Source organism: Drosophila miranda (assembly GCF_003369915.1).
Source record: "Drosophila miranda strain MSH22 chromosome Y unlocalized genomic scaffold, D.miranda_PacBio2.1 Contig_Y2_pilon, whole genome shotgun sequence".
Lineage (NCBI taxonomy): Eukaryota > Metazoa > Arthropoda > Insecta > Diptera > Drosophilidae > Drosophila > Drosophila miranda.
Window position 1 is genome coordinate 17,473,776 of NW_022881614.1, and position 263,449 is coordinate 17,737,224.

Sequence of the window (263,449 nt, forward strand, 5' to 3'; positions counted from 1 at the left end):
ATCCGTTTCTTTGGGTCCCAATTAAGAGACGGTAACTACTAGAAGCCCAGAATTTCTCGCATCGGATATCTGATGGATAGTCGTCGATACAGCTGTGCCCTTACCTTTTCGCCATTTCAGATATGCGGGGCCAGAAACGAGATCTTACCTACGCTGCTTATGCTTTGTGCCATTTGCCAAAATGCTATAAGTTCAACCATGACATGGGTGTAATTACTTACGATGTTTCAAAGTGCCTGCACTTAGACCTGGTATTATATTTTCCCTACAAAGCACCCACAAAACCCAAATGTAACCAGTGTAATTTCTAGATTCCTAATACTACACTCTGTCGAAGCGATGAAACAAATTATTGACGACAAACTTTATCAGATCCCAATAAGGGGAATGGCCCGCTTAAAAAAGGTTAAGGACATTATCCTGAAACAGATGAAACTCGTTCTTCCGCCAATATTTCGAATTGATATTTTGTGTGTTCTCGTTCATGACGCTAGTTGGACTGTTCTACTTGATAATCGGTTTGATAAAAAATGATCAAAACATCTTCCGATATCTCGACCCCGTGATCGATATCAATCGCTACATGTCGGGGAGTACGGAAGTAAGGGAATCGTTTCCCACGCTGCCAGTGTCGGAGGCAATCAGGGCCTGCAATGCAAATGAGTCCGTATTTCAGCTGCTGAGAGCGAACAATATTTACGACATAGACAAGTTGTTAAATTTTGAAGTATTCGTCGATGGCTTTGAAGATCCCCTTTGTTCACTGGGGATTTATCCAATGTGAAGCTCATCCTGGAAAAAGAGAAATTACTTCTCACTGACATGCGTGACGGCAATTTGTCCGAATACCACAGCATCTTATTCAGCGAGCATCTTTGCACCAAATTTATCCATACGGATATATCTATACTAAAGAGAAAAACGTTGTTATTTTCTTATGATATAAACACAAGATATCTAAAAGATTGGCCAGGCTGCCTTGCTTACTACTGGCTGCCATAGATCTATATATTTACCAAGATCATATATTGGTCCCATTGACGAATGCCGTAAAAACATTATTGGAAAAAGTAAAGGAAATTGATAATCTCATTCTATACGACAACAATAACTTTGGTGACTCTTTTAAAATACTGATGGACGCGGTTGAAAGGTCCGAGAACTTTATTAGGAATAAAGGCAACGAGTACATCAACCATCTCGCCAATAACCTTTCGATTTCGGTCAACCTTCAGATTCAAGAATATATCGAAAGAGTGATTAGGGAATCGGAAAACAACGTAGGACACTATAAGCCTCTGGCCTACATTTACCATCAAGGCGCTTCCTTAATTTGTGAACGTCTAGTCGATCCGATAGTGAGTACAGATTTCATCTGAATTCTCCACTCTGTTAATACTGTATTTATATTTTATTATTTGAAGAACGCATTTTGGCTGGCCACTCTTTTTTGCTGCATGCTTCTCCTGCCCGTACTGCTGGTAGCCCATTGTCTGATGTGCTTGTACTCTAAAATCTATCCGTCTCCGATTGTCGCTCAATTAGCAGCAGTAGAAGCAGCAAGGTAAGCCTTTCACAGCAAAAATGGTTCATACTCAGCCGGATAACTAACTATCTCCCTCCGATCCCGTCCTTACTTCCTCTAGATGTCCAGTTTGCACAGGTCCGCCGGTCATGCTAGCGCCGGCAAATATTTTGTCACAAGATTACCGCGGCAAGGCTGGGCTCACAGCTCCAGAAGAGTTGGACTACAAGTTGTTCCAGTCAGAGCGGCATCTGTAGCGATCAGCAAACGTAAGAAAGACTAGGTAAACAAAATGAGAGATCGGCTTAAATCAAATTCTGCGGTGTTTGAATATTAAATGTCTTTTATCTGTTTTATAAAGCATATTTGTTAAGCAGTGAGACCGACACGGCCTTACTTACCCGGAGGCAGGTCGGACAAAAACAACTGCAAGGTGAAGTACGTTAATTTATTAACGGGACTCATGGCTTTTTGTGACGAGGTTAGATCCAGGGAATAATTTCCGGAACCACGGTACGGACGGAAGGCCAGTGGTACTGTCCGAGCTGCACGTGAGTCGTACCGTCGCCCGCGTACCCGCGCCAAACGATATAAGCATTCTTATTAGGCAGTGGTACTGCTCCAGTTGTTCCTGTTTCGGCATCACGATCCTGGGCCGATTTCGCAAATTTTCGTTTAAAAACATTTTTCGCGATTCGTCAAGAAATGCTATTACTGTTCAACTGTTCACAGTGTTTCTGAAATTTTGACTTTAGGGTGATTTTATGTACGCATTCATAGAAACTTTCTGTTTTTAATTTTATAGCACAGTTTACTGCTCTGCACTATATGTATATTCAATAGAATTTTTCTAACAAAAGTGCAACTTTTATCTTACCTTTAGTCTTTAATTATTCGTCAGATAAAGAACACGGACTTCGTCTGCAAGAAAACTCAATACGTTGAGTTTATTAATATCAAAATTTAACTTGTATAAGTTTATTATATTTTGCTTATTTTTTATTTTCATTTATATGTATGTACATATATCTAACAGATTTAATTTTAGGCGGGGAACATGGATGTGACTTAATTACTTAAAAGTCGACTCAAAGGTCAGATTAATTTTTGACCCCATTTAATATATAATGGCCTCCTCGTGGTGTTCCCTGGGTACCGATCTTCAATCGGGAGCCAATTTGAGCGGCGACTTTAAGTACATATGTATGTATTTACGTATATATATGTAGTTACATATATGAACATTCTTAAGGCATATCCTCTATTTATAGAAAGAAATATATATATTTATGCAAATTTATTTAAGTATATATATATTTTTTCTTATATTGTATATTTAGATACATCATTGTTATAGTTATAATAAACAAAAAAGTCGAGAACCGACGGCGTTTGCATAATTTTTATAATTTATAATAAACCTGTTTAAAATAAGGAAATAAATGTGTAATTATATTATTGTAATATTTTATATTTTGTGGTATAAATCAAACAAATAACAGCTTTTATTTCATTTCCCGCGCCCTAGTGTACCATACCCCCACCCCCTGCCCATTCTTCATTTATTTTGTGGCGGTAGGTCAGTCCATCAACAGACCCAAAACAAGAACCAAACTCAAATTTCATTTCTAGCCGCCAGCAATACTAAACACACACACGCAAAGTACGTGAGAATGCATGTGCACCCATACACTAAAACATGCTGGTGGCAAAACAGAAACAGACCTGAGAGAGTTCAAAAAATCTGAAAAAGCATACAATCACATATTTTTGTCGAAACATATTGCGTGTGTACTAACACATGCAAAGATGTTCTCTCTGCGCTCTCTCTCTCAAATGATGACGTCACTCTGGGGTCCTGAACGCGCTAGCCAGTGTGTGACGCTTTCGTTGTATGAACTTGCACATCTATATACTGTATGGTTAGTGGTTACATGTTTGAGATGGCGTATACCGTATGTTTACGGTATATCGGTATATAATTGGTATAGAAATCCAATAAATGCAAGTATTTAGAATAGGCCAGTCAAGTTGTAAATTGATTCATCAATCATATAAATTTATGTGGACATGGCTAAATGTTCCATATAGCTGGTAATATTCGATCGAAGATCAAAATTGAACAATAGGAACAACTATCCTCTTTCGTTTTTTTTTGTTCGACCATTTTCGTTAAAACCTCTTTTTACGAAAAATGCAATAAAAGCAAGTGTTTAAAATAAACCAATCAATTAGAAAATAGATTCACTAATCGGATAAAATTATGTGGGCATGGCTAAATGTTCTATATAGCTGATAATATTCCACGGATTATCAAAAACGAGGAATATGTAAAACAGAACTTAAATTCGTCAGTATATTTTTAAAATCTGACAGTATATTTTGGTATATTTCTGAGGGTCCCACGGTATATTCTAACGATAAGTCCGCGGTCACACTGCTGAGTAAAACCTTTAAAAAATATAATATTTATTTCGTCAAACCTGAGCAAAAAAAAAATACATTTGCTCCTTATCACTAGGATAGTACTCATAGTACCCATAGCAATAATATTCAAAACAAAGTAAAGGAAAGAAACATGAAAAAGCAGCTATACGGAACTCCGCGGGAGTCATCGCCAGGATTCCGCCGGCTATGTGCAGACAGCACGCAAAAGTCTTTTTTTGGCGGGAACTCGAACTGCTCTACACCTTCAGGGAGTTTGGAAAAAACTGCCTGCACAAGAGGTAACTAACAGGAGTGTCTCGCCTATTTAAGGATGATTTCAAACACTTTTTCCCAACAGCCGGCATAGTTTGTCCGGGCGATCTACCCAATCGATACCCGGCATCCGGTCGGACTACAATGTTGTGGAGAGCTTTGGTTTTCCCCTGCCCGTCGTAGTGAACGAGGCCTTGACCTTTGTGGGATCTGCTGCAGGAGCCGTTTCTGCGAAGGTTGCCCAAAATGGCTGGGCTTGGGTACGGGCATAAGCACGGATCGAAAAATGATTTGGCTGGGTATTAAATTTCCGCCCTATTTCAGGTTGTGCACGGTCGCCGACTTTTAATTTGGCAGTACAAAGAGACGTCCAAGGTGCCAAGCAACCTAGACGGGGAGGTGGCTTGTCCAATGCCGCGAACTACAACTGCCCTACTCCGATTTAGGGTACAACAGTGAGTTGATTAGTGTATTCCAGACAGACGGCCAGCAAATGGCATCCTGCATAGCAGTTTCTGCAACGGGAGATGTGCGCTATTGGCCATATATTGCCCACGACGGGAATAACGTGAATCTACCGATCCTAACCGGTCAGGACTTCGTTCAGATCATAAATCTACCATTGCAACAGGGCTACCTTGCTGTGACCTCAACTTGCACATTGGTATTTCTCAGCGTAGGCCTCACCAACGGCCGATACTCGTTGCAGCACAAGACCATAAAGCCGCCCACCAGTTTGCTTGGTGGCTTTGGCAAGAAATTTTCGTCCATGCTTATTGGAATGAACACGGGCAGCGACAAGGATCCGGTGAGGCTTGCATTTCCATCTAAAAAGGTTCCTCAAATGATATAAAAAATATTTTCCAGCTCTTGGTTGGCATGTGCTGCGAGAGAAATTCTCCTGAAGGTGAAACCGTGGTGGCTGTGCTGTCGGATCGTTCGATCCAGCGCTGGAGTTGGTCAAGCAAAGGGAATACAGAACATTTACTCCACGAGGATGAAGAGGTGGTGCGCCGGATTCGCGAAGAGTTTAAGCAAAAGTTCTGGAATCTCCGTACTCCCGCGGACAATGTGGAAATCGAGTTGCATCTGCTGGACTTTCATATCGTAGATGACAAGGCTTACATATTGGCTGTAGCTGTTAACGCTGCCCACGCTCCACAGATGTGCTATGCCGTTGGTAAGTATTGAATTTGTCATTCAACATGAACAATACTTAATACTATTTCTAGCTGTGGCCAGTGTCCAAGCGAACAGCATACTTTTGGAGTCATTCACACCCTTAAGTTGAATAAATTCTACAACGCCAAGACTAAAGAGGATTGCGTCAGCCTTCGCTTCATAATAGGGAGCAGCCATATCTACCTCTACACCCAAAGGTGGTCTATCCGTTGCTCTTGGCAAACGCCGTACCCACAACCGAACTTGAGGCGGAGAAGATTGAATTTCATTTGCACGACGATCGAATTCTATGTGCTGCCGTCTGCAGTCGACTGCCGATGTTCTTTAGCCGCACACACGGACTGGTTTCAATCACACCCGGCGACTTTGATGCCAACGAGCTGCATAATATGAGCACCTGCAATACACCAGATCTGTTTGCACCAGCTATGCTCGGTAGTTTCAGTGCACCCGATCAGTCTACACTGACCGCAGTAACTGCAGCAGCAACAATCTGCACATGTTCGAACTGGATCCGGATGAGCTATACAGCGATCTATGTGACGAAGTGGGCCAGTTAAAAGCTGCCTTCGTGTACCACCTGAAGCGTAATAACAACATGGTGAAGACAATTATCGGGGAGCTTCTGCGCACTGTCAATGAGCCGATCAATGTGGTGCGCCTTGGATGCCTACAAGTTGGATAGGTATGAATACTTGAATTTTTACTAAAATACTATAAGCTATCAGATACTTCCATTTCATTAGAATTGTCATCACAATAGCGGAGGACTTGCCGAGGATCTTCCAATCGCCGATCCACGCTGGAAGAGGCTCTGGGCGATCACGATGGCAATCGTCATGCGTTGGGGAGCTCACGCTCTATGCAAATCATCAATCAGCTGCGTGACAAAACCCTTGCCTTCGATCACTTTGCCTCATTTCTTCATGCCAGCGGCGTTTGGGAGAAGGTGATTATTACTGCTCTTCTTATTGCTATTTTTTTAAATTTATCTTGCGTCATTCTTTTCAGCTCAATGCCATACCCTGTGGTAGTAATGTGCTGAAGCCGACAAGCTTTATTTTGTCCGATATTAGCGAGAAAATAGTGGCTGCCATGGCACTGCGCTCCTTACAGGCCAAACAACCAAAAATCATCGAGCATGCCATCGATGCCACTGTCGCCATGTGGGATGAGAAGCCCAATGGCAACCTAACCACCCAGGATATATTCTATGTGAAACTGTGCAAATTCCAGTTTGTATTCGAGGCGCTAGCCGAAATGGCTGACAATCAGATTTCAGCTCAGAGAGATACCACGGTAATGGTGGCCCAATTTCTCAACGATACCAATTCCATCGTCCTGGATACACTGGGCCAGGTGTTTATGCATCGTGAGCAGCAGGCGAACAACTTCACACCGCACAATGACAGACTGGCCGCCTGCGAAAACCTTCCCTGGACGGCCATGTCGGGAAGTGCTGGAGTTCGAGACACTCTCAACCGACTTATAGACCTCAGCCTGCGCTATGGTTCCCAGTGCATTAGTGAGACGGAGCTAAGCCAGAAGTTGTACCAGCAAATATACGAGCTAGTCGATTTGGTTCTTGAGGGGCGCAAGAACTACTTGGATAGTGTTCGAGGATCGGAGAAGGCTAATCTATTGCAGCAGCAGTTTGAGGCACAGCGCAGGGAACTCATCTCACTCCTAAGTAAGTAGGTTTTCAGTATAACTGGGGCGTATTTCATATTCATTACCTTTCCAGTCAAGGATCTTAAGTACGAGAATGCCGCTAAGTTGGCTGAAAAGTATCTGGACTTTAATAGTCTAGTGCTAATATGCGACTTGACCAATGACAAAGAACGTTTGGATGATTACATGCGCAAATACGAGGAGTTTAACTTCTCGCAGTTTGCCATCAGCTGGCATCTGCGGCAGAAGCGGCATGGCGAGGTATTCGAGCGCTTCAAGGACAACCCGATAGCGCTGGCACAGTTCATGCGTGACCATCCATCGCTGGTCTGGATTCAGCTGATATTCAACGGCGACTACGAGCGGGCGGCAAAGGGGCTGTTCGAGCTGGCGCAAAACGAGAAGGAGATTGTGGCGCGCAAGAAGTCAATGTTGTCTCTGGCCAAGCTGGCTGCTTTTGCGGCGCCCGACACCGACCTGACGTCGCAGATGGAGAAGATTAATGCTGATCTAAGGCTCATCGAGTATCAGCTGCAGTTGAGCCATGACGTACTGCAAAACTATGGCCTCGACCCAGTAGACAGAAAGTGCTCAAAGCTGAAGATATTATCGATGTAAGTCGATCTGTCCATAGGTTCTCGTACATTATTTAACAATATTTAATAATCCCCAGTTATACATCGCCGATGAAACGATAGTGCCACCGAAGTGGAGTTTGGCAAGGCCTTGGAGCTGCTGAGCTTTGTGGAACAGCCCTACGATCTGCGCCACATGATCTGGTGTGCGGCATACGCCGCGACAACTGGATCGACTATGACCACAATAATTCCGTGGAATACATGCAGAAGCTACTGTTCTACAAAATCATTGAAATCTCGGAGCTGATGGGCAAGGAAGGCGACAATGTTCTGCCGCCCATGGAGGAGTTCTGGAGAGCACAGAACTGGATGACCTGCCGCAGAACAAGTCGTTCCAGTACCTCTTGAAACTGACCTACGAGTATGTGGCCGATATGTTCAAACAGCCACCAGACATGGAAGTCTAATTATGCTTTGCATATACAATCATTGACATTTATTAAAGTTTAAACCAAAAGCTGGAGATGATGTGTGGGTGTTTGGGCTTTTGTGAACCGCTGCCAGGTGTCCCTAAAAATGCATTGTACTAGCTACGAACGGACTCAACTTCACCGTAATGCTATCGGTCACGGACCACGACAGCGCCGTCACTATTTAGTCACTATCAATTTGAGAAAATTTCTTTATCATTACAGTTTGGAAAACAGTTTCTGTTTTAATTTTAAATTAACAAAATAGGGTATAAAATGCACATACTCCAGATTATAAGCAACAAGTCTTCAAATGACAGCAACATTGCGACTAATTTTATGTTGAACTTTTTTGTTTAAACCTTGTTTTAGTCAAATACAATAAATGAGAGTACTTAAAAGTAGTTAATCTTGTAGAAAATATATTCATCAACGGGATAAAACTTTGTGGGCAGAGCTCATGATGCAATTATACAAAGTGGTCTCGTCGGCAAAAGTTAGTCCCTTAACGTATGCTAGCAATAAGTGCGAGTGAAGGGCACATAGTATAGTGAGTGTGAGTGAGACGGTATATGTTGATGTTGATTAACAGGCCCGTGGGTTTTAAAATTTTAAAATAAAATGATTTTACTGATATAATAATATTTAACTTATTTAACCATTAATAATTTTTCTTCAACGTTTTTAGTTATATTAAAATGTTCTTTTACATAATATATAAAGATTACTTCTAATTCTGTGGTATTTTTTTTATATGCTTTTTATAATTTTGTTGTTGTCGGGACATAAGGGTTAAGAATATATCAAAAAATTCGTCCGTGAACAACCTTCATCATCAACAAGCAAGCATGCACTGGCGATAAGGGACAACACGAACGAACTTCGGCTCCCGACGAGACCACCTTTTATAATTGCATCATGGGCAGAGCTGAGGGTTTTAGTTGGTTTGCATTATTTTTATTATTTTCTGACCTTTTTCGCTAAAACCTTTTTTTAGAGAAAATCCAATTAAAGCAAGTGTTTAAAATGAGCCAGTCAAGAAGAACATTGATTCAGTAATCGGATTAAATTATGTGGGCACAGCTGAGGGTTCTATCTAGCTCGTAATATCCAACCAAATATCAAAAACGAAGAATATGGAACTTGAATACAAATTATTCGTCAGTATATTCCGGTATATTTGTAAAGTTCTGTCGTATATTTCGGTATGTTTCTGAGTGTCAGACAGCATATCTGACCGATAAATCCGCGGTCACACTAATCCCTACGGGCAGCCATTTTTTTCACGCTTTGTGTAAAAATTTGTGGAAAAAGTAGAAAAGTTTAAAAAATAAAGTAAAAAGGGCTGTAAAAGTTTTCTGATACTTGTAAAAGTATGCAATATTGAAATTTGTGAGTGTTCGAAGTGCGTGAAACCAACAATTGAACATGGAAACTGTTGTGGCTTTCAACAATGAGGTAATTCCGAGGCAGGGCAGCCGCCGCTTGCTGATTGCGTGAGAAAAACTCGCTGCAAAGTACGCAAATTGTTTAAAGCGTGGTGGTTATACAACGCCAACCACTGATCCGATGCAATTGTTACAGTGAATATGTGCATACACAAAAAATAGTTATTTCTAGGCAATGCCACAAATTTGTTCGTACAAGCGCAGCACAGCGCCGCCCAGGGTTGCATGTTGCCTTGCCCGTGATACCGTGTACTCGATTGCGATAACCACAACCCCATGCCCACTTGTTCTTCCCATTCTGTCCTTTGCAGCTCTCCGGACTCTATGACAGCCGACCGCCCATATCCAAGGCCAAAATGGCCGCAATTACGAAGTCAGCAATGCGAGCCATCAAGTTCTATAAGCATGTCGTCCAGAGCGTGGAGAAGTTCATATTGAAGTGAAAGCCGGAGTACAAGGTGCCGGGCCTGTATGTTATCGACTCGATTGTGCGTCAATCGCGCCACCAGTACGGGCCCGAGAAGGATGTATTCGCCCCCGCTTCCAGCGAATCCTCACAGAGACCTTTGCCAATCTCTTCCGCTGTGCTCCCGAAGATAAGAGCCGCATCATTCGCGTCCTCAATCTCTGGCAGAAGAACAATGTCTTCAAGTCGGACGTCATCCAACCCATCTTCGATCTGGCCGACCCCAACCACCCCATTTACCATCAAATGCAAATGCAAATGCAAATGGGCGGTGGAGTCGGACCCGGTGGCAATGTGGGGCCTGGTCCCAGCAGCAGTGGCGCCCTTAGTCTGGCCGATATCTCCAGTGGGCCTAATGGCCTCAACACCTCTGGATTGAGCAACATGGACCTGAGCATGAACAGTGGCGCGGGAGACGACAAAATGGGCGGGGTGCCCGATTTATCGGTGAGTTGTTGATTCGGCACCGCGGATGTTGGGCTTGGAGAACACACTCCACACAACATACATACTAACCGAATCCGAATGGGTATCCTGTATCCTTTGTGTATCCCTTAACGCATACTAACTCGCAATCTCTTCCAATCGTTGTTGTTCCGCTGTCTCTTGCTTCATGTCTTGCCAACCAACATCTTTCGTCCTCGTACACGCAAACACACGAAATACCCCAGATGGGTCATGAGAAATCCTACGGTGGCGGTGTCAGCAGCAGCAGCTTAAAGCGTCATCATTCGGATCAGCATTATATGAAGCGTCAATCGGGATCGTCCAGCAAGTCGCATCATCACAAATATAGCAAGACCTCGCACGAAATCGACTACGATGTGCGCTCGATCATGGACGACGAGGAGGACAACATGCAGCGGATGATGGCCGATGATCATCATCATCATCATGGCCATCACTGCATGGGCGACGACTCGCCCCCTACTTCATCCAATCTGCTAGACGTATGGCCGAATCCCTATCGATCTCATTCGCTTTTTTGTTTAGTTTTAATTTCTTGTATTAACACTGCCCGCACTCTTTTGCGATCTGTTTTGCTTAATCCCTGGTTGGTCTTTTGCAGAACAACAATCTCAAACAACTGCTCAACGATCCGAATGTGCTGCGACAGCTGCAGACACTGCAGAATTTCCAGAAGTTCAAGCAACAGGAGGAAAACCAAAAGATGCGCTACCAGGACGATGCCCTCCAACAGCATTTGCAGAACGTGTTGAAGGTATCGTATATCGTTTATCCCTGGGTTACATTCCCTGGTAATCTGTAATCCAATCCAGGGCACTGCTGGCATGCCCCCTGGGATGGGAATGGGCTTGGGCATGGGCATGGGCATGAACCTCAACCACAGTGATGGGCAGGACATGAACAAGGACGTGGAGTTCATATCGGAGCAGCAGTCGATTGAGGTATACCACCGAATCTATTACTTTCTTTCTATCTTAGTTGTTTGTTTCGGCCTCGTGTATCTTTTCGAGGGAGCGCGCGGGTTTCAATTCCCTTTTCGCCTGTACTTCGTCTCTACCGCGACCCCGCTGCCCATCGGTTTCGTCTGTTCGGCAATGCCTTCACCGTCGAAGCGGTGGTCGCGGATCGCCGATGTCATTGGAGCGGCACGACCTTTGGCCGTCTCAGCTTGCTAAATTAGTTAGTTAGTCAATAAATATTTGCACACTGAAAAAATGTTAAACTTTGAGTGCTTATATCTCCTAAACTAAAACTATCTTGAAAATTCGATTGGAAAATTCTCTATTAGATGCGTACATTAAATTTATATAAAGCACTCGTACAATTTTTTGACTATTTCGGCTGAGTCCCCACTGTGCCGCGCCAAAGACATCAGCGACCACGCTGCCCTACGGTTTCGGCACGCAGAAACTGACATGCTTTCAGTGCGCTTGTGTGTGAAGCTAAAAGCCGCGGCATATATATGTACGCGTATATGCTGCGGGCAAAACCGGTTTATGGCCGTGCCGACCTAGGACATACACACATATACACAACTACAAGCATATTTCTGGGTTGGCTCGAGCTCGTGCTGACCGAGGCATTGACGAAGCCGAGTAGCACTTCGGAGGCGAAGGTAGCGTAAAAGAGAATTGAAGTACTAGCCCCGCGCGCCCGTACCATGAAGCGTCAAACGAAAATTGAAAAAGCATTTGTTCCTCATGCGACATCTTGGTATTGTATAGTCTTTGGTTTGAGTTTGTCCGCAAGAAGCGCGCAAAATGTTGTTATAACCGAGCGGAGCCGAGCGTAGCGGTCTAGGATTGTCTCCAATTTAAAATTAAGCTCTAACTATATCTGCGATAAAATTAAACTCTTTAAGCAATAACTTTACCACAATACGGCTCAACAATTGGTTCCACCCTACCCTCGAGGGGCTGAGGGACGTTATTGAGCCATAAGTAGATACGATACTATTTTTGCCACCAAAAGTAAAAAATAATACTACCCTCGCATTGCCTTGCCTTGTCTTAAAGAGCGAAAAATCATTGAAAAACACTGCAAATATTTGAGATCAGAGCCTAAGAAACGAATAGTTGATTTAAAGATTTAAAGATTAAAGATATGTTGTACAATATATGACAAAAAAGAGAAGAGAAGCCAAAGGTAAGGTTTTTAAGAAAAACATTGTCCGGCGGACCCGCACCCGATGCTATAACAACGTTTGGTAAGTGTTCTCCTAAATATGTAAACCATTCAAAACAAAGAATCAAAAACTTGCTCGAAAACGCAAAATGCCAACGAAATGTCAAGAATCGTCGAATCGAACCACACGTCAACACACGCCAGAGAATGCAGTTTTTTGCAAACTCCAAAAATGCTAAAGAAAATTGCATAGAAACCAAAAATTAAATAGTCCGCAAATGCCAGCAACCGTAAAACCTATGTATGGATATAATGATATTGCGTGTGCAGTGTACACCAATACAATACAATAATCTGGACCCTCAAGAGAAAGAGCAACCAAACTCTGAAAACGAAAAAAGCATACGATCACATATTTTTTTGAAATATAGTTTTTAATTTTGTCTGTTCGCTCTGCGTTACGTTACATGTTTGAGCTGGCGTATACCGTATGTTTACGGTATATCGGTATATAATTAGTATAGAAATCCAATAAATGCAAGTATTTGGAATAGGCCAGTCAAGTTGAAAATTGATTCATCAATCATATAAATTTATGTGGGCATGGCTAAATGTTCCATATAGCTGGTAATATTCGATCGAAGATCAAAATTGAACAATAGGAACAACTATCCTCTTTCGTTTTTTTTTGTTCGACCATTTTCGTTAAAACCTCTTTTTACGCAAAACGCAATAAAAGCAAGTGTTTAAAATAAACCAATCAATTAGAAAATAGATTCACTAATCGGATAAAATTATGTGGGCATGGCTAAATGTTCTATATAGCTGATAATATTCCACGGATTATCAAAAACGAGGAATATGTAAAACAGAACTTAAATTCGTCAGTATATTTTTAAAATCTGACGGTATATTTTGGTATATTTCTGAGGGTCCGACGGTATATTTTAACGATAGGTTAGGTTAGGTAGAGACGGCCGCTAAGCTCGCTCGGAGCCCAGCACACTTAGGCCGGTTTCGGCCCGTTGTGATACCGCTTGGGATCATTCCCTCCCTGCAGATGAGACTTCATGTCAACAGTTGTCCCATATATTCTTGATCAGCATCAATAGCCGAGTCGATTGAGCCATGTCTGTCTGTCCGTCTGTCCGTCCGTCCGTCTGTCCGTCCCCTTCAGCGCCTAGTGCTCAAAGACTATAAGAGCGAGAGCAACGATGTTTTGGATCCAGACTTCTGTGATATGTCACTGCTACAAGAATATTTCAAAACTTTGCCCCGCCCACTTCCGCCCCCACAAAGGGCGAAAATCTGTGGCATCCACAATTTCGACGATACGAGAAAACTAAAAACGCAGAATCGTAGAAGATAACTATATCTTCTAGAGTGCAAAATCTGAACCAGATCGTATAATTATTATAGCCAGAATCAAGAAAACAATTTCATTTTTTCTCGCCCTGTCTCTCTCTAACACACACGTAGCATAGGCGGCTTTGCTTAGAGTAAAACCTTAGCGCCTAGATCTCAGAGACTATAAAAGCTAGAGCAACCAAATTTGGTATCCACACTCCTAATATATCGGACCGAGACGAGTTTGTTTCAAAATTTCGCCACACCCCCTTCCGCCCCCGCAAAGAATGAAAATCTGGGGATATTCACAAATCTCAGAGACTATTAAGGCTAGAGTAACCAAATTTGGTATCCGCACTCCTGTTAGATCTCACTATAAAACGTATATATCAAAATTTCGCCCCACCCCTTCCGCCCCCACAAAGGACGAAAATCTGTTGCATCCACAATATTGAGGATACGAGAAAACTAAAAACCCAGAATCATAGATAATGATCATATATATCAGATTGCTGAATCTGGATCAGATCAGATCATTTTTATAGCCAAAAGGAACAAATCAATTTTCACTGGCTACGCAGCACCCGACGTCACGCTCAGACTGATTTTCTGTCTCTCTCGCACGCACTCCTTGTCGTGTCGTTTAATATTAGCGGCGTCTGCCGGAGGAGAGCCATACTGACTTAGTATCGGGTACAACTGTAGAGTTGCGGTCTCCGCAGCAACTCACAACGTTCCCCCTCGTTTTTATTTAGTATAGATGAGTCACCTATGTTCTGGGGTACCCATTGTTCAGAGTCCCTAAGACGTAATGCTGCCATTTCTGCCCGCTCCTTTCCTGCAAAGTCAAGGCTCTGAAGGCATAACATGGCGTTTAGCGCATCATTTGGTGTAGTTCGAAGAGCTCCACTGATGCAGAGGGCGGCTGTTCGCTGAACCTTGCCCAGCTGATTGGTGATTGTCCTTTTTGTTAGGGCAGGCCACCAGACAGTAACTCCGTAGAGTATTATAGGTCTGACTATTGCCAGATATATCCATCGGACTATGCTTGGGTTCATGCCCCACTTTAGGCCGATAGCTTTTTTGCAAGTATAGAGTGCTGTCGTTGCCTTCCTCACTCTATCCTTGACATTCAGGTTCCAGCTAAGCTTTTTATACCCGATACTCAAAATGAGTATTGGGGTATATTAGATTTGTGGTAAAAGTGGATGTGTGTAACGTCCAGAAGGAATCGTTTCCGACCCCATAAAGTATATATATTCTTGATCAGCATCAATAGCCGAGTCGATTGGGCCCTGTCTGTCTGTCCGTCTGTCCGTCCGTCCGTCTGTCCGTCCCCTTCAGCGCCTAGTGCTCAAAGACTATAAGAGCTAGAGCAACGATGTTTTGGATCCAGACTTCTGTGATATGTCACTGCTACAAAAATATTTCAAAACTTCGCCCCGCCCACTTCCGCCCCCACAAAGGACGAAAATCTGTGGCATCCACAATTTTAAAGATATGAGAAAACCAAAAACGTAGAGTTGTAGAGAATGACCATATCTTTAAGACTGCGGAATCTGAATTGGATCGTATTATTATTATAGCCAGCATCAAGAGAACAATTTCATTCTTTCTCGCTCTGTCTCTCTCTAACACACAGGTTTCATGGTCGGTTTTGCCAATTGCAAAATATGAGTTCAAGGATCTCAGAACCCATAAGAGCTAGAGCAACCAAATTTGGTATCCACACTCCTGTGATATCGGACCTTGACCGTTTTGTGTCAAAATTTCGCCACACCCCCTTCCGCCCCCGCAAAGGACGAAAATCTGGGGCATCCACAAATCTCAGAGACTATTAACGCTAGAGTAACCAAATTTAGTATCCGCACTCCTGTTAGATCTCACTATAAAACGTATATCTCAAAATTTCGTCCCACCCCCTGCCGCCCACACAAAGGACGAAAATCTGTTGCATCCACAATATTGCAGATTCGAGAAAACTAAAAACGCAGAATCATAGATAACGACCATATCTATCTGATTGCTGAATCTGGATCAGATCGGATCATTTTTGTAGCCATAAGCAAGAAATCAATTTGCAGTGGCTACGCAGCGCCCGACGTCACGCTCAGACTGATTTTCTGTCTCTCTCGCACGCACTCTTTGTCGTGTCGTTCAATATTAGCGGCGTCTGCCGGAGGAGAGCCATACTGACTAAGTATCGGGTATAACTGTAGAGTTGCGGTGTCCGCACCAACTCACAACGTTCCCCCTCGTTGTCAATTACCAACCCTAAGTAACTGGCACTGTCGCTGAAGGAGAGCCTGTATCCGTTTAGTGTTGGGTGGTTGAGGGGCGGGACCTTGTATTTTTTTGTGAATAATCCGAGTTCCGTTTTCGAGGGATTTAGTCCCAATCCGCGCGATTCTGTCCATTCGGACAATCGAGCAAGCTTTGCGGTCATTAGGTCGCATAGTGTTTGGGGGTATTTCCCCGCAAAGATAATTGCAACGTCATCCGCGTATGCCACTACTTTACAGCCCCCCTCTTCCAGGTCGCATAGAATCTTATTGACTGCAATGTTCCATAGAAGAGGAGACAGAACTCCCCTTGCGGGGTTCCTCTGTTGACTTACCTTGACTGGGTGGACGATCCCATCGATGATGTCACCGTCCTGCGTATGAGCAATTGATCAATGAGCATCACCAAGTGACGGTCCACCCCCAGGTCTGTCAGGGCTTCTGTAATGGCGCCCGGTGTGACGTTGTTGAAGGCTCCCTCGATATCGAGAAAAGCTATTAGTGAGTATTCTTTGAGATGCAGGGATTTTTCTACACTCGAGATCACTTCGTGAAGTGCCGTTTCCGTGGATTTTCCTTTCCGGTAGGCATGCTGCGCACTTGAGTACAGCTGGGGACTTATGGTAGTCCGTAATTGTAACCCGATAAGTCTCTCAAAGGTTTTGAGTAGGAAAGACGATAAACTGATTGGTCTAAAGTCTTTCGGGGTTGAGTGTGAGGCTTTGCCTGCTTTAGGGATGAAAACTATCCTAGCCTTAAGCCACGATTGCGGTATTGTACATACCGCCAGTATCTTCCTGAAGATACTATGTAGCCAGTTGATGGCCGTCTCCCCGGCCTTCTGAAGTTGGGCCGGGATTACCTGGTCCGGGCCTGGCGATTTAAACGGGTTGAAGCTGTTTACTGCCCAACTTATGTTCCGTTTTGTAAGGATATGGTCCATCGATTCTACCGATCCCTCTCCTGGGAGGTGTGACGGCTCGGTGGATGTGCATCCGGGGAAATGCGTGTCGAGCAGAATGTGTAGGGACTCCTCACTAGAGTTGGTCCACGTGCCATCATTCTTTTTGAGGTAACCTACAGAGGGGGTAGTTTTTGAGACAACTTTCCGGAGTCTTGCGGCCTCCGAAGTTTCCTCGATTTCGGAGCAATATTTTTGCCAGGAGGCTCTTTTAGCCTTCATCGTTTCCTTTTTGTATAGTGCTAGACTGGTTTTATAGTCTGCCCAGTGAGTATCCTCCTTAGTTCTTGTGGCTCTATTGAATAGAGTCCTACAAGTTCTACGAAGGGTGTCTAGTTGCTTAGACCACCAGGGGGTTTCTTCTTCCCCTTGGTCTGGTAGAAGGGCATGCTGCCTTGAAGGCTTTGTTGCACGTAAACCTGTTCACAAGACGGTTGGGCAATTAGCGGCGTTAGGAGGGAGTAGCTCCTCCAGGGTTGTGTTATATTTTTCCCAGTTGGCTTTTCTGGGGTTGATATAGTCGGTTGGTTTGGGAATATCGAAGGATAATATCGTCTCGATATACCTGTGGTCCGAGAAGGAGTGGTCTCCTAGGACTCTCCAGCTCTTGATTGTGTCCAGCAGTTTGCTTGACACTAGCGTGAGGTCAATGACCCCATGCCGATTTTTAATTATAAATGTGGGGTCGTTACCCCGATTGCATATGAATAAATTTGAGTTCAGGATGAAGCTGAACAGTGACTCACCCCTTACATTCGTGTCCGTGCTCCCCCATTGGGTGTGGTGGGCGTTGGCATCGCAACCTATAAGTAGATCTTTGTCCGTCCTTTCGCTGTCGCTGGCTATTTTGCGAACAAGGTCGTACGGAGGATCATCCTCCTCGTGGTCCATATAGGACGCCACCAGCCTGAGATGATTCCCTTTTAGTTCTAGGCTTACCGCCGTGTTATCGCCATCGCTATAATTATGGAGCAGAAAGATATTTAGGTGCTTTCTAGCAAGTATGCAGGTACGGATTTTACCTTCTGGACGGTTTTCTAAGGGTTAAACTACAAAGAGAGCGAGAGCGCTCTAACTGCGATTGCCCACTCGGAGAACGGCATCGTTTCATGCTAGGGCGGCGTAACCTCGTTTCCGATCACCATGAAGAGTCTTCGTTTGCGTTTCGACGAAATCACAACGACAATTAGCAGTTGCAGCCGGCCGCGCTTAAACCCGTATTACCCATTACATTGTACTCTATACGCGATTAAGATTAAAGTTTAAGTTGATTGAAGTCCAAATTAATAAATCTCTAATTGTCTATATCGTGTAGTAAATTATTAAACGCAAATATTCCCCAGAGCATTTCTGCTCAACATTGAAATCTCGTATCGAGGATTTCACAACACCTTCATTTTGGGATACAATGATCTTGTATTCCCTCGTCCCCAATCCACAGACCTTGCCTCCTACCACCCAAGGCTCCTGGATCAGGACTACGTCGGCTCCGCTTGCGTCTAGGCGGAGTATGAGAGCAGCCGATGCTGCTTTACAGTGGTGGAGATTTCTTTGAAGGATCCTTAGGACCATCTTCAAGATTCTCCACCACCGTGATGTCCGCGTCCGAGTCATCTGAGACTCTCTCTCGGCACATTGACTCAAAGTCGAGCATCAGCTCTGTCTCTGAGGAGAAGCCTTCCTGGTCTGGCTCCAGCTCGTCGTCAGGCGCTTCGATCTCCGCAGCGGCATCCTGCACGTCTGGGTTGACGACAGGAAGCGCCGCGGCCGCCGCGTCCGATTTGTACACCTTGATGGTGACCGAGCTGAAGCCGAAGTTTAGCTCTCCTTTTGCTGCCTCTATCGGGGCCAGCGACTCTTTATTGAGAACGAGCACTGCCTGGTTAGTCGGCCCTTGTGTCGTCTCAACCTTGGCTACCTTCCAATCTGAGGTTGGTAGTCCTGGGTTGCATCTCTGCAGCATCTTGAGGATGCGTTCTGGCTCCTTAAAGCTAGCCGGCACCCAAATTCTGGCCCTCGGTCTGCTGGGCACCTCGCTCCAGTCGACTGCGACGAGTTTCGCCCCAGCATATACCTCGCCGACCTGCGCTACCGCCGCTTTATAAAGCTTTACAGAGCGCTCGTCTTCGCAGGCAATTATCTTAACATTGCCCTGGAACCACCCCATGTCCTTGCAGACTGGCGGAGGTCCAGGGTCTTTGTCGAGGAGTTCGAAGCAGCGGTCGGCCAGTGCCGCTTCCACCCACTTCCACTGACTCCTTGGGATTCTACCCTCTGCGCTGCCTCTGTCGAGGACACCAATTAGCGTCCTCTCCTTGGCAATCTGCGCAAAGGAGACATTTGGCAGCACTCTGGAGCGCTTTGCTACCGGTCCCGGTGTCTCCTGCGAGCGCTGCCTCTTGGCTTGGGGAGCCACCTTTTTCTGTTCCAAGGTGAACTCCGGGAGCATGGCCGAAGCCCATTCCACCTTCTTCAGCCAGTCGGCTGATGGGCTGGCTTCACTGCTGGCGTGTTGCCGACGGAGTATGTGCCCTGCACTCCTCTTTTCGGCATATGTGTAACGTCTGGCTTGGGCGCTTGTCGACGGCAAGTCAACCCCCTCCGCTTTACCAGAAGGTCGGGCAGCCGCAATATTGCTTAGCTTTCCTTCCAAGGTGTCAGCTTCGGGAGTTACCTTGCCACCCACACCGGATTCGGGATGGGACCTCCTCGGGTTCGCACAGGCACCTTCCACCTTGCAGGTATTCCCTACTATAGAGCCGGTTGGGCCAGGCCTTTGGGCCACTGCCTTTCCGAGCTTGGGATTGCTCCCAGTTGGCATTTGGGGAGCGCCGCACTCATTTGTTTTTTTGTTTGTTTTTTGGTTTTTGTTCTTGTTATACATCCTGTTCCCACGAGATGCAGAGAAAGGGAAAGGTCAGCCCGGGCAGAGATCCACGTTGCCCGGGTAAGGCATCATTAGAACAGGGGGCTGCCAAGTCCCTGAGCCCTCCGTTAGCGACTGGGCTAGTTTTTATACCGGGCCCCCAGCCAGGCTGACTCTCGGCACGGGTCGAGTAACACACTTAGTCCGGCCCGGTGTGAGGTGGGTGTGGGGGTTGGGATGTGGGTAGGTATAGTGTATGGATGGGAGTGTGTGAGCTACTTATTGAGGCGGCACCACAAGCGCATCGTCAGTGCTGCTACCTAGCTAACACCCGCTGGCTGTCCGGGACTGCTTATTTCGGTACTCTCCCGTGAGGGATGCCCGCTTATTCGCAGCTGACCTACCGAGGTAGGCCGTTCGCTATCCGCAACCCGCGACCCGTCCGGTGGCCTCAGCTAGGCCCCCTTTGAGCTACCTCACGAGCTCATCAGACCAGAATTTTAACGATAAGTCCGCGGTCACACTGCTGAGTAAAACCTTTAAAAAAATATAATATTTATTTCGTCAAACCTGAGCAAAAAAAAAAATAAATACATTTGCTCCTTATCACTAGGATAGTACTCATAGTACCCATAGCAATAATATTCAAAACAAAGTAAAGGAAAGAAACATGAAAAAGCAGCTATACGGAACTCCGCGGGAGTCATCGCCAGGATTCCGCCGGCTATGTGCAGACAGCACGCAAAAGTCTTTTTTTGGCGGGAACTCGAACTGCTCTACACCTTCAGGGAGTTTGAAAAAAACTGCCCTGCACAAGAGGTAACTAACAGGAGTGTCTCGCCTATTTAAAGATGATTTCAAACACTTTTTCCCAACAGCCGGCATAGTTTGTCCGGGCGATCTACCCAATCGATACCCGGCATCCGGTCGGACTACAATGTTGTGGAGAGCTTTGGTTTTCCCCTGCCCGTCGTAGTGAACGAGGCATTGACCTTTGTGGGATCTGCTGCAGGAGCCGTTTCTGCGAAGGTTGCCCAAAATGGCTGGGCTTGGGTACGGGCATAGCACGGATCGAAAAATGATTTGGCTGGGTATTAAATTTCGGCCCTATTTCAGGTTGTGCACGGTCGCCGACTTTTAATTTGGCAGTACAAAGAGACGTCCAAGGGTGCCAAGCAACCTAGACGGGGAGGTGGCTTGTCCCAATGCCGCGAACTACCACTGCCCTACTCCGATTTAGGGTACAACAGTGAGTTGATTAGTGTACTCCAGACAGACGGCCAGCAAATGGCATCCTGCATAGCAGTTTCTGCAACGGGAGATGTGCGCTATTGGCCATATATTGCCCACGACGGGAATAACGTGAATCTACCGATCCTAACCGGTCAGGACTTCGTTCAGATCATAAATCTACCATTGCAACAGGGCTACCTTGCTGTGACCTCAACTTGCACATTGGTATTTCTCAGCGTAGGCCTCACCAACGGCCGATACTCGTTGCAGCACAAGACCATAAAGCCGCCCACCAGTTTGCTTGGTGGCTTTAGCAAGAAATTTTCGTCCATGCTTATTGGAATGAACACGGGCAGCGACAAGGATCCGGTGAGGCTTGCATTTCCATCTAAAAAGGTTCCTCAAATAATATAAAAAATATTTTCCAGCTCTTGGTTGGCATGGGCTGCGAGAGAAATTCTCCTGAAGGTGAAACCGTGGTGGCTGTGCTGTCGGATCATTCGATCCAGCGCTGGAGTTTGTCAAGCAAAGGGAATACAGAACATTTACTCCACGAGAATGAAGAGGTGGTGCGCCGGATTCGCGAAGAGTTTAAGCAAAAGTTCTGGAATCTCCGTACTCCCGCGGACAATGTGGAAATCGAGTTGCTTCTGCTGGACTTTCATATCGTAGATGACAAGGCTTACATATTGGCTGGAGCTGTTAACGCTGCCCACGCTCCACAGATGTGCTATGCCGTTGGTAAGTATTGAATTTGTCATTCAACATGAACAATACTTAATACTATTTCTAGCTGTGGCCAGTGTCCAAGCGAACAGCATACTTTTGGAGTCATTCACACCCCTTAAGTTGAATAAATTTTACAACGCCAAGACTAAAGAGGATTGCGTCAGCCTTCGCTTCATAATAGGGAGCAGCCACATCTACCTCTACACCCCAAAGGTGGTCTATCCGTTGCTCTTGGCAAACGCCGTACCCACAGCCGAACTTGAGGCGGAGAAGATTGAATTTCATTTGCACGACGATCGAATTCTATGTGCTGCCGTCTGCAGTCGACTGCCGATGTTCTTTAGCCGCACACACGGACTGGTTTCAATCACACCCGGCGACTTTGATGCCAACGAGCTGCAGAATATGAGCACCTGCAATACACCAGATCTGTTTGCACCAGCTATGCTCGGTAGTTTCAGTGCACCCGATCAGTCTACACTGACCGCAGTAACTGGCAGCAGCAACAATCTGCACATGTTCGAACTGGATCCGGATGAGCTATACAGCGATCTAAGTGACGAAGTGGGCCAGTTAAAAGCTGCCTTCGTGTACCACCTGAAGCGTAATAACAACATGGTGAAGACAATTATCGGGGAGCTTGTGCGCACTGTCAATGAGCCCGATCAATGTGGTGCGCCCTTGGATGCCTACAAGTTGGATAGGTATGAATACTTGAATTTTTACTAAAATACTATAAGCTATCAGATACTTCCATTTCCATTAGAATTGTCATCACAATAGCGGAGGACTTGGCCGAGGATTTTCCAATCGCCGATCCACGCTGGGAAGAGGCTCTGGGCGATCACGATGGCAATCGTCATGCGTTGGGGAGCTCACGCTCTATGCAAATCATCAATCAGCTGCGTGACAAAACCCTTGCCTTCGATCACTTTGCCTTATTTCTTCATGCCAGCGGCGTTTGGAAGAAGGTGATTATTACTTCTCTTCTTATTGCTATTTTTTTAAATTTATCTTGCGTCATTCTTTTCAGCTCAATGCCATACCCTGTGGTAGTAATGTGCTGAAGCCGACAAGCTTTATTTTGTCCGATATTAGCGAGAAAATAGTGGCTGCCATGGCACTGCGCTCCTTACAGGCCAAACAACCAAAAATCATCGAGCATGCCATCGATGCCACTGTCGCCATGTGGGATGAGAAGCCCAATGGCAACCTAACCACCCAGGATATATTCTATGTGAAACTGTGCAAATTCCAGTTTGTATTCGAGGCGCTAGCCGAAATGGCTGACAATCAGATTTCAGCTCAGAGAGATACCACGGTAATGGTGGCCCAATTTCTCAACGATACCAATTCCATCGTCCTGGATACACTGGGCCAGGTGTTTATGCATCGTGAGCAGCAGGCGAACAACTTCACACCGCACAATGACAGACTGGCCGCCTGCGAAAACCTTCCCTGGACGGCCATGTCGGGAAGTGCTGGAGTTCGAGACACTCTCAACCGACTTATAGACCTCAGCCTGCGCTATGGTTCTGTAGCGGGCCTGAAGCGACGTAGAAGAAGTCGATAGGTTTGGCGGGAAGGATTAATCGGCTAAGATTTGAAAGAAAAATTTAAAGTCAAGACCATGATATCGATCTCGGGGCCAGGGATGCATGCTGCCACCCTTTGACAGGCACAGGGTTACTTTGACCTGTTAACAGGCGCAGGGTTACTTTGACCTGTTAACGCGCAGAGATGCTTTGGACATCTGACAGGCCATGTCAAATTCCTTTTCCGGTTAAAGATCTCGTTAAGAACGGGTGTGGGCGCAAACGAATCTTTTGTAAGAAGTGCCATCATAGGAAAATTCCATTGTGAAACAACTCGACACGGTACGGAAAAGACATACCTTTCGGTTGATCGCGATATTTTGGGTGAGTGCGATTGGAAAAATCCACAGAACAGGTTTTCATCTGATTTTCTGCAGCTCACGCAACCGCTGATTCCCTTGCTCGTACAAGTGGAGTGACGGGGCGACAGATCCTGCTCGGAGGAAAGACGCCACAGCTTCAAAGACCGGACGGTCTTTCGCTTATTGCGTGGGGCAGCGACCCACGCCATTTAAACGCACCCCATCGTCCAGTCGCCGGCTAAGTAAGCCGCAGAGCGCAGTCAGCCGGGGGCTGGAATAAGCAAACGCCTTCCCGCTTGGGACCCTTCGCCTGCGAGGAGCACCCTAGACAGGGTTAAACAGCAGCGTGCGCCAAGGCGCGTGAAGAAGAAGCAGGAGCAAATCAGGGATGCTGCAATGCTAAAGCCACCTGCGGCCTTCGTTTTCTCGGTTGCCCGAGCGCAGACCAAGCTGCAGTGATGAAGCCAACTGCGGCCATCGTCTTCCTGGTTGCCCAATCGTCGGCCAAACAGAGGCAGAATTCTCCGCCTTCGGCTGTCCTCTTCGCCCCGACTCTGTCCAGGATTCCACTTCCAGCAGCTTCAGGGAGCACAGTTCACCAAATCATAGGGTTCAGCGGAGGCTAGCCTCGTCTATTACCATCCTAATGTTTAAAGTATAAAAATCTCACAAAATTTGTATATCCATGAAGAATAATTATCAGCCAACCTCATTAACGTTCAAGTTCCCCCTGGGAGTTCGGGAAATGTGTTCAGAATTTGCAGTTATAAGTATTGTTAAGACATCGCTAGTTAATTCATTTTCGTTACCCATTCGTTAAACTCATATCATGCTTAAGCAATCTTTACAAATATTCACAAGCTATTGTTGTCAGTTAAGTTCGGATTGAATTGTCAGGGAGAAAATTCCCCCAAAAGTTCTGTGGCTCCACATACAAGGAGTAGGTCGAAGTTGGGAATTCTGAGTTGTAGCAAGAGATAGAGTCTTCGTACTGTAAACCACCTTTCCGAATTAACGCTTGTTTTCAGCCTACGCCGGAAGATCGATCTTTCGTCGTTGGAAATTGAACAGTGAGTGAGTAAGCATACCTTCCAAAAGTTGAAATGTACGTAGTTTTGAAAACCAACTGATCCTTGCCCAACCTCGCGAATTTGAAACCTCTGGCCCCTGCCTATTGAGGCTTTGCCTTGAGCGATCTGATCGTTGGCTAATTAGAGATGCCATCTGCATCCAGTCATCGACTGAACTCCGCATAAGAGATCACGTTTTGTCAGCCAGACCGCCTCTTTGATTTTCGACTCATTCCGAAGTTAAAAGATTTAATGATTTTTCCACATTTGTGCGAAAAGCGAAAGTAACGAACTTAAAGTATTCAATGATTTTCCCATGTTATGCGAAAAGCGAAATTTATGAATATAATTAGAATTTAACTCGAATTACAGTCTTATTATATATATACTCAATACATTATCAAATATCTTTATATACCCAACCATTACGAATCACCTATTTTTAGTAGTTATTAAGATCATTTACTATGTTGCCATATCGGATTTAATTTTTGTGTTGAGGAAATAATGTTGAAGTTTAGATAAAAGAACAAAATGGACTCAATGCTAGCTCGCGCGTTTTCGTAAAAGGTCAAAAGGGGTCATCGAAGAACGGCTATTCCGTGAGGATGACCAAAGGCAGGGTGGGTTCAGACTCCGCATAACATCTGCGGACATATACACCGATGTCTCTCCGTTTTCCTTGGTTCTCACTTCCCTTTCCTCTTTATCCTTCTTTCCTTTCGCTTCCCTCTCTCTTCCTGTTCTCTATCCTCTTTAGCTTCGAATCTTCTTCTCGTCAAATCTACCGTTCTAGCACAAGTCGCAGCACGCTAAATTCTGGCAATATTATTGGTAATGGAAGCCTCGAGTCTGGGTTGATCTGAGGGAGCAACAACTCCACCCCCAAAGCCGACGAGCTAGAGCCGGATGATTATTAGCGTGCCCAGCTCTCTCAAATCGTAACGCCCGTTTTCGAACAGGACTCGTTGCACGTTACAGTTATAATTATTAATAATATTAAAAGTGGCGCCCAACGTGGGGCCCCAGTGGGTACTTCAAAATATTCCACGGGGACTCCTGGATGATTATATAGATTCTTTCATTTTTTCCCTTTTCTAAATTTTCCGCTTTTATTTTCCGGAGGAGTTATTGCCGTGTTAGAGTCCGCTTGGAAGACAGATAGAGAGAATACCCGTATTCCCTTCTGACCGCGGATTACTGGTTCGGTGACGATTTTTCTAAATATGCAAGCGACGTTAGGCCACTTTAAGCGGAGGAATTGCAGGACGAGATCGACTCCGTTTGACCACCTGACCCTGTAGAGAGTGCCGCGTCATTGGCTTATTGGTGTTCGATGTTAGATTGGTTCTTTTACGCTGCCGCGTCGGAAAATAAATAGACAGCTTTCGAGAGTCTCTTTATCCACGGCCGCTGGAGAAAATCTTCGGTTGATTTTTCTGAAGAAGCATTAGAGGTAGCCATCGAAAGCTGGAAAACCGACAAACCGTTGTTGAACAGTTGTCTGTCCGCTGCGGTGTGATCTGCTGACGGGAACATCGTTCGTTTTGAGGAATAAGTCTGGAGATTCCTGACTGCCCACGACCAAGCGATTTACTTGAGAGTAGTAACTCTAATCTTTTTCCGTGGTGAGGGAGATATCGGTTGTATGATTAGGACCTTACAATTCGCTGCGTAGCTGCATTGAGTTCAAGCTAGTCCAAGTTAGTTAAAGTTAGTTCAAGTGAGTTCAAGTTAGTCAATTGAGTTCATCATTGGTATTAAAGTTATTATCGGAATTGTAGGTTAGCCTCGTCTATTACCATCCTAATGTTTAAAGTATAAAAATCTCACAAAATTTGTATATCCATGAAGAATAATTATCAGCCAACCTCATTAACGTTCAAGTTCCCCCTGGGAGTTCGGGAAATGTGTTCAGAATTTGCAGTTATAAGTATTGTTAAGACATCGCTAGTTAATTCATTTTCGTTACACATTCGTTAAACTCATATCATGCTTAAGCAATCTTTACAAATATTCACAAGCTATTGTTGTCAGTTAAGTTCGGATTGAATTGTCAGGGAGAAAATTCCCCCAAAAGTTCTGTGGCTCCACATACAAGGAGTAGGTCGAAGTTGGGAATTCTGAGTTGTAGCAAGAGATAGAGTCTTCGTACTGTAAACCACCTTTCCGAATTAACGCTTGTTTTCAGCCTACGCCGGAAGATCGATCTTTCGTCGTTGGAAATTGAACAGTGAGTGAGTAAGCATACCTTCCAAAAGTTGAAATGTACCTAGTTTTGAAAACCAACTGATCCTTGCCCAACCTCGCGAATTTGAAACCTCTGGCCCCTGCCTATTGAGGCTTTGCCTTGAGCGATCTGATCGTTGGCTAATTAGAGATGCCATCTGCATCCAGTCATCGACTGAACTCCGCATAAGAGATCACGTTTTGTCAGCCAGACCGCCTCTTTGATTTTCGACTCATTCCGAAGTTAAAAGATTTAATGATTTTTCCACATTTGTGCGAAAAGCGAAAGTAACGAACTTAAAGAATTTAATGATTTTCCCATGTTATGCGAAAAGCGAAATTTATGAATATAATTAGAATTTAACTCGAATTACAGTCTTATTATATATATACTCAATACATTATCAAATATCTTTATATACCCAACCATTACGAATCACCTATTTTTAGTAGTTATTAAGATCATTTACTATGTTGCCATATCGGATTTAATTTTTGTGTTGAGGAAATAATGTTTAAGTTTAGATAAAAGAACAAAATGGACTCAATGCTAGCTCGCGCGTTTTCGTAAAAGGTCAAAAGGGGTCATCGAAGAACGGCTATTCCGTGAGGATGACCAAAGGCAGGGTGGGTTCAGACTCCGCATAACATCTGCGGACATATACACCGATGTCTCTCCGTTTTCCTTGGTTCTCACTTCCCTTTCCTCTTTATCCTTCTTTCCTTTCGCTTCCCTCTCTCTTCCTGTTCTCTATCCTCTTTAGCTTCGAATCTTCTTCTCGTCAAATCTACCGTTCTAGCACAAGTCGCAGCACGCTAAATTCTGGCAATATTATTGGTAATTGAAGCCTCGAGTCTGGGTTGATCTGAGGGAGCAACAACTCCACCCCCAAAGCCGACGAGCTAGAGCCGGATGATTATTAGCGTGCCCAGCTCTCTCAAATCGTAACGCCCGTTTTCGAACAGGACTCGTTGCACGTTACAGTTCCCAGTGCAGCAGTGAGACGGAGCTAAGCCAGAAGTTTTACCAGCAAATATACGAGCTAGTCGATTTGGTTCTTGAGGGGCGCAAGAACTACTTGGATAGTGTTCGAGGATCGGAGAAGGCTAATCTATTGCAGCAGCAGTTTGAGGCACAGCGCAGGGAACTCATCTCACTCCTAAGTAAGTAGGTTTTCAGTATAACTGGGGCGTATTTCATATTCATTACCTTTCCAGTCAAGGATCTTAAGTACGAGTATGCCGCTAAGTTGGCTGAAAAGTATCTGGACTTTCATAGTCTAGTGCTAATATGCGACTTGACCAATGACAAAGAACGTTTGGATGATTACATGCAAACGAGGAGTTTAACTTCTCGCAGTTTGCCATCAGCTGGCATCTGCGGCAGAAGCGGCATGGCGAGGTATTCGAGCGCTTCAAGGACAACCCGATAGCGCTGGCACAGTTCATGCGTGACCATTCATCTCGCTGGTCTGGATTCAGCTGATATTCAACGGCGACTACGAGCGGGCGGCAAAGGGGCTGTACGAGCTGGCGCAAAACGAGAAGGAGATTGTGGCGCGCAAGAAGTCAATGTTGTCTCTGGCCAAGCTGGCTGCTTTTGCGGCGCCCGACACCGACCTGACGATTTCTTGTATTAACACTGCCCGCCCTCTTTTGCGATCTGTTTTGCTTAATCCCTGGTTGGTCTTTTGCAGAACAACAATCTCAAACAACTGCTCAATGATCCGAATGTGCTGCGACAGCTGCAGACACTGCAGAATTTCCAGAAGTTCAAACAACAGGAGGAAAACAAAAAGATGCGCTACCAGGACGATGCCCTCCAACAGCATTTGCAGAACGTGTTGAAGGTATCGTATATCGTTTATCCCTGGGTTACATTCCCTGGTAATCTGTAATCCAATCCAGGGCACTGCTGGCATGCCCCCTGGGATGGGAATGGGCATGGGCATGGGCATGAACCTCAACCACAGTGACGGGCAGGACATGAACAAGGACGTGGAGTTCATATCGGAGCAGCAGTCGATTGAGGTATACCACCGAATCTATTACTTTCTTTCTATCTTAGTTGTTTGTTTCGGCCTCGTGTATCTTTTCGATCCCCCCACCCCCACGGGAGGACTGCATTGTTGTTGGTTGCGTGAGTCGAAAGCATACACGAGTCGCCCATTCAACCTGCTCTTGTTGTTGTTCCTATCGCGAATATACATACACACAAACAAACACTCCCGGAGTGGAGCGGAACGGACTGTGCTGACGTGCAGGTGAAGGTGCAGTTGAGTTTGAGTTTGTCCGCAAGAAGCGCCCAAAATGTTGTTATAACCGAGCGGAGCCGAGCGTAGCGGTCTAGGATTGTCTCCAATTTAAAATTAAGCTCTAACTATATCTGCGATAAAATTAAACTCTTTAAGCAATAACTTTACCACAATATGGCTCAACAATTGGTTCCACCCTACCCTCGAGGGGCTGAGGGACGTTATTGAGCCATAAGTAGATACAATACTATTTTTGCCACCAAAAGTAAAAAATAATACTACCCTCGCCTTGCCTTGCCTTGTCTTAAAGAGTGAAAAATCATTGAAAAACACTGCAAATATTTGAGATCAGAGCCTAAGAAACGAATAGTTGATTTAAAGATTAAAGATATGTTGTACAATATATGACAAAAAAGAGAAGAGAAGCCAAAGGTAAGGTTTTTAAGAAAAACATTGTCCGGCGGACCCGCACCCGATGCTATAACAACGTTTGGTAAGTGTTCTCCTAAATATGTAAACCATTCAAAACAAAGAATCAAAAACTTGCTCGAAAACGCAAAATGACAACGAAATGTCAAGAATCGTCGAATCGAACCACACGTCAACACACGCCAGAGAATGCAGTTTTTTGCAAACTCCAAAACTGCTAAAGAAAATTGCATATTTTTTTTTTTTCATGTGGAAAATTTGTATTTTATTGTAAACAAGTTTACTGCTACCTTTCGTGGCAACTTAATCTAGTTTTACATTTAAGGGGAAAAACAATTGATCACAGGAGATACATACTTAAACTTAATGTTACATATATGGAGTAGGTACATACATTATTTAGAATATTTACAAAAAGTTAATGAGATGTTATAGGAGGGATCTAGTAGGGAGATCCAGTGGATGACTCCTTTTGAGTCTTCTTTTCCTTGGCGGGTTAATTAGACGTCTGGCTAGCGCATTAGGGTGACCACCAAGTCGTTGCAAGTACCTTGCTGCATGTAATTGTATAACATCGCCCACTTTGGGAACCTTTAGGTCCCTCTCGATGTCGCTGTTTCGTATGTACCATGGAGCATTGCATATTCGTCGTAGAATTTTTGACTGAGCAACTCTAATTTTATTTAAGTTGGTTTTTGACGCGATGCCGTAAACTTGAAGTGCGTATTTCCATATGGGGCTGAGGATGGACTTGTATATCGTGACTTTGCTGTCCAGCGATAGCTTATTTCTTGGTGCAAGTAGCCACGCCATCTTTCCCGCTTTCGCCATCACAGACTGTCGATCCATGGTAGTATGGGTTTTGACATTTAGTCACCTGTCGAGTACAACACCCAGGTATTTGTACGAGCTCTTGTGCGTAAGTGTGGAGCCCAGCATATTAATGCCTCCGCAAGAAAGTGTTCTCGTAGCAAAAGTAACATTAGCACATTTGCTGCTGTTGATGCCTATGTTCCATTTCTGAGCCCAGACCTCAAAGCTGCTCACATATTGTTGCAGAGCTTCCGTAGCTAGATTTATGCTTGGACTTCTGGTCAGCACTGCAGTGTCATCCGCGTAGGTTGCTATCAACACATCGTCCTCGTCCAACCCAGTTATTACCCTTGAGGAAGGCATATCGGCTGTATATAGGGTATATAACGTTGGTCCAAGAACGCTGCCTTGTGGGACGCCTGCACAGATTGGGCGCTTCGATGATTTTGCTCCATTTACAACAACTCTAAAACTTCTGTCCATTAGAAAGCTACTCACCAGCTGGAATAGCTGCGGCGGCAATATGTTTCTCAGCTTAAAGAGGAGGCCATCATGCCACACCCTGTCAAACGCTTGTTGAATGTCCATAAACACAGCTACCGAATACATTTTTTGCTCCATTGCATCAAGCGCGAAGTTGACCACTCGATGAAGTTGTTCTGGCGTGCCGTGACCTTGTCTAAATCCAAACTGCCACTTTGGAATTCTTTTCTTTACAGGTTCAAGCTGCATGATGCGGTTCAGTATCATTCTTTCCGCCATCTTCCCTAGCGCTGAGAGCAGGCTAATTGGTCTGTAGCCATCGACTTCTGTGTGTTGTTTTTCTGGCTTAGGTACCATGGAGATTAGCGCCATCTTCCAGCAGGTAGGAAAGTGTCCTATCCTAAGAATGCTGTTGAGGAGCAGCACTATAAATAGCAGCGCTTTTTTAGGCAGAAGTTTTAAAGTCCTGTTGTCCAGCAGGTCCTCACCAGGGGATTTTTTGGCCTTCAGCTTCTTAATTTGCTGCACCACCTCTTGAAATGTGACTGGGCTTGCTGGCAAGGACATTTGAAATGGCATTTCCAATTGTAGCTCGACGGCCCTTCGTGTAACAGCAGACGTAAGATTAAATGGCTTAAATCTTTGCTCTAAACCGTCTGCGAAGATATCAGCCTTTTGCTGACTGGAGTAGCACCAACCGCCTGCTGGATTTTTAATTGGCGATTTAGGCATGACTACTCTTTTAAATCGGCTTGTAAGCTTCCAGAGAGTATAGTTGAAAGATGCATCGGGGCCAGCTTTTTCTAAAATGTTATCAATGCTCGTCTGCTTGACTTTTGCAAGTACCTTTTGCAAACGGTTTGATAGTCTCAAGTAGATTTGATGAACTCGAGTATCACCCGTTCTCGCATACTCTCTTCTTACTCTTCTTTTCAGGCGCAGGAGAGCTACGGCACTTGGGGGAAGAGTATCTTGTCGTCGTTGGCTTGGTGAACATTGGTTTACAGGCGCAGCAGAAGATGCAGCCAATATTACGTTTCTCATAAATATCGAGATTGCATCTTCTATATCATCGGGACTTTTTATTTCCGTGTTGAGGTTGATTCTACTATCTAGTTCGGCTTGAAATACTTCAACGCAAGAGCCTCGAGGGAGAATTTGTTGCTTCATAGTTTTGATTTGAGGAGAATGATGCACTGATGCTACAATTGGCAGGTGATCCGAGGAGAGTTCATATTTAGTTTCGACTGACAGCTTGTTTTGCGCAATCCCGTTGACAATGAAAAAGTCGAGAGCAGAAGGTGTAAGGCGAGTGTTGTATGAGAAGAAAGTTGCCTCGCCAGTGGCAAGGATTTCGCATGTGCTACTGACGATGGCCTCTTGCAATCGCTTCCCTCGACAGCATGATCTGACGTTACCCCACCATGGGTGCTTTGCGTTAAAGTCACCGCCTGCGATGAATCTGTTCCCCAGGCTAAGAAAAAGTTGCTCAAAATCAGTTGTACTCCAAGGTTGGTTGGGTGGCAGGTATATTGAGGAGATCTTGATGCATCCAACATTAGTCGGCACACTCACGCTGGCAACTTGTATGTTTATCCTGGACATAGGTTCGTTCTGAGTATGGGCAATGGACGATCGTATGAACAGAGCAGAGCCACTTTTCGATGTTCCGCTGGGATGATCAGCGTAATATTGATCGTATCCTGGTACGAATGCTCTCCGACCAGGGCGCATATGTGAAAATTGCATAGAAACCAAAAATTAAATAGTCCGCAAATGCCAGCAACCGTAAAACCTATGCATGGATATAATGATTGTGGAGATAATGTTTTTTATCCCCAATCGGCCGACTAATTATTTCGAATTAAATAAAACTCGGCGCAGAAATAAAATTACGATATGTTCTTTAATGCGTGACATCCAAATTGCAAGTGTGGCTTGCCTGCCCTTTACATTGCCGCTCCGATCGATAAGCGCAGCTTCGCTCGGCCGACGTCGGTAGGCAGACGCAAAGCGGAGATAGCGAAGAGCGAGCTGGCAGAGAGCGTTTAGCAGGGCAAGCAAGCGCAAAGCTTTAACAAACAAATGAGTGACATAGACATAAGTAACAAACAAAATAAGCGGCTGAGGGCCAAGAATTAGGTGCTATTTGGCAAGCAGCTAATCAGCTGGGTTCTGCTCCGAACATTCACCCCCCGTTGGAAGGCAAAGGCTTTCAACAGATCCATCCTGAAGGGGCAGAACCGCTATTTTTCCAACGGGCCTCTTGAAGATGCTTGCTTGGGCGCAGCTGGCGGCTACGCTGGGATGATCGTCGAACGCAGCAATCGGCGCTTCTTTACGAAGGCGGCTTGTCGTGATTACGTCTTGATCATCGGGAACCTCTGTAATTGCATAGAATGGCAGGAAATTTGGCAATGTAGAAATTGTTGAAAGTTGAATTTCATTTAGCGTGGATATGTAGGTTTTTAATATATGGAAAAGTTCGCGCTGCAGTTCCTCGATTCTCCGATCGCAGTTTTTCCACTTGCACCTGGCACTCGAGCAGCGTCTTCCTGCATTGCTGCTCTAAGTTTTGGTACTCCAGCGTTGTGGGTCGAAAATCGTCAATAGAGATGCACGAGGAATTTTCAAAAGCGGCTAAAGCTGCACGCTTATTCTCCGAGCTATCAATGCTTCCTGATACCTGATATCCAACCAAGTTTTGTCTCCTGCAATGTTGGCAATTGGGCTGATAGTCGAATCTGTCCGACGCACATTAAATCGAAGAACAAACCAGAACCTATTAACAGATCGATACGTTGGGGCTTGGAAAAATTAGGATCAGCTAGTTTTAGATTATTCGGCATTGGCCAATCCTTTGCGTCTACGCCGAAGTTAGGCTGCATTTCCGTAATTGAGTTGGTGACAATTGCAGCGAAGGAAGCTCGATAGCTTGCGTCCTGGGATTGTACAACTATATGTACAGACTTGCTCGAAGGTAGAATGGAATCTCCGATTCCAGAGATGTGAACATAAGACGAGCGATGATCCAACTGCAACTGATCAGCAAGTCTAGATGTTACAAAGTTTGCCTGTGATGCAGAATCCAAAATGGCACGACATGGGATAAGTGCTCCATAACGATCTGTTACATGGGGGGCAGTAGGTAGCAACACGTTCTGGCTAGGCTGAGATTTCTGGATCGAGGGGGGAGGGCTAGAACACCCGCTTGCTAGAAGCACAGTCGCGGTCTCTTGCTGGATCGATTCCTCAGCCGGTGAAGACGAAGATGAAGCACCAGTTCCCGATGGAATGTGGAGTAGCGTGTGATGTTTGGCCTGGCAATGCCTGCAAAGTCCTGAACTGCACCTCTGCAATTCATGGCCTTTGTTGAGGCAGTTCAAACACAAGCGGCTCTTCTTTGCTTCTTTGTATCGTTCAAACGCAGAGAGATTCAGGAATGCCTGACATCTAGATATGTAAAGCACGGAGGAATTGCAATGGTTACATATGGGGTTGGGATGGTCGTTACTGGAGGTGATAAGGGTGACAGGTTTGTCTTCTCGCACCTGTTGACTAGGACTTGTTGCCATGGCTGATCCCAAATTCTCCAGCATCCGACATCTCGCTTCCAAAAATGAGGCCATGCTTGACCACCGAGGCAATCCTGACGTCGGCAAGTTCTCTTCCCATTTCTCCTTTGTTTTGTGGTGCAGTTTCGTGCCTATGATGAAGATCAGCAACCCATCCGAAATCTCCTGCGGGGTCGCCAAGGTCTGAAGTGCACGCAAGTGCGAATTGATTTTGTCGCTGAGCGCGCGCAAGCCGATAGCTGAGCCCTTCTCCACCCCTTGCAGCCCGAAAATAGCCTTGACGTGTGCCTGAAAATGTAACAGTTTATTATCGAATCGCAACATTAGCAAATTCAACGCCTTGTCGTAATTCTCCTCAGAAAGTTCAAAGGAACGAATCGTATCCAGCGCAGCACCATCTAGACATCCCCGAAGATATTGGAATTTTTCGATGATTGGTATACGATGGTCTTTGTGCACCATTGTCGAGAACATCGAGTGGAATTCTGGCCAATCCATGTAGTTCCCCCCGAATCGCGGAAGCTGCAACTCGGGCATTCGAGAACGGCCTATACTATTATAGGCGAACAACGACGAATTCCCCTCGAGAGTATGCCGAGCCGTTGAATTGGCAACATTTACCGTGCGAGCAGCCATCAACTCCCGCGACAGCCTGGACCTAACCTTCACATAAACATTCGAAAAGTCCAGTCGGGCATCATGGGCTAACTGCAGGAAATCCAGCCTTTCAAGCCTCGTTTGAGCGGCATCGAAATCCGCATTCATTCGCTCGATTTGCTCTAAGCGAGCTTGAAGTTCTGCCTCATCTAACTCGGCAAGCTCTTCCTTGGTGAGAAAGCGATCCATGGCCTTTAGTTGGCGCGCGATGGACTCGGCCTTGTGCTTGTAGAAATCTACATCACTCGGCATTGCTGCGTTCGCGACATTGGTAGGCTCAGGTGCTGCCATGTTGAGGTTTTAAAAGAGCCACTAAGCACGACCGAAAAAGACACCCTGTATACGTATAAACGTGGGAACCGAAAGCAAAGGGATTACAGCTAATGCCTTTAGCTGTGCGGCTGTGCGAGCTGTCCGATTCCGCTTTGTACTTCGCTTGTGTGTATTAGTGATACACCATCATCCCGCAGTTCGTCTAAGGAATAAACCCGTAAGCCGTAGACGAAACTCGCTATCTCATCTGTGAGTGCCTTTTTGACGATTTTTACCATCTCCTTTTCAGGTGGTGGCATCTCCAACCTCGACGCGAGCTTTCTCATGACATGGAAAAAGTCTTCCACACTCTCGTTTGACCGCTGCATTCTTTCTCGCAGTTCTCTCTCGCCCCTTAGTTCCTGCCAAACACCCCCGCCATGATCACGGATGTACTGCCAGTACCATTCCCGCGCGTTTCCTGTAACCAGGTGATGAAATCCGTTTAGAACTGCATCCCACGGACAGCGGCATTGGGCTTGTAGGAATTCAATTCGGAACACAAAATCCTCGACTGTCATTTTGTTGCTGTCTCCGTCGAACGTCACGTCCCATTTTTCGACTCGGCCCCACCGTGGCCAAGGTCTATAACCCGGGGGATTTGGATGCGGTTCTTCTCGAGGAATCCCACCAGCTCTCCTACCCTCGCCACGACCCTGACCCGAGTGTCTGAGTGCTATCGGGTTTCGCCAATTTCGCGCTTAATGCCCACCCCGTTGATGCTGCTCACTGGATGCGGTCGGTCCTACTCCTGAAGACGGTTCCGGACCAATACCACCTCGCCCCGAGCGGTTTTGGTGGCGGAATCGGCGCATCAGTCGTGCTAGACGGCTTCCTTTTCGGGATTGCTCCTCGATACTCCTGCTCGTGGTGAACGTCCTCCCGCTGCGGTTCCTTCTGCTGCTGCAGCTGTCTAACCGGCTGGAGTACCTCGTTGAGTTGGTGCATCATCTCGATAAACCCCTTACGCAACTCCTCCTGCAACACCCGACTAATCGAGTCAGTGTTCGCTGCCCTGTGTGTCGCATGAGCCTGAGCCAACGATACGTTGACTTCTGATGCCAGTTCGGAAGCAAGCGTGGGGGTAGGATCGGACATTGGCCATTCTTCTGACCTGGCCTGGACCGGTGTTCTTGGCAACCCACCCACAGCTCCAAGTTCCTCCCGATCTTGATCAAACATCGCCCCTGACATTTCTCCTATCTGGTCCACTGTTTTGTTTACGCGTGATCGCGTATGATACTGTCGACTACCCCCTTCTTGTGGCATCTGCACCGAGCAACACCAATATTACAAAAAAAAAAAGGGAAACTCCTAAACTAAGATAATATATATAAATTAAGAAATAAATACCCAAAGAAATAACTAGTAAGAATAAATAACACCACGCTTCGGACCAATAAATACTCCGATAAATAAATAAATAAATACCGATATAAATATTGCGCCAACCAGCGCCGTTAACGAGATATATGCAATTAAATATTTGAATAAATAAATAATAACATACATGTATATTCGATCGCCACCTAAGACACTCAAACTTCAAACACATTCAACACAACACAAAACCTAACAACAAAAATTCCTAACAGTTCTTCTTCTTCTTACAAGATTCATTAAGAGGGGGACACGTGACTAGCCGGGACCAGTAACCGCTCCAGTTTCTGCGCTCCACTTGACAGTCGCCCTACGGATATCCTACAATTACGAACACCACCTTTGTGTGGCCTGTCATCTACTCTAGTCATCGCTCTAAGCGATGGCCGATAAACGAGAAGCCTCACGGTGCATGAGCTCACTTTGCTTGTGATTTGTTCCTGTCATCCATCATACCGATCTGCCATGACAACAGATGCATCGCGGGTTGTCTTTACGACTCCCGGGCCACCACCTCTCGGCAGACAGACAACAGGTTCAAAAACACGAAAGCGGCTTTGTTTTAAACAAGAAGGTGCGAAACTACAATGAACATTTACATTACATCACATCACATGACTTACTCTAACTTATTCCAATATCACATTCCATCACAGATTTATTCGATATCACAGTCCACCAGGAAATGTGTCCGTCGCAAACTCCCGATACTCAAAATGAGTATTGGGGTATATTAGATTTGTGGTAAAAGTGGATGTGTGTAACGTCCAGAAGGAATCGTTTCCGACCCCATAAAGTATATATATTCTTGATCAGCATCAATAGCCGAGTCGATTGAGCCATGTCTGTCTGTCCGTCCGTCCGTCTGTCCGTCCGTCTGTCCGTCCCCTTCAGCGCCTAGTGCTCAAAGACTATAAGAGCTAGAGCAACGATGTTTTGGATCCAGACTTCTGTGATATGTCACTGCTACAAAAATATTTCAAAACTTCGCCCCGCCCACTTCCGCCCCCACAAAGGACGAAAATCTGTGGCATCCACATTTTTAAAGATACGCAGAATCGTAGAGGATGACTATATGTTCTAGAGTGTAAAATCTCAACCAGATCGTATAATTATTATAGCCAGAATCAAGAAAACAATTTCATTCTTTCTCGCTCTGTCTCTCTCTAACACACAGGTTTCATGGTCTGTTTTGCCAATTGCAAAATATGAGTTCAAGGATCTCAGAACCTATAAGAGCCATAGCAACCAAATTTGGTATCCACACTCCTGTGATATCGGACCTTGACCGTTTCGTGTCCAAATTGCGCCACACCCCCTTCCGCCCCCGCAAAGGACGAAAATCTGGGGCATCCACAAATCTCAGAGACTATTAAGGCTAGAGTAACCAAATTTGGTATCCGCACTTCTGTTAGATCTCACTATAAAACTTATATCTCAGGATTTCGCCCCACCCCCTTCCGCCCCCACAAAGGACGAAAATCTGTTGCATCCACAATATTGCAGATTCGAGAAAACTAAAAACGCAGAATCATAGATAATGACCATATCTATCAGATTGCTGAATCTGGATCAGATCGGATCATTTTTATAGCCAAAAGGAACAAATCAATTTGCACTGGCTACGCAGCGCCCGACGTCACGCTCAGACTGATTTTCTGTCTCTCGCACGCACTCTTTGTCGTGTCGTTTAATATTAGCGGCGTCTGCCGGAGGAGAGCCATACTGACTTAGTATCGGGTACAACTGTAGAGTTGCGGTCTCCGCAGCAACTCACAACGTTCCCCCTCGTTTTTTGTAATATTGGTGTTGCTCGGTGCAGATGCCACAAGAAGGGGGTAGTCGACAGTATCATACGCGATCACGCGTAAACCAAACAGTGGACCAGATAGGAGAAGTGTCAGGGGCGATGTTTGATCAAGATCGGGAGGAACTTGGAGCTGCGGGTGGGTTGCCAAGAAGCCCGGCCCAGGCCAGGTCAGAAGAATGGCCAATGTCCGATCCTACACCCACGCTTGCTTCCGAACTGGCATCAGCAGTCAACGTATCGTTGGCCCAGGCTCATGCGACACACAGCGCAGCGAACACTGACTCGATTAGTCGGGTGTTGCAAGAGGAGTTGCGTAAGGGGTTTATCGAGATTATGCACCAACTCAACGTGGTACTCCAGCCGGTTAGACAGCTGCAGCAGCAGAAGGAACCGCAGCGGGAGGAGGTTCACCATGAGCAGGAGTATCGAGGAGCAATCCCGAAAAGGAAGCCGTCGAGCACGACTGATGCGCCGATTCCGCCACCAAAAACATTTTTGGCTCGCTCGGGGCGAGGTGGTATTGGTCCGGAACTGTCTTCAGGAGTAGGACCGTCCGCATCCAGTGAGCAGCATCAACGGGGTGGGCATCAAGCGCGAAATTGGCGAAACCCGATAGCACTCAGACACTCGGGTCAGGGTCGCGGCGAGGGTAGGAGAGCTGGTGGGATTCCTCGAGAAGATCCGCATCCAAATCCCCCGGGTTATAGACCTTGGCCACGGTGGGGCCGAGTCGAAAAATGGGACGTGACGTTCGACGGAGACAGCAACAAAATGACAGTCGAGGATTTTGTGTTCCGAATTTAATTCCTACAAGCCTAATGCCGCTGTCCGTGGGATGAAGTTCTAAAGGGATTTCATCACCTGGTTACAGGAAACGCGCGGGAATGGTACTGGCAGTACATCCGTTATCATGGCGGTGGTGTTTGGCAGGAACTAAGGGGCGACTTGATTGCTCGTTTCCGAGGCACGGCGTCCGAGTTTGACCGCATGAGAGAACTGCGAGAAAGAATGCAGCGGTCAAACGAGAGTGTGGAAGACTTTTTTCATGTCATGAGAAAGCTCGCGTCGAGGTTGGAGATGCCACCACCTGAAAAGGAGATGGTAAAAATCGTCAAAAGGCACTCACAGATGAGATAGCGAGTTTCGTCTACGGCTTACGGGTTTATTCCTTAGACGAACTGCGGGATGAGTGCGTGGAAATAGAGGCACATCTGAGGAGGATGGCTCGATCTTCGTGGCGAGGAGCACCCAAAGCCACAAACTATGGTCGCGGGGCGAATGCGAACGTCAGCGAGGTCGCGCAGGTTCGGTCGATTAGCGATGAAGAGGCAGAGGTCATTGAGGAAGCGCAAGTGACACAGCGTGTTCCACAGAAGTTGATTTGCTGGAACTGCGGGCAGACCGATCATGGCATCGGAGAGGCGAATTTTCTGCTACCGGTGTGGAAAGCCCGATGCATATTGTCCAACCTGTCCGAATTGCGCGGGAAACGTGAAGAGGGCTCCAAGCATGCGAATCACGCTCACAGAATGGGCCTGCGCAGAGAAAGTAGAAGAAAATAAAAATGAATTAGATAGACGTAATTTGCATGCTAGGTTAAGGAACTTATCATATGAAGAGCGCTTAAGAAATTATTTAGAAACCAGAAATAGAATATTTTCTGAACTACGAGTGGATGGTATGCGAGCACTGTCGGTGCGGGTGAGAAAGGCGAGATCCCGGTTTAAGCAAAGGCGAGCTATGAGGCGGCAGGTGATTGCTTCAGTAAAGCGTTGTTGCAAGAAAGACCCGTGAGTTTTCGCAGAAATCTCTATAATGGGCGAGTCCGTGCGAGGCCTGTTGGATTCAGGCGCTACACCCAGCATGCTAGGGTGTAATGGTCAGGAATTCCTGGAGAAGCTGGGCGTGGAGGCTCGTCGATATTATTCTATAGTGAAGGTAGCGAATGGGGAAGATCGCGCAATCGTTGGCCGAGTAGAATTACCGGTGAAATACAAGGGAGAGGTAAAAAGATTAACGTTTTTCGTATGCCCTTTCTTGGAACAGGAAATTTACTTGGGGTAGACTTTTGGCGGGTATTCTCATTGGCTCCTGAGGTGATGGTTGAAGGTCCAGTAGGGGCATCTCACAGATTAGTGGAAGAAGTGCTGGCTGATCAAGTCGCTCACTATGTGGAAGGCCCGGAGAAGGAGATAGTGCAGGTAGAAGGGGAGTTGTCAGAAGAGCAAAGGGCAGCCTTGGATCAGGTGAAGGCAGAGTTTCTGACTTTCGAAGCCGTAGGCCTGGGGAGGACGTCGAGAGAGACTCACAAAATTCAGTTGGTGGAGAAGGCCGAGCCTGTGAAGGATCGACATTACCCGCTGTCGCCAGCGATGCAGGAAGTGGTGTGTGGTGAGGTGGACAAAATGTTGTCTTTGGGAGTCATCGAGTACAGTGATAGTCCGTGGAGCAACCGTACCACCGTGGTGCGAAGGCCGGGCAAAAATCGTTTCTGTCTCGATGCCCGAAAGCTCAACAAAGTAACCATCAAGGACGCTTACCCACTTCCTAGCATCGAGGGGATTTTGTCGCGTCTCGATCAGACGATATATATCTCCAGCGTCGAGTTAAAATTCGCTTTTTGGCAAATCAAGCTGGACGAGCAGAGTCGACCATATACGGCGTTCACGGTGCCGGCACGGCCTCTGTACCAGTTCCGTATGATGCCCTTTGGCCTCTGCAACGCCGCACAACGCCTATGTAGACTGGTCGATAAGGTGATTCCGGTTGAGATGCGTTCAGACGTCTATGCGTATCTCGACGACTTGCTGATTATAGCTGAGGACTTCCAAACGCACGTGAAGATTCTGCGACAGGTTGCCGAGCGTCTACGAGAAGCAAATTAACGATAGGGCTGAGCAAATCTAATTTTTGCTATAAAAACATTAAATATCTGGGATTTATAGTGGGAGGAGGAGCGCTGAAGATGGATCCGGATCGTGTGTCGGCCATTTTGCGCATTCCCGAGCCGCGATCTGTTCGAGAATTGCGTAGTTTCCTGGGAACTGCGGGCTGGTACCGGCGCTTTATGAAAAACTATGCTGAAATCGCCGGTCCGCTCACAGACGCCCTGAAAAAGTCGGGAAATGGAATGTTTAAATTGACGGAGGAGGCAAAACGAGCCATGGGGGAGCTAAAAGCTGCACTCACCTCGGCACCAGTCCTGGTACACGCGGATTTCAAGCGGCACTTCTACATACAGTGCGACGCCTCACATTATGAGGTAGGAGCCGTACTCTTCCAACGGGATGACGAGCAGAACGAGAGGCCCATAGCGTTTTTCTCTGCCAAACTGAATTTCCACCAAAAAAACTACTCGGTGACAGAGAAGGAGTGTTTGGCAGCCCTCATGGTTATCCTTAAGTTCCGTCCGTACGTAGAGCTTATGCCGTTTACAGTCATAACTGACCACGCCAGTCTCAAATGGCTCATGACCATGAAGAACCTGGATGGTCGCTTAGCTCGTTGGTCCCTTCAACTGCAGGCCTTCGATTTCGGCATAGAACACCGGAAATGAGCGGACAATGTAGTGGCAGATACATTGTCGCGCAGTATTGAAGAGCTGGAAGAGGATCCGAGTAGTATCCTGGGTTTTGAAACGGTGGAGTTTGAATCTGGAGAATATCAGGAATTAAGGAAGGAAATAACAGAGAACCAAGACCGCTTACCTGATCTCCAGATTGTTGACGGCATGATATTCAAGCGCATGCGCTTTGAACGATTGGATGATCAACTGTAGGGCGCCGTCTGGAAATTGTGGGTTCCGAGTTCGCTGACGGCCGCGTTGATAGACAAAGCACATTCGGAAGTGAAGACAGCGCACGGAGGAATCGCGAAAACCTTGCACTTATTGCGTAGGCAGTTTTACTGGCCGAACATGGCGATAGAGGTGCGGAGCTGCACCGTGTGCAAGGAGTCGAAGGGGCCGAATTATCGGATGCAGGTCGGGATGGGGCAAGAAGTGGTCACTGAGCGCCCGTTCCAAAAACTTTATATTGATTTTTTTGGCAAATATCCGCGGTCAAAGAACGGTCAGGCGTGGATATTTATTGTAGTTGACCAGTTCTCTAAGCTCACATTCCTAAAAACCATGACCAAGGCCACAGCAAAGGAAGTTGTGAGATTCCTCGTTCACGAGGTGTTTTACAAGTTTGGAGTGCCGGAGATGATTCACTCGGACAATGGGGCTCAGTTCGTCTCGAAAACTTTTAAGGAGATAACCGATGCATTCGGAGTCACTCATATGAGGACGCCAGTGTATTCTCCGCAGAGTAACGCAGCCGAACGCGTGAATCGCACAGTACTCAGCGCGATTCGGGCGTATCTGGAAGACGATCACCGGGACTGGGATGTGCATCTGCCGAAGATAGAACTGGCTATTAGGAACTCGGTTCACGAGGAGACAGGCGTAACACCGTTCTTTGCAGTCTTCAGGCAGCAAATGTATTTGCATGGGTCATGCTACAAGCTGGCAAAGCGACTGCGGTCAATCGGCGAGCATGACATATCGCTGCTGGAGGGTCAGGACAAGCGACAACTCATCCAAGAGAGGATTCGCGCTAGTTTACATCAGGCATACGAGCGTAGTAGGGTAAGGTACAACCAGCGAACCAGCCGGGACAAGAGGTATTCCGCCGAAATTTTGTACTTAGTGACTTCGGAAAAGGCTTTAATGCCAGGTTCGCGCAAATTCATCCGATGCCGGGTAGTGAAGCCAGTAGGAGAGAACGCGTATGCTCTGGAGGACCTTAACGGCCGTCCCATAGGAGTGTACCACGCCAAAGACCTGAGAATGTAGTGAGGTGTGGGTGTGGCCTACGTTGGGCGCGGCAGAAGAATGGAGGGCACGGAGTGCCCACGCGTATGTTGTCCCTCCTGGGACTGACGACATACTCGTGGTGGTGTTCCAGTCCCACCTGAACGATAGGTGGCCAGGGCTGAGGGCGACGCGCCATCTAGCGGAAGTCCAGGGAGGCTCGATGGTGTATGTGGACATCGGGGGGAGCAGGAGCCGTACTGGGGTGTCCCTAAAAATTCATTGTACTAGCTACGAACGGACTCAACTTCACCGTCATGCTATCGGTCATGGACCACGACAGCGCCGTCACTATTTAGTCACTATCAATTTGAGAAAATTTCTTTATTCATTACAGTTTGGAAAACAGTTACTGTTTTAATTTTAAATTAGCTAAATAGGGTATAAAAATGCACATACTCCAGATTATAAGCAACAAGTCTTCAAATGACAGCAACATTGCGACTAATTTTATGTTGAACTTTTTTGTTTAAACCTTGTTTTATGTGGGCAGAGCTGAGGGTTTTAGTTAGTTAGCATTATTTTTATTATTTTCTGACCTGAGGGTTTTAGTTAGTTAGCATTATTTTTATTATTTTCTGACCTTTTTCGCTAAAACCTTTTTTTAGAGAAAATCCAATTAAAGCAAGTGTTTAAAATAAGCCAGTCAAGAAGAACATTGATTCAGTAATCGGATTAAATTATGTGGGCACAGCTGAGGGTTCTATCTAGCTCGTAATATCCAACCAAATATCAAAAACGAAGAATATGGAACTTGAATACAAATTATTCGTCAGTATATTCCTGTATATTTGTAAAGTTCTGTCGTATATTTCGGTATGTTTCTGAGTGTCAGACAGCATATCTGACCGATAAATCCGCGGTCACACTAATCCCTACGGGCAGCCATTTTTTTCACGCTTTGTGTAAAAATTTGTGGAAAAAGTAGAAAAGTTTAAAAAATAAAGTAAAAAGGGCTGTAAAAGTTTTCTGATACTTGTAAAAGTATGCAATATTGAAATTTGTGAGTGTTCGAAGTGCGTGAAACCAACAATTGAACATGGAAACTGTTGTGGCTTTCAACAATGAGGTAAGTCCGAGGCAGGGCAGCCGCCGCTTGCTGATTGCGTGAGAAAAACTCGCTGCAAAGTACGCAAATTGTTTAAAGCGTGGTGGTTATACAACGCCAACCACTGATCCGATGCAATTGTTACAGTGAATATGTGCATACACAAAAAATAGTTATTTCTAGGCAATGCCACAAATTTGTTCGTACAAGCGCAGCACAGCGCCGCCCAGGGTTGCATGTTGCCTTGCCCGTGATACCGTGTACTCGATTGCGATAACCACAACCCCATGCCCACTTGTTCTTCCCATTCTGTCCTTTGCAGCTCTCCGGACTCTATGACAGCCGACCGCCCATATCCAAGGCCAAAATGGCCGCAATTACGAAGTCAGCAATGCGAGCCATCAAGTTCTATAAGCATGTCGTCCAGAGCGTGGAGAAGTTCATATTGAAGTGAAAGCCGGAGTACAAGGTGCCGGGCCTGTATGTTATCGACTCGATTGTGCGTCAATCGCGCCACCAGTACGGGCCCGAGAAGGATGTATTCGCCCCCCGCTTCCAGCGAATCCTCACAGAGACCTTTGCCAATCTCTTCCGCTGTGCTCCCGAAGATAAGAGCCGCATCATTCGCGTCCTCAATCTCTGGCAGAAGAACAATGTCTTCAAGTCGGACGTCATCCAACCCATCTTCGATCTGGCCGACCCCAACCACCCCATTTACCATCAAATGCAAATGCAAATGGGCGGTGGAGCCGGACCCGGTGGCAATGTGGGGCCTGGTCCCAGCAGCAGTGGCGCCCTTAGTCTGGCCGATATCTCCAGTGGGCCTAATGGACTCAACACCTCTGGATTGAGCAACATGGACCTGAGCATGAACAGTGGCGCGGGAGACGACAAAATGGGCGGGGTGCCCGATTTATCGGTGAGTTGTTGATTCGGCACCGCGGATGTTGGGCTTGGAGAACACACTCCACACAACATACATACTAACCGAATCCGAATGGGTATCCTGTATCCTTTGTGTATCCCTTAACGCATACTAACTCGCAATCTCTTCCAATCGTTGTTGTTCCGCTGTCTCTTGCTTCATGTCTTGCCAACCAACATCTTTCGGCCTCGTACACGCAAACACACGAAACACCCCAGATGGGTCATGAGAAATCCTACGGTGGCGGGGTCAGCAGTAGCAGCTTAAAGCGTCATCATTCGGATCAGCATTATATGAAGCGTCAATCGGGATCGTCCAGCAAGTCGCATCATCACAAATATAGCAAGACCTCGCACGAAATCGACTACGATGTGCGCTCGATCATGGACGACGAGGAGGACAACATGCAGCGGATGATGGCCGATGATCATCATCATCATCATGGCCATCACTGCATGGGCGACGACTCGCCCCCTACTTCATCCAATCTGCTAGACGTATGGCCGAATCCCAATCGATCTCATTCGCTTTTTTGTTTAGTTTTAATTTCTTGTATTAACACTGCCCGCTCTCTTTTGCGATCTGTTTTGCTTAATCCCTGGTTGGTCTTTTGCAGAACAACAATCTCAAACAACTGCTCAACGATCCGAATGTGCTGCGACAGCTGCAGACACTGCAGAATTTCCAGAAGTTCAAGCAACAGGAGGAAAACCAAAAGATGCGCTACCAGGACTATGCCCTCCAACAGCATTTGCAGATCGTGTTGAAGGTATCGTATATCGTTTATCCCTGGGTTACATTCCCTGGTAATCTGTAATCCAATCCAGGGCACTGCTGGCATGCCCCCTGCGATGGGAATGGGCATGGGCATGGGCATGAACCTCAACCACAGTGACGGGCAGGACATGAACAAGGACGTGGAGTTCATATCGGAGCAGCAGTCGATTGAGGTATACCACCGAATCTATTACTTTCTTTCTATCTTAGTTGTTTGTTTCGGCCTCGTGTATCTTTTCGATCCCCCCACCCCCACGGGAGGACTGCATTGTTGTCGGTTGCGTGAGTCGAAAGCATACACGAGTCGCCCACTCAACCTGCTCATGTTGTTGTTCCTATCGCGAAGATACATACACACAAAGAAACACTCCCGGAGTGGAGCGGAACGGACTGTGCTGACGTGCAGGTGAAGGTGCAGTTGAGTTTGAGTTTGTCCGCAAGAAGCGCCCAAAATGTTGTTATAACCGAGCGGAGCCGAGCGTAGCGGTCTAGGATTGTCTCCAATTTAAAATTAAGCTCTAACTATATCTGCGATAAAATTAAACTCTTTAAGCAATAACTTTACCACAATATGGCTCAACAATTGGTTCCACCCTACCCTCGATGGGCTGAGGGACGTTATTGAGCCATAAGTAGATACGATACTATTTTTGCCACCAAAAGTAAAAAATAATACTACCCTTGCCTTGCCTTGTCTTAAAGAGCGAAAAATCATTGAAAAACACTGCAAATATTTAAGATCAGAGCCTAAGAAACGAATAGTTGATTTAAAGATTTAAAGATTAAAGATATGTTGTACAATATATGACAAAAAAGAGAAGAGAAGCCAAAGGTAAGGTTTTTAAGAAAAACATTGTCCGGCGGACCCGCACCCGATGCTATAACAACGTTCTCCTAAATTTGTAAACCATTCAAAACAAAGAATCAAAAACTTGCTCGAAAACGCAAAATGCTAACGAAATGTCAAGAATCGTCGAATCGAACCACACGTCAACACACGCCAGAGAATGCAGTTTTTTGCAAACTCCAAAAATGCTAAAGAAAATTGCATAGAAACCAAAAATTAAATAGTCCGCAAATGCCGGCAACCGTAAAACCTATGCATGGATATAATGATATTGCGTGTGCAGTGTACACCAATACAATACAATAATCTGGACCCTCAAGAGAAAGAGCAACCAAACTCTGAAAACGAAAAAAGCATACGATCACATATTTTTTTGAAATATAGTTTTTGATTTTGTCTGTTCGCTCTGCGTTACGTTACATGTTTGAGCTGGCGTATACCGTATGTTTACGGTATATCGGTATATAATTAGTATAGAAATCCAATCAATGCAAGTATTTAGAATATGCCAGTCAAGTTGAAAATTGATTCATCAATCATATAAATTTATGTGGGTATGGCTAAATGTTCCATATAGCTGGTAATATTCGATCGAAGATCAAAATTGAACAATAGGAACAACTATCCTCTTTCGTTTTTTTTTGTTCGACCATTTTCGTTAAAACCTCTTTTTACGCAAAACGCAATAAAAGCAAGTGATTAAAATAAACCAATCAATTAGAAAATAGATTCACTAATCGGATAAAATTATGTGGTCATGGCTAAATGTTCTATATAGCTGATAATATTCCACGGATTATCAAAAACGAGGAATATGTAAAACAGAACTTAAATTCGTCAGTATATTTACGGTATATTTTTAAAATCTGACAGTATATTTTGGTATATTTCTGAGGGTCCGACGGTATATTTTAACGATAAGTCCGCGGTCACACTGCTGAGTAAAACCTTTAAAAAAATATAATTTTTATTTCGTCAAACCTGAGCAAAAAAAAACATACATTTGCTCCTTATCAATAGGATAGTACTCATAGTACCCATAGCAATAATATTCAAAACAAAGTAAAGGAAAGAAACATGAAAAAGCAGCTATACGGAACTCCGCGGGAGTCATCGCCAGGATTCCGCCGGCTATGTGCAGACAGCACGCAAAAGTATTTTTTTGGCGGGAACTCGAACTGCTCTACACCTTCAGGGAGTTTTGAAAAAAACTGCCCTGCACAAGAGGTAACTAACAGGAGTGTCTCGCCTATTTAAAGACGATTTCAAACACTTTTTCCCAACAGCCGGCATAGTTTGTCCGGGCGATCTACCCAATCGATACCCGGCATCCGGACGGACTACAATGTTGTGGAGAGCTTTGGTTTTCCCCTGCCCGTCGTAGTGAACGAGGCCTTGACCTTTGTGGGATCTGCTGCAGGAGCCGTTTCTGCAAATGTTGCCCAAAATGGCTGGGCTTGGGTACGGGCATAAGCACGGATCGAAAAATGATTTGGCTGGGTGTTCCAGTCCCACCTGAACGATAGGTGGCCAGGGCTGAGGGCGACGCGCCATCTAGCGGAAGTCCAGGGAGGCACGAAGGTGTATGCGGTCATCGGGGGGAGCTGGAGCCGTACTGGGGATATAAGTAATAGAATAGGATTAGTTATATGTATTAGTAAGGGAAAAAGGGGATAAATAGGAGTGAAAATATTATAAAACGTGGATTGGATTATGGAAATTGTGGAGCGTGGACGGAAGAGTTACGTCGAATTTTGAAATTTTGTGCTTAAAACAGAAAGTTTGAAGTGAGTACAGAAAAAGTGGGCGAGAAAATAGGTTGTAATGCAGAAAATTTTACTCACAGCCGGCAAGGAATATAGCCACCAGAACCGGGCCAGAAGGTTTCCTGGAGAGGAACACTAGAGTTCGAGAAAGTCGACTGCAGAGAAGAAGACTTTCCAACGTGAACCTGAGTGAGTTCGTTCCAGTTGCGCGTGTGTGAGTCAAGTAGCGCGGGACGTGTGAAGGGGGAGGGTGAAAGAGGACGATTTAGCTGCCAGGGCGATTCTAGCCACACCGCACGATCGTTGCATCGCCTTCCAGTGCGTGCCACACGTTTGGTCTCATTCACCACGTAAAAACCCGAAACCCTATTCACACACACACACGCGCACACGTATAAACGGACCTATATAAATTTAGGGCTGACCGGCCACGGCCAGCGATCGCCCGCGTCGTTTGCACTTAAAGGAAAAAAAACATAATCCGCACTCCAAACACCGTTCCACATTAAATGTTATTTTGTTCCGTGTGTTGTCCTTTATTTAGTATTTAATATTAGAGTAAACCGCTTAACGGTTGGCCATTGAACTAAATATGTAACGAGGGGGAACGTTGTGAGTTGCTGCGGAGACCGCAACTCTACAGTTATACCCGATACTAAGTCAGTAGGAGAGAGAGCCACTCCGGCAGACGCCGCTAATATTAAACGACACGACAAGGAGTGCGTGCGAGAGAGACAGAAAATCAGTCTGAGCGTGACGTCGGGCGCTGCGTAGCCAGTGCAAATTGATTTGTTCCTTTTGGCTATAAAAATGATCTGATCTGATCCAGATTCAGCAATCTGATATATATGATCATTGTCTATGATTCTGCGTTTTTAGTTTTCTCGTATCCTCAATATTGTGGATGCAACAGATTTTCGTCCTTTGAGGGGGCGGAAAGGGGTGGGGCGAAATTTTGAGATATACGTTTTATAGTGAGATCTAACAGGAGTGCGGATACCAAATTTGGTTACTCTAGCCTTAATAGTCTCTGAGATTTGTGAATATCCCCAGATTTTCATCCTTTGCGGGGGCGGAAGGGGGTGTGGCGAAATTTTGAAACAAATTCGTCTCGGTCCGATATATTAGGAGTGTGGATACCAAATTTGGTTGCTCTAGCTTTTATAGTCTCTGAGATCTAGGCGCTAATCATTTACTCTAAGCGAGAAAAAATGAAATTGTTTTCTTGATTCTGGCTATAATAATTATACGATCTGGTGCAGATTTTTTGCACTCTAGAAGATATAGTCATCTTCTACGATTCTGCGTTTTTAGTTTTCTCGTATCGTCGAAATTGTGGATGCCACAGATTTTCGTCCTTTGTGGGGGCGGAAGTGGGCGGGGCAAAGTTTTGAAATATTCTTGTAGCAGTGACATATAACAGAAGTCTGGATCCAAAACATCGTTGCTCTCGCTCTTATAGTCTTTGAGCACTAGGCGCTGAAGGGGAAGGACAGACGGACGGACGGACAGACAGACATGGCTCAATCGACTCGGCTATTGATGCTGATCAAGAATATATATACTTTATGGGGTCGAAAACGATTCCTTTTGGACGTTACACACATCCACTTTTACCACAAATCTAATAAACCCCAATACTCATTTTGAGTATCGGGTATAAAAAGAGAAGAGAAGCCAAAGGTAAGGTTTTTAAGAAAAACATTGTCCGGCGGACCCGCACCCGATGCTATAACAACGTTCCCCTAAATTTGTAAACCATTCAAAACAAAGAATCAAAAACTCGCTCGAAAACGCAAAATGATAACGAAATGTCAAGAATCGTCGAATCGAACCACACGTCAACACACGCCAGAGAATGCAGTTTTTTGCAAACTTCAAAAATGCTAAAGAAAATTGCATAGAAACCAAAAATTAAATAGTCCGCAAATGCCGGCAACCGTAAAACCTATGCATGGATATAATGATATTGCGTGTGCAGTGTACACCAATACAATACAATAATCTGGACCCTCAAGAGAAAGAGCAACCAAACTCTGAAAACGAAAAAAGCATACGATCACATATTTTTTTGAAATATAGTTTTTGATTTTGTCTGTTCGCTCTGCGTTACGTTACATGTTTGAGCTGGCGTATACCGTATGTTTACGGTATATCGGTATATAATTAGTATAGAAATCCAATAAATGCAAGTATTTAGAATATGCCAGTCAAGTTGAAAATTGATTCATCAATCATATAAATTTATGTGGGTATGGCTAAATGTTCCATATAGCTGGTAATATTCGATCGAAGATCAAAATTGAACAATAGGAACAACTATCCTCTTTCGTTTTTTTTTGTTCGACCATTTTCGTTAAAACCTCTTTTTACGCAAAACGCAATAAAAGCAAGTGATTAAAATAAACCAATCAATTAGAAAATAGATTCACTAATCGGATAAAATTATGTGGGCATGGCTAAATGTTCTATATAGCTGATAATATTCCACGGATTATCAAAAACGAGGAATATGTAAAACAGAACTTAAATTCGTCAGTATATTTACGGTATATTTTTAAAATCTGACAGTATATTTTGGTATATTTCTGAGGGTCCGACGGTATATTTTAACGATAAGTCCGCGGTCACACTGCTGAGTAAAACCTTTAAAAAAATATAATATTTATTTCGTCAAACCTGAGCAAAAAAAAAATACATTTGCTCATCACTAGGATAGTACTCATAGTACCCATAGCAATAATATTCAAAACAAAGTAAAGGAAAGAAACATGAAAAAGCAGCTATACGGAACTCCGCGGGAGTCATCGCCAGGATTCCGCCGGCTATGTGCAGACAGCACGCAAAAGTATTTTTTTGGCGGGAACTCGAACTGCTCTACACCTTCAGGGAGTTTTGAAAAAAACTGCCCTGCACAAGAGGTAACTAACAGGAGTGTCTCGCCTATTTAAAGACGATTTCAACAACTTTTTCCCAACAGCCGGCATAGTTTGTCCGGGCGATCTACCCAATCGATACCCGGCATCCGGTCGGACTACAATGTTGTGGAGAGCTTTGCTTTTCCCCTGCCCGTCGTAGTGAACGAGGCCTTGACCTTTGTGGGATCTGCTGCAGGAGCCGTTTCTGCGAATGTTGCCCAAAATGGCTGGGCTTGGGTACGGGCATAAGCACGGATCGAAAAATGATTTGGCTGAGTGTTCCAGTCCCACCTGAACGATAGGTGGCCAGGGCTGAGGGCGACGCGCCATCTAGCGGAAGTCCAGGGAGGCTCGATGGTGTATGCGGTCATCGGGGGAGCTGGAGCCGTACTGGGGATATAAGTAATAGAATAGGATTAGTTATATGTATTAGTAAGGGAAAAAGGGGATAAATAGGAGTGAAAATATTATAAAACGTGGATTGGATTTGTGGAGCGTGGACGGAAGAGTTACGTCGAATTTTGAAATTTTGTGCTTAAAACAGAAAGTTTGAAGTGAGTACAGAAAAAGTGGGCGAGAAAATAGGTTGTAATGCAGAAAATTTTACTCACAGCCGGCAAGGAATATAGCCACCAGAACCGGGCCAGAAGGTTTCCTGGAGAGGAACACTAGAGTTCGAGAAAGTCGACTGCAGAGAAGAAGACTTTCCAACGTGAACCTGAGTGAGTTCGTTCCAGTTGCGCGTGTGTGAGTCAAGTAGCGCGGGACGTGTGAAGGGGGAGGGTGAAAGAGGACGATTTAGCTGCCAGGGCGATTCTAGCCACACCGCACGATCGTTGCATCGCCTTCCAGTGCGTGCCACACGTTTGGTCTCATTCACCACGTAAAAACCCGAAACCCTATTCACACACACACGCGCACACGTATAAACGGACCTATATAAATTTAGGGCTGACCGGCCACGGCCAGCGATCGCCCGCGTCGTTTGCACTTAAAGGAAAAAAAACATAATCCGCACTCCAAACACCGTTCCACATTAAATGTTATTTTGTTCCGTGTGTTGTCCTTTATTTAGTATTTAATATTAGAGTAAACCGCTTAACGTAAAATCTTGGCCATTGAACTAAATATGTAACGAGGGGGAACGTTGTGAGTTGCTGCGGAGACCGCAACTCTACAGTTATACCCGATACTAAGTCAGTAGGAGAGAGAGCCACTCCGGCAGACGCCGCTAATATTAAACGACACGACAAGGAGTGCGTGCGAGAGAGACAGAAAATCAGTCTGAGCGTGACGTCGGGCGCTGCGTAGCCAGTGCAAATTGATTTGTTCCTTTTGGCTATAAAAATGATCTGATCTGATCCAGATTCAGCAATCTGATATATATGATCATTGTCTATGATTCTGCGTTTTTAGTTTTCTCGTATCCTCAATATTGTGGATGCAACAGATTTTCGTCCTTTGAGGGGGCGGAAGGGGGTGGGGCGAAATTTTGAGATATACGTTTTATAGTGAAAGCTAACAGGAGTGCGGATACCAAATTTGGTTACTCTAGCCTTAATAGTCTCTGAGATTTGTGAATATCCCCAGATTTTCATCCTTTGCGGGGGCGGAAGGGGGTGTGGCGAAATTTTGAAACAAATTCGTCTCGGTCCGATATATTAGGAGTGTGGATACCAAATTTGGTTGCTCTAGCTTTTATAGTCTCTGAGATCTAGGCGCTAATGTTTTACTCTAAGCGAGAAAAAATGAAATTGTTTTCTTGATTCTGGCTATAATAATTATACGATCTGGTGAAGATTTTTTGCACTCTAGAAGATATAGTCATCTTCTACGATTCTGCGTTTTTAGTTTTCTCGTATCGTCGAAATTGTGGATGCCACAGATTTTCGTCCTTTGTGGGGGCGGAAGTGGGCGGGGCAAAGTTTTGAAATATTCTTGTAGCAGTGACATATAACAGAAGTCTGGATCCAAAACATCGTTGCTCTCGCTCTTATAGTCTTTGAGCACTAGGCGCTGAAGGGGAAGGACAGACGGACGGACGGACAGACAGACATGGCTCAATCGACTCGGCTATTGATGCTGATCAAGAATATATATACTTTATGGGGTCGAAAACGATTCCTTTTGGACGTTACACACATCCACTTTTACCACAAATCTAATATACCCCAATACTCATTTTGAGTATCGGGTATAAAAAGAGAAGAGAAGCCAAAGGTAAGGTTTTTAAGAAAAACATTGTCCGGCGGACCCGCACCCGATGCTATAACAACGTTCTCCTAAATTTGTAAACCATTCAAAACAAAGAATCAAAAACTTGCTCGAAAACGCAAAATGCTAACGAAATGTCAAGAATCGTCGAATCGAACCACACGTCAACACACGCCAGAGAATGCAGTTTTTTGCAAACTCCAAAAATGCTAAAGAAAATTGCATAGAAACCAAAAATTAAATAGTCCGCAAATGCCGGCAACCGTAAAACCTATGCATGGATATAATGATATTGCGTGTGCAGTGTACACCAATACAATACAATAATCTGGACCCTCAAGAGAAAGAGCAAACATACTCTGAAAACGAAAAAATCATACGATCACATATTTTTTTGAAATATAGTTTTTGATTTTGTCTGTTCGCTCTGCGTTACGTTACATGTTTGAGCTGGCGTATACCGTATGTTTACGGTATATCGGTATATAATTAGTATAGAAATCCAATAAATGCAAGTATTTAGAATATGCCAGTCAAGTTGAAAATTGATTCATCAATCATATAAATTTATGTGGGTATGGCTAAATGTTCCATATAGCTGGTAATATTCGATCGAAGATCAAAATTGAACAATAGGAACAACTATCCTCTTTCGTTTTTTTTTGTTCGACCATTTTCGTTAAAACCTCTTTTTACGCAAAACGCAATAAAAGCAAGTGATTAAAAAAAACAAATCAATTAGAAAATAGATTCACTAATCGGATAAAATTATGTGGGCATGGCTAAATGTTCTATATAGCTGATAATATTCCACGGATTATCAAAAACGAGGAATATGTAAAACAGAACTTAAATTCGTCAGTATATTTACGGTATATTTTTAAAATCTGACAGTATATTTTGGTATATTTCTGAGGGTCCGACGGTATATTTTAACGATAAGTCCGCGGTCACACTGCTGAGTAAAACCTTTAAAAAAATATAATATTTATTTCGTCAAAACTGAGCAAAAAAAAAAATACATTTGCTCCTTATCAATAGGATAGTACTCATAGTACCCATAGCAATAATATTCAAAACAAAGTAAAGGAAAGAAACATGAAAAAGCAGCTATACGAAACTCCGCGGGAGTCATCGCCAGGATTCCGCCGGCTATGTGCAGACAGCACGCAAAAGTATTTTTTTGGCGGGAACTCGAACTGCTCTACACCTTCAGGGAGTTTTGAAAAAAACTGCCCTGCACAAGAGGTAACTAACAGGAGTGTCTCGCCTATTTAAAGACGATTTCAAACACTTTTTCCCAACAGCCGGCATAGTTTGTCCGGGCGATCTACCCAATCGATACCCGGCATCCGGTCGGACTACAATGTTGTGGAGAGCTTTGGTTTTCCCCTGCCCGTCGTAGTGAACGAGGCCTTGACCTTTGTGGGATCTGCTGCAGGAGCCGTTTCTGCGAATGTTGCCCAAAATGGCTGGGCTTGGGTACGGGCATAAGCACGGATCGAAAAATGATTTGGCTGGGTGTTCCAGTCCCACCTGAACGATAGGTGGCCAGGGCTGAGGGCGACGCGCCATCTAGCGGAAGTCCAGGGAGGCTCGATGGTGTATGCGGTCATCGGGGGGAGCTGGAGCCGTACTGGGGATATAAGTAATAGAATAGGATTAGTTATATGTATTAGTAAGGGAAAAAGGGGATAAATAGGAGTGAAAATATTATAAAACGTGGATTGGATTATGGAAATTGTGGAGCGTGGACGGAAGAGTTACGTCGAATTTTGAAATTTTGTGCTTAAAACAGAAAGTTTGAAGTGAGTACAGAAAAAGTGGGCGAGAAAATAGGTTGTAATGCAGAAAATTTTACTCACAGCCGGCAAGGAATATAGCCACCAGAACCGGGCCAGAAGGTTTCCTGGAGAGGAACACTAGAGTTCGAGAAAGTCGACTGCAGAGAAGAAGACTTTCCAACGTGAACCTGAGTGAGTTCGTTCCAGTTGCGCGTGTGTGAGTCAAGTAGCGCGGGACGAGTGAAGGGGGAGGGTGAAAGAGGACGATTTAGCTGCCAGGGCGATTCTAGCCACACCGCACGATCGTTGCATCGCCTTCCAGTGCGTGCCACACGTTTGGTCTCATTCACCACGTAAAAACCCGAAACCCTATTCACACACACACACGCGCACACGTATAAACGGACCTATATAAATTTAGGGCTGACCGGCCACGGCCAGCGATCGCCCGCGTCGTTTGCACTTAAAGGAAAAAAAACATAATCCGCACTCCAAACACCGTTCCACATTAAATGTTATTTTGTTCCGTGTGTTGTCCTTTATTTAGTATTTAATATTAGAGTAAACCGCTTAACGTAAAATCTTGGCCATTGAACTAAATATGTAACGAGGGGGAACGTTGTGAGTTGCTGCGGAGACCGCAACTCTACAGTTATACCCGATACTAAGTCAGTAGGAGAGAGAGCCACTCCGGCAGACGCCGCTAATATTAAACGACACGACAAGGAGTGCGTGCGAGAGAGACAGAAAATCAGTCTGAGCGTGACGTCGGGCGCTGCGTAGCCAGTGCAAATTGATTTGTTCCTTTTGGCTATAAAAATGATCTGATCTGATCTAGATTCAGCAATCTGATATATATGATCATTGTCTATGATTCTGCGTTTTTAGTTTTCTCGTATCCTCAATATTGTGGATGCAACAGATTTTCGTCCTTTGAGGGGCGGAAGGGGGTGGGGCGAAATTTTGAGATATACGTTTTATAGTGAGATCTAACAGGAGTGCGGATACCAAATTTGGTTACTCTAGCCTTAATAGTCTCTGAGATTTGTGAATATCCCCAGATTTTCATCCTTTGCGGGGGCGGAAGGGGGTGTGGCGAAATTTTGAAACAAATTCGTCTCGGTCCGATATATTAGGAGTGTGGATACCAAATTTGGTTGCTCTAGCTTTTATAGTCTCTGAGATCTAGGCGCTAATGTTTTACTCTAAGCGAGAAAAAATGAAATTGTTTTCTTGATTCTGGCTATAATAATTATACGATCTGGTGCAGATTTTTTGCACTCTAGAAGATATAGTCATCTTCTACGATTCTGCGTTTTTAGTTTTCTCGTATCGTCGAAATTGTGGATGCCACAGATTTTCGTCCTTTGTGGGGCGGAAGTGGGCGGGGCAAAGTTTTGAAATATTCTTGTAGCGTGACATATAACAGAAGTCTGGATCCAAAACATCGTTGCTCTCGCTCTTATAGTCTTTGAGCACTAGGCGCTGAAGGGGAAGGACAGACGGACGGACGGACAGACGGACAGACGGACAGACAGACATGGCTCAATCGACTCGGCTATTGATGCTGATCAAGAATATATATACTTTATGGGGTCGAAAACGATTCCTTTTGGACGTTACACACATCCACTTTTACCACAAATCTAATATACCCCAATACTCATTTTGAGTATCGGGTATAAAAAGAGAAGAGAAGCCAAAGGTAAGGTTTTTAAGAAAAACATTGTCCGGCGGACCCGCAACCGATGCTATAACAACGTTCTCCTAAATTTGTAAACCATTCAAAACAAAGAATCAAAAACTTGCTCGAAAACGCAAAATGCTAACGAAATGTCAAGAATCGTCGAATCGAACCACACGTCAACACACGCCAGAGAATGCAGTTTTTTGCAAACTCCAAAAATGCTAAAGAAAATTGCATAGAAACCAAAAATTAAATAGTCCGCAAATGCCGGCAACCGTAAAACCTATGCATGGATATAATGATATTGCGTGTGCAGTGTACACCAATACAATACAATAATCTGGACCCTCAAGAGCAAGAGCAACCAAACTCTGAAAACGAAAAAAGCATACGATCACATATTTTTTTGAAATATAGTTTTTGATTTTGTCTGTTCGCTCTGCGTTACGTTACATGTTTGAGCTGGCGTATACCGTATGTTTACGGTATATCGGTATATAATTAGTATAGAAATCCAATAAATGCAAGTATTTAGAATATGCCAGTCAAGTTGAAAATTGATTCATCAATCATATAAATTTATGTGGGTATGGCTAAATGTTCCATATAGCTGGTAATATTCGATCGAAGATCAAAATTGAACAATAGGAACAACTATCCTCTTTCGTTTTTTTTGTTCGACCATTTTCGTTAAAACCTCTTTTTACGCAAAACGCAATAAAAGCAAGTGATTAAAATAAACCAATCAATTAGAAAATAGATTCACTAATCGGATAAAATTATGTGGGCATGGCTAAATGTTCTATATAGCTGATAATATTCCACGGATTATCAAAAACGAGGAATATGTAAAACATAACTTAAATTCGTCAGTATATTTACGGTATATTTTTAAAATCTGACAGTATATTTTGGTATATTTCTGAGGGTCCGACGGTATATTTTAACGATAAGTCCGCGGTCACACTGCTGAGTAAAACCTTTAAAAAAATATAATATTTATTTCGTCAAACCTGAGCAAAAAAAAAATACATTTGCTCATCACTAGGATAGTACTCATAGTACCCATAGCAATAATATTCAAAACAAAGTAAAGGAAAGAAACATGAAAAAGCAGCTATACGGAACTCCGCGGGAGTCATCGCCAGGATTCCGCCGGCTATGTGCAGACAGCACGCAAAAGTATTTTTTTGGCGGGAACTCGAACTGCTCTACACCTTCAGGGAGTTTTGAAAAAAACTGCCCTGCACAAGAGTTAACTAACAGGAGTGTCTCGCCTATTTAAAGACGATTTCAAACACTTTTTCCCAACAGCCGGCATAGTTTGTCCGGGCGATCTACCCAATCGATACCCGTTATCCGGTCGGACTACAATGTTGTGGAGAGCTTTGGTTTTCCCCTGCCCGTCGTAGTGAACGAGGCCTTGACCTTTGTGGGATCTGCTGCAGGAGCCGTTTCTGCGAATGTTGCCCAAAATGGCTGGGCTTGGCTACGGGCATAAGCACGGATCGAAAAATGATTTGGCTGGGTGTTCCAGTCCCCCCTGAACGATAGGTGGCCAGGGCTGAGGGCGACGCGCCATCTAGCGGAAGTCCAGGGAGGCTCGATGGTGTATGCGGTCATCGGGGGGAGCTGGAGCCGTACTGGGGATATAAGTAATAGAATAGGATTAGTTATATGTATTAGTAAGGGGAAAAGGGGATAAATAGGAGTGAAAATATTATAAAACGTGGATTGGATTATGGAAATTGTGGAGCGTGGACGGAAGAGTTACGTCGAATTTTGAAATTTTGTGCTTAAAACAGAAAGTTTGAAGTGAGTACAGAAAAAGTGGGCGAGAAAATAGGTTGTAATGCAGAAAATTTTACTCACAGCCGGCAAGGAATATAGCCACCAGAACCGGGCCAGAAGGTTTCCTGGAGAGGAACACTAGAGTTCGAGAAAGTCGACTGCAGAGAAGAAGACTTTCCAACGTGAACCTGAGTGAGTTCGTTCCAGTTGCGCGTGTGTGAGTCAAGTAGCGCGGGACGTGTGAAGGGGGAGGGTGAAAGAGGACGATTTAGCTGCCAGGGCGATTCTAGCCACACCGCACGATCGTTGCATCGCCTTCCAGTGCGTGCCACACGTTTGGTCTCTTTCACCACGTAAAAACCCGAAACCCTATTCACACACACACACGCGCACACGTATAAACGGACCTATATAAATTTAGGGCTGACCGGCCACGGCCAGCGATCGCCCGCGTCGTTTGCACTTAAAGGAAAAAAAACATAGTCCGCACTCCAAACACCGTTCCACATTAAATGTTATTTTGTTCCGTGTGTTGTCCTTTATTTAGTATTTAATATTAGAGTAAACCGCTTAACGTAAAATCTTGGCCATTGAACTAAATATGTAACGAGGGGGAACGTTGTGAGTTGCTGCGGAGACCGCAACTCTACAGTTATACCCGATACTAAGTCAGTAGGAGAGAGAGCCACTCCGGCAGACGCCGCTAATATTAAACGACACGACAAGGAGTGCGTGCGAGAGAGACAGAAAATCAGTCTGAGCGTGACGTCGGGCGCTGCGTAGCCAGTGCAAATTGATTTGTTCCTTTTGGCTATAAAAATGATCTGATCTGATCCAGATTCAGCAATCTGATATATATGATCATTGTCTATGATTCTGCGTTTTTAGTTTTCTCGTATCCTCAATATTGTGGATGCAACAGATTTTCGTCCTTTGAGGGGGCGGAAGGGGGTGGGGCGAAATTTTGAGATATACGTTTTATAGTGAGATCTAACAGGAGTGCGGATACCAAATTTGGTTACTCTAGCCTTAATAGTCTCTGAGATTTGTGAATATCCCCAGATTTTCATCCTTTGCGGGGCGGAAGGGGGTGTGGCGAAATTTTGAAACAAATTCGTCTCGGTCCGATATATTAGGAGTGTGGATACCAAATTTGGTTGCTCTAGCTTTTATAGTCTCTGAGATCTAGGCGCTAATGTTTTACTCTAAGCGAGAAAAAATGAAATTGTTTTCTTGATTCTGGCTATAATAATTATACGATCTGGTGCAGATTTTTTGCACTCTAGAAGATATAGTCATCTTCTACGATTCTGCGTTTTTAGTTTTCTCGTATCGTCGAAATTGTGGATGCCACAGATTTTCGTCATTTGTGGGGGCGGAAGTGGGCGGGGCAAAGTTTTGAAATATTCTTGTAGCAGTGACATATAACAGAAGTCTGGATCCAAAACATCGTTGCTCTCGCTCTTATAGTCTTTGAGCACTAGGCGCTGAAGGGGAAGGACAGACGGACGGACGGACAGACGGACAGACCAGAGAATGCAGTTTTTTGCAAACTCCAAAAATGCTAAAGAAAATTGCATAGAAACCAAAAATTAAATAGTCCGCAAATGCCGGCAACCGTAAAACCTATGCATGGATATAATGATATTGCGTGTGCAGTGTACACCAATACAATACAATAATCTGAACCCTCAAGAGAAAGAGCAACCAAACTCTGAAAACGAAAAAAGCATACGATCACATATTTTTTTGAAATATAGTTTTTGATTTTGTCTGTTCGCTCTGCGTTACGTTACATGTTTGAGCTGGCGTATACCGTATGTTTACGGTATATCGGTATATAATTAGTATAGAAATCCAATAAATGCAAGTATTTAGAATATGCCAGTCAAGTTGAAAATTGATTCATCAATCATATAAATTTATGTGGGTATGGCTAAATGTTCCATATAGCTGGTAATATTCGATCGAAGATCAAAATTGAACAATAGGAACAACTATCCTCTTTCGTTTTTTTTTTGTTCGACCATTTTCGTTAAAACCTCTTTTTACGCAAAACGCAATAAAAGCAAGTGATTAAAATAAACCAATCAATTAGAAAATAGATTCACTAATCGGATAAAATTATGTGGGCATGGCTAAATGTTCTATATAGCTGATAATATTCCACGGATTATCAAAAACGAGGAATATGTAAAACAGAACTTAAATTCGTCAGTATATTTACGGTATATTTTTAAAATCTGACAGTATATTTTGGTATATTTCTGAGGGTCCGACGGTATATTTTAACGATAAGTCCGCGGTCACACTGCTGAGTAAAACCTTTAAAAAAATATAATATTTATTTCGTCAAACCTGAGCAAAAAAAAAATACATTTGCTCATCACTAGGATAGTACTCATAGTACCCATAGCAATAATATTCAAAACAAAGTAAAGGAAAGAAACATGAAAAAGCAGCTATACGGAACTCCGCGGGAGTCATCGCCAGGATTCCGCCGGCTATGTGCAGACAGCACGCAAAAGTATTTTTTTGGCGGGAACTCGAACTGCTCTACACCTTCAGGGAGTTTTGAAAAAAACTGCCCTGCACAAGAGGTAACTAACAGGAGTGTCTCGCCTATTTAAAGACGATTTCAAACACTTTTTCCCAACAGCCGGCATAGTTTGTCCGGGCGATCTACCCAATCGATACCCGGCATCCGGTCGGACTACAATGTTGTGGAGAGCTTTGGTTTTCCCCTGCCCGTCGTAGTGAACGAGGCCTTGACCTTTGTGGGATCTGCTGCAGGAGCCGTTTCTGCGAATGTTGCCCAAAATGGCTGGGCTTGGGTACGGGCATAAGCACGGATCGAAAAATGATTTGGCTGGGTGTTCCAGTCCCACCTGAACGATAGGTGGCCAGGGCTGAGGGCGACGCGCCATCTAGCGGAAGTCCAGGGAGGCTCGATGGTGTATGCGGTCATCGGGGGAGCTGGAGCCGTACTGGGGATATAAGTAATAGAATAGGATTAGGGCGATTCTAGCCACACCGCACGATCGTTGCATCGCCTTCCAGTGCGTGCCACACGTTTGGTCTCAACCCGAAACCCTATTCACACACACACGCGCACACGTATAAACGGACCTATATAAATTTAGGGCTGACCGGCCCCGGCCAGCGATCGCCCGCGTCGTTTGCACTTAAAGGAAAAAAAACATAATCCGCACTCCAAACACCGTTCCACATTAAATGTTATTTTGTTCCGTGTGTTGTCCTTTATTTAGTATTTAATATTAGAGTAAACCGCTTAACGTAAAATCTTGGCCATTGAACTAAATATGTAACGAGGGGGAACGTTGTGAGTTGCTGCGGAGACCGCAACTCTACAGTTATACCCGATACTAAGTCAGTAGGAGAGAGAGCCACTCCGGCAGACGCCGCTAATATTAAACGACACGACAAGGAGTGCGTGCGAGAGAGACAGAAAATCAGTCTGAGCGTGACGTCGGGCGCTGCGTAGCCAGTGCAAATTGATTTGTTCCTTTTGGCTATAAAAATGATCTGATCTGATCCAGATTCAGCAATCTGATATATATGATCATTGTCTATGATTCTGCGTTTTTAGTTTTCTCGTATCCTCAATATTGTGGATGCAACAGATTTTCGTCCTTTGAGGGGCGGAAGGGGTGGGGCGAAATTTTGAGATATACGTTTTATAGTGAGATCTAACAGGAGTGCGGATACCAAATTTGGTTACTCTAGCCTTAATAGTCTCTGAGATTTGTGAATATCCCCAGATTTTCATCCTTTGCGGGGGCGGAAGGGGGTGTGGCGAAATTTTGAAACAAATTCGTCTCGGTCCGATATATTAGGAGTGTGAATACCAAATTTGGTTGCTCTAGCTTTTATAGTCTCTGAGATCTAGGCGCTAATGTTTTACTCTAAGCGAGAAAAAATGAAATTGTTTTCTTGATTCTGGCTATAATAATTATACGATCTGGTGCAGATTTTTTGCATTCTAGAAGATATAGTCATCTTCTACGATTCTGCGTTTTTAGTTTTCTCGTATCGTCGAAATTGTGGATGCCACAGATTTTCGTCCTTTGTGGGGGCGGAAGTGGGCGGGGCGAAGTTTTGAAATATTTTTGTAGCAGTGACATATCACAGAAGTCTGGATCCAAAACATCGTTGCTCTAGCTCTTACAGTCTTTGAGCACTAGGCGCTGAAGGGGACGGACGGACGGACGGACGCACGGGCGGACGGACAGACGGACAGACAGACAGGGCTCAATCGACTCGGCTATTGATGCTGATCAAGAATATATATACTTTATGGGGTCGAAAACGATTCCTTTTGGACGTTACACACATCCACTTTTACCACAAATCTAATATACCCCAATACTCATTTTGAGTATCGGGTATAAAAACACCAACACCTTTCACGAACCTAAATCTGCGATCAGCTGTTCAGTGCCAGAAGATTAACCCTTAGTGGGTGACGCGGGGGTCCCATCAGTCCACCGTATTTGGTCGAGCGATTTGTGGAAAAATATTGTTTATTGTTTATGTCCCGGGGACCCTTAACAAGAGCTCTTGGTAGGTTAAGTCTCCGTAGGGGCCCGAGTTAAATTAACTCCCGTAAAACTGGATCCACTCATCTACACATATTCCATTACGTATGGGTGAGGGTATCCCTGTTGGTTGAACGAAATTTCAGCAGCTATTTCCTTGTTTGGTGTTTCTTAGTGGTTAGTGATAATTTTGAGTATAGCTATTTATTAATGAGAAAGATGAAATTGTCAATTTATAATTATTAAAGCTTAGATATATACTGAAGCATGATGCCGTAAATTTAAAATAGAGGGAGGACGCGTGGCGTAAGCCATGGATTAGGCCAGCCGTTACCGTTCCAGGAGAGGGTGGCCAAAATGAACGTTGTGTTTGGTCACAGGTAGGGCGGGCGCGCGAAGTGATAACACCCAAGCTTCACCCACTTGATAGCCGTCTGTTTATGATTTTCTTTGTCTGTAGGTTGTTGTTAGTTTTGATGTCCCGAGAAGTAGTATGGCTCCTTTTTGTCTACATTTGGCGGGCAAGGGGAACTACCCAGCCCTGGGGTCGACAGCTAGCCGGCATTGCCCTCTGGGAAACAAGCCAAGTGTAACATGGGTATTAAATTTCCGCCCTATTTCAGGTTGTGCACGGTCGCCGACTTTTAATTTGGTAGTACAAAGAGACGTCCAAGGGTGCCAAGCAACCTAGACGGGGAGGTGGCTTGTCCCAATGCCGCGAACTACAACTGCCCTACTCCGATTTAGGGTACAACAGTGAGTTGATTAGTTTATTCCAGACAGACGGCCAGCAAATGGCATCCTGCATAGCAGTTTCTGCAACGGGAGATGTGCGCTATTGGCCATCTATTGCCCACGACGGGAATAACGTGAATCTACCGATCCTAACCGGTCAGGACTTCGTTCAGATCATAAATCTACCATTGCAACAGGGCTACCTTGCTGTGACCTCAACTTGCAGGAAGGTCACTGTGCGGACTGTGCTGACGTGCAGGTGAAGGTGCAGTTGAGTTTGAGTTTGTCCGCAAGAAGCGCCCAAAATGTTGTTATAACCGAGCGGAGCCGAGCGTAGCGGTCTAGGATTGTCTCCAATTTAAAATTAAGCTGTAACTATATCTGCGATAAAATTAAACTCTTTAAGCAATAACTTTACCACAATATGGCTCAACAATTGGTTCCACCCTACCCTCGAGGTGCTGAGGGACGTTATTGAGCCATAAGTAGATACGATACTATTTTTGCCACCAAAAGTAAAAAATAATACTACCCTCGCCTTGCCTTGCCTTGTCTTAAAGAGCGAAAAATCATTGAAAAACACTGCAAATATTTGAGATCAGAGCCTAAGAAACGAATAGTTGATTTAAAGATTTAAAGATTAAAGATATGTTGTACAATATATGACAAACGAGGTGGAACGTTGTGAGTTGCTGCGGACACCGCAACTCTACAGTTATACCCGATACTAAGTCAGTATGGCTCTCCTGCGGCAGACGCCGCTAATATTGAACCACACGACAAAGAGTGCGTGCGAGAGAGACAGAAAATCAGTCTGAGCGTGACGTCGGGCGCTGCGTAGCCACTGAAAATTGACTTCTTGCTTTTGGCTACAAAAATGATCCGATCTGATCCAGATTCAGCAATCTGATAGATATGGTCATTATCTATGATTCTGCGTTTTTAGTTTTCTCGAATGTGCAATATTGTGGATGCAACAGATTTTCGTCTTTTGTGGGGGCGGAAGGGGGTGGGGCGAAATTCTGAGATATACGTTTTATAGTGAGATCTAACAGAAGTGCGGATACCAAATTTGGTTACTCTAGCCTTAATAGTCTCTGAGATTTGTAGATGCCCCAGATTTTCGTCCTTTGCGGGGGCGGAAGGGGGTGTGGCGAAATTTGGACACGAAACGGTCAAGGTCCGATATCACAGGAGTGTGGATACCAAATTTGGTTGCTCTGGCTCTTATAGGTTCTGAGATCCTTGCAATCATATGTTGCAATTGACAAAACCGACCATGAAACCTGTGTGTTAGAGAGAGACAGAGCGAGAAAGAATGAAATTGTTTTCTTGATTCTGGCTATATTCATTATACGATCTGGTTCAGATTTTGCACTGTAGAAGATATGGTCATCCTCACCGATTCTGCGTTTTTGGTTTTATCGTATCTTTAAAAATGTGGATGCCACAGATTTTCGTCCTTTGTGGGGGCGGAAGTGGGCGGGGCGAAGTTTTGAAATATTTTTGTAGCAGTGACATATCACAGAAGTCTGGATCCAAAACATCGTTGCTCTAGCTCTTACAGTCTTTGAGCACTAGGCGCTGAAGGGGACGGACGGACGGACGGACGCACGGGCGGACGGACAGACGGACAGACAGACAGGGCTCAATCGACTCGGCTATTGATGCTGATCAAGAATATATATACTTTATGGGGTCGAAAACGATTCCTTTTGGACGTTACACACATCCACTTTTACCACAAATCTAATATACCCCAATACTCATTTTGAGTATCGGGTATAAAAACACCAACACCTTTCACGAACCTAAATCTGCGATCAGCTGTTCAGTGCCAGAAGATTAACCCTTAGTGGGTGACGCGGGGGTCCCATCAGTCCACCGTATTTGGTCGAGCGATTTGTGGAAAAATATTGTTTATTGTTTATGTCCCGGGGACCCTTAACAAGAGCTCTTGGTAGGTTAAGTCTCCGTAGGGGCCCGAGTTAAATTAACTCCCGTAAAACTGGATCCACTCATCTACACATATTCCATTCGTTGGTTGAACGAAATTTCAGCAGTTATTTCCTTGTTTGCCTTTGTGTCGAACGTTTTGGTGTTTCTTAGTGGTTAGTGATAATTTTGAGTATAGCTATTTATTAATGAGAAAGATGAAATTGTCAATTTATAATTATTAAAGCTTAGATATATACTGAAGCATGATGCCGTAAATTTAAAATAGAGGGAGGACGCGTGGCGTAAGCCATGGATTAGGCCAGCCGTTACCGTTCCAGGAGAGGGTGGCCAAAATGAACGTTGTGTTTGGTCACAGGTAGGGCGGGCGCGCGAAGTGATAACACCCAAGCTTCACCCACTTGATAGCCGTCTGTTTATGATTTTCTTTGTCTGTAGGTTGTTGTTAGTTTTGATGTCCCGAGAAGTAGTATGTCTCCTTTTTGTCTACATTTGGCGGGCAAGGGGAACTACCCAGCCCTGGGGTCGACAGCTAGCCGGCATTGCCCTCTGGGAAACAAGCCAAGTGTAACATGGGTATTAAATTTCCGCCCTATTTCAGGTTGTGCACGGTCGCCGACTTTTAATTTGGTAGTACAAAGAGACGTCCAAGGGTGCCAAGCAACCTAGACGGGGAGGTGGCTTGTCCCAATGCCGCGAACTACAACTGCCCTACTCCGATTTAGGGTACAACAGTGAGTTGATTAGTTTATTCCAGACAGACGGCCAGCAAATGGCATCCTGCATAGCAGTTTCTGCAACGGGAGATGTGCGCTATTGGCCATCTATTGCCCACGACGGGAATAACGTGAATCTACCGATCCTAACCGGTCAGGACTTCGTTCAGATCATAAATCTACCATTGCAACAGGGCTACCTTGCTGTGACCTCAACTTCCAGGAAGGTCACTGTGCGGACTGTGCTGACGTGCAGGTGAAGGTGCAGTTGAGTTTGAGTTTGTCCGCAAGAAGCGCCCAAAATGTTGTTATAACCGAGCGGAGCCGAGCGTAGCGGTCTAGGATTGTCTCCAATTTAAAATTAAGCTGTAACTATATCTGCGATAAAATTAAACTCTTTAAGCAATAACTTTACCACAATATGGCTCAACAATTGGTTCCACCCTACCCTCGAGGTGCTGAGGGACGTTATTGAGCCATAAGTAGATACGATACTATTTTTGCCACCAAAAGTAAAAAATAATACTACCCTCGCCTTGCCTTGCCTTGTCTTAAAGAGCGAAAAATCATTGAAAAACACTGCAAATATTTGAGGTCAGAGCCTAAGAAACGAATAGTTGATTTAAAGATTTAAAGATTAAAGATATGTTGTACAATATATGACAAACGAGGTGGAACGTTGTGAGTTGCTGCGGACACCGCAACTCTACAGTTATACCCGATACTAAGTCAGTATGGCTCTCCTGCGGCAGACGCCGCTAATATTGAACCACACGACAAAGAGTGCGTGCGAGAGAGACAGAAAATCAGTCTGAGCGTGACGTCGGGCGCTGCGTAGCCACTGAAAATTGACTTCTTGCTTTTGGCTACAAAAATGATCCGATCTGATCCAGATTCAGCAATCTGATAGATATGGTCATTATCTATGATTCTGCGTCTTTAGTTTTCTCGAATGTGCAATATTGTGGATGCAACAGATTTTCGTCTTTTGTGGGGCGGAAGGGGGTGGGGCGAAATTCTGAGATATACGTTTTATAGTGAAATCTAACAGAAGTGCGGATACCAAATTTGGTTACTCTAGCCTTAATAGTCTCTGGAATTTGTAGATGCCCCAGATTTTCGTCCTTTGCGGGGGCGGAAGGGGGTGTGGCGAAATTTGGACACGAAACGGTCAAGGTCTGATATCACAGGAGTGTGGATACCAAATTTGGTTGCTCTGGCTCTTATAGGTTCTGAGATCCTTGAACTCATATTTTGCAATTGACAAAACCGACCATGAAACCTGTGTTAGAGAGAGACAGAGCGAGAAAGAATGAAATTGTTTTCTTGATTCTGGCTATATTCATTATACGATCTGGTTCAGATTTTGCACTGTAGAAGATATGGTCATCCTCACCGATTCTGCGATTTTGGTTTTATCGTATCTTTAAAAATGTGGATGCCACAGATTTTCGTCCTTTGTGGGGGCGGAAGTGGGCGGGGCGAAGTTTTGAAATATTTTTGTAGCAGTGACATATCACAGAAGTCTGGATCCAAAACATCGTTGCTCTAGCTCTTACAGTCTTTGAGCACTAGGCGCTGAAGGGGACGGACGGACGGACGGACGCACGGGCGGACGGACAGACGGACAGACAGACAGGGCTCAATCGACTCGGCTATTGATGCTGATCAAGAATATATATACTTTATGGGGTCGAAAACGATTCCTTTTGGACGTTACACACATCCACTTTTACCACAAATCTAATATACCCCAATACTCATTTTGAGTATCGGGTATAAAAACACCAACACCTTTCACGAACCTAAATCTGCGATCAGCTGTACAGTGCCAGAAGATTAACCCTTAGTGGGTGACGCGGGGGTCCCATCAGTCCACCGTATTTGGTCGAGCGATTTGTGGAAAAATATTGTTTATTGTTTATGTCCCGGGGACCCTTAACAAGAGCTCTTGGTAGGTTAAGTCTCCGTAGGGGCCCGAGTTAAATTAACCCCCGTAAAACTGGATCCACTCATCTACACATATTCCATTCGTTGGTTGAACGAAATTTCAGCAGTTATTTCCTTGTTTGCCTTTGTGTCGAACGTTTTGGTGTTTCTTAGTGGTTAGTGATAATTTTGAGTATAGCTATTTATTAATGAGAAAGATGAAATTGTCAATTTATAATTATTAAAGCTTAGATATATACTGAAGCATGATGCCGTAAATTTAAAATAGAGGGAGGACGCGTGGCGTAAGCCATGGATTAGGCCAGCCGTTACCGTTCCAGGAGAGGGTGGCCAAAATGAACGTTGTGTTTGGTCACAGGTAGGGCGGGCGCGCGAAGTGATAACACCCAAGCTTCACCCACTTGATAGCCGTCTGTTTATGATTTTCTTTGTCTGTAGGTTGTTGTTAGTTTTGATGTCCCGAGAAGTAGTATGGCTCCTTTTTGTCTACATTTGGCGGGCAAGGGGAACTACCCAGCCCTGGGGTCGACAGCTAGCCGGCATTGCCCTCTGGGAAACAAGCCAAGTGTAACATGGGTATTAAATTTCCGCCCTATTTCAGGTTGTGCACGGTCGCCGACTTTTAATTTGGTAGTACAAAGAGACGTCCAAGGGTGCCAAGCAACCTAGACGGGGAGGTGGCTTGTCCCAATGCCGCGAACTACAACTGCCCTACTCCGATTTAGGGTACAACAGTGAGTTGATTAGTTTATTCCAGACAGACGGCCAGCAAATGGCATCCTGCATAGCAGTTTCTGCAACGGGAGATGTGCGCTATTGGCCATCTATTGCCCACGACGGGAATAACGTGAATCTACCGATCCTAACCGGTCAGGACTTCGTTCAGATCATAAATCTACCATTGCAACAGGGCTACCTTGCTGTGACCTCAACTTGCAGGAAGGTCACTGTGCGGAATGAGCTGACGTGCAGGTGAAGGTGCAGTTGAGTTTGAGTTTGTCCGCAAGAAGCGCCCAAAATGTTGTTATAACCGAGCGGAGCCGAGCGTAGCGGTCTAGGATTGTCTCCAATTTAAAATTAAGCTGTAACTATATCTGCGATAAAATTAAACTCTTTAAGCAATAACTTTACCACAATATGGCTCAACAATTGGTTCCACCCTACCCTCGAGGTGCTGAGGGACGTTATTGAGCCATAAGTAGATACGATACTATTTTTGCCACCAAAAGTAAAAAATAATACTACCCTCGCCTTGCCTTGCCTTGTCTTAAAGAGCGAAAAATCATTGAAAAACACTGCAAATATTTGAGATCAGAGCCTAAGAAACGAATAGTTGATTTAAAGATTTAAAGATTAAAGATATGTTGTACAATATATGACAAACGAGGTGGAACGTTGTGAGTTGCTGCGGACACCGCAACTCTACAGTTATACCCGATACTAAGTCAGTATGGCTCTCCTGCGGCAGACGCCGCTAATATTGAACCACACGACAAAGAGTGCGTGCGAGAGAGACAGAAAATCAGTCTGAGCGTGACGTCGGGCGCTGCGTAGCCACTGAAAATTGACTTCTTGCTTTTGGCTACAAAAATGATCCGATCTGATCCAGATTCAGCAATCTGATAGATATGGTCAGTATCTATGATTCTGCGTTTTTAGTTTTCTCGAATGTGCAATATTGTGGATGCAACAGATTTTCGTCTTTTGTGGGGGCGGAAGGGGGTGGGGCGAAATTCTGAGATATACGTTTTATAGTGAGATCTAACAGAAGTGCGGATACCAAATTTGGTTACTCTAGCCTTAATAGTCTCTGAGATTTGTAGATGCCCCAGATTTTCGTCCTTTGCGGGGGCGGAAGGGGGTGTGGTGAAATTTGGACACGAAACGGTCAAGGTCCGATATCACAGGAGTGTGGATACCAAATTTGGTTGCTCTGGCTCTTATAGGTTCTGAGATCCTTGAACTCATATTTTGCAATTGACAAAACCGACCATGAAACCTGTGTGTTAGAGAGACAGAGCGAGAAAGAATGAAATTGTTTTCTTGATTCTGGCTATAATCATTATACGATCTGGTTCAGATTTTGCACTGTAGAAGATATGGTCATCCTCACCGATTCTGCGTTTTTGGTTTTATCGTATCTTTAAAAATGTGGATGCCACAGATTTTCGTCCTTTGTGGGGGCGGAAGTGGGCGGGGCGAAGTTTTGAAATATTTTTGTAGCAGTGACATATCACAGAAGTCTGGATCCAAAACATCGTTGCTCTAGCTCTTACAGTCTTTGAGCACTAGGCGCTGAAGGGGACGGACGGACGGACGGACGGACAGACGGACAGACAGAGAGGGCTCAATCGACTCGGCTATTGATGCTGATCAAGAATATATATACTTTTTGGGGGGTCGAAAACGATTCCTTTTGGACGTTACACACATCCACTTTTACCACAAATCTAATATACCCCAATACTCATTTTGAGTATCGGGTATAAAAACACCAACACCTTTCACGAACCTAAATCTGCGATCAGCTGTTCAGTGCCAGAAGATTAACCCTTAGTGGGTGACGCGGGGGTCCCATCAGTCCACCGTATTTGGTCGAGCGATTTGTGGAAAAATATTGTTTATTGTTTATGTCCCGGGGACCCTTAACAAGAGCTCTTGGTAGGTTAAGTCTCCGTAGGGGCCCGAGTTAAATTAACTTCCGTAAAACTGGATCCACTCATCTACACATATTCCATTACGTATGGGTGAGGGTATCCCTGTTGGTTGAACGAAATTTCAGCAGTTATTTCCTTGTTTGCCTTTGTGTCGAACGTTTTGGTGTTTCTTAGTGGTTAGTGATAATTTTGAGTATAGCTATTTATTAATGAGAAAGATGAAATTGTCAATTTATAATTATTAAAGCTTGGATATATACTGAAGCATGATGCCGTAAATTTAAAATAGAGGGAGGACGCGTGGCGTAAGCCATGGATTAGGCCAGCCGTTACCGTTCCAGGAGAGGGTGGCCAAAATGAAAGTTGTGTTTGGTCACAGGTAGGGCGGGCGCGCGAAGTGATAACACCCAAGCTTCACCCACTTGATAGCCGTCTGTTTATGATTTTCTTTGTCTGTAGGTTGTTGTTAGTTTTGATGTCCCGAGAAGTAGTATGTCTCCTTTTTGTCTACATTTGGCGGGCAAGGGGAACTACCCAGCCCTGGGTCGACAGCTAGCCGGCATTGCCCTCTGGGAAACAAGCCAAGTGTAACATGGGTATTAAATTTCCGCCCTATTTCAGGTTGTGCACGGTCGCCGACTTTTAATTTGGTAGTACAAAGAGACGTCCAAGGGTGCCAAGCAACCTAGACGGGGAGGTGGCTTGTCCCAATGCCGCGAACTACAACTGCCCTACTCCGATTTAGGGTACAACAGTGAGTTGATTAGTTTATTCCAGACAGACGGCCAGCAAATGGCATCCTGCATAGCAGTTTCTGCAACGGGAGATGTGCGCTATTGGCCATCTATTGCCCACGACGGGAATAACGTGAATCTACCGATCCTAACCGGTCAGGACTTCGTTCAGATCATAAATCTACCATTGCAACAGGGCTACCTTGCTGTGACCTCAACTTGCAGGAAGGTCACTGTGCGGACTGTGCTGACGTGCAGGTGAAGGTGCAGTTGAGTTTGAGTTTGTCCGCAAGAAGCGCCCAAAATGTTGTTATAACCGAGCGGAGCCGAGCGTAGCGGTCTAGGATTGTCTCCAATTTAAAATTAAGCTGTAACTATATCTGCGATAAAATTAAACTCTTTAAGCAATAACTTTACCACAATATGGCTCAACAATTGGTACCACCCTACCCTCGAGGTGCTGAGGGACGTTATTGAGCCATAAGTAGATACGATACTATTTTTGCCACCAAAAGTAAAAAATAATACTACCCTCGCCTTGCCTTGCCTTGTCTTAAAGAGCGAAAAATCATTGAAAAACACTGCAAATATTTGAGATCAGAGCCTAAGAAACGAATAGTTGATTTAAAGATTTAAAGATTAAAGATATGTTGTACAATATATGACAAACGAGGTGGAACGTTGTGAGTTGCTGCGGACACCGCAACTCTACAGTTATACCCGATACTAAGTCAGTATGGCTCTCTCCGGCAGACGCCGCTAATATTGAACGACACGACAAAGAGTGCGTGCGAGAGAGACAGAAAATCAGTCTGAGCGTGACGTCGGGCGCTGCGTAGCCACTGAAAATTGACTTCTTGCTTTTGGCTACAAAAATGATCCGATCTGATCCAAATTCAGCAATCTGATAGATATGGTCATTATCTATGATTCTGCGTTTTTAGTTTTCTCGAATGTGCAATATTGTGGATGCAACAGATTTTCGTCCTTTGTGGGGGCGGAAAGGGGTGGGGCGAAATTCTGAGATATACGTTTTATAGTGGGATCTAACAGAAGTGCGGATACCAAATTTGGTTACTCTAGCCTTAATAGTCTCTGAGATTTGTAGATGCCCCAGATTTTCGTCCTTTGCGGGGGCGGAAGGGGGTGTGGCGAAATTTGGACACGAAACGGTCAAGGTCCGATATCACAGGAGTGTGGATACCAAATTTGGTTGCTCTGGCTCTTATAGGTTCTGAGATCCTTGAACTCATATTTTGCAATTGACAAAACCGACCATGAAACCTGTGTGTTAGAGAGAGACAGAGCGAGAAAGAATGAAATTGTTTTCTTGATTCTGGCTATAATCATTATACGATCTGGTTCAGATTTTGCACTGTAGAAGATATGGTCATCCTCACCGATTCTGCGTTTTTGGTTTTATCGTATCTTTAAAAATGTGGATGCCACAGATTTTCGTCCTTTGTGGGGGCGGAAGTGGGCGGGCCGAAGTTTTGAAATATTTTTGTAGCAGTGACATATCACAGAAGTCTGGATCCAAAACATCGTTGCTCTAGCTCTTATAGTCTTTGAGCACTAGGCGCTGAAGGGGACGGACGGACGAACGGACGGACAGACGGACAGACGGACAGACAGACAGGGCTCAATCGACTCGGCTATTGATGCTGATCAAGAATATATATACTTTATGGGGTCGAAAACGATTCCTTTTGGACGTTACACACATCCACTTTTACCACAAATCTAATATACCCCAATACTCATTTTGAGTATCGGGTATAAAAAGAGAAGAGAAGCCAAAGGTAAGGTTTTTAAGAAAAACATTGTCTGGCGGACCCGCACCCGATGCTATAACAACGTTCTCCTAAATTTGTAAACCATTCAAAACAAAGAATCAAAAACTTGCTCGAAAACGCAAAATGCTAACGAAATGTCAAGAATCGTCGAATCGAACCACACGTCAACACACGCCAGAGAATGCAGTTTTTTGCAATCTCCAAAAATGCTAAAGAAAATTACATAGAAACCAAAAATTAAATAGTCCGCAAATGCCGGCAACCGTAAAACCTATGCATGGATATAATGATATTGCGTGTGCAGTGTACACCAATACAATACAGTAATCTGGACCCTCAAGAGAAAGAGCAACCAAACTCTGAAAACGAAAAAAGCATACGATCACATATTTTTTTGAAATATAGTTTTTAATTTTGTCTGTTCGCTCTGCGTTACGTTACATGTTTGAGCTGGCGTATACCGTATGTTTACGGTATATCGGTATATAATTAGTATAGAAATCCAATAAATGCAAGTATTTAGAATAGGCCAGTCAAGTTGAAAATTGATTCATCAATCATATAAATTTATGTGGGCATGGCTAAATGTTCCATATAGCTGGTAATATTCGATCGAAGATCAAAATTGAACAATAGGAACAACTATCCTCTCGTTTTTTTTGTTCGACCATTTTCGTTAAAACCTCTTTTTACGCAAAATGCAATAAAAGCAAGTGTTTAAAATAAACCAATCAATTAAAAAATAGATTCACTAATCGGATAAAATTATGTGGGCATGGCTAAATGTTCTATATAGCTGATAATATTCCACGGATTATCAAAAACGAGGAATATGTAAAACAGAACTTAAATTCGTCAGTATATTTACGGTATATTTTTAAAATCTGACGGTATATTTTGGTATATTTCTGAGGGTCCGACGGTATATTTTAACGATAAGTCCGCGGTCACACTGCTGAGTAAAACCTTTAAAAAAATATAATATTTATTTCGTCAAACCTGAGCAAAAAAAAAAAAAAATTCATTTGCTCCTTATCACTAGGATAGTACTCATAGTACCCATAGCAATAATATTCAAAACAAAGTAAAGGAAAGAAACATGAAAAAGCGGAAAATACGGAACTCCGCGGGAGTCATCGCCAGGATTCCGCCGGCTATGTGCAGACAGCACGCAAAAGTCTTTTTTTGGCGGGAACTTGAACTGCTCTACACCTTCAGGGAGTTTGAAAAAAACTGCCCTGCACAAGAGGTAACTAACAGGAGTGTCTCGCCTATTTAAAGATGATTTCAAACACTTTTTCCCAACATTCTTGAGCTAATCGTCGGAGCTATTAGACTAACATCCTCGCATCAATCGTTCGCCCCAATCATCCCCATATGTACATACGCGATAAGTTGGTTTACATACATATGCAAATAAATTGTGAATTATAAACAGCCTCTCGACTTTCATTAACTTCAAATTGCAACAGTTGTTAAAAACGCTTAATAGCTTAACATTTGGTGACCCCGACGTGATTGTGCACTAAATAATCCATCAGTGCAATCACAAACTAATATAGCATTCAAAGATCTTAACTAATTGCCATCTCAACCAGTGTCATCGACCACATAAGTTATCCATACATATATACAACGGCCTCTCCTGCATATTCGGTAGTGCACGGAGCTGTTGGCTTGCGCTTCCCTTTTCGGTCATCTTCCCGCAAGAAACGTTTCTTACACCGGTCGCCTTTGTATATACAGTTCGTACATAGCTGTTCGCTTGCTGGGCTCGGTTCTTGTCGTCTATTGCTCGTGTTACTCTTTGCGATCATCTTCCCGCTAGAGACGTTGGTCTTTCTGCTAACGCTGCCGCTACCATGGAAATTAATGCTGCTAACGAAATTCCAATGACCAGTGAGCAAAACAGGGTGTCTTTTTTGAAGCTTAAGTCAACGGAATTATGCGAGAAAATGAAAAGGTTAGCTACCGCTTGGCAGAATGAGTCGTCAGACTGTGACTACTACATGCTCGTGGTAAAGCAAGAGCAAGTCGAGAAGGTGATCAGCAAATTTGAGATGTTTCACGGCGAGCTTGAGGAATTGGATCGAAGCGAAATTCACAGTGGTTTGTGTGACATTTTTGAGTCACTTGCAAGCTCGCTGAAGGCGGCGATTATGAGGGAAATGGCTAAGAGTAGCGGCCGCATGCCGTTTCATTCTACCTTGGCTGGAGGAAATACTACGGTTGAGTTTGCCGGCTCGCAATTTCTACCTCACGGTAGACAAGTACCATCCCTGCCTCCTATACAATTGCCGACGTTTAGCGGCGGGTATGCGAACTGGACGGACTTTTATTCAATGTTTGCCACCATCATCGACAGCCATCCGGACTTAACAAACATAGAAAAGCTCCAGCATTTGCGTTCCTGTCTGCGGGATTCGGCATTGGAGACTGTTCGGTCGCTGGAAATCTCAGATGGCAATTATGCTGTGGCATTAGATTTGTTGGAAAACAGATTCAATAATCGGCGATTGGTCTTTCAGGCACACATCAATGAGATCTTGGCGCTCCAGGCTGTGGAACCTGGGTCAGTGGTCATGCTTCGGGAGCTTTCAGACAAGTTCAATTCACATATGCGCGCGCTCCAGGGTTTGGGCTCCACTGAGCAGATCGCAGGATGCATCGTCGTGCAGGAAATTCTCCGAAAACTGGATCCAGCGAGCCAAGAGAAGTGGGAGGAACGATTCTACGACCCCGCATTCGCAAACTTAATTCCGTCGTGGGAATCTATGGCCTCGTTCTTGGAGCAGCGATGCAGATCATTGGAAATGATGGACTTTTCTATGGCAAGCTATGCGTTGAGCAATCAGGTGGGCAGAAGTAGAAAGCATAATAATTCTAGGTCCACATTGGTTACAACGAACCAAACCGTAGCACGCTGCGTGCTGTGCAACGATGGTGCTCACGAGGTCCAGCACTGCCAGAACTTTAAAGCGCTGTCCCCCACAAATCGCCATAAAGAAGCCAAGCGGCTTTCGTTGTGGATAAATTGTCTCAGAACAGGGCATCGATTACTTAGTGCACCTCGAGCAACTGTCGTACCTGCGGGGGTAGACACCATACCCTCCTTCATTTTGGTAGCCCTGAAGATACCGCAGTCCAAGGGAAATCAGCGCCGTATACTCCATCTCAGGATACGCCGTCTGAGCATACCACTGCGCCCTCTACTTCAGCGGCTACCTCTTCTGCCCTTATTGCCCAAGATCTCAGGAATGGTGTTGTTTTACTTGCCACGGCCACGGTCTTAGTCAAAAATCGCACCGGAGTTTTAGTTCCCTGCCGAGCGTTGCTAGATTCCGGCTCCCAGTTGCATCTAATAACTTATCGTTTCGCGAATCAGCTTCAGCTTCGAAAAATGAAATCATCGACTGCAGTCTCGGGAATAGGCGACTCTAGCTTCGTCACGGATGGATTTTCAGTCAACGTTAGCCTGCACTCTCGCTCATCGGATTACTCAACTCTCATCACTGCCATTGTAGCCTCTAGCATAACCGATCGACAGCCAAGCTTCGGAATTGACACTCAAAACTGGAACATTCCATCTAACATACCACTAGCTGATCCGGAGTTTTATAAGCCGCAGCGCGTCGATCTGCTAATTGGCGCAAGTCTGTTTTTCGAGCTCCTGTGTGTTGGTCAGGTCAAGCTACTGCCAGGATTGCCTTCAATTCAGAAAACGCGCTTGGGATGGATCGTGTCTGGATGTTGTTCGCGTTTAAAAGGTTCCTCGTTGATGGTCTCTCGCGATCGGGCCGTAGCTGGTGAGGATAATAGTCCAGAGGATCGGCTTGAGGTGCTTCTTCGGAGGTTTTGGGAGGTAGAAAATTGCATCGAACCAATAATAAAGTCTACCAAAGAAGAGCTAGATTGTGAAGCACACTTTGTGCAGCATTTCCGTCGACTACATAAAGGCGAATATTGTGTTCGGCTGCCAGCAAAATATAATTTGGATTTCCTTGGAGATTTCGATCTCGCTCGGGACTTCAACTTAAAGCAGTGGTCCCTCGGAAAGCAATATTTGTTTCTCGTCTTATTCCTGAGGCTATAACGGAGGATGTTAAACAACACCTTGCCGCTAAACTTAACACTTCGCCTGTTGATATAGTTGTGACTAAATTTACATTTAAACATAAGCGCAACATATCATCCTTTAAAATTCTTCTCCCTGATTCTTTACTATCCTGTTCTCTAGAACCGTCAATATGGCCTGAGCATACAATTGTGCATGAGTTCCTTCTCAAAGATTCGAACTTGAATCCAAGAATTACCGAACATGCTCCAAAAAACTGATGTACTATTTTTCCATGCACTATCAGAACGTTCGCAGTTTGCTGGGAAAATTGCGTCAAATTCATACTAATAGCGCGTCCTTTGATTTCGATGCCATCGCGTTTACCGAAACCTGGCTTAACTCCTCTGTCAATGATCACGAAATTTTCATTGATAGTTACACTATTTATAGAATGGACCGCCCATCTTTTGCAGGTGGGGTTCTGATTGCAGTTAAATCTGTTTTCTCATCTGAGTTATTCCCATTCAATAACATTCATGGAATTGAATTTGTTGCAGTCAAAGTTCGTGTTGGCTCCGCATTTTTCTATTTAACCTGCTCTTACATTCCTCCCAGGTCTGATGCTGAGCTTTACTTACACCACATTTCAGCAATTAATAATGTTGTTTCTACATTAGGGTGCAATGATCGAATTATTGTCATGGGGGACTTTAACCTCCCATTTCTTTCTTGGCTGCCTTGTAATGACGCTAACCTGTTGTTTCCCAATTGCCATAATGACTTTATCAATGGGCTAACGGATATTTCCCTTGTCCAAATTAATGCCGTTAAAAACATTAGGGACAGACTTCTTGACCTCGTTTTTGTTAACGATGGTTCTCTTGCTACTGTAACTAGAGCAAGCCCAATATCTCTCCCTGAAGATCCTTACCATCCAACTTTGTTGATATCACTGGAGTGTACACAATCTGGAGGTGCTGACAGTTCCATGGCTCCTTGTCACATAAAGTGTTTTCGCAAAACAAACTTTATTGATTTAGATCTACATCTCTCGCGTGTTGATTGGTCGTTTCTTTATTCATTACCGAACATAGATGCAACTGTTAACTCGTTTTATAGTTCTATTTACTCCGCCCTTAATACGTTTGTTCCAGATATCACTGTACCTGTATCGTCCAAGCCTCCCTGGTTCTCCAAGTATTTGTCATACTTAAAAAATAATAAATCCCGGCTCTATAAAAAGTACCAGAAGTCGGGCTCCACGTTGGCCTTAGCTCTATACTCCTCCGCTCGCTCTCTGTTCCTTGCCGTCAATAGTCAGTGTTATAATCATTACCTTTCACAATGTAGTAGTAACTTTCGTAGTGATCCTAAAAAATTCTATTCGTTCGTTAATTCTAAGCGCAAGTCAAACGTTTTTCCTCCGTCCCTTCATTACCAGAACAAAACAGAAGCTTCTGCTGTTGGTATTGCAAATTTATTCGCTAACTTTTTCCAAACAACGTACTCATCTCATATTTACAACGCATCCACTCCGTATCCGTACCAGCTACCTCAAGCTAACAGCATTTTTCTGCCCTTTTTCGAGGAAAGCGTTGTTCTGGAAGGTTTGTCATCTATGGACATATCGTTTTCTGCGGGTCCAGATAAGGTACCATGTTGCATCTTAAAGCACTGTGCCCAGTCCCTTTGCAAGCCCTTGACCTTTCTCTTCAACCTCTCCTTGGAACAGTCTTGTCTCCCAGTAATTTGGAATGAGTCCTACATCATTCCGCTTCACAAAAAAGGTTCAAGATCAAACATTGAAAACTACCGAAGCTTCTTGAGTTCCTGGTCACCCGGCAACTGCAACATCTTTGTTGCAGCTTGATATCTCCGTCGCAACACGGTTTTTTCAGACATCGTTCAACATCGACTAACCTTCTTGAGTTTTCTAACCTAATCCACCGGGGTTTTCAAATTGGTTTGCAGACGGATGTAGTTTTTACGGACTTCAGCAAGGCATTCGATTCTGTGAACCATGCTCTGCTTATTCAAAAGCTCTCTTTATTAGGGTTCCCAACGAATCTTCTAGATTGGATTTTGTCCTATCTCTCTAACCGTACTCAACGTGTTTTGTTTTCTAACGTGTTGTCAAATACTGTTAATGTTACTTCAGGTGTGCCACAGGGAAGTCATCTGGGCCCGCTTCTGTTTATTTTATTTGTGAACGACCTTCCTCAAGTTATAACATACTCTACTACACTAATGTATGCTGATGATGTCAAAATCTGTCTTTCTTACTCTGATTGGTATTTGCACACACGCCTTCAACTTGATCTAAGTGAACTACTATTGTGGTGTTCAACTAATCTTCTTTTTCTGAACCTTTCCAAATGCAAACTTATGACATTTTACCGTCGCGCTCATCATTTTGTCTCATATGTTCTAGGAAATCATGTCCTTGAGCGAATTTCGAGTTCAAATGACCTCGGAGTCCATTTTGATCATAAGATGTGTTTCAACACCCATATAGCTGCAACTGTAAATAAAGCTAAGGGTGTTTTAGCGTTCATCAAGCGTTGGTCCAAGGAGTTTGACGACAAGTACGTTACGAAACAACTGTACATCTCGTTAGTACGTCCTATATTGGAGTATTGTTCTTGTGTGTGGAGCCCGCAGTATAAAGAGCAGCAGGCTGTTATTGAATCCGTGCAAAAGCAATTTTTAATTTTTGCCCTTCGGAACTTTAACTGGGACTCGGGTAGAATCTTGCCACCCTACCGGTCTAGGCTAAATCATATCGACCTGCCGTCGTTGCACCATCGCAGAATATGCAATGGCGTAATGTTCGTGCACAAGCTCCTTCTTGGGACTGTTGACTCCCAAACTCTCTTGGGTCAGATTGACTTGGCCGTTCCATCCAGACCTACCCGTACTTTTAGGCCTATCCGTCTACCCATATGTAGGTCTAATTATGCTGATCATGAACCTTTTAGGGTTTTATGCCATAATTACAACTCCCTCTGTCAAACCCTATCCCCTGAACTGTCTCTTAAACTAATTGCATGCAATATTTATAATCATTTAAATTTAGCTAACTTTTAACTTATCTTTTTCCGCCTTTATTAACTAAGTACCATTATTAACAGATAATTTGTTAATTTAATAAATAAATAAATAAATCTTACAATCAAGCGCTTCGTAGATTCCTGACCCTTGAGAGAAAGTTAGATCGTCGCCCTGATGTTAAATCTCAGTATGCAGCATTTATAAAGGAGTACCTTGATTTAGGCCATATGTCTCAGGTTCCTACCCAGTCAATCAGCAACTGCCGATATTTTTTGCCTCACCATTGCGTCATGAAGGAAGATAGTTCTACGACCAAGCTTCGCGTCGTTTTTGATGGATCCGCTTCAACCTCATCTGGATATTCCCTGAACGACGTTTTAATGGCTGGTCCCGTAATCCAACCCAAACTGTTTCATATTCTTGCTCGATTTCGGTCATACGCCGTTGCGATTACGGGAGATATCTGTAAGATGTATCGTTGTGTAAGAGTCTCGACCGAGGATAGCAACTTGCAGTGTATTCTGTGGAGAAACTCCAGGGAAGAAGACTTGCGTGTGTTTCAATTGGACACCGTTACTTATGGGACGAAGCCTGCCTCCTATCTATCTGTGCGAGCGATGCATCAGTTGGCAATAGACGAGCAGATGGCGTTTCCAGTTGGAGCTGAAATCCTTCGCCGTGACTTCTACGTGGATGACTTGATATCTGGAGCCAGCTCGCAGGAGGAGGCTATCCGGATTCGGGAGCAAACTACTGGAATTTTGTCTAGAGGTCAGTTCAGATTGAGGAAATGGTGTTCGAACGTCCCTGCTGTGCTGGATGGAGCTCCGGAAGAGGACAAGAAAACATTTTTGAAGTTCGACGATGGCAGCCATGTGACTAAAACTTTAGGACTTGCGTGGGATCCGGTTTCTGATCTACTATTATTTTCGTTCTCGGCCCTTCAATCTTCTTTGAATTCCTGCCGGCGCTCTGGTTTGTCATCCATAGCGCGATTCTACGATCCTCTCCGACTAGCTGGTCCCGTAATTACTAAATCCAAAATCTTTCTCCAGCGTTTGTGCCAAGAGAAGTTGTCCTGGGATGAAAGCCTTCCAGTCGCACTGAACACCGAGTGGCAGGAAATATGCACCAGTTTTGGTCAGATTCGTCGACTTGAATTTCCTCGGCTTGTGCTCCTTCCAGACTCTACGCTGGAAATTCACGGATTTTGCGATGCCTGCATCGAGGCTTATGGTGCATGCATTTATGTCGTGTCCAAGGGTCAGCATTTCAGCAGTCACTTACTTTGTGCCAAATCTCGTGTGGCTCCTTTGAAGACACTTACAGTACCAAAGTTGGAGCTTTGTGGAGCGGAGTTGCTGGCTAGGCTCATATCTGAGATAGCTGGAATGAATGTATTCAAGGGAAGGTGTTACTGTTGGTGTGATTCTGCCGTTGCGCTCTCTTGGATTCGGGACGAGCCGTCAAGATTTAATATTTTTGTTGCAAATAGAGTGTCAACGATTCAGGAAATGACCGAAAAAATGGAATGGCGCTATGTTCCCACAGCTTTAAACCCAGCCGACATTCTGTCTCGAGGGGCTCATCCGACTGAGCTGAATGAGTCACCTCTTTGGGCTCATGGTCCTCCATTTCTTTGCGGCTCCTCAGATGACTGGCCACCCACTGTGCTACCTGATAAGCCAGCCCTTGAACTTCGTCGGAAGGCTCTTCTGGTCAAATCGCCCTACATGGACATTATTGCTGATTCCAAGTATGCGAATTCATTTGCTTCTTTGCAACGCGTTTTCGGATACATTCACAAGTTTTGCAACCGAATTCGGCGCCCCGGACTCACAGTCTCAGACATTGAACATGGAACCCAGGTATTGCTACGACTAGTCCAGCGTACTCAGCTATGGGAGGACATGAAGTCACTGCGGGCAAGGGGAGCAGTCTCCTCATCGAGCTCAATCGCATTGTTATCGCCATTCATGGATCAGTTTGGACTTCTCAGGGTAGATGGTCGACTGAAAAACTCTTCGTTGGATTTTGATGGCCGTCATCCCATCATCTTGCCCAACAGCCATCCACTGACTCTTGCAATAATCTCCCATTTTCATGAGCGGAATCTGCACGCTGGTCCTCGAGCTTTGCTTGGACTAATTCGATCCCAATATTGGCCTATTGGGGGAGGAAGACGGTAAACAAGGCAGTAAACTTTCGACTTTCGACTGAAGCCCAGGGTATTGGAGCATATTATGGCGGATCTTCCAAAGGAGCGGCTCGATGGTTCTCATGCCTTTGAGATCACAGGCGTGGACTTCTGTGGGCCGTTTTTCTACAAACCGGAGGCACGCAACAAGGCTCCAATCAAGTGCTACGTCTGCGTCTTCATTTGTTTCGCTACCAAGGCTGTTCATCTGAAGCTTATAAAGGACTTATCCACAGTTGCTTTTCTACATGGACTAAAGCGCTTCATATGTACCAGACGGAAGCCGTGGCAAATTTGGTCAGACAACGCATCCAATTTTGTCGGCGCTAAGAATGAGCTGATGGAATTAAAGCGCCTGGTCCTCAGCGATGACCATCAGAAGGCGCAGCTGGATTTTTGCTTGGTCGAGGCTATAGACTGGCATTTCATTCCTCCGCGCTCCCCTCATTTTGGTGGTCTATGGGAGGCTGCAGTGAAGACGGCCAAGTACCACTTCTACCGTGCGATAGGCAACTCGGTTCTTGGATTTGACGAGCTGCGGACGCTGTTGTGCCACATCACGGCAGTGATTAATTCAAGACCTTTAGTTTCAATTTCAGAGAGCCCTGCCGATCTAGATGTTCTAACTCCAGCGCATTTCTTGAATGGTGGCCCTCCTGCTTCGTTCGCTGAGCCTGACGTCACGCAGCTAAACTTCGATCGCCTGGACGGCTGGCAGCGCGTTTCGTACCTGCAGCAGCTCTTTTGGTCCCGGTGGAAGGAGGAGTACATAACGTCACTGCAGCAGTGCTCAAAGTGGCGCACTGCGAAGCCTAGTTTAGCAGTCGCAGATTTGGTTCTTGTCAAGGATGAGAATCTTCCTCCCATGAAGTGGCCACTGGCGAGAGTGGTCGAGCTTTTGCCTGGACGAGATGGCGTTGCCCGAGTTGCTGTGCTGAAGACGTCATCTGGAATCACCAAGCGCGCCGTCAACAAGCTGTGCCTGCTGCCCCTTAAAGATGCTGTTGAAAGTCAGGCTTCCAACGGGGGGAGTATGTCGGGTCAAGCAGCTTAAATATTTTTAATTATTGCCAGTGGTGCGGCCCAAAGGAAATGCATTTTGGTGCTGTCGTTTCCAATGCCCCCACTGCAAAGATCATTTGCTACCGCATATGCGCATGCAGCGGAATTCTTTCGTCTCCTTATGTCGCAATCTCTCGGACTCGGCTTAACAGCGTCCCCGAGCAGCTCTAACGCTCTCGGGCTATCATACGCTCTCGCTCGCGTCTAAGCTTGCTGCATAGGGCCCGGCAATTTGGCCCGTCAGCCCTTGCATGGGCAGTCTTGAGCTAATCGTCGCAGCTATTAGACTAACATCCTCGCATCAATCGGTCGCCCGAATCATCCCCATATGTACATACGCGATAAGTTGGTTTACATATGCAAATAAATTGTGAATTATAAACAGCCTCTCGACTTTCATTAACTTCAAATTGCAACAGTTGTTAAAAACGCTTAACAGCTTAACAGCCGGCATAGTTTGTCCGGGCGATCTACCCAATCGATACCCGGCATCCGGTCGGACTACAATGTTGTGGAGAGCTTTGGTTTTCCCCTGCCCGTCGTAGTGAACGAGGCCTTGACCTTTGTGGGATCTGCTGCAGGAGCCGTTTCTGCGAAGGTTGCCCAAAATGGCTGGGCTTGGGTACGGGCATAAGCACGGATCGAAAAATGATTTGGCTGGGTATTAAATTTCCGCCCTATTTTAGGTTGTGCACGGTCGCCGACTTTTAATTTGGCAGTACAAAGAGACGTCCAAGGGTGCCAAGCAACCTAGACGGGGAGGTGGCTTGTCCCAATGCCGCGAACTACAACTGCCCTACTCCGATTTAGGGTACAACAGTGAGTTGATTAGTGTATTCCAGTGAATTTCCAGCGTAGAGTCTGGAAGGAGCACAAGCCGAGGAGCACAAGACCATAAAGCCGCCCACCAGTTGGCTTGGTGGCTTTGGCAAGAAATTTTCGTCAATGCTTATTGAAATGAACACGGGCAGCGACAAGGATCCGGTGGGGCTTGCATTTCCATCTAAAAAGGTTCCTCAAATAATATAAAATATATTTTCCAGCTCTTGGTTGGCATGTGCTGCGAGAGAAATTCTCCTGAAGGTGAAACCGTGGTGGCTGTGCTCTCGTATCGTTCGATCCAGCGCTGGAGTTTGTCAAACAAAGGGAATACAGAACATTTACTCCACGAGGATGAAGAGGTGGTGCGCCGGATTCGCGAAGAGTTTAAGCAAAAGTTCTGGAATCTCCGTACTCCCGCGGACAATGTGGAAATCGAGTTGCATCTGCTGGACTTTCATATCGTAGATGACAAGGCTTACATATTGGCTGGAGCTGTTAACGCTGCCCACGCTCCACAGATGTGCTATGCCGTTGGTAAGTATTGAATTTGTCATTCAACATGAACAATACTTAATACTATTTCTAGCTGTGTCCAGTGTCCAAGCGAACAGCATACTTTTGGAGTCATTCACACCCCTTAAGTTGAATAAATTCTACAACGCCAAGACTAAAGAGGATTGCGTCAGCCTTCGCTTCATAATAGGGAGCAGCCACATCTACCTCTACACCCCAAAGGTGGTCTATCCGTTGCTCTTGGCAAACGCCGTACCCACAGTCGAACTTGAGGCGGAGAAGATTGAATTTCATTTGCACGACGATCGAATCCTATTTGCTGCCGTCTGCAGTCGACTGCCGCTGTTCTTTAGCCGCACACACTGGTTTCAATCACACCCGGCGACTTTGATGCCAACGAGCTGCATAATATGAGCACCTGCAATACACCAGATCTGTTTGCACCAGCTATGCTCGGTAGTTTCAGTGCACCCTATCAGTCTACACTGACCGCAGTAACTGGCAGCAGCAACAATCTGCACATGTTCGAACTGGATCCGGATGAACTATACAGCGATCTAAGTGACGAAGTGGGCCAGTTAAAAGCTGCCTTCGTGTACCACCTGAAGCGTAATAACAACATGGTGAAGACAATTATCGGGGAGCTTCTGCGCACTGTCAATGAGCCCGATCAATGTGGTGCTCCCTTGGATGCCTACAAGTTGGATAGGTATGAATACTTGAATTTTAACTAAAATACTATAAGCTATCAGATACTTCCATTTCCATTAGAATTGTCATCACAATAGCGGAGGACTTGGCCGAGGATCTTCCAATCGCCGATCCACGCTGGGAAGAGGCTCTGGGCGATCACGATGGCAATCGTCATGCGTTGGGGAGCTCACGCTCTATGCAAATCATCAATCAGCTGCGTGACAAAACCCTTGCCTTCGATCACTTTGTCTCATTTCTTCATGCCAGCGGCGTTTGGGAGAAGGTGATTATTACTGCTCTTCTTATTGCTATTTTTATACCCGATACTCAAAATGAGTATTGGGGTATATTAGATTTGTGGTAAAAGTGGATGTGTGTAACGTCCAGAAGGAATCGTTTCCGACCCCATAAAGTTTATATATTCTTGATCAGCATCAATAGCCGAGTCGATTGAGCCCTGTCTGTCTGTCCGTCTGTCCGTCCGTCCGTCTGTCCGTCCCCTTCAGCGCCTAGTGCTCAAAGACTATAAGAGCTAGAGCAACGATGTTTTGGACCCAGACTTCTGTGATATGTCACTGCTACAAAAATATTTCAAAACTTCGCCCCGCCCACTTCCGCCCCCACAAAGGACGAAAATCTGTGGCATCCACAATTTTAAAGATATGAGAAAACCAAAAACGTAGAATTGTAGAGAATGACCATATCTTTAAGACTGCGGAATCTGTATTGGATCGTATTATTATTATAGCCAGCATCAAGAAAACAATTTCATTTTTTCTGGCCCTGTCTCTCTCTAACACACACGTAGCATAGGCGGCTTTGCTTAGAGTAAAACATTAGCGCCTAGATCTCAGAGACTACAAAAGCTAGAGCAACCAAATTTGGTATCCACACTCCTAATATATCGGACCGAGACGAGTTTGTTTCAAAATTTCGCCACACCCCCTTCCGCCCCCGCAAAGGACGAAAATCTGGGGATATTCAAAAATCTCAGAGACTATTAAGGCTAGAGTAACATTACCAAATTTGGTATCCGCACTCCTGTTAGATCTTACTATAAAACGTGTATCTCAGAATTTCACCCCACCCCCTTCCGCCCACACAAAGGACGAAAATCTGTTGCATCCACAATATTGCACATTCGAGAAAACTAAAAACGCAGAATCATAGATAATGACCATATCTATCAGATTGCTGAATCTGGATCAGATCAGATCATTTTTATAGCCAATAGGAACAAATCAATTTGCAGTGGCTACGCAGCACCCGACGTCACGCTCAGACTGATTTTCTGTCTCTCTCGCACGCACTCCTTGTCGTGTCGTTTAATATTAGCGGCGTCTGCCGGAGGAGAGCCATACTGACTTAGTATCGGGTATAACTGTAGAGTTGCGGTCTCCGCAGCAACTCACAACGTTCCCCCTCGTCTATTTATGGATTTGTTTTAGTTTCATATTCACTCTTCCTCTTGCCCTTCTTTTCCTACTCTATGCTCCCTCACTGCTGTTCTTCATTTCTGCATTTCTTTTTTATGTATATCTATGTAAACTTAAATAGCTGTTCTGCTGCTCGGTACTATTATGCTTACTCTTATGTTAACTTATGTTACTTCTCCCGGCTTATCGCCAGCCCCCTTCGGCTCCGTTGCTGGCGAGCGTTTTTATAGCTCGCTCGCTCTCCTATTGGGCTCTGCCTTTGCTGCTTGAGTGTTCTCTCTCTCCCCCGCTTTCACTCTCTGCCTATGCGCGCATCACCTTTGGCTCCGCTCGCCCTCTTTATTTTTTTGGGGCATTAACCTTGCAGCTCTGAGTATTGAATTCCAACAACACACTAACACCTTCCCTCACTATGTAAACTGCGGATCTTATTTATTTATTTTTTTTTTTTATTAAATTAACAAATTATCTGTTAATAATGGTACTTAGATTAAAGGCGGAAAAAGATAAGTTAAAAGTTAGCTAAATTTAAATGATTATAAATATTGCATGCAATTAGTTTAAGAGACAGTTCAGGGGATAGGGTTTGACAGAGGGAGTTATAATTATGGCATAAAACCCTAAATGGTTCATGATCAGCATAATTAGACCTACATATGGGTAGACGGATAGGCCTAAAAGTACGGGTAGGTCTGGATGGAACGGCCAAGTCAATCTGACCCAAGAGAGTTTGGGAGTCAACAGTCCCAAGAAGGAGCTTGTGCACGAACATTACGCCATTGCATATTCTGCGATGGTGCAACGACGGCAGGTCGATAAGATTTAGCCTAGACCGGTAGGGTGGCAAGATTCTACCCGAGTCCCAGTTAAAGTTCCGAAGGGCAAAAATTAAAAATTGCTTTTGCACGGATTCAATAACAGCCTGCTGCTCTTTATACTGCGGGCTCCACACACAAGAACAATACTCCAATACCAATCAGAGTAAGAAAGACAGATTTTGACATCATCAGCATACATTAGTGTAGTAGAGTATGTTATAACTTGAGGAAGGTCGTTCACAAATAAAATAAACAGAAGCGGGCCCAGATGACTTCCCTGTGGCACACCTGAAGTAACATTAACAGTATTTGACAACACGTTAGAAAACAAAACACGTTGAGTACGGTTAGAGAGATAGGACAAAATCCAATCTAGAAGATTCGTTGGGAACCCTAATAAAGAGAGCTTTTGAATAAGCAGAGCATGGTTCACAGAATCGAATGCCTTGCTGAAGTCCGTAAAAACTACATCCGTCTACAAACCAATTTGAAAACCCCGGTGGATTAGGTTAGAAAACTCAAGAAGGTTAGTCGATGTTGAACGATGTCTGAAAAAACCGTGTTGCGACGGAGATATCAAGCTGCAACAAAGATGTTGCAGTTGCCGGGTGACCAGGAACTCAAGAAGCTTCGGGATGGCGGAAAGCTTTGCGATACCACGATAGTTTTCAATGTTTGATCTTGAACCTTTTTTGTGAAGCGGAATGATGTAGGACTCATTCCAAATTACTGGGAGACAAGACTGTTCCAAGGAGAGGTTGAAGAGAAAGGTCAAGGGTTTGCAAAGGGACTGGGCACAGTGTTTTAAGATGCAACTTGGTACCTTATCTGGAACCGCAGAAAACGATATGTCCATAGATGACAAACCTTCCAGAACAACGCTTTCCTCGAAAAAGGGCAGAAAAATGCTGTTAGGTTGAGGTAGCTGGTACGGATACGGAGTGGATGCGTTGTAAATATGAGACGAGTACGTTGTTTGGAAAAAGTTAGCGAATAAATTTGCAATACCAACAGCAGAAGCTTCTGTTTTGTTCTGGTAATGAAGGGACGGAGGAAAAACGTTTGACTTGCGCTTAGAATTAACGAACGAATAGAATTTTTTAGGATCACTACGAAAGTTACTACTACATTGTGAAAGGTAATGATTATAACACTGACTATTGACGGCAAGGAACAGATAGCGAGCGGAGGAGTATAGAGCTAAGGCCAACGTGGAGCCCGACTTCTGGTACTTTTTATAGAGCCGGGATTTGTTATTTTTTAAGTATGACAAATACTTGGAGAACCAGGGAGGCTTGGACGATACAGGAACAGTGATATCTGGAACAAACGTATTAAGGGCGGAGTAAATAGAACTATAAAACGAGTTAACAGTTGCATCTATGTTCGGTAATGAATAAAGAAACGACCAATCAACACGCGAGAGATGTAGATCTAAATCAATAAAGTTTGTTTTGCGAAAACACTTTATGTGACAAGGAGCCATGGAACTGTCAGCACCTCCAGATTGTGTACACTCCAGTGATATCAACAAAGTTGGATGGTAAGGATCTTCAGGGAGAGATATTGGGCTTGCTCTAGTTACAGTAGCAAGAGAACCATCGTTAACAAAAACGAGGTCAAGAAGTCTGTCCCTAATGTTTTTAACGGCATTAATTTGGACAAGGGAAATATCCGTTAGCCCATTGATAAAGTCATTATGGCAATTGGGAAACAACAGGTTAGCGTCATTACAAGGCAGCCAAGAAAGAAATGGGAGGTTAAAGTCCCCCATGACAATAATTCGATCATTGCACCCTAATGTAGAAACAACATTATTAATTGCTGAAAGGTGGTGTAAGTAAAGCTCAGCATCAGACCTGGGAGGAATGTAAGAGCAGGTTAAATAGAAAAATGCGGAGCCAACACGAACTTTGACTGCAACAAATTCAATTCCATGAATGTTATTGAATGGGAATAACTCAGATGAGAAAACAGATTTAACTGCAATCAGAACCCCACCTGCAAAAGATGGGCGGTCCATTCTATAAATAGTGTAACTATCAATGAAAATTTCGTGATCATTGACAGAGGAGTTAAGCCAGGTTTCGGTAAACGCGATGGCATCGAAATCAAAGGACGCGCTATTAGTATGAATTTGACGCAATTTTCCCAGCAAACTGCGAACGTTCTGATAGTGCATGGAAAAATAGTACATCAGTTTTTTGGAGCATGTTCGGTAATTCTTGGATTCGAGTTCGAATCTTTGAGAAGGAACTCATGCACAATTGTATGCTCAGGCCATATTGACGATTCTAGAGAACAGGATAGTAAAGAATCAGGGAGAAGAATTTTAAAGGATGATATGTTGCGCTTATGTTTAAATGTAAATTTAGTCACAACTATATCAACAGGCGAAGTGCTAAGTTTAGCGGCAAGATGTTGTTTAACATCCTCCGTTATAGCCTCAGGAATAAGACGAGAAACAAATATTGCTTTCCGAGGGACCACTGCTTTAAGTTGAAGTCCCGAGCGAGATCGAGATGGTGGAGCCACTCCTAAAAGAGATCTCGGTACAAGGGCAGAGGAATTGGCAGCAATGGCTGTAGCAGGAATTGGAGTAGGAATTGGAGCAGGAATTGGAGCAGGAATTGGGAAGACGTCGTCAGCAACCAGCACACCCGCACTAGGAGCACTCAACGCGTCAGAAGTGACGGCCACAGAAACTGCAGGGATGGGATTGATGCTGTTGGGGAGTTGGGTGCTCGAAGGAAGCACATTGCTCGGTGTAAAGAACTCCGGAGCCACCGTTGGCGGATTTACAGACAACGGCGTGGCATGACTACACGGAAATGCTTCCGATGGATGAAGGTGGGAGGCAGGCGTACCAATCGGATTAGGTTGCAAGAGATTGGTAACAATATGCGGAATTTTCCGTCTAGGCGATTCGCTCAAGAGTTTGAGCCCAAGAAACTGTGATTCAAGGGCAAGAAATTTCTCGTTGGGAGCCACAAATTGTTTCCAGACATCCAGAAATCCAGTTCGAGTCTGTCTCATAAATGTGCGCATTTCGGCCTCAATCTCCCGACAAGCCAGACATGACCATTCAGATCATTCAGATCATTCAGCCGGCCAAAATTTCCACCACCAGCACATTTTATGTGGGCAAAATTGTCGCACAGCCAGCAGCTAAGAAATGAATCACCAATGATAACACCACCGAATTCACATTTCTTTGCACTGCAAACAATTGCCATTATGGACAGTAGTAGAATCACTGTGCACGAATAAAAGAAGAACGGAGTGAGATAGCAGGTAAAGTAGGAGAGCAGACAGCAGAGCGAGCCAGACAATCAGCTGCAGCGGCAATAATTCAAAGCAGATGATCCAACGAAGTGCAGAAAACGAGCAGTAAACTCACCAAAGCAGAGACACAAAAGAAAAGTCCACAGAGAGGGAGAGTATAGGCAATCCAGAGAGAGTGAGAGCAACAATGCGAGCAGCCCGCTTATGCTCACGGGTGTAGTGGCCAGTTGTGACTCTAAAACTCCAGAGAAGAGCTTGGGAAGTACGGCCCTCGCGTTTAACATTAACTCTGCTCTTTACAAAAACAAGATAAGAGATCAATTACAAGAGAGCAGTAGTTAAAGCTTCCATTGAAGAGCTTAATGTCTAATTTAGAGAAGCAGCGTGGATTTGTGGGAGTTATGTTTTAAAGCTTTACTAGAAATCATACGATTACTCCGTTAGTCGTGGAAGCTATGTGTAATGCAAGTAATAGAACTTCTGGCTAGATCATTGCTATAGTGAAGCTGTGCGAATTCGGATGTGTCTTTTTATACAAATATATATATACAAGTGAATTTGAAAACGTTGTGCAATCAAACACGTGCCAAGTAAATTGAAGTTCTGGTGGACTACATTATTCCTTTTGGATTAAGAAAAATAAAAGGTATTTGGACCTTACAATAGTGACACAGCTTTAACAGTCTCGTATCATAGGGCTGGAAATCTTACTACGTTCGACACCTCCAAGAACGAGGTCATCAAAGTCCATCGATTTCTTAGCAGATCTGGGAAAGACCTCGGATTTCCCAGGAACCAGCATCTACATAAACCAACGATAACTACAACCAAATAAACCAGAAAGAGCCGTCCGAAGATATACTAGAGTGAAACCCGAAGTTATGTGGAGGCATACTTGAGCTGAAGTACATTTTGGAGTAAGACGAGAAGAATGGTTTTGTTGCGAATTCGGAGAAACTAATATGCCGCACTCGTCACCCTTCTCGCTTATGAATTAAGCGCGCGGCTAAGGCTTTCGCATGTAGTTCTTCGCATTTTATTATTCAAATATATATATATGGCCAAACCAACTGAAAGTCGCTATCATTTAGAAAAAATTTTCATCGAATTGATGCAGTAGAAAGATCAAGATTTTAAGTCCCGGACCCGAATTCTGCATCTTGGCCTGGTAGCGTCCCTCAGCAGTGCTGGGCCCCCAGATTTCATCCTTGTAAAAGAACAAGACAATAACGATCAGGAACAGCACCAGGAGACATGTATAAATATGAGAACCGATCAGCCGTGAAACTAGGTTAATAACTTTCTGTACGAAAGTTGTTGCAAGTGGGCGCTCCTCTTGCCCGTCAGCAATGGGGACAAGGGCGTTTGATCCAACCTCAGCTGTATGTTCGAGATTTCTTTCAGAAGCATCGCACGTATCCACTGCCAGGGGCTGGGGCTGATCATCAACTGCGAAACGGACGATAGATTTAACCTCTGAGAGAACTTCCTTCAGTCGCTTATTAAGACGGTACACCATGTGATTCTCCAAATATTGCAATGATATCCGTCGTTTCAAGGCCATTTTCAATGGAAACTCGGTCTTCTCCTTAAAGACCGGTGGCTTTGCATCCAACTTGTAATCTTCGCAATGTGTGGAGTGGCTCTCAAACTGTGAAAATAAAACATTATTCTGCGGCGATCCACACTGCCGTTTAATAGTCGTCGTGTGAAAATGTACCAAAGTATTAGTTTTGAGTCTCGTCATGAGATTTTCCATTTATTAAAGATTAGGCTACGCACTAAATATTTTTGTATTGTATAGATTTAAAAAGAAAAAAAACCAATAATTTATATAATTACCCATAATTAGAAATTAGCGCAAATGAAAACGACATTTTTTTTAAGATCAGCCGTTGAGTGGCAAATCGTCGTCGTACGGGTATGGAAATGTAAAGAAAATCGGTGTTTCATCCGAATTAGAAGTGAAGACCTGTATATTCATAATTTTTCTCCCTTCCTTTCTCCCTTTTCGCCCCTTGAGCTCAACGGACACGCCGGATAATTCGTATAAAGTATGAGTGAGTTACGAAACTTCCTTAAACGGAGTTGTCGAGTATTTTCGAAATATGTATCATCTGTCTTATAAAACTTCTATTCCGGTATATAAAACAACCATATCCGTGCCATAATTTAAAGCGGATCGGCTACTAATTTTTCTTTCACGTTTGCCTTCTAGTTATATAATTATCATATTTTTCTCTTCTTTCCAATTTAATTTCTTTTACGCCATATTCTCTACACATAAGTCCTATATACATATACACATATAACTAGGTATAACTTGCTACTAATTCCTCCTTCTTTATTTAATTACTTTATGCTAAGTTTATACTTATCTGGAAAACCATGAAGTCCGAACCCTTAAATTTTGAATTATTAAATAATAATTAGTAGATAATAATGGAACATTAAACCTTTCGTTTTTGTCCTGAGTAGAGCCTGAGGAAGTCCGATGATCAAATAGAGATGCGCTCGATTAGGGTTATGCTGTCGATTAAACGGCATACAAAGGTAGGGAGGGTAGAGAAGGGGTCAAATTCATCTGAGTTCCCCAAGAGCGACGGAATATAGCCTGACTATTTGTCGGTAGTCGGTTAAACAGTTAGTTAAAATTCACATTCTTTTCTTTTTGATTTCTTTTGTAGAGTTCCTTTTGAACATTAAATCAAGTGTACCTAAAACATCTTTGCGAATGTGTTCGTATAGCAGATAGGAGAGTAGGAAAGATCCCACGAACCAAATAGAATCCGCCAGGTAGCAAGGGATGGAACTTGATATTTTTTTTTTTTTGTTACCAGAATTAATTTGCGAATATACGACAGCTATTCACAAAGGCGGATAGGTCGGCCAAATTATAATAGGATAACCCAAAAAGAGTTTATGAAGGAAGAGTATCGATGGCTTTCGGAAGTCTAATTTTCTAGATATAGATTTGGAAATTAGCCATTGCCAAGGTTATTGACCACATAAACATACCATAGACCAATTTAGATTTCATTGAGGTTATATTCCGGCGACAAGAGAAAGCGTATATCGGACGGAGTCAAGCTCGAAAAGGACAAATATTGGGTATTTAGGAAAATTTTGTAGAATTTATTGAAGCTTTAGTCCTATAATTAGGGATTTCCACATTTAGTGATCAAAACTCGTATTACTGGGTTACCTTAACATGTCACCAGTACAACGAACCCCAGGGGGCAAGGCGTCGGGTGACGTGGACGCCCAGATCTGTGGTATATGTCAAGAAGCTATAAGAAGAAGTCAACTAATATGTACTGCGTCTTGTGGGCACCGGTATCATGATACTTGCATGAAAGAATTCGTGAAAAATAACAGAAATTTCCCCGTATGTAGGGCGGAGTTGAATCCGGAGGAGCTTTCGTTTGATGAGAATACTCTAGCAGCCGAATTACCACCCGGCATGGGTTCGGGTATAGTGCCGTTAGAAGGGGGATCCAACCCGGAGTCAAACGCTTCAGAGAGAGGACATCAAAAGTCAAGAGGGGCTAGGCCTAAACAGGGACGGGGAACTACATCGCGCAGAGGGATGCATACTAGGTTGCAGTCTCAACAATTTCGGGATAGTTCTTTGGGCAGTATCAGCCATAGGTCGGGCGAAGGAGATATGCCGGAAAGAACCATTGAGGTTATACAAGCCCTGATAAAAGGTGAGCAGAAAGATATAATGGTGGAGCTAAGTTCATTCGTTAAGAATTTGATCGAAGAAAACCTACGCGGACTATTAGGTAGGATGACTATAGCTTCAGACAGCACGCCTGTGCAAGCGACAAGGCAAAATCACGAGCCTAATATAACAGGAAACTCGTTGTCTTCAGAAAATGGAAGGGAAAGGGGATTACCACATCCAAATGTCTCTAACAGGGCAATAGCTCCTGGGAAGGCCGCTAATATCTTAGCCAGTTGGCGACTAAAGTTTGACGGATCCAAAGACGCTATGCACGTCGACGAATTCCTGTACAGGGTTCGTTCACTTACATCCTCCACTTTAAATAACGATTACGAATTACTCTGTGACAATATGCATCTGCTTTTCTCGTCTAAAGCCAGCGATTGGTTTTGGAACTTCCATAGAAAGAACCCACAGTTTTCTTGGCAAACTTTTTCTGCCTCATTTAGACAACGATTCGATGATGCTAAAGATGATTTCGACTTGTGGGAGTTGATTAGAAAACGCCGTCAGAGAGAGGGTGAATCGTTTGACGATTACCAGACGGCCGTCGAAGAATTAGTGTCCAGGCTCTCACACGAGGTTAGTGAAAATAAGTTAGTAGACATTTTAAAACGTAACGCAAAAACGGCCCTCAGATATGAACTCTTGCATCTCAAAATCAGCGATCGAACTGGCCTGAGAGAAGAAGTTCGCAAGCATGAAAACTTCTGTAAAGACAACCATAACCCTTTTTCACGAGGTGATAACCGATCATGCCTCATTACAATGGCTTAGGCGTCAGAAGGAGTTGTCTGGTAGATTAGCTCGATGGGCCATAAAACTACAGGGATTCTCTTTTGAGATAACGCACCGGAAGGGCTCACTAAACGTGGTAGCGGATGCCCTATCGCGTAAAGAGGAAATTACTGTTTCTGAAATGGAAGAGCAGGGTCCGATAGTTGATCTATCTGCCGCAGAATTTAAATCACCAGAATATATGACCTTAATTGATAATATTCGCGCTAAGCAAGACAAATTACCAGACTTGAAGATTCTCAATGATTTTGTCTACAAAAGAACCGAACCTGATCAGGGAAATAATGGTGTAGATAATCTATCTTGGAAATTGTGGATTCCTAGGGAACTCACCCAAGGTGTAATCTCGCGGGCCCATGATCCGCCCAATGCCGCTCACAGTGGAGTAGGGAAAACCATCGAAAAGATTAAAAGATATTTGTTTTGGCCAAAAATGAACAAGCAAATACGTGAGTATGTAACTCATTGTGAAGTGTGTTGTCACACCAAAAACCCGAACACCGTGTTGAAACCACCCATGGGAAAACCAATGGTGTCTGATCGTCCGTTTCAAAAGCTTTATATGGATTTGCTGGGTCCATATCCCCGATCCAAGAAAGGGCATATTGGTTTACTTATTATCGTAGATCACTTCACAAAATTTCATTTCCTATGCCCCCTTAGGGTGTTTACTTCCAATCGGGTGTGCGATTACCTCGAAAATTATTTGTTCTGTACATTTGGAGTCCCCGAGGTGATATTAACAGATAACGGATCTCAATTCGTTTCTGGAGCCTTTCAGGCTTTTCTAACCCGCTTTGGGATACAACATATTCGTACGGCGATATATTCACCACAGGCGAATGCCAGTGAGCGCCCTAAATATTTTTGTATTGTATAGATTTAAAAAGAAAAAAAACCAATAATGTATATAATTACCCATAATTAGAAATTAGCGCAAATGAAAACCACATTTTTTTTAAGATCAGCCGTTGAGTGGCAAATCGTCGTCGTACGGGTATGGAAATGTAAAGAAAATCGGTGTTTCATCCGAATTAGAAGTGAAGACCTGTATATTCATAATTTTTCTCCCTTCCTTTCTCCCTTTTCGCCCCTTGAGCTCAACGGACACGCCGGATAATTCGTATAAAGTATGAGTGAGTTACGAAACTTCCTTAAACGGAGTTCTCGAGTATTTTAGAAATATATATCATCTGTCTTATAAAACTTCTATTCCGGTATATAAAACAACCATATCCGTGCCATAATTTAAAGCGGATCGGCTACTAATTTTTCTTTCACGTTTGCCTTCTAGTTATATAATTATCATATTTTTCTCTTCTTTCCAATTTAATTTCTTTTACGCCATATTCTCTACACATAAGTCCTATATACATATACACATATAACTAGGTATAACTTGCTACTATTTCCTCCTTCTTTATTTAATTACTTTATGCTAAGCTTATACTTATCTGGAAAACCATGAAGTCCGAACCCTTAAATTTTGAATTATTAAATAATAATTAGTAGATAATAATGGAACATTAAACCTTTCGTTTTTGTCCTGAGTAGAGCCTGAGGAAGTCCGATGATCAAATAGAGATGCGCTCGATTAGGGTTATGCTGTCGATTAAACGGCATACAAAGGTAGGGAGGGTAGAGAAGGGGTCAAAGTCATCTGAGTTCCCCAAGAGCGACGGAATATAGCCTGACTATTTGTCGGTAGTCGGTTAAACAGTTAGTTAAAATTCACATTCTTTTCTTTTTGATTTCTTTTGTAGAGTTCCTTTTGAACATTAAATCAAGTGTACCTAAAACATCTTTGCGAATGTGTTCGTATAGCAGATAGGAGAGTAGGAAAGATCCCACGAACCAAATAGAATCCGCCAGGTAGCAAGGGATGGAACTTGATATTTTTTTTTTTTTGTTACCAGAATTAATTTGCGAATATACGACAGCTATTCACAAAGGCGGATAGGTCGGCCAAATTATAATAGGATAACCCAAAAAGAGTTTATGAAGGAAGAGTATCGATGGCTTTCGGAAGTCTAATTTTCTAGATATAGATTTGGAAATTAGCCATTGCCAAGGTTATTGACCACATAAACATACCATAGACCAATTTAGATTTCATTGAGGTTATATTCCGGCGACAAGAGAAAGCGTATATCGGACGGAGTCAAGCTCGAAAAGGACAAATATTGGGTATTTAGGAAAATTTTGTAGAATTTATTGAAGCTTTAGTCCTATAATTAGGGATTTCCACATTTAGTGATCAGAACTCGTATTACTGGGTTACCTTAACATGTCACCAGTACAACGAACCCCAGGGGGCAAGGCGTCGGGTGACGTGGACGCCCAGATCTGTGGTATATGTCAAGAAGCTATAAGAAGAAGTCAACTAATATGTACTGCGTCTTGTGGGCACCGGTATCATGATACTTGCATGAAAGAATTCGTGAAAAATAACAGAAATTTCCCCGTATGTAGGGCGGAGTTGAATCCGGAGGAGCTTTCGTTTGATGAGAATACTCTAGCAGCCGAATTACCACCCGGCATGGGTTCGGGTATAGTGCCGTTAGAAGGGGGATCCAACCCGGAGTCAAACGCTTCAGAGAGAGGACATCAAAAGTCAAGAGGGGCTAGGCCTAAACAGGGACGGGGAACTACATCGCGCAGAGGGATGCATACTAGGTTGCAGTCTCAACAATTTCGGGATAGTTCTTTGGGCAGTATCAGCCATAGGTCGGGCGAAGGAGATATGCCGGAAAGAACCATTGAGGTTATACAAGCCCTGATAAAAGGTGAGCAGAAAGATATAATGGTGGAGCTAAGTTCATTCGTTAAGAATTTGATCGAAGAAAACCTACGCGGACTATTAGGTAGGATGACTATAGCTTCAGATAGCACGCCTGTGCAAGCGACAAGGCAAAATCACGAGCCTAATATAACAGGAAACTCGTTGTCTTCAGAAAATGGAAGGGAAAGGGGATTACCACATCCAAATGTCTCTAACAGGGCAATAGCTCCTGGGAAGGCCGCTAATATCTTAGCCAGTTGGCGACTAAAGTTTGACGGATCCAAAGACGCTATGCACGTCGACGAATTCCTGTACAGGGTTCGTTCACTTACATCCTCCACTTTAAATAACGATTACGAATTACTCTGTGACAATATGCATCTGCTTTTCTCGTCTAAAGCCAGCGATTGGTTTTGGAACTTCCATAGAAAGAACCCACAGTTTTCTTGGCAAACTTTTTCTGCCTCATTTAGACAACGATTCGATGATGCTAAAGATGATTTCGACTTGTGGGAGTTGATTAGAAAACGCCGTCAGAGAGAGGGTGAATCGTTTGACGATTACCAGACGGCCGTCGAAGAATTAGTGTCCAGGCTCTCACACGAGGTTAGTGAAAATAAGTTAGTAGACATTTTAAAACGTAACGCAAAAACGGCCCTCAGATATGAACTCTTGCATCTCAAAATCAGCGATCGAACTGGCCTGAGAGAAGAAGTTCGCAAGCATGAAAACTTCTGTAAAGACAACCATAACCCTTTTTCACGAGGTGATAACCGATCATGCCTCATTACAATGGCTTAGGCGTCAGAAGGAGTTGTCTGGTAGATTAGCTCGATGGGCCATAAAACTACAGGGATTCTCTTTTGAGATAACGCACCGGAAGGGCTCACTAAACGTGGTAGCGGATGCCCTATCGCGTAAAGAGGAAATTACTGTTTCTGAAATGGAAGAGCAGGGTCCGATAGTTGATCTATCTGCCGCAGAATTTAAATCACCAGAATATATGACCTTAATTGATAATATTCGCGCTAAGCAAGACAAATTACCAGACTTGAAGATTCTCAATGATTTTGTCTACAAAAGAACCGAACCTGATCAGGGAAATAATGGTGTAGATAATCTATCTTGGAAATTGTGGATTCCTAGGGAACTCACCCAAGGTGTAATCTCGCGGGCCCATGATCCGCCCAATGCCGCTCACAGTGGAGTAGGGAAAACCATCGAAAAGATTAAAAGATATTTGTTTTGGCCAAAAATGAACAAGCAAATACGTGAGTATGTAACTCATTGTGAAGTGTGTTGTCACACCAAAAACCCGAACACCGTGTTGAAACCACCCATGGGAAAACCAATGGTGTCTGATCGTCCGTTTCAAAAGCTTTATATGGATTTGCTGGGTCCATATCCCCGATCCAAGAAAGGGCATATTGGTTTACTTATTATCGTAGATCACTTCACAAAATTTCATTTCCTATGCCCCCTTAGGGTGTTTACTTCCAATCGGGTGTGCGATTACCTCGAAAATTATTTGTTCTGTACATTTGGAGTCCCCGAGGTGATATTAACAGATAACGGATCTCAATTCGTTTCTGGAGCCTTTCAGGCTTTTCTAACCCGCTTTGGGATACAACATATTCGTACGGCGATATATTCACCACAGGCGAATGCCAGTGAGCGCCCTAAATATTTTTGTATTGTATAGATTTAAAAAGAAAAAAAACCAATAATGTATATAATTACCCATAATTAGAAATTAGCGCAAATGAAAACCACATTTTTTTTAAGATCAGCCGTTGAGTGGCAAATCGTCGTCGTACGGGTATGGAAATGTAAAGAAAATCGGTGTTTCATCCGAATTAGAAGTGAAGACCTGTATATTCATAATTTTTCTCCCTTCCTTTCTCCCTTTTCGCCCCTTGAGCTCAACGGACACGCCGGATAATTCGTATAAAGTATGAGTGAGTTACGAAACTTCCTTAAACGGAGTTCTCGAGTATTTTCGAAATATATATCATCTGTCTTATAAAACTTCTATTCCGGTATATAAAACAACCATATCCGTGCCATAATTTAAAGCGGATCGGCTACTAATTTTTCTTTCACGTTTGCCTTCTAGTTATATAATTATCATATTTTTCTCTTCTTTCCAATTTAATTTCTTTTACGCCATATTCTCTACACATAAGTCCTATATACATATACACATATAACTAGGTATAACTTGCTACTATTTCCTCCTTCTTTATTTAATTACTTTATGCTAAGCTTATACTTATCTGGAAAACCATGAAGTCCGAACCCTTAAATTTTGAATTATTAAATAATAATTAGTAGATAATAATGGAACATTAAACCTTTCGTTTTTGTCCTGAGTAGAGCCTGAGGAAGTCCGATGATCAAATAGAGATGCGCTCGATTAGGGTTATGCTGTCGATTAAACGGCATACAAAGGTAGGGAGGGTAGAGAAGGGGTCAAAGTCATCTGAGTTCCCCAAGAGCGACGGAATATAGCCTGACTATTTGTCGGTAGTCGGTTAAACAGTTAGTTAAAATTCACATTCTTTTCTTTTTGATTTCTTTTGTAGAGTTCCTTTTGAACATTAAATCAAGTGTACCTAAAACATCTTTGCGAATGTGTTCGTATAGCAGATAGGAGAGTAGGAAAGATCCCACGACATTCCGGCGAGCTAGTTAGAGCATAGCTAGAGGTACACGTTCTGAGATCCTGCTATACTATTGGTGTCTGACCGTCAAAAAAAGTATGTACAACCTCCATCCGTACATACAATCTCACACCTCTACGAATATGAATTTCTGGCACATTACACGGGAGAGTGTGGGCGATGCAACCGCTGATGCGCGAGAACAGTGCACACCGAAGAAGCGATAACGAAAAGCAGACTGGGCAAAAAAAACAATAACAAATTGCCTGCACGAGTCCGATGTGTTACGTTGCAATATTGAATTTATATTAAACACTTTTTTACAAACAAAACACTGGTGGTTAACACAAGGTAGAATCAAAATAAAGCGATGCGATAATAAATCAAAACAAAGACACAACAATGTTGTATGATATTTAGGCAAAGGGCGGAGAATGCGGGAGCAAGAAAAAAACACAACCGGCTTAAGCAAGAGCTAGGCGCCAAATCTAGTGCAGGGAGACCCGAAAGATCTGTGGTATCCCACTTTTTGTTCCTCTTACCCGTCAATCTTGGCCCCAGTGGCCGACCTAGCTTCAGTTTTCCTAGTCCCGCGACTTTTGCTTTGCTGCTGCTGGATACCACTCGCGCTTTGACAATATTCTTTTCTTGACTTTGGAACTTTTTCCTTAATGATTTTTGCTGAGCCTGTTCGGGGCGATGTTGGTCGCTCGACATCCAAATTCCAAAAGGAAGATGGACACGCTCCCATCCACTATGAGACCGGTCGGATCCGCTGGATGACGTTCGAATGTCATCGCTTTCTCCTCTTTCTCTTCAACTGCCATCAGCGCTAACTCACCGCCAGAGGGAGCCAACCTTTCAGAGCACCGTTTTAGAGCCCCTGACTCCAAAATCCCCTGTAGCAGCGAGACTATGGCTGCCCATACAACGCCGTTGGCGGTCAATTTAGTTTTCGCCCTTAGCTCAGCTACAAGCCTCTTACAAAATCCCCCCTGCCAAAGTCAGACTTGGGGATATTGCCTGCCTTGAGGGATCCACAAGGCTGACTGGCTTGTAGCTACACTTGCCGGATATCCTTCCCGTGGTACCTTCCGATGAGCTTTCCTTGCAGATCTTCCAGCTCATAAATCGAGTTCCCCACTTTCCGTCTAACTCGCGCCTTAAGAAACATTGGCCCTAGCTTAGCGTTGTAGCCGGCTTGAAAATTACTTTGTTTAAAATTTCGCCGTAGCACTTCCTGCCCCACCTGGTACGATACTTCCTGTGCCCTCAGGTCATAATGCCGACGATTTCGCTCCCATTGCTTCCGCATCACTTCACACGCTCTCTTTCTGACGATATCCAATGAATCCTCACGTGTGAAGGTCGCTGCCTTGTCCTCTAACATCCCCAATTTCCTCAGCAAAGAATACGTTGCGCCTGAAGACACCATCTGCTGGCCGAAAACCATATAGTAGGGCGTGGATCCTAACCCTGAGTGAACCGCCGACCTCAACGCACAGCATATTTTGCTAAGACTCTTTCTGGTCACTGCGAATATACGACCGAATGGCAGCGATGACCGAACGGTTGACTCGCTCCGAAGCATTGGCTTGGGGAGCGTGGACAGCTGTTAGCGTGTGCGTTATTCGATGCCTTCTGAGCAGGCCTTGAAACTTCTCGGATCGAAATTGCGATCCGTTGTCAGATACAATTCCCTCTGGAACTCCGAAAGTATGGAATAACTCCTCCTCTAAATACCTCAGCACAACATCAGCATTTAATTTTTTTACAGCCTTGAGGAAAACAAATTTCGAATAATGGTCCAGGACAATAAAAATTCCTATATTTCCACTGCGAGACCTAGGATACGGACCTAAGAAATCAATATAGAGACGCTGGAAGAACCTTTGCGACTCGGCCGCTTTTCCCATCGGTGGACGTAACGGAGCGTTTGGAGCTTTTGACATTTTACATTGCTCGCAGGCTGCCACGTAGGCCAGAAATAATAACGCCGGATCCGCTCGAGTGTCTTGTGGACTCCACCATGGAAAGCCAGCGGCTCATCGTGTGCGTTCTTTATCACTTCTTTTACCATCCCCCTGGGTACCCACAACTTCCAAGCAAACGCGTCGTTAAGGATGTCTCCTTTTACATGCTCGGATCGCCGATAGATCAGAGAATCAACTATTTTAAGGTCGGGCAGTTGAGCCATATTGCTCTTAATTCCCTCCATCAGTTCCAAATATTCTCCCGATTTGAAATGAGCTGACTCAATGTCCACCAGCAAGCCATTGCTGAAATCCACTGCAGCCACTTGGTCATATGGGACCCTGGACAAGGCATCCAGAACAACATTCAGCTTCCCTCTTCTGTGTTGGATACTGAACCGGAAACCTTGCAGTTTTAAAGCCCATCTCGCTAACCTCGAATTCAAATCACTTTGAGACATGAGCCATTTCAGCGAGGCGTGATCCGTAATTACAGTGAACTCCTGACCCTCTACATAGGCTCTAAATCTTTTTATGCTCACCAGAGCAGCGAGACATTCCTGCTCTGTAACCGTATAGTTTCTTTGGGCTTTGTTAAGCTTCTTCGAAACAAAGGCTATCGGCAGTTCTTCCCCTTCGACCGACTTCTGTACCAGTACTCCGCCTACCCCGCTTTTACTGGCGTCGCAATGTATAAAAAATGGTTTGCTGAAGTCCGGACTTTGCAAGACCGGAGCACTGCAAAGCATGCCCTTTAACCGCTCAAAAGCTTCCTTGCCTTCTGTTGTCATCACGAATTTTTTCTTCGGCTTTAATAGGTCGGTCAACGGGGCGGATACAGACGCAAAGTTGTTTATAAATTTTCGATACCACCCTGCCAATCCCAGAAAGCTTCTCAACGCTTTCAACGACGTCGGCAATGGAAAATCCGAAATAGCCGAGACTTTTCCGGGGTCAGTGCGAATACCACCCACTCCTATTATATGCCCTAGGTATCTCACAGAGCGCACACAGAATTTACTTTTCGTGATATTTAAGGTCAAGCCAGGTTCCCGAATCCGCGAGGCCACGGTGTCCAAAACGAGTAAATGTCTCTCAAACGTATCTGACACCTGCAATAAGTCGTCCAAATAAACGAAGACTTCGTTTCTAAGCGACGCAGGAATGACTTTATCCATTAAGCGTGTCATGGTTTGAGAGGCATTACAGAGACCAAACGGCATGACTTTATAATGATACAAGGGCCTCCCTGGAACCGTGAATGCAGTTTTACACCTAGATGCCGGATCCAAGGGGATCTGCCAATATGCATCCTTCAGATCGAGACTACTTATGAACACTGCCTTCGGTAAACGGCTGAGAATGCCATCTATTTGGGGAAGGGGGTACGCATCGTTTTCCGTAACCTCATTCACTTTTCTGCTGTCCAAACAAACTCTGACTTTTCCCGGTTTCCGGACAAGTACTACTGGCGAGGACCAAGGACTCTCAGATTCTTCAATCACTCCTAGTTGAAGCATCCTGTCAATCTCAGTGTACAATAACTTCTCAATTGCCGGGGAAACTGGAAAATGACGCTACTTAACGGGCTTCGCGTGTATATTGAGTGTGACAACACCGAAGTTTTCCCGAGACCCGATGTCGCAAATGATGGAAAACGTTGGACCATTCCCTGCAATTTCAATTCCTGAATGTCTGTCCGAACCTGCTGCTCTGTGGCGGCTGATATTTCTGCCACCTCTAAGGGTGGGGGCAAAAGATCGAACGACATCCAAAAATCAATTCCTAAATAAACATCCTGACTTAACGAAGGGATTATGTATATATCTAATTCTTTACTTATACCTTTATACTCTATACTAGTCCTAAATTTACCAACTATTTTCTGATGACTTCCAACAGCGGTGCATGCCTTGGACAGCACCTTTTTAAACGGCTTCCTGCTGATAATATATTCTTTGGCCAGTTTCCCTCCGATGCAAGTCACAGCAGCTCCTGTATCGAGCAAACCCACTCGCTTATTATCCAGAAGACCAACTTCAGCATAAGGGCGTTTGTCCCCTTTGTTTCTTCTAATGCTATTTATGTACTTCACTGACTCCCAGAATTTTTTTAACCGCCGACTGCTGCGAGAACTTGTCTTTGCTTTGTCGCCAAAGCTCGGAAACCCAATCTTCCTAATATTTTCCAGCTTAGTATGCCAAAAATACTCTGGCTGACCAGCCGAAAGGGAGTGTGTCATTTACCGCTCCCCACCACTGCTATATATTCTCACTCCTTTGTCGCCGCTTGCCGGTTGGGAACACTGGTCAGTGGACGAGATGCTGAAGTGCTCCTTTGCGCGTTTTTTTGGCATCGCGCACATGAAGGCTTATAGGCATTAGGAATACCGCATCCATAGCAAAAAATTTTCCTTTTTTCCGCGCAGTCTTGATACCTAGTCCCATCCTTCCTGCAATTCCAGCATACGAGAGCAAAAGCGCCTATCTCATCCTCTACCTCTCCTTCAGAAAATTCTACGGCATCATCGATGTTTGCTTCCTCCCAGAGCTCTGATATCTGCTTCTTAAAGACCGATGGTTTCTGATAACCATGATTCTTACGGACTTCTTCTAAAAAGCATTCCCTTTTCCTGCATATATCCCTCAAGGTTTCCATCGAATCTACCCGTATGTTAAGAATTTCATGCTGAATTTCCGGACGTAAATTACGCCTCACAATTTCAATCAGCGTCTTCTCACTAAGAGGCTGGTCGAGTCTATCAGTTAGCTTTAGGATGGCATCGTAGAAACTTTCAAACGTTTCTTTTTCCCTCTGTTTTCTATCCCTTATCATTTGGCGGATATCCACATCCGTTCTGGAGTCTCGGAATTGCTTCCTCAACGCAGCACAAAGCTCATGCCAACGAACTACTCCTACCGACTTGTGATATCGCCAAAAGAAATCAGATGCCTTGCCATCAAATAGCGAATTCGCATTACCACACAGAAGTGAGAAATTTCCCTCTAACGTCTGATGAGTAAGGGCCTCAACTCTATAGATAAATCTATCGATTCCTATTGTATCGGTGGTTCCTGAAAATCTTAATTTCCAGTTCGACAGTTCCAGTTCCTACTTTGTCTGGTCTTTGGGCCAATTCTGAACCTACCGATCGGGCGCTGGTAGCACGCGGAGGTAACCCCGGATCTGGTTGCTGCCCATTGATTCCTAGTAGCTGCTCCAAAGAAGTATTCCTGCTAGTATTTGGATTTGGCGTTTGTCTTTGCTCCTCCATATTATTTATGTGAGCTTCTACATTGGTTTGAATGAGATTCGCCATTTGTTCTGTAAACTGAGTTAACAGCTCGTTCTGCATAGCCTTGACAGCGGCAGACGTCTGGCTCATCTCGACGATGGACGGGTTCTCGCTCGCGTTTAGCTCTTCACTTCTCGTTTCGGCCAAATCTGATAAGCTATCTGCTCTTGGGATTGGTACGAGTCTAGATTGCTGCCTCGTTAACACAGATGTGCTAGCTGGATTTGTAATGGTTTGAGCTATGCAAACCGAATCACAAGTTGGGCAAGTTGTTTTAACAGTAAAATGCGTTTTTATACATGCCTTATGAAACGGATGTCCGCACTTCGTTTTATAATTTTCCCCAGTTCCCAACTCTGACTTGCATAAGCTGCATTCTATGCTTCGAGGAGGCACCCCTTTTCGTGGCGATCTATCCAGACCCATAGAACTATTTAATTTCTTCCCAGAATTAATTACATCATATTGCGGAATAACCCCCCAATAAATGTATCAAATCTATTTATGTGGCCTGTATAATGAATGTATGTATGTGAGTATATATAAAAAAAATATAACAAAAAAAGATATAAAAAAAATTATAAATAAAATATAGAAGAAAAACATAAAAATGTTTCTATAAAACAAATATATAAAGAAATTTAATTCTTTGAAATTATATCATCCAAAGAAAAGAATGATCTCCCGACTCCCAATAGCTCCCTGCAGAAGCAGCACACCAATTGTCCGCTTTTTTGGTAACGTCTAATAGCAAATTTATGAAACTGACCAACACAAATGAATCGTGGGCAGGAGGCATTTCATGACAAAAAAACTCTCCTTGTTTCCTACTCGACTCAATTTCTCGATCACAAAAAAATAGAAGAACTGCCATGTTTCCGTTCCAGTCCATCTGCCGTGGTCAGAGATTCATCCCTAAGGTTGAATCAACTTGATTTCCAATCGTCAGAATGGCTTTTCAACAAAAACATCAAAACAAATAAAAGATAAAGTTAAGTGAAAACTATCGCTAGGTAAATGTGGTCAGAAGGCAACTGCTCGCAGCCGACCCATTCTGAATTCCTATGCATTCTATCCCAGTCGTCCCTTCACTTGTTGAAAATATAGAAATCCCGCTCGAACCCACATCTCACTGGACAGGTTATCGCCTCTGAGGCTAATTTGCCTGCATTCCAAGTTTTTGTCATGGTTCCATGCTCGCAGAAAACTTTGTAGTGAAACAGATATTTGCCATCAAAACTATACGCTAACCAGCGTAAACTTTACGGACAGCTACCCTACGCTATTCACTCAGACAACACAAGGTTGTAAATAAGACAGATGGGAAAGAAGACAATTGTGGTCAATGTAATGTGTGAGTCCTCCTGGTATTAATTAATCGGAGTCAATCCGATGTACAACACAAGGTGGCCCCACGTTGGGCGCCAAAAATAAAGATCTTCTTAATTATTACTGTAATGGGTAACGAGTACTTGGGCGAGATGGTATTACTCGGCTATGACCGGCACGTATTGTTTCCGGCTGCTGGCTCGTCGGCAAGGGGGTGGAGTTGTTTTATTGTCATAGTCCGAGGCCCTTTACTTTCTTTATTTTAAATTTAACGTGCAAGAAAAAAAAATCAATACACCTCACCGGACAGAGTTCACTACAAATGACCACATAACACGGACGATTACCTAAAAGACAGACGGACGATCCTCAGCTGTTTCGAGGACCCCTTGCCCACCCTACCTTGGTCATGCCATTCCATACATCTATCTGCCGGCCATGACCCCTTGGTGTGCCGACACGCGCTACAGGGGCTTGGAAGGGGAGATCATAAGAAAGGTTTAGTTAAACATTATAATGATATTTATTGGAACTAAATTATACATAACGAGGGGGAACGTTGTGAGTTGTGCGGAGACCGCAACTCTACAGTTATACCCGATACTAGGTCAGTATGGCTCTCCTCCGGCAGACGCCGCTAATATTAAACGACACGACAAGGAGTGCGTGCGAGAGAGACAGAAAATCAGTTTGAGCGTGACGTCGGGCGCTGCGTAGCCACAGAAAATTGATTTGTTCCTTTTGCCTATAAAAATGATCTGATCTGATCCAGATTCAGCAATCTGATAGATATGGTCATAATCTATGATTCTGCGTTTTTAGTTTTCTCGAATGTGCAATATTGTGGATGCAACAGATTTTCGTCCTTTGTGGGGGCGGAAAGGGGTGGGGCGAAATTCTAAGATATACGTTTTATAGTAGGATCTAACAGAAGTGCGGATACCAAATTTGGTTACTCTAGCCCTAATAGTCTCTGAGATTTGTGGATGCCCCAGATTTTCGTCCTTGGCGGGGGCGGAAGGGGGTGTGGCGAAATTTAGACACGAAACGGTCAAGGTCCGATATCACAGGAGTGTGGATACCAAATTTGGTTGCTCTGGCTCTTATAGGTTCTGAGATCCTTGAACTCATATTTTGCAATTGGCAAAGCCGACCATGAAACCTGTGTGTTAGAGAGAGACAGAGCGAGAAAGAATGAAATTGTTTTCTTGATTCTGGCTATAATAATTATACGATCTGGTTGAGATTTTACACTCTAGAACATATAGTCATCCTCTACGATTCTGCGTTTTTGGTATTATCGTATCTTTAAAAATGTGGATGCCACAGATTTTCGTCCTTTGTGGGGGCGGAAGTGGGCGGGGCGAAGTTTTGAAATATTTTTGTAGCAGTGACATATCACAGAAGTCTGGATCCAAAACATCGTTGCTCTAGATCTTATAGTCTTTGAGCACTAGGCGCTGAAGGGGACGGACGGACGGACGGCCGGACGGACGGACGGACGGACGGACAGACGGACAGACAGACAGGGCTCAATCGACTCGGCTATTGATGCTGATCAAGAATATATATACTTTATGGGGTCGGAAACGATTCCTTCTGGACGTTACACACATCCACTTTTACCACAAATCTAATATACCCCAATACTCATTTTGAGTATCGGGTATAAAAATACGGGGTATATGTTCCCTCCCATAGGCTACCTGGGCCTGGTTCCCTTGAACTAGGATCAGGTAAACTTATAAACTAGTATTTGAATAAATGTGCAATGGTAAAGATTAAAATTTAAAGATAGAATATAAAGGTTGATTCTTACGGGCTACGAAACGGTAAGGCAATTTGGTCGGAACACCCATAGACAATTTCTTCCATGCCCAAATGATTGTGATCAAACACCTAGTAAATAAACTCACTTTTACTGCGGATCCACCGTCGAAAGCGCTTTCTGATGGTTGCTGAAAAACTGTAGTTAATATGATATTTTGGGTTCGGGTGTTTTATTATTGCATTTCGGTTATAAACATATGGGTTTTTGTTATTTTTATACCCGATACTCAAAATGAGTATTGGGGTATATTAGATTTGTGGTAAAAGTGGATGTGTGTAACGTCGAGAAGGAATCGTTTCCGACCCCATAAAGTATATATATTCTTGATCAGCATCAATAGCCGAGTCGATTGAGCCCTGTCTGTCTGTCCGTCTGTCCGTCCGTCCGTCCGTCCGTCCGTCCCCTTCAGCGCCTATTGCTCAAAGACTATAAGAGCTAGAGCAACGATGTTTTGGATCCATCTGTGAAATGTCACTGCTACAAAAATATTTCAAAACTTCGCCCCGCCCACTTCCGCCCCCACAAAGGACGAAAATCTGTGGCATCCACATTTTTAAAGATACGATAAAACCAAAAACGCAGAATCGTAGAGGATGACTATATGTTCTAGAGTGTAAAATCTCAACCAGATCGTATAATTATTATAGCCAGAATCAAGAAAACAATTTCATTCTTTCTCGCTCTGTCTCTCTTTAACACAGGTTTCATGGTCGGCTTTGCCAATTGCAAAATATGAGTTCAAGGATCTCAGAACCTATAAGAGCCAGAGCAACCAAATTTGGTATCCACACTCCTGTGATATCTGACCTTGACCGTTTCGTGTCCAAATTTCGCCACACCCCTTCCGCCCCCGCAAAGGACGAAAATCTGGGGCATCCTTATATCTCAGAGACTATTAGGGCTAGAGTAACCAAATTTGGTATCCGCACTCCTGTTAGATCTCACTATAAAACGTATATCTCAGAATTTCGCCCCACCCCCTTCCGCCCCCACAAAGAACGAAAATCTGTTGCATCCACAATATTGCACCTTCGAGAAAACTAAAAACGCAGAATCATAGATAATGACTATATCTATCAGATTGCTGAATCTGGATCAGATCGGATCATTTTTGTAGCTAAAAGCAAGAAATCAATTTGCAGTGGCCACGCAGCGCCCGACGTCACGCTCAGACTGATTTTCTGTCTCTCTCGCACGCACTCTTTGTCGTGTGGTTCAATATTAGCGGCGTCTGCCGCAGGAGAGCCATACTGACTTAGTATCGGGTATAACTGTAGAGTTGCGGTGTACGCAGCAACTCACAACGTTCCCCCTCGTTTTTGTTTTGATCTGTGCATGGAAGGTTATCTATTTATGGATTTGTTTTAGTTTCATATTCACTCTTCCTCTTGCCCTTCTTTTCCTACTCTATGCTCCCTCACTGCTGTTCTTCATTTCTGCATTTCTTTTTTATGTGTATCTATGTAAACTTAAATAGCTGTTCTGCTGCTCGGTACTATTCTGCTTACTCTTATGTTAACTTATGTTACTTCTCCGGGCTTATCGCCAGCCCCCTTCGGCTCCGTTGCTGGCGAGCGTTTTTATAGCTCGCTCGCTCTCCTATTGGGCTCTGCCTTTGCTGCTTGCGTGTTCTCTCTCTCCCCCGCTTTCACTCTCTGCCTATGCGCGCATCACCTTTGGCTCCGCTCGCCCTCTTTATTTGTTTGGGGCATTACCCTTGCAGCTCTGAGTATTGAATTCCAACAACACACTAACACCTTCCCTCACTATGTAAACTGCGGATCTTAATTGGGCCTTGTTAACTTTATTTGGCATACGGCACGTTTAGGTAGGATTTGAGCGATTTTCCTCCTTTTTCTCCGTTCGTATTTCTCCGGTTGCTGAACTTTTCGCTATCGCGGATTATCGACCGTCCCGCTTTGTGGCCGCCGCCTCACCGACGTCGATCCGGCTGCCCGCGAAGGTCGAGTCTCTCAGAATTTTTTTCTGCGTCTCTGCTCCCTCGCTCTGTGCTGCGACGGATCAGCTGCTTGGAGCGCCGCTGCTTCGCCAGCCCAAATTGCTAGGCGCCAAATCTAGTGCAGGGAGAAACAACCGTCTATCGTATTCGGCCCCGAAAGATCTGTGGTATCCCACTTTTTGTTCCTCTTACCCGTCAATCTTGGCCCCAGTGGCCGACCTAGCTTCAGTTTTCCTAGTCCCGCGACTTTTGCTTTGCTGCTGCTGGATACCACTCGCGCTTTGACAATATTCTTTTCTTGACTTTGGAACTTTTTCCTTAATGATTTTTGCTGAGCCTGTTCGGGGCGATGTTGGTCGCTCGACATCCAAATTCCAAAAGGAAGATGGACACGCTCCCATCCACTACGAGACCGGTCGGATCCGCTGGATGACGTTCGAATGTCATCGCTTTCTCCTCTTTCTCTTCAACTGCCATCAGCGCTAACTCACCGCCAGAGGGAGCCAACCTTTCAGATCACCGTTTTAGAGCCCCTGACTCCAAAACCCCCTGTAGCAGCGAGACTATGGCTGCCCATACAACGCCGTTGGCGGTCAATTTAGTTTTCGCCCTTAGCTCAGCTACAAGCCTCTTACAAAATCCCCCCTGCCAAAGTCAGACTTGGGGATATTGCCTGCCTTGAGGAATCCACAAGGCTGACTGGCTTGTAGCTACACTTGCCGGATATCCTTCCCGTGGTACCTTCCGGTGAGCTTTCCATGCAGATCTTCCAGCTCATAAATCGAGTTCCCCACTTTCCGTCTAACTCGCGCCTTAAGAAACATTGGCCCTAGCTTAGCGTTGTAGCCGGCTTGAAAATTGCTTTGTTTAAAATTTCGCCGTAGCACTTCCTGCCCCACCTGGTACGATACTTCCTGTGCTCTCAGGTCATAATGCCGTCGATTTCGCTCCCATTGCTTCCGCATCACTTCACACGCTCTCTTTCTGACGATATCCAATGAATCCTCACGTGTGAAGGTCGCTGCCTTGTCCTCTAACATCCCCAATTTCCTCAGCAAAGAATACGTTGCGCCTGAAGACACCATCTGCTGGCCGAAAACCATATAGTAGGGCGTGGATCCTAACCCTGAGGGAACCGCCGACCTCAACGCACAGCATATTTTGGTAAGACTCTCATCCCAGTCTTTCTGGTCACTGCGAATATACGACCGAATGGCAGCGATGAACGAACGGTTGACTCGCTCCGAAGCATTGGCTTGGGGAGCGTGGACAGCTGTTAGCGTGTGCGTTATTCGATGCCTTCTGAGCAGGCCTTGAAACTTCTCGGATCGAAATTGCGATCCGTTGTCAGATACAACTCCCTCTGGAACTCCGAAAGTATGGAATAACTCCTCCTCTTAATACCTCAGCAAAACATCAGCATTTAATTTTTTTACAGCCTTGAGGAAAACAAATTTCGAATAATGGTCCAGGACAATAAAAATTCCTATATTTCCACTGCGAGACCTAGGATACGGACCTAAGAAATCAATATAGAGACGCTGGAAGAACCTTTGCGACTCGGCCGCTTTTCCCATCGGTGGACGTAACGGAGCGTTTGGAGCTTTTGACATTTTACATTGCTCGCAGGCTGCCACGTAGGCCAGAAATAATAACGCCGGATCCGCTCGAGTGTCTTGTGGACTCTACCATGGGAAGCCAGCGGATCATCGTGTGCTCTCTTTAGCACTTCTTTGACCATCCCCATGGGTACCCACAACTTCCAAGCAAACGCGTCGTTAAGGATGTCTCCTTTTACATGCTCGGAACGCCGATAGATCAGAGAATCAACTATTTTAAGGTCGGGCAGTTGAGCCATATTGCTCTTAATTCCCTCTATCAGTTCCAAATATTCTCCCGATTTGAAATGAGCTGACTCAATGTCCACCAGCAAGCCATTGCTGAAATCCACTGCAGCCACTTGGTCATATGGGACCCTGGACAAGGCATCCGGAACAACATTCAGCTTCCCTCTTCTGTGTTGGATACTGAACCGGAAACCTTGCAGTTTTAAAGCCCATCTCGCTAACCTCGAATTCAAATCACTTTGAGACATGAGCCATTTCAGCGAGGCGTGATCCGTATTTACAGTGAACTCCTGACCCTCTACATAGGCTCTAAATCTTTTTATGCTCACCAGAGCAGCGAGACATTCCTGCTCTGTAACCGTATAGTTTCTTTGGGCTTTGTTAAGCTTCTTCGAAACAAAGGCTATCGGCAGTTCTTCCCCTTCGACCGACTTCTGTACCAGTACTCCGCCTACCCCGCTTTTACTGGCGTCGCAATGTATAAAAAAGGGATTGCTGAAGTCCGGACTTTGCAAGACCGGAGCACTGCAAAGCATGCCCTTTAACCGCTCAAAAGCTTCCTTGCCTTCTGTTGTCATCACGAATTTTTTCTTCGGCTTTAATAGGTCGGTCAACGGGGCGGATACAGACGCAAAGTTGTTTATGAATTTTCGATACCACCCTGCCAATCCCAGAAAGCTTTTCAACGCTTTCAACGACGTCGGCAATGGAAAATCCGAAATAGCCGAGACTTTTCCGGGTTCAGTGCGAATACCACCCTCTCCTATTATATGCCCTAGGTATCTCACAGAGCGCACACAGAATTTACTTTTCTCGATATTTAAGGTCAAGCCAGCTTCCCGAATCCGCGAGGCCACGGTGTCCAAAACGAGTAAATGTCTCTCGAACGTATCTGACACCTGCAATAAGTCGTCCAAATAAACGAAGACTTCGTTTCTAAGCGACGCAGGAATGACTTTATACATTAAGCGCGTCATGGTTTGAGAGGCATTACAGAGACCAAACGGCATGACTTTATAATGATACAAGGGCCTCCCTGGAACCGTGAATGCAGTTTTACACCTAGATGCCGGATCCAAGGGGATCTGCCACTATGCATCCTTCAGATCGAGACTACTTATGAACACTGCCTTCGTTAAAGGGGGAAGGGGGTACGCATCGTTTTCCGTAACCTCATTCACTTTTCTGCTGTCCAAACAAACTCTGACTTTTCCCGGTTTCCGGACAAGTACTACTGGCGAGGACCAAGGACTCTCAGATTCTTCAATCACTCCTAGTTGAAGCAACCTGTCAATCTCAGTGTACAATAACTTCTCAATTGCCGGGGAAACTGGAAAATGACGCTACTTAACGGGCTTCGCGTGTATATTGAGTGTGACAACACCGAAGTTTTCCCGAGACCCGATGTCGCAAATGATGGAAAACGTTGGACCATTCCCTGCAATTTCAATTCCTGAATGTCTGTCCGAACCTGCTACTCTGTGGCGGCTGATATTTCTGCCACCTCTAAGGGTGGGGGCAAAAGATCGAACGACATCCAAAAATCAATTCCTAAATAAACATCCTGACTTAACGAAGGGATTATGTATATATCTAATTCTTTACTTATACCTTTAAACTCTATACTAGTCCTAAATTTACCAACTATTTTCTGATGACTTCCATCAGCGGTGCATGCCTTGGACAGCACCTTTTAAACGGCTTCCTGCTGATAATATATTCTTTGGCCAGTTTCCCTCCGATTCAAGTCAGAGCAGCTCCTTTATCGAGCAAACCCACTCGCTTATTATCCAGAAGACCAACTTCAGCATAAGGGCGTTTGTCCCCTTTGTTTCTTCTAATGCTATTTATGTACTTTACTGACTCCCAGAATTTTTTTAACCGCCGACTGCTGCGAGAACTTGTCTTTGCTTTGTCGCCAAAGCTCGGAAACCCAATCTTCCTAATATTTTCCAGCTTAGTATGCCAAAAATACTCTGGCTGACCAGCCGAAAGGGAGTGTGTCATTTCCCGCTCCCCACCACTGCTATATATTCTCACTCCTTTGTCGCCGCTTGCCGGTTGGGAACACTGGTCAGTGGACGAGATGCTGCAGTGCTCCTTTGCGCGTTTTTTTGGCATCGCGCACATGAAGGCTTATAGGCATTAGGAATACCGCATCCATAGCAAAAAATTTTCCTTTTTTCCGCGCAGTCTTGATACCTAGTCCCCTCCTTCCTGCAATTCCAGCATACGAGAGCAAAAGCGCCTATCTCATCCTCTACCTCTCCTTCAGAAAATTCTACGGCATCATCGATGTTTGCTTCCTCCCAGAGCTCTGATATCTGCTTCTTAAAGACCGATGGTTTCTGATAACCATGATTCTTACGGACTTCTTCTAAAAAGCATTCCCTTTTCCTGCATATATCCCTCAAGGTTTCCATCGAATCTACCCGTATGTTAAGAATTTCATGCTGAATTTCCGGACGTAAATTACGTCTCACAATTTCAATCAGCGTCTTCTCACTAAGAGGCTGGTCGAGTCTATCAGTTAGCTTTAGGATGGCATCGTAGAAACTTTCGAACGTTTCTTTTTCCCTCTGTTTTCTATCCCTTATCATTTGGCGGATATCCACATCCGTTCTGGAGTCTCGGAATTGCTTCCTCAACGCAGCACAAAGCTCCTGCCAACGAACTACTCCTACCGACTTGTGATATCGCCAAAAGAAATCAGATGCCTTGCCATCAAATAGCGAATTCGCATTACCACACAGAAGTGAGAAATTTCCCTCTAACGTCTGATGAGTAAGGGCCTCAACTCTATAGATAAAGCTATCGATTCCTATTGTATCGGTGGTTCCTGAAAATCTTAATTTCCAGTTCGACATTATGTGGCCTACTTTGTCTGGTCTTTGGGCCAATTCTGAACCTACCGTTTGGGCGCTGGTAGCACGCGGAGGTAACCCCGGATCTGGTTGCTGCCCATTGATTCCTAGTAGCTGCTCCAAAGAAGTATTCCTGCTAGTATTTGGATTTGGCGTTTGTCTTTGCTCCTCCATATTATTTATGTGAGCTTCTACATTGGTATGAATGATATTCGCCATTTGTTCTGTAAACTGAGTTAACAGCTCGTTCTGCATAGCCTTGACAGCGGCAGACGTCTGGCTCATCTCGACGATGGACGGGTTCTCGCTCGCGTTTAGCTCTTCACTTCTCGTTTCGGCCAAATCTGATAAGCTATCTGCTCTTGGGATTGGTACGAGTCTAGATTGCTGCCTCGTTAACACAGATGTGCTAGCTGGATTTGTAATGGTTTGAGCTATGCAAACCGAATCACAAGTTGGGCAAGTTGTTTTAACAGTAAAATGCGTTTTTATACATGCCTTATGAAACGGATGTCCGCACTTCGTTTTATAATTTTCCCCAGTTCCCAACTCTGACTTGCATAAGCTGCATTCTATGCTTCGAGGAGGCACCCCTTTTCGTGGCGATCTATCCAGACCCATAGAACTATTTAATTTCTTCCCAGAATTAATTACATCATATTGCGGAATAACCCCCCAATAAATGTATCAAATCTATTTATGTGGCCTGTATAATGAATGTATGTATGTGAGTATATATAAAAAAAATATAACAAAAAAAGATATAAAAAAAATTATAAATAAAATATAGAAGAAAAACATAAAAATGTTTCTATAAAACAAATATATAAAGAAATTTAATTCTTTGAAATTATATCATCCAAAGAAAAGAATGATCTCCCGACTCCCAATAGCTCCCTGCAGAAGCAGCACACCAATTGTCCGCTTTTTTGGTAACGTCTAATAGCAAATTTATGAAACTGACCAACACAAATGAATCGTGGGCAGGAGGCATTTCATGACAAAAAAACTCTCCTTGTTTCCTACTCGACTCAATTTCTCGATCACAAAAAAATAGAAGAACTGCCATGTTTCCGTTCCAGTCCATCTGCCGTGGTCAGAGATTCATCCCTAAGGTTTAATCAACTTGATTTCCAATCGTCAGAATGGCTTTTCAACAAAAACATCAAAACAAATAAAAGATAAAGTTAAGTGAAAACTATCGCTAGGTAAATGTGGTCAGAAGGCAACTGCTCGCAGCCGACCCATTCTGAATTCCTATGCATTCTATCCCAGTCGTCCCTTCACTTGTTGAAAATATAGAAATCCCGCTCGAACCCACATCTCACTGGACAGGTTATCGCCTCTGAGGCTAATTTGCCTGCATTCCAAGTTTTTGTCATGGTTTCATGCTCGCAGAAAACTTTGTAGTGAAACAGATATTTTCCATCAAAACTATACGCTAACCAGCGTAAACTTTACGGACAGCTACCCTACGCTATTCACTCAGACAACAAAAGGTTGTAAATAAGACAGATGGGAAAGAAGACAATTGTGGTCAATGTAATGTGTGAGTCCTCCTGGTATTAATTAATCGGAGTCAATCCGATGTACAACACAAGGTGGCCCCACGTTGGGCGCCAAAAATAAAGATCTTCTTAATTATTACTGTAATGGGTAACGAGTACTTGGGCGAGATGGTATTACTCGGCTATGACCGGCACGTATTGTTTCCGGCTGCTGGCTCGTCGGCAAGGGGGTGGAGTTGTTTTATTGTCATAGTCCGAGGCCCTTTACTTTCTTTATTTTAAATTTAACGTGCAAGAAAAAACAAGCCATACACCTCACCGGACAGAGTTCACTACAAATGACCACATAACACGGACGATTACCTAAAAGACAGACGGACGATCCTCAGCTGTTTCGAGGACCCCTTGCCCACCCTACCTTGGTCATGCCATTCCATACATCTATCTGTCGGCCATGACCCCTTGGTGTGCCGACACGCGCTACAGGGGCTTGGAAGGGGAGATCATAAGAAGGGTTTAGTTAAACATTATAATGATATTTATTGGAACTAAATTATACATAAAAATACGGGGTATATGTTCCCTCCCATAGGCTACCTGGGCCTGGTTCCCTTGAACTAGGATCAGGTAAACTTATAAACTAGTATTTGAATAAATGTGCAATGGTAAAGATTAAAATTTAAAGATAGAATATAAAGGTTGATTCTTACGGGCTACGAAACGGTAAGGCAATTTGGTCGGAACACCCATAGACAATTTCTTCCATGCCCAAATGATTGTGATCAAACACCTAGTAAATAAACTCACTTTTACTGCGGATCCACCGTCGAAAGCGTTTTCTGATGGTTGCTGAAAAACTTTAGTTAATATGATATTTTGGGTTCGGGTGTATTATTATTGCATTTCGGTTATAAACATATGGGGTTTTGTTATTTTTTTTGTTTTGATCTGTGCATGGAAGGTTATCTATTTATGGATTTGTTTTAGTTTCATATTCACTCTTCCTCTTGCCCTTCTTTTCCTACTCTATGCTCCCTCACTGCTGTTCTTCATTTCTGCATTTCTTTTTTATGTATATCTATGTAAACTTAAATAGCTGTTCTGCTGCTCGGTACTATTCTGCTTACTCTTATGTTAACTTATGTTACTTCTCCCGGCTTATCGCCAGCCCCCTTCGGCTCCGTTGCTGGCGAGCGTTTTTATAGCTCGCTCGCTCTCCTATTGGGCTCTGCCTTTGCTGCTTGCGTGTTCTCCCCCTCCACCGCTTTCACTCTCTGCCTATGCGCGCATCACCTTTGGCTCCGCTCGCCCTCTTTATTTTTTTGGGGCATTAACCTTGCAGCTCTGAGTATTGAATTCCAACAACACACTAACACCTTCCCTCACTATGTAAACTGCGGATCTTAATTGGGCCTTGTTAACTTTATTTGGCATACGGCACGTTTAGGTAGGATTTGAGCGATTTTCCTCCTTTTTCTCCGTTCGTATTTCTCCGGTTGCTGAACTTTTCGCTATCGCGGATTATCGACCGTCCCGCTTTGTGGCCGCCGCCTCACCGACGTCGATCCGGCTGCCCGCGAAGGTCGAGTCTCTCAGAATTTTTTTCTGCGTCTCTGCTCCCTCGCTCTGTGCTGCGACGGATCAGCTGCTTGGAGCGCCGCTGCTTCGCCAGCCCAAATTGCTAGGCGCCAAATCTAGTGCAGGGAGAAACAACCGTCTATCGTATTCGGCCCCGAAAGATCTGTGGTATCCCACTTTTTGTTCCTCTTACCCGTCAATCTTGGCCCCAGTGGCCGACCTAGCTTCAGTTTTCCTAGTCCCGCGACTTTTGCTTTGCTGCTGCTGGATACCACTCGCGCTTTGACAATATTCTTTTCTTGACTTTGGAACTTTTTCCTTAATGATTTTTGCTGAGCCTGTTCGGGGCGATGTTGGTCGCTCGACATCCAAATTCCAAAAGGAAGATGGACACGCTCCCATCCACTATGAGACCGGTCGGATCCGCTGGATGACGTTCGAATGTCATCGCTTTCTCCTCTTTCTCTTCAACTGCCATCAGCGCTAACTCACCGCCAGAGGGAGCCAACCTTTCAGATCACCGTTTTAGAGCCCCTGACTCCAAAACCCCCTGTAGCAGCGAGACTATGGCTGCCCATACAACGCCGTTGGCGGTCAATTTAGTTTTCGCCCTTAGCTCAGCTACAAGCCTCTTACAAAATCCCCCCTGCCAAAGTCAGACTTGGGGATATTGCCTGCCTTGAGGAATCCACAAGGCTGACTGGCTTGTAGCTACACTTGCCGGGTATCCTTCCCGTGGTACCTTCCGGTGAGCTTTCCATGCAGATCTTCCAGCTCATAAATCGAGTTCCCCACTTTCCGTCTAACTCGCGCCTTAAGAAACATTGGCCCTAGCTTAGCGTTGTAGCCGGCTTGAAAATTGCTTTGTTTAAAATTTCACCGTAGCACTTCCTGCCCCACCTGGTACGATACTTCCTGTGCTCTCAGGTCATAATGCCGTCGATTTCGCTCCCATTGCTTCCGCATCACTTCACACGCTCTCTTTCTGACGATATCCAATGAATCCTCACGTGTGAAGGTCGCTGCCTTGTCCTCTAACATCCCCAATTTCCTCAGCAAAGAATACGTTGCGCCTGAAGACACCATCTGCTGGCCGAAAACCATATAGTAGGGCGTGGATCCTAACCCTGAGTGAACCGCCGACCTCAACGCACAGCATATTTTGGTAAGACTCTCATCCCAGTCTTTCTGGTCACTGCGAATATACGACCGAATGGCAGCGATGACCGAACGGTTGACTCGCTCCGAAGCATTGGCTTGGGGAGCGTGGACAGCTGTTAGCGTGTGCGTTATTCGATGCCTTCTGAGCAGGCCTTGAAACTTCTCGGATCGATATTGCGATCCGTTGTCAGATACAACTCCCTCTGGAACTCCGAAAGTATGGAATAACTCCTCCTCTTAATACCTCAGCACAACATCAGCATTTAATTTTTTTACAGCCTTGAGGAAAACAAATTTCGAATAATGGTCCAGGACAATAAAAATTCCTATATTTCCACTGCGAGACCTAGGATACGGACCTAAGAAATCAATATAGAGACGCTGGAAGAACCTTTGCGACTCGGCCGCTTTTCCCATCGGTGGACGTAACGGAGCATTTGGAGCTTTTGACATTTTACATTGCTCGCAGGCTGCCACGTAGGCCAGAAATAATAACGCCGGATCCGCTCGAGTGTCTTGTGGACTCTACCATGGGAAGCCAGCGGATCATCGTGTGCTCTCTTTAGCACTTCTTTGACCATCCCCCTGGGTACCCACAACTTCCAAGCAAACGCGTCGTTAAGGATGTCTCCTTTTACATGCTCGGATCGCCGATAGATCAGAGAATCAACTATTTTAAGGTCGGGCAGTTGAGCCATATTGCTCTTAATTCCCTCTATCAGTTCCAAATATTCTCCCGATTTGAAATGAGCTGAATCAATGTCCACCAGCAATCCATTGCTGAAATCCACTGCAGCCACTTGGTCATATGGGACCCTGGACAAGGCATCCGGAACAACATTCAGCTTCCCTCTTCTGTGTTGGATACTGAACCGGAAACCTTGCAGTTTTAAAGCCCATCTCGCTAACCTCGAATTCAAATCACTTTGAGACATGAGCCATTTCAGCGAGGCGTGATCCGTATTTACAGTGAACTCCTGACCCTCTACATAGGCTCTAAATCTTTTTATGCTCACCAGAGCAGCGAGACATTCCTGCTCTGTAACCGTATAGTTTCTTTGGGCTTTGTTAAGCTTCTTCGAAACAAAGGCTATCGGCAGTTCTTCCCCTTCGACCGACTTCTGTACCAGTACTCCGCCTACCCCGCTTTTACTGGCGTCGCAATGTATAAAAAATGGTTTGCTGAAGTCCGGACTTTGCAAGACCGGAGCACTGCAAAGCATGCCCTTTAACCGCTCAAAAGCTTCCTTGCCTTCTGTTGTCATCACGAATTTTTGCTTCGGCTTTAATAGGTCGGTCAACGGGGCGGATACAGACGCAAAGTTGTTTATGAATTTTCGATACCACCCTGCCAATCCCAGAAAGCTTCTCAACGCTTTCAACGACGTCGGCAATGGCAAATCCGAAATAGCAGAGACTTTTCCGGGTTCAGTGCGAATACCACCCTCTCCTATTATATGCCCTAGGTATCTCACAGAGCGCACACAGAATTTACTTTTCTCGATATTTAAGGTCAAGCCAGCTTCCCGAATCCGCGAGGCCACGGTGTCCAAACCGAGTAAATGTCTCTCGAACGTATCTGACACCTGCAATAAGTCGTCCAAATAAACGAAGACTTCGTTTCTAAGCGACGCAGGAATGACTTTATCCATTAAGCGCGTCATGGTTTGAGAGGCATTACAGAGACCAAACGGCATGACTTTATAATGATACAAGGGCCTCCCTGGAACCGTGAATGCAGTTTTACACCTAGATGCCGGATCCAAGGGGATCTGCCAATATGCATCCTTCAGATCGAGACTACTTATGAACACTTCCTTCGGTAAACGGCTGAGAATGCCATCTATTTGGGGAACCTCATTCACTTTTCTGCTGTCCAAACAAACTCTGACTTTTCCCGGTTTCCGCACAAGTACTACTGGCGAGGACCAAGGACTCTCAGATTCTTCAATCACTCCTAGTTGAAGCATCCTGTCAATCTCAGTGTACAATAACTTCTCAATTGCCGGGGAAACTGGAAAATGACGCTACTTAACGGGCTTCGCGTGTATATTGAGTGTGACAACACCGAAGTTTTCCCGAGACCCGATGTCGCAAATGATGGAAAACGTTGGACCATTCCCTGCAATTTCAATTCCTGAATGTCTGTCCGAACCTGCTGCTCTGTGGCGGCTGATATTTCTGCCACCTCTAAGGGTGGGGGCAAAAGATCGAACGACATCCAAAAATCAATTCCTAAATAAACATCCTGACTTAACGAAGGGATTATGTATATATCTAATTCTTTACTTATACCTTTATACTCTATACTAGTCCTAAATTTACCAACTATTTTCTGATGACTTCCAACAGCGGTGCATGCCTTGGACAGCACCTTTTTAAACGGCTTCCTGCTGATAATATATTCTTTGGCCAGTTTCCCTCCGATGCAAGTCAGAGCAGCTCCTGTATCGAGCAAACCCACTCGCTTATTATCCAGAAGACCAACTTCAGCATAAGGGCGTTTGTCCCCTTTGTTTCTTCTAATGCTATTTATGTACTTTACTGACTCCCAGAATTTTTTTAACCGCCGACTGCTGCGAGAACTTGTCTTTGCTTTGTCGCCAAAGCTCGGAAACCCAATCTTCCTAATATTTTCCAGCTTAGTATGCCAAAAATACTCTGGCTGACCAGCCGAAAGGGAGTGTGTCATTTCCCGCTCCCCACCACTGCTATATATTCTCACTCCTTTGTCGCCGCTTTCCGGTTGGGAACACTGGTCAGTGGACGAGATGCTGCAGTGCTCCTTTGCGCGTTTTTTTGGCATCGCGCACATGAAGGCTTATAGGCATTAGGAATACCGCATCCATAGCAAAAAATTTTCCTTTTTTCCGCGCAGTCTTGATACCTAGTCCCCTCCTTCCTGCAATTCCAGCATACGAGAGCAAAAGCGCCTATCTCATCCTCTACCTCTCCTTCAGAAAATTCTACGGCATCATCGATGTTTGCTTCCTCCCAGAGCTCTGATATCTGCTTCTTAAAGACCGATGGTTTCTGATAACCATGATTCTTACGGACTTCTTCTAAAAAGCATTCCCTTTTCCTGCATATATCCCTCAAGGTTTCCATCGAATCTACCCGTATGTTAAGAATTTCATGCTGAATTTCCGGACGTAAATTACGTCTCACAATTTCAATCAGCGTCTTCTCACTAAGAGGCTGGTCGAGTCTATCAGTTAGCTTTAGGATGGCATCGTAGAAACTTTCGAACGTTTCTTTTTCCCTCTGTTTTCTATCCCTTATCATTTGGCGGATATCCACATCCGTTCTGGAGTCTCGGAATTGCTTCCTCAACGCAGCACAAAGCTCCTGCCAACGAACTACTCCTACCGACTTGTGATATCGCCAAAAGAAATCAGATGCCTTGCCATCAAATAGCGAATTCGCATTACCACACAGAAGTGAGAAATTTCCCTCTAACGTCTGATGAGTAAGGGCCTCAACTCTATAGATAAAGCTATCGATTCCTATTGTATCGGTGGTTCCTGAAAATCTTAATTTCCAGTTCGACATTATGTGGCCTACTTTGTCTGGTCTTTGGGGCAATTCTGAACCTACCGTTTGGGCGCTGGTAGCACGCGGAGGTAACCCCGGATCTGGTTGCTGCCCATTGATTCCTAGTAGCTGCTCCAAAGAAGTATTCCTGCTAGTATTTGGATTTGGCGTTTGTCTTTGCTGCTCCATATTATTTATGTGAGCTTCTACATTGGTTTGAATGAGATTCGCCATTTGTTCTGTCAACTGAGTTAACAGCTCGTTCTGCATAGCCTTGACAGCGGCAGACGTCTGGCTCATCTCGACGATGGACGGGTTCTCGCTCGCACTTAGCTCTTCACTTCTCGTTTCGGCCAAATCTGATAAGCTATCTGCTCTTGGGATTGGTACGAGTCTAGATTGCTGCCTCGTTAACACAGATGTACTAGCTGGATTTGTAATGGTTTGAGCTATCCAAACCGAATCACAAGTTGGGCAAGTTGTTTTAACAGTGAAATGCGTTTTTATACATGCCTTATGAAACGGATGTCCGCACTTCGTTTTATAATTTTCCCCAGTTCCCAACTCTGACTTGCATAAGCTGCATTCTATGCTTCGAGGAGGCACCCCTTTTCGTGGCGATCTATCCAGACCCATAGAACTATTTAATTTCTTCCCAGAATTAATTACATCATATTGCGGAATAACCCACCAATAAATGTATCAAATCTATTTATGTGGCCTGTATAATGAATGTATGTATGTGAGTATATATAAAAAAAAAAACAACAAAAAAAAATATAAAAAAAATTATAAAAAAAATATAGAAGAAAAACATAAAAATGTTTCTATAAAACAAATATATAAAGAAATTTAATTCTTTGAAATTATACCATCAAAAGAAAAGAATGATCTCCCGACTCCCAATAGCTCCCTGCAGAAGCTGCACACCAATTGTCCGCTTTTTTGGTAACGTCTAATAGCAAATTTATGAAACTGACCAACACAAATGAATCGTGGGCAGGAGGCATTTCATGACAAAAAAAACTCTCCTTGTTTCCTACTCGACTCAATTTCTCGATCACAAACAAATAGAAGAACTGCCACGTTTCCGTTCCAGTCCATCTGCCGTGGTCAGAGATTCATCCCTAAGGTTGAATCAACTTGATTTCCAATCGTCAGAATGGCTTTTCAACAAAAACATCAAAACAAATAAAAGATAAAGTTAAGTGAAAACTATCGCTAGGTAAGTGTGGTCAGAAGGCAACTGCTCGCAGCCGACCCATTCTAAATTCCTATGCATTCTATCCCAGTCGTCCCTTCACTTGTTGAAAATATAGAAATCCCGCTCGAACCCACATCTCACTGGACAGGTTATCGCCTCTGAGGCTAATTTGCCTGCATTCCAAGTTTTTGTCATGGTTCCATGCTCGCAGAAAACTTTGTAGTGAAACAGATATTTGCCATCAAAACTATACGCTAACCAGCGTAAACTTTACGGACAGCTACCCTACGCTATTCACTCAGACAACACAAGGTTGTAAATAAGACAGATGGGAAAGAAGACAATTGTGGTCAATGTAATGTGTGAGTCCTCCTGGTATTAATTAATCGGAGTCAATCCGATGTACAACACAAGGTGGCCCCACGTTGGGCGCCAAAAATAAAGATCTTCTTAATTATTACTGTAATGGGTAACGAGTACTTGGGCGAGATGGTATTACTCGGCTATGACTGGCACGTATTGTTTCCGGCTGCTGGCTCGTCGGCAAGGGGGTGGAGTTGTTTTATTGTCATAGTCCGAGGCCCTTTACTTTCTTTATTTTAAATTTAACGTGCAAGAAAAAACAAGCCATACACCTCACCGGACAGAGTTCACTACAAATGACCACATAACACGGACGATTACCTAAAAGACAGACGGACGATCCTCAGCTGTTTCGAGGACCCCTTGCCCACCCTACCTTGGTCATGCCATTCCATACATCTATCTGTCGGACATGACCCCTTGGTGTGCCGACACGAGCTACAGGGGCTTGGAAGGGGAGATCATAAGAAGGGTTTAGTTTGTATGATATGAATATTAGTTTATAAGATTTGAATATTCGTTTAAGATTTATTCATCGATAGTATTATAAGAAATACCAATGTACTCGATTTATCGATACTTGTCCTCGTTTTATTAAATATCGTAGATGATAACATGCTGCCTTTGCCGGTATTGTTGGGACGCGATGCCCTTAAAGTTATTGAAGTAAAATTAGTTCATAAGAAAAATATCAATGCGAAGCAACACACATCATTAAGTTCGTTAAAGCAAAAAGCTATTAGTTTAACCTGCGCGTCTTTATTCACCGAACGTAAAAATAATATGAACATAAGACTATATGATAAGTTAGATGGTAATCAATGAGAAAGAAGCGAGCTAATCAAACGTTCTAATCCATTTAAAAATCAGACACAAGAAAACTCAAGGAATGACAAAATGGCCATCGAGAATATGAATCAAGGCGACGAATTCAGTAACTTTTGTGCGTCGGTAGAGATTGATGAAGAGGAACATATTAACGTAGGTTTCGAATTTGGCCTCACTCTTGCAGAAAAGTGTAGGGAAGTTATTAAGACATACTATTTACACAAAGAATTTGACTTTAAAGCACCACCAAAGTATCAGATGCAGATTCGTGTAACAGAAACAACACCATTTCATTGTACTCCGCGTCGTTTATCCTACCATGAGAGAGAGAAAGTAGCTGAAATAGTAGATGATGATCTGTTAGAAAAGAAAGTAATCCGTCATAGTGAGTCTCCTTATGCTTCCCCGTTGGTCCTAGTAAAAAAAAAATCAGGAGAACTTCGAATGTGTGTCGATTACCGTGGTCTGAACAAACGAATTGTTAAAGATAATTTCCCATTGGCCCTTATTGAGGACTGTCTTGAGTTTTTAGAAAACAAGTGCTGTTTTTCCATTATAGATTTGAAAAGTGGGTATCATCAAATAGGCGTAGAAGAAAAATCAGTTCCGTATACATCGTTTGTGACACCGCAAGGACAGTATGAGTACTTGAGAATGCCCTTTGGGTTAAAAAATGGATCCGCTATTTTTCAGAGATTTATTTCGGAGCTCTTGAGAGACTTTATTAGGAACAAAAGCATTGTAGTGTACATGGATGATATATTAGTAGCGACTAAAACAGTTGAAGAACACATGGATATATTAAAAAGACTATGCATTCGGTTTAGCGAGCAAAATTTAGAGATAAATCTAAAAAAGTGTAGGTTTGTCAATCGAAACATCGATTTCCTGGGGTATAAAGTTAATCAAAACGGAATAGTTCCTAGTGATTCCCATATTGAGGCCTTGAAAAAATCCCCAGCCACTCAAAATGTAAAAGCACTGCACTCATGCTTGGGATTCTTTTCGTATTTTCGACGTTTGATGTTGTCATTTGCGACGACAGCTAAGCCCTTGGTGCAGTTGTTAAAAGAAGGTGGTCCGTTTCCCATGAATAGAGAACAGGTGAAGACGTTTGAAACTCTTAAGAATGCGTTGGCAAATCCCCCGGTATTAGCCATTTTTAGCCCAAATAGAGAAACGGAATTACATACAGACGCAAGTTCATACGGTTATGGCGCAATACTGATTCAAAGACAAGATGATGGGAAGATGCACCCTGTGTCCTATTATTCCGGCAAAACAACAGAAAGAGAATCACGTTATCATAGTTTCGAACTAGAGACATTGGCTATAATTTATGCATTGAGGCGTTTTAGAGCATATTTGGAGCATAGGTCCTTCAAAATAATCACGGATTGTAATTCGTTAGTACAGACGTTAACCAGAAAGTCAATTAGTCCTAAGATAGCACGGTGGTCCCTAGAGTTAGAGAACTATGATTACTCCATTATGCACAGACCTGGGGCCAGTATGGCGCACGTTGATGCGCTGAGCAGACAAGATCAAGTGACGAATATGTTAGAGGATGGTTATACAGTCAAATACGGTTTAGAAAAGTCTAATTTAGAAAAAGATGAGAGTAGAAAGCAATATACAAGGAATAGTGTAAGTAGAGACAACACTGGTAGTGAGCATAGAGGTACCGTAGAGAACCCTGTGATTAAGTGTAGAGAATTAAATATCAATAGAGAGCGTAGTAGTACCGTACAGAGCCCTGCGATTGAGTGTGGAGAATGAAGTGCAGTAGGAAGTAGATTGGGAAATAGGTGGAAGTCTGATGATATTGATATGGATGGGAGATTGAAATTAGAGATTTGAGCCAATGTAGAGGAAGCGTTAACGATGTGGTGGGGGGAGTAAAGTACATTAGTAGTAGGAATTCAGATAAAGAGAAAAAATGTGTTGAGGATACAGTAGAGAGGGACAAGTTAGAGTTTCAGGAGGAAAGATTACTAAAATCATTGATATTTGGGGTAGTAGGTGCAACGCCAGAAGATGTTGATTTGATATTGCAAACAGAACAGATGCGAGACAAGGAAGTAGTTAGGATTCGAAAAATGCTAGAGGATGGAATTGAAGTAGATTTTGAAATGATAGATGGTATTGTTTACAAGAGGAGTTGTGAAAACAAACTATGTTTCTAAGTACCAATGTGTATGGAAGAGCAGTTGATAAGGCGGTCACACGAAAAACTAAGACATCTGGGAAGTGGGAAGGTTCATCAGAAACTGTCTACCGTCTATGCTACACTCGATGCCTAAAACAATCCATAACAGAACGCTCCATAGTATCCCAAAGTCGTGTGTTCCTTTTCATACCCTACATGTTGATCATTTGGGTCCGTTGCCGAGTATTAGATCTAAGCGAAAACACCTCCTTGTGGTAATAGATGCATTCACTAAGTTTGTCAAATTGTTCCCGGTTAATAGTACCAGCACGCGGGAAGCGAAGGATGCCTTAAGTAAATATTTTGATTTCTATAGTCGCCCTACTAGGATAATATCAGATCGTGGGACCTGTTTCACCTCGTTAGAGTTCTCTAGTTTTCTGCAGGAGAGAGGGATAGAGCACATTAAGGTAGCTACAGGTGCACCGCAGGCGAATGGCCAGGTTGAGCGGGTGAATCGTGGTCTTACTCCTATGTTAGGAAAACGGTGAGAGCCCCTTGAGCAAGCCGATTGGTATAGGTTGATGAGCAAGGTAGAGCACGCCATTAATAACTCCGTTAACAGCAGTACGAAAAAGGCACCTAGCACATTGTTATTTGGAATACCCCAGAAAGGACCCGTTGTAGATGAATTAACCGAATACCTAGAGGAGAAGTTAGCGTCAGAACTTAGAGAGTTGGAAACTATAAGAGAAATAGCAAGTGAGAACATACGGTTGTCGCAGAAAAGAAATGAGAAGATGTATGCCCATAAACATAGAGCCCCATTAAAGTATGAACCTGGTGACTATGTAGCAGTCCGGCATGTGGACACAACACCGGGGATCAATAAGAAGTTCGCACCAAAGTATCGATGACCGTACAGGATCAATAGAGTAATGATCGTTATGAGGTTGTCGACATTGAGGACTGTCAGTTGACGCAAATGCCATTCCGAAGTATATTAGAACCAGCAAGGCTTAAACCCTGGGTAGAGTGTAAGGATAAAACCATGGTCTCATGTTGTTAATCGATTAAATAGTATGTTAAGTAAGACAATACCGAATAAGAAATGTTTAACCAACTGTATGCCTTAGTGTGTAGATCGTGGGCGATCTGTAGTCAGGTTGCCCGAATGTAAGATATGAATATTAGTTTATAAGATTTGAATATTAGTTTAAGATTTACTCATCGATAGTATTATAAGAAATACCAATGTACACACATTCATTCGAATACGCCGATCAAGAAAGAAGAACATATAATAAAACCGTGCTATTAAAAGTTTACAAGTTAAACATTATAATGATATTTATTGGAACTAAATTATACATAAAAATACGGGGTATATGTTCCCTCCCATAGGCTACCTGGGCCTGAATCCCTTGAACTAGGATCAGGTAAACTTATAAACTAGTATTTGAATAAATGTGCAATGGTAAAGATTAAAATTTAAAGATAGAATATAAAGGTTGATTCTTACGGGCTACGAAACGGTAAGGCAATTTGGTCGGAACACCCATAGACAATTTCTTCCATGCCCAAATGATTGTGATCAAACACCTAGTAAATAAACTCACTTTTACTGCGGATCCACCGTCGAAAGCGTTTTCTGATGGTTGCTGAAAAACTGTAGTTAATATGATATTTTGGGTTCGGGTGTATTATTATTGCATTTCGGTTATAAGCATATGGGGTTTTGTTATTTTTTTTTGTTTTGATCTGTGCATGGAAGGTTATCTATTTATGGATTTGTTTTAGTTTCATATTCACTCTTCCTCTTGCCCTTATTTTCCTACTCTATGCTCCCTCACTGCTGTTCTTCATTTCTGCATTTCTTTTTTATGTATATCTATGTAAACTTAAATAGCTGTTCTGCTGCTCGGTACTATTCTGCTTACTCTTATGTTAACTTATGTTACTTCTCCCGGCTTATCGCCAGCCCCCTTCGGCTCCGTTGCTGGCGAGCGTTTTTATAGCTCGCTCGCTCTCCTATTGGGCTCTGCCTTTGCTGCTTGCGTGTTCTCTCTCTCCCCCGCTTTCACTCTCTGCCTATGCGCGCATCACCTTTGGCTCCGCTCGCCCTCTTTATTTTTTTGGGGCATTAACCTTGCAGCTCTGAGTATTGAATTCCAACAACACACTAACACCTTCCCTCACTATGTAAACTGCGGATCTTAATTGGGCCTTGTTAACTTTATTTGGCATACGGCACGTTTAGGTAGGATTTGAGTGATTTTCCTCCTTTTTCTCCGTTCGTATTTCGCCGGTTGCTGAATTTTTCGCTATCGCGGATTATCGACCGTCCCGCTTTGTGGCCGCCGCCTCACCGACGTCGATCCGGCTGCCCGCGAAGGTCGAGTCTCTCAGAATTTTTTTCTGCGTCTCTGCTCCCTCGCTCTGTGCTGCGACGGATCAGCTGCTTGGAGCGCCGCTGCTTCGCCAGCCCAAATTGCTAGGCGCCAAATCTAGTGCAGGGAGAAACAACCGTCTATCGTATTCGGCCCCGAAAGATCTGTGGTATCCCACTTTTTGTTCCTCTTACCCGTCAATCTTAGCCCCAAGCCGACATAGCTTCAGTTTTCCTAGTCCCGCGACTTTTGCTTTGCTGCTGCTGCATACCACTCGCGCTTTGACAATATTCTTTTCTTGACTTTGGAACTTTTTCTTAATGATTTTTGCTGAGCCTGTTCGGGGCGATGTTGGTCGCTCGACATCCAAATTCCAAAAGGAAGATGGACACGCTCCCATCCACTATGAGACCGGTCGGATCCGCTGGATGACGTTCGAATGTCATCGCTTTCTCCTCTTTCTCTTCAACTGCCATCAGCGCTAACTCACCGCCAGAGGGAGCCAACCTTTCAGAGCACCGTTTTAGAGCCCCTGACTCCAAAACCCCCTGTAGCAGCGAGACTATGGCTGCCCATACAACGCCGTTGGCGGTCAATTTAGTTTTCGCCCTTAGCTCAGCTACAAGCCTCTGACAACACACGCCAGAGAATGCAGTTTTTTGCAAACTCCAAAAATGCTAAAGAAAATTGCATAGAAACCAAAAATTAAATAGTCCGCAAATGCCAGCAACCGTAAAACCTATGCATGGATATAATGATATTGCGTGTGCATGTGCGATCACATATTTTTTTTGAAATATAGTTTTTAATTTTGTCTGTTCGCTCTGCGTTACGTTACATGTTTGAGCTGGCGTATACCGTATGTTTACGGTATATCGGTATATAATTAGTATAGAAATCCAATAAATGCAAGCATTTAGAATAGGCCAGTCAAGTTGAAAATTGATTCATCAATCATATAAATTTATGTGGGCATGGCTAAATGTTCCATATAGCTGGTAATATTCGATCGAAGATCAAAATTGAACAATAGGAACAACTATCCTCTCGTTTTTTTTTTGTTCGACCATTTTCGTTAAAACCTCTTTTTACGCAAAATGCAATAAAAGCAAGTGTTTAAAATAAACCAATCAATTAGAAAATAGATTCACTAATCGAATAAAATTATGTGGGCATGGCTAAATGTTCTATATAGCTGATAATATTCCACGGATTATCAAAAACGAGGAATATGTAAAACAGAACTTAAATGCGTCAGTATATTTACGGTATATTTTTAAAATCTGACGGTATATTTTGGTATATTTCTGAGGGTCCGACGGTATATTTTAACGATAAGTCCGCGATCACACTGCTGAGTAAAACCTTTAAAAAAATACATTTATTTCGTCAAACCTGAGCAAAAAAAAAAATACATTTGCTCCTTATCACTAGGATAGTACTCATAGTACCCATAGCAATAATATTCAAAACAAAGTAAAGGAAAGAAACATGAAAAAACAGCTATACGGAACTCCGCGGGAGCCATCGCCAGGATTCCGCCGGCTATGTGCAGACAGCACGCAAAAGTCTTTTTTTGGCGGGAACTCGAACTGCTCTACACCTTCAGGGAGTTTGAAAAAAACTGCCCTGCACAAGAGGTAACTAACAGGAGTGTCTCGCCTATTTAAAGATGATTTCAAACACTTTTTCCCAACAGCCGGCATAGTTTGTCCGGGCGATCTACCCAATCGATACCCGGCATCCGGTCGGACTACAATGTTGTGGAGAGCTTTGGTTTTCCCCTGCCCGTCGTAGTGAACGAGGCCTTGACCTTTGTGGGATCTGCTGCAGGAGCCGTTTCTGCGAAGGTTGCCCAAAATGGCTGGGCTTGGGTACGGGCATAAGCACGGATCGAAAAATGATTTGGCTGGGTATTAAATTTCCGCCCTATTTCAGGTTGTGCACGGTCGCCGACTTTTAATTTGGCAGTACAAAGAGACGTCCAAGGGTGCCAAGCAACCTAGACGGGGAGGTGGCTTGTCCCAATGCCGCGAACTACAACTGCCCTACTCCGATTTAGGGTACAACAGTGAGTTGATTAGTTTATTCCAGACAGACGGCCAGCAAATGGCATCCTGCATAGCAGTTTCTGCAACGAGAGATGTGCGCTATTGGCCATCTATTGCCCACGACGGGAATAACGTGAATCTACCGATCCTAACCGGTCAGGACTTCGTTCAGATCATAAATCTACCATTGCAACAGGGCTACCTTGCTGTGACCTCAAATTGCATGAAGGTCACTGTGCGAACTGTGCTGACGTGCAGGTGAAGGTGCAGTTGAGTTTGAGTTTGTCCGCAAGAAGGATTGTCTCCAATTTAAAATTAATCTCTAACTATATCTGCGATAAAATTAAACTCTTTAAGCAATAACTTTACCACAATATGGCTCAACAATTGGTTCCACCCTACCCTCGAGGGGCTGAGGGACGTTATTGAGCCATAAGTAGATACGATACTATTTTTGCCACCAAAAGTAAAAAATAATACTACCCTCGCCTTGCCTTGCCTTGTCTTAAAGAGCGAAAAATCATTGAAAAACTGCAAATATTTGAGATCAGAGCCTAAGAAACGAATAGTTGATTTAAAGATTTAAAGATTAAAGATATGTTGTACAATATATGACAAAAAAGAGAAGAGAAGCCAAAGGTAAGGTTTTTAAGAAAAACATTGTCCGGCGGACCCGCACCCGATGCTATAACAACGTTTGGTAAGTGTTCTCCTAAATTTGTAAACCATTCAAAACAAAGAATCAAAAACTTGCTCGAAAACGCAAAATGCCAACGAAATGTCAAGAATCGTCGAATCGAACCACACGTCAACACACGCCAGAGAATGCAGTTTTTTGCAAACTTCAAAAATGCTAAAGAAAATTGCATAGAAACCAAAAATTAAATAGTCCGCAAATGCCAGCAACCGTAAAACCTATGCATGGATATAGTGATATTGCGTGTGCAGTGTACACACCAATACAATACAATAATCTGGACCCTCAAGAGAAAGAGCAACCAAACTCTGAAAACGAAAAAAGCATACGATCACATATTTTTTTGAAATAAAGTTTTTAATTTTGTCTGTTCGCTCTGCGTTACGTTACATGTTTGAGCTGGCGTATACCGTATGTTTACGGTATATCGGTATATAATTAGTATAGAAATCCAATAAATGCAAGTATTTAGAAAAGGCCAGTCAAGTTGAAAATTGATTCATCAATCATATAAATTTATGTGGGCATGGCTAAATGTTCCATATAGCTGGTAATATTCGATCGAAGATCAAAATTGAACAATAGGAACAACTATCCTCTTGTTTTTTTTTGTTCGACCATTTTCGTTAAAACCTCTGTTAAGCTATTAAGCGTTTTTAACAACTGTTGCAATTTGAAGTTAATGAAAGTCGAGAGGCTGTTTATAATTCACAATTTATTTGCATATGTAAACCAACTTATCGCGTATGTACATATGGGGATGATTGGGGCGACCGATTGATGCGAGGATGTTAGTCTAATAGCTGCGACCATTAGCTCAAGACTGCCCATGCAAGGGCTGACGGGCCAAATTGCCGGGCCCTATGCAGCAAGCTTAGACGCGAGCGAGAGCATATGATAGCCCGAGAGCGTTAGAGCTGCTCGGGGACGCTGTTAAGCCGAGTCCGAGAGATTGCGACATAAGGAGACGAAAGAATTCCGCTGCATGCGCATATGCGGTAGCAAATGATCTTTGCAGTGGGGGCATTGGAAACGACAACACCAAAATGCATTTCCTTTGGGCCGCACCACTGGCAATAATTTAAAATATTTAAGCTGCTTGACCCGACATACTCCCCCCGTTGGAAGCCTGACTTTCAACAGCATCTTTAAGGGGCAGCAGGCACAGCTTGTTGACGGCGCGCTTGGTGATTCCAGATGACGTCTTCAGCACAGCAACTCGGGCAACGCCATCTCGTCCAGGCAAAAGCTCGACCACTCTCGCCAGTGGCCACTTCATGGGAGGAAGATTCTCATCCTTGACAAGAACCAAATCTGCGAATGCTAAACTAGGCTTCGCAGTGCGCCACTTTGAGCGCTGCTGCAGTGACGTTATGTACTCCTCCTTCCACCGGGACCAATAGAGCTGCTGCAGGTACGAAACGCGCTGCCAGCCGTCCAGGCGATCGAAGTTTAGCTGCGTGACGTCAGGCTCAGCGAACGAAGCAGGAGGGCCACCATTCAAGAAATGCGCTGGAGTTAGAACATCTAGATCGGCAGGGCTCTCTGAAATTGAAACTAAAGGTCTTGAATTAATCACTGCCGTGATGTGGCACAACAGCGTCCGCAGCTCGTCAAATCCAAGAACCGAGTTGCCTATCGCACGGTAGAAGTGGTACTTGGCCGTCTTCACTGCAGCCTCCCATAGACCACCAAAATGAGGGGAGCGCGGAGGAATGAAATGCCAGTCTATAGCCTCGACCAAGCAAAAATCCAGCAGCGCCTTCTGATGGTAATCGCTGAGGACCAGGCGCTTTAATTCCATCTGCTCATTCTTAGCGCCGACAAAATTGGTTGCGTTGTCTGACCAAATTTGCCCCCGCTTCCGTCTGGTACATACGAAGCGCTTTAGTCCATGTAGAAAAGCAACTGTTGATAAGTCCTTTATAAGCTCCAGATGAACAGCCTTGGTAGCGAAACAAATGAAGACGCAGACGTAGCACTTGATTGGAGCCTTGTTGCGTGCCTCCGGTTTGTAGAAAAACGGCTCACAGAAGTCCACGCCTGTGATCTCAAAGGCATGAGAACCATCGAGCCGCTCCTTTGGAAGATCCGCCATAATATGCTCCAATACCCTGGGCTTCAGTCGAAAGTCGAAAGTTTACTGCCTTGTTTACCGTCTTCCTCCCCCCAATAGGCCAATATTGGGATCGAATTAGTCCAAGCAAAGCTCGAGGACCAGCGTGCAGATTCCGCTCATGAAAATGGGAGATTATTGCAAGAGTCAGTGGATGGCTGCTGGGCAAGATGATGGGATGACGGCCATCAAAATCCAACGAAGAGTTTTTCAGTCGACCATCTACCCTGAGAAGTCCAAACTGATCCATGAATGGCGATAACGATGCGATTGAGCTCGATGAGGAGACTGCTCCCCTTGCCCGCAGTGACTTCATGTCCTCCCATAGCTGAGTACGCTGGACTAGTCGTAGCAATACCTGGGTTCCATGTTCAATGTCTGAGACAGTGAGTCCGGGGCGCCGAATTCGGTTGCAAAACTTGTGAATGTATCCGAAAACGCGTTGCAAAGAAGCAAATGAATTCGCATACTTGGAATCAGCAATAATGTCCATGTAGGGCGATTTGACCAGAAGAGCCTTCCGACGAAGTTCAAGGGCTGGCTTATCAGGTAGCACAGTAGGTGGCCAGTCATCTGAGGAGCCGCAAAGAAATGGAGAACCATGAGCCCAAAGAGGTGACTCATTCAGCTCAGTCGGATGAGCCCCTCGAGACAGAATGTCGGCTGGGTTTAAAGCTGTGGGAACATAGAGCCATTCCATTTTTTCGGTCATTTCCTGAATCGTTGACACTCTATTTGCAACAAAAATATTAAATCTTGACGGCTCGTCCCGAATCCAAGAGAGCGCAACGGCAGAATCACACCAACAGTAACACCTTCCCTTGAATACATTCATTCCAGCTATCTCAGATATGAGCCTAGCCAGCAACTCCGCTCCACAAAGCTCCAACTTTGGTACTGTAAGTGTCTTCAAAGGAGCCACAAGAGATTTGGCACAAAGTAAGTGACTGCTGAAATGCTGACCCTTGGACACGACATAAATGCATGCACCATAAGCCTCGATGCTGGCATCGCAAAATCCGTGAATTTCCAGCGTAGAGTCTGGAAGGAGCACAAGCCGAGGAAATTCAAGTCGACGAATCTGACCAAAACTGGTGCATATTTCCTGCCACTCGGTGTTCAGTGCGACTGGAAGGCTTTCATCCCAGGACAACTTCTCTTGGCACAAACGCTGGAGAAAGATTTTGGATTTAGTAATTACGGGACCAGCTAGTCCGAGAGGATCGTAGAATCGCGCTATGGATGACAAAACAGAGCGCCTGCAGGAATTCAAAGAAGATTGAAGGGCCGAGAACGAAAATAATAGTAGATCAGAAACCGGATCCCACGCAAGTCCTAAAGTTTTAGCCACATGGCTGCCATCGTCGAACTTCAAAAATGTTTCCTTGTCCTCTTCCGGAACTCCATCCAGCACAGCAGGGACGTTCGAAGACCATTTCCTCAATCTGAACTGACCTCTAGACAAAATTCCAGTAGTTTGCTCCCGAATCCGGATAGCCTCCTCCTGCGAGCTGGCTCCAGATATCAAGTCATCCACGTAGAAGTCACGGCGAAGGATTTCAGCTCCAACTGGAAACGCCATCGCTCGTCTATTGCCAACTGATGCTTCGCTCGCACAGATAGGTAGGAGGCAGGCTTCGTCCCATAAGTAACGGTGTCCAATTGAAACACACGCAAGTCTTCTTCCCTGGAGTTTCTCCACAGAATACTCTGCAAGTTGCTATCCTCGGTCAAGACTCTTACACAACGGTACATCTTACAGATATCTCCCGTAATCGCAACGGCGTATGACCGAAATCGAAACAGTTTGGGTTGGATTACGGGACCAGCCATTAAAACGTCGTTCAGGGAATATCCAGATGAGGTTGAAGCGGATCCATCAAAAACGACGCGAAGCTTGGTCGTAGAACTATCTTCCTTCATGACGCAATGGTGAGGCAAAAAATATCGGCAGTTGCTGATTGACTGGGTAGGAACCTGAGACATATGGCCTAAATCAAGGTACTCCTTTATAAATGCTGCATACTGAGATTTAACATCAGGGCGACGATCTAACTTTCTCTCAAGGGTCAGGAACCTACGAAGGGCTTGATTGTAAGATTCTCCAAGGAGATCCAAATTATATTTTTCTGGCAGCCGAACACAATAATCGCCTTTATGTAGTCGACGGAAATGCTGCACAAAGTGTGCTTCACAATCTAGCTCTTCTTTGGTAGACTTTGTTATTGGTTCGATGCAATTTTCTACCTCCCAAAACCTCCGAAGAAGCACCTCAAGCCGATCCTCTGGACTATTATCCTCAGCAGCTACGGCCCGAGCGCGAGAGACCATCAACGAGGAACCTTTTAAACGCGAACAACTTCCAGACACGACCCATCCCAAGCGCGTTTTCTGAATTGAAGGCAATCCTGGCAGTAGCTTGACCTGACCAACACACAGGAGCTCGAAAAACAGACTTGCGCCAATTAGCAGATCGACGCGCTGCGGCTTATAAAACTCCGGATCAGCTAGTGGTATGTTAGATGGAATGTTCCAGTTTTGAGTGTCAATTCCGAAGCTTGGCTGTCGATCGGCTACAATGGCAGTGATGAGAGTTGAGTAATCGGATGAGCGAGAGTGCAGGTCTTTACTTATACCTTTATACTCTATACTAGTCCTAAATTTACCAACTATTTTCTGATGACTTCCATCAGCGGTGCATGCCTTGGACAGCACCTTTTTAAACGGCTTCCTGCTGATAATATGTTCTTTGGCCAGTTTCCCTCCGATGCAAGACAGAGCAGCTCCTGTATCGAGCAAACCCACTCGCTTATTATCCAGAAGACCAACTTCAGCATAAGGGCGTTTGTCCCCTTTGTTTCTTCTAATGCTATTTATGTACTTTACTGACTCCCAGAATTTTTTTAACCGCCGACTGCTGCGAGAACTTGTCTTTGCTTTGTCGCCAAAGCTCGGAAACCCAATCTTCCTATTATTTTCCAGCTTAGTATGCCAAAAATACTCTGGCTGACCAGCCGAAAGGGAGTGTGTCATTTCCCGCTCCCCACCACTGCTATATATTCTCACTCCTTTGTCGCCGCTTGCCGGTTGGGAACACTGGTCAGTGGACGAGATGCTGCAGTGCTCCTTTGCGCATGAAGGCTTATAGGCATTAGGAATACCGCATCCATAGCAAAAAATTTTCCTTTTTTCCGCGCAGTCTTGATACCTAGTCCCCTCCTTCCTGCAATTCCTGCTTCCTCCCAGAGCTCTGATATCTGCTTCTTAAAGACCGATGGTTTCTGATAACCATGATTCTTACGGACTTCTTCTAAAAAGCATTCCCTTTTCCTGCATATATCCCTCAAGGTTTCCATCGAATCTACCCGTATGTTAAGAATTTCATGCTGAATTTCCGGACGTAAATTACGTCTCACAATTTCAATCAGCGTCTTCTCACTAAGAGGCTGGTCGAGTCTATCAGTTAGCTTTAGGATCTGTTTTCTATCCCTTATCATTTGGCGGATATCCACATCCGTTCTGGAGTCTCGGAATTGCTTCCTCAACGCAGCACAAAGCTCCTGCCAACGAACTACTCCTACCGACTTGTGATATCGAAATCAGATGAAATCAGATGCCTTGCCATCAAATAGCGAATTCGCATTACCACACAGAAGTGAGAAATTTCCCTCTAATGTCTGATGAGTAAGGGCCTCAACTCTATAGATAAAGCTATCGATTCCTATTGTATCGGTGGTTCCTGAAAATCTTAATTTCCAGTTCGACATTATGTGGCCTACTTTGTCTGGTCTTTGGGCCAATTCTGAACCTACCGATCGGGCGCTGGTAGCACGCGGAGGTAACCCCGGATCTGGTTGCTGCCCATTGATTCCTAGTAGCTGCTCCAAAGAAGTATTCCTGCTAGTATTTGGATTTGGCGTTTGTCTTTGCTGCTCCATATTATTTATGTGAGCTTCTACATTGGTTTGAATGAGATTCGCCATTTGTTCTGTCAACTGAGTTAACAGCTCGTTCTGCATAGCCTTGACAGCGGCAGACGTCTGGCTCATCTCGACGATGGACGGGTTCTCGCTCGCGTTTAGCTCTTCACTTCTCGTTTCGGCCAAATCTGATAAGCTATCTGCTCTTGGGATTGGTACGAGTCTAGATTGCTGCCTCGTTAACACAGATGTGCTAGCTGGATTTGTAATGGTTTGAGCTATGCAAACCGAATCACAAGTTGGGCAAGTTGTTTTAACAGTGAAATGCGTTTTTATACATGCCTTATGAAACGGATGTCCCCACTTCGTTTTATAATTTTCCCCAGTTCCCAACTCTGACTTGCATAAGCTGCATTCTATGCTTCGAGGAGGCACCCCTTTTCGTGGCGATCTATCCAGACCCATAGAACTATTTAATTTCTTCCCAGAATTAATTGCATCATATTGCGGAATAACCCACCAATAAATGTATCAAATCTATTTATGTGGCCTGTATAATGAATGTATGTATGTGAGTATATATAAAAAAAAAACAACAAAAAAAGATATAAAAAAAATTATAAAAAAAATATAGAAGAAAAACATAAAAATGTTTCTATAAAACAAATATGTAAAGAAATTTAATTCTTTGAAATTATACCATCAAAAGAAAAGAATGATCTCCCGACTCCCAATAGCTCCCTGCAGAAGCTGCACACCAATTGTCCGCTTTTTTGGTAACGTCTAATAGCAAATTTATGAAACTGACCAACACAAATGAATCGTGGGCAGGAGGCATTTCATGACAAAAAAACTCTCCTTGTTTCCTACTCGACTCAATTTCTCGATCACAAACAAATAGAAGAACTGCCATGTTTCCGTTCCAGTCCATCTGCCGTGGTCAGAGATTCATCCCTAAGGTTGAATCAACTTGATTTCCAATCGTCAGAATGGCTTTTCAACAAAAACATCAAAACAAATAAAAGATAAAGTTAAGTGAAAACTATCGCTAGGTAAGTGTGGTCAGAAGGCAACTGCTCGCAGCCGACCCATTCTAAATTCCTATGCATTCTATCCCAGTCGTCCCTTCACTTGTTGAAAATATAGAAATCCCGCTCGAACCCACATCTCACTGGACAGGTTATCGCCTCTGAGGCTAATTTGCCTGCATTCCAAGTTTTTGTCATGGTTCCATGCTCGCAGAAAACTTTGTAGTGAAACAGATATTTGCCATCAAAACTATACGCTAACCAGCGTAAACTTTACGGACAGCTACCCTACGCTATTCACTCAGACAACACAAGGTTGAAAATAAGACAGATGGGAAAGAAGACAATTGTGGTCAATGTAATGTGTGAGTCCTCCTGGTATTAATTAATCGGAGTCAATCCGATGTACAACACAAGGTGGCACCACGTTGGGCGCCAAAAATAAAGATCTTCTTAATTATTACTGTAATGGGTAACGAGTACTTGGGCGAGATGGTATTACTCGGCTATGACCGGCACGTATTGTTTCCGGCTGCTGGCTCGTCGGCAAGGGGGTGGAGTTGTTTTATTGTCATAGTTCGAGGCCCTTTACTTTCTTTATTTTAAATTTAACGTGCAAGAAAAAACAAGCCATACACCTCACCGGACAGAGTTCACTACAAATGACCACATAACACGGACGATTACCTAAAAGACATACGGACGATCCTCAGCTGTTTCGAGGACCCGTTGCCCACCCTACCTTGGTCATGCCATTCCATACATCTATCTGTCGGACATAACCCCTTGGTGTGCCGACACGCGCTACAGGGGCTTGGAAGGGGAGATCATAAGAAGGGTTTAGTTTGTAAGATATGAATATTAGTTTATAAGATTTGAATATTAGTTTAAGATTTACAAATCGATAATATTATAAGAAATACCAATGTACTCGATATATCGATACTTGTCCTCGACAAGTATCGATATGTCAACACACATTCATTCGAATACGCCGATCAAGAAAGAAGAACATATAATAAAACCGTGCTATTAAAAGTTTACATATCAGGTGTGGGGTTTGCCCAAAAAAAAAAAAAAAAAAAACTCTGCGATGAACAATGCAGACATAAGAGCGAAAACCAAAAGTGAACTTAGCGACATATTGCGTAGCGACATAACGTATATTTTGATCAAGATGCCAACATACACCAATTACGTACAGCAGTGAAAAAAATCATGGAAGACACGCATGAGCTAGGAAATACGGCGCCAAGCGCAGACGAGACTATGCAGGCAGACATTTTTGCAGTCCCGGTTGAGCGCGAGATAGATAGAGACAACCGTAGTGCACAACACGCAGTAAAAGCGGCGCCAGAAGAATATGGTGAAAATGTGCAGAAGGCTCGAGAAGCATTCATGCCGCGACAAGACAACGCTCGGGAGAATTGGAGTTCCCACCTACCTGCTTCGGATAATAGCCAGCAACCTGTCGGGTAGGGTACTGAGGTACGAGACGGAGGAGGGACCAAAGCTCTACAGGGTGACAGCCGGAGTTCCACAGGGATCAGTCTTAGGACCTCTACTGTGGAACATAATGTACGACGACGTCCTGAGACTCCGGCTCCCGCAGGGATGCACGCTTGTCGGTTTCGCTGACGATCTCGCCCTGGTCGTGGTAGCCAAAGAGCTCCGAGATGTCGAGGCGACGGCCAACGAGGCAATCCGGGTCGTATCCAACTGGATGGAAAACGCGGGATTGGACCTGGCTGGCCACAAAACGGAGGCTGTACTCATCAGGAGCCGGAAGAAGGTGGAGTACGCGACGTTTCGCGTGGGTAATGCGACTATTAAGTCGCAGGAGTCAATCCGGTACCTAGGCGTGATGCTGGATAACCGATTGAACTACCGGGCCCACATCGAGTACGCGAGTCAAAAAGCCTCCCGGATGCAGGCAGCACTCGCAAGGATGCTCCCCAATATTGGTGGACCCAAGGCAGGTCGTCGCATACTCCTGGCGAGAGTAGTGGCCTCGATCCTACTGTACGCTGCGCCGGTGTGGTCTTCAACCCTATCCGGCAACATGAGTCTAAGAAGAAAGATGTCAGTGCCATATCGGCTCTGCGCTCTTCGAGTAGTGTCTGGATATAGGACGGTGTCGGATAACGCAGCCCTGGTCCTCGCGGCCATGATACCGGTGGATATACTAGCGCTCGAGATGAGGCATGTATATGAAGCGCGCGCAGGGATGCGAACTAATGCATCGCTAGAGACCATCCGTGCGTCGGAAAGGCGGGCGTCGATAGAAAAATGGCAAGATGGGACACGGCCACAAATGGACGGTGGACCCATAGACTAATCCCGGACATTGAGTCATGGATAGGGCGGAGAAGCGGAGAGATGAACTACCACCTCACCCAATTCCTGACGGGTCACGGAGGATACAGGAAGTATCTACATAGGTTCAAACACGAGGATACTCCCGAGTGTCCTGAGTGTTCGAATGAGAGCGAGGATCCGGAGCATGTGATCTACCACTGCACGAGGTACCGCTCAAGTGCAGAGTATTTCCCACGACCAGAGGAGCTAATGGCGTTCATGACGGAGTCCGACGAGAACTGGCAGCGCGTTAGCAACACCCTAACAGCCATCCAGAGCGATCTGAGAAGATGCGAAAGGGAGCGACGCGTATAGGAGAGTGCCTAACGTAGGCAACCCATCCCCGCGAAGTAATACTTTGCGGTGATCCCGCGGGGAATGAGGTGTGCAGCTGTGCGTGGTGGTGAGTTTAGCTGGGAAGCCCCGAAGGGGTAGTCCAGTTCGTTGACTGGTACGGGCCGGTCGCGTCTCTTAGAGATTCCCCCCCGCCGTGGCGTATCCATGGAAAAAAAAAAAGACAACGCTTGTTCGTCGCAAGCAGACATGGCCACGAGCGATGTGGTCAAATTCATCGTAGAGGGACTGCAGGACAAGACGGGCATGGCAGCATCCATGCTATATTGCAGCACACTCAACGAGTTGCGTGACAAGATGGTCACCTATGATAAGGTCAGAAGAGCTCCTGGCGTCGTAGCAATTCGTAGCGAAGGTATGACAAAGGGAAAACTAAATGTGAGTATGGCAGTTGGGCAGCAGCAAGGTGGTGGCGCAATGCGTTGCTACAACTGTCGGCAATTTGGGCACGTTATGAAGGAATGCAGTCAGCCAAAGAGACCGGATGGGGTATGTTTTAACTGTTGGAGTACCAGCCACCTATATTCGCAGTGCCCGAAACGAAAGATGGCCACTAGGGTAGCTGCAGTTCAAGATGAGGAGCGACTAGGAGAAAAAAAACAACGACGATTTAGCGGCTGTCCAGTTAATCACTTTATGACTTCCGTTTGGTGAACAAAGAGGCGTCAGTATTTTTAGTCTATTTGATACAGGTAGCCCTGTAAGTTTTATTCATAAGTCTTTGATACCGAAGTCGGCTATAGTTGAAGCCTATAATGAAGTGAGGAAATACTATGGACTAGGAGGACAACCAATTCCCATATGGGGAAAATTTAAGTGCCATATTGAATTTTGCACAAAGAAATATATCGTTTTATTAAATATCGTAGATGATAACATGCTGCCTTTGCCGGTATTGTTGGGACGCGATGCCCTTAAAGTTATTGAAGTAAAATTAGTTCATAAGAAAAATATCAATGCGAAGCAACACACATCATTAAGTTCGTTAAAGCAAAAAGCTATTAGTTTAACCTGCGCGTCTTTATTCACCGAACGTAAAAATAATATTAACATAAGACTATATGATAAGTTAGATGGTAATCAATCAGAAAGAAGCGAGCTAATCAAACGTTCTAATCCATTTAAAAATCAGACACAAGAAAACTCAAGGAATGACAAAATGGCCATCGAGAATATGAATCAAGGCGACGAATTCAGTAACTTTTGTGCGTCGGTAGAGATTGATGAAGAGGAACATATTAACGTAGGTTTCGAATTTGGCCTCACTCTTGCAGAAAAGTGTAGGGAAGTTATTAAGACATGCTATTTACACAAAGAATTTGTAGCGACTAAAACAGTTGAAGAACACATGGATATATTAAAAAGACTATGCATTCGGTTTAGCGAGCAAAATTTAGAGATAAATCTAAAAAAGTGTAGGTTTGTCAATCGAAACATCGATTTCCTGGGGTATAAAGTTAATCAAAACGGAATAGTTCCTAGTGATTCGCATATTGAGGCCTTGAAAAAATACCCACTCCCTCAAAATGTAAAAGCACTGCACTCATGCTTGGGATTCTTTTCGTATTTTCGACGTTTCATGTTGTCATTTGCGACGACAGCTAAGCCCTTGGTTCAGTTGTTAAAAGAAGGTGGTCCGTTTCCCATGAATAGAGAACAGGTGAAGACGTTTGAAACTCTTAAGAATGCGTTGGCAAATCCTCCGGTATTAGCCATTTTTAGCCCAAATAGAGAAACGGAATTACATACAGACGCAAGTTCATACGGTTATGGCGCAATACTGATGCAAAGACAAGATGATGGGAAGATGCACCCTGTGTCCTATTATTCCGGCAAAACAACAGAAAGAGAATCACGTTATCATAGTTTCGAACTAGAGACATTGGCTATAATTTATGCATTGAGGCGTTTTAGAGCATATTTGTAGCATAGGTCCTTCAAAATAATCACGGATTGTAATTCGTTAGTACAGACGTTAACCAGAAAGTCAATTAGTCCTAAGATAGCACGGTGGTCCCTAGAGTTAGAGAACTATGATTACTCCATTATGCACAGACCTGGGGCCAGTATGGCGCACGTTGATGCGCTGAGCAGACAAGATCAAGTGACGAATATGTTAGAGGATGGTTATAGAGTCAAATACGGTTTAGAAAAGTATAATTTAAAAAAAGATGAGAGTAGAAAGCAATATACAAGGAATAGTGTAAGTAGAGACAACACTGGTAGTGAGCATAGAGGTACCGTAGAGAACCCTGTGATTAAGTGTAGAGAATTAAATATCAATAGAGAGCGTAGTAGTACCGTACAGAACCCTGCGATTGAGTGTGGAGAATCAAGTGCAGTAGGAAGTAGATTGGGAAATAGTCTGATGATAGAGAGAACCTTGGTGGTGATTGTAGAGATAACATAGAGAATAGTGAATATAGGGAAGAGGATGGATGGGAGATTGAAATTAGAGATTTGAGCCAATGTAGAGGAAGCGTTAACGATGTGGTGGGGGAGTAAAGTACATTAGTAGTAGGAATTCAGATAAAGAGAAAAAATGTGTTGAGGATACAGTAGAGAGGGACAAGTTAGAGTTTCAGGAGGAAAGATTACTAAAATCATTGATAGTTGGGGTAGTAGGTGCAACGCCAGAAGATGTTGATTTGATATTGCAAACAGAACAGATGCGAGACAAGGAAGTAGTTAGGATTCGAAAAATGCTAGAGGATGGAATTGAAGTAGATTTTGAAATGATAGATGGTATTGTTTACAAGAGGAGTTGTGAAAACAAACTATGTTTCTATGTACCAATGTGTATGGAAGAGCAGTTGATAAGGCGGTCACACGAAAAACTAGGACATCTGGGAAGTGGGAAGGTTCATCAGAAACTGTCTACCGTGTATACTACACTCGATGCCTAAAACAATCCATAACAATCCCAAAGTCGTGTGTTCCTTTTCATACCCTACATGTTGATCATTTGGGTCCGTTGCCGAGTATTAGATCTAAGCGAAAACACCTCCTTGTGGTAATAGATGCATTCACTAAGTATGTCAAATTGTTCCCGGTTAATAGTACCAGCACGCGGGAAGCGAAGGATGCCTTAAGTAAATATTTTGATTTCTATAGTCGCCATACTAGGATAATATCAGATCGTGGGACCTGTTTCACCTCGTTAGAGTTCTCTAGTTTTCTGCAGGAGAGAGGTATAGAGCACATTAAGGTAGCTACAGGTGCACCGCAGGCGAATGGCCAAGTGGAGCGGGTGAATCGTGTTCTTACTCCTATGTTAGGAAAACTGTCAGAGCCCCTTGAGCAAGCCGATTGGTATAGGTTGATGAGCAAGGTAGAGCACGCCATTAATAACTCCGTTAACAGCAGTACGAAAAAGGCACCTAGCACATTGTTATTTGGAATACCCCAGAAAGGACCCGTTGTAGATGAATTAACCTAATACCTAGAGGAGAAGTTAGCGTCAGAACTTAGAGAGTTGGAAACTATAAGAGAAATAGCAAGTGAGAACATACGGTTGTCGCAGAAAAGAAATGAGAAGATGTATGCCCATAGACATAGAGCCCCATTAAAGTATGAACCTGGTGACTATGTAGAAGTCCGGCATGTGGACACAACACCGGGGAGCAATAAGAAGTTCGCACCAAAGTATCGAGGACCGTACAGGATCAATAGAGTATTGGATAATGATCGTTATGAGGTTGTCGACATTGAGGACTGTCAGTTGACGCAAATGCCATTCCGAAGTATATTAGAACCAGCAAGGCTTAAACCCTGGGTAGAGTGTAAGGATAAAACCATGGTCTCATGTTGTTAGTCGATTAAAAAGTATGTTAAGTAAGACAATACCGAATAAGAAATGTTTAACCAACTGTATGCCTTAGTGTGTAGATCGTGGGCGATCTGTAGTCAGGTTGCCCGAATGTAAGATATGAATATTAGTTTATAAGATTTGAATATTAGTTTAAGATTTACTCATCGATAGTATTATAAGAAATACCAATGTACTCGATATATCGATACTTGTCCTCGAAAAGTATCGATATGCCAACACACATTCATTCGAATACGCCGATCAAGAAAGAAGAACATATAATAAAACCGTGCTATTAAAAGTTTACAAGTTAAACATTATAATGATATTTATTGGAACTAAATTATACATAAAAATACGGGGTATATGTTCCCTCCCATAGGCTACCTGGGCCTGAATCCCTTGAACTAGGATCAGGTAAACTTATAAACTAGTATTTGAATAAATGTGCAATGGTAAAGATTAAAATTTAAAGATAGAATATAAAGGTTGATTCTTACGGGCTACGAAACGGTAAGGCAATTTGGTCGGAACACCCATAGACAATTTCTTCCATGCCCAAATGATTGTGATCAAACACCTAGTAAATAAACTCACTTTTACTGCGGATCCACCGTCGAAAGCGTTTTCTGATGGTTGCTGAAAAACTGTAGTTAATATGATATTTTGGGTTCGGGTGTATTATTATTGCATTTCGGTTATAAGCATATGGGGTTTTGTTATTTTTTTTGTTTTGATCTGTGCATGGAAGGTTATCTATTTATGGATCTGTTTTAGTTTCATATTCACTCTTCCTCTTGCCCTTCTTTTCCTACTCTATGCTCCCTCACTGCTGTTCTTCATTTCTGCATTTCTTTTTTATGTATATCTATGTAAACTTAAATAGCTGTTCTGCTGCTCGGTACTATTCTGCTTACTCTTATGTTAACTTATGTTACTTCTCCCGGCTTATCGCCAGCCCCCTTCGGCTCCGTTGCTGGCGAGCGTTTTTATAGCTCGCTCGCTCTCCTATTGGGCTCTGCCTTTGCTGCTTGCGTGTTCTCCCTCTCCACCGCTTTCACTCTCTGCCTATGCGCGCATCACCTTTGGCTCCGCTCGCCCTCTTTATTTTTTTGGGGCATTACCCTTGCAGCTCTGAGTATTGAATTCCAACAACACACTAACACCTTCCCTCACTATGTAAACTGCGGATCTTAATTGGGCCTTGTTAACTTTATTTGGCATACGGCACGTTTAGGTAGGATTTGAGTGATTTTCCTCCTTTTTCTCCGTTCGTATTTCGCCGGTTGCTGAACTTTTCGCTATCGCGGATTATCGACCGTCCCGCTTTGTGGCCGCCGCCTCACCGACGTCGATCCGGCTGCCCGCGAAGGTCGAGTCTCTCAGAATTTTTTTCTGCGTCTCTGCTCCCTCGCTCTGTGCTGCGACGGATCAGCTGCTTGGAGCGCCGCTGCTTCGCCAGCCCAAATTGCTAGGCGCCAAATCTAGTGCAGTGAGAAACAACCGTCTATCGTATTCGGCCCCGAAAGATCTGTGGTATCCCACTTTTTGTTCCTCTTACCCGTCAATCTTGGCCCCAGTGGCCGACCTAGCTTCAGTTTTCCTAGTCCCGCGACTTTTGCTTTGCTGCTGCTGGATACCACTCGCGCTTTGACAATATTCTTTTCTTGACTTTGGAACTTTTTCCTTAATGATTTTTGCTGAGCCTGTTCGGGGCGATGTTGGTCGCTCGACATCCAAATTCCAAAAGGAAGATGGACACGCTCCCATCCACTATGAGACCGGTCGGATCCGCTGGATGACGTTCGAATGTCATCGCTTTCTCCTCTTTCTCTTCAACTGCCATCAGCGCTAACTCACCGCCAGAGGGAGCCAACCTTTCAGATCACCGTTTTAGAGCCCCTGACTCCAAAACCCCCTGTAGCAGCGAGACTATGGCTGCCCATACAACGCCGTTGGCGGTCAATTTAGTTTTCGCCCTTAGCTCAGCTACAAGCCTCTGACAACACACGCCAGAGAATGCAGTTTTTTGCAAACTCCAAAAATGCTAAAGAAAATTGCATAGAAACCAAAAATTAAATAGTCCGCAAATGCCAGAAACCGTAAAACCTATGCATGGATATAATGATATTGCGTGTGCATGTGCGATCACATATTTTTTTTGAAATATAGTTTTTAATTTTGTCTGTTCGCTCTGCGTTACGTTACATGTTTGAGCTGGCGTATACCGTATGTTTACGGTATATCGGTATATAATTAGTATAGAAATCCAATAAATGCAAGCATTTAGAATAGGTCAGTCAAGTTGAAAATTGATTCATCAATCATATAAATTTATGTGGGCATGGCTAAATGTTCCATATGGCTGGTAATATTCGATCGAAGATCAAAATTGAACAATAGGAACAACTATCCTCTCGTTTTTTTTTTTGTTCGACCATTTTCGTTAAAACCTCTTTTTACGCAAAATGCAATAAAAGCAAGTGTTTAAAATAAACCAATCAATTAGAAAATAGATTCACTAATCGGATAAAACTATGTGGGTGAAAATTCGGAAGACTTTTTCCAAAAACAAACGTGATGATGACTCCGGTCCAGCGGGCTCTAGTTTCGGTTTTTACGTTAAATTGTCAGGTAATGTATGACTAAAAAAAAACAAGTGCTCGACTTCAAAGCATTTAATGGACTGGTCGCAGCCAGAGATAGCAGAACTCCCCGACTCCACCGTCGAGCCGATCTTGAATGCGCAGAGAGCAGTACAAGAGCGCGGCGTGTGAGAGCAAAAGCTCTGCTCACAACATCGCACTCGCTCCGATAGAGTAATTACGATCGTCTGCTGCAACATTCCGGCCCCGTTGAAGACCTCCGGTGCTTCAACCGTCTATTGGCAGTTTTGCCAATTTGTGTATGGGGCGTTTAATTACGCCCGCGGGTGTTCGCACCTCGGCGACGCGCACTCTCCCATCTTCTCCCTTGATTGCGGCCACCACTCGTCCTGTGGTCCACTTCTGTGGCGGTGTGTTGTCCTCGTGGACGAGCACTAGACAGCCAATGTCCAAGTCTGGCCCTTTGGTAGCCCACTGGTGACGCTTCTGCAGGCTGACCAGGTAGTCCTTGGACCAGCCCTGCCAAAACTGCTGCTTGAGCGCTGACAGCATTCGCCACCGCTTCAAGTACGCGAAGCTTCCCCTGCTGCATCTGTCGTCGTGATCTGATTCGGGCGGCAGCGAAAGAAGCGGCTGCCCGATCAGCAGGTGCCCTGGCGTTAGCGCTTCTCCATCGCTGGGATCGTTGCCTGGGGACGCGATTGGCCGGGAGTTGAGAAGAGCCTCTACCTCTACCAGGTGGGTGCACAGCTCGTCCGCGGTGAGCTTGGCGTTGCCCACTCCGCGTACCAACCTCTGCTTGGCTGATTTGACGGCTGCCTCCCACAATCCGCCGAAGTGTGGTGCTCTCGGTGGTATGAAACACCACTCGACGCCTTGGCGCGCTGCGTACGCCTTGAGCCGGTCCTGGTCCCTCTGGTACGCTTGATGCAGCTCGTTCAGCACCTTGCTCGCGCCCACGAAGTTGGTGGCGTTGTCGCTGTACACCTTCTCCGGAAGGCCTCTTCTCCCGATGACCCTTTTAAAAACAGATAAAAAACTATCAAACTGCAGCGACAAATCTGCTACAAGCTCCAGGTGAACAGCCTTTGATACAAGGCAGACGAAGACGGCTACATATGTCTTAATAGGGGGCCTGCCGCGAATCTTGAGAGACACGTAGAATGGGCCGCAGAAATCTACCCCACAAATCAAAAAGGGCCGAGCTCTTCGCACTCTATCAGCTGGCAGGTTTCCCATGATCTGTCCCTGTAGGACTGGCTTGTATCGGAAGCAGTGCACACAATTTCTCAGGATCCTTGTACATGCTTCTCGAGCATTGATTAGCCATATCTGCTGCCTTAGCAACGAAACCATGACTTTGGCGCCTGCATGGTAGTGAGTCCGATGCAAATTGCGAAAATAAAGCGTCACGAACTGCGACTTTTGCGACAGCAGCAGAGGAAATTTGGCGTCATACGGAATCTCTGCGTTGAGCAACCTTCCTCCCACTCGAATCAGTCGCAGCGTTACTCCGTCGAGTTCGCTCGTATGTATGAACGGGTTTAGTCGTTGAAGATGCGGTGACAGGATTTCCGACCTCGCTAGCTTGTGGAATTCTGGTCCCAACTCGTGTCTTTGGACTACTTCTACCAGCCTTAGAAATGAGACCTTAAGTTCTTTGGCTGACAGAACGACCTCTCGACTACGCTTTCTTCCTTGTAGGAACCGGTTTACATATGCCATAATCCGAAGCAATTTCTCAAAGGAAGAGCATCTTTCAATCAACTCGATGGAATCATTGGCCTGACACTTTGCCACTGAATGTGTTGCCAAACACTTATTGTTTTCCGACCGTTCCATTTCTGGGGACAACTCAACCTGATGTAGGCATGTCCACTACGTCTGTGCCACGTGACACCAAATCGGCTGGGTTTTGCTCAGTAGGAACGTGCCGCCAAGTCACACCGCTTGACGATTCCTGGATTTCAGCAGCCCTATTGGCCACAAACGTTGCGAGCGTGGCTGGATCCCTTTCCAGCCAGTACAAGGTGACTTGGGAGTCCGACCAAAAGTTCACACTTTCGATCATGAACTTGTCCAGGATCGGTTTTACTTGAGCCCATAAAGTGGATAACAGGAGTGCTGCGCACAATTCGAGTCTTGGAATCGATTTCGTTTTGAGAGGAGCTACTCGAGACTTTGCGGTAAGAAGCTTAGACACGACATTTTTACCATCACTGGTACGGATGTAAATGCAGCATCCGTACGCTTCACCTGATGCGTCTGCGAATCCGTGAATCTGAACGCTTTTATGCGTGGGAAGGCCAATGTAGCGAGGTATGGTTATCTTGTCTAATTCAAACAAATTTTGCTTGTGTGCAAACTCATGGGAACCGACTCGTCCCAATCCAACTTTTGCCGCCACAATTGCTGCAGCAATATTTTTGCCCTCGTTATTAAGGGACATAATAACTTTAATGGGTCGAACAATCGGGAAGCAACTGACAAAATGTTTCGCTTTGTAGGGGTCAATGAATCAAATGAGTCATCTAAATGATAATGGAACAAATCATTTTGCGGATTCCATCTAATTCCGAGCGTTTTAACAGACGACGAAGGATCAAACTGCAGCGATTTCTCCTGGCCACTATCGGACAGCAGCTGGGGATGATTTGACGCCCACTTGGCCAACTTAAAACCCCCGCATTCTAAGACCTCACACACTTCCAGCCGAATACGTTCTAAATCTTCCAGACTGTTTGCTCCAGTAAGCATATCATCGACGTAAAAGTCATTTTTTATGACTTGTGATGCAATAGGATGGGACTCAGCATAAACGTCTGCCAATTCAACGAGACAGCGGATGGCCAGAAATGGAGCTGAGGCTGTCCCATAAGTAACCGTATTCAGGCGATACGTTTGAACATCTACATTTGCCTTATCCCTCCACAGAATCAATTGGAAATTTCGGTCTTCTTCGGCGACCTGAACTTGCCTATACATTTTGGAGATGTCAGCTGTGAGCGCAAAACGATTTAATCGAAATCTGGCAAGAGTTGCGTAAAGCTCCCTCTGAATAGTTGCACCCACCATCAAAGTCTCATTTAATGAGATTGAAGTCGATGTTTTGCTCGATGCATCGAAAACGACGCGTAGCTTGGTGGTTTTACTATCAGGTCTCAGGACACATTGATGTGGAATGTAGTAATGGCGTCCTGGAGGAGTGTCTGGAAGCAATGACATGTGGCCAAAGATGAGATACTCTTTACAAGTACCGCACTAAACTCCATATACAGATCATGCAAATACTGATCTCGTGCAAGTCTGCGTTCTAGGGATAGAAAGCGGCTTTTTGCCGTCTCGAACGAGAAACCCAACACGGGATTTATTTTAAATGGCAGCCCCACTTCAAAACGACCCGATTCGAGCCTGCGTAAAGTCTGCTTAAAGTTTTGTTCGCAAGCCAATTGTTCAGCTGTATATACAGCCTTCGACTTCTCTGGGACCTGTTCCAATTCCCAAAAGCGCTCCACCAGAGAGTCGAGAGAACAATGATCGCTACCAACAGCGATATTGCATACAGCATCCTGTGCTGATGCCTTATATTTTCCTGATACAATCCATCCCAACAATGTTTTCTGGATTGTTGGATGTTCGGAACTTGCCTTTAATTGGCCTACACACATTAAATCAAAAAAGGTTTCTGCCCCTATCAATAAGTCAACCTTAGCAGGCTTGTAAAACTGCGGGTCTGCCATCTGCAGGTTTGCTGGTATCTTCCATTGGGCGAAATTGACAACATGATCGGGTTGGTATGTGGAAATCGACCTTAACACCCAAAAATCGGAATCAAAGTTGTGATCGTTGATACGAGATTGGACAGAAGTATGAATCTTGTGCCTTATGACGGACGAGTTTTTTCCAACAGTTGTGATATTAAGGCAAGACTCATCACGGCGCAATCGTAAGCGCTGGGCTAGATCCTCGGATATAAAATTAATTTGAGAGCCGGAATCTAGAAGTGCCCGTGCATACTGAAATTGTCCGGACCGATCTTGCACCTTTACAACAGCGGTAGCAAGAATAACCTGGTCAGCACTAGCAACGTGACTAGAATAAGCTGTCTGAGGCTCAGACGATGACGAATGTTCTACTGGCACAGAACTGGGCCCATTTTGCTGTGGCTCAACCCCGTATCGATGAAGCAGAGTGTTATGGGGCTTAGAGCACACTCGACATTTTGCTGTCTTGCACCTCGTCACTGTATGACCTGGCCTCAAACAATTTATGCACAGTCGGAGTTGCTTGGTGATATCGAACCGTTGAAGAACAGGAAGAGCACTAAACGATTGACAATTGCTTATGGTATGATTCCCCGCGTGGCAATAGCTACATTTCGAATCAGCTCGCCTATCCGTCTTTGCACATGAAAATGACGATTTAGTGGGTCCTTTACTTGTCTCTTGTTTAGTTTTACCCTTATTCCGTGTTGACTCTTCGGCAGCTAGATGCTGATAGCGCCGATTCAGCTGGGCTGCGCACTCGGACCAAGACGGTAGTTTATCGTAATCCAGTTGCTCTTCGAACCGAGACTTCGTTGTGGGATCTACTTTAGACAGCGCTATGTGAATTAGCATCGCGCTATTTATGTCTTTTTCACTTCCTAACGACTGCAGAGAAGAATATATGGCTGACACCGTGTCAATGAGGGACCTAAGGCATGAAGCAGAAGCTTTTGTTGTGCTGGGAATGTCAAACAACTGCGAAACAGTATCAGAAAAGATAAAATATTTTTTGTCGTAAACCTCCTTCAAACTATCAAGAGCCTTCTCATAATTGTCTGCAGAGATCTGAAACGCCTTCACTGTTCCCAATGCATCGTCAACGAGACACGACAGTAAGTGGTTGAATTTTTCCACATTTGATAATATTGGGTCGTTATGCACCAAACTCTCGAAAAGGCTTATAAAGTTTTTAAATTCAGAATGTTTTCCACTAAACTTGGGGAGATTCATTTTAGGCAGATGTGATGAATGACGCTGGCTACTCCTATCCCTCCTCTGTATTCGCTGAGTTTCAGGTTCTTTAAGTGCAGACATGTACAGAGCCTTTGTGGTAACACACATATCCTCGACCGATGCTCGTAGATCGTTGTTGGGATTTAAACAATCCATGTCTGACTGTATATCCATCAACTTTTCACAATAATTTTCGATCAGCTCGAGTCTGCATTTAATTTGAAGAGAGTCGAACGAAATAGTTTTTTTTCAAAGGTCGTTCTCACACGCCTTAGATCGCCCATCACCCTATCGTGTCTTTGCATTGCTGTTGCTAACTTTTGCAGGACTTTTGGACCTCCTCCTTCTTTTGAACCTCCTTCCCTGGTAACAATTTCCCTTTCCTTTTCACTCATTCTGGCGCTTTCTCTTACTTCAAGAGGGTCGGAAAGTAATGCACTGGGTTTAGACAATGGTTAACCAAAATACTGTAGGGTATGCAAAAACTATGAAAGAACTCGAAATTTCCACAAAAAACTATGTATCGGTTTCAAAGGGTTAACGCAGCGAAACAAACACAAATTATGTTGCCAATGCACACAACCAAACGCATCCAAATTATGCACAATTTGGCGCAACGATAGCGTTGTAAAGGCAGCACCAATAAGCGGTACTTCGCAAAAGAGAATTGAAAACAGCGGCAATGACCGGAGCGTCTGATTAGCAAGTACCGTAAACCCTCATCAATTTGCACTTTTCTTCAATCCACCAATATTCCGCATATAATAAATATTTTATGTTGCTGGCTGTTCACTTTGGTTTATTTTATTACTTTGTGTTTTATTTAATTGGTATTCCAATTCAACGAGGTGCCAATGAAATTGAGATCAGTGGCCAAATAGAGAAACACAGCGCACAAAATGGTGGCTTGGTTCTAGCACTCAATTTTTTTCGCACTAAATACCTGAGAATTCGGCATAGATTAGCCGAACACTTTCCTTTTTTGTTGAGTAAAGATGAATCCAATTTGTCGCACAAAACCAGCCAGCTAGAGCTCTATTCGCAACAGAACAAAAAAAAACCAATGACTTGTGCCGAGACAACGAAGATGTACTGTAGGTCACTGGTTTGTCGTGCGAATTTCCACGAAATGCTGGATGCCGATGTCCCTGCTCGGGCGCCAATGAAAATTCGGAAGACTTTTTCTAAAAACAAACGTGATGATTACTCCGGTCCAGCGGGCTCTAGTTTCGGTTTTTACGTTAAATTGTCAGGTAATGTATGACTAAAAAAAAACAAGTGCTCGACTTCAAAGCATTTATTGGACTGGTCGCAGCCAGAGATAGCAGAACTCCCCGACTCCACCGTCGAGCCGATCTTGAATGCGCAGAGAGCAGTACAAGAGCGCGGCGTGTGAGAGCACAAGCTCTGCTCACAACATCGCACACGCTACGATAGAGTAATTACGATCGTCTGCTGCAACAGTGGGCATGGCTAAATGTTCTATATAGCTGATAATATTCCACGGATTATCAAAAACGAGGAATATGTAAAACAGAACTTAAATTCGTCAGTATATTTACGGTATATTTTTAAAATCTGACGGTATATTTTGGTATATTTCTGAGGGTCCGACGGTATATTTTAACGATAAGTCCGCGGTCACACTGCTGAGTAAAACCTTTAAAAAAATATAATATTTATTTCGTCAAACCTGAGCAAAAAAAAAAAATACATTTGCTCCTTATCACTAGGATAGTACTCATAGTACCCATAGCAATAATATTCAAAACAAAGTAAAGGAAAGAAACATGAAAAAGCAGCTATACGGAACTCCGCGGGAGTCATGGCCAGGATTCCGCCGGCTATGTGCAGACATCACGGAAAAGTCTTTTTTTGGCGGGAACTCGAACTGCTCTACACCTTCAGGGAGTTTGAAAAAAACTGCCCTGCACAAGAGGTAACTAACAGGAGTGTCTCGCCTATTTAAAGATGATTTCAAACACTTTTTCCCAACAGCCGGCATAGTTTGTCCGGGCGATCTACCCAGTCGATACCCGGCATCCGGTCGGACTACAATGTTGTGGAGAGCTTTGGTTTTCCCCTGCCCGTCGTAGTGAACGAGGCCTTGACCTTTGTGGGATCTGCTGCAGGAGCCGTTTCTGCGAAGGTTGCCCAAAATGGCTGGGCTTGGGTACGGGCATAAGCACGGATCGAAAAATGATTTGGCTGGGTATTAAATTTCCGCCCTATTTCAGGTTGTGCACGGTCGCCGACTTTTAATTTGGCAGTACAAAGAGACGTCCAAGGGTGCCAAGCAACCTAGACGGGGAGGTGGCTTGTCCCAATTCCGCGAACTACAACTGCCCTACTCCGATTTAGGGTACAACAGTGAGTTGATTAGTTTATTCCAGACAGACGGCCAGCAAATGGCATCCTGCATAGCAGTTTCTGCAACGAGAGATGTGCGCTATTGGCCATCTATTGCCCACGACGGGAATAACGTGAATCTACCGATCCTAACCGGTCAGGACTTCGTTCAGATCATAAATCTACCATTGCAACAGGGCTACCTTGCTGTGACCTCAACTTGCAGGAAGGTCACTGTGCGAACTGTGCTGACGTGCAGGTGAAGGTGCAGTTGAGTTTGAGTTTGTCCGCAAGAAGCGCCCAAAATGTTATAACCGAGCGGAGCCGAGCGTAGCGGTCTAGGATTGTCTCCAATTTAAAATTAATCTCTAACTATATCTGCGATAAAATTAAACTCTTTAAGCAATAACTTTACCACAATATGGCTCAACAATTGGTTCCACCCTACCCTCGAGGGGCTGAGGGACGTTATTGAGCCATAAGTAGATACGATACTATTTTTGCCACCAAAAGTAAAAAATAATACTACCCTTGCCTTGTCTTAAAGAGCGAAAAATCATTGAAAAACTGCAAATATTTGAGATCAGAGCCTAAGAAACGAATAGTTGATTTAAAGATTTAAAGATTAAAGATATGTTGTACAATATATGACAAAAAAGAGAAGAGAAGACAAAGGTAAGGTTTTTAAGAAAAACATTGTCCGGCGGACCCGCACCCGATGCTATAACAACGTTTGGTAAGTGTTCTCCTAAATTTGTAAACCATTCAAAACAAAGAATCAAAAACTTGCTCGAAAACGCAAAATGCCAACGAAATGTCAAGAATCGTCGAATCGAACCACACGTCAACACACGCCAGAGAATGCAGTTTTTTGCAAACTTCAAAAATGCTAAAGAAAATTGCATAGAAACCAAAAATTAAATAGTCCGCAAATGCCAGCAACCGTAAAACCTATGCATGGATATAGTGATATTGCGTGTGCAGTGTACACCAATACAATACAATAATCTGGACCCTCAAGAGAAAGAGCAACCAAACTCTGAAAACGAAAAAAGCATACGATCACATATTTTTTTGAAATATAGTTTTTAATTTTGTCTGTTCGCTCTGCGTTACGTTACATTTTTGAGCTGGCGTATACCGTATGTTTACGGTATATCGGTATATAATTAGTATAGAAATCCAATAAATGCAAGTATTTAGAAAAGGCCAGTCAAGTTAAAAATTGATTCATCAATCATATAAATTTATGTGGGCATGGCTAAATGTTCCATATAGCTGGTAATATTCGATCGAAGATCAAAATTGAACAATAGGAACAACTATCCTCTTGTTTTTTTTTGTTCGACCATTTTCGTTAAAACCTCTGTTAAGCTACTAAGCGTTTTTAACAACTGTTGCAATTTGAAGTTAATGAAAGTCGAGAGGCTGTTTATAATTCACAATTTATTTGCATATGTAAACCAACTTATCGCGTATGTACATATGGGGATGATTGGGGCGACCGATTGATGCGAGGATGTTAGTCTAATAGCTGCGACGATTAGCTCAAGACTGCCCATGCAAGGGCTGACGGGCCAAATTGCCGGGCCCTATGCAGCAAGCTTAGACGCGAGCGGGAGCGTATGATAGCCCGAGAGCGTTAGAGCTGCTCGGGGACGCTGTTAAGCCGAGTCCGAGAGATTGCGACATAAGGAGACGAAAGAATTCCGCTGCATGCGCATATGCGGTAGCAAATGATCTTTGCAGTGGGGGCATTGGAAACGACAGCACCAAAATGCATTTCCTTTGGGCCGCACCACTGGCAATAATTAAAAATATTTAAGCTGCTTGACCCGACATACTCCCCCCGTTGGAAGCCTGACTTTCAACAGCATCTTTAAGGGGCAGCAGGCACAGCTTGTTGACGGCGCGCTTGGTGATTCCAGATGACGTCTTCAGCACAGCAACTCGGGCAACGCCATCTCGTCCAGGCAAAAGCTCGACCACTCTCGCCAGTGGCCACTTCATGGGAGGAAGATTCTCATCCTTGACAAGAACCAAATCTGCGACTGCTAAACTAGGCTTCGCAGTGCGCCACTTTGAGCACTGCTGCAGTGACGTTATGTACTCCTCCTTCCACCGGGACCAAAAGAGCTGCTGCAGGTACGAAACGCGCTGCCAGCCGTCCAGGCGATCGAAGTTTAGCTGCGTGACGTCAGGCTCAGCGAACGAAGCAGGAGGGCCACCATTCAAGAAATGCGCTGGAGTTAGAACATCTAGATCGGCTGAGGACCAGGCGCTTTAATTCCATCTGCTCATTCTTAGCGCCGACAAAATTGGTTGCGTTGTCTGACCAAATTTGCCGCGGCTTCCGTCTGGTACATACGAAGCGCTTTAGTCCATGTAGAAAAGCAACTGTTGATAAGTCCTTTATAAGCTCCAGATGAACAGCCTTGGTAGCGAAACAAATGAAGACGCAGACGTAGCACTTGATTGGAGCCTTGTTGCGTGCCTCCGGTTTGTAGAAAAACGGCTCACAGAAGTCCACGCCTGTGATCTCAAAGGCATGAGAACCATCGAGCCGCTCCTTTGGAAGATCCGCCATAATATGCTCCAATACCCTGGGCTTCAGTCGAAAGCATCTTACGCACTTGTTTACTGCCTTGTTTACCGTCTTCCTCCCCCCAATAGGCCAATATTGGGATCGAATTAGTCCAAGCAAAGCTCGAGGACCAGCGTGCAGATTCCGCTCATGAAAATGGGAGATTATTGCAAGAGTCAGTGGATGGCTGCTGGGCAAGATGATGGGATGACGGCCATCAAAATCCAACGAAGAGTTTTTCAGTCGACCATCTACCCTGAGAAGTCCAAACTGATCCATGAATGGCGATAACGATGCGATTGAGCTCGATGAGGAGACTGCTCCCCTTGCCCGCAGTGACTTCATGTCCTCCCATAGCTGAGTACGCTGGACTAGTCGTAGCAATACCTGGGTTCCATGTTCAATGTCTGAGACAGTGAGTCCGGGGCGCCGAATTCGGTTGCAAAACTTGTGAATGTATCCGAAAACGCGTTGCAAAGAAGCAAATGAATTCGCATACTTGGAATCAGCAATAATGTCCATGTAGGGCGATTTGACCAGAAGAGCCTTCCGACGAAGTTCAAGGGCTGGCTTATCAGGTAGCACAGTAGGTGGCCAGTCATCTGAGGAGCCGCAAAGAAATGGAGAACCATGATCCCAAAGAGGTGACTCATTCAGCTCAGTCGGATGAGCCCCTCGAGACAGAATGTCGGCTGGGTTTAAAGCTGTGGGAACATAGAGCCATTCCATTTTTTCGGTCATTTCCTGAATCGTTGACACTCTATTTGCAACAAAAATATTAAATCTTGACGGCTCGTCCCGAATCCAAGAGAGCGCAACGGCAGAATCACACCAACAGTAACACCTTCCCTTGAATACATTCATTCCAGCTATCTCAGATATGAGCCTAGCCAGCAACTCCGCTCCACAAAGCTCCAACTTTGGTACTGTAAGTGTCTTCAAAGGAGCCACACGAGATTTGGCACAAAGTAAGTGACTGCTGAAATGCTGACCCTTGGACACGACATAAATGCATGCACCATAAGCCTCGATGCTGGCATCGCAAAATCCGTGAATTTCCAGCGTAGAGTCTGGAAGGAGCACAAGCCGAGGAAATTCAAGTCGACGAATCTGACCAAAACTGGTGCATATTTCCTGCCACTCGGTGTTCAGTGCGACTGGAAGGCTTTCATCCCAGGACAACTTCTCTTGGCACAAACGCTGGAGAAAGATTTTGGATTTAGTAATTACGGGACCAGCTAGTCCGAGAGGATCGTAGAATCGCGCTATGGATGACAAAACAGAGCGCCTGCAGGAATTCAAAGAAGATTGAAGGGGCCGAGAACGAAAATAATAGTAGATCAGAAACTTCAAAAATGTTTCCTTGTCCTCTTCCGGAACTCCATCCAGCACAGCAGGGACGTTCGAACACCATTTCCTCAATCTGAACTGACCTCTAGACAAAGTTCCAGTAGTTTGCTCCCGAATCCGGATAGCCTCCTCCTGCGAGCTGGCTCCAGATATCAAGTCATCCACGTAGAAGTCACGGCGAAGGATTTCAGCTCCAACTGGAAACGCCATCTGCTCGTCTATTGCCAACTGATGCTTCGCTCGCACAGATAGGTAGGAGGCAGGCTTCGTCCCATAAGTAACGGTGTCCAATTGAAACACACGCAAGTCTTCTTCCCTGGAGTTTCTCCACAGAATACTCTGCAAGTTGCTATCCTCGGTCGAGACTCTTACACAACGGTACATCTTACAGATATCTCCCGTAATCGCAACGGCGTATGACCGAAATCGAAACAGTTTGGGTTTGATTAAGGGACCAACCATTAAAACGTCGTTCAGGGAATATCTAGATGAGGTTGAAGCGGATCCATCAAAAACGACGCGAAGCTTGGTCGTAGAACTATCTTCCTTCATGACGCAATGGTGAGGCAAAAAATATCGGCAGTTGCTGATTGACTGGGTAGGAACCTGAGACATATGGCCTAAATCAATGGTCAGGAATCTACGAAGCGCTTGATTGTAAGATTCTCCAAGGAGATCCAAATTATATTTTGCTGGCAGCCGAACACAATAATCGCCTTTATGTAGTCGACGGAAATGCTGCACAAAGTGTGCTTCACAATCTAGCTCTTCTTTGGTAGACTTTGTTATTGGTTCGATGCAATTTTCTACCTCCCAAAAACTCCGAAGAAGCACCTCAAGCCGATCCTCTGGACTATTATCCTCAGCAGCTACGGCCCGAGCGCGAGAGACCATCAACGAGGAACCTTTTAAACGCGAACAACTTCCAGACACGACCCATCCCAAGCGCGTTTTCTGAATTGAAGGCAATCCTGGCAGTAGCTTGACCTGACCAACACACAGGAGCTCGAAAAACAGACTTGCGCCAATTAGCAGATCGACGCGCTGCGGCTTATAAAACTCCGGATCAGCTAGTGGTATGTTAGATGGAATGCTCCAGTTTTGAGTGTCAATTCCAAAGCTTGGCTGTCGATCGGTTATGCTGGAGGCTACAATGGCAGTGATGAGAGTTGAGTAATCCGATGAGCGAGAGTGCAGGCTAACGTTGACCGAAAATCCATCCGTGACGAAGCTAGAGTCGCCTATTCCCGAGACTGCAGTCGATGATTTCATTTTTCGAAGCTGAAGCTGATTCGCGAAACGAGAAGTTATTAGATGCAACTGGGAGCCGGAATCCAGCAACGATCGGCAGGGAACTAAAACTCCGGAACGATTTTTGACTAAGACCGTGGCCGTGGCAAGTAAAACAACACCATTCCTGAGATCTTGGGCAATAAGGGCAGACGAGGTAGCCGCTGAAGTAGAGGGCGCAGTGGTATGCTCAGACGGCGTAGACTCAGACAGTGCAGACTGAGATGGAGTATACGGCGCTGATTTCCCTTGGACTGCGGTATCTTCAGGGCTACCAAAATGAAGGAGGGTATGGTGTCTACCCCCGCAGGTACGACAGTTGCTCGAGGTGCACTGAAGTAATCGATGCCCTGTTCTAAGACAATTTATACACAACGAAAGCCGCTTGGCTTCTTTATGGCGATTTGTGGGGGACAGCGCTTTAAACTTCTGGCAGTGCTGGACCTCGTGAGCACCATCGTTGCACAGCGCGCAGCGTGCTACGGTTTGGTTCGTTGTAACCAATGTGGACCTAGAATTATTATGCTTTCTACTTCTGCCCACCTGATTGCTCAACGCATAGCTAGCCATAGAAAAGTCCATCGTCTCCAATGATCTGCATCGCTGCTCCAAGAACGAGGCCATAGACTCCCACGACGGAATTAAGTTTGCGAATGCGGGGTCGTTGAATCGTTCCTCCCACTTCTCATGGCTCGCTGGATCCAGTTTTCGGAGAATTTCCTGCACGACGATGCATCCTGCGATCTGCTCAGTGGTGCCCAAACCCTGGAGCGCGCGCATATGTGAATTGAACTTGTCTGAAAGCTCCCGAAGCATGACCACTGACCCAGGTTCCACAGCCTGGAGCGCCAAGATCTCATTGATGTGTGCCTGAAAGACCAATCGCCGATTATTGAATCTGTTTTCCAACAAATCTAATGCCACAGCATAATTGCCATCTGAGATTTCCAGCGACCGAACAGTCTCCAATGCCGAATCCCGCAGACAGGAACGCAAATGCTGGAGCTTTTCTATGTTTGTTAAGTCCGGATGGCTGTCGATGATGGTGGCAAACATTGAATAAAAGTCCGTCCAGTTCGCATACACGCCGCTAAACGTCGGCAATTGTATAGGAGGCAGGAATGGTACTTGTCTACGGTGAGGTAGAAATTGCGAGCCGGCAAACTCAACCGTAGTATTTCCTCCAGCCAAGGTAGAATGAAACGGCATGCGGCCGCTACTCTTAGCCATTTCCCTCATAATCGTCGCCTTCAGCGAGCTTGCAAGTGACTCAAAAATGTCACACAAACCACTGTGAATTTCGCTTCGATCCAATTCCTCAAGCTCGCCGTGAAACATCTCAAATTTGCTGATCAACTTCTCGACTTGCTCTTGCTTTACCACGAGCATGTAGTAGTCACAGTCTGACGACTCATTCTGCCAAGCGGTAGCTAACCTTTTCATTTTCTCGCATAATTCCGTTGACTTAAGCTTCAAAAAAGACACCCTGTTTTGCTCACTGGTCATTGGAATTTCGTTAGCAGCATTAATTTCCATGGTAGCGGCAGCGTTAGCAGAAAGACCAACGTCTCTAGCGGGAAGATGATCGCAAAGAGTAACACGAGCAATAGACGACAAGAACCGAGCCCAGCAAGCGAACAGCTATGTACGAACTGTATATACAAAGGCGACCGGTGTAAGAAACGTTTCTTGCGGGAAGATGACCGAAAAGAGAAGCGCAAGCCAACAGCTCCGTGCACTACCGAATATGCAGGGGAGGCCGGTGTATATATGTATGGATAACTTATGTGGTCGATGACACTGGTTGAGATGGCAATTAGTTAAGATCTTTGAATGGTATATTAGTTTGTGATTGCACTGATGGATTATTTATTGCACAATCACGTCGTCATATGTACATATGGGGATGATTGGGGCGAACGATTGATGCGAGGATGTTAGTCTAATAGCTGCGACGATTAGCTCAAGACTGCCCATGCAAGGGCTGACGGGCCAAATTGCCGGGCCCTATGCAGCAAGCTTAGACGCGAGCGAGAGCGTATGATAGCCCGAGAGCGTTAGAGCTGCTCGGGGACGCTGTTAAGCCGAGTCCGAGAGATTGCGACATAAGGAGACGAAAGAATTCCGCTGCATGCGCATATGCGGTAGCAAATGATCTTTGCAGTGGGGGCTTTGGAAACGACAACACCAAAATGCATTTCCTTTGGGCCGCACCACTGGCAATAATTTAAAATATTTAAGCTGCTTGACCCGACAACCTCTTTTTACGCAAAATGCAATAAAAGCAAGTGTTTAAAATAAACCAATCAATTAGAAAATAGATTCACTAATCGGATAAAATTATGCGGGCATGGCTAAATGTTCTATATAGCTGATAATATTCAACGGATTATCAAAAACGAGGAATATGTAAGACAGAACTTAAATTCGTCAGTATATTTACGGTATATTTTTAAAATTTGACGGTATATTTTGGTATATTTCTGAGGGTCCGACGGTATATTTTAACGATAAGTCCGCGGTCACACTGCTGAGTAAAACCTTTAAAAAAATATAATACTACGGTGGCCACCCTTTGGCAGGTTCAACGTGAGTGTAGAAAGTGGAAAGATGATTTGGTTCGAGCGTATGAGCTGTATGACTGTCTGATCAATTGGATGATGTCGTTTAGTCTTTTCATTTTGGGTCTGTTCTGCAAGCCGTATTTGATAGTTCCCTTGTTGGCAGCTGGGTTCTTCATGGTGCGCCGGATCTTGCTGCGGCGGGCAAAGCGGACCCAAGCCTGGAAATCGCCGGGTAACAACGAGTCTGGGTCGTCCAGGCATTACTCCATTAAAACCCCACCATCAAGCGACACGGAGAGCTCCCTGCCCAATAGCGTCGGTGACACATCCCAGAAGTAGTCGAGCAACGGATAATCACACGATTCACACGGGTTTATAAAACATATAACATACGTCTGAAATACTACATACACATTCCATGAGAACACTCATACATGTGCACGGGTGTGGATGGATCCTAAGACTAAAGCAATTAAAAAATACTGCACTGTACCATCGTTTCATCCAAAAGAATACTAGGACTTGAGCAGAGTGGGGATGTCTACATTGCGCAGAGCGTCTCTTGCTTTGAGGAGCATAGTATTGTGCGGCTGGCCAGTGAGGCCGGCCAAGTGATGCATATACCTGTCAATGTTGCCAACGCTCGGACCGGACGGTTCCAGCGGAGGCAATGGGACACCATTGAGGGCTGCAACCAGCTTCTGCCGCAGACCCTTCACGTACGCCTCCAGTCGCACATTCTCCTCCTTCAGTTCGGCCACCTCGCCCATCACCTTGGCATAGCCAACCTTGGTGTTGTCCACGTGCTGCTCCAGCACCGCATTTAAATGTACCACCTTAAATGTACGCTATAATTTAGAATTTAACCTTTTTGAAACAACCACAACAACACAACTATCAAACAAAGCTATTTTCTATTTAAGTTTTAATTTATTTTTGATTAACTTTTTTTGCTGTTCCTAAGAAACAAATCCAAACGAGGGGGAACGTTGTGAGTTGCTGCGGACACCGCAACTCTACAGTTATACCCGATACTAAGTCAATATGGCTCTCCTCCGGCAGACACCGCTAATTTTAAACGACACGACAAAGAATGCGTGCGAGAGAGACAGAAAATCAGTCTGAGCGTGACGTCGGGCGCTGCGTAGCCACTGCAAATTGATTTCTTGCTGTTGGCTACAAAAATGATCCAATCTGATCCTGATTCAGCAATTTGATAGATATGGTCATTATCTATGATTCTGCGTTTTTAGTTTTCTCGAATGTGCAATATTGTGGATGCAACAGATTTTCGTCCTTTGTGGGGGCGGAAGGGTGTGGGGCGAAATCTGTATATTTTACAAGGCATTTGTCAGAAGTAGGCTAGAGTACGCGTGCTCATCATTCTGCAACCTGTCCAAATCTGCCTTGGCCAAAATCAAATCCCACTGCAACCATCACCTCAGAAAGTCCCTGGGTCTGATAATCTGCACTCCCGTTCCTATCATATATCACATGGCACGCTAACATCCCTCAGAACACTTCAGTTGACGCAGCAGCCAAAGAAGCCCACAGACGAGGAAAATACACAGTGGTTAAATGGAACCTTAAAGACGCTATGTGCGAAATACACAGAATCTTAAAAGCAGAATGGGAGAGAGAATACGCCGAGTTTGCTACTATCAAGCACCGAGGTTACTGCTCGCTTTTCCCCTCAACATCATCCAAACCGTGGTTCCTAAATAAAACTAAGCTTAAAGCCATTGACGCTAAAAGAATCAACAGACTGCTTAGTGGTAACGCATTCGATAGGCACACTCTCGCCAAAATGCATGTAGTTCCTAGTAACATATGTGATACATGCGATAGTATCGATATCGCCTCGCATTTAATTTTCAATTGTACAAAGTACAACACAACAAGGCAAAACTTCCCATCTCTAAGAAAATATAATGATATTTACAAATTCTTTGAAAAAGAAAACATCAGCGCGTACCAAACACTAATTGACTTCATCGACGAAATTTATGTAAAGCTATAAACAGTACTCCAACATCTTCTATTCTTTGACTTGGCAATTTCCACCTTCAAAAGGCGAGCGGCCAAATAATCCCACGCTACTCACGGGTAGCTTGGTAACTTAAATCCTAAAAAAAAAAAAAAAAAAAAAAAAAAAAATAATATTTATTTCGTCAAACCTGAGCAAAAAAAAAAAATACATTTGCTCCTTATCACTAGGATAGTACCCATAGTACCCATAGCAATAATATTCAAAACAAAGTAAAGGAAAGAAACATGAAAAAGCAGCTATACGGAACTCCGCGGGAGTCATCGCCAGGATTCCGCCGGCTATGTGCAGACAGCACGCAAAAGTCTTTTTTTGGCGGGAACTCGAACTGCTCTACACCTTCAGGGAGTTTGAAAAAAACTGCCCTGCACAAGAGGTAACTAACAGGAGTGTCTCGCCTATTTAAAGATGATTTCAAACACTTTTTCCCAACAGCCGGCATAGTTTGTCCGGGCGATCACCCAATCGATACCCGGCATCCGGTCGGACTACAATGTTGTGGAGAGCTTTGGTTTTCCCCTGCCCGTCGTAGTGAACGAGGCCTTGACCTTTGTGGGATCTGCTGTAGGAGCCGTTTCTGCGAAGGTTGCCCAAAATGGCTGGGCTTGGGTACGGGCATAAGCACGGATCGGATAATGATTTGGCTGGGTATTAAATTTCCGCCCTATTTCAGGTTGTGCACGGTCGCCGACTTTTAATTTGGCAGTACAAAGAGACGTCCAAGGGTGCCAAGCAACCTAGGCGGGGAGGTGGCTTGTCCCAATGCCGCGAACTACAACTGCCCTACTCCGATTTAGGGTACAACAGTGAGTTGATTAGTTTATTCCAGACAGACGGCCAGCAAATGGCATCCTGCATAGCAGTTTCTGCAACGAGAGATGTGCGCTATTGGCCATCTATTGCCCACGACGGGAATAACGTGAATCTACCGATCCTAACCGGTCAGGACTTCGTTCAGATCATAAATCTACCATTGCAACAGGGCTACCTTGCTGTGACCTCAACTTGCAGGAAGGTCACTGTGCGAACTGTGCTGACGTGCAGGTGAAGGTGCAGTTGAGTTTGAGTTTGTCCGCAAGAAGCGCCCAAAATGTTGTTATAACCGAGCGGAGCCGAGAGTAGCGGTCTAGGATTGTCTCCAATTTAAAATTAATCTCTAACTATATCTGCGATAAAATTAAACTCTTTAAGCAATAACTTTACCACAATATGGCTCAACAATTGGTTCCACCCTACCCTCGAGGGGCTGAGGGACGTTATTGAGCCATAAGTAGATACAATACTATTTTTGCCACCAAAAGTAAAAAATAATACTACCCTCGCCTTGCCTTGCCTTGCCATAAAGAGCGAAAAATCATTGAAAAACACTGCAAATATTTGAGATCAGAGCCTAAGAAACGAATAGTTGATTTAAAGATTTAAAGATTAAAGATATGTTGTACAATATATGACAAACGAGGTGGAACGTTGTGAGTTGCTGCGGACACCGCAACTCTACAGTTATACCCGATACTAAGTCAGTATGGCTCTCTCCGGCAGACGCCGCTAATATTGAACGACACGACAAAGAGTGCGTGCGAGAGAGACAGAAAATCAGTCTGAGCGTGACGTCGGGGGCTGCGTAGCCACTGCAAATTGATTTGTTCCTTTTGGCTACAAAAATGATCCGATCTGATCCAAATTCAGCAATCTGATAGATATGGTCATTATCTATGATTCTGCGTTTTTAGTTTTCTCGAATGTGCAATATTGTGGATGCAACAGATTTTCGTCCTTTGTGGGGGCGGAAGGGGTGGGGCGAAATTCTGAGATATACGTTTTGTAGTGAGATCTAACAGAAGTGCGGATACCAAATTTGGTTACTCTAGCCTTAATAGTCTCTGAGATTTGTGGATGCCCCAGATTTTCGTCCTTTGCGGGGGCGGAAGGGGGTGTGGCGAAATTTGGACACGAAACGGTCAAGGTCCGATATCACAGGAGTGTGGATACCAAATTTGGTTGCTCTGGCTCTTATAGGTTCTGAGATCCTTGAGCTCATATTTTGCAATTGGCAAAACCGACCATGAAACCTGTGTGTTAGAGAGAGACAGAGCGAGATTCTATTCTTGATTTTGGCTATAATAATTATACGATCTGGTTGAGATTTTACACTCTAGAACATATAGTCATCCTCTACGATTCTGCGTTTTTGGTTTTATCGTATCTTTAAAAATGTAGATGCCACAGATTTTCGTCCTTTGTGGGGGCGGAAGTGGGCGGGGCGAAGTTTTGAAATTTTTTTGTAGCAGTGACATATCACAGAAGTCTGGATCCAAAACATCGTTGCTCTAGCTCTTATAGTCTTTGAGCACTAGGCGCTGAAGGGGACGGACGGACGGACGGACGGACGGACGGACGGACAGACGGACAGACAGGCAGGGCTCAATCGACTCGGCTATTGATGCTGATCAAGAATATATATACTTTATGGGGTCGGAAACGATTCCTTCTGGACGTTACACACATCCACTTTTACCACAAATCTAATATACCCCAATACTCATTTTGAGTATCGGGTATAAAAAGAGAAGAGAAGCCAAAGGTAAGTGTTCGGAGCAGAACCCAGCCGATTAGCTGCTTGCCAAATAGCACCTAATTCTTGGCCCTCAGCCGCTTATTTTGTTTGTTACTTATGTCTATGTCACTCATTTGTTTGTTAAAGCTTTGCGCTTGCTTGCCCTGCTAAACGCTCTCTGCCAGCTCGCTCTTCGCTATCTCCGCTTTGCGTCTGCCTACCGACGTCGGCCGAGCGAAGCTGCGCTTAGCGATCGGAGCGGCAATGTAAAGGGCAGGCAAGCCACACTTGCAATTTGGATGTCACGCATTAAAGAACATATCGTAATTTTATTTCTGCGCCGAGTTTTGTTTAATTCGAAATAATTAGTCGGCCGATTGGGGATAAAAAACATTATCTCCACAGTAAGGTTTTTAAGAAAAACATTGTCCGGCGGACCCGCACCCGATGCTATAACAACGTTTGGTAAGTGTTCTCCTAAATTTGTAAACCATTCAAAACAAAGAATCAAAAACTTGCTCGAAAACGCAAAATGCCAACGAAATGTCAAGAATCGTCGAATCGAACCACACGTCAACACACGCCAGAGAATGCAGTTTTTTGCAAACTCCAAAAATGCTAAAGAAAATTGTATAGAAACCAAAAATTAAATAGTCCGCAAATGCCAGCAACCGTAAAACCTATGCATGGATATAATGATATTGCGTGTGCAGTGTACACCAATACAATACAATAATCTGGACCCTCAAGAGAAAGAGCAACCAAACTCTAAAAACGAAAAAAGCATACGATCACATATTTTTTTGAAATATAGTTTTTAATTTTGTCTGTTCGCTCTGCGTTACGTTACATGTTTGAGCTGGCGTATACCGTATCTTTACGGTATATCGGTATATAATTAGTATAGAAATCCAATAAATGCAAGTATTTAGAATAGGCCAGTCAAGTTGAAAATTGATTCATCAATCATATAAATTTATGTGGGCATGGCTAAATGTTCCATATAGCTGGTAATATTCAATCGAAGATCAAAATTGAACAATAGGAACAACTATCCTCTCGTTTTTTTTTGTTCGACCATTTTCGTTAAAACCTCTTTTTACGCAAAATGCAATAAAAGCAAGTGTTTAAAATAAACCAATCAATTAGAAAATAGATTCACTAATCGGATAAAATTATGTGGGCATGGCTAAATGTTCTATATAGCTGATAAAGCGCTGATTATCTTTCGTAGTGATCAGACGTGTTTTTGTTTTGCGCTCCGCATTTTTTCCTTTTGTTTTGAATAAACAGCCGGTGTTTTCCTAACTAAATTCTAATTATACTTTCTAACCAGAAACCAATCTGGAAACCTATTCATTTACGCGAGTGCATGCCTTTTGATTTGTGTTAAAACATTATTCAACTTTTTATTTTTCGGCGTCGGCTTGTGTTTGTGTTGTTGCAGTGAGTGAGTATTGCATTGCAGTCCGCTCTCGTCTGGTAGCTTTTGTTGTTTTATCACTCTCTCGCTATCACCTCAACTTCAACTGTTCTTTTTCTCTCGCTTTTTAAACTTTCTGAGCAATTGCGCTCTCTGCTTAGGAGCTCTCGCTATAACCGCTCTCCACTCTGCTCTCTTTTTTTTACCAATTCCGCTTTGAGCGTTGTCTGGCACATTGGACTGATACCAATTTGTTTTGCAGATAATTGTAAATTGTAATTGTGTCATTGGACTGATACCAGTTTGTTTTGCAAGTAATTGTAAATAAATAATAATAAAATGGAATACGCTGTGGTCTGTGCCAAAAAAACCTGCAAGAAGCAGATCACCCACGATCAGCCGAATGTCCCCTGCTGGCTCTGCGACAGCGTAGTGCACGCAAAATGCGCTGGATTTTCTGGCCTCGTGAGTGATGCTATAGCCAAACGTAATGGCTTGCATTACAGTTGCGAGGCATGCGGTGGAGAAGGACATGGTATCTTTCATGAGGCAGACGCGGAGTCGCTTTAAGGAGCTGACCGTTGGTTTTAAAAACCAATACGATCGGCTCCTAGCCATGGAGGCTCAGTTTAGCGGTTTAAAACTGCTGAATGAGTCTCCGAGGCGCAAAAAGGTCACTCCGCGGGATCTGCAATTGCCAACCGTCACTCAGCCGTGCGCCGCCGAAAAACTGACTCCGACCACTCCAAGTGTGCAGCAGTTGATCTCGTTTGCCACTCCAAGGGCAACGACAGCTGCTGGCGATGCAGATTCGGTAGCCCAATTCATCGCCTCGGAGAATGTGCAGCCAAGTACGTCTGCAGCGTCCGTGTCCGTGGTGTCCGCAAGTTCGCTAGTTGTCCCGTCTATCCCGATCACACCAGTAAATAGACGTTCCGGACCTCCGGATATTGCCACCACAGGTACTAGGCCTGTGGTGACTAAACCACTGGTGGGAGTCCCACCAAAACGACAAGTTTTTGTTTCACGGCTGGCCCCTGACCTCACATCTAATGATGTAATTGCTTTTATTCAAAGCAAAATAAAAGCCGTGGGTTTAAAGGTGGAGAAATTTAACTTCTCTTATGCCAGGGAGATAGCCTCGTTTAAGATAAGCATCTCCCCAACTCAATTTGACACCATTTGCTCCGCCAAATTTTGGCCGGAGCATTTGGTGGTGAAGGAGTTTAAGGCTAAGAAGAAGAATAGGCCCCCCATATCCCTTCCAAATCTTTCCAGTGTGCCACCCTCAACCTCAACTTCCTCTTCCTCAACTTCCCGTCTTGCTTCCACCTTTCCAAAAAACTAACTTCTCTTTTAGTAACCTATCAGAATGTAAGAGGCTTGCGCAGTAAGCATTTGCTTCCCACGTTATTGTGTTTACTGAAACCTGGTTAAAGCCGGACATTCTTAGTTCCGAGGTTTTGGCAGGTCGGTACACAACTTTTAGAAAGGACCGTTCGTCTCGACGTGCAGGGGGGGTTCTAATTGCAGTGGACTCTTACTTCACGTTGGAACATTTCACAGTCCAAGTTCAACAGGAACTGGAATTCCTGTGTGTAAAACTGATTCTTCCATTTGCTCCGCCAAATTTTGGCCGGAGCATTTGGTGGTGAGGGAGTTTAAGGCTAAGAAGAAGAATAGGCCCCCCATATCCCTTCCAAATCTTTCCAGTGTGCCATTACTTGCTCGTATATCCCACCTTCTTCGGATATTTCAATTTATGAGCAGCACTTGTCCGCTTTAACCGCTGTTTCTTCCTCGCTATCTGATAAAGATCGTATGATAGTTCTTGGTGACTTCAACTTGCCAGGAACTGTTTGGTCTTCGGTAAACGAGTCTAGTATCCTAGTGCCCATGTCACGACATGACTTTGTTGACGGCTTGCTTGACCTATCCCTGTCTCAAGTCAACCATGTGAAAAATTCCTTGGGTCGATTGCTTGATCTGTGCTTTGTATCGGATCCGACCATAGTGTTGTTAACCCGAGCCCTTCCGCTCACTATACCTGAAGACGCCTACCACCCTACTTTCGAGGTGTCGCTAGATATAGGACCAACTGTATTGGATCGGTCGAGTAGGCTGCCCGAACGTGTCCGCTGCTTTCGTAAAGCCGAGTTTGCGAAGCTTAATAACCTCATTAGGGATTTTGATTGGTCCGCTTTGTACTTGTGCACTGATATCATAAAAGGCACAAACATTTTTTACAATGCTCTTGGCACATTTTTCGATTCTTGTGTCCCGCTTTCTTGTCCGACTTGATCTGGAAAACCCCCTTGGTTTACCAAAGAGTTATCCAGTCTAAAAAACTTAAAATCAAGTGGACGGTTTTCTAAGGGTTAAACTACAAAGAGAGTGAGAGCGCTCTAACTGCGATTGCCCACTCGGAGAACGGCGTCGTTTCATGCTAGGGCGGCGTAACCTCGTTTCCGATCACCATGAAGAGTCTTCGTTTGCGTTTCGACGAAATCACAACGACAATTAGCAGTTGCAGCCGGCCGCGCTTAAACCCGTATTACCCATTACATACATACATACTCTATACGCGATTAAGATTAAAGTTTAAGTTGATTGAAGTCCAAATGAATAAATCTCGAATTGTCTATATCGTGTAGTACATTATTAAACGCAAAGATTCCCCAGAGCATTTCTGCTCAACATTGAAATCTCGTATCGAGGATTTCACAACATTTTTGGTGGCCCATGAGGGGAACCGCGTTTAATTCGTACTATACGCATATGATTCTACCTCGTTCCGCGTTCAGTTAAATGTACAAATAAAATCATATTTTACCGGCTGCACCTGAAAACGGCAAACCCAACGCAAACCAACGGTTTATCCAACAGCCGCTATCTCTCGCACGAAGCAGGGACAAAGAAGACCAGACGATAGCTCTGTGCCTGGACAGTAGCACACAACAACAACACAAGCCGACGGTTAGACAGCAGCCTCTCTCTCGTGCAAAGCAGAGACCAAGAGACCAACGAGCGTTCTGTTGCTGCACATCATCTCTAGACACAAGGCCTCAACTCAACGCTCACAGTAGCACAGTTTCTGCTCTCCGCTCGGACAACACCAACAACAACGACAAGTTCTCTTAAGCTACGCTTTAAGCAAAGAGAAGCACTCCCGAGTACCAGAGTAAGTGTTTCGTTGTGGGTATTTTGTACAAGGTCAAAGAGAGTGCAACTAAGGGTGAGAAAGGTACATACACATATAACAGCAACATGTCAACAGCCGAGTCCCACGACCTCGAAGCCGATCCTCAGGTGGAGATCGACAATCTCAGTGTTATTCAGACAAATCTCATTGCGAGGGTTAATCAAACGGTGCGTAATTTCAGAAAGGATGGCGCAGATCGGAAAACAAAAGCTTATTTTCAAACGCGCTTACAAACTTTGCAACGGTTCTTAGGAGAATTTGAGCAAAATCATCAACGTTTACTAATACTTCGATGTCCAAGTACGCATAGTTATGTGTCCAGCGAAGTGGCCTTTCGCTTTGATGAAGACTATACAACGGCATTCAGCATCATATCAGAGGCCTACGAAAATGTATGTCCAAGAGCACCACCGGTACAGCAGAGTCCGGAGCCAGCAAATCCATCCGTATCATCAGTGCAATTGCCAAAGCTACCTGTACCGACATTTACAGGCAAGTTTGTGGATTGGCCGGCATTTCACGATGCATTTGTTCAACTCATCCATAACAACCAGAAACTGTCCGACGTCCAAAGGTTTCATTTCCTGAAGCAAGCTCTTCCCTCGGATCGCGACGAGGATATTCAGCAGATGGCGCTTGCGGGAAATAACTATGCAACAGCTTGGAGTCTCGTCCTCAAGCGATACGACAACAAACGGCTGCAGTTTATGTACCATATGAACGGTTTGTATGACTTGCCACAGTTGACAAAGGAGCAGTCTGCTGATATAAAACATATGCTTAATGTTGCGACGGTTTGTCTCAATGCTTTCAAGAATCTAGATGTTCAGCATTGGATGGCTCATCATCTCACTTCCAGACTGCCAAGCACGACACTGCAAGCTTGGGAGCTCCATCTCGGTAGCTCTGCCGAACTTGCCACATTTTCTCAGCTACAATCATTTCTCAACGACCGTCTCGTCAGCATCGATGTGTTCGAAAACCGAGGCCACTCCACGACGCGGACACCTGTGCCGCAGCCTGTCAATCAAAGGCACCCGAAGAAGTCAGTTGGCAACGTAACATACAAGGGCAACAGTTTCCACGCCAAGACTGCGGTTGCCGAACACACTCGCTGCCCTCACTGTAGCGACAGTCACAATCTTCGGCATTGCCCGGACCTTTTGTCCAAGGACTGCTTTTCAAGGAAAGCCATCGTCGATCATGCAAAGGCATGCCTCAACTGTCTGAGCCGTTCCCATGCACTTTCAAAATGTACCAGTAAAAGGAACTGCACGCAGTGTGGTCAAAGACACCATACACTGCTGCACTTCCCAACTCCTGCTCAGGTGGCAACACAGCCTCACGCAGCCTCCCATAGCGCTCGTTCCGGTAACTCCTGGCAGTATACAACGAGCGACTCATCTGGCAGGGCTACACCTACGCAACTCTACGCTAGGACCCCACTTCCTACTCAGAGCACAGCACAGCCTCTCCCAGTTGTTCCCAACACTAGTTCCGGTGGTCATCCACAGTCTGCAGCGACCGACTCGTCTGTGAGAACACACTCTGCGCAACTAGTCTCCGCTACGGCAACGCATCACGAACCCAGCACTGTCCTTCTGGCCACTGCCCTGGTCACAATCCACAACCCCCACACTGGCCAATCAGCTGTGGTACGTGCGTTAGTGGATTCAGGCTCGGAAGGAACCCTCATTACAGAGCACACAGTGCAGGCTCTCAACCTCAAGCGGCATCCAATTTCGGCAGAAATTGCTGGAGTTGGGACCACCTCCAAGAACAGGTGTACCTACACTACAGAATTGGCATTAAGTTCTTGTACTTCGCAGTTTTGTACTACCATTGATACTGCGTTTATACTTAAAACGCTTACATCGCAATTACCTTCAAAATCCATCAAAGTGCAGCAATGTCCTCATTTGAACGGAATAGAACTCGCCGATCCCAGGTTCTACAAATCACAACGGATTGATCTTCTGCTGGGAGCGGACGTAATCCCACAGATCCTGCTTTCAGATATCCGCAGAGGAACGGAGAACCAACCAATTGCACAGCACACCCAGCTGGGCTGGATAGTCTTTGGTCGAGCCACTTCCACACGCTCACACGCTGTCACCATTAGATGTCACCACAACAGGCTAGAGAATCTCGTCCAGAAATTCTTCGAAATGGAGCATCTCGGTTCTGCAAAACAGCTCACACCAGAAGAGCGATGGTGCGAGGAGCATTTTAAACGAACTCACATCCGTCAACGAAACGGCAAGTATTTGGTACGGTTACCACTTAAGCGTTTGTTTGACCATTCGCAGGTGCTAGGCAAATCACGTCAAATCGCGATTAATCGATTCCAAATGCTTCAACGAAGATTCCAAAGGCAGCCGGAGCTGCAAGCCAAATATTCGGAAGTCATGAAGGAGTACTTTCAACTAGGCCAGGTGACCAAAGTAACAACCAAGGAGCAGCAGCATTGCATCATTAGCAAGGAGAATGGAATCGAGTCCACATGTTGCACCTTGCCTCATCACGCAGTATTTAAAGAGGAAAGTGTCACTACTAAGGTTAGAGTAGTATATGACGCCTCCTGTAAAACGTCAAACGGAAAATCGCTCAATGACGTCCTATGCACCGGACCAGCGCTCCAAAACGATCTAGCCGGCGTGGTCCTGAATTGGCGTTTCCATCGTTTTGTTTTTGCTTCCGACATTCAGAAGATGTATAGATGCATTGACATGAATGCAGAGGATTCGCAATATCAACGCATCCTTTGGCATGACGAACACAACCAAGTAGCTGAGTATTATCTCAACACAGTTACGTTTGGAACCGCTTCAGCTCCTTACACAGCCATTCGCGTCATACATCAACTGGCGCAGGATGAACGAGACCGATACCCACTCGCGGAAAGGGTCCTTCGACACGAAATATACGTGGACGACGTACAAAGCGGAGCTTCCACTCGCGAAGGAGCATTAGAAATTCAAAATCAATTGATCGGAGCCTTACGATCAGCAGGAATGGAGCTTCGAAAGTGGTCTGCGAATGACGCTTCTCTGCTACAAGACATACCTCCAGACCATTTATCTCATAAGACATTATTAGAGTTTGAGTACCAAGATCCCGTTAAAACCTTAGGCCTTTATTGGCATCCACATCAAGACTATTTTGGGTTCAAGATAAATTTTGAAATCAGTCACGCACATACTAAACGTTCTTTACTTTCCACAGTCGCCCGACTGTACGACCCATTAGGTTTCATCACGCCCTGTGTCATGACCGCGAAGGCGATACTCAAGGACTCATGGATGGCCCGCATCAAACGCAACGATGGCAGCCTAGCACAACTGGACTGGGATGAACCGCTGCCAACCGAACTGCTTGATAGATGGCAGGGATTCATACAGAACTTGCCATATGTCGAGCAAATTCAAGTACCACGATGGCTGCGCTTCAACATCCACGAGCTTGCGTCATTCCAGCTACATGTTTTCTGCGATGGATCATCACTGGCGTATGCAGCATGTGCATATATTCGTGCAGAGCTACCAAACGGAATGATTCAAACTCATTTGCTAGCTGCACGCAGTCGAGTCACACCCACGAAACCGATCACAATTCCACGAGTCGAACTTTCGGGTGCGCTGCTGGCAGTTAAACTGGCAAAATGGATCCGGGACCAACTTCGCACTGCAGGACCACCTATGGCAAACTTCTATTGGTCAGATGCTACTATCGTTTTGTTTTGGATAAATGGAGATCCCCACCGATGGCAAACCTTTGTGTCAAATCGCGTTGGACAGATTTTGGAGCATAGTACATCAACTCAGTGGAGACATGTACCTACTGCGGTAAACCCAGCGGACTGCGCAACTCGTGGCTTAACACCACAAGAGTTAGCAGTACATCCATTATGGTGGTCTGGACCATCATGGCTACAGCAGCCGGAAAGCCAATGGCCGGCAAACGGAGTTCCCAGTCAGGACATCGACAGGACTATAATCGAGGAGAAACCGTCAGTTTTGTTCCAAAATGCTGTGCAAGTCTCGGAGGCTCCAGAAGCCTTCATCCAAAACTCGTCCTCATACGACAGGTTAATATCAGTCATGGCATATGTTCTACGGTTTATACATAACATTCAAGCCAAAGGGGACAAACTGTCTGGACCACTGAGTGTGCAGGAGCTCGACAACGCTTTAATTCATCTCGTTCGCAGCATTCAACAGGAGGTCTACGCGACAGAGATATTGAGGTTGAAGGGAAACAAGGCACTATCGGGCACACACAAGCTGTGTCAATTATCCCCATTTCTAGATGACCAACAAATTCTACGAGTCAGAGGTCGACTGCGAAATGCAATGCACCTTCCGATAAGCCAGCGACAACCAATGATCATTCCCAATCATCATCATTTTACCGATCTCGTCGTGCGTAATGCCCACCGTCTCGCACTCCACGGCGGCACCGAATTAACGCTGGCCACTATTCGACACAAATTCTGGATAGTCAACGGAAAACAAACTGTCAAACGCATTCTTCGACAATGCGTCCGATGTTTTCGTCACCGACCGAAACCAGCAGCACAATTGATGGCCGATCTTCCCCTACATAGAGTCAATCCGCCAACTCGTGCATTCATCGCCACCGGAGTGGACTATACAGGCGCGTTCGAAATTCAAGCATCCAGATTCCGTGGACACACAAACTACAAGGCGTATATCGCAGTGTTCATCTGTTTGGCTACAAAGGCAATTCATCTTGAAGCGGTCACGGGCTTAACCACCGAACACTTTCTCATGGCCCTACAACGTTTCATCGCGCGTCGGGGCTACTGTCAACACATGTATAGCGACTGCGGCACGAACTTCATTGGTGCCGACCGGGCTCTTCAAACCTGGCAAATACATTTGAAACGAGAGCTACCCACAACTGTAATACCTGCTTTAGCGGCCCGAAACGTCCAATGGCATTTAATCCACCGCATAGTCCTAATTTCGGAGGCCTTTGGGAGGCAAATGTAAAGTCTGTCAAAACACATCTCTATCGAGCCTTTTCAGGATATAAAATGACCTACGAACAACTTGCTACCGTGCTAACACAAATTGAAGCCTGTTTAAATTCCAGGCCATTATGTCCACTAAGCGCGGAGCCGGAGGACCTAGCTGTCCTCACCCCGGCACATTTTCTTATTGGAGATTCATTATTAGCACCGCCGGATGTAACGACAAGGGATGTTCCACTCACAGTCCAATTTCTGGAAGGACAGAAAATGATCCGGCAATTTTGGAAACGTTGGAGTTCGGATTGGCTATCACATCTTCAAGCCCGTCCAAAGTGGCGACATGAAACCGACAATTTACAAGTCAGCGATCTAGTAATTGTCAAGGATGACCGACTGCCACCCAACGAGTGGAAACTGGGAAGGATAATAGAAGTTCACCCTGGAGCTGACAGTTTAGTCAGAGTCGCAACTGTTAAAACAGCATCAGGCGTATACAAACGATCGGTCTCTAAACTATGTCGGCTACCGTTGCCACAGACCTCAGAATAATCCTACCACCGTTGCTAGCTCTATTCGACCATACATGTACCATAACGAACACTTTATTTATTCACAGAGCATTCACATGTGACATCGTTTGGTTTCTAATACTGGTCCCAGTATTGGGGGCGGCATGGACGGTTTTCTAAGGGTTAAACTACAAAGAGAGTGAGAGCGCTCTAACTGCGATTGCCCACTCGGAGAACGGCGTCGTTTCATGCTAGGGCGGCGTAACCTCGTTTCCGATCACCATGAAGAGTCTTCGTTTGCGTTTCGACGAAATCACAACGACAATTAGCAGTTGCAGCCGGCCGCGCTTAAACCCGTATTACCCATTACATACATACATACTCTATACGCGATTAAGATTAAAGTTTAAGTTGATTGAAGTCCAAATGAATAAATCTCGAATTGTCTATATCGTGTAGTACATTATTAAACGCAAAGATTCCCCAGAGCATTTCTGCTCAACATTGAAATCTCGTATCGAGGATTTCACAACATCAAGACTTTATGAAAAATTTCAAGAAGTGGGTTCTCCTACTCGCTATGTATTAGCTCGGTCAAACTTTTCAGTTCTTAATGCTCAATGCTATAAGAACTACCTATCTCGATGCAGGATACGTTTTTCTCAGGACCCTAAACAGTTTTACAGCTTCGTAAACAGTAAGCGTAGAACGTCCGCACACCCATCCTCGGTATCATTTTGTAATACGTCGGCAAATAATGATCAGGCAATTGCCGATCTTTTTGAAAGCTACTCTGGTCATCCGTACCCATACGGTTTACCGAGGTTGAACGGCATTTTCAGTCCCTTGTTAAATGAATGTTCCCTACTTCATGATCTTCGACTAGTTAAGCCGGTGTTTTCACCGGGTCCAGACGGGGTTCCAGGTTGTGTACTCAGGTACTGCGCCGAGGCTCTGTGTGGACCTTTGCTTAAACTATTCAACCTGTCCATTGATTCTTCTTGCTTCCCCCGATCTGGAAGGAATCGTTTATAATTCCTCTCCATAAAAAAGGTAGCAAGTCTGATGTAAAAAATTATAGAGGTATAGAAAAAATATCCGCTATTCCTAAAATGTTTGAGAAGGTTTTAACTCCGCACTTGCAACATCTCTGCAAGTCACTTATATCTCCAACTCAGCATGGATTTATAAGGCGGCGATCAACCACCACGAACTTGTTAGAGTTTACCTCTTTCATTATTAAAGGCTTTCAAGGTAACTTACAGACGGATGTTATTTACACCGACTTTAGTAAAGCATTCGACTCTGTAAACCATTCCCTTTTAGCGCATAAACTTGACCTTTTAGGGTTTCCGCCCAACCTCATGAGATGGATTTCTAGCTATCTTTGTTCTAGGTCTCAAAGAGTCCTCTTCAAAAACTCCCTTTCGTTACCAGTAAAGGTTTCTTCGGGAGTACCACAGGGCAGCCATCTAGGCCCCTTACTCTTCACACTGTTTATTAATGACTTGCCTTCAGTATTAACATACTCTCGAGTACTTATGTATGCGGATGATGTTAAACTCTGTGTCCAGTACAAGGACATTTCATTTCATTCTCGCTTGCAATCCGATCTCAATAACTTTCAGTCATGGTGTTGTGCAAACTTGTTACACCTTAATGCCTCGAAATGCAAAGTTATGACATTTCATCGTTCTAGCCCTTTGTTGGCTCCCTACACCCTATTTGGTGGTTCTCTTGAGAGAATTACCCTGGTGGATGATCTGGGTGTTATGTTAGACCCCAAGTTAAAGTTTTCCGAACATATTTCTACCATGGTAAATAAGGCCATGGGCGTGCTTGGGTTTATAAAGAGGTGGTCAAAGGAATTTGACGACCCCTATATAACAAAGACTCTCTATACCTCGCTTGTTCGTCCGATCTTAGAATAGGGCTCCTGTGTATGGTGCCCTCATTACAAAGTACACCAGGACCGTATAGAATCCGTAAAGAAAAACTTTTTACTCTTTGCTCTGCGGGGCCTTAACTGGGATGCGGGTGTAAGACTCCCATCTTACTCTAGTAGACTACTATTAGTAAACCTCCCATCCTTAGTTAACCGTAGAAAAATGCTTGGTGTGATATTTATGCACAACTTGATCAGGGGTGACATAGACAGCCCTGATCTGTTGAGCCGCATAAACTTCACGATTCCTATTAGACTGACTAGAAATTTTATACCGTTGTTCCTTCCACTTGGTAGATCGAATTATTCCTTGCATGAACCGTTTAGGGTCTTATGCTCGGATTATAATTCCCTCTACCATATTATATCCACCACTAATTCTCTTCCTCTTATTAAATTATTAATCCTTACACACCTTTCTATTTATTAGTAACTGTAGTGGTATTTGTATTTATATTGCATGCTTAGTTTCTTAGTAAGTTTAGTACTAGTTCTCCTCGAATGTTAGTCTAATAGCTATCTTTCTTGCATGTTCGCGTTTGGTTCGGCTACGCACCGCGCGTCATGCGGCAGCGCCCCTCGGTCGGTTGGGCGGGAGGAGGGCTGCGTTTTGCCTGGGATCCGCGCGTAACAGCCTTCTGCTGGTGTCACACGGGCCACTTGACGGTGCAGTAGCTGCATCGCCTCTTGAAAGATGCAGTCATTGCATGTCAACGTCCAAAATAAAAAATAAACCCCAGAAGCCCTGCTCTAAATCTCAATTAAATCTCTATTTGTAACCCACAAAAGGTTTTCTGTTCATTTTGCTTTTAAGATTTCATAAGAAACTGTTACTTGAATTTGAGCACATTCTCATTAAGTCAAACAGCTATTCAATGCGTAATCCTCCATACCATACAATACCATACCATACCTATTGATCATCAGTAACTAAGTACATTTGTAAATCTATAAAAAAAAAACTCTAATACAATATAAAAATATACATATATTTAAAAGTCAAATATTATGAATTACTTATCAGGTTTCAGAAGAGATATGATGCGGGTAGACAAGAAACTGTAACGTAGCGAACCATTATCCTCATCTATACCTCGCTGAGCTATAAAGGGGCTCGTGTACGATATGTTTCCTTTCGTGCGAAATCCGATTAGATAGAGCTACTTCAACTTTGCACTTAGCGATCTTAAGCATTCTGCCTACCCAACGGTTAGCCCATCAATTGTAACATCTCCTCAATCGCGACTACCTTGGTAAACATCGACGTATCGCAATCTGAATCAGATGCCCAAAACGTCATCGTTATCGCAAGCAATCTGTGTGGAGTTATATAAGCGTACAGCCAGCGGTCGTTTGAATTCAACAACCACCTGATAAAACAATAAAGCTGTCAACTGTAAGACCTATTCAAAGCTACACTGCTACGATCGCACGAGTAGTAATTTAAATCAGTTTGGGAACACCAGGTAGTGGGAGCGCTTCAGCTGCTACTGACTTTTAAAGTGTATGGCCAAAAAATACAGTTACGACTGTTAAATTCCGCAGCTGAACTACGGGGAAAAACAAGGCTCATTAGCTGATTAAATTTGTGTATAACTTTATATATGTACGAGTATACATCCTTCCTTCCTGTTTCGGAACGCAAAGTCTGGTCGTTTATGGTTTGAAATTGCGTGAAGTGAAGTACCGATGCAGATTAGTTAATCGCAAATAGTCTTTCTGCCTGTTACAATCTACATACATACATAAGTGTATTTGTATGAAACTGATATACTCGCCCCCTCGGTCGGGTGCTGCTCATTAAAGTACGTTTTTTAAGAGCCCTAATGGAGTTGAGAGAACTTAGTCTGGCCGCGAATTTCGATCGAGAACAATGGTAGAGCAGAGCAGCTAGCAGAGTTAGCCGAAATCCGCTAAGCTAAGCAAATAAATGCACTAATCATTCATCAGTATTCGGCCAGTACGCATAGTTTCAACGACTTTGAAAACTTGTTTGAGCATAAATTAAATACAAACAAACACGAAAACAACAACAGAATAAAGGTGAATTAACTCGCGTAAAACGATTGCTGTACATATGTATGTAGGGAGATTTTTAACTTTTATTTATACAACTGATTTGAGGAGTGTATCTGTTGTGGTTTCAGCTTTTAGCTTGATTTTCTCGAGTGATTAATAAATGCAATTTCTTTTCCTTACAACGGGGATAAACCATAACTATATTGTGCGAGCAATGCGATTATAAATTAGTGTTCGATTATCTTTCACGAGTTCTGCTTAAAGGAATTTAGATAGTGCTATCACCAATGAATCACCGACCTTCAAGTTAAACGCCGCCAAATTGAAAGACCACACGACCGGACTAAGCCATAAAATCTGTAGTTAATAATTTCTATATACTATATCACGCATGACAGCTGAAGTGGCATATTTACGGCAAAATGATACGAGTATCACTCGCCCTTAACCCTAACACAAGTCTGTTAGCTAGTGCTGAAGTGTCCAACCAGGATAAGTTTTAGAAACGCGTTGGCAACCAGCCGCACCCCAAGTGGTGGACAGGTCCACGCGAAGCTATGGAACTCGATTGCCTGACTTATCGCCCGATCCTCGAGTGTGGCTATCCCATAATGATTTGATGGGACACAATCTCCACAATTCCTGATTCTAAAATACTGATACAGATTATACAAGATTGCTGTGTCGTAAATTGTCCAATAACCACTCGGGGGGGATTTTTCATTGCAGATGACAACAGATACGGCGAAGGGCGTCATAAACAATGGCTACGAACTGGATCATGTAAGTATTGATACCTCCCCACAAGCATTGATTGATCATATTTGCATTAATCTTTTCAGAGGGAACTGGAGATACCAACTTCGGAACCATTCAAGGAAATTCCACACGAAGACCGTAACTTGCCGCAACAGGGAGAAGATGGAAAGGGATTCTTCTACAACAATCCGAAAATGGGACGCATCGTGAAGATTTCATTTTACGTTCTATTACACGTTGTGGTCGTGGGCTACTTCTCGTATGCCACTTATCACTATAATGACATCAGTAAGTACGAGTGTATCACTCACAATCATTATAATGTATCATAATATCCGTTTTATTTTTTATTATTAGCTAATTACGAGTGCAATTGGAGCTCAGATAATCCTCTTTGTGGAATCAATTTCTGCTCAGGCTATGGTATGCTCTTGCTCCTGCTGGTATTCGTCTACTTTGGTCTGTTCTACTACTTTATATTCAAGCCCAAAGTGGGAATCTGGCTACACAGGGAGTACCTAAAGCCGGCTGCCCAAAAGTGGCACAACTTTAGCAGAACCAGGTACGAGTCTTTGATTATTTCACGATCGATCACATGTCGGATAACATAATCGTGTACTTCGCAGAGCTGTCTCGCTGGCCAGTATAGCCTTGTTACTGGTCTTCCTAGCCATCTTCCTGTACTTCGAGACTAAGGACGAACCGCTGAAGTTCGTGTCGATGGTAGCCCCCTGTCGTCTGTTCTGCAAGACGTATTTGATAGTTCCCCTGTTGGCAGCTGGGTTCTTCATGGTGCGCCGGATCTTGCTGCAGCGGGCGAAGCGGACCCAAGCCTGGAAAATCGCCGGGTAACAACGAGTCTGGGTCGTCCAGGCATTACTCCATTAAAACCCCACCATCACGTGACACGGAGAGCTCCCTGCCCAATAGCGTCGGTGACACATCCCAGAAGTAGTCGAGCAACGGATAATCACACGATTCACACGGGTTTATAAAACATATAACATACGTCTGAAATACTACATACACATTCCATGAGAACACTCATACATGTGCACGGGTGTGGATGGATCCTAAGACTAAAGCAATTAAAAAATACTGCACTGTACCATCGTTTCATCCAAAAGAACACTAGGACTTGAGCAGAGTGGGGATGTCTACTTTGCGCAGACCGTCTCTTGCTTTGAGGAGCATAGTATTGTGCGGCTGGCCAGTGAGGCCGGCCAAGTGATGCATATACCTGTCAATGTTGCCAACGCTCGGACCGGACGGTTCCAGCGGAGGCAATGGGACACCATTGAGGGCTGCAACCAGCTTCTGGCGCAGACCCTTCACGTACGCCTCCAGTCGCACATTCTCCTCCTTCAGTTCTGCCCCCTCGCCAATCACCTTGAAATAGCCAACCTTGGTCTTGTCCACGTGCTGCTCCAGCACCGCATTTAAATGTACCACCTTAAATGTACGCTATAATTTAGAATTTAACCTTTTTGAAACAACCACAACAACACAACTATCAAACAAAACTATTTTCTATTTAAGTTTTAATTTATTTTTGATTAACTTTTTTTTGCTGTTCCTAAGAAACAAATCCAAAAAACAAAACACATTAAGAAGAAAAAGGCTTAAGTTCATTAACGAAGAAGTAAAACCACGAGACGACCATTTTGTTCAATAATAAAAAAAGAAACAACAAGTTTTATTTGCTGCAAGAAGACTGTAAACATAGATGAATACATACATATATCATTTTTATTACTTTCGATTTTATTATTATTTTTCTAACACACATACTGCTCTCCTTCGAAGAATATTTTCTATTATTTAGGAAGGCCTTATTTTCAAAATAATTTTTGTGTTGAGCTAAGCAAGACTCACACTTTTTATAGTCAATTCCCCAGCATGAAAACCAAATAGGCAGCCTACTTAATCGTTACAATACATAGTAAGCCTGACCAAAAAAGTCAGTGGACGGCTGACTCGCCCCAACAGATTTTATTTCTCCCGTAAAATACGAGTAAGGTGAAACCTACAAATTAAATCATGATTTACGGCATGCTGGTGACACTCTCGACGGCAATCTATACTACGGTGGCCACCCTTTGGCAGGTTCAACGTGAGTGTAGAAAGTGGAAAGATGATTTGGTTCGAGCGTATGAGCTGTATGACTGTCTGATCATTCGGATGATGTCGTTTAGTCTTTTCATTTTGGGTCTGTTCTGCAAGCCGTATTTGATAGTTCCCCTGTTGGCAGCTGGGTTCTTCATGGTGCGCCGGATCTTGCTGCGGCGGGGAAAGCGGACCCAAGCCTGGAAATCGCCGGGTAACAACGAGTCTGGGACGTCCAGGCATTACTCCATTAAAACCCCACCATCACGCGACACGGAGAGCTCCCTGCCCAATAGCGTCGGTGACACATCCCATAAGTAGTCGAGCAACGGATAATCACACGATTCACACGGGTTTATAAAACATATAACATACGTCTGAAATACTACATACACATTCCATGAGAACACTCATACATGTGCACGGGTGTGGATGGATCCTAAGACTAAAGCAATTAAAAAATACTGCACTGTACCATCGTTTCATCCAAAAGAATACTAGGACTTGAGCAGAGTGGGGATGTCTACTTTGCGCAGACCGTCTCTTGCTTTGAGGAGCATAGTATTGTGCGGCTGGCCAGTGAGGCCGGCCAAGTGATGCATATACCTGTCAATGTTGCCAACGCTCGGACCGGACGGTTCCAGCGGAGGCAATGGGACACCATTGAGGGCTGCAACCAGCTTCTGGCCACCTCGCCCATCACCTTGGCATAGCCAACCTTGGTGTTGTCCACGTGCTGCTCCAGCACCGCATTTAAATGTACCACCTTAAATGTACGCTATAATTTAGAATTTAACCTTTTTGAAACAACCACAACAACACAACTATCAAACAAAACTATTTTCTATTTAAGTTTTAATTTATTTTGGATTACCTTTTTTTTTGCTGTTCCTAAGAAAGAAATCCAAAAAACAAAACACATTAAGAAGAAAAAAGCTTAAGTTCATTAACGAAGAAGTAAAACGACGAGACGACCATTTTGTTCAATAATAAAAGAAGAAACAACAAGTATTATTTGCTGCAAGAAGACTGTACACATTGATGAATACATATATCATTTTTATTACTTTCGATTTTATTATTATTTTTCTAACACACATACTGCTCTCCTTCGAAGAATATTTTCTATTATTTAGGAAGGCCTTATTTTCAAAAGAATTTTTGTGTTGAGCTAAGCAAGACTCACACTTTTTATAGTCAATTCCCCAGCATGAAAACCCAATAGGCAGCCTACTTAATCGTTACAATACATAGTAAGCCTGACCAAAAAAGTCAGTGGACGGCTGCCTCGCCCCAACAGATTTTATTTCTCCCGTAAAATACGAGTAAGGTGAAACCTACAAATTAAATCATGATTTACGGCATGCTGGTGACACTCTCGACGGCAATCTATACTACGGTGACCACCCTTTGGCAGGTTCAACGTGAGTGTAGAAAGTGGAAAGATGATTTGGTTCGAGCGGATGAGCGTTATGACTGTCTGATCTGATCCCACAGAGACCCTAATCAATTGGATGATGTCGTTTAGTCTTTTCATTTTGGGTCTGTTCTGCAAGACGTATTTGATAGTTCCCCTGTTGGCAGCTGGGTTCTTCATGGTGCGCCGGATCTTGCTGCGGCGGGCAAAGCGGACCCAAGCCTGGAAAATCGCCGGGTAACAACGAGTCTGGGTCGTCCAGGCATTACTCCATTAAAACCCCACCATCACGTGACACGAAGAGCTCCCTGCCCAATAGCGTCGGTGACACATCCCAGAAGTAGTCGAGCAACGGATAATCACACGATTCACACGGGTTTATAAAACATATAACATACGTCTGAAATACTACATACACATTCCATGAGAACACTCATACATGTGCACGGTTGTGGATGGATCCTAAGACTAAAGCAATTAAAAAATACTGCACTGTACCATCGTTTCATCCAAAAGAATAATAGGACTTGAGCAGAGTGGGGTGTCTACTTTGCGCAGAGCGTCTCTTGCTTTGAGGAGCATAGTATTGTGCGGCTGGCCAGTGAGGCCGGCCAAGTGATGCATATACCTGTCAATGTTGCCAACGCTCGGACCGGACGGTTCCAGCGGAGTCAATGGAACACAATTGAGGGCTGCAACCAGCTTCTGGCGCAGACCCTTCACGTACGCCTCCAGTCGCACATTCTCCTCCTTCAGTTCGGCCACCTCGCCCATCACCTTGGCATAGCCAACCTTGGTGTTGTCCACGTGCTGCTCCAGCACCGCATTTAAATGTACCACCTTAAATGTCCGCTATAATTTAGAATTTAACCTTTTTGAAACAACCACAACAACACAACTATCAAACAAAACTATTTTCTATTTAAGTTTTAATTTATTTTTGATTAACTTTTTTTTGCTGTTCCTAAGAAACAAATCCAAAAAACAAAACACATTAAGAAGAAAAAAGGCTTAAGTTCATTAACGATGAAGTAAAACGACGAGACGACCATTTTGTTCAATAATAAAAGAAGAAACAACAAGTTTTATTTGCTGCAAGAAGACTGTACACATAGATGAATATATATATCATTTTTATTACTTTCGATTTTATTATTATTTTTCTAACACACATACTGCTCCCCTTCGAAGAATATTTCCTATTATTTAGGAAGGCCTTATTTTCAAAAGAATTTTTGTGTTGAGCTAAGTAAGACTCACACTTTTTATAGTCAATTCCCCAGCATGAAAACCCAATAGGCAGTATTGTAACTAAATCGTTACAATACATAGTAAGCCTGACCAAAAAAGTCAGTGGATGGCTGCCTCGCCCCAACAGATTTTATTTCTCCCGTAAAATACGAGTAAGGCGAAACCTACAAATTAAATCATGATTTACGGCATGCTGGTGACACTCTCGACGGCCATCTATACTACGGTGGCCACCCTTTGGCAGGTTCAACGTGAGTGTAGAAAGTGGAAAGATTATTTGGTTCGAGCGTATGAGCTGTATGACTGTCTGATCTGATCCCACAGAGAACCTAATCAATTGGATGATGTCGTTTAGTCTTTTCATTTTGGGTCTGTTCTGCAAGCCGTATTTGATAGTTCCCCTGTTGGCAGCTGGGTTCTTCATGGTGCGCCGGATCTTGCTGCGGCGGGCAAAGCGGACCCAAGCCTGGAAATCGCCGGGTAACAACGAGTCTGGGTCGTCCAGGCATTACTCCATTAAAACCCCACCATCACGTGACACGGAGAGCTCCCTGCCCAATAGCGTCGGTGACACATCCCAGAAGTAGTCGAGCAACGGATAATCACACGATTCACACGGGTTTATAAAACATATAACATACGTCTGAAATACTACATACACATTCCATGAGAACACTCATACATGTGCACGGGTGTGGATGGATCCTAAGACTAAAGCAATTAAAAAATACTGCACTGTACCATCGTTTCATCCAAAAGAATACTAGGACTTGAGCAGAGAGGGGATGTCTACATTGCGCAGAGCGTCTCTTGCTTTGAGGAGCATAGTATTGTGCGGCTGGCCAGTGAGGCCGGCCAAGTGATGCATATACCTGTCAATGTTGCCAACGCTCGGACCGGACGGTTCCAGCGGAGGCAATGGGACACCATTGAGGGCTGCAACCAGCTTCTGGCGCAGACCCTTCACGTACGCCTCCAGTCGCACATTCTCCTCCTTCAGTTCGGCCACCTCGCCCATCACCTTGGCATAGCCAACCTTGGTGTTGTCCACGTGCTGCTCCAGCAACGCATTTAAATGTACCACCTTAAATGTACGCTATAATTTAGAATTTAACCTTTTTGAAACAACCTCAACAACACAACTAACAAAACTATTTTCTATTTAAGTTTTAATTTATTTTTGATTAACTTTTTTTGCTGTTCCTAAGAAACAAATCCAAACGAGGGGGAACGTTGTGAGTTGCTGCGGACACCGCAACTCTACAGTTATACCCGATACTAAGTCAATATGGCTCTCCTCCGGCAGACGCCGCTAATTTTAAACGACACGACAAAGAATGCTTGCGAGAGAGACAGAAAATCAGTCTGAGCGTGACGTCGGGCGCTGCGTAGCCACTGCAAATTGATTTCTTGCTGTTGGCTACAAAAATGATCCAATCTGATCCTGATTCAGCAATTTGATAGATATGGTCATTATCTATGATTCTGCGTTTTTAGTTTTCTCGAATGTGCAATATTGTGGATGCAACAGATTTTCGTCCTTTGTGGGGGCGGAAGGGTGTGGGGCGAAATCTGTATATTTTACAAGGCATTTGTCAGAAGTAGGCTAGAGTACGCGTGCTCATCATTCTGCAACCTGTCCAAATGTGCCTTGGCCAAAATCAAATCCCACTGCAACCATCACCTCAGAAAGTCCCTGGGTCTGATAATCTGCACTCCCGTTCCTATCATATATCACATGGCACGCTAACATCCCTCAGAACACTTCAGTTGACGCAGCAGCCAAAGAAGCCCAAAGACGAGGAAAATACACAGTGGTTAAATGGAACCTTAAAGACGCTATGTGCGAAATACACAGAATCTTAACAGCAGAATGGGAGAGAGAATACGCCGAGTTTGCTACTATCAAGCACCGAGGTTACTGCTCGCTTTTCCCCTCAACATCATCCAAACCGTGGTTCCTAAATAAAACTAAGCTTAAAGCCATTGACGCTAAAAGAATCAACAGACTGCTTAGTGGTAACGCATTCGATAGGCACACTCTCGCCAAAATGCATGTAGTTCCTAGTAACATATGTGATACATGCGATAGTATCGATATCGCCTCGCATTTAATTTTCAATTGTACAAAGTACAACACAACAAGGCAAAACTTCCCATCTCTAAGAAAATATAATGATATTTACAAATTCTTTGAAAAAGAAAACATCAGCGCGTACCAAACACTAATTGACTTCATCGACGAAATTGATGTAAAGCTATAAACAGTACTCCAACATCTTCTATTCTTTGACTTGAGCCCACGCTACTCACGGGTAGCTTGGTAACTTAAATCCTAAAAAAAAAAAAAAAAAAAAAAAATAATAATATTTATTTCGTCAAACCTGAGCAAAAAAAAAAAATACATTTGCTCCTTATCACTAGGATAGTACTCATAGTACCCATAGCAATAATATTCAAAACAAAGTAAAGGAAAGAAACATGAAAAAGCAGCTATACGGAACTCCGCGGGAGTCATCGCCAGGATTCCGCCGGCTATGTGCAGACAGCACGCAAAAGTCTTTTTTTGGCGGGAACTCGAACTGCTCTACACCTTCAGGGAGTTTGAAAAAAACTGCCCTGCACAAGAGGTAACTAACAGGAGTGTCTCGCCTATTTAAAGATGATTTCAAACACTTTTTCCCAACAGCCGGCATAGTTTGTCCGGGCGATCTACCCAATCGATACCCGGCATCCGGTCGGACTACAATGTTGTGGAGAGCTTTGGTTTTCCCCTGCCCGTCGTAGTGAACGAGGCCTTGACCTTTGTGGGATCTGCTGTAGGAGCCGTTTCTGCGAAGGTTGCCCAAAATGGCTGGGCTTGGGTACGGGCATAAGCACGGATCGGATAATGATTTGGCTGGGTATTAAATTTTCGCCCTATTTCAGGTTGTGCACGGTCGCCGACTTTTAATTTGGCAGTACAAAGAGACGTCCAAGGGTGCCAAGCAACCTAGGCGGGGAGGTGGCTTGTCCCAATGCCGCGAACTACAACTGCCCTACTCCGATTTAGGGTACAACAGTGAGTTGATTAGTTTATTCCAGACAGACGGCCAGCAAATGGCATCCTGCATAGCAGTTTCTGCAACGAGAGATGTGCGCTATTGGCCATCTATTGCCCACGACGGGAATAACGTGAATCTACCGATCCTAACCGGTCAGGACTTCGTTCAGATCATAAATCTACCATTGCAACAGGGCTACCTTGCTGTGACCTCAACTTGCAGGAAGGTCACTGTGCGAACTGTGCTGACGTGCAGGTGAAGGTGCAGTTGAGTTTGAGTTTGTCCGCAAGAAGCGCCCAAAATGTTGTTATAACCGAGCGGAGCCGAGAGTAGCGGTCTAGGATTGTCTCCAATTTAAAATTAATCTCTAACTATATCTGCGATAAAATTAAACTCTTTAAGCAATAACTTTACCACAATATGGCTCAACAATTGGTTCCACCCTACCCTCGAGGGGCTGAGGGACGTTATTGAGCCATAAGTAGATACAATACTATTTTTGCCACCAAAAGTAAAAAATAATACTACCCTCGCCTTGCCTTGCCTTGTCTTAAAGAGCGAAAAATCATTGAAAAACACTGCAAATATTTGAGATCAGAGCCTAAGAAACGAATAGTTGATTTAAAGATTTAAAGATTAAAGATATGTTGTACAATATATGACAAACGAGGTGGAACGTTGTGAGTTGCTGCGGACACCGCAACTCTACAGTTATACCCGATACTAAGTCAGTATGGCTCTCTCCGGCAGACGCCGCTAATATTGAACGACACGACAAAGAGTGCGTGCGAGAGAGACAGAAAATCAGTCTGAGCGTGACGTCGGGGGCTGCGTAGCCACTGCAAATTGATTTGTTCCTTTTGGCTACAAAAATGATCCTATCTGAACCAGATTCAGCAATCTGATAGATATGGTCATTATCTATGATTCTGCGTTTTTAGTTTTCTCGAATGTGCAATATTGTGGATGCAACAGATTTTCGTCCTTTGTGGGGGCGGAAGGGGGTGGGGCGAAATTCTGAGATATACGTTTTGTAGTGAGATCTAACAGAAGTGCGGATACCAAATTTGGTTACTCTAGCCTTAATAGTCTCTGAGATTTGTGGATGCCCCAGATTTTCGTCCTTTGCGGGGGCGGAAGGGGGTGTGGCGAAATTTGGACACGAAACGGTCAAGGTCCGATATCACAGGAGTGTGGATACCAAATTTGGTTGCTCTGGCTCTTATAGGTTCTGAGATCCTTGAGCTCATATTTTGCAATTGGCAAAACCGACCATGAAACCTGTGTGTTAGAGAGAGACAGAGCGAGATTCTATTCTTGATTTTGGCTATAATAATTATACGATCTGGTTGAGATTTTACACTCTAGAACATATAGTCATCTTCTACGATTCTGCGTTTTTGGTTTTATCGTATCTTTAAAAATGTAGATGCCACAGATTTTCGTCCTTTGTGGAGGCGGAAGTGGGCGGGGCGAAGTTTTGAAATTTTTTTGTGGCAGTGACATATCACAGAAGTCTGGATCCAAAACATCGTTGCTCTAGCTCTTATAGTCTTTGAGCACTAGGCGCTGAAGGGGACGGACGGACGGACGGACGGACGGACAATACTCATTTTGAGTATCGGGTATAAAAAGAGAAGAGAAGCCAAAGGTAAGTGTTCGGAGCAGAACCCAGCCGATTAGCTGCTTGCCAAATAGCACATAATTCTTGGCCCTCAGCCGCTTATTTTGTTTGTTACTTATGTCTATGTCACTCATTTGTTTGTTAAAGCTTTGCGCTTGCTTGCCCTGCTAAACGCTCTCTGCCAGCTCGCTCTTCGCTATCTCCGCTTTGCGTCTGCCTACCGACGTCGGCCGAGCGAAGCTGCGCTTAGCGATCGGAGCGGCAATGTAAAGGGCAGGCAAGCCACACTTGCAATTTGGATGTCACGCATTAAAGAACATATCGTAATTTTATTTCTGCGCCGAGTTTTGTTTAATTCGAAATAATTAGTCGGCCGATTGGGGATAAAAAGCATTATCTCCACAGTAAGGTTTTTAAGAAAAACATTGTCCGGCGGACCCGCACCCGATGACCGATGACCGCACCCGATAACAACGTTTGGTAAGTGTTCTCCTAAATTTGTAAACCATTCAAAACAAAGAATCAAAAACTTGCTCGAAAACGCAAAATGCCAACGAAATGTCAAGAATCGTCGAATCGAACCATACGTCAACACACGCCAGAGAATGCAGTTTTTTGCAAACTCCAAAAATGCTAAAGAAAATTGTATAGAAACCAAACATTAAATAGTCCGCAAATGCCAGCAACAGTAAAACCTATGCATGGATATAATGATATTGCGTGTGCAGTGTACACCAATACAATACAATAATCTGGACCCTCAAGAGAAAGAGCAACCAAACTCTGAAAACGAAAAAAGCATACGATCACATATTTTTTTGAAATATAGTTTTTAATTTTGTCTGTTCGCTCTGCGTTACGTTACATGTTTGAGCTGGCGTATACCACATACACACAAACAAACACTCCCGGAGTGGAGCGGAACGGACTGTGCTGACGTGCAGGTGAAGGTGCTGAGTTGAGTTTGAGTTTGTCCGCAAGAAGCGCCCAAAATGTTGTTATAACCGAGCGGAGCCGAGCGTAGCGGTCTAGGATTGTCTCCAATTTAAAATTAATCTCTAACTTGTAAGATATAAATATTAGTTTATAAGATTTCAATATTAGTATAAGATTTACTCATCGATAGTATTATAAGAAATACCAATGTACTCGATATATCGATACTTGTCGAGGACACATTCATTCGAATACGCCGATCAAGAAAGAAGAACATATAATAAAACCGTGCTATTAAAAGTTTACATATCAGGTGTGGGGTTTGGCCAAAAAAAAAAAAAAAAAACTGCGATGAACAATGCAGACATAAGAGCGAAAACCAAAAGTGAACTTAGCGACATATTGCGTAGCGACATAACGTATATTTTGATCAAGATGCCAACATACACCAATTACGTACAGCAGTGAAAAAAATCATGGAAGACACGCATGAGCTAGGAAATACGGCGCCAAGCGCAGACGAGACTATGCAGGCAGACATTTTTGCAGTCCCGGTTGAGCGCGAGATAGATAGAGACAACTGCACAACACGCAGTAAAAGCGGCGCCAGAAGAATATGGTGAAAATGTGCAGAAGGCTCGAGAAGCATTCATGCCGCGACAAGACAACGCTTGTTCGAAATTGACCATGCGATCAGATGAATACGAAGAAGAATCGCGCCGTTTGCAGCAGTTGGAACAATTGTACGTTTCTCGCAAGCGCTTAGCTGATCTCAAATTAAGCATATTGAAAACGGAGAAAGAGGCTATGGAGTTGGAAACGCCGAGAGATTGCATCGACTTGACACACATTGAGGCGTTGATGCGTCCATTTTCTGGAGATGACGACCAGGCTGTAACCAGTTGGATAAGTAACTTTGAGGACATTATGAATTTCCATGGTGTATCCGAGTCCAAATGCTGGATATTAGCGAAGCGGCTGCTAGGCGGATCGGCGAAGGCGTACATCGACCATGTGGCGCCTTTGACTTGGCAATTGATGCGAGCAGAATTGCTCAACGTCTTTGAGCAGAAAGTGACAGCGTGGGACATTGGAAAGCGACTGGAGGCACGGAAAATTGCAAATAATGAAAGCGCATTGCAATATTTCGTCGCAATGTGCAGCATAGCGTCGCAAGCAGACATGGCCACGAGCGATGTGGTCAAGTTCATCGTAGAGGGTCTGCAGGACAAGACGGGCATGGCAGCATCCATGCTATATTGCAGCACACTCAACGAGTTGCGTGACAAGATGGTCACCTATGATAAGGTCAGAAGAGCTCCTGGCGTCGTAGCAATTCGTAGCGAAGGTATGACAAAGGGAAAACTAAATGTGAGTATGGCAGTTGGGCAGCAGCAAGGTGGTGGCGCAATGCGTTGCTACAACTGTCGGCAATTTGGGCACGTTATGAAGGAATGCAGTCAGCCAAAGAGACCGGATGGGGCATGTTTTAACTGTTGGAGTACCAGCCACCTATATTCGCAGTGCCCGAAACGAAAGATGGCCACTAGGGTAGCTGCAGTTCAAGATGAGGAGCGACCAGGAGAAAAAAACAACGACGATTTAGCGGCTGTCCAGTTAATCACTTTATGACTTCCGTTTGGTGAACAAAGAGGCGTCAGTATTTTTAGTCTATTTGATACAGGTAGCCCTGTAAGTTTTATTCATAAGTCTTTGATACCGAAGTCGGCTATAGTTGAAGCCTATAATGAAGTTAGGAAATACTATGGACTAGGAGGACAACCAATTCCCATATGGGGAAAATTTAAGTGCCATATTGAATTTTGCACAAAGAAATATATCGTTTTATTAAACATCGTAGATGATAACATGCTGCCTTTGCCGGTATTGTTGGGACGCGATGCCCTTAAAGTTATTGAAGTAAAATTAGTTCATAAGAAAAATATCAATGCGAAGCAACACACTTCATTAAGTTCGTTAAAGCAAAAAGCTATTAGTTTAACCTGCGCGTCTTTATTCACCGAACGTAAAAATAATATTAACATAAGACTATATGATAAGTTAGATGGTAATCAATCAGAAAGAAGCGAGCTAATCAAACGTTCTAATCCATTTAAAAATCAGACACAAGAAAACTCAAGGAATGACAAAATGGCCATCGAGAATATGAATCAAGGCGACGAATTCAGTAACTTTTGTGCGTCGGTAGAGATTGATGAAAAGGAACATATTAACGTAGGTTTCGAATTTGGCCTCACTCTTGCAGAAAAGTGTAGGGAAGTTATTAAGACATACTATTTACACAAAGAATTTGACTTTAAAGCACCACCAAAGTATCAGATGCAGATTCGTGTAACAGAAACAACACCATTTCATTGTACTCCGCGTCGTTTATCCTACCATGAGAGAGAGAAAGTAGCTGAAATAGTAGATGATCTGTTAGAAAAGAAAGTAATCCGTCATAGTGAGTCTCCTTATGCTTCCCCGTTGGTCCTAGTAAAAAAAAAATCAGGAGAACTTCGAATGTGTGTCGATTACCGTGGTCTGAACAAACGAATTGTTAAAGATAATTTCCCATTGCCCCTTATTGAGGACTGTCTTGAGTTTTTAGAAAACAAGTGCTGTTTTTCCATTATAGATTTGAAAAGTGGGTATCATCAAATAGGCGTAGAAGAAAAATCAGTTCCGTATACATCGTTTGTGACACCGCAAGGACAGTATGAGTACTTGAGAATGCCCTTTGGGTTAAAAAATGGATCCGCTATTTTTCAGAGATTTATTTCGGAGCTCTTGAGAGACTTTATTAGGAACAAAAGCATTGTAGTGTACATGGATGATATATTAGTAGCGACTAAAACAGTTGAAGAACACATGGATATATTAAAAAGACTATGCATTCGGTTTAGCGAGCAAAATTTAGAGATAAATCTAAAAAAGTGTAGGTTTGTCAATCGAAACATCGATTTCCTGGGGTATAAAGTTAATCAAAACGGAATAGTTCCTAGTGATTCCCATATTGAGGCCTTGAAAAAATACCCAGTCCCTCAAAATGTAAAAGCACTGCACTCATGCTTGGGATTCTTTTCGTATTTTCGACGTTTGATGTTGTCATTTGCGACGACAGCTAAGCCCTTGGTGCAGTTGTTAAAAGAAGGTGGTCCGTTTCCCATGAATAGAGAACAGGTGAAGACGTTTGAAACTCTTAAGAATGCGTTGGCAAATCCTCCGGTATTAGCCATTTTTAGCCCAAATAGAGAAACGGAATTACATACAGACGCAAGTTCATACGGTTATGGCGCAATACTGATGCAAAGACAAGATGATGGGAAGATGCACCCTGTGTCCTATTATTCCGGCAAAACAACAGAAAGAGAATCACGTTATCATAGTTTCGAACTAGAGACATTGGCTATAATTTATGCATTGAGGCGTTTTAGAGCATATTTGGAGCATAGGTCCTTCAAAATAATCACGGATTGTAATTCGTTAGTACAGACGTTAACCAGAAAGTCAATTAGTCCTAAGATAGCACGGTGGTCCCTAGAGTTAGAGAACTATGATTACTCCATTATGCACAGACCTGGGGCCAGTATGGCGCACGTTGATGCGCTGAGCAGACAAGATCAAGTGACGAATATGTTAGAGGATGGTTATAGAGTCAAATACGGTTTAGAAAAGTCTAATTTAGAAAAAGATGAGAGTAGAAAGCAATATACAAGGAATAGTGTAAGTAGAGACAACACTGGTAGTGAGCATAGAGGTACCGTAGAGAACCCTGTGATTAAGTGTAGAGAATTAAATATCAATAGAGAGCGTAGTAGTACCGTACAGAACCCTGCGATTGAGTGTGGAGAATCAAGTGCAGTAGGAAGTAGATTGGAAAATAGGTGGAAGTCTGATGATAGAGAGAACCTTGGTGGTGATTGTAGAGATAACATAGAGAATAGTGAATATAGGGAAAAGGATGGATGGAAGATTGAAATTAGAGATTTGAGCCAATGTAGAGGAAGCGTTAACGATGTGGTGGGGGGAGTAAAGTACATTAGTAGTAGGAATTCAGATAAAGAGAAAAAATGTGTTGAGGATACAGTAGAGAAGGACAAGTTAGAGTTTCAGGAGGAAAGATTACTAAAATCATTGATAGTTGGGGTAGTAGGTGCAACGCCAGAAGATGTTGATTTGATATTGCAAACAGAACAGATGCGAGACAAGGAAGTAGTTAGGATTCGAAAAATGCTAGAGGATGGAATTGAAGTAGATTTTAAAATGATAGATGGTATTGTTTACAAGAGGAGTTGTGAAAACAAACCATGTTTCTATGTACCAATGTGTATGGAAAGCAGTTGATAAGGCGGTCACACGAAAAACTAGGACATCTGGCCGCAGAGAAGTGCGTGAGTGACCTTTTGAGGACCTACTGGTTTGGAGATGTGGAGATAATGTTTTTTATCCCCAATCGGCCGACTAATTATTTCGAATTAAATAAAACTCGGCGCAGAAATAAAATTACGATATGTTCTTTAATGCGTGACATCCAAATTGCAAGTGTGGCTTGCCTGCCCTTTACATTGCCGCTCCGATCGCTAAGCGCAGCTTCGCTCGGCCGACGTCGGTAGGCAGACGCAAAGCGGAGATAGCGAAGAGCGAGCTGGCAGAGAGCGTTTAGCAGGGCAAGCAAGCGCAAAGCTTTAACAAACAAATGAGTGACATAGACATAAGTAACAAACAAAATAAGCGGCTGAGGGCCAAGAATTAGGTGCTATTTGGCAAGCAGCTAATCGGCTGTGTTCTGCTCCGAACATTCACCCCCCGTTGGAAGGCAAAGGCTTTCAACAGATCCATCCTGAAGGGGCAGAACCGCTATTTTTCCAACGGCCCTCTTGAAGATGCTTGCTTGGGCGCAGCTGGCGGCTACGCTGGGATGATCGTCGAACGCAGCAATCGGCGCTTCTTTACGAAGGCGGCTTGTCGTGACTACGTCTTGATCATCGGGAACCTCTGTAATTGTATAGAATGGCAGGAAATTTGGCAATGTAGAAATTGTTGAAAGTTGAATTTCATTTAGCGTGGATATGTAGGTTTTTAATATATGGAAAAGTTCGCGCTGCAGTTCCTGATTCTCCGATCGCAGTTTTTCCACTTGCACCTGGCACTCGAGCAGCTGCTTCCTGCATTGCTGCTCTAAGTTTTGGTACTCCAGCGTTGTGGGTCGAAAATCGTCAATAGAGATGCACGAGGAATTTTCAAAAGCGGCTAAAGCTGCACGCTTATTCTCCGAGCTATCAATGCTTCCTGATACTATCCAACCAAGTTTTGTCTCTTGCAATGTTGGCAATTGGGCTGATAGTCGAATCTGTCCGACGCACATTAAATCGAAGAACAAACCAGAACCTATCAACAGATCGATACGTTGGGGCTTGGAGAAATTAGGATCAGCTAGTTTTAGATTATTCGGCATTGGCCAATCCTTTGCGTCTACGCCGAAGTTGGGCTGCATTTCCGTAATTGAGTTGGTGACAATTTCAGCGAAGGAAGCTCGATAGCTTGCGTCCTGGGATTGTACAACTATATGTACAGACTTGCTCGAAGGTAGAATGGAATCTCCGATTCCAGAGATGTGAACATAAGACGAGCGATGATCCAACTGCAACTGATCAGCAAGTCTAGATGTTACAAAGTTTGCCTGTGATGCAGAATCCAAAATGGCACGACATGGGATAAGTGCTCCATAACGATCTGTTACATGGACGAGAGCAGTAGGTAGCAACACGTTCTGGCTAGGCTGAGATTTCTGGATCGAGGGGGGAGGGCTAGAACACCCGCTTGCTAGAAGCACAGTCGCGGCCTCTTGCTGGATCGATTCCTCGGCCGGTGAAGAGGAAGATGAAGCACCAGTTCCCGATGGAATGTGGAGTAGCGTGTGATGTTTGGCCTGGCAATGCCTGCAAAGTCCTGACCTGCACCTCTGCAATTCATGGCCTTTGTTGAGGCAGTTCAAACACAAGCGGCTCTTCTTTGCTTCTTTGTATCGTTCAAACGCAGAGAGATTCAGGAATTCCTGACATCTAGATATGTAATGCTCGGAGGAATTGCAATGGTTACATATGGGGTTAGGATGGTCGTTACTGGAGGTGATAAGGGTGACAGGTTTGTCTTCTCCCACCTGTTGACTAGGACTTGTTGCCATGGCTGATCCCAAATTCTCCAGCATCCGACATCTCGCTTCCAAAAATGAGGCCATGCTTGACCACCGAGGCAATCCTGACGTCGGCAAGTTCTCTTCCCATTTCTCCTTTGTTTTGTGGTCCAGTTTCGTGCCTATGATGAATATCAGCAACCCATCCGAAATCTCCTGCGGGGTCGCCAAGGTCTGAAGTGCACGCAAGTGCGAATTGATTTTGTCGCTGAGCGCGCGCAAGCCGATAGCTGAGCCCTTCTCCACCCCTTGCAACCCGAAAATAGCCTTGACGTGTGCCTGAAAATGTAACAGTTTATTATCGAATCGCAACATTAGCAAATTCAACGCCTTGTCGTAATTCTCCTCAGAAAGTTCCAAGGAACGAATCGTATCCAGCGCAGCACCATCTAGACATCCACGAAGATATTGGAATTTTTCGATGATTGGTATACGATGGTCTTTGTGCACCATTGTCGAGAACATCGAGTGGAATTCTGGCCAATCCATGTAGTTCCCCCCGAATCGCGGAAGCTGCAACTCGGGCATTCGAGAACGGCCTATACTATTATAGGCGAACAACGACGAGTTCCCCTCGAGAGTATGCCGAGCCGTTGAATTGGCAACATTTACCGTGCGAGCCGCCATCAACTCCCGCGACAGCCTGGACCTAACCTTGACATAAACATTCGAAAAGTCCAGCCGGGCATCATGGGCTAACTGCAGGAAATCCAGCCTTTCAAGGCTCGTTTGAGCGGCATCGAAATCCGCATTCATTCGCTCGATCTGCTCTAAGCGAGCTTGAAGTTCTGCCTCATCTAACTCGGCAAGCTCTTCCTTGGTGAGAAAGCGATCCATGGCCTTTAGTTGGCGCGCGATGGACTCGGCCTTGTGCTTGTAGAAATCTACATCACTCGGCATTGCTGCGTTCGCGACATTGGTAGGCTCAGGTGCTGCCATGTTGAGGTTTTAAAAGAGTCTCTCAGCACGACCGAAAAAGACACCCTGTATACGTATAAACGTGGGAACCGAAAGCAAAGGGATTACAGCTAATGCCTTTAGCTGTGCGGCTGTGCGAGCTGTCCGATTCCGCTTTGTACTCCGCTTGTGTGTATTAGTGAGTTCGCTGCACTGCCTACCACACTGCACTGACCGAATTGTCGCGACAGAGAAATTAATAGCCAGCAATGCGTGTATGTAGGTGTATGTAAGTGTGTTTTAGCACCGAATTGTGCTTAACCGCCGAAAATTTGCTAGGGCTAGCGAATGTCGATCGCGAATGATTATTAATTGACACTGCAACTCAGAGATCACGTCGGGGTCACCAAATTTTATGTGGAGATAATGTTTTTTATCCCCAATCGGCCGACTAATTATTTCGAATTAAATAAAACTCGGCGCAGAAATAAAATTACGATATGTTCTTTAATGCGTGACATCCAAATTGCAAGTGTGGCTTGCCTGCCCTTTACATTGCCCCTCCGTTCGCTAAGCGCAGCTTCGCTCGGCCGACGTCGGTAGGCAGACGCAAAGCGGAGATAGCGAAGAGCGAGCTGGCAGAGAGCGTGGGGGCTCAACCGGGAGGTTTCCGTCAATGAGAAGTAAAGTGGCAAGGTTCATCAGAAACTGTCTACCGTGTATACTACACTCGATGCCTAAAACAATCCATAACAGAACGCTCCATAGTATCCCAAAGTCGTGTGTTCCTTTTCATACCCTACATGTTGATCATTTGGGTCCGTTGCCGAGTATTAGATCTAAGCGAAAACACCTCCTTGTGGTAATAGATGCATTCACTAAGTTTGTCAAATTGTTCCCGGTTAATAGTACCAGCACGCGGGAAGCGAAGGATGCCTTAAGTAAATATTTTGATTTCTATAGTCGCCCTACTAGGATAATATCAGATCGTGGGACCTGTTTCACCTCGTTAGAGTTCTCTAGTTTTCTGCAGGAGAGAGGGATAGAGCACATTAAGGTAGCTACAGGTGCACCGCAGGCGAATGGCCAAGTGGAGCGGGTGAATCGTGTTCTTACTCCTATGTTAGGAAAACTGTCAGAGCCCCTTGAGCAAGCCGATTGGTATAGGTTGATGAGCAAGGTAGAGCACGCCATTAATAACTCCGTTAACAGCAGTACGAAAAAGACACCTAGCACATTGTTATTTGGAATACCCCAGAAAGGACCCGTTGTAGATGAATTAACCGAATACCTAGAGGAGAAGTTAGCGTCAGAACTTAGAGAGTTGGAAACTATAAGAGAAATAGCAAGTGAGAACATACGGTTGTCGCAGAAAAGAAATAAGAAGATGTATGCCCATAAACATAGAGCCCCATTAAAGTATGAACCTGGTGACTATGTAGCAGTCCGGCATGTTGACACAACACCGGGGATCAATAAGAAGTTCGCACCAAAGTATCGAGGACCGTACAGGATCAATAGAGTATTGGATAATGATCGTTATGAGGTTGTCGACATTGAGGACTGTCAGTTGACGCAAATGCCATTCCGAAGTATATTAGAACCAGCAAGGCTTAAACCCTGGGTAGAGTGTAAGGATAAAACCATGGTCTCATGTTGTTAATCGATGAAATAGTATGTTAAGTAAGACAATACCGAATAAGAAATGTTTAACCAACTGTATGCCTTAGTGTGTAGATCGTGGGCGATCTTTAGTCAGGTTGCCCGAATGTAAGATATGAATATTAGTTTATAAGATTTGAATATTAGTTTAAGATTTACTCATCGATAGTATTATAAGAAATACCAATGACCTCGATATATCGATACTTGTCGAGGACAAGTATCGATATATCGAGTTCATATGCCATATGCCATATGCCAATGAATATGCCAACACACATTCATTCGAATACGCCGATCAAGAAAGAAGAACATATAATAAAACCGTGCTATTAAAAGTTTACAAACTATATCTGCGATAAAATTCAACTCTTTAAGCAATAACTTTACCACAATATGGCTCAACAATTGGTTCCACCCTACCCTCGAGGGGCTGAGGGACGTTATTGAGCCATAAGTAGATACAATACTATTTTTGCCACTAAAAGTAAAAAATAATACTGCCCTCGCCTTGCCTTGCCTTGTCTTAAAGAGCGAAAAATCATTGAAAAACACTGCAAATATTTGAGATCAGAGCCTAAGAAACGAATAGTTAATTTAAAGATTTAAAGATTAAAGATATTGTTTGAGATGCCAAGCTTTTTTGGCACCTATGTGTTTCAAAAATGAAAAGAGATTTCGGGTTAAAGTTACGGCTATTCTTCAGCGGCTGGCCCGAACATACTCCCCCCGTTGGGAGCTAGTCTCTCAACAGATTCCTTAAGGGGCAGCAAACATAGCCGAGTGACGGCCTCCTGATGTTTCCTGAGGATGTCTTCAGGTCAGCGACGCGACACAATCCGTCCTTGCCCAGAACGACATCGACCACTCTAGCCAGTGGCCAACGCATTGGAGGAAGATTTTCGTCCTTCACCAGAACGAGGTCGTTCTTGCAGATGTTTTGCGCGGGGGTACGCCACTTCGCGCGCTCTTGCAAAAGAGTGAGATACTCTTCGCGCCAACGGCTCCAAAATAATTGCTGTAGTTGGGTGACCCGCTGCCAGCCATCCAGACGATTGTAGTTCAGCTTCGTTAGGTCAGGCTCGAGGATTTGCTCATGGGGGCCGCCTAAAAGCAGATGAGCAGGAGTCAAAACGTCTAAATCATCAGGATTTTCTGAAAGCGAGAGCAAAGGGCGAGAGTTAACAATTGCAGTGATCTGACAGATCAGAGTGCGCAGCTCGTCGAAGCTAAGCACAGATGGTCCAACTGAGCGGTACAGGTGATATTTTGCGGTCTTCACGGCCGCTTCCCACAACCCGCCAAAATGCGGAGAGCGAGGTGGGATGAAACGCCAGTCGATCGAGTCAGCCAAGCAGGATTCGTGGACCTCCTTCATATGCAGTTCGCTCAGACAAAGCTTCTTTAGCTCCAAAAGCTCGTTCTTGGCCCCAACGAAGTTTGTCGCATTGTCCGACCAAATTTGACTTGGCCTTCCTCGAGTGGAAGTAAAACGCTTTAGTGCGCCTAGAAACGATGCGGTGGTCAAATCCTTTACGAGCTCCATGTGTATAGCCTTAGAAGTGAAACAGATGAATACGCTAATGTAGCACTTGATCGGAGGCCTCGTGCGGATTTCTGATCGGTAGAAAAAAGGTCCACAGTAATCTACTCCAGTGACTTCAAAAGCTCGAGATCCTTCCAAACGTTCCTTAGGTAGGTCTCCCATGATGTGTTCGACCATGCGCGGCCTAGTCCTGAAGCATCTCACACATCTGCTGACGACCCTTGACACTGCCTTAACACCTCCAATGGGCCAATATTCCAGCCGAATTTTTGATAATGGAATGTCCCTTTGGCAGAATGAGCGGGTGCTGAGCGTCAAATCCTAGCGATGAGTTGCCAAGACGACCTCCAACTCTAAGTAGTCCAGAATGATCGATGAACGGGTTGAGCGAACTAATAGAACTGGATTTCATGACTTGACCATTGCGCCGAATCTCCTTTATGTCCATCCACAAATTTGCCAGCTGAATGTGTCGAATTAGAAGATGCGTTCCTTGCCGAATATCAGAAACGGTGAGTCCTGGATGCCTAAGACGATGTATAAATTTATGCATGTAGGCGAATGTGCGCTGCATGCGAAAGAATGAATTCGCAAATTTGCATCCGGACGTGAGATCGGCATGTGGAGACGTGATTAGCAATCCTCCCTTGCGAAGCTCCAAAGTTGCTTTGTTGTTAGATGGAGATACAGGCCACTTATCCTTGGAGCCTAGCAAAAAGGATGGGCCGTGAAACCATAGCTCAGACTGGATAAGATGGTTGGGAAGCGAGCCTCTCGAGAGAATATCAGCAGGATTTAACGATGTGGGAACATAGCGCCATTCCATGGCTGCCGTCAACTCCTGAATTGATGCCACTTGAAATTTAGCTGGCTCGTCCCTAATCCAAGATAATGCTGTTGACGAATCTGACCAGCAATAGAACCGACCTGTAAAGATTCCCATGTCCTTTACATTCTGCATGATTTTCGCAAGCAAATGGGCTCCACTTAGTTCCAGCTTAGGAATCGATATAGTCTTTAGCGGCGCCACTCGCGACTTTGAGCACAAAACGTGGCTCAAAGACTGGGCTTCCCTGGACACGACATACACGCAAGCGCCATATGCTTCTAAGCTGGCATCACAGAATCCGTGAACTTCTGTAGCCACACTAGAACGAAGAACCAAGCGAGGAAATGAGATCCGAGAAATGCTTGCCAAACTATTTCTCAAGTCCATCCAAGTTGAATGCAACGCTGAGGGTAGGCTTTCATCCCAATCCAAATTTTCTCTCCAAAGCTGCTGAAGGAAGATTTTGCACCTGACAATGACTGGATTTATCAATCCAAGATGGTCGTAGAACCGCGCAATCGTAGATAACACCGACCGCTTTGATGGCTTTGAGTTTGTGTCCAGTGCGGACAAGGCAAAAAGCAGCTGATCCGAAGCAGGGTCCCACGCTAAGCCGAGAGTTTTTGCAATGTCGCTTCCATCATTAAACTTTAGGAACTTCTCTATGTCATCTTCAGGGGTTCCCTCAAGTACTTCCTGGTGACTGGAGCACCATTTCCTAAGTCTAAAATTACCACGGGACAGTAAAGCTGATGTTTGGTGCATCTTGTCCATGACCTGTGCGACCGAATTACCGCCCGAAATAAGGTCATCCACGTAAAACTCCTGCCGCAGAGCAGCTGAGCCAAGAGGGTAGGACTCACCCTCGTCGATGGCCAGCTGGTGCATTGCGCGGACCGCTAAAAATGATGCAGCCCTCGTCCCGTATGTGACGGTGTCTAATGTGTAGACTTGAACCTCGGACTCGATGGAGTCTCGCCATAGGATGCACTGATACAAATTGTCGGGTGGAGACACTCGTACGCAGCGGTACATTTTACAAATGTCCCCAGTGAGAGCGACTGGATATGTTCGAAAGCGAATCAATATGTTAAACAATGCAGGCTGAATAACAGGGCCTGTCATCATCACATCATTTAGAGAATATCCAGTTGATGTAGCTGCGGATCCGTCGAAAACGACACGGAGTTTTGTCGTCGTACTGTCCTCCTTTAGGACACAGTGATGAGGCAAGAAATATTTGCAGAGACTACGGGAATCAGGGTTGACTTGGTGCATATGATGCAAATCAATGTTCTCCCTCATAAAGGCGGAATACCGCTCCTTGAGTGTAGGATTACGCTCCAGACTGATGAACCGTCGATAAGCCTGAGCATAAGATTCTCCTAAACGATCAGTATTGTTATTTAGCGGCAGACGAACTGCATACTCCCCGGATGGCAACCGTGAAAGGTGGCTTACGAAATGTGCTTCACAATCGTCTTCTTCTTTGGTATTCAAACCAGCCTCCACACAATTCTCGACTTCCCAAAACATACGAAGAGTTTTATCCAACCTTGCTTCCATCTCAGCTATCGAATCTGGACAATTGTGCGTAGCCAAAAGCGCCGAGCTTGATACCTTCTGTCCACCGCCAGATACGATCCACCCAAGCCGGGTCTTCTGCAGAAAAGGCAGTCCATCGGTGAGTTTGATTTGCCCTACGCAGAGGAGATCAGAGGAGGATTGAGAAATGCAGGATCAGCGAGCTGAATGTTAGATGGAATACGCCAATCGGATACATTTACTGTCATACTTGGTTGAGAATCGGTAATCGTGGGGGCGATGAGAGCAGTAAGTGTAGTTGTGTAAGCAGAGGTGCGAGAATGCATACAAATGCTTATGGTGGATCCCTCAGTAGAAACGCTGGTATCGCCCAGCCCAGACACAAGTGCAGACGATTGAGTTCTCCTAAGCTGAAGCTGCTGGGCGAACCTGGATGTGACGAGATGCAGCTGCGATCCTGAATCTAAGATGGCACGACAAGGAACTAAAACGCCAGACCGATTCTTTACGAGAACCACGGCTGTAGCCAGAAGCACGACATCAGAGTGAAGACCTTGGGCAGCAAGAGAGGTAGACGAAGGTAGAGACGAGCTGCTAGCAGAATTTTGAGCAACGGAAAGAGTGTCCGGTTGAACGGCCAGATCGGGAGGAGTAATACCTGGGCAGCCTTGTGTTGTGGGCTGTATACTATCGAAGTGCAACAAACTATGATGCCTACCGCCGCATACTCGACATTTTCCACTATTGCATGCGCGGGTCCGGTGCCCCGGCTTTAGGCAATTGAAGCATAGGGAAAGCTTCTTCACTTCTTTGTGGCGCAGAAACGGTGAGAGATTTCCGAATATCTTGCAAGAGTATATTCCATGGCCCGCTGAGTGGCAAAAGACGCATACAGACGGGTCGGCGGAAGAGTTGGAAGCTACAAACGTTTTCTTAACCTGCGTATAGGAATGGTTTTTTCCCACCTGATCGCTACTAGCGTGTGTCGCTGTAGCATATTCCAACCGCTCCATTTTCTGGCAGCGTTGCTGCAAGAATTCGAAGAATTCCTCTGCGGTAGGTATAGCATCCGACGATGTGTGCTCCTCCCATTTGGTTTGCGTCTTCGAATCCAACTTCTGCAGCAGCATGTTGATGACCATGAATCCTGAAATCTCCTCAGCAGTTCCCAATGTCTGCAACGCTCGCATGTGTAAATTGACTGCATCCGAAAACTCCCGAAGCCTTTTAGCAGAAGGCGAGTCTACCCTCTTTAGCCCAAGAATCTTCTTGATGTGTGCCTGGAAAACAAGTCTTTTGTTATTAAAGCGTTTATTAAGTATATCCAGAGCCGCACGATAATTGGCACTGGAGAGCTCTAACGATCGAACCGAATCCAAAGCCGCATCAGCGAGGCAAGAGCGAAGGTGCTGGAATTTCTCGATGTCACTGAGATCCGCATCCGCTTCAATCACCGATTTGAACATTGCCATAAAATCCGAGAACTCGACGTATCCACCAGAAAATTTAGGCACCTTCAGCTCAGGAAGTCGCTGCTTGTGAGCCATGATGATGGTACTATGTCCGGAATGGCTTGGCAGAGTCGTAGAATGGGCAGCGGCGTGTGACTGGCTTACTTCAACAGCAGCCAGCAACTCAGCTTTCAACGATATGAAAAGAGTATCGAAGATTTCGCGCAGCTCACTCCCAATCTCGTTTTGATCGAGAGCCTCCAACTCATTATGGGCCTTATTAAATTCCTCTCGATTTTCTGCCAACATATCAAGGCGCACCTCGACTTCCGCGGCGGTCAGCTTATCGATTTTATTCCCCGCGAAGGATTCGCCAAGCCTGTGCAATCGATCATATAATGATTGACTTTTACGCTTATACAGACTCAGTCTGGAATCAGCCACCACAATATTTCCGCCCGCGCCTGTATTCGGATCGTTGTCCATGTTAACCGTTGTGCAATTCGACACAACAACGGAAAATGAAATACCGCTTAAGCGACGATGTATAGACGCGAGAGCGAGAATGCAAGACACGAAAAGTCAAGAACCGCGGCTGCAGCTGCGCAGAGAATGACAGATTCGACGCTTAAAGTAGCGGAATTTGTCTATAAATATTCCAGCCGCACTCTCACTGAATTTGCACTTTAAACTGTTTTTCAACATGCACCCAAATGTATTTGTTGGTAGTTAAACTACCCAACAACAAAATATTGTATAAATAATAAGTGTTTTAACGGAACGCGATTAAGCCATGGTTTTATATCACGTCGGGGGGTCACCAATGTTTGAGATGCCAAGCTTTTTTGGCACCTATGTGTTTCAAAAATGAAAAGAGATTTCGGGTTAAACTTTATAATTCGTATTTAATCTTGGTGGCTTAGCGGAAGCCGATTGCTTGCTATTGCCAGATAACCTTTATGCGAGATCGATATGCAACCAATGCGCAGAGGGGTTAGCATAGAACTAAACTATAGACGACGGCGTTAGATCAAAGTGATTGGCGAAGTGGCAGCAGCAGATTAAAGTAGTTGCCGAAGTGGCGGCGGCAGAGAGCCTCTTTAGCGGGAGAGCGCAGCAGCTCTGCAGAACGTCAACGTTTCACAACATAGGCGGCTCTCTCTGCTCATACAATAATAATGTTAAAGTTACGGTTATTCTTCAGCGGCTGGCCCGAATATACATATGACAAAAAAGAGAAGAGAAGCTAAAGGTAAGGTTTTTAAGAAAAACATTGTCCGGCGGACCCGCACCCGATGCTATAACAACGTTTGGTAAGTGTTCTCCTAAATTTGTAAACCATTCAAAACAAAGAATCAAAAACTTGCTCGAAAACGCAAAATGCTAACGAAATGTCAAGAATCGTCGAATCGAACCACACGTCAACACACGCTCAAAAAATGCTAAAGAAAATTGTATAGAAACCAAAAATTAAATAGTCCGCAAATGCCAGCAACCGTAAAACCTATGCATGGATATAATGATATTGCGTGTGCAGTGTACACCAGTACAATACAATAATCTGGACCCTCAAGAGAAAGAGCAACCAAACTCTGAAAACGAAAAAAGCATACGATCACATATTTTTTTGAAATATAGTTTTTAATTTTGTCTGTTCGCTCTGCGTTACGTTACATGTTTGAGCTGGTGTATACCGTATGTTTACGGTATTTCGGTATATAATTAGTATAGAAATCCAATAAATGCAAGTATTTAGAATAGGCCAGTCAAGTTGAAAATTGATTCATCAATCATATAAATTTATGTGAGAATGGCTAAATGTTCTATATAGCTGATAATATTCCACGGATTATCAAAAACGAGGAATATGTAAAACAGAACTTAAATTCGTCAGTATATTTACGGTATATATTTAAAATCTGACGGTATATTTCTGAGGGTCCGACGGTATATTTTAACGATAAGTCCGCGGTCACACTGCTGAGTAAAACCTTTAAAAAAATATATTTATTTCGTCAAACCTGAGCAAAAAAAAAAAAATACATTTGCTCCTTATCACTAGGATAGTACTCATAGTACCCATAGCAATAATATTCAAAACAAAGTAAAGGAAAGAAACATGAAAAAGCAGCTATACGGAACTCCGCGGGAGTCATCGCCAGGATTCCGCCGGCTATGTGCAGACAGCACGCAAAAGTCTTTTTTTGGCGGGAACTCGAACTGCTCTACACCTTCAGGGAGTTTGAAAAAAACTGCCCTGCACAAGAGGTAACTAACAGGAGTGTCTCGCCTATTTAAAGATGATTTCAAACACTTTTTCCCAACAGCCGGCATAGTTTGTCCGGGCGATCTACCCAATCGATACCCGGCATCCGGTCGGACTACAATGTTGTGGAGAGCTTTGGTTTTCCCCTGCCCGTCGTAGTGAACGAGGCCTTGACCTTTGTGGGATCTGCTGCAGGAGCCGTTTCTGCGAAGGTTGCCCAAAATGGCTGGGCTTGGGTACGGGCATAAGCACGGATCGAAAAATGATTTGGCTGGGTATTAAATTTCCGCCCTATTTCAGGTTGTGCACGGTCGCCGACTTTTAATTTGGCAGTACAAAGAGACGTCCAAGGGTGCCAAGCAACCTAGGCGGGGAGGTGGCTTGTCCCAATGCCGCGAACTACAACTGCCCTACTCCGATTTAGGGTACAACAGTGAGTTGATTAGTGTATTCCAGACAGACGGCCAGCAAATGGCATCCTGCATAGCAGTTTCTGCAACGAGAGATGTGCGCTATTGGCCATCTATTGCCCACGACGGGAATAACGTGAATCTACCGATCCTAACCGGTCAGGACTTCGTTCAGATCATAAATCTACCATTGCAACAGGGCTACCTTGCTGTGACCTCAACTTGCACATTGGTATTTCTCAGCATAGGCCTCACCAACGGCCGATACTCGTTGCAGCACAAGACCATAAAGCCGCCCACCAGTTGGCTTGGTGGCTTTGGCAAGAAATTTTCGTCCATGCTTATTGAAATGAACACGCAGCGACAAGGATCCGGTGGGGCTTGCATTTCCATCTAAAAAGGTTCCTCAAATAATATAAAATATATTTGCCAGCTCTTGGTTGGCATGTGCTGCGAGAGAAATTCTCCTGAAGGTGAAACCGTGGTGGCTGTGCTCTCGGATCGTTCGATCCAGCGCTGGAGTTTGTCAAACAAAGGGAATACAGAACGTTTACTCCACGAGGATGAAGAGGTGGTGCGCCGGATTCGCAAAGAGTTTAAGCAAAAGTTCTGGAATCTCCGTACTCCCGCGGACAATGTGGAAATCGAGTTGCATCTGCTGGACTTTCATATCGTAGATGACAAGGCTTACATATTCTCTGGAGCTGTTAACGCTGCCCACGCTCCACAGATGTGCTATGCCGTTGGTAAGTACTGAATTTGTCATTCAACATGAACAATACTTAATACTATTTCTAGCTGTGGCCAGTGTACAAGCGAACAGCATACTTTTGGAGTCATTCACACCCCTTAAGTTGAATAAATTCTACAACGCCAAGACTAAAGAGGATTGCGTCAGCCTTCGCTTCATAATAGGGAGCAGCCACATCTACCTCTACACCCCAAAGGTGGTCTATCCGTTGCTCTTGGCAAACGCCGTACCCACAGCCGAACTTGAGGCGGAGAAGATTGAATTTCATTTGCACGACGATCGAATCCTATGTGCTGCCGTCTGCAGTCGACTGCCGCTGTTCTTTAGCCGCACACACGGACTGGTTTCAATCACACCCGGCGACTTTGATGCCGAGCTGCATAATATGAGCACCTGCAATACAGCAGATCTGTTTGCACCAGCTATGCTCGGTAGTTTCAGTGCACCCGATCAGTCTACACTGACCGCAGTAACTGGCAGCAGCAACAATCTGCACATGTTCGAACTGGATCCGGATGAGCTATACAGCGATCTAAGTGACGAAGTGGGCCAGTTAAAAGCTATTGTCATCACAATAGCGGAGGACTTGGCCGAGGATCTTCCAATCGCCGATCCACGCTGGGAAGAGGCTCTGGGCGATCACGATGGCAATCGTCATGCGTTGGGGAGCTCACGCTCTATGCAAAACATCAATCAGCTGCGTGACAAAACCCTTGCTTTCGATCACTTTGTCTCATTTATTCATGCCAGCGGCGTTTGGGAGATGATTATTACTGCTCTTCTTATTGCTATTTTTTTTAATTTATCTTGCGTCATTCTTTTCAGCTCAATGCCATACCCTGTGGTAGTAATGTGCTGAAGCCGACAAGCTTTATTTTGTCCGATATAAGCGAGAAAATAGTGGCTGCCATGGCAATTCGCGCCTTGCAGGCCAAACAACCAAAAATCATCGAGCATGCCATCGATGCCACTGTCGCCATGTGGGATGAGAAGCCCAATGGCAACCTAACCACCCAGGATATATTCTATGTGAAACTGTGCAAATTCCAGTTTGTATTCGAGGCGCTAGCCGAAATGGCTGACAATCAGATTTCAGCTCAGAGAGATACCACGGTAATGGTGGCCCAATTTCTCAACGATACCAATTCCATCGTCCTGGATACACTGGGCCAGGTGTTTATGCATCGTGAGCAGCAGGCGAATAACTTCACACCGCACAATGACAGACTGGCCGCCTGCGAAAACCTTCCCTGGACGGCCATGTCGGGAAGTGCTGGAGTTCGAGACACTCTCAACCGACTTATAGACCTCAGCCTGCGCTATGGTTCCCAGTACATCAGTGAGACGGAGCTAAGCCAGAAGTTGTACCAGCAAATATACGAGCTAGTCGATTTGGTTCTTGAGGGGCGCAAGAACTACTTGGATAGTGTTCGAGGATCGGAGAAGGCTAATCTATTGCAGCAGCAGTTTGAGGCACAGCGCAGGGAACTCATCTCACTCCTAAGTAAGTAGGTTTTCAGTATAACTGGGGCGTATTTCATATTCATTACCTTTCCAGTCAAGGATCTTAAGTACGAGTATGCCGCTAAGTTGGCTGAAAAGTATCTGGACTTTCATAGTCTAGTGCTAATATGCGACTTGACCAATGACAAAGAACGTTTGGATGATTACATGCGCAAATACGAGGAGTTTAACTTCTCGCAGTTTGCCATCAGCTGGCATCTGCGGCAGAAGCGGCATGGCGAGGTATTCGAGCGCTTCAAGGACAACCCGATAGCGCTGGCACAGTTCATGCGTAACCATCCATCGCTGGTCTGGATTCAGCTGATATGCAATGGCGACTACGAGCGGGCGGCAAAGGGGCTGTACGAGCTGGCGCAAAACGAGAAGGAGATTGTGGCGCGCAAGAAGTCAGTGTTGTCTCTGGCCAAGCTGGCTGCTTTTGCGGCGCCCGACACCGACCTGACGTCGCAGATGGAGAAGATTAATGCTGATCTAAGGCTCATCGAGTATCAGCTGCAGTTGAGCCATGACGTACTGCAAAACTTTAACCTCGACCCAGTAGAACAGAAAGTGCTCAAAGCTGAAGATATTATCGATGTAAGTCGATCTGTCCATAGGTTCTCGAACATTATTTAACAATATTTAATAATCCCCAGTTATACATCGCCGATGAAAACGCGCCACAAGATCTGGTGTGCGGCCATACGCCGCGACAACTGGGTCGACTATGACCACAATAATTCCGTGGAATACATGCAGAAGCTACTATTCTACAAAATCATTGAAATCTCGGAGCTGATGGGCAAGGAAGGCGACAATGTTCTGCCGCCCATGGAGGAGTTCCTGGAGAGCACAGAACTGGATGACCTGCCGCAGAACAAGTCGTTCCAGTACCTCTTGAAACTGACCTACGAGTATGTGGCCGATATGTTCAAACAGCCACCAGACATGGAAGTCTAATTATGCTTTGCATATACAATCATTTACATTTATTAAAGTATAAACCAAAAGCTGGAGATGATGTGTGGGTGTTTGGGCTTTTGTGAACCGCTGCCAGCTGTCCCTAAAAATTTATTGTACTAGCTACGATACGGACTCAACTTCACCGTCATGCTATCGGTCATGGACCACGACAGCGCCGTCACTATTTAGTCACTATCAATTTGAGAAAATTTCTTTATTCATTACAGTTTGGAAAACAGTTACTGTTTTAATTTTAAATTTACAAAATAGGGTATAAAAATGCACATACTCCAGATTATAAGCAACAAGTCTTCAAATGACAGCAACATTGCGACTAATTTTATGTTGAACTTTTTTGTTTAAACCTTGTTTTAGTCAAAATACAATAAATGAGAGTACTTAAAAGTAGTTAATCTTGTAGAAAATATATTCATCATCGGGATAAAACTATGTGGGCAGAGCTGAGGGTTTTAGTTAGTTAGCATTATTCAACGGAATGTCAAAATCTAGCAATAGGAACGATTACTCACTTACATGTTATTTTTCTGACCTTTTTCGCTAAAACCTTTTTTTTAGAGAAAATTCAATTAAAGCAAGTGTTTAAAATAAGCCAGTCAAGAAGAACATTGATTCAGTAATCGGATTAAATTATGTGGGCACAGCTAAGGGTTCTTTCTACATAGCTCGTAATATCCAACCGAATTTCAAAAACGAAGAATATGGAACTTGAATACAAATTATTCGTCAGTATATTCCGGTATATTTGTAAAGTTCTGTCGTATACTTCGGTATGTTTCTGAGGGTCATATCTGACCGATAAATCCGCGGTCACACTAATCCCTGCGGGCAGCCATTTTATTCACGCTTTGTGTAAAAATTTGTAGAAAAAGTAGAAAAGTTTAAAAAATAAAGTAAAAAGGGCTGTAAAAGTTTTCTGATACTTGTAAAAGTATGCAATATTGAAATTTGTGAGTGTTCGAAGTTCGTGAAACCAACAATTGAACATGGAAACTGTTGTGGATTTCAACAATGAGGTAAGTCCGAGGCAGGGCAGCCGCCGCTTGCTGATTGCGTGAGAAAAACTCGCTGCAAAGTACGCAAATTGTTTAAAGCGTGGTGGTTATACAACGCCAACCACTGATCCGATGCAATTGTTACAGTGAACACGTGCATACACAAAAAATAGTTATTTCTAGGCAATGCCACAAATTTGTTCGTACAAGCGCAGCACAGCGCCGCCCAGGGTTGCATGTTGCCTTGCCCGTGATACCGTGTACTCGATTGCGATAACCACAACCCCATGCCCACTTGTTCTTCCCATTCTGTCCTTTGCAGCTCTCCGGACTCTATTACAGCCGACCGCCCATATCCAAGGCCAAAATGGCCGCAATTACGAAGTCAGCAATGCGAGCCATCAAGTTCTATAAGCATGTCGTCCAGAGCGTGGAGAAGTTCATATTGAAGTGCAAGCCGGAGTACAAGGTGCCGGGCCTGTATGTTATCGACTCGATTGTGCGTCAATCGCGCCACCAGTACGGGTCCGAGAAGGATGTATTCGCCCCCCGCTTCCAGCGAAACCTCACAGAGACCTTTGCCAATCTCTTCCGCTGTGCTCCCGAAGATAAGAGCCGCATCATTCGCGTCCTCAATCTCTGGCAGAAGAACAATGTTTTCAAGTCGGACGTCATCCAACCCATCTTCGATCTGGCCGACCCCAACCACCCCATTTACCATCAAATGCAAATGCAAATGCAAATGGGCGGTGGAGCCGGACCCGGTGGCAATGTGGGGCCTGGTCCCAGCAGCAGTGGCGCCCTTAGTCTGGCCGATATCTCCAGTGGGCCTAATGGCCTCAACACCTCTGGATTGAGCAACATGGACCTGAGCATGAACAGTGGCGCGGGAGACGACAAAATGGGCGGGGTGCCCGATTTATCGGTGAGTTGTTGATTCGGCACCGCGGATGTTGGGCTTGGAGAACACACTCCACACAACATACATACTAACCGAATCCGAATGGGTATCCTGTATCCTTTGTGTATCCCTTAACGCACTCTAACTCGCAATCTCTTTCAATCGTTGTTGTTCCGCTGTCTCTTGCTTCATGTCTTACCAACCAACATCTTTCGTCCTCGTACACGCAAACACACGAAACACCCCAGATGTGTCATGAGAAATCCTACGGTGGCGGTGTCAGCAGTAGCAGCTTAAAGCGTCATCATTCGGATCAGCATTATATGAAGCGTCAATCGGGATCGTCCAGCAAGTCGCATCATCACAAATATAGCAAGACCTCGCACGAAATCGACTACGATGTGCGCTCGATCATGGACGACGAGGAGGACAACATGCAGCGGATGATGGCCGATGATCATCATCATCATCATGGCCATCACTGCATGGGCAACGACTCGCCCCCTACTTCATCCAATCTGCTAGACGTATGGCCGAATCCCAATCGATCTCATTCGATTTTTAGTTTAGTTTTAATTTCTTGTGTTAACACTGCCCGCCCTCTTCTTTTGCGATCTGTTTTGCTTAATCCCTGGTTGGTCTTTTGCAGAACAACAATCTCAAACAACTGCTCAACGATCCGAATGTGCTGCGACAGCTGCAGACACTGCAGAATTTCCAGAAGTTCAAGCAACAGGAGGAAAACCAAAAGATGCGCTACCAGGACGATGCCCTCCAACAGCATTTGCAGAACGTGTTGAAGGTATCGTATATCGTTTATCCCTGGGTTACATTCCCTGGTAATCTGTAATCCAATCCAGGGCACTGCTGGCATGCCCCCTGGGATGGGAATGGGCATGGGCATGGGCATGAACCTCAACCACAGTGACGGGCAGGACATGAACAAGGACGTGGAGTTCATTTCGGAGCAGCAGTCGATTGAGGTATACCACCGAATCTATTACTTTCTTTCTATCTTAGTTGTTTGTTTCGGCCTCGTGTATCTTTTCGATCCCCCCACCCCCACGGGAGGACTGCATTGTTGTCCGTTGCGTGAGTCAAAGCATACACGAGTCGCCCATTCAACCTGCTCTTATTGTTCTTCCTATCGCGAAGATACATACACACAAACAAACACTCCCGGAGTGGAGCGGAACGGACTGTGCTGACGTGCAGGTGAAGGTGCTGAGTTGAGTTTGAGTTTGTCCGCAAGAAGCGCCCAAAATGTTGTTATAACCGAGCGGAGCCGAGCGTAGCGGTCTAGGATTGTCTCCAATTTAAAATTAATCTCTAACTATATCTGCGATAAAATTAAACTCTTTAAGCAATAACTTTACCACAATATGGCTCAACAATTGGTTCCACCCTACCCTCGAGGGGCTGAGGGACGTTATTGAGCCATAAGTAGATACGATACTATTTTTGCCACCAAAAGTAAAAAATAATACTACCCTCGCCTTGCCTTGCCTTGTCTTAAAGAGCGAAAAATCATTGAAAAACACTGCAAATATTTGAGATCAGAGCCTAAGAAACGAATAGTTGATTTAAAGATTAAAGATATGTTGTACAATATATGACAAAAAAGAGAAGAGAAGCCAAAGGTAAGGTTTTTAAGAAAAACATTGTCCGGCGGACCCGCACCCGATGCTATAACAACGTTTGGTAAGTGTTCTCCTAAATATGTAAACCATTCAAAACAAAGAATCAAAAACTTGCTCGAAAACGCAAAATGCCAACGAAATGTCAAGAATCGTCGAATCGAACCACACGTCAACACACGCCAGAGAATGCAGTTTATCGTTTTTTTTTTATCGTAGTCCTTCAATCGTCCTCGAATCACTCTCGATTCCCTCTACTAATCCCTACCTCCCCACTCCCACTTCGGCCTCTTCCCCACCCAACTCTTTCTTTTACGATTACAAAAATGTTAACGTTTCTATATCACAAAATCAATTCTCTCAAAACTTCTTGCCAACACTCCCGACTCCAATAGGTGATCAATCTGGATGGGGCCGATTCGCGGAGTCCAACGCCCGACCGGGAGAGGTACAAGCGGAGCCGGAGGAACAGCAGCCGCAGTCGTTCTCGCTCACCACGTGGACGAGGTGCTGGTGGTGGCGGCGGGGGGGGAGGCGGCAATGGCAACGATCGACGTCGTCGCGGATCCCGATCGCGCAGTCATTCACCTTGTTCCAGTCGACGCCGAGGATCGCGGGACCGCGAGCGCATGGAACGCAGCTATCGGGACAAGGAGCGTGACCGGGAGCATGAGCGTGAGCGCCGCAAGAAGGGGCTGCCTGATATTAAAAAGGATCACCTCAGTGGTAAATATGGCGTCGAATCTGGAGATGATTTTTGGTCATTTTTTTCGTTTCTTTTCTTCTTTTGTGTTTCCTGCTAATCCGGAAGAGTTCTCTCCTCTCTATTCCTGCAGCTCCTTGGCTCGTGTTGACGTGTGTGTGTGCGCGTGTGTGTTTTAGCTTTAGTGTTTCTTGCACTTGATTTTTGGCATAATTTAAGACTACAACCCCAGACTAGACCCACTCTAGACTCCCCCTGTCCTGCGTTTTCGAGCAATGTTTTTGAAGATAATAGACACATTTCATACGATACGATACGATACCTAATAAGATACAAAACAATACGTAAAACCATATACATTCATATATATGTGTTGGATGAATCCAACTAAAATGTGGTTTAGATTTTTTCAATTGAATGAAAAACTAAAGGTTCATCTCTCAACTGACACACGCACCGCTCAACGAGCGAGCTACGGGGCCACCTACTCCTTCCCACACTGCTAGCTACTCGGCTACTCGTTGATAGATTAGATCCGATCTATATATGTGTCGTTTCTCTTACAGTTTGCAGCACCACCTTGTGGGTGGGCCATCTGTCCAAGCTGGTCTACCAGGAGGAGCTGTCCGACACCTTTGGGGAGTACGGCGACATAGTAAGCATCGATCAGATTGTGCCACGCGGATGCGCATTCATAGTGATGAATCGTCGCCAGGATGCGCACAAGGCCATGCAATCGCTGAAGAATCACAAGCTCCAGGGACGGGCCATAACCATCTCCTGGGCCGCCGGCAAGGGGGTGAAGAGCAAGGAGTGGAAGGACTTCTGGGACCTGGAGCTGGGCGTTACGTACATACCCTGGAACAAGCTGAGTCCGGAGACGGATCTCGACACCCTCGAGGAGGGCGGCATGTTCGACGAGGACACCATGCCCAGCTGGATTAAGCAGAAGCTCAATCAGGCCAAAAATGTCGGCAAGGAGAAGAACACGGCGTCCACTCCAGAGACCGCTACGGCATCCGTTCCTGGCCCACCGCCAGGACTAATGTTCGGCATCGATACAACACAGCCGCCTCCAGTGGGACCCGTGGGTCCAGTGGGTCCACCCCCACCGCTCGGCTCCGGCGCACAACCTCCGCCCGGACTCATGGGTATGGTGAGAGGCCAGTACCCCATGGCTCCGCCCATGGGGATAGGCATGCCGCCTCCGATGATGATGCCACCGACAAATATGCCGCCACCGATGATGATGCCGACGACAACCATGCCTCCACCAATGATGATGCCACCGGGCATGATGCCGCCCGGTTTTCCAGGTACGATTTTCCCCATAAATCTGCCCAACTTTATCTCTAATGATGAATTGGCATCTGGTATTTCCAGGAATGGGTGGACCCCCTCATCCTATGGGTATGCCTCACGGAGGCCCATTTCCGCCGCCCGGAGCAGTGCTACCTCCTATGGCCGCCGGCGCCCCACCCGCGGGCAACAGTGGTAATATAAGCGACGATCAAATGGACATTGAAATGGATCTGGAGGATGCCCCGCCCCCGATGCCACCACAGCAACAGCAGCAGCAGGACAGCTTCAATCCGCCTATGGCCAATCCCAACAATGTGGAGGCAGTGGTGGCTGCCGCTGCCAACGAGATGTTCCAGAGGGAACGGGAGCGTTCCCGCGGCCCAGGCGGCGGCGGCGGCTCACGTTGGGGCGGACGCGATGACGTGGCAGAAGCTGCCGAACGCTGGAGAGCCGAAAACGGCGGTGGACCGGTGGGAGCTGGTCCTGTACCTGGGGCTGGACCAAATGCCGCATTCAATGAGGCGCGAGCTCGACTTAACCTGAATCCACTTGAGCATGGAATGCAGAGGCCAGACTTTATGGGCGCGGGTAAGTGGCGACTGCAACTAAAAGTATGCGTACGATTTTACCTGACTTCCATTCCCTTTTCAGACTTTGATAATCACGGTGGACCGGGTCCTCGTGGAATGGGGCCACGCAGTGGGAACCTAAATGGAGGCGGAGGACCGGGTGGACCAGGAGGAGACTTCTTCCCGCCCAACATAAGCAACAGCCGATTCAATCAGCCCACCAGCCTGATGCAAATGCGTATACCACCGCCGGCGGCCTTCAATCAGCGTATGGGTGGACCCCCTAACAATGCTGGCAATGGCGGTGCCGTGGGACCAATGTTCATGCGCAACCAGGGCGGCAATGGCGGTGGACCTGGCGGACCTGGCGGACCTGGTGGACCCGGTGGACGACAACAGGGACAGGGACCAGGTGAGATGAAAGAGTCAAGCAAAACTCAAAGCTCAAGATATTCAAGAGGTATTCAATGGCAAACCAATTCAAGACATCGACCTTCTATTGACTCTGCTTGAAATTGTATTGCCATAAACTCGGGGTTCCACAAACTTTTTGTGTATTTCTTGATTACCTACTAAAATCAATATCCCTAACATGAAAATATGTTTCGTGAGAAATATGAGCACAGGCGATCAAAATTTTGACCAACCGTTGATACGGCTGGTTTCATCTGCTGCTTCATTAAAAATCCCAATTCGCATAAGTAGACTGTGGCAAATGGTACTAGAATTTCAGCAGCACGCTTTGCCCATTTTTCTTTTTGAAACACAGAAAGAAAATCTGAATCCTGGTCCACTTAAAGCAAGCTAATAAATCCGAGATAGCTATTTTCCGATAGCGATATGAAACAGAAGTGACTGATGATCTGCTTCCATTTCCTGACGAATTGATTTAATTAAAAGTTTTAACAACTTGTAGGACAGAACAATTTATCAACAAAGCTTTAAGGCATATTATCTTCACAAAACCTTGACCTTTTTACGAGGCACACCAACTGTTGACCACGGCACACGCTTTGCGGAACATTGCCATAACCCATTGTGTTCCAATGGTACCAAAAATGTGTGATATTTAAATAGATGTAGAAATAGCAAAAGGTTTCTTTTCGATATTTATGCGTCAATTTAATTAATTACCATTCGAATCCATAATCTGCAGGCTTCTTCAATCCCCGGAATCCCTTCAATGATAATCAACGCGGACGCGGAGGCCCTGGTGTGAATGCGAGGAATGCCTCAACCGGAGGCGGCGGGCGAGGACGCTGGAGCGACGATGAGGATGAAGTCGGCAACAATTTCAACAAGCGTCGTGCCGGTCCTGGAGGTCCTGGCGGTAATCGCTTCCGTGGAGATCGAGAGGGCGAGATTCCCGACGATCGCCGTGGCAACAACGCGCGTGGCGGGCGCGGACCAAGAGAAGAACGTGACCGTCCAAGGTTTGGAAATAGACGCGGCTCGCGAGATGACAGTAGTCGACATTCAATGAGTTCCACGGATGAAGGAAACAGCAAACCCATGTCGGAAACGGATTCCAGGGAAAAGAATCGGGAGACGCCGCTGTCCAGCACTAATTCGCTATCAGTGCCAACACCAGCCCAAGCATCAGCTCCAGCCCCAGCAACTGCTGAGACGGCGGACACCGAGGAGGACTGGGACCGTGAGCTGCAGGACTATGAAGGGAGAATGGAGGCAGAGCAAGCAGCTAAGGCCGAGCGAGATGTACCAGAGGTTACTCCAGTTGGTGCAGAGCAAAGAGCGGCCTCTGGGTCGCCGGTGGATAATTTCGCAAGACCAGCGGAAGTGGCGAACGATTTTCCGGCACTAAAACAATCAGATGCTTCACCCGCCTGCACGCCCCTCTACGATGAGCTGCCACCACCCTCAGCCACAACCCCAGCCCTAGCTCCCGCTGAGCCCGAAAGCAGAGTAGAAGTACCTGCAGAAGCAGAAGCCGAAGCAGCTCCTCCACAGAAACCTGAATTTATTCGCACAGAGGCTGTGCCCAAAGACGAATCCCCTTCAACTCCTGCTCCAGCTCTGGAAATACAAGATGAAGCTCCAAAAATGGATGCTACACAGTCAGAAGCTCCATTATCGGAGGAGTCATCCAATCCAGCGGTGACTGTCGAGGCTGAAGCATAAAAGACAGATTAGATCAGCAGAATCAAATGGCATCTTTGCGGTGAATTCTGATTGAATTCCCATGAGGAAAAGTGTAATTCATGATTTTCCTTACCGAGTAACTTATACATGTGTAAAATCCAAACATACGAACCTATTTAAATCTTTTCAACCTGAGATTTCGTGGCATTTCACGTACTTTAAGCTGAGTACCAGCAACGCAACCAAAATTTTTGAATGAATTACTCTACTCGTAAAATACAATACGAACGCAAGGACCGGAGGGACTACGTGTTCGTGTACGCATTCACACACGGATATAGAAAATACATAGCAAAAGCAAGAGAATGTGAGAGTTTGGACGGAAATTGACAGCAACGCAGAAGCGGAAACAAAATCGGCAATCGCAGAACTTGAAGTGTTTATAATTATACCCGATACTCAAAATGAGTATTGGGGTATATTAGATTTGTGGTAAAAGTGGATGTGTGTAACGTCCAGAAGGAATCGTTTCCGAACCCATAAAGTATATATATTCTTGATCAGCATCAATAGCCGAGTCGATTGAGCCCTGTCTGTCTGTCCGTCCGTCCGTCTGTCCGTCCCCTTCAGCGCCTAGTGCTCAAAGACTATAAGAGCTAGAGCAACGATGTTTTGGATCCAGACTTCTGTGATATGTCACTGCTACAAAAATATTTCAAAACTTCGCCCCGCCCACTTCCGCCCCCACAAAGGACGAAAATCTGTGGCATCCACAATTTTAAAGATATGAGAAAACCAAAAACGTAGAATTGTAGAGAATGACCATATCTTTAAGACTGCGGAATCTGAATTGGATCGTATCATTATTATAGCCAGCATCAAGAAAACAATTTCATTTTTTCTCGCCCTGTCTCTCTCTAACACACACGTAGCATAGGCGGCTTTGCTTAGAGTAAAACATTAGCGCCTAGATCTCAGAGACTATAAAAGCTAGAGCAACCAAATTTGGTATCCACACTCCTCATATATCGGACCGAGACGAGTTTGTTTCAAAATTTCGCCACACCCCCTTCCGCCCCCGCAAAGGACGAAAATCTGGGGATATTCAAAAATCTCAGAGACTATTAAGTCTAGATTAACCAAATTTGGTATCCGCACTCCTGTTAGATCTTACTATAAAACGTGTATCTCAAAATTTCGCCCCACCCCCTTCCGCCCACACAAAGGACGAAAATCTGTTGCATCCACAATATTGCACATTCGAGAAAACTAAAAACGCAGAATCATAGATAATGACCATATCTATCAGATTGCTGAATCTGGATCAGATCAGATCATTTTTATAGCCAATAGGAACAAATCAATTTGCAGTGGCTACGCAGCGCCCGACGTCACGCTCAGACTGATTTTCTGTCTCTCTCGCACGCACTCTTTGTCGTGTCGTTTAATATTAGCGGCGTCTGCCGGAGGAGAGCCAAACTGACTTAGTATCGGGTATAACCGTAGAGTTGCGGTGTCCGCAGCAACTCACAACGTTCCCCCTCGTTTTCTTATGTATTTAGTTTTAAGGGTCTATTTAACACTCGGATTGTTTTCAACGCGCAGATTCTAGGTACATAACAGTGTACAATTCAAATACAATTATATTATATCAATACTATAAAATAAAAAAAATTTAAATGTGATTGCTTTTGGAAATGAATTTATCAATATAAAATATTCATATACATATGTATATTTGTTTAGTACTAACATTTCTAATATGTGTCGTGTTCAAAAAGAAACAGTGCGGCTAACAGCGTACTGTTAAGCGCAAAACCTTATCGATACCATCTCTACGTATAGGAAAAGCAACGTTAAGTCTTCTCTGTTAACAATAAATTTAATTTGTAAGGGTATATTAGAGAATACAGGTTATAGAAACATCCATACGCAGGTTTTTTTAATTTTCGCTCTCTCAAAACGTGCTTTCCTGCTTCATTTATTCCAATGCATTGATTTTATATCTCTGCAAACTTAGGCGCGCAGCTATAGTTTTAGTCAAAATACAAGAAATGGGTTAACTTAAAAGTATTTAATCTTGTAGAAAGTGTATTCATCAAAATGATAAAACTATGTGGGCACAGCTGAGGAATTTAGTTAGCCAGCATTATTCAACGAAATATCAAAATTGAGCAAACCTCTTTTTAGACAAAATCTAAGAAAATCAAGTATTTAAAATAAGCCAGTAGAAAATTGATTCAGTAATTCAGTATGGTTCAGTCTTCGAAGACGAACGATAGCCCATTCCTTGCAAAGGGGGTATTTTAATATTCCAACGAAATGATAAAAATTTAATAATTTTAGCGCAGTTCAGGTGAAAGATTTTAGGTTTTTTTTTAAGTTCACAGGAAAGATCTACAAGAAGAATTTACAATCAGTAATGTTTTCCGCCATTTACCTCAAATCGTTAGATGTTTAAATAGAGGGGGGATAAGTGGGTTATATTGTTGTTGAGGCACCAAAATTCAGGCAAAAACAATCAAAGCAATCGCCGTAGCAGGAAAGCAAGTCAAGTATTTAAAGCAACCCAGTTGAGTAGAAAAATCATTCATTAATCAGATTAAATTCTGAGTTCAGAGCTGAGGGTTCTAGCTACTTAGTAATATTCAACCGAATATCAAAAACGAGTAATAAGGAACTTGAATACAAATGATTCGTCGGTATATTACGGTATATTTTGAAATTTCTGTCGTAGTTTCGGTATGTTTCTGAGTGTCTGACCGTATATATAATCTGTAAGTCCGCAGGCACACTGTTCGGGAGTTCGGTGTTAAAAAATACAAATCAAAAATTGATTTTTTGTATCAATAAAATAAATAAATAAATATAATAAATACCCAAGAAATTATCCACAACAATTTCAACTAAAGATAATGTTATGCTAATTCAATGTAACCATCAATGCAAACAGCGCAGTTAACCAAGTGTTAAAAATATTTTTCGGCTGCCAAAGAATTCACTCACACGCATACACAAACGTAAGCAGAGGCACTCACAAGCATGCACATACACACACACAGCGCAGTTGTGGGAAATGTGCAAATTGTATAAAATATCAATATAAAAGTAAATAAATGGAACATCAGAACGTGTGAAGAGCTTAGTGAAATAATCAAATATAAATCGAGTGTGGCTATAAGCGCAGAGTAACGAAAATCGAAAATTGTGTAGGTGAGGAGTGTGAAAAAATATACATGTCCCTGTCCGTGTGGCCCAGCCGCCAACGCCGCCGTCTCGCCTTTCGAGAATTTTCAGCAAAAAATTCATTTGGCATGAAACCTTTTTCGTTAGTTATACACACACATAAAGTGGTATATTAAATGGAAAGAGCTTTCCCATCAATTTGGTTACCCCTTGCATTCCCCCTGAACGGTATGATACGCATGCATTGATATGAGTTTGAGTGTGACTCTGTAAGTGCATTGTACAAATGCAATTTTAAAGTCGGGCAACACCGGCACCATATTCTCATTAGGCCACGAGTTGTAAACCCCTTGTTATTATTTCAAACCCAGTTTAGACTTCACCTAAAAAATGGCGGACCACATACAGTTGCCCGAATTATGGGTCTTGTTCATCCGTCACAGGATAGTCAAGACACAGCAACAGTGGCGTCTAGTGTTGGGTAAACATCGTTCAATTTACTGGATAAGTTCGTTCGTTCATTCTTATGCAGTGAACTAAGTCGTTCTTTTAGTTCGTTCCTTTTTGTTCATCTTATTCGTTCTTTTTCGTTCATCGTTCTTTTTTGTTCATCGTTCTTTTCCGTTCGTTCTTTTTTGTTCATCGTTCTTTTTTTTCATTGTCCCTTTAGTTCGTTCTTTTTTGTTCTTTGGCCTGTTTTGTTTATCGGTCTTTTTGTTCTTAGTTAAATTTTAAAGACAAGCGCTGAAACATTTTGTATGTTGAGTTCCAACGTGTAGGCACATCTTGTGTCAGCTTAAGGTCGGGAAGATTTAATTGGCTATTAATTTCTTTGAGCTTCTTGAATCCGGATGAGCTGCGATTGAAAAATTCTACAATTGGCTTTGCTTTGACCCTTACACTGTCAATTGGTCCCAGTGCTTTCTGTACAATGATGTTCAAAGTGTGGGCAAAGCATGGAATATGGCGCCAATTTCCCAATTTTATCGCTGATACGATATTGGCAGCATTGTCTGATGCAATTGCAGTAATTTTATCTTCAATTTTCCAATCAGCTGCAACACTCTGAAGAAAAGAGCAAAGATTGAGGCTTGTGTGCCTCTCACCGAACGCTTCACAAGCTAGCATATGCGAAGATAGTTCCATATTCGTCTTGTCTATGAAGTGTGCGGTTACAGCTATGTAACTCTCATTGGTGAGCGATGTCCATCCATCAGTTGTGAGACAAACTCCAGATGCAGATGCTATCTTCTCTTTCACATTGGCAATTAACTCACATTAGACAGCGTTTTACGTGTGGGCAACTTATATCCAGGGCTTCTGAACAAATGCAGTTATTTTTTGCTGCGATGTTGTGGCGGCAGAATAACTGGCTTCAATACTTCCTTTTCGTTCAATTTCATCGAGAGAAGCTGGGTGTTTTAACTTCAAATGCCGTGTTAAATTGCTCTGTGAACCTCCGGCTATACTCAAATCCGACTTGCAGTACTTGCACTTTGCCTTTTTGTCATCTATGGCATTGAAGTGATTCCATAAAGCACTAAATTTACGTTTAAGCGACATTTCAAAACAGTTTAAATTTCTTTTCAACTTTCTTGCCAGAGTCCGCCACAACAAAATGTGAAAAGAGCTGCCATACCAACTCAAACATAGCGAACATGAGGAACAAAAACGAACGAAAACGAACGATGAACAAAAAAGAACGACAGATGAACAAAAAAGAACGATGAACAAAAAAGAACGATGAACGAAAAATAACGAATAAGATGAACTTATTCAGTTCGTTCACTTCCATGAATAGTTCAGCGAACAAAACGAAATGAGCAAAACAAAAAGAGCTGCCATACCAGCTCAAACATAGCGAACATGAGGAACAAAAACGAACGAAAACGAACGATGAACAAAAAAGAACGACAGATGAACAAAAAAGAACGATGAACAAAAAAGAACGAACGGAAAAGAACAATGAAAAAAAAAGAACGATGAACGAAAAATAACGAATAAGATGAACTTATTCAGTTCGTTCACTTCCATGAATAGTTCATTTTTGTTCGTTCGTTCATGAACGACCCAACACTAGTGGCGTCCCGACGTCATCGGTAAGCGGAGCTTCCGCTGCCGCCTATATGTGTGTTGTGTCCATGTATGTAAATGCGCTCCACTTTTGGATGCTATTGATAAACATTTTTCAACCGTATACATACACACAGCCACAGAACAGTTCTGAATCTCTGATTCTGCTGCTCTGCTTCCTTGAAATCTGCATAGTTCCGCTTCCGATTGAGCTGCTGCTGCTCTGCGCTGGGACTGGCGCAGTCGCAGTTCAATTCCTAAACATGTATTGGCGCAACAGCGTTCGTGTGTGTTTGTGTGTGTGCTGCGGCTCCACGTTCCACTAGCTACTTTACCGGGCAGCATCCACATCCACATGTTGAAAAGCGTGCCCATTATGTACGTATGTCTTCCCCATCATCTTCCCTGGCTGTTACTTTTACGTCTGTCAGTTCAACTCCCTTTCTCCTCCTTTAAATCCTTCATCCGTCGTTGCATTGATTTGTTTACTTGAGTGGGTGTGCGTGTGTGCGCAGTCTGTATTTGCGTTATGAATGTTCTGTTGACATTGGCTTTAAATTGAAATTCGTTTAAATTGGAAGAATGAAAATTAGATTTTTTGTTTTATGTATTTAATCATGCTCTTAACACCACAGGTATCGTATTGTTGCCTCATTTATCATTTAATTGTGTGCAAATATTTGGTATTGAATGATTAGTGCCAGATAAGCCGCACTTTTGATTACTTTCATATAATTATGAAATTGAAGGAAGCCGTTGTAAGGAATGATTTATTTGAGGAGCATTTTAGATAGTCGGCAAACATCGGTAGAAATTTCGCATGCTGAATGTTAATTTTTTAAAGTTATGGTTCAAGTTTAATGTCAAATTCTGCAGAAAGCAGCACCCCAAAGAGCAACGGCACATCTCACACATGTTTTTGTCTGTTTTAACAGTCTGCAGCGTGAAAAAAAAACAACGCGTGATCAGGAATGGTTATCGTTCTGTCTGCTATTACAGTGACAGTGATTAATATGCAGCTTAATGCAAAACAGATTTTTCTGTAATTTAGTTAACTTTATTTATAAATAATCAGTATAGTCTGACCTGACCGCATTTTACCCGCCTATAACAGCCATTAGCCAGCCAACGCACAACAAAGCGAAAGTGCAATCAACAAAATAAAATGATTAAAAATAGTACTTTATTGCATATACATACATATGTACATATGTTGTACATTACGTATACATTTAAATAACAGTCGCGCCATCACTTGGCCACCTTGTTCTGGGTTCCTCTCGGAATTCAATGTTAACATTGTGCGCGCTCTCATTATCGCTATCCTCTCCTCTGGGATTCTTTTTCCATTCTTATCACACATCTTTCTTCCCCTTCTCTTGTTGTTTGCAGTATAGAAGCCGCCACTCAGCAGTAGGTACAAAATTGTGTGTTGTCATATGCACGAGATTTAATGAAATGCCGTCGCGCCGGCAGCACCAGCAACACCAGCAACAATTAAACCGAACCCATCGGCTAAAATCTAATAATTAAGTGAAAAGTGAAATGCAAAATCTGTTCGATAAAATATTATAAATTGATACGAAAAGCGAAAAGCAATAAATATACAATTTGCGACTGGAGTGGAGTTTTCGAATCGAACCAGAAAAATGAAGCGGCGCAATGCAGACTGTGGAAAATTACGGCGTCCGATGAAACGCAACAAAATTACAGAGGGCATGTACGGCAGGTGAGTGTCCACCGAATGTTTAATCCTCTCATGGCAAGAGTAAAGCCAAAGTCTAAATTGCTTTATTAGTTTATAATTATAAATGTGAGCTACCACAAACAATTAAGAATTTTTTTCATGAGCAGCCTATACAAAAAGTGTGTGCTTGTCAGTTTTTGTGTGCCTTCTCCTCTCCTGCAATCCTCTCTTCTATTTTTGATTACACTAGTCAACAAAATCGATGTTTTTTTAGAGGTACATAATTTAATCTCTTATATCTAGTTGTAATTGTGAAAAAGCTGATAAATGCAGCTATAATTTGGACCTAAATATTTTTTAGTTTCAGCCCAGCGTCTGGGAAATATTAAGCTTTCAAATGTATAATTTTTCTTGGCATTTTTTCATTGTTTATTAGTATTTTAAAGCTATTCCCCAAATCTATTAGAAAAAGTAGTCTGTTGCAGAGTGTTATTTATATGTTTGTTTATTTTGATTTCGCTTTATTGCCGTTGTTTTATGATGTTATGAGCATATGTGTGCACATACATTCATACATGCATATGTGTTTGTGTTGTATTTGGACGCTACTGGTTTTTGGCGCTTGTCCGTCACCTGTTCGCTGCTTCGTCACTCGACGCGCGCGCTTCGTGCTAATCCCATTTTACAATTATTAAGTGGTTAATGGAATGTTAATTTTTTTGTGCAGTCGGAGGAGAAAAGGGATGCCAGCTCGCCTGTTTTAGGATGTGGTAGTGTAAGGATTGGAAGCAGAAGCGATCCGTGGGAATTCTAGCCGTTCAATTTTCTACTCTGGGGAATGGCTTAAAGCTGACGCTAAATTTCTTAGCGGATAAATGCCAAAGAGTGCCATCACTTGGGAGAAAGAGACTTTAGTCCTAGTACTACAATTATAGTTAACTATTATAATTCTTAAAACTTTTTTGTCTTTTATTCCATTTTCTATAGCACGACTGTTTTGTACATGAAATTTCTAATACTGTGGGCCATTGTAATGGTGGCCGATTTCATGTTCATGTTCCGTTTTGAGTTCTTGTGGCCATTCTGGCTGCTCCTGCGCTCAGTGCACGATTCCTTCAAGTACAAGGGCCTGGTAAGTTGTGGATCACTATATATGTGTGTACATAGTTTAATATATGTTCCGACTACTTTTGCAGGCATTCTCCGTGCTATTCGTCTGTATTGCGATAACATCGGATCTGGTCTGCTTATTTTTCATACCCGTTCAATGGCTACTCTTTGCGGCCAGCACATACGTCTGGGTGCAGTACGTCTGGCATACAGGTGCGTCATCCATCTCCGGCTATAAAATAGCAACAGGCAGCAGCTATGTACATACTCGTTTACTCGTTTCTTGCAGATAAGGGTATCTGTTTGCCGACAATCATACTCTGGATGTTGTTTGTCTATCTCGAGGTGGGCATTCGATGGAAAGACAGTCGCCACATGCCGCACTTGGATCTCTGCAGGCCGTTCGCGGCGCATTGGTAAGCTTCGAAGGGTGGAATCCACACCCACTAGATCCTCTGTTTTCATATATGTAACTTTTCCAGCATTGGCTATCCGGTTGTCACGCTTGGATTCGGCTTCAAAAGCTACGTGGGCTACCGCATGCGTCAGCGCAAGCAGCGCGAGGTGGCCAAGGAGAACGAGTTCTACATGCAGCTCATGCAGCAGGCCCTGCCTGCCGAGGAGGCCACCGATGAGGCGGCGGCTGCGTCTGGAGCCCCAGCATCTTCGAGCACAATTGTGGTCGCCAATGGGTCGGTCACAACGGCGGCGCTAGCCGCCGCTGCAGCCGCATCGGCCGCGGGGCATCCCAATGGCATTTTGGGATCTGTAACGCAAGCACAAAACCATCATGAGCATCATCACAGCGGCGGCGCCGGCGACAGCAGCAGTTCAAGCAATAGCAATCACCATAATCATCACCATCACAACAACAATAATAACAATAGCAGCAACAGCAAGGATACCAGCGCGAATGACAACAACAATAGCACAACGGAGTCGTCGCCATCGTCAGCCGCTGCAGGGGCAGGGGCAGGAGCCTCGACGGCGGCGTCATCCACACCCTCATCCGCCTCCTCGTCGACAGGAGGCAAGCAATCGGCGACGGCAACAAACACAGGTGCAGCAACCACTTCTACCACTTCTGTTTCATACTGCTACCTCTCTGCTGCTGCAACCACAGCAAGCTTGGCGGTGACACAGAATCAGCAACCGGGAGATGCAGCAGCAGCATCAGAACACCCATCTTCTACTTGTACTTCTTCTACCAGCTCCTCTACTTCCACTGATGCCGATGGTTGTTGTGGTGGTAATAATACTTTACGCTGCTTTCTGACGTCCTTCCTCACCACAGCAAAAATAAACCAAAATCCATTAATCTATGTACCAGTACTAGTACCAGTAACATTTCTGATTTATATTTGTGTATGCGCATGACTTACGAATCCATGAAGAATAACAACCAATTGAGGCTCACCCACTAACTGTCGTGTCCACTAATCCACAGCAACCAGTCGGCAAATCAAACCTTCATTTCATGCTTCATATCTTCCATCTTTCTACCTAACCAAAAAAACCCAAACCCCAAAAGGGAGGGAGGGAGCAGCGAGCAGGGAGGCCAGAGCGACTAATTATCCTGCCTGCCGACACTCCGCTCCACTCATTCAAGCTCAAGCCCCTAGCTCAAATTCGCCCGCATAAAAATCAATAACGCGCTATTATGTTTGATTTCAAGCTTAATATATATATATAAATGTATACCCACTAACCTTTCTAAATATACACTTGCAGCAACCTCCAATGGTCACGCTGGGGGAGGCGGCGGTGGTTCAAGGAACAATCGACGCAGCACGGACAAGGATAAGCATCGGAATAAGGTTGACGCTGGTGATAATGAGCACAACAATGGTCCGCAGCAGAGGCATGGGGGTAAAAATAGCAGCAGCAGCAACAGCACCAACAACAACTATCACCAGGTCGATGGCAGCAGTACAGCAACAGGAACGTCAGCTGCAGCAGCAGCTTCCACAGCAACAGCCCCATCAAGTAATAGTAAGGATAAGGATAAGGAGAGGTCAGACTGGGATAGTAGCACCAACTCTTCACAACAACAGCCACAGCCAAAGGACAAACACGGTGAGTACACTACTGCACGTAGGAGCGGAGCTGTGCGCAAACCCAAACTGATTTCGCTTTTTTTCTGATGTCTATTCGCAGAGAAAAAGGCCAACAACGTGATGCCCAATGGGAATGCTCTACACGCCGAGGCAGAGGAGGCGGCCAGCGTGGAGCCAGCTCCGCAGGTTGAGAAGGCGCCCAAGGGTATGAATGATTTGTGGCAATGGGCTAATCCAATGGACAATCCATACAACTAACCGCACTGATACCTTTATAGGTCGTCGCAATCGCGGCAAGAAGGATAATGCGACCAAGGACAATCACAACCAGCAGCAGCAGGTTGCTCAGCAGCAAAAGGAGAAGGACAAGGACAAGGATAAGGAGAACACGGCCAGAAACAACAATAATAATGATGCCAGCTCCGTATCTTCGTCGGCCAGCTCCAGCTCGAGCAATGCCATTGCGCACATTGCCAGCAAAGTGGTGTCTAAAATTTGCGAGACTTGCCTCAAACTGGAGGCCGATGTGAAGAAATACCGCGCCGAAATCAGTCACATGAAGCAAATCGAGAACGAACTCCGCCAGAAGCTGGACACCAATCTCACCAGCAAGTCCAGTCTACAGGCCAAGCAGAAGGAGTGCGAGGAGCTCGAGAAGCGCAACCAGGAGCTGAACAATGTGCGGCATGCGGAAGCACTCAACCTTCAGACAGTGGAGCGGCGCCTTAACGAGGAGCGACGGCAGAAGCAATCATTGGACGCCCAGCTGTCCAACGAGAAAAAGGCACGCAAGGCAGCCGAGGAGAAGGCAGCTCGTCCCGAATGCAGCTCCCAGTGCAAGCAGCGTCGCCAGCAAATGGATGATGAGCTGAAGCGATTGCGGAACGACCTCAAGCTAACGGAGGAGACCAAGCAACTGGCCGTAGAGCATGGCCTCAAATACGAGCAAGAGGTATGTGATACAGAGCCTTCCTTAATAACCAAAACATTGACTCTAATGAAATATATCCGTTCTTGTCTGTGCTGCTGATTAGTACCGCATGCTGGAGGTGAATGTGCTCAACCGCGAATCTTCGCAGCCCGATGCTGAGATGCTTATGAAAGCCCTCGCTGCCATGCAGGAGAAGAACTCGATGCTAGAGAAGAATCTATCCGCAGAGACGAGAGTCAAGCTGGACTTGTTCTCGGCTCTGGGCGCAGCCAAGCGCCAGATTGAAATATCCGACAGTGAGTACTGAAGTGACGATTTTATAGGAGCGCATCAAACTCGAGTTCTAATAACGATTACGCTTTCATTCAGACCATCGTCGCTCCAAGGAGGATGAGGTCATCGATCTCAAGGCCAAGATTGCCCAACTTCTGGCCGTGATGCCGGACACAATGTGCATGAACACGGGCCCCCATGGACCGGGCAGCAGTATTCTGCGCATGAATGACACTCCGCCACTGCAGTCGGGCCCTGGACCGTCATCGCCGATGCTCAGACTCAGCGGCGCGCAGGAATATCAACAGCATCAGCAGCATCTTCAGCAAAGGAGTCAACTGCAGCAGCAACAGCAACAGCAGCAACAGCAGCAACAGCAACAGCAGCAACAACAGCAACAACACAATCAGCATCAGCAGCACCTGCAGCAAAGGAATCAAATGCAACAGCAGCATCAACAGCATCTTCAGCAACGGCATGAGCAACAGTTGCAGCACCAACAACAACAGCAGGGGGTTCCTCCCTGCTCCCAGCAGCAAATGGTGCCGGTGAGTGTGGCTGCTGCTTTCCAGGTGACTGCTGCCAATGCAGCTGCTGCAAATGGGAACGGCAACAATGGCAACTCCACACTGGATCCCAATGCCAGCGTCTACACGCCCAAGACAGGCAACATGATGGTTGTGTCGCCTGTGGGAATGAACCCCAACGGCACGGATGCCTGACGCCAGCAGAAGCAGCAGCCCTTGACGGTGTCGTCGTCGTCGTCATCGTCTTCGCATCTGCATCTGAGACGACAACTCTGAGATTATATTTTACATGAGGGAGGGAGAATACGCCGCAGGCCGCCGCAGCCGCAGCTGCAACCGCATCTGCTGTCGAAGCCGCAATTGCAGTCTCAGCAATCCAATCGGCCAATGAACACGAGCAGAGAGATCCCCGTGCATGACCTGAACCGTAGGCTAAAACCGAAGGCAGTTCGCCTGCAAATATCTGAATGTCCGTAATAAGAATAAGCAGTTTCTTACAAACACTGAACACATCCCCGCGCCACATTAATCACATTAGAACGAACCGATTCCTAACCTTAGCACACTCAAATTGGCATTCCAATTGAAATTATCCAATGGATTACTCTGAAGAGCCACTGATCCCATCTTAGTCAAGCCACTACTTGGAGTCAGTTGCTCCACCCCACGTGCGCATCCATATCCGCACACGCATACGCATTCGCATCCTCTCCACTCAACACACACGAAACACACCTTTGGGAGGGTCTGGCTCGCCCTTGAAATACGGAAAGTAAAACATTACTTTAACAAAATGATTAAAAACTTAAATCACATTTAAGAGAAAGCATAAGAAACACACAGAAAATTCTAAAAATAATAACAAAATGAAAAACGCGATTCGTATTTTTAATTGATGATCGAAGTATGGATCCGATCCTCTGAACCACGTATTTTTCTTTTTACCAAACGCTGTGAGAGAGTTAGACGAACCTAAGTGATGGCCTTTAATAAGGGGTACCTGTACCCCCCGACTCAATGGAATATTTTTGAAGTCTGCGCCTTTGATTTATTATCTCATTAAATTATTTTTTAAATTTTTTGAAACAACCACAAAAACACAACTATCAAACAAAACTATTTTCTATTTAAGGTTTAATTTATTTTTGATTAACTTTTTTTTGCTGTTCCTAAGAAACAAATCCAAAAAACAAAACACATTAAGAAGAAAAAGGCTTAAGTTCATTAACGAAGAAGTAAAACGACGAGACGACCATTTTGTTCAATAACAAAAGAAGAAACAACAAGTTTTATTTGCTGCAAGAAGACTTTACACATAGATGAATACATATATCATTTTTATTACTTTCGATTTTATTATTATTTTTCTAACACACATACTGCTCTCCTTCGAAGAATATTTTCTATTATTTAGGAAGGCCTTATTTTCAAAAGAATTTTTGTGTTGAGCTAAGCAAGACTCACACTTTTTATAGTCAATTCCCCAGCATGAAAACCCAATAGGCAGCCTACTTAATCGTTACAATACATAGTAAGCCTGACCAAAAAAGTCAGTGGACGGCTGCCTCGCCCCAACAGATTTTATTTCTCCCGTAAAATACGAGTAAGGTGAAACCTACAAATTAAATCATGATTTACGGCATGCTGGTGACACTCTCGACGGCAATCTATACTACGGTGGCCACCCTTTGGCAGGTTCAACGTGAGTGTAGAAAGTGGAAAGATGATTTGGTTCGAGCGTATGAGCTGTATGACTGTCTGATCTGATCCCACAGAGACCCTAATCAATTGGATGATGTCGTTTAGTCTTTTCATTTTGGGTCTGTTCTGCAAGCCGTATTTGATAGTTCCCCTGTTGGCAGCTGGGTTCTTCATGGTGCGCCGGATCTTGCTGCGGCGGGCAAAGCGGACCCAAGCCTAGAAATCGCCGGGTAACAACGAGTCTGGGTCGTCCAGGCATTACTCCATTAAAACCCCACCATCACGCGACACGGAGAGCTCCCTGCCCAATAGCGTCGGTGACACATCCCAGAAGTAGTCGAGCAACGGATAATCACACGATTCACACGGGTTTATAAAACATATAACATACGTCTGAAATACTACATACACATTCCATGAGAACACTCATACATGTGCACGGGTGTGGATGGATCCTAAGACTAAAGCAATTAAAAAATACTGCACTGTACCATCGTTTCATCCAAAAGAATACTAGGACTTGAGCAGAGTGGGGATGTCTACTTTGCGCAGAGCGTCTCTTGCTTTGAGGAGCATAGTATTGTGCGGCTGGCCAGTGACGCCGGCCAAGTGATGCATATACCTGTCAATGTTGCCAACGCTCGAACCGGACGGTTCCAGCGGAGGCAATGGGACACCATTGAGGGCTGCAACCAGCTTCTGGCGCAGACCCTTCACGTACGCCTCCAGTCGCACATTCTCCTCCTTCAGTTCGGCCACCTCGCCCATCACCTTGGCATAGCCAACCTTGGTGTTGTCCACGTGCTGCTCCAGCACCGCATTTAAGTGTACCACCTTAAATGTACGCTATAATTTAGAATTTAACCTTTTTGAAACAACCAGAACAACACAACTATCAAACAAAACTATTTTATATTTAAGTTTTAATTTATTTTTGATTAACTTTTTTTTGCTGTTCCTAAGAAACAACTCCAAAAAACAAAACATATTAAGAACAAAAAGGCTTAAGTTCATTAACGAAGAAGTAAAACGACGAGACGACCATTTTGTTCAATAATAAAAGAAGAAACAAGTTTTATTTGCTGCAAGAAGACTGTACACATAGATGAATACATATATCATTTTTATTACTTTCGATTTTATTATTATTTTTCTAACACACATACTGCTCCCCTTCGAAGAATATTTTCTATTATTTAGGAAGGCCTTATTTCAAAAGAATTTTTGTGTTGAGCTAAGCAAGACTCACACTTTTTATAGTCAATTCCCCAGCATGAAAACCCAATAGGCAGCCTACTTAATCGCTACAATACATAGTAAGCCTGACCAAAAAAGTCAGTGGACGGCTGCCTCGCCCCAACAGATTTTATTTCTCCCGTAAAATACGAGTAAGGTGAAACCTACAAATTAAATCATGATTTACGGCATGCTGGTGACACTCTCGACGGCAATCTATACTACGGGGGCCACCCTTTGGCAGGTTCAACGTGAGTGTAGAAAGTGGAAAGATGATTTGGTTCGAGCATATGAGCTGTATGACTGTCTGATCTGATCCCACAGAGAGCCTAATCAATTGGATGATGTCGTTTAGTCTTTTCATTTTGGGTGTGTTCTGCAAGCCGTATTTGATAGTTCCCCTGTTGGCAGCTGGGTTCTTCATGGTGCGCCGGATCTTGCTGCGGCGGTCAAAGCGGACCCAAGCCTGGAAATCGCCGGGTAACAACGAGTCTGGGTCGTCCAGGCATTACTCCATTAAAACCCCACCATCACGCGACACGGAGAGCTCCCTGCCCAATAGCGTCGGTGACACATCCCAGAAGTAGTCGAGCAACGGATAATCACACGATTCACACGGGTTTATAAAACATATAACATAGTCTGAAATACTACATACACATTCCATGAGAACACTCATACATGTGCACGGGTGTGGATGGATCCTAAGACTAAAGCAATTAAAAAATACTGCACTGTACCATCGTTTCATCCAAAAGAATACTAGGACTTGAGCAGAGTGGGGATGTCTACATTGCGCAGAGCGTCTCTTGCTTTGAGGAGCATAGTATTGTGCGGCTGGCCAGTGAGGCCGGCCAAGTGATGCATATACCTGTCAATGTTGCCAACGCTCGGACCGGACGGTTCCAGCGGAGGCAATGGGACACCATTGAGGGCTGCAACCAGCTTCTGGCGCAGACCCTTCACGTACGCCTCCAGTCGCACATTCTCCTCCTTCAGTTCGGCCACCTCGCCCATCACCTTGGCATAGCCAACCTTGGTGTTGTCAACGTGCTGCTCCATCACCGCATTTAAATGTACCACCTTAAATGTACGCTATAATTTAGAATTTAACCTTTTTGAAACAACCACAACAACACAACTATCAAACAAAACTACTTTCTATTTAAGTTTTAATTTATTTTTGATTAACTTTTTTTTGCTGTTCCTAAGAAACAAATCCAAAAAACAAAACACATTAAGACGAAAAAGGCTTAAGTTCATTAACGAAGAAGTAAAACGACGAGACGACCATTTTGTACAATAATAAAAGAAGAAACAACAAGTTTTATTTGCTGCAAGAAGACTGTACACATAGATGAATACATATATCATTTTTATTACTTTCGATTTTATTATTATTTTTCTAACACACATACTGCTCCCCTTCGAAGAATATTTTCTATTATTTAGGAAGGCCTTATTTTCAAAAGAATTTTTGTGTTGAGCTAAGCAAGACTCACACTTTTTATAGTCAATTCCCCAGCATGAAAACCCAATAGGCAGCCTACTTAATCGTTACAATACATAGTAAGCCTGACCAAAAAAGTCAGTGGACGGCTGCCTCGCCCCAACAGATTTTATTTCTCCCGTAAAATACGAGTAAGGTGAAACCTACAAATTAAATCATGATTTACGGCATGCTGGTGACACTCTCGACGGCAATCTATACTACGGTGGCCACCCTTTGGCAGGTTCAACGTGAGTGTAGAAAGTGGAAAGATGATTTGGTTCGAGTGTATGAGCTGTATGACTGTCTGATCTGATCCCACAGAGACCCTAATCAATTGGATGATGTCGTTTAGTCTTTTCATTTTGGGTCTGTTCTGCAAGCCGTATTTGATAGTTCCCCTGTTGGCAGCTGGGTTCTTCATGGTGCGCCGGATCTTGCTGCGGCGGGCAAAGCGGACCCAAGCCTGGAAAATCGCCGGGTAACAACGAGTCTGGGTCGTCCAGGCATTACTCCATTAAAACCCCACCATCACGTGACACGGAGAGCTCCCTGCCCAATAGCGTCGGTGACACATCCCAGAAGTAGTCGAGCAACGGATAATCACACGATTCACACGGGTTTATAAAACATATAACATACGTCTGAAATACTACATACACATTCCATGAGAACACTCATACATGTGCACGGGTGTGGATGGATCCTAAGACTAAAGCAATTAAAAAATACTGCACTGTACCATCGTTTCATCCAAAAGAATACTAGGACTTGAGCAGAGTGGGGATGTCTACTTTGCGCAGAGCGTCTCTTGCTTTGAGGAGCATAGTATTGTGCGGCTGGCCAGTGAGGCCGGCCAAGTGATGCATATACCTGTCAATGTTGCCAACGCTCGGACCGGACGGTTCCAGCGGAGGCAATGGGACACCATTGAGGGCTGCAACCAGCTTCTGGCGCAGACCCTTCACGTACGCCTCCAGTCGCACATTCTCCTCCTTCAGTTCGGCCACCTCGCCCATCACCTTGGCATAGCCAACCTTGGTGTTGTCCACGTGCTGCTCCAGCACCGCATTTAAATGTACCACCTTAAATGTACGCTATAATTTAGAATTTAACCTTTTTGAAACAACCACAAAAACACAACTATCAAACAAAACTATTTTCTATTTAAGTTTTAATTTATTTTTGATTAACTTTTTTTTGCTGTTCCTAAGAAACAAATCCAAAAAACAAAACACATTAAGAAGAAAAAGGCTTAAGTTCATTAACGAAGAAGTAAAACGACGAGACGACCATTTCGTTCAATAATAAAAGAAGAAACAACAAGTTTTATTTGCTGCAAGAACACTGTACACATAGATGAATACATATATCATTTTTATCACTTTCGATTTTATTATTATTTTTCTAACACACATACTGCTCCCCTTCGAAGAATATTTTCTATTATTTAGGAAGGCCTTATTTTCAAAAGAATTTTTGTGTTGAGCTAAGCAAGACTCACACTTTTTATAGTCAATTCCCCAGCATGAAAACCCAATAGGCAGCCTACTTAATCGTTACAATACATAGTAAGCCTGACCAAAAAAGTCAGTGGACGGCTGCCTCGCCCCAACAGATTTTATTTCTCCCGTAAAATACGAGTAAGGTGAAACCTACAAATTAAATCATGATTTACGGCATGCTGGTGACACTCTCGATGGCAATCTATACTACGGTGGCCACCCTTTGGCAGGTTCAACGTGAGTGTAGAAAGTGGAAAGATGATTTGGTTCGAGCGTATGAGCTGTATGACTGTCTGATCTGATCCCACAGAGATCCTAATCAATTGGATGATGTCGTTTAGTCTTTTCATTTTGGGTCTGTTCTGCAAGCCGTATTTGATAGTTCCCCTGTTGGCAGCTGGGTTCTTCATGGTGCGCCGGATCTTGCTGCGGCGGGCAAAGCGGACCCAATCCTGGAAATCGCCGGGTAACAACGAGTCTGGGTCGTCCAGGCATTACTCCATTAAAACCCCACCATCACGCTACACGGAGAGCTCCCTGTCCAATAGCGTCGGTGACACATCCCAGAAGTAGTCGAGCAACGGATAATCACACGATTCACACGGGTTTATAAACATACATACGTCTGAAATACTACATACACATTCCATGCGAACACTCATACATGTGCACGGGTGTGGATGGATCCTAAGCCTAAAGCAATTAAAAAATACTGCACTGTAACATCGTTTCATCCAAAAGAATACTAGGACTTGAGCAGAGTGGGGATGTCTACTTTGCGCAGAGCGTCTCTTGCTTTTTTTTATTTATTTATTTATTAAATTAACAAATTTTCTGTTAATAATGGTACTTAGTTACTAAAGGCGGAAAAAGATAAGTTAAAAGTTAGCTAAATTTAAATGATTATAAATATTGCATGCAATTAGTTTAAGAGACAGTTCAGGGGATAGGGTTTGACAGAGGGAGTTATAATTATGGCATAAAACCCTAAAAGGTTCATGATCAGCATAATTAGACCTACATATGGGTAGACGGATAGGCCTAAAAGTACGGGTAGGTCTGGATGGAACGGCCAAGTTAATCTGACCTAAGAGAGTTTGGGAGTCAACAGTCCCAAGAAGGAGCTTGTGCACGAACATTACGCCATTGCATATTCTGCGATGGTGCAACGACGGCAGGTCAATAAGATTTAGCCTAGACCGGTAGGGTGGCAAGATTCTACCCGAGTCCCAGTTAAAGTTCCGAAGGGCAAAAATTAAAAATTGCTTTTGCACGGATTCAATAACAGCCTGCTGCTCTTTATACTGCGGGCTCCACACACAAGAACAATACTCCAATATAGGACGTACTAACGAGATGTACAGTTGTTTCGTAACGTACGGGTCGTCAAACTCCTTGGACCAACGCTTGATGAACGCTAAAACACCCTTAGCTTTATTTACAGTTGCAGCTATATGGGTGTTGAAACACATCTTATGATTAAAAAGGACTCCGAGGTCATTTGATCTCGAAATTCGCTCAAGGACATGATTTCCTAGAACATATGAGACAAGATGAGGAGCGCGACGGTAAAATGTCATAAGTTTGCATTTGGAAAGGTTCAGAAAAAGAAGATTAGTTGAACACCACAATAGTAGTTCACTTAGATCCAGTTGAAGGCTTGTGTGCAAATACCAATCAGAGTAAGAAAGACAGATTTTGACATCATCAGCATACATTAGTGTAGTAGAGTATGTTATAACTTGAGGAAGGTCGTTCACAAATAAAATAAACAGAAGCGGGCCCAGATGACTTCCCTGTGGCACACCTGAAGTAACATTAACAGTATTTGACAACACGTTAGAAAACAAAACACGTTGAGTACGGTTTGAGAGATAGGACAAAATCCAATCTAGAAGATTCGTTGGGAACCCTAATAAAGAGAGATTTTGAATAAGCAGAGCATGGTTCACAGAATCGAATGCCTTGCTGAAGTCCGTAAAAACTACATCCGTCTGCAAACCAATTTGAAAACCCCGGTGGATTAGGTTAGAAAACTCAAGAAGGTTAGTCGATGTTGAACGATGTCTGAAAAAACCGTGTTGCGACGGAGATATCAAGCTGCAACAAAGATGTTGCAGTTGCCGTGTGACCAGGAACTCAAGAAGCTTCGGGATGGCGGAAAGCTTTGCGATACCACGATAGTTTTCAATGTTAGATCTTGAACCTTTTTTGTGAAGCGGAATGATGTAGGACTCATTCCAAATTACTGGGAGACAAGACTGTTCCAAGGAGAGGTTGAAGAGAAAGGTCAAGGGTTTGCAAAGGGACTGGGCACAGTGTTTTAAGATGCAACTTGGTACCTTATCTGGACCCGCAGAAAACGATATGTCCATAGATGACGAACCTTCCAGAACAACGCTTTCCTCGAAAAAGGGCAGAAAAATGCTGTTAGCTTGAGGTAGCTGGTACGGATACGGAGAGGATGCGTTGTAAATATGAGACGAGTACGTTGTTTCGAAAAAGTTAGCGAATACATTTGCAATACCAACAGCAGAAGCTTCTGTTTTGTTCTGGTAATGAAGGGACGGAGGAAAAACGTTTGACTTGCGCTTAGAATTAACGAACGAATATAATTTTTTACGAAAGTTACTACTACATTGTGAAAGGTAATGATTATAACACTGACTATTGACGGCAAGGAACAGAGAGCGAGCGGAGGAGTAGAGAGCTAAGGCCAACGTGGAGCCCGACTTCTGGTACTTTTTATAGAGCCGGGATTTATTATTTTTTAAGTATGACAAATACTTGGAGAACCAGGGAGGCTTGGACGATACAGGTACAGTGATATCTGGAACAAACGTATTAAGGGCGGAGTAAATAGAACTATAAAACGAGTTAACAGTTGCATCTATGTTCGGTAATGAATAAAGAAACGACCAATCAACACGCGAGAGATGTAGATCTAAATCAATAAAGTTTGTTTTGCGAAAACACTTTATGTGACAAGGAGCCATGGAACTGTCAGCACCAGTCCAGATTGAGTACATTCCAGTGATATCAACAAAGTTGGATGGTAAGGATCTTCAGGGAGAGATATTGGGCTTGCTCTAGATACAGTAGCAAGAGAACCATCGTTAACAAAAACGAGGTCAAGAAGTCTGTCCCTAATGTTTTTAACGGCATTACTTTGGACAAGGGAAATATCCGTTAGCCCATTGATAAAGTCATTATGGCAATTGGGAAACAACAGGTTAGCGTCATTACAAGGCAGCCAAGAAAGAAATGGGAGGTTAAAGTCCCCCATGACAATAATTCGATCATTGCACCCTAATGTAGAAACAACATTATTAATTGCTGAAAGGTGGCGTAAGTAAAGCTCAGCATCAGACCTGGGAGGAATGTAATAGAAGGTTAAATAGAAAAATGCGGAGCCAACACGAACTTTGACTGCAACAAATTCAATTCCATGAATGTTATTGAATGGGAATAACTCAGATGAGAAAACAGATTTAACTGCAATCAGAACCCCACCTGCAAAAGATAGGCGGTCCATTCTATAAATAGTGTAGGTTAGGTTGGGTTAGGTAGAGACGGCCGCCAAGCTCGCTCGGAGCCCAGCACACTTAGGCCGGTTTCGGCCCGTTGTGATACCGCTTGGGATCATTCCCTCCCTGCAGATGAGACTTCATGTCAACAGTTGTCCCATCCAGATGTCTTTATAAAGTTAACCATCTTTCTGGGACATAGCGTGGACATCTCCGAGATGTCGTTCAGAAAGGCAGAGCCCAAGTGATGCAGCCTCCTTCTGCTGAGAGCTGGACAGGAACAGAACAGGTGTTCCACTGTTTCCTCATCGTCCTCGTCTCTGCAGCTGCTGCAGAAATCATTGTATGGGGCACCCTGCCTGCTTGCGTGGGTGCCTACTAGCCAGTGTCCTGTGAGGGAACGTATGACTGCGCTGCACCTTTCCCTGCCTAGTTTGCAGAGCTCTGAGGTGCGCTTCTTATCTATGGTCGGCCATGTTTGCCGAGCTGTGCGACAACGTGGCCCTATTTGCCACTTGTTGTCTATCAGTCGCGTGTACTGCTCCTTTATGATGAGCTTGCAGGTGGCCATAGGCATACAAATATCATCCTTATCTTGGAGAAGGGGGGTTGTAGTGCCAGATCTGGCCAGCTCGTCCGCTATGTAGTTGCCCTCGATATCCCGGTGGCCCGGGACCCATATAAGGCTGATAGCAAATTGCTGAGCCATCTCGTGAAGAGATCTGCGGCACTTCGCCACAGTAGCCGAGTTCGAGGAGATCGCGTTAAGTGATCTGATCGCAGCTTGGCTGTCGCTGTAGATGTTTAGATTGGTTGCCGTGGTGGTAACCGTGTGAAGGCAGTACAGAGCCTCCCTGATTGCTGTAACTTCCGCTTGGAAGACGCTACAGTGATCCGGAAGCCTGAAAGATTGCCTTATGTTAAGTTGTTCAGAGTAGATTCCTCCTCCAACCCTGCCGTCCAGTTTTGAGCCATCCGTGAAGATGCTTATGGCCCCGTCTGGGCCGGGGAGTCCCTCGAGTCCCTCTATGAGGGATGATTATGCTGAATGGAGTCTCCGTGTGCTCCATTGGAACTTGATAGTCCGTTCTTGCTGGGACCATGTTGTTTTTATTTAGTATAGATGAGTGACCTATGTTCTGGGGTACCCATTGTTCAGAGTCCCTAAGACGTATTGCTGCCATTTCTGCCCGCTCCTTTCCTGCAAAGTCAAGGCTCTGAAGGCATAACATGGCGTTTAGCGCATCATTTGGTGTAGTTCGAAGAGCTCCACTGATGGAGAGGGCGGCTGTTCGCTGAACCTTGCCCAGCTGATTGGTGATTGTCCTTTTTGTTAGGGCAGGCCACCAGACAGTAACTCCGTAGAGTATTATAGGTCTGACTATTGCCAGATATATCCATCGGACTATGCTTGGGTTCATGCCCCACTTTAGGCCGATAGCTTTTTTGCAAGTATAGAGTGCTGTCGTTGCCTTCCTCACTCTATCCTTGACATTCAGGTTCCAGCTAAGCTTTTTGTCAACTACCAACCCTAAGTAACTGGCACTGTCGCTGAAGGAGAGCCTGTATCCGTTTAGTGTTGGGGGGTTGAGGGGCGGGACCTTGTATTTTTTTGTGAATAACACGAGTTCCGTTTTCGAGGGATTTAGTCCCAATCCGCGCGATTCTGTCCATTCGGACAATCGAGCAAGCTTTGCGGTCATTAGGTCGCATAGTGTTTGGGGGTATTTCCCCGCAAAGATAATTGCAACGTCATCCGCGTATGCCACTACTTTACAGCCCCCCTCTTCCAGGTCGCATAGAATCTTATTGACTGCAATGTTCCATAGAAGAGGAGACAGAACTCCCCCTTGCGGGGTTCCTCTGTTGACATACCTTGACTGGGTGGACGATCCCATCGATGATGTCACCGTCCTGCGTATGAGCAATTGATCAATGAGTATCACCAAGTGACGGTCCACCCCCAGGTCAGTCAGGGCTTCTGTAATGGCGCCCGGTGTGACGTTGTTGAAGGCTCCCTCGATATCGAGAAAAGCTATTAGTGAGTATTCTTTGAGATGCAGGGATTCTACACTCGAGATCACTTCGTGACGTGCCGTTTCCGTGGATTTTCCTTTCCGGTAGGCATGCTGCGCACTTGAGTACAGCTGGGGACTTATGGTAGTCCGTAATTGTAACCCGATAAGTCTCTCAAAGGTTTTGAGTAGGAAAGACGATAAACTGATTGGTCTAAAGTCTTTCGGGGTTGAGTGTGAGGCTTTGCCTGCTTTAGGGATGAAAACTATCCTAGCCTTAAGCCACGCTTGCGGTATTGTACATACCGCCAGTATCTTCCTGAAGATACTATGTAGCCAGTTGATGGCCGTCTCCCCGGCCTTCTGAAGTTGGGCCGGGATTACCTGGTCCGGGCCTGGCGATTTAAACGGGTTGAAGCTGTTTACTGCCCAACTTATGTTCCGTTTTGTAAGGATATGGTCCATCGATTCTACCGATCCCTCTCCTGGGAGGTGTGACGGCTCGGTGGATGTGCATCCGGGGAAATGCGTGTCGAGCAGAATGTGTAGGGACTCCTCACTAGAGTTGGTCCACGTGCCATCATTCTTTTTGAGGTAACCTACCGATGGGGTAGTTTTTGAGAGAACTTTCCGGAGTCTTGCGGCCTCCGAAGTTTCCTCGATTTCGGAGCAATATTTTTGCCAGGAGGCTCTTTTAGCCTTCCTCGTTTCCTTTTTGTATAGTGCTAGACTGGTTTTATAGTCTGCCCAGTGAGTATCCTCCTTAGTTCTTGTGGCTCTATTGAATAGAGTCCTACAAGTTCTACGAAGGGTGTCTAGTTGCTTAGACCACCAGGGGGGTTTCTTTTTCCCCCTTGGTCTGGTAGAAGGACATGCTGCCTTGAAGGCTTTGTTGCACGCATCCGTAAACCTGTTCACAAGACGGTTTAGGTTGTCTTCAGTGTTCGGGCAATTAGGGGCGTTAGGAGGGAGTAGCTCCTCCAGGGTTGTGTTATATTTTTCCCAGTTGGCTTTTCTGGGGTTGATATAGTCGGTTGGTTTGGGAATATCGAAGGATAATATCGTCTCGATATACCTGTGGTCCGAGAAGGAGTGGTCTCCTAGGACTCTCCAGCTCTTGATTGTGTCCAGCAGTTTGCTTGACACTAGCGTGAGGTCAATGACCTCCTGCCGATTTTTAATTATAAATGTGGGGTCGTTACCCCGATTGCATATGAATAAATTTGAGTTCAGGATGAAGCTGAACAGTGACTCACCCCTTACATTCGTGTCCGTGCTCCCCCATTGGGTGTGGTGGGCGTTGGCATCGCAACCTATAAGTAGGTCTTTGTCCGTCCTTTCGCTGTCGCTGGCTATTTTGCGAACAAGGTCGTTCGGAGGATCATCCTCCTCGTGGTCCATATAGGACGCCACCAGCCTGAGATGATTCCCTTTTAGTTCTAGGCTTACCGCCGTGTTATCGCCATCGCTATAATTATGGAGCAGAAAGATATTAAGGTGCTTTCTAGCAAGTATGCAGGTACGGATTTTACCTTCATTTTGGGATACAATGATCTTGTATTCAACAATCCACAGACCTTGCCTCCTACCACCCAAGGCTCCTGGATCAGGACTACGTCGGCTCCGCTTGCGTCTAGGCGGAGTATGAGAGCAGCCGATGCTGCTTTACAGTGGTGGAGATTTATTTGAAGGATCCTTAGGACCATCTTCAAGATTCTCCACCACCGCGCTTCGATCTCCGCAGTGACATCCTGCACGTCTGGGTTGACGACAGGAAGCGCCGCGGCCGCCGCGTCCGATTTGTACACCTTGATGGTGACCGAGCTGAAGCCGAAGTTTAGCTCTCCTTTTGCTGCCTCTATCGGGGCCAGCGACTCTTTATTGAGAACGAGCACTGCCTGGTTAGTCGGCCCTTGTGTCGTCTCAACCTTGGCTACCTTCCAATCTGAGGTTGGTAGTCCTGGGTTGCATCTCTGCAGCATCTTGAGGATGCGTTCTGGCTCCTTAAAGGTAGCCGGCACCCAAATTCTGGCCCTCGGTCTGCTGGGCACCTCGCTCCAGTCGACTGCGACGAGTTTCGCCCCAGCATAGACCTCGCCGACCTGCGCTACCGCCGCTTTATAAAGCTTTACAGAGCGCTCGTCTTCGCAGGCAATTATCTTAACATTACCCTGGAACCACCCCATGTCCTTGCAGACTGGCGGAGGTCCAGGGTCTTTGTCGAGGAGTTCGAAGCAGCGGTCGGCCAGTGAGGCTTCCACCCACTTCCACTGACTCCTTGGGATTCTACCCTCTGCGCTGCCTCTGTCGAGGACACCAATTAGCGTCCTCTCCTTGGCAATCTGCGCAAAGGAGACATTTGGCAGCACTCTGGAGCGCTTTGCTACCGGTCCCGGTGTCTCCTGCGAGCGCTGCCTCTTGGCTTGGGGAGCCACCTTTTTCTGTTCCAAGGTGAACTCCGGGAGCACGGCCGAAGCCCATTCCACCTTCTTCAGCCAGTCGGCTGATGGGCTGGCTTCACTGCTGGCGTGTTGCCGACGGAGTATGTGCCCTGCACTCCTCTTTTCTGCATATGTGTAGCGTCTGGCTTGGGCGCTTGTCGACGGCAAGTCAAACCCCTCCGCTTTACCAGAAGGTCAGCCCGGGCAGGGATCCACGTTGCCCGGGTAAGGCATCATTAGAACAGGGGGCTGCCAAGTCCTTGAGCCCTCCGTTAGTGACTGGGCTAGTTTTTATACCGGGCCCCCAGCCAGGCTGACTCTCGGCACGGGTCGAGTAACACACTTAGTCCGGCCCGGTGTGAGGTGGGTGTGGGGGTTGGGATGTGGGTAGGTATTGTGTATTGTGGGAGTGTGTGAGCTACTTATTGAGGCGGCACCACAAGCGCATCGTCAGTGCTGCTACCTAGCTAACACCCGCTGGCTGTCCGGGACTGCTTATTTCGGTACTCTCCCGTGAGGGATGCCCGCTTATTCGCAGCTGACCTACCGAGGTAGGCCGTTCGCTATCCGCAACCCGCGACCCGTCCGGTGGCCTCAGCTAGGCCCCCTTTGAGCTACCTCACGAGCTCATCAGACCAGAAATAAATAGTGTAACTATCAATGAAAATTTCGTGATCATTGACAGAGGAGTTAAGCCAGGTTTCGGTAAACGCGATGGCATCGAAATCAAAGGACGCGCTATTAGTATGAATTTGACGCAATTTTCCCAGCAAACTGCGAACGTTCTGATAGTGCATGGAAAAATAGTACATCAGTTTTTTGGAGCATGTTCGGTAATTCTTGGATTCGAGTTCGAATCTTTGAGAAGGAACTCATGCACAATTGTATGCTCAGGCCATATTGACGGTTCTAGAGAACAGGATAGTAAAGATCAGGGAGAAGAATTTTAAAGGATGATATGTTGCGCTTATGTTTAAATGTAAATTTAGTCACAACTATATCAACAGGCGAAGTGTTAAGTTTAGCGGCAAGACATTGTTTAACATCCTCCGTTGTAGCCTCAGGAATAAGACGAGAAACAAATATTGCTTTCCGAGGGACCACTGCTTTAAGTTGAAGTCCCGAGCGAGATCGAGATGGTGGAGCCACTCCTAAAAGAGATCTCGGTACAAGGGCAGAGGAATTGGCAGCAATGGCTGTAGCAGGAATTGGAGTAGGAATTGGAGCAGGAATTGGAGCAGGAATTGGAGCACGAATTGGCAGGAGCACTCACCGCGTCAGAAGTGACGGCCACAGAAACTGCAGGGATGGGATTGATGCTGTTGGGGAGTTGGGTGCTCGAAGGAAGCACATTGCTCGGTGTAAAGAACTCCGGAGCCACCGTTGGCGGATTTACAGACAACGGCGTGGCATGACTACACTGAAATGCTTCCTATGGATGAAGGTGGGAGGCAGGCGTACCAATCGGATTAGGTTGCAAGAGATTGGTATCATTATGCGGAATTTTCCGTCTAGGCGATTCGCTCAAGAGTTTGAGCCCAAGAAACTGTGATTCAAGGGCAAGAAATTTCTCGTTGAGAGCCACAAATTGTTTCCGGACATCCAGAAACCCAGTTCGAGTCTGTCTCATAAATATGCGCATTTCGGCCTAAATCTCCCGACAAGCCAGACATGACCAAGACAGGCCCATGCGTTTCGAGATCAGATCATTCAGCCGGCCAAAATTTCCACCACCAGCACATTTTATGTTTGCAAAATTGTCGCACAGCCAGCAGCTAAGAAATGAATCACCAATGATAACACCACCGAATTCACATTTCTTTGCACTACAAACGATTGCCATTATTGACAGCAGTAGAATCACTGTGCACGAATAATAAGAGAACGGAGTGAGATCGAAGGTAAAGTAGGAGAGCAGACAGCAGAGCGAGCCAGACAATCAGCTGCAGCGGCAATAATTCAAAGCAGATGATCCAACGAAGTGCAGAAAACGAGCAGTAAACTCACCAAAGCAGAGACACAAAAGAAAAGTCCACAGAGAGGGAGAGTATAGGCAATCCAGAGAGAGTGAGAGCAACAATGCGAGAAGCCCGCGTATGCTCACGAGAGAGTGTGGGCGATGCAAACGCTGATGCGCGAGAACAGTGCACACCGAAGAAGCGATAACGAAAAGCAGACTGGGCAAAAAACAATAACAAATTGCCTGCACGAGTCCGATGTGTTACGTTGCAATATTGAATTTATATTAAACACTTGTTTACAAACAAAAGTCTGATGCAAAAAATTATAGAGGTATAGCAAAGTTATCCGCTATTCCTAAAATGTTTGAGAGGGTTTTAACTCCGCACTTGCAACATCTCTGCAAGTCACTTATATCTCCAACTCAGCATGGATTTATAAGGCGGCGATCAACCACCACGAACTTGTTAGAGTTTACCTCTTTCATTATTAAAGGCTTTCAAGGTAACTTACAGACGGATGTTATTTACACCGACTTTAGTAAAGCATTCGACTCTGTAAACCATTCCCTTTTAGCGCATAAACTTGACCTTTTAGGGTTTCCGCCCAACCTCCTGAGATGGATTTCTAGCTATCTTTGTTCTAGGTCTCAAAGAGTCCTCTTCAAAAACTCCCTCTCTTTCCCAGTAAAGGTTTCTTCGGGAGTACCACAAGGCAGCCATCTAGGCCCCTTACTCTTCACACTCTTTATTAATGACTTACCTTCAGTATTAACATACTCTCGAGTACTTATGTATGCGGATGATGTTAAACTCTGTGTCCAGTACAAGGACATTTCATTTCATTCTCGCTTGCAATCCGATCTCAATAACTTTCAGTCATGGTGTTGTGCCAACTTGTTACACCTTAATGCCTCGAAATGCAAAGTTATGACATTTCATCGTTCTAGCCCTTTGTTGGCTCCTTTCACCCTATTTGGTGGTTCTCTTGAGAGAATTACGCTGGTGGATGATCTGGGTGTTATGTTAGACCCCAAGTTAAAGTTTTCCGAACACATTTCTACCATGGTAAATAAGGCCATGAGCGTGCTTGGGTTTATAAAGAGGTGGTCAAAGGAATTTGACGACCCCTATATAACAAAGACTCTCTATACCTCGCTTGTTCGTCCGATCTTAGAATACGGCTCCTGTGTATGGTGCCCTCAGTACAAAGTACACCAGGACCGTATAGAATCAGTACAGAAAAACTTTTTACTCTTTGCTCTGCGGGGCCTTAACTGGGATGCGGGTGTAAGACTCCCATCTTACTCTAGTAGACTACTATTAGTAAACCTCCCATCCTTAGTTAACCGTAGAAAAATGCTTGGTGTGATATTTATGCACAACTTGATCAGGGGTGACATAGACAGCCCTGATCTGTTGAGCCGCATAAACTTCACGATTCCTATTAGACTGACTAGAAATTTTATACCGTTGTTCCTTCCACTTTGTAGATCGAATTATTCCTTGCATGAACCGTTTAGGGTCTTATGCTCGGATTATAATTCCCTCTACCATATTATATCCACCACTAATTCTCTTCCTCTTATTAAATTATTAATCCTTACACACCTTTCTATTAATTAGTAACTGTAGTGGTATTTGTACTTTGATTGCATGCTTAGTTTCTTAGTAAGTTTAGTACTAATTTTCCTCGAATGTTAGTCTAATAGCTATCTTTCTTGCATGTTCGCGTTTGGTTCGGCTACGCACCGCGCGTCATGCGGCAGCGCCCCTCGGTCGGTTGGGCGGGAGGAGGGCTGCGTTTTGCCTGGGATCCGCGCGTAACAGCCTTCTGCTGGTGTCACACGGGCCACTTGACGGTGCTGTAACTGCATCGCCTCTTGAAAGATGCAGTCATTGCATGTCAACGTCCACAAGGATTAAAAAAAAAAAAAAAAAAAAAAAAAACACTGGTGGTTAACACAAAGTAGAATCAAATTAAAGAGATGCGATAATAAATCAAAACAAAGACACAACAATGTTGTATGATATTTAGGCAAAGGGCGGAGAATGCGGGAGCAAGAAAAAAACACAACCGGCTTAAGCAAGAGCTAGAAGCGACATATCCTCCTTTGAGGAGCATAGTATTGTGCGGCTGGCCAGTGAGGCCGGCCAAGTGATGCATATACCTGTCAATGTTGCCAACGCTCGGACCGGACGGTTCCAGCGGAGGCAATGGGACACCATTGAGGGCTGCAACCAGCTTCTGGCGCAGACCCTTCACGTACGCCTCCAGTCGCACATTCTCCTCCTTCAGTTCGGCCACCTCGCCCATCACCTTGGCATAGCCAACCTTGGTGTTGTCCACGTGCTGCTCCAGCACCGCATTTAAATGTACCACCTTAAATGTACGCTATAATTTAGAATTTAACCTTTTTGAAACAACCACAAAAACACAACTATCAAACAAAACTATTTTCTATTTAAGTTTTAATTTATTTTTGATTAACTTTTTTTTGCTGTTCCTAAGAAACAAATCAAAAAAACAAAACACATTAAGAAGAAAAAGGCTTAAGTTCATTAAAGAAGAAGTAAAATGACGAGACGACCATTTTGTTCAATAATAAAAGAAGAAACAACAAGTTTTATTTGCTGCAATAAGACTGTACACATAGATGAATACATATATCATTTTTATTACTTTCGATTTTATTATTATTTTTCTAACATACATACTGCTCCCCTTCGAAGAATATGTTCTATTATTTAGGAAGGCCTTATTTTCAAAAGAATTTTTGTGTTGAGCTAAGCAAGACTCACACTTTTTATAGTCAATTCCCCAGCATGAAAACCCAATAGGCAGCCTACTTAATCGTTACAATACATAGTAAGCCTGACCAAAAAAGTCAGTGGACGGCTGCCTCGCCCCAACAGATTTTATTTCTCCCGTAAAATACGAGTAAAGTGAAACCTACAAATTAAATCATGATTTACGGCATGCTGGTGACACTCTCGATGGCAATCTATACTACGGTGGCCACCCTTTGGCAGGTTCAACGTGAGTGTAGAAGAGGAAAGATGATTTGGTTCGAGCGTATGAGCTGTATGACTGTCTGATCTGATCCCACAGAGATCCTAATCAATTGGATGATGTCGTTTAGTCTTTTCATTTTGGGTCTGTTCTGCAAGCCGTATTTGATAGTTCCCCTGTTGGCAGCTGGGTTCTTCATGGTGCGCCGGATCTTGCTACGGCGGGCAAAGCGGACCCAAGCCTGGAAATCGCCGGGTAACAACGAGTCTGGGTCGTCCAGGCATTACTCCATTAAAACCCCACCATCACTCGACACGGAGAGCTCCCTGTCCAATAGCGTCGGTGACACATCCCAGAAGTAGTCGAGCAACGGATAATCACGATTCACAAGGGTTTATAAACATACATACGTCTGAAATACTACATACACATTCCATGAGAACACTCATACATGTGCACGGGTGTGGATGGATCCTAAGACTAAAGCAATTAAAAAATACTGCACTGTACCATCGTTTCATCCAAAAGATTACTAGGACTTGAGCAGAGTGGGGATGTCTACTTTGCGCAGAGCGTCTCTTGCTTTTTTTTTATTTATTTATTTATTAAATTAACAAATTTACTGTTAATAATGGTACTTAGTTACTAAAGGCGGAAAAAGATCAGTTAAACATTAGCTAAATTTAAATGATTATAAATATTGCATGCAATTAGTTTAAGAGACAGTTCAGGGGATAGGGTTTGACAGAGGGAGTTATAATTATGGCATAAAACCCTAAAAGGTTCATGATCAGCATAATTAGACCTACATATGGGTAGACGGATAGGCCTAAAAGTACGGGTAGGTCTGGATGGAACGGCCAAGTTAATCTGACCCAAGAGAGTTTGGGAGTCAACAGTCCCAAGAAGGAGCTTGTGCACGAACATTACGCCATTGCATATTCTGCGATGGTGCAACGACGGCAGGTCAATAAGATTTAGCCTAGACCGGTAGGGTGGCAAGATTCTACCCGAGTCCCAGTTAAAGTTCCGAAGGGCAAAAATTAAAAATTGCTTTTGCACGGATTCAATAACAGCCTGCTGCTCTTTATACTGCGGGCTCCACACACAAGAACAATACTCCAATATAGGACGTACTAACGAGATGTACAGTTGTTTCGTAACGTACGGGTCGTCAAACTCCTTGGACCAACGCTTGATGAACGCTAAAACACCCTTAGCTTTATTTACAGTTGCAGCTATATGGGTGTTGAAACACATCTTATGATTAAAAAGGACTCCGAGGTCATTTGAACTCGAAATTCGCTCAAGGACATGATTTCCTAGAACATATGAGACAAGATGAGGAGCGCGACGGTAAAATGTCATAAGTTTGCATTTGGAAAGGTTCAGAAAAAGAAGATTAGTTGAACACCACAATAGTAGTTCACTTAGATCCAGTTGAAGGCTTGTGTGCAAATACCAATCAGAGTAAGAAAGACAGATTTTGACATCATCAGCATACATTAGTGTAGTAGAGTATGTTATAACTTGAGGAAGGTCGTTCACAAATAAAATAAACAGAAGCGGGCCCAGATGACTTCCCTGTGGCACACCTGAAGTAACATTAACAGTATTTGACAACACGTTAGAAAACAAAACACGTTGAGTACGGTTAGAGAGATAGGACAAAATCCAATCTAGAAGATTCGTTGGGAACCCTAATAAAGAGAGATTTTGAATAAGCAGAGCATGGTTCACAGAATCGAATGCCTTGCTGAAGTCCGTAAAAACTACATCCGTCTGCAAACCAATTTGAAAACCCCGGTGGATTAGGTTAGAAAACTCAAGAAGGTTAGTCGATGTTGAACGATGTCTGAAAAAACCGTGTTGCGACGGAGATATCAAGCTGCAACAAAGATGTTGCAGTTGCCGGGTGACCAGGAACTCAAGAAGCTTCGGGATGGCGGAAAGCTTTGCGATACCACGATAGTTTTCAATGTTAGATCTTGAACCTTTTTTGTGAAGCGGAATGATGTAGGACTCATTCCAAATTACTGGGAGACAAGACTGTTCCAAGGAGAGGTTGAAGAGAAAGGTCAAGGGTTTGCAAAGGGACTGGGCACAGTGTTTTAAGATGCAACTTGGTACCTTATCTGGACCCGCAGAAAACGATATGTCCATAGATGACGAACCTTCCAGAACAACGCTTTCCTCGAAAAAGGGCAGAAAAATGCTGTTAGCTTGAGGTAGCTGGTACGGATACGGAGAGGATGCGTTGTAAATATGAGACGAGTACGTTGTTTCGAAAAAGTTAGCGAATACATTTGCAATACCAACAGCAGAAGCTTCTGTTTTGTTCTGGTAATGAAGGGACGGAGGAAAAACGTTTGACTTGCGCTTAGAATTAACGAACGAATATAATTTTTTACGAAAGTTACTACTACATTGTGAAAGGTAATGATTATAACACTGACTATTGACGGCAAGGAACAGAGAGCGAGCGGAGGAGTAGAGAGCTAAGGCCAACGTGGAGCCCGACTTCTGGTACTTTTTATAGAGCCGGGATTTATTATTTTTTAAGTATGACAAATACTTGGAGAACCAGGGAGGCTTGGACGATACAGGTACAGTGATATCTGGAACAAACGTATTAAGGGCGGAGTAAATAGAACTATAAGACGAGTTAACAGTTGCATCTATGTTCGGTAATGAATAAAGAAACGAACATTCATCACGCGAGAGATGTAGATCTAAATCAATAAAGTTTGTTTTGCGAAAACACTTTATGTGACAAGGAGCCATGGAACTGTCAGCACCAGTCCAGATTGTGTACATTCCAGTGATATCAACAAAGTTGGATGGTAAGGATCTTCAGGGAGAGATATTGGGCTTGCTCTAGATACAGTAGCAAGAGAACCATCGTTAACAAAAACGAGGTCAAGAAGTCTGTCCCTAATGTTTTTAACGGCATTACTTTGGACAAGGGAAATATCCGTTATCCCATTGATAAAGTCATTATGGCAATTGGGAAACAACAGGTTAGCGTCATTACAAGGCAGCCAAGAAAGAAATGGGAGGTTAAAGTCCCCCATGACAATAATTCGATCATTGCACCCTAATGTAGAAACAACATTATTAATTGCTGAAAGGTGGTGTAAGTAAAGCTCAGCATCAGACCTGGGAGGAATGTAAGAGCAGGTTAAATAGAAAAATGCGGAGCCAACACGAACTTTGACTGCAACAAATTCAATTCCATGAATGTTATTGAATGGGAATAACTCAGATGAGAAAACAGATTTAACTGCAATCAGAACCCCACCTTGGGTTAGGTAGAGACGGCCGCCAAGCTCGCTCGGAGCCCAGCACACTTAGGCCGGTTTCGGCCCGTTGTGATACCGCTTGGGATCATTCCCTCCCTGCAGATGAGACTTCATGTCAACAGTTGTCCCATCCAGATGCCCTTATAAAGTTGACGATCTTTCTGGGACATAGCGTGGACATCTCGGAGATGTCGTTCAGAAAGGCAGAGCCCAAGTGATGCAGCCTCCTTCTGCTGAGAGCTGGACAGGAACAGAACAGGTGTTCCACTGTTTCCTCCTCGTCCTCGTCTCTGCAGCTGCGGCAGAAATCATTGTATGGGGCACCCAGCCTGCTTGCGTGGGTGCCTACTAGCCAGTGTCCTTTGAGGGAACGTATGACTGCGCTGCACCTTTCCCTGCCTAGTTTGCAGAGCTCTGAGGTGCGCTTCTTACCTATGGTCGGCCATGTTTGCCGAGCTGTGCGACAACGTGGCCCTATTTGCCACTTGTTGTCTATCAGTCGCGTGTACTGCTCCTTTATGATGAGCTTGCAGGTGGCCATAGGCATACAAATATCATCCTTATCTTGGAGAAGGGGGTTGTAGTGCCAGATCTGGCCAGCTCGTCCGCTATGCAGTTGCCCTCGATATCCCGGTGGCCCGGGACCCATATAAGGCTGATAGCAAATTGTTGAGCCATCTCGTGAAGAGATCTGCGGCACTTCGCCACAGTAGCCGAGTTCGAGGAGATCGCGTTAAGTGATCTGATCGCAGCTTGGCTGTCGCTGTAGATGTTTAGATTGGTTGCCGTGGTGGTAACCGTGTGAAGGCAGTACAGAGCCTCCCTGATTGCTGTAACTTCCGCTTGGAAGACGCTACAGTGATCCGGAAGCCTGAAAGATTGCCTTATGTTAAGTTGTTCAGAGTAGATTCCTCCTCCAGTCCCTCGAGCCAATCGTCTCTATGAGGGATGATTATGCTGAATGGAGTCTCCGTGTGCTCCATTGGAACTTGATAGTCCGTTCTTGCTGGGACCATGTTGTTTTTATTTAGTATAGATGAGTGACCTATGTTCTGGGGTACCCATTGTTCAGAGTCCCTAAGACGTATTGCTGCCATTTCTGCCCGCTCCTTTCCTGCAAAGTCAAGGCTCTGAAGGCATAACATGGCGTTTAGCGCATCATTTGGTGTAGTTCGAAGAGCTCCACTGATGGAGAAGGCGGCTGTTCGCTGAACCTTGCCCAGCTGATTGGTGATTGTCCTTTTTGTTAGGGCAGGCCACCAGACAGTAACTCCGTAGAGTATTATAGGTCTGACTATTGCCAGATATATCCATCGGACTATGCTTGGGTTCATGCCCCACTTTAGGCCGATAGCTTTTTTGCAAGTATAGAGTGCTGTCGTTGCCTTCCTCACTCTATCCTTGACATTCAGGTTCCAGCTAAGCTTTTTGTCAATTACCAACCCTAAGTAACTGGCACTGTCGCTGAAGAAGAGCCTGTATCCGTTTAGTGTTGGGGGGTTGAGGGGCGGGACCTTGTATTTTTTTGTGAATAACACGAGTTCCGTTTTCGAGGGATTTAGTCCCAATCCGCGCGATTCTGTCCATTCGGACAATCGAGCAAGCTTTGCGGTCATTAGGTCGCATAGTGTTTGGGTGTATTTCCCCGCAAAGATAATTGCAACGTCATCCGCGTATGCCACTACTTTACAGCCCCCCTCTTCCAGGTCGCATAGAATCTTATTGACTGCAATGTTCCATAGAAGAGGAGACAGAACTCCCCCTTGCGGGGTTCCTCTGTTGACATACCTTGACTGGGTGGACGATCCCATCGATGATGTCACCGTCCTGCGTATGAGCAATTGATCAATGAGCATCACCAAGTGACGGTCCACCCCCAGGTCAGTCAGGGCTTCTGTAATGGCGCCCGGTGTGACGTTGTTGAAGGCTCCCTCGATATCGAGAAAAGCTATTAGTGAGTATTCTTTGAGATGCAGGGATTTTTCTACACTCGAGATCACTTCGTGAAGTGCCGTTTCCGTGGATTTTCCTTTCCGGTAGGCATGCTGCGCACTTGAGTACAGCTGGGGACTTATGGTAGTCCGTAATTGTAACCCGATAAGTCTCTCAAAGGTTTTGAGTAGGAAAGACGATAAACTGATTGGTCTAAAGTCTTTCGGGGTTGAGTGTGAGGCTTTGCCTGCTTTAGGGATGAAAACTATCCTAGCCTTAATCCACGCTTGCGGTATTGTACATACCGCCAGTATCTTCCTGAAGATACTATGTAGCCAGTTGATGGCCGTCTCCCCGGCCTTCTGAAGTTGGGCCGGGATTACCTGGTCCGGGCCTGGCGATTTAAACGGGTTGAAGCTGTTTACTGCCCAACTTATGTTCCGTTTTGTAAGGATATGGTCCATCGATTCTACCGATCCCTCTCCTGGGAGGTGTGACGGCTCGGTGGATGTGCATCCGGGGAAATGCGTGTCGAGCAGAATGTGTAGGGACTCCTCACTAGAGTTGGTCCACGTGCCATCATTCTTTTTGAGGTAACCTACCGATGGGGTAGTTTTTGAGAGAACTTTCCGGAGTCTTGCGGCCTCCGAAGTTTCCTCGATTTCGGAGCAATATTTTTGCCAGGAGGCTCTTTTAGCCTTCCTCGTTTCCTTTTTGTATAGTGCTAGACTGGTTTTATAGTCTGCCCAGTGAGTACCTCCTTAGTTCTTGTGGCTCTATTGAATAGAGTCCTACAAGTTCTACGAAGGGTGTCTAGTTGCTTAGACCACCAGGGGGCTTTCTTTTTCCCCCTTGGTCTGGTAGAAGGGCATGCTGCCTTGAAGGCTTTGTTGCACGCATCCGTAAACCTGTTCACAAGACGGTTTAGGTTGTCTTCAGTGTTCGGGCAATTAGGGGCGTTAGGAGGGAGTAGCTCCTCCAGGGTTGTGTTATATTTTTCCCAGTTGGCTTTTCTGGGGTTGATATAGTCGGTTGGTTTGGGAATATCGAAGGATAATATCGTCTCGATATACCTGTGGTCCGAGAAGGAGTGGTCTCCTAGGACTCTCCAGCTCTTGATTGTGTCCAGCAGTTTGCTTGACACTAGCGTGAGGTCAATGACCTCCTGCCGATTTTTAATTATAAATGTGGGGTCGTTACCCCGATTGCATATGCATAAATTTGAGTTCAGGATGAAGCTGAACAGTGACTCACCCCTTACATTCGTGTCCGTGCTCCCCCATTGGGTGTGGTGGGCGTTGGCATCGCAACCTATAAGTAGGTCTTTGTCCGTCCTTTCGCTGTCGCTGGCTATTTTGCGAACAAGGTCGTTCGGAGGATCATCCTCCTCGTGGTCCATATAGGACGCCACCAGCCTGAGATGATTCCCTTTTAGTTCTAGGCTTACCGCCGTGCTATCGCTATAATTATGGAGCAGAAAGATATTTAGGTGCTTTCTAGCAAGTATGCAGGTACGGATTTTACCTTCATTTTGGGATACAATGATCTTGTATTCCCTCGTCCCCAATCCACAGACCTTGCCTCCTACCACCCAAGGCTCCTGGATCAGGACTACGTCGGCTCCGCTTGCGTCTAGGCGGAGTATGAGAGCAGCCGATGCTGCTTTACAGTGGTGGAGATTTATTTGAAGGATCCTTAGGACCATCTTCAAGATTCTCCACCACCGTGATGTCCGCGTCCGAGTCATCTGAGACTCTCTCTCGGCACATTGACTCAAAGTCGAGCATCAGCTCTGTCTCTGAGGAGAAGCCTTCCTGGTCTGGCTCCAGCTCGTCGTCAGGCGCTTCGATCTCCGCAGCGACATCCTGCTCGTCTGGGTTGACGACAGGAAGCGCCGCGGCCGCCGCGTCCGATTTGTACACCTTGATGGTGACCGAGCTGAAGCCGAAGTTTAGCTCTCCTTTTGCTGCCTCTATCGGGGCCAGCGACTCTTTATTGAGAACGAGCACTGCCTGGTTAGTCGGCCCTTGTGTCGTCTCAACCTTGGCTACCTTCCAATCTGAGGTTGGTAGTCCTGGGTTGCATCTCTGCAGCATCTTAAGGATGCGTTCTGGCTCCTTAAAGGTAGCCGGCACCCAAACTCTGGCCCTCGGTCTGCTGGGCACCTCGCTCCAGTCGACTGCGACGAGTTTCGCCCCAGCATAGACCTCGCCGACCTGCGCTACCGCCGCTTTATAAAGCGTCTTCGCAGGCAATTATCTTAACATTACCCTGGAACCACCCCATGTCCTTGCAGACTGGCGGAGGTCCAGGGTCTTTGTCGAGGAGTTCGAAGGAGCGGTCGGCCAGTGAGGCTTCCACCCACTTCCACTGACTCCTTGGGATTCTACCCTCTGCGCTGCCTCTGTCGAGGACACCAATTAGCGTCCTCTCCTTGGCAATCTGCGCAAAGGAGACATTTGGCAGCACTCTGGAGCGCTTTGCTACCGGTCCCGGTGTCTCTTGCGAGCGCTGCCTCTTGGCTTGGGGAGCCACCTTTTTCTGTTCCAAGGTGAACTCCGGGAGCACGGCCGAAGCCCATTCCACCTTCTTCAGCCAGTCGGCTGATGGGCTGGCTTCACTGCTGGCGTGTTGCCGACGGAGTATGTGCCCTGCACTCCTCTTTTCGGCATATGTGTAGCGTCTGGCTTGGGCGCTTGTCGACGGCAAGTCAACCCCCTCCGCTTTACCAGAAGGTCGGGCAGCCGCAATATTGCTTAGCTTTCCTTCCAAGGTGTCAGCTTCGGGAGTTACCTTGCCACCCACACCGGATTCGGGATGGGACCCCCTCGGGTTCGCACAGGCACCTTCCACCTTGCAGGTATTCCCTACTATAGAGCCGGTTGGGCCAGGCCTTTGGGCCGCTGCCTTTCCGAGCTTGGGATTGCTCCCAGTTG

General features: G+C 44.6%; 16 protein-coding genes, 6 long non-coding RNA genes and 3 pseudogenes across 32 annotated transcripts; 18 read left to right on the forward strand and 7 right to left on the reverse strand.

Annotated features, from left to right (window-relative positions):
• Window positions 1-1,461: 1,461 nt before the first annotated feature.
• Window positions 1,462-2,086, reverse strand: LOC117192263. 2 transcript variants are annotated; one of them, XR_004474268.1, is made up of 2 exons: window positions 1,927-2,086; window positions 1,462-1,776 (listed from the first exon to the last, which is right to left on the reverse strand). It is a non-coding gene; the product is annotated as an uncharacterized LOC117192263 (long non-coding RNA). The 2 variants fall into 2 exon arrangements; XR_004474267.1 differs by having other exon boundaries at window positions 1,462-1,804.
• A 2,201-nt stretch (window positions 2,087-4,287) lies between these two features.
• Window positions 4,288-4,684, forward strand: LOC117193817 (nuclear pore complex protein Nup133-like; the record flags this gene model as incomplete). Its single annotated transcript, XM_033398528.1, has 2 exons — window positions 4,288-4,485; window positions 4,550-4,684. Coding segments are annotated over 2 exons (333 nt in total), but the record flags the coding sequence as incomplete, so codon positions are not given.
• LOC117193242 lies at window positions 4,636-8,179 on the forward strand (annotated as a pseudogene).
• Window positions 8,180-9,385: 1,206 nt separating this feature from the next.
• Window positions 9,386-30,055, forward strand: LOC117192229 (annotated as a pseudogene).
• Window positions 30,056-44,677: 14,622 nt separating this feature from the next.
• On the forward strand, window positions 44,678-224,827 carry LOC117192219 (SR-related and CTD-associated factor 4-like). 5 transcript variants are annotated; one of them, XM_033396887.1, is made up of 10 exons: window positions 44,678-44,884; window positions 45,186-45,782; window positions 46,007-46,285; window positions 46,405-46,557; window positions 46,616-46,738; window positions 220,272-220,602; window positions 221,146-221,895; window positions 221,963-222,469; window positions 222,533-222,862; window positions 223,607-224,827. In XM_033396887.1, exons 2-10 carry the CDS (start codon window positions 45,588-45,590, stop codon window positions 224,587-224,589), a joined length of 3,651 nt encoding a protein of 1,216 aa, XP_033252778.1. In that variant the 5' UTR covers window positions 44,678-44,884; window positions 45,186-45,587; the 3' UTR covers window positions 224,590-224,827. The 5 variants fall into 5 exon arrangements, with proteins under 5 accessions (XP_033252778.1, XP_033252779.1, XP_033252776.1 ...); XM_033396885.1 differs by lacking the exons at window positions 44,678-44,884; window positions 45,186-45,782; window positions 46,007-46,285; window positions 46,405-46,557; window positions 46,616-46,738 and adding exons at window positions 217,217-217,359; window positions 217,661-218,263; window positions 218,488-218,766; window positions 218,889-219,041; window positions 219,100-219,222; XM_033396888.1 differs by lacking the exon at window positions 46,007-46,285 and having other exon boundaries at window positions 44,680-44,884.
• Window positions 61,943-85,902, forward strand: LOC117192225 (nuclear pore complex protein Nup133-like). The gene is made up of 4 exons (XM_033396896.1): window positions 61,943-62,044; window positions 75,798-75,924; window positions 85,490-85,664; window positions 85,729-85,902. Exons 1-4 carry the CDS (start codon window positions 62,023-62,025, stop codon window positions 85,885-85,887), a joined length of 483 nt encoding a protein of 160 aa, XP_033252787.1. The 5' UTR covers window positions 61,943-62,022; the 3' UTR covers window positions 85,888-85,902.
• LOC117192226 (nuclear pore complex protein Nup133-like) lies at window positions 85,974-86,424 on the forward strand. The gene is made up of 2 exons (XM_033396897.1): window positions 85,974-86,026; window positions 86,086-86,424. The coding sequence occupies exons 1-2, from the start codon at window positions 85,988-85,990 to the stop codon at window positions 86,407-86,409; spliced, it is 363 nt and encodes a 120-aa protein (XP_033252788.1). The 5' UTR covers window positions 85,974-85,987; the 3' UTR covers window positions 86,410-86,424.
• Window positions 112,948-113,371, reverse strand: LOC117192233. Its single transcript, XR_004474256.1, has 2 exons — window positions 113,163-113,371; window positions 112,948-113,085 (listed from the first exon to the last, which is right to left on the reverse strand). It is a non-coding gene; the product is annotated as an uncharacterized LOC117192233 (long non-coding RNA).
• Window positions 120,746-121,456, reverse strand: LOC117192232. The gene is made up of 2 exons (XR_004474255.1): window positions 120,961-121,456; window positions 120,746-120,883 (listed from the first exon to the last, which is right to left on the reverse strand). It is a non-coding gene; the product is annotated as an uncharacterized LOC117192232 (long non-coding RNA).
• Window positions 131,339-133,324, reverse strand: LOC117192234. Its single transcript, XR_004474257.1, has 2 exons — window positions 132,591-133,324; window positions 131,339-132,513 (listed from the first exon to the last, which is right to left on the reverse strand). It is a non-coding gene; the product is annotated as an uncharacterized LOC117192234 (long non-coding RNA).
• LOC117192221 (nuclear pore complex protein Nup133-like) lies at window positions 133,796-159,760 on the forward strand. Its single transcript, XM_033396891.1, has 4 exons — window positions 133,796-134,036; window positions 134,096-134,270; window positions 134,335-134,743; window positions 158,984-159,760. The coding sequence occupies exons 1-3, from the start codon at window positions 133,888-133,890 to the stop codon at window positions 134,707-134,709; spliced, it is 699 nt and encodes a 232-aa protein (XP_033252782.1). The 5' UTR covers window positions 133,796-133,887; the 3' UTR covers window positions 134,710-134,743; window positions 158,984-159,760.
• On the reverse strand, window positions 149,042-150,843 carry LOC117192231. Its single transcript, XR_004474254.1, has 2 exons — window positions 150,293-150,843; window positions 149,042-150,215 (listed from the first exon to the last, which is right to left on the reverse strand). It is a non-coding gene; the product is annotated as an uncharacterized LOC117192231 (long non-coding RNA).
• LOC117192220 lies at window positions 152,384-157,833 on the reverse strand. The gene is made up of 2 exons (XM_033396890.1): window positions 157,578-157,833; window positions 152,384-157,521 (listed from the first exon to the last, which is right to left on the reverse strand). Exon 2 carries the CDS (start codon window positions 156,509-156,511, stop codon window positions 154,499-154,501), a length of 2,013 nt encoding a protein of 670 aa, XP_033252781.1. The 5' UTR covers window positions 156,512-157,521; window positions 157,578-157,833; the 3' UTR covers window positions 152,384-154,498.
• On the forward strand, window positions 158,043-159,330 carry LOC117192222 (nuclear pore complex protein Nup133-like). Its single transcript, XM_033396892.1, has 3 exons — window positions 158,043-158,276; window positions 158,336-158,510; window positions 158,575-159,330. Exons 1-3 carry the CDS (start codon window positions 158,128-158,130, stop codon window positions 158,947-158,949), a joined length of 699 nt encoding a protein of 232 aa, XP_033252783.1. The 5' UTR covers window positions 158,043-158,127; the 3' UTR covers window positions 158,950-159,330.
• LOC117192230 lies at window positions 168,688-169,976 on the forward strand. Its single transcript, XR_004474253.1, has 3 exons — window positions 168,688-168,897; window positions 168,957-169,130; window positions 169,195-169,976. It is a non-coding gene; the product is annotated as an uncharacterized LOC117192230 (long non-coding RNA).
• LOC117192224 lies at window positions 184,637-187,036 on the forward strand. Of its 2 annotated transcripts, none has more exons than XM_033396895.1 (5): window positions 184,637-184,654; window positions 185,899-185,952; window positions 186,012-186,216; window positions 186,286-186,490; window positions 186,555-187,036. In XM_033396895.1, the coding sequence occupies exons 2-5, from the start codon at window positions 185,899-185,901 to the stop codon at window positions 186,778-186,780; spliced, it is 690 nt and encodes a 229-aa protein (XP_033252786.1). In that variant the 5' UTR covers window positions 184,637-184,654; the 3' UTR covers window positions 186,781-187,036. The 2 variants fall into 2 exon arrangements, with proteins under 2 accessions (XP_033252786.1, XP_033252785.1); XM_033396894.1 differs by lacking the exon at window positions 184,637-184,654 and adding an exon at window positions 184,851-185,193.
• On the forward strand, window positions 190,814-191,460 carry LOC117192227. Its single transcript, XM_033396898.1, has 2 exons — window positions 190,814-190,953; window positions 191,027-191,460. Exons 1-2 carry the CDS (start codon window positions 190,881-190,883, stop codon window positions 191,287-191,289), a joined length of 336 nt encoding a protein of 111 aa, XP_033252789.1. The 5' UTR covers window positions 190,814-190,880; the 3' UTR covers window positions 191,290-191,460.
• On the forward strand, window positions 192,837-194,412 carry LOC117192223 (nuclear pore complex protein Nup133-like). The gene is made up of 3 exons (XM_033396893.1): window positions 192,837-193,332; window positions 193,392-193,566; window positions 193,631-194,412. Exons 1-3 carry the CDS (start codon window positions 193,184-193,186, stop codon window positions 194,003-194,005), a joined length of 699 nt encoding a protein of 232 aa, XP_033252784.1. The 5' UTR covers window positions 192,837-193,183; the 3' UTR covers window positions 194,006-194,412.
• On the forward strand, window positions 212,499-216,716 carry LOC117192228 (annotated as a pseudogene).
• A 2,534-nt stretch (window positions 224,828-227,361) lies between the features above and the next one.
• On the forward strand, window positions 227,362-237,221 carry LOC117185823 (macoilin-2-like). 5 transcript variants are annotated; one of them, XM_033397839.1, is made up of 11 exons: window positions 227,362-227,658; window positions 231,202-231,538; window positions 232,484-232,628; window positions 232,693-232,819; window positions 232,896-233,022; window positions 233,089-233,855; window positions 234,338-234,682; window positions 234,764-234,868; window positions 234,942-235,615; window positions 235,698-235,890; window positions 235,964-237,221. In XM_033397839.1, the coding sequence occupies exons 2-11, from the start codon at window positions 231,459-231,461 to the stop codon at window positions 236,587-236,589; spliced, it is 3,189 nt and encodes a 1,062-aa protein (XP_033253730.1). In that variant the 5' UTR covers window positions 227,362-227,658; window positions 231,202-231,458; the 3' UTR covers window positions 236,590-237,221. The 5 variants fall into 5 exon arrangements, with proteins under 5 accessions (XP_033253730.1, XP_033253729.1, XP_033253731.1 ...); XM_033397838.1 differs by having other exon boundaries at window positions 227,362-227,570; XM_033397840.1 differs by having other exon boundaries at window positions 227,362-227,483.
• A 1,688-nt stretch (window positions 237,222-238,909) lies between these two features.
• LOC117193117 lies at window positions 238,910-240,070 on the forward strand. Its single transcript, XM_033397848.1, has 2 exons — window positions 238,910-239,582; window positions 239,656-240,070. Exons 1-2 carry the CDS (start codon window positions 239,510-239,512, stop codon window positions 239,916-239,918), a joined length of 336 nt encoding a protein of 111 aa, XP_033253739.1. The 5' UTR covers window positions 238,910-239,509; the 3' UTR covers window positions 239,919-240,070.
• Window positions 240,071-240,696: 626 nt separating this feature from the next.
• On the forward strand, window positions 240,697-241,559 carry LOC108160811. The gene is made up of 2 exons (XM_033397865.1): window positions 240,697-241,071; window positions 241,145-241,559. Exons 1-2 carry the CDS (start codon window positions 240,999-241,001, stop codon window positions 241,303-241,305), a joined length of 234 nt encoding a protein of 77 aa, XP_033253756.1. The 5' UTR covers window positions 240,697-240,998; the 3' UTR covers window positions 241,306-241,559.
• Window positions 241,560-242,190: 631 nt separating this feature from the next.
• On the forward strand, window positions 242,191-243,127 carry LOC117193118. The gene is made up of 2 exons (XM_033397849.1): window positions 242,191-242,562; window positions 242,636-243,127. Exons 1-2 carry the CDS (start codon window positions 242,490-242,492, stop codon window positions 242,896-242,898), a joined length of 336 nt encoding a protein of 111 aa, XP_033253740.1. The 5' UTR covers window positions 242,191-242,489; the 3' UTR covers window positions 242,899-243,127.
• A 5,620-nt stretch (window positions 243,128-248,747) lies between these two features.
• Window positions 248,748-250,499, reverse strand: LOC117193114. Its single transcript, XM_033397843.1, has 2 exons — window positions 249,400-250,499; window positions 248,748-249,335 (listed from the first exon to the last, which is right to left on the reverse strand). The coding sequence occupies exons 1-2, from the start codon at window positions 250,051-250,053 to the stop codon at window positions 249,324-249,326; spliced, it is 666 nt and encodes a 221-aa protein (XP_033253734.1). The 5' UTR covers window positions 250,054-250,499; the 3' UTR covers window positions 248,748-249,323.
• A 4,405-nt stretch (window positions 250,500-254,904) lies between these two features.
• LOC117193132 lies at window positions 254,905-255,788 on the forward strand. Its single transcript, XM_033397864.1, has 2 exons — window positions 254,905-255,306; window positions 255,379-255,788. The coding sequence occupies exons 1-2, from the start codon at window positions 255,234-255,236 to the stop codon at window positions 255,639-255,641; spliced, it is 336 nt and encodes a 111-aa protein (XP_033253755.1). The 5' UTR covers window positions 254,905-255,233; the 3' UTR covers window positions 255,642-255,788.
• The last annotated feature ends 7,661 nt before the right edge of the window (window positions 255,789-263,449 follow it).

What these genes read in the sequence shown, in the direction of transcription:
- LOC117192225 (XM_033396896.1), top strand. Translation starts at nt 62,023, where the DNA reads ATGAAAAAGCAGCTATACGGAA. An exon ending in GAAAAAGCAGCTATACGGAA is followed by an intron (nt 62,045 to 75,797) that starts CTCCGCGGGAGT and finishes GAAAATACGGAA; the next exon opens with CTCCGCGGGAGTCATCGCCA. An exon ending in AAAACTGCCCTGCACAAGAG is followed by an intron (nt 75,925 to 85,489) that starts GTAACTAACAGG and finishes ACAGCTTAACAG; the next exon opens with CCGGCATAGTTTGTCCGGGC.
- LOC117193118 (XM_033397849.1), top strand. Translation starts at nt 242,490, where the DNA reads ATGATTTACGGCATGCTGGTGACACTCTCGATGGCAATCTATACTACG. An exon ending in CACCCTTTGGCAGGTTCAAC is followed by an intron (nt 242,563 to 242,635) that starts GTGAGTGTAGAA and finishes CTGATCCCACAG; the next exon opens with AGATCCTAATCAATTGGATG.
- LOC117193117 (XM_033397848.1), top strand. Translation starts at nt 239,510, where the DNA reads ATGATTTACGGCATGCTGGTGACACTCTCGACGGCAATCTATACTACG. An exon ending in CACCCTTTGGCAGGTTCAAC is followed by an intron (nt 239,583 to 239,655) that starts GTGAGTGTAGAA and finishes CTGATCCCACAG; the next exon opens with AGAGCCTAATCAATTGGATG.
- LOC117192221 (XM_033396891.1), top strand. Translation starts at nt 133,888, where the DNA reads ATGAAAAAACAGCTATACGGAACTCCGCGGGAGCCATCGCCAGGATTC. An exon ending in AAAACTGCCCTGCACAAGAG is followed by an intron (nt 134,037 to 134,095) that starts GTAACTAACAGG and finishes TTTTCCCAACAG; the next exon opens with CCGGCATAGTTTGTCCGGGC. An exon ending in CCCAAAATGGCTGGGCTTGG is followed by an intron (nt 134,271 to 134,334) that starts GTACGGGCATAA and finishes GCCCTATTTCAG; the next exon opens with GTTGTGCACGGTCGCCGACT.
- LOC117192224 (XM_033396895.1), top strand. Translation starts at nt 185,899, where the DNA reads ATGACAACAGATACGGCGAAGGGCGTCATAAACAATGGCTACGAACTG. An exon ending in TTATCACTATAATGACATCA is followed by an intron (nt 186,217 to 186,285) that starts GTAAGTACGAGT and finishes TTTTATTATTAG; the next exon opens with CTAATTACGAGTGCAATTGG. An exon ending in CACAACTTTAGCAGAACCAG is followed by an intron (nt 186,491 to 186,554) that starts GTACGAGTCTTT and finishes TGTACTTCGCAG; the next exon opens with AGCTGTCTCGCTGGCCAGTA.
- LOC117192220 (XM_033396890.1), bottom strand. Translation starts at nt 156,511, where the DNA reads ATGGATATACAGTCAGACATGGATTGTTTAAATCCCAACAACGATCTA.
- LOC117192222 (XM_033396892.1), top strand. Translation starts at nt 158,128, where the DNA reads ATGAAAAAGCAGCTATACGGAACTCCGCGGGAGTCATGGCCAGGATTC. An exon ending in AAAACTGCCCTGCACAAGAG is followed by an intron (nt 158,277 to 158,335) that starts GTAACTAACAGG and finishes TTTTCCCAACAG; the next exon opens with CCGGCATAGTTTGTCCGGGC. An exon ending in CCCAAAATGGCTGGGCTTGG is followed by an intron (nt 158,511 to 158,574) that starts GTACGGGCATAA and finishes GCCCTATTTCAG; the next exon opens with GTTGTGCACGGTCGCCGACT.
- LOC117185823 (XM_033397839.1), top strand. Translation starts at nt 231,459, where the DNA reads ATGAAGCGGCGCAATGCAGACTGTGGAAAATTACGGCGTCCGATGAAA. An exon ending in ACAGCCAAAGGACAAACACG is followed by an intron (nt 234,683 to 234,763) that starts GTGAGTACACTA and finishes GTCTATTCGCAG; the next exon opens with AGAAAAAGGCCAACAACGTG. An exon ending in GGTTGAGAAGGCGCCCAAGG is followed by an intron (nt 234,869 to 234,941) that starts GTATGAATGATT and finishes ATACCTTTATAG; the next exon opens with GTCGTCGCAATCGCGGCAAG.
- LOC108160811 (XM_033397865.1), top strand. Translation starts at nt 240,999, where the DNA reads ATGATTTACGGCATGCTGGTGACACTCTCGACGGCAATCTATACTACG. An exon ending in CACCCTTTGGCAGGTTCAAC is followed by an intron (nt 241,072 to 241,144) that starts GTGAGTGTAGAA and finishes CTGATCCCACAG; the next exon opens with AGACCCTAATCAATTGGATG.
- LOC117192223 (XM_033396893.1), top strand. Translation starts at nt 193,184, where the DNA reads ATGAAAAAGCAGCTATACGGAACTCCGCGGGAGTCATCGCCAGGATTC. An exon ending in AAAACTGCCCTGCACAAGAG is followed by an intron (nt 193,333 to 193,391) that starts GTAACTAACAGG and finishes TTTTCCCAACAG; the next exon opens with CCGGCATAGTTTGTCCGGGC. An exon ending in CCCAAAATGGCTGGGCTTGG is followed by an intron (nt 193,567 to 193,630) that starts GTACGGGCATAA and finishes GCCCTATTTCAG; the next exon opens with GTTGTGCACGGTCGCCGACT.
- LOC117192227 (XM_033396898.1), top strand. Translation starts at nt 190,881, where the DNA reads ATGATTTACGGCATGCTGGTGACACTCTCGACGGCCATCTATACTACG. An exon ending in CACCCTTTGGCAGGTTCAAC is followed by an intron (nt 190,954 to 191,026) that starts GTGAGTGTAGAA and finishes CTGATCCCACAG; the next exon opens with AGAACCTAATCAATTGGATG.
- LOC117193114 (XM_033397843.1), bottom strand. Translation starts at nt 250,053, where the DNA reads ATGGGGTGGTTCCAGGGTAATGTTAAGATAATTGCCTGCGAAGACGAG.
- LOC117192226 (XM_033396897.1), top strand. Translation starts at nt 85,988, where the DNA reads ATGCTTATTGAAATGAACACGGGCAGCGACAAGGATCCG. An exon ending in CGGGCAGCGACAAGGATCCG is followed by an intron (nt 86,027 to 86,085) that starts GTGGGGCTTGCA and finishes TATATTTTCCAG; the next exon opens with CTCTTGGTTGGCATGTGCTG.
- LOC117192219 (XM_033396885.1), top strand. Translation starts at nt 217,330, where the DNA reads ATGGAAACTGTTGTGGATTTCAACAATGAG. An exon ending in TAAAAAGGATCACCTCAGTG is followed by an intron (nt 220,603 to 221,145) that starts GTAAATATGGCG and finishes TTTCTCTTACAG; the next exon opens with TTTGCAGCACCACCTTGTGG. An exon ending in GATGCCGCCCGGTTTTCCAG is followed by an intron (nt 221,896 to 221,962) that starts GTACGATTTTCC and finishes TGGTATTTCCAG; the next exon opens with GAATGGGTGGACCCCCTCAT.
- LOC117193132 (XM_033397864.1), top strand. Translation starts at nt 255,234, where the DNA reads ATGATTTACGGCATGCTGGTGACACTCTCGATGGCAATCTATACTACG. An exon ending in CACCCTTTGGCAGGTTCAAC is followed by an intron (nt 255,307 to 255,378) that starts GTGAGTGTAGAA and finishes CTGATCCCACAG; the next exon opens with AGATCCTAATCAATTGGATG.